The sequence below is a fragment of the Scyliorhinus torazame genome, chromosome 14, assembly GCF_047496885.1.
Source record: "Scyliorhinus torazame isolate Kashiwa2021f chromosome 14, sScyTor2.1, whole genome shotgun sequence".
In the NCBI taxonomy this organism is placed as follows: domain Eukaryota; kingdom Metazoa; phylum Chordata; class Chondrichthyes; order Carcharhiniformes; family Scyliorhinidae; genus Scyliorhinus; species Scyliorhinus torazame.
This window is the reverse complement of record NC_092720.1, coordinates 148,259,140-148,547,497: the sequence shown is the minus strand read 5'-3', so window position 1 is coordinate 148,547,497 and position 288,358 is coordinate 148,259,140.

Below are 288,358 nucleotides of genomic sequence, written 5' to 3'. Positions count from 1 at the left end.
GACAGAGTCACTCACTCACACACTCTCGGGCTGTGTGGAAGGAGAGAGGTAGGAAATGAGGACAGAGTCACTCACTCACTCACTCACTCTCGGGCAGTGTGGAAGGAGAGAGTTAGGAAATGAGGACAGAGTCACTCACTCACTCACTCACTCTCGGGCATTGTGGAAGGTGAGAGGTAGGAAATGAGGACTGAGTCACTCACTCACTAACTCTCGGCTGAGTGGATGGTGAGAGGTAGGAAATGAGGGCAGGGTCACTCACTCACTGACTCTCAGGCTGCGTGGAAGGTGAGAGGTAGGATATGAGGACAGAGTCACTCACTTACTCACTCTCGGGCATTGTGGAAGGTGGGAAGTAGGAAATGAGAAGAGAGTCACTCACTCACTCTCGGGCTGAGTGGATGGTGAGAGGTAGGAAATGAGGAGAGAGTCACTCACTCACTCATTCTCGGGCTGTGTGGAAGGAGAGAGGTAGAAAATGAGGACAGAGTCACTCACTCACTCGCTCTGGGCCTTTGTGGAAGGAGAGAGGTAGAAAATGAGGACACAGTCACTCACTCACTCACTCACTCTCGGGCTGTGTGGAAGGAGAGAGGTAGGAAATGAGGACACAGTCACTCACTCACTCACTCACTCTCGGGCTGTGTGGAAGGAGAGAGGTAGGAAATGAGGACAAGGTCTCTCACTCATTCACTCTCGGGCATTGTGGAAGGAGAGAGGTAGGAAATGAGGACACGGTCACTCACTCATTCACTCTCGGGCATTGTGGAAGGTGAGAGGTAGGAAATGAGGACAGAGTCACTCACTCACTCTCGGGCTGTGTGGGAGGTGAGAGGTTGGAAATGAGGACAGAGTCACTCACTCACTCACTCTCGGGCAGTCTGGACGGTGAGAGGTAGGAAATGAGGACAGAGTCACTCACTCACTCTCGGGCCGTGCGGAAGGTGAGATGTAGGAAATGAGGACAGAGTCACTCACTCACTCACTCTCGGGCATTGTGGAAGTAGAGAGGAAGGAAATGAGGACGGAGTCACTCACTCACTCACTCACTCACTCTCGGGCTGAGTGGATGGTGAGAGGAAGGCAATGAGGACAGAGTCACTCACTCACTCACTCTCGGGCTGTGTGGAAGGAGTGAGGTAGGAAATGTGGACAGAGTCACTCACTCACTTACTCTCGGGCTGTGTAGAAGGTGAGAGGAAGGAAATGAGGAGAGAGTCACTCACTCACTCACTCACTCTCGGGCATTGTGGAAGGAGAGAGTTAGGAAATGAGGGCAGGGTCACTCACTCACTACTCTCAGGCTGCGTGGAAGGTGAGAGGTAGGAAATGATGACAGAGTCACTCACTCACTCACTCTCTGGCTGTGTGGAAGGTGAGAGGTAGGAAATGAGGACAGAGTCACTCACCCACTCACTCACTCTCGGGCAGTGTGGAAGGTGAGAGGTACAAAATGAGGAAAGAGTCACTCACTCACTCTCGGGCTGTGTGGAAGGCGAGAGGTAGGTAGTGAGGACAGAGTCACTCATTCACTCACTCAGTCTCGGGCTGTGTGGAAGGTGAGAGGTAGGAAATGAGGACAGAGTCACTCACTCACTCACTGTCGGGCTGTGTGGAAGGAGAGAGGAAGGAGATGAGGACAGAGTCACTCACTCACTCACTCTCGGGCTGTGTGGAAGGGGAGAGGTAGGAAATGGGGACAGAGTCACTCACTCACTCATTCAATCTAGGGCTGAGTGGATCGTGAGAGGTAGGAAATGAGGACAAAGTCACTCACTCACTCACTCTCGGGATGTGTGGAAGGAGAGAGGTAGGACATGAGGACAGAGTCACTCACTCACTCTCGGGCTGTGTCGAAGGAGAGAGGTGGGACATGAGGACAGAGTCACTCACTCACTAACTCTCGGCTGAGTGGATGGTGAGAGGTAGGAAATGAGGACAGAGTCACTCACTCACTCGCTCTCGGGCTGTGTGGAAGGTGAGAGGTAGGAAATGAGGACAAAGTCACTCACTCACTCACTCTCGGGATGTGTGGAAGGAGAGAGGTAGGACATGAGGACAGAGTCACTCACTAACTCACTCTCGGGCTGTGTCGAAGGAGAGAGGTGGGACATGAGGACAGAGTCACTCACTCACTAACTCTCGGCTGAGTGGATGGTGAGAGGTAGGAAATGAGGACAGAGTCACTCACTCACTCGCTCTCGGGCTGTGTGGAAGGAGTGAGGTAGGAAATGTGGACAGATTCACTCACTCACTCACTTACTCTCGGGCTGTGTAGAAGGTGAGAGGAAGGAAATGAGGAGAGAGTCACTCACTCACTCGCTCTCGCGCTGTGTGGTAGGAGTGAGGTTGGAAATGAGGACAGAGTCACTCACTCACTCGCTCTGGGGCTTTGTGGAAGGAGCGAGGTAGGAAATGAGGACAGAGTCACTCACTCACTCACTCACTCTCGGGCTGTGTGGGAGGAGAGAGGTAGGAAATGAGGACAGAGTCACTCACTCACTCTCGGGGTGTGTGGGAGGTGAGAGGTAGGAAATGAGGACAGAGTCACTCACTCACTCACTCTCGGGCATTGTGGAAGGAGAGAGGTAGGAAATGAGGACAGAGTCACTCACTCATTCACTCTCGGGCATTGTGGAAGGAGAGAGGTAGGAAATGAGGACAGAGTAACTCACACACTCACTCACTCTCGGGAAATGTGGAATGTGAGAGGTAGGAAATGAGGACAGAGTCACTCACTCACTCACACACTCTCGGGCATTCTGGAAGGAGAGAGGTAGGAAATGAGGACAGAGTCACTCACTCACGCACTCTCGGGCATTGTGGAAAGAGAGAGGTAGGAAATGAGGACAGAGTCACTCACACACTCACTCTCGGGCTGTGTGGAAGGAGAGAGGTAGGAAATGAGGACAGAGTCACTCACTCACTCTCGGGCTGTGTGGAAGGAGAGAGGTAGGAAATGAGGACAGAGTCACTCACTCACTCGCTCTGGGGCTTTGTGGAAGGAGCGAGGTAGGAAATGAGGACAGAGTCACTCACTCACTCACTCACTCTCGGGCTGTGTGGGAGGAGAGAGGTAGGAAATGAGGACAGAGTCACTCACTCACTCACTCTCGGGCTGTGTGGGAGGTGCGAGGTTGGAAATGAGGACAGAGTCACTCACTCACTCACTCTCGGGCCGTGCGGAAGGTGAGAGGTAGGCAATGAGGACAGAGTCACTCACTCACTCACTCTCGGGCTGTGTGGAAGGAGAGAGGTAGGAAATGAGGACAGTCACTCACTCACTCACTCTCGGGCTGTGTGGAAGGAGGGAGGTAGGAAATGAGGACAGAGTCACTCACTCACTCTCGGGCTGTGTGGAATGTGAGAGGTAGGAAATGAGGACAGCGTCTCTCATTCACTCACTCACTCTCGGGCTGTGTGGAAGGAGAGAGGTAGGAAATGAGGACAGGGTCACTCACACATTCACTCTCGGGCATTGTGGAAGGTGAGAGGTAGGAAATGAGGACAGAGTCACTCACTCACTGACTCTCGGGCTGTGTGGGAGGTGAGAGGTTGGAAATGAAGACAGAGTCACTCACTCAGTCTCGGGCATTCTGGAAGGTGAGAGGTAGGAAGTGAGGACAGAGTCACTCACTCACTCACTCTCGGGCTGTGTGGAAGGAGAGAGGGAGGAAATGAGGACTGAGTCACTCACTCACTCACTCACTCTCGGGCTGAGTGGATGGTGAGAGGTAGGAAATGAGGACAGAGTCACTCACTCTCGGGCTGAGTGGATGGTGAGTGGTAGGAAATGAGGACAGAGTCACTCACTCACACACTCTCGGGCTGTGTGGAAGGAGAGAGGTTGGAAATGAGGACAGAGTCACTCACTCAATCGATCTGGGGCTTTGTGGAAGGAGAGAGGTAGGAAATGAGGACAGAGTGACTCACTTACACACTCACTCTCGGGCTGTATGGAAGGAGTGAGGTAGGAAATGAGGACAGAGTCACTCACTCGCTCACTCTCGGGCTGTGTGGAAGGAGAGAGGAAGGAAGTGAGGACAGATTCACTCACTCACTCACTCACTCTCGGGCCATGCGGAAGGTGAGAGGAAGGAAGTGAGGACAGATTCACTCACTCACTCACTCACTTTCGGGCATTGTGGAAGTAGAGAGGAAGGAAATGAGGACTGAGTCACTCACTCACTCACTCTCGTGCTGAGTGGATGGTGAGAGGTAGGAAATGAGGACAGAGTCACTCACTCACTCACTCTCGGGCTGTGTGGAAGGAGAGAGGTAGGAAATGAGGACAGAGTCACTCACTCACTAACTCTCGGCTGAGTGGATTGTGAGAGGTAGGAAATGAGGACAGAGTCACTCACTCACTCGCTCTCGGGCTGTGTGGAAGGAGTGAGGTAGTAAATGTGGACAGAGTCACTCACTCACTCACTCACTCTCGGGCTGTGTGGAAGGAGAGAGGTAGGAAATGAGGACAGAGTCACTCACTCACTCACTCACTCTCGGGCATTGTGGAAGGAGAGAGTTAGGAAATGAGGACAGCGTCACTCACTCACTCACTCACTCACTCTCAGGCTGCGTGGAAGGTGAGAGGTAGGATATGAGGACAGAGTCACTCACTTACTCACTCACGGGCTGTGTGGAAGGTGAGAGTCAGGAAATGAGGACAGTCACTCACTCACTCACTCACTCTCGGGCTGTGTGGAACGTGAGAGGTAGGAAATGAGGACAGCGTCACTCATTCACTCACTCACTCTCGGGCTGTGTGGAAGGTGAGAGGTAGGAAATGAGGACAGAGTCACTCACTCACTCACTCTCAGGCAGTGTGGAAGGTGAGAGGTAGGAAATGATGACAGAGTCACTCACTCACTGATTCTCGGGCTGTGTGGAAGGTGAGAGGTAGGAAATTAGGACAGAGTCACTCACTCACTCACTCACTCTCGGGCTGTGTGGAAGGAGTGAGGTAGGAAATGAGGACAGAGTCACTCACTCACTCGCTCTCGGGCTGTGTGGAATGAGTCAGGTAGGAAATGAGGACAGTCACTCACTCACTCTCGGGCTGTGTGGGAGGTGAGAGGTAGGAAATGAGGACAGAGTCACTCACTCACTCACTCACTCACTCTCGGGCAGTGTGGAAGGAGAGTGGTAGGAAATGAGGACAGAGCCACTCACTCACTAACTCTCGGCTGTGTGGATGGTGAGAGGTAGGAAATGAGGACAGAGTCACTCACTCACTCACTCACTCACTCTCGGGCAGTGTGGAAGGAGAGTGGTAGGAAATGAGGACAGAGTCACTCACTCACTAACTCTCGGCTGTGTGGATGGTGAGAGGTAGGAAATGAGGACAGAGTCACTCACTCACTCACTCACTCACTCTCGGGCATTGTGGAAGGAGAGAGGTAGGAAATGAGGACAGAGTCACTCACTCACTCACTCACTCACTCTCGGGCAGTGTGGAAGGAGTGAGGTAGGAAATGTGGACAGAGTCACTCACTCACTCACTTACTCTCGAGCTGTGTAGAAGGTGAGAGGAAGGAAATGAGGAGAGAGTCACTCACTCACTCGCTCTCGGGCTGTGTGGAAGGAGTGAGGTAGGAAATGAGGACAGAGTCACTCACTCACTCACTCACTCTCGGGCTGTGTGGGAGGAGAGAGGTAGGAAATGAGGACAGAGTCACTCACTCACTCACTCACTCTCGGGCTGTGTGGGAGGAGAGAGGTAGGAAATGAGGACAGAGTCACTCACTCACTCTCGGGGTGTGTGGGAGGTGAGAGGTAGGAAATGAGGACAGAGTCACTCACTCACTCAGTCTCGGGCAGTGTGGAATGTGAGAGGTAGGAAATGTGGACAGAGTCACTCACTCACTCACTCTCGGGCTGTGTGGGAGGTGAGAGTTTGGAAATGTGGACAGAGTCACTCACTCACTCACTCTCGGGCTGTGTGGGAGGTGAGAGTTTGGAAATGAGGACAGGGTCACTCACTCACTCACTGACTCTCGGGCATTGTGGAAGGAGAGAGGTAGGAAATGAGGACAGAGTCACTCACTCACTCACTCTCGGGCAGTCTGGAAGGTGAGAGATAGGAAGTGAGGACAGAGTCACTCAGTCACTCACTCTCGGGCCGTGCGGATGGTGAGAGGTAGGAAATGAGGACAGTCACTCACTCACTCACTCTCGGGCTGTGTGGAAGGAGAGAGGTAGGAAATGAGGACTGAGTCACTCACTCACTCACTCTCGGGCTGATTGGATGGTGAGATAATAGGAAATGAGGACAGAGTCACTCACTCACTCACTCTCGGGCTGTGTGGAAGGAGAGAGGTAGGAAATGAGGACAGTCACTCACTCACTCACTCTCGGGCTGTGTGGAAGGAGAGAGGTAGGAAATGTGGACAGAGTCACTCACTCACTCACTCTCGCGCTGTGTTGGAGGTGAGAGGTAGGAAATGAGGACTGAGTCACTCACTCACTCACTCACTCTCGGGCAGAGTGGATGGTGAGAGGTAGGAAATGAGGACAGAGTCACTCACTCTCGGGCTGAGTGGATGGTGAGTGGTAGGAAATGAGGACAGAGTCACTCACTCACACACTCTCGGGCTGTGTGGAAGGAGTGAGGTTGGAAATGAATCCAGAGTCTCTCACTCAATCGCTCTGGGGCTTTGTGGAAGGAGAGAGGTAGGAAATGAGGACAGAGTGACTCACTTACACACTCACTCTCGGGCTGTATGGAAGGAGTGAGGTAGGAAATGAGGACAGAGTCACTCACTCACTCACTCTCGGGCTTTGTGGAAGGTGAGAGGTAGGAAATGAGGACAGAGTCACTCACTCATTCACTCTCGGGCTGTATGGAAGGAGTGAGGTAGGAAATGAGGACAGAGTCACTCACTCACTCACTCTCGGGCTGTATGGAAGGAGTGAGGTAGGAAATGAGGACAGAGTCACTCACTCACTCACTCTCGGGCTGTGTGGAAGGAGAGAGGTAGGAAATGAGGACAGAGTCACTCACTCACTCACTCTAGGGCTGTGTGGAAGGTGAGAGGAAGGAAATGAGGAGAGAGTCCCTCACTCACTCACTCTCGGCCTGTGAGGGAGGAGAGAGGTAGGAAATGAGGACAGAGTCACTCACTCACTCACTCACTCACTCTCGGGCTGTGTGGAAGGAGTGAGGTAGGAAATGAGGACAGAGTCACTCACTCACTCTCGGGCTGTGTGGGAGGTGAGAGGTAGGAAATGGGGACAGATTCACTCACTCACTCACTCACTCTCGGGCTGTGTGGAATGTGAGAGGTAGGAAATGAGGACAGAGTCACTCACTCACTCACACACTCTCGGGCATTCTGGAAGGAGAGAGGTAGGAAATGAGGACAGGGTCACTCACTTACTCACTCACTCTCGGGCTGTGTGGAAGGTGAGAGGTAGGAAATGAGGACAGCGTCACTCACTCACTCTCGGGCTGTGTGGAAGGTGAGAGGTAGGAAATGAGGACAGCGTCACTCACTCACTCACTCTCACGCTGTGTTGGAGGTGTGAGGTAGGAAATGAGGACAGGGTCACTCACTCATTCACTCTCGGGCATTGTGGAAGGAGTGAGGTAGGAAATGAGGACAGGGTCACTCACTCATTCACTCTTGGGCATTTTGGAAGGAGAGAGGTAGGAAATGAGGACAGAGTCACTCACTCACTCACTCTCGGGCAGTCTGGAACGTGAGAGGTAGGAAATGAGGACTGAGTCACTCACTCACTCACTCACTCTCGGGCTGAGTGGATGGTGAGAGGTAGGAAATGAGGACAGAGTCACTCACTCACTCACTCTCGGGCTGTGTGGAAGGAGAGAGGTAGGAAATGAGGACAGAATCACTCACTCACTAACTCTCGGCTGAGTGGATGGTGAGAGGTAGGAAATGAGTACAGAGTCACTCACTCACTCACTGTCGGGCATTGTGGAAGGAGAGAGGTAGGAAATGAGGACAGAGTCACTCACTCACTCACTCACTCTCGGGCTGTGTGGAAGGTGAGAGGTAGGAAATGAGGACAGAGTCACTCACTCACTCTCGGGCTGTGTGGAAGGTGAGAGGTCGGTAGTGAGGACAGAGTCACTCATTCACTCACACAGTCTCGGGTTGTGTGGAAGGTGAGAGGTAGGAAATGAGGACAGAGTCACTCACTCACTCACTCACTCACTGTCGGGCTGTGTGGAAGGAGAGAGGTAGGTAGTGAGGACAGAGTCACTCACTCACTCTCTTACTCTCGGGCTGTGTGGAAGGTGAGAGGTAGGAGATGAGGACAGAGTCACTCACTCACTCACTCTCGGGCTGTGTGGAAGGAGAGAGGTAGGAAATGGGGACAGAGTCACTCACTCACTCACTCACTCTAGGGCTGAGTGGATGGTGAAAGGTAGGAAATGAGGACAGAGTCACTCATTCACTCACTCTCGGGCTGTGTGGAAGGGGAGAGGTAGGAAATGGGGACAGAGTCACTCAGTCACTCACTCACTCTTGGGCTGAGTGGATGGTGAGAGGTAGGAAATGAGGACAGAGTCACTCACTCACTCTCGGGCTGTGTGGAAGGAGAGATGTAGGACATGAGGACAGAGTCACTCACTCACTAACTCTCGGCTGAGTGGATGGTGAGAGGTAGGAAATGAGGACAGAGTCACTCACTCACTCGCTCTCGGGCTGTGTGGAAGGAGTGAGGTAGGAAATGAGGACAGTCACTCACTCACTCTCGGGCAGTGTGGAAGGAGTGAGGTAGGAAATGAGGACAGAGTCACTCACTCACTCTCGGGCTGTGTGGAAGGAGAGATGTAGGACATGAGGACAGAGTCACTCACTCACTAACTCTCGGCTGAGTGGATGGTGAGAGGTAGGAAATGAGGACAGAGTCACTCTCTCACTCACTCTCGGGCTGTGTGGTAGGTGAGAGGTAGGAAATGAGGACAGAGTCACTCAATCACTCACTCTCGGGCAGTGTGGAAGGAGAGAGGTAGGAAATGAGGACAGAGTCACTCACTCACTAACTCTCGGCTGAGTGGATGCTGAGAGGTAGGAAATGAGGACAGAGTCACTCACTCACTCACTCTCGGGCAGTGTGGAAGGAGAGAGGTAGGAAATGAGGATAGAGTCACTCACTCACTAACTCTCGGCTGAGTGGATGCTGAGAGGTAGGAAATGAGGACAGAGTCACTCACTCACTCACTCTTGGGCAGTGTGGAAGGAGAGAGGTAGGAAATGAGGACAGAGTCACTCACTCACTCACTCGGGCTGTGTGGTAGGAGTGAGGTTGGAAATGAGGACAGAGTCACTCACTCACTCGCTCTGGGGCTTTGTGGAAGGAGAGAGGTAGGAAATTAGGACAGAGTCAATCACTCATTCACTCTCGGGCATTGTGGAAGGAGAGAGGTAGGAAATGAGGACAGAGTCACTCACTCACTAACTCTCGGCTGAGTGGATGCTGAGAGGTAGGAAATGAGGACAGAGTCACTCACTCACTCACTCACTCTCGGGCTGTATGGAAGGAGTGAGGTAGGAAATGAGGACAGAGTCACTCACTCACTCTAGGGGTGTGTGGGAGGTGAGAGGTAGGAAATGAGGACAGAGTCACTCACTCACTCACTCACGGGCAGTGTGGAAGGAGAGTGGAAGGAAATGAGGACAGAGTCACTCACTCACACACTCTCGGACTGTGTGGAAGGAGAGAGGTAGGAAATGAGGAGAGAGTCACTCACTCACTCGCTCTCGGGCAGTGTGGAAGGAGAGAGGTAGGAAATGTGGACAGAGTCACTCACTCACTCACTCACTCTCGGGCTGTGTGGAAGGAGAGAGGTAGGAAATGTGGACAGAGTCACTCACTCACTCACTCTCGCGCTGTGTTGGAGGTGAGAGGTAGGAAATGAGGACAGAGTCACTCACTCACTCACTCACTCTCGGGCTGAGTGGATGGTGAGTGGTAGGAAATGAGGACAGAGTCACTCACTCACTCACTCTCATCTTTGTGGAAGGAGAGAGGTAGGAAATGAGGACTGAGTCACTCACTCACTCACTCTCGGGCTGTGTGGAAGGAGTGAGGTAGGAAATGAGGACAGAGTCACTCACTCACTCACTCTCGGGCTGTGTGGAAGGAGAGAGGTAGGAAATGAGGACAGAGTCACTCACTCACTCACTCACTCTTGGGCAGTGTGCAAGGTGAGAGGTAGGAAATGAGGACAGAGTCACTCACTCACTCACTCTCGGGCTGTGTGGAATGTGAGAGGTCGGAAACGAGGACAGAGTCACTCACTCACTCACTCACTCTTGGGCAGTGTGGAATGTGAGAGGTAGGAAATGAGGACAGATTCACTCACACACTCTCGGGCATTCTGGAAGGAGAGAGGTAGGAAATGAGGACAGAGTCACTCACTCACTCACTCTCGGGCTGTGTGGAAGGAGAGAGGTAGGAAATGAGGACAGCGTCACTCATTCACTCACTCACTCTCGTGCTGTGTGGAATGTGAGAGGTAGGAAATGAGGACACAGTCACTCACTCACTCGCTCACTCTCGGGTTGTGTGGAAGGTGAGAGGTAGGAAATGAGGACAGAGTCACTCACTCACTCACTCTCAGGCATTGTGGAAGGAGAGAGGTAGGAAATGAGGACACAGTCACTCACTCACTCGCTCACTCTCGGGTTGTGTGGAAGGTGAGAGGTAGGAAATGAGGACAGCGTCACTCATTCACTCACTCACTCTCGTGCTGTGTGGAATGTGAGAGGTAGGAAATGAGGACAGGGTCACTCACTCACTCACTCTCGGGCATTGTGGAAGGAGAGAGGTAGGAAATGAGGACAGAGTGACTCAGTCACTCACTCTCGGGCTGTGTGGAAGGAGAGAGGTAGGAAATGAGGACACAGTCACTCACTCACTCACTCTCGGGCTGTGTGGAAGGTGAGAGGTAGGAAATGAGGACAGCGTCACTCACTCACTCACTCTCGGGCAGTCTGGAAGGAGAGAGGTAGGAAATGAGGACCAGGTAGCTCACTCACTCACACACTCTTGGGCTGAGTGGAAGGTGAGAGGTAGGAAATGTGGACAGAGTCACTCACTCACTCACTCTCGGGCTGTGCGGAAGGTGAGAGGAAGGAAATGAGGAGAGAGTCACTCACTCACTCGCTCTCGGGCTGTGCGGAAGGAGTGATGTAGGAAATGTGGACAGAGTCACTCACTCACTCACTCTCGGGCTGTGCGGAAGGTGAGAGGTAGGAAATGAGGACAGAGTCACTCACTCACTAACTCTCGGGCTGAGTGGAAGGTGAGAGGTAGGAAATGAGGACAGAGTCACTCACTCACTCGCGGGCTGTGTGGAAGGTGAGAGGTAGGAGATGAGGACAGAGTCACTCACTCACTCACTCTCGGGCTGTGTGGAAGGGGAGAGGTAGGAAATGGGGACAGAGTCACTCACTCACTCACTCACTCGAGGGCTGAGTGGATGGTGAGAGGTAGGAAATGAGGACAGTCACTCACTCACTCACTCTCGGGCTGTGTGGAAGGTGAGAGGAAGGAAATGAGGAGAGAGTCACTCACTCACTCACTCACTCTCGGGCATTGTGGAAGGAGAGAGTTAGGAAATGAGGGCAGGGTCACTCACTCACTACTCTCAGGCTGCGTGGAAGGTGAGAGGTAGGAAATGAGGACAGAGTCACTCACTCACTCACTCTCTGGCTGTGTGGAAGGTGAGAGGTAGGAAATGAGGACAGAGTCACTCACCCACTCACTCACTCTCGGGCAGTGTGGAAGGTGAGAGGTACAAAATGAGGAAAGAGTCACTCACTCACTCTCGGGCTGTGTGGAAGGCGAGAGGTAGGTAGTGAGGACAGAGTCACTCATTCACTCACTCAGTCTCGGGCTGTGTGGAAGGTGAGAGGTAGGAAATGAGGACAGAGTCACTCACTCACTCACTGTCGGGCTGTGTGGAAGGAGAGAGGAAGGAGATGAGGACAGAGTCACTCACTCACTCACTCTCGGGCTGTGTGGAAGGGGAGAGGTAGGAAATGGGGACAGAGTCACTCACTCACTCATTCAATCTAGGGCTGAGTGGATCGTGAGAGGTAGGAAATGAGGACAAAGTCACTCACTCACTCACTCTCGGGATGTGTGGAAGGAGAGAGGTAGGACATGAGGACAGAGTCACTCACTCACTCTCGGGCTGTGTCGAAGGAGAGAGGTGGGACATGAGGACAGAGTCACTCACTCACTAACTCTCGGCTGAGTGGATGGTGAGAGGTAGGAAATGAGGACAGAGTCACTCACTCACTCGCTCTCGGGCTGTGTGGAAGGTGAGAGGTAGGAAATGAGGACAAAGTCACTCACTCACTCACTCTCGGGATGTGTGGAAGGAGAGAGGTAGGACATGAGGACAGAGTCACTCACTCACTCACTCTCGGGCTGTGTCGAAGGAGAGAGGTGGGACATGAGGACAGAGTCACTCACTCACTAACTCTCGGCTGAGTGGATGGTGAGAGGTAGGAAATGAGGACAGAGTCACTCACTCACTCGCTCTCGGGCTGTGTGGAAGGAGTGAGGTAGGAAATGTGGACAGATTCACTCACTCACTCACTTACTCTCGGGCTGTGTAGAAGGTGAGAGGAAGGAAATGAGGAGAGAGTCACTCACTCACTCGCTCTCGCGCTGTGTGGTAGGAGTGAGGTTGGAAATGAGGACAGAGTCACTCACTCACTCGCTCTGGGGCTTTGTGGAAGGAGCGAGGTAGGAAATGAGGACAGAGTCACTCACTCACTCACTCACTCTCGGGCTGTGTGGGAGGAGAGAGGTAGGAAATGAGGACAGAGTCACTCACTCACTCTCGGGGTGTGTGGGAGGTGAGAGGTAGGAAATGAGGACAGAGTCACTCACTCACTCACTCTCGGGCATTGTGGAAGGAGAGAGGTAGGAAATGAGGACAGAGTCACTCACTCATTCACTCTCGGGCATTGTGGAAGGAGAGAGGTAGGAAATGAGGACAGAGTAACTCACACACTCACTCACTCTCGGGAAATGTGGAATGTGAGAGGTAGGAAATGAGGACAGAGTCACTCACTCACTCACACACTCTCGGGCATTCTGGAAGGAGAGAGGTAGGAAATGAGGACAGAGTCACTCACTCACGCACTCTCGGGCATTGTGGAAAGAGAGAGGTAGGAAATGAGGACAGAGTCACTCACACACTCACTCTCGGGCTGTGTGGAAGGAGAGAGGTAGGAAATGAGGACAGAGTCACTCACTCACTCTCGGGCTGTGTGGAAGGAGAGAGGTAGGAAATGAGGACAGAGTCACTCACTCACTCGCTCTGGGGCTTTGTGGAAGGAGCGAGGTAGGAAATGAGGACAGAGTCACTCACTCACTCACTCACTCTCGGGCTGTGTGGGAGGAGAGAGGTAGGAAATGAGGACAGAGTCACTCACTCACTCACTCTCGGGCTGTGTGGGAGGTGCGAGGTTGGAAATGAGGACAGAGTCACTCACTCACTCACTCTCGGGCCGTGCGGAAGGTGAGAGGTAGGCAATGAGGACAGAGTCACTCACTCACTCACTCTCGGGCTGTGTGGAAGGAGAGAGGTAGGAAATGAGGACAGTCACTCACTCACTCACTCTCGGGCTGTGTGGAAGGAGGGAGGTAGGAAATGAGGACAGAGTCACTCACTCACTCTCGGGCTGTGTGGAATGTGAGAGGTAGGAAATGAGGACAGCGTCTCTCATTCACTCACTCACTCTCGGGCTGTGTGGAAGGAGAGAGGTAGGAAATGAGGACAGGGTCACTCACACATTCACTCTCGGGCATTGTGGAAGGTGAGAGGTAGGAAATGAGGACAGAGTCACTCACTCACTGACTCTCGGGCTGTGTGGGAGGTGAGAGGTTGGAAATGAAGACAGAGTCACTCACTCAGTCTCGGGCATTCTGGAAGGTGAGAGGTAGGAAGTGAGGACAGAGTCACTCACTCACTCACTCTCGGGCTGTGTGGAAGGAGAGAGGGAGGAAATGAGGACTGAGTCACTCACTCACTCACTCACTCTCGGGCTGAGTGGATGGTGAGAGGTAGGAAATGAGGACAGAGTCACTCACTCTCGGGCTGAGTGGATGGTGAGTGGTAGGAAATGAGGACAGAGTCACTCACTCACACACTCTCGGGCTGTGTGGAAGGAGAGAGGTTGGAAATGAGGACAGAGTCACTCACTCAATCGATCTGGGGCTTTGTGGAAGGAGAGAGGTAGGAAATGAGGACAGAGTGACTCACTTACACACTCACTCTCGGGCTGTATGGAAGGAGTGAGGTAGGAAATGAGGACAGAGTCACTCACTCGCTCACTCTCGGGCTGTGTGGAAGGAGAGAGGAAGGAAGTGAGGACAGATTCACTCACTCACTCACTCACTCTCGGGCCATGCGGAAGGTGAGAGGAAGGAAGTGAGGACAGATTCACTCACTCACTCACTCACTTTCGGGCATTGTGGAAGTAGAGAGGAAGGAAATGAGGACTGAGTCACTCACTCACTCACTCTCGTGCTGAGTGGATGGTGAGAGGTAGGAAATGAGGACAGAGTCACTCACTCACTCACTCTCGGGCTGTGTGGAAGGAGAGAGGTAGGAAATGAGGACAGAGTCACTCACTCACTAACTCTCGGCTGAGTGGATTGTGAGAGGTAGGAAATGAGGACAGAGTCACTCACTCACTCGCTCTCGGGCTGTGTGGAAGGAGTGAGGTAGTAAATGTGGACAGAGTCACTCACTCACTCACTCACTCTCGGGCTGTGTGGAAGGAGAGAGGTAGGAAATGAGGACAGAGTCACTCACTCACTCACTCACTCTCGGGCATTGTGGAAGGAGAGAGTTAGGAAATGAGGACAGCGTCACTCACTCACTCACTCACTCACTCTCAGGCTGCGTGGAAGGTGAGAGGTAGGATATGAGGACAGAGTCACTCACTTACTCACTCACGGGCTGTGTGGAAGGTGAGAGTCAGGAAATGAGGACAGTCACTCACTCACTCACTCACTCTCGGGCTGTGTGGAACGTGAGAGGTAGGAAATGAGGACAGCGTCACTCATTCACTCACTCACTCTCGGGCTGTGTGGAAGGTGAGAGGTAGGAAATGAGGACAGAGTCACTCACTCACTCACTCTCAGGCAGTGTGGAAGGTGAGAGGTAGGAAATGATGACAGAGTCACTCACTCACTGATTCTCGGGCTGTGTGGAAGGTGAGAGGTAGGAAATTAGGACAGAGTCACTCACTCACTCACTCACTCTCGGGCTGTGTGGAAGGAGTGAGGTAGGAAATGAGGACAGAGTCACTCACTCACTCGCTCTCGGGCTGTGTGGAATGAGTCAGGTAGGAAATGAGGACAGTCACTCACTCACTCTCGGGCTGTGTGGGAGGTGAGAGTTAGGAAATGAGGACAGAGTCACTCACTCACTCACTCACTCACTCTCGGGCAGTGTGGAAGGAGAGTGGTAGGAAATGAGGACAGAGCCACTCACTCACTAACTCTCGGCTGTGTGGATGGTGAGAGGTAGGAAATGAGGACAGAGTCACTCACTCACTCACTCACTCACTCTCGGGCAGTGTGGAAGGAGAGTGGTAGGAAATGAGGACAGAGTCACTCACTCACTAACTCTCGGCTGTGTGGATGGTGAGAGGTAGGAAATGAGGACAGAGTCACTCACTCACTCACTCACTCACTCTCGGGCATTGTGGAAGGAGAGAGGTAGGAAATGAGGACAGAGTCACTCACTCACTCACTCACTCACTCTCGGGCAGTGTGGAAGGAGTGAGGTAGGAAATGTGGACAGAGTCACTCACTCACTCACTTACTCTCGAGCTGTGTAGAAGGTGAGAGGAAGGAAATGAGGAGAGAGTCACTCACTCACTCGCTCTCGGGCTGTGTGGAAGGAGTGAGGTAGGAAATGAGGACAGAGTCACTCACTCACTCACTCACTCTCGGGCTGTGTGGGAGGAGAGAGGTAGGAAATGAGGACAGAGTCACTCACTCACTCACTCACTCTCGGGCTGTGTGGGAGGAGAGAGGTAGGAAATGAGGACAGAGTCACTCACTCACTCTCGGGGTGTGTGGGAGGTGAGAGGTAGGAAATGAGGACAGAGTCACTCACTCACTCTCGGGCTGTGTGGAAGGTGAGAGGTAGGAAATTAGGACAGAGTCAATCACTCATTCGCTCTCGGGCATTGTGGAAGGAGAGAGGTAGGAAATGAGGACAGAGTCACTCACTCACTCACTCTCGGGCATTGTGGAAGGTGAGAGTTTGGAAATGTGGACAGAGTCACTCACTCACTCACTCTCGGGCTGTGTGGGAGGTGAGAGTTTGGAAATGAGGACAGGGTCACTCACTCACTCACTGACTCTCGGGCATTGTGGAAGGAGAGAGGTAGGAAATGAGGACAGAGTCACTCACTCACTCACTCTCGGGCAGTCTGGAAGGTGAGAGATAGGAAGTGAGGACAGAGTCACTCAGTCACTCACTCTCGGGCCGTGCGGATGGTGAGAGGTAGGAAATGAGGACAGTCACTCACTCACTCACTCTCGGGCTGTGTGGAAGGAGAGAGGTAGGAAATGAGGACTGAGTCACTCACTCACTCACTCTCGGGCTGATTGGATGGTGAGATAATAGGAAATGAGGACAGAGTCACTCACTCACTCACTCTCGGGCTGTGTGGAAGGAGAGAGGTAGGAAATGAGGACAGTCACTCACTCACTCACTCTCGGGCTGTGTGGAAGGAGTGAGGTTGGAAATGGGGACAGAGTCACTCACTCACTCACTCTCGGGCTGTGTGGAAGGAGAGAGGTAGGAAATGTGGACAGAGTCACTCACTCACTCACTCTCGCGCTGTGTTGGAGGTGAGAGGTAGGAAATGAGGACTGAGTCACTCACTCACTCACTCACTCTCGGGCAGAGTGGATGGTGAGAGGTAGGAAATGAGGACAGAGTCACTCACTCTCGGGCTGAGTGGATGGTGAGTGGTAGGAAATGAGGACAGAGTCACTCACTCACACACTCTCGGGCTGTGTGGAAGGAGTGAGGTTGGAAATGAATCCAGAGTCTCTCACTCAATCGCTCTGGGGCTTTGTGGAAGGAGAGAGGTAGGAAATGAGGACAGAGTGACTCACTTACACACTCACTCTCGGGCTGTATGGAAGGAGTGAGGTAGGAAATGAGGACAGAGTCACTCACTCACTCACTCTCGGGCTTTGTGGAAGGTGAGAGGTAGGAAATGAGGACAGAGTCACTCACTCATTCACTCTCGGGCTGTATGGAAGGAGTGAGGTAGGAAATGAGGACAGAGTCACTCACTCACTCACTCTCGGGCTGTATGGAAGGAGTGAGGTAGGAAATGAGGACAGAGTCACTCACTCACTCACTCTCGGGCTGTGTGGAAGGAGAGAGGTAGGAAATGAGGACAGAGTCACTCACTCACTCACTCTAGGGCTGTGTGGAAGGTGAGAGGAAGGAAATGAGGAGAGAGTCCCTCACTCACTCACTCTCGGCCTGTGAGGGAGGAGAGAGGTAGGAAATGAGGACAGAGTCACTCACTCACTCACTCACTCACTCTCGGGCTGTGTGGAAGGAGTGAGGTAGGAAATGAGGACAGAGTCACTCACTCACTCTCGGGCTGTGTGGGAGGTGAGAGGTAGGAAATGGGGACAGATTCACTCACTCACTCACTCACTCTCGGGCTGTGTGGAATGTGAGAGGTAGGAAATGAGGACAGAGTCACTCACTCACTCACACACTCTCGGGCATTCTGGAAGGAGAGAGGTAGGAAATGAGGACAGGGTCACTCACTTACTCACTCACTCTCGGGCTGTGTGGAAGGTGAGAGGTAGGAAATGAGGACAGCGTCACTCACTCACTCTCGGGCTGTGTGGAAGGTGAGAGGTAGGAAATGAGGACAGCGTCACTCACTCACTCACTCTCACGCTGTGTTGGAGGTGTGAGGTAGGAAATGAGGACAGGGTCACTCACTCATTCACTCTCGGGCATTGTGGAAGGAGTGAGGTAGGAAATGAGGACAGGGTCACTCACTCATTCACTCTTGGGCATTTTGGAAGGAGAGAGGTAGGAAATGAGGACAGAGTCACTCACTCACTCACTCTCGGGCAGTCTGGAACGTGAGAGGTAGGAAATGAGGACTGAGTCACTCACTCACTCACTCACTCTCGGGCTGAGTGGATGGTGAGAGGTAGGAAATGAGGACAGAGTCACTCACTCACTCACTCTCGGGCTGTGTGGAAGGAGAGAGGTAGGAAATGAGGACAGAATCACTCACTCACTAACTCTCGGCTGAGTGGATGGTGAGAGGTAGGAAATGAGTACAGAGTCACTCACTCACTCACTGTCGGGCATTGTGGAAGGAGAGAGGTAGGAAATGAGTACAGAGTCACTCACTCACTCACTCACTCTCGGGCTGTGTGGAAGGTGAGAGGTAGGAAATGAGGACAGAGTCACTCACTCACTCTCGGGCTGTGTGGAAGGTGAGAGGTCGGTAGTGAGGACAGAGTCACTCATTCACTCACACAGTCTCGGGTTGTGTGGAAGGTGAGAGGTAGGAAATGAGGACAGAGTCACTCACTCACTCACTCACTCACTGTCGGGCTGTGTGGAAGGAGAGAGGTAGGTAGTGAGGACAGAGTCACTCACTCACTCTCTTACTCTCGGGCTGTGTGGAAGGTGAGAGGTAGGAGATGAGGACAGAGTCACTCACTCACTCACTCTCGGGCTGTGTGGAAGGAGAGAGGTAGGAAATGGGGACAGAGTCACTCACTCACTCACTCACTCTAGGGCTGAGTGGATGGTGAAAGGTAGGAAATGAGGACAGAGTCACTCATTCACTCACTCTCGGGCTGTGTGGAAGGGGAGAGGTAGGAAATGGGGACAGAGTCACTCAGTCACTCACTCACTCTTGGGCTGAGTGGATGGTGAGAGGTAGGAAATGAGGACAGAGTCACTCACTCACTCTCGGGCTGTGTGGAAGGAGAGATGTAGGACATGAGGACAGAGTCACTCACTCACTAACTCTCGGCTGAGTGGATGGTGAGAGGTAGGAAATGAGGACAGAGTCACTCACTCACTCGCTCTCGGGCTGTGTGGAAGGAGTGAGGTAGGAAATGAGGACAGTCACTCACTCACTCTCGGGCAGTGTGGAAGGAGTGAGGTAGGAAATGAGGACAGAGTCACTCACTCACTCTCGGGCTGTGTGGAAGGAGAGATGTAGGACATGAGGACAGAGTCACTCACTCACTAACTCTCGGCTGAGTGGATGGTGAGAGGTAGGAAATGAGGACAGAGTCACTCTCTCACTCACTCTCGGGCTGTGTGGTAGGTGAGAGGTAGGAAATGAGGACAGAGTCACTCAATCACTCACTCTCGGGCAGTGTGGAAGGAGAGAGGTAGGAAATGAGGACAGAGTCACTCACTCACTAACTCTCGGCTGAGTGGATGCTGAGAGGTAGGAAATGAGGACAGAGTCACTCACTCACTCACTCTCGGGCAGTGTGGAAGGAGAGAGGTAGGAAATGAGGATAGAGTCACTCACTCACTAACTCTCGGCTGAGTGGATGCTGAGAGGTAGGAAATGAGGACAGAGTCACTCACTCACTCACTCTTGGGCAGTGTGGAAGGAGAGAGGTAGGAAATGAGGACAGAGTCACTCACTCACTCACTCGGGCTGTGTGGTAGGAGTGAGGTTGGAAATGAGGACAGAGTCACTCACTCACTCGCTCTGGGGCTTTGTGGAAGGAGAGAGGTAGGAAATTAGGACAGAGTCAATCACTCATTCACTCTCGGGCATTGTGGAAGGAGAGAGGTAGGAAATGAGGACAGAGTCACTCACTCACTAACTCTCGGCTGAGTGGATGCTGAGAGGTAGGAAATGAGGACAGAGTCACTCACTCACTCACTCACTCTCGGGCTGTATGGAAGGAGTGAGGTAGGAAATGAGGACAGAGTCACTCACTCACTCTAGGGGTGTGTGGGAGGTGAGAGGTAGGAAATGAGGACAGAGTCACTCACTCACTCACTCACGGGCAGTGTGGAAGGAGAGTGGAAGGAAATGAGGACAGAGTCACTCACTCACACACTCTCGGACTGTGTGGAAGGAGAGAGGTAGGAAATGAGGAGAGAGTCACTCACTCACTCGCTCTCGGGCAGTGTGGAAGGAGAGAGGTAGGAAATGTGGACAGAGTCACTCACTCACTCACTCACTCTCGGGCTGTGTGGAAGGAGAGAGGTAGGAAATGTGGACAGAGTCACTCACTCACTCACTCTCGCGCTGTGTTGGAGGTGAGAGGTAGGAAATGAGGACAGAGTCACTCACTCACTCACTCACTCTCGGGCTGAGTGGATGGTGAGTGGTAGGAAATGAGGACAGAGTCACTCACTCACTCACTCTCATCTTTGTGGAAGGAGAGAGGTAGGAAATGAGGACTGAGTCACTCACTCACTCACTCTCGGGCTGTGTGGAAGGAGTGAGGTAGGAAATGAGGACAGAGTCACTCACTCACTCACTCTCGGGCTGTGTGGAAGGAGAGAGGTAGGAAATGAGGACAGAGTCACTCACTCACTCACTCACTCTTGGGCAGTGTGCAAGGTGAGAGGTAGGAAATGAGGACAGAGTCACTCACTCACTCACTCTCGGGCTGTGTGGAATGTGAGAGGTCGGAAACGAGGACAGAGTCACTCACTCACTCACTCACTCTTGGGCAGTGTGGAATGTGAGAGGTAGGAAATGAGGACAGATTCACTCACACACTCTCGGGCATTCTGGAAGGAGAGAGGTAGGAAATGAGGACAGAGTCACTCACTCACTCACTCTCGGGCTGTGTGGAAGGAGAGAGGTAGGAAATGAGGACAGCGTCACTCATTCACTCACTCACTCTCGTGCTGTGTGGAATGTGAGAGGTAGGAAATGAGGACACAGTCACTCACTCACTCGCTCACTCTCGGGTTGTGTGGAAGGTGAGAGGTAGGAAATGAGGACAGAGTCACTCACTCACTCACTCTCAGGCATTGTGGAAGGAGAGAGGTAGGAAATGAGGACACAGTCACTCACTCACTCGCTCACTCTCGGGTTGTGTGGAAGGTGAGAGGTAGGAAATGAGGACAGCGTCACTCATTCACTCACTCACTCTCGTGCTGTGTGGAATGTGAGAGGTAGGAAATGAGGACAGGGTCACTCACTCACTCACTCTCGGGCATTGTGGAAGGAGAGAGGTAGGAAATGAGGACAGAGTGACTCAGTCACTCACTCTCGGGCTGTGTGGAAGGAGAGAGGTAGGAAATGAGGACACAGTCACTCACTCACTCACTCTCGGGCTGTGTGGAAGGTGAGAGGTAGGAAATGAGGACAGCGTCACTCACTCACTCACTCTCGGGCAGTCTGGAAGGAGAGAGGTAGGAAATGAGGACCAGGTAGCTCACTCACTCACACACTCTTGGGCTGAGTGGAAGGTGAGAGGTAGGAAATGTGGACAGAGTCACTCACTCACTCACTCTCGGGCTGTGCGGAAGGTGAGAGGAAGGAAATGAGGAGAGAGTCACTCACTCACTCGCTCTCGGGCTGTGCGGAAGGAGTGATGTAGGAAATGTGGACAGAGTCACTCACTCACTCACTCTCGGGCTGTGCGGAAGGTGAGAGGTAGGAAATGAGGACAGAGTCACTCACTCACTAACTCTCGGGCTGAGTGGAAGGTGAGAGGTAGGAAATGAGGACAGAGTCACTCACTCACTCGCGGGCTGTGTGGAAGGTGAGAGGTAGGAGATGAGGACAGAGTCACTCACTCACTCACTCTCGGGCTGTGTGGAAGGGGAGAGGTAGGAAATGGGGACAGAGTCACTCACTCACTCACTCACTCGAGGGCTGAGTGGATGGTGAGAGGTAGGAAATGAGGACAGTCACTCACTCACTCACTCTCGGGCTGTGTGGAAGGAGAGAGGTAGGAAATTAGGACAGAGTCAATCACTCACTCACTCTCGGGCATTGTGGAAGGAGAGAGGTAGGAAATGAGGACAGAGTCACTCACTCACTAACTCTCGGCTGAGTGGATGCTGAGAGATAGGAAATTAGGACAGAGTCAATCACTCACTCACTCTCGGGCATTGTGGAAGGAGAGAGGTAGGAAATGAGGACAGAGTCAATCACTCACTCACTCTCGGGCATTGTGGTAGGAGAGAGGTAGGAAATGGGGACAGAGTCACTCACTCACTCACTCACTCTCGGGCATTGTGGAAGGAGGGAGGTAGGAAATGAGGACAGAGTCACTCACTCACTCACTCACTCTCGGGCATTGTGGAAGGAGGGAGGTAGGAAATGAGGACAGAGTCACTCACTCACTCGCTCACTCTCGGGCTTTGTGGAAGGAGAGAGGTAGGAAATGAGGACACAGTCACTCACTCACTCACTCACTCTCGGGCATTGTGGAAGGAGAGAGGTAGGAAATGGGGACAGAGTCACTCACACATTCACTCTCGGGCATTGTGGAAGGAGAGAGGTAGGAAATGGGGACAGAGTCACTCACTCATTCACTCTCGGGCATTGTGGAAGGAGAGAGGTAGGAAATGAGTACAGGGTCACTCACACATTCACTCTCGGGCATTGTGGAAGGAGAGAGGTAGGAAATGGGGACAGAGTCACTCACTCACTCACTCTCGGGCTGTGTGGGAGGTGACAGATAGGAAATGATGACAGAGTCACTCACTCACTCACTCACTCTCGGGCCGTGCGGAAGGTGAGAGGTCGGAAATGAGGACAGAGTCACTCACTCACTCACTCTCGGGCATTGTGGAAGGAGAGAGGTAGGAAATGAGGACTGAGTCACTCACTCACTCACTCACTCTCGGGCTGAGTGGATGGTGAGTGGCAGGAAATGAGGACAGAGTCACTCACTCACTCACTCTCGGGCTTTGTGGAAGGAGAGAGGTAGGAAATGAGGAAAGAGTGACTCACTCACTCACTCTCAGGCTGTGTGGAAGGAGTGAGGTTGGAAATGAGGACAGAGTCACTCACTCACTCACTCTCGGGCTGTGTGGAACGTGAGACGTAGGAAATGAGGACAGCGTCACTCACTCACTCACTCTCGCGCTGTGTTGGAGGTGAGAGGTAGGAAATGAGGACAGGGTCACTCACTCATTCACTCTCAGGCATTGTGGAAGGAGAGAGGTAGGAAATGAGGACAGGGTCACTCACTCATTCACTCTCGGGCATTGTGGAAGGAGAGAGGTAGGAAATGAGGACAGATTCACTCACTCACTCACTCACTCTCGGGCCGTGCGGAAGGTGAGAGGTAGGAAATGAGGACAGTGTCACTCACTCACTCACTCACTCTAGGGCTGAGTGGATGGTGAGAGGTAGGAAATGAGGACAGAGTCACTCACTCACTCACTCACTCTCGGGCTGTGTGGAAGGAGAGAGGTAGGACATGAGGACAGAGTCACTCACTCACTAACTCTCGGCTGAGTGGATGATGAGAGGTAGGAAATGAGGACAGAGTCACTCACTCACTCGCTCTCGGGCTGTGTGGAAGGAGAGAGGTAGGAAATGAGGACAGTCACTCACTCACTCTCGGGCAGTGTGGAAGGAGTGAGGTAGGAAATGGGGACAGAGTCACACTCTCACTCACTCTCGGGCTGTGTGGGAGGTGAGAGGTAGGAAATGAGGACAGAGTCACTCAATCACTCACTCTCGGGCATTGTGGAACGAGAGAGGTAGGAAATGAGGACAGCGTCAATCACTCATTCACTCTCGGGCATTGTGGAAGGAGAGAGGTAGGAAATGAGGACAGAGTCACTCACTCACTCGCTCTGGGGCTGTGTGGAAGGAGAGAGGTAGGAAATGGGGACAGAGTCACTCACTCACTCACTCTCGGGCTGTGTGGAATGTGAGATGTAGGAAATGAGGACAGCGTCTCTCATTCACTCACTCAGTCTCGGGCTGTGTGGAAGGAGAGAGGTAGGAAATGTGGACAGAGTCACTCACTCCCTCACTCTCGGGCAGTGTGGAAGGAGAGAGGTAGGAAATGAGGACAGAGTCACTCACTCACTCACTCACTTTCAGGCAGTGTGGAAGGAGAGAGGTAGGAAATTAGGACAGAGTCAATCACTCATTCACTCTTGGGCATTGTGGAAGGAGAGAGGTAGGAAATGAGGACAGAGTCACTCACTCACTAACTCTCGGCTGAGTGGATGCTGGGAGGTAGGAAATGAGGACAGAGTCACTCACTCACTCACTCACTCTCGGGCTGTATGGAAGGAGTGAGGTAGGAAATGAGGACAGAGTCACTCACTCACTCTCGGGGTGTGTGGGAGGTGAGAGGTAGGAAATGAGGACAGAGTCACTCACTCACTCACTCTCGGGCTGTGTGGAATGTGAGAGGTAGGAAATGAGGACAGAGTCACTCACTCACTCACACACTCTCGGGCAGTGTGGAAGGAGAGAGGTAGGAAATGAGGACAGGGTCACTCACTCACTCACTCTCGGGCATTGTGGAAGGAGAGAGGTAGGAAATGAGGACAGAGTCACACACTCACTCACTCTCGGGCATTGTGGAAGGAGGGAGGTAGGAAATGGGGACAGAGTCACTCTCTCACTCACTCTCGGGCTGTGTGGGAGGTGAGAGGTAGGAAATGAGGACAGAGTCAATCACTCATTCACTCTCGGGCATTGTGGAAGGAGAGAGGTAGGAAATGAGGACACAGTCACTCACTCACTCGCTCACTCTCGGGTTTTGTGGAAGGTGAGAGGTAGGAAATGAGGACAGCGTCACTCATTCACTCACTCACTCTCGTGCTGTGTGGAATGTGAGAGGTAGGAAATGAGGACAGGGTCACTCACTCACTCACTCTCGGGCATTGTGGAAGGAGAGAGGTAGGAAATGAGGACAGAGTGACTCAGTCACTCACTCTCGGGCTGTGTGGAAGGAGAGAGGTAGGAAATGAGGACACAGTCACTCACTCACTCACTCTCGGGCTGTGTGGAAGGTGAGAGGTAGGAAATGAGGACAGCGTCACTCACTCACTCACTCTCGGGCAGTCTGGAAGGAGAGAGGTAGGAAATGAGGACCAGGTCACTCACTCACTCACACACTCTTGGGCTGAGTGGAAGGTGAGAGGTAGGAAATGTGGACAGAGTCACTCACTCACTCACTCTCGGGCTGTGCGGAAGGTGAGAGGAAGGAAATGAGGAGAGAGTCACTCACTCACTCGCTCTCGGGCTGTGCGGAAGGAGTGAGGTAGGAAATGTCGACAGAGTCACTCACTCACTCACTCTCGGGCTGTGCGGAAGGTGAGAGGTAGGAAATGAGGACTGAGTCACTCACTCACTCACTCTCGGGCTGTGTGGAAGGAGAGAGGTAGGACATTAGGACAGAGTCACTCACTCACTAACTCTCGGCTGAGTGGATGGTGAGAGGTAGGAAATGAGGACAGAGTCACTCACTCACTCGCGGGCTGTGTGGAAGGTGAGAGGTAGGAGATGAGGACAGAGTCACTCACTCACTCACTCTCGGGCTGTGTGGAAGGGGAGAGGTAGGAAATGGGGACAGAGTCACTCACTCACTCACTCACTCTAGGGCTGAGTGGATGGTGAGAGGTAGGAAATGAGGACAGAGTCACTCACTCACTCACTCTCGGGCTGTGTGGAAGGAGAGAGGTAGGACATGAGGACAGAGTCACTCACTCACTAACTCTCGGCTGAGTGGATGGTGAGAGGTAGGAAATGAGGACAGTCACTCACTCACTCTCGGGCAGTGTGGAAGGAGTGAGGTAGGAAATGGGGACAGAGTCACTCTCTCACTCACTCTCGGGCTGTGTGGGAGATGAGAGGTAGGAAATGAGGACAGAGTCACTCAATCACTCACTCTCGGGCAGTGTGGAAGGAGAGAGGTAGGAAATGAGGACAGAGTCACTCACTCACTAACTCTCGGCTGAGTGGATGCTGAGAGGTAGGAAATGAGGACAGAGTCACTCAATCACTCGCTCTGGGGCTTTGTGGAAGGAGAGAGGTAGGAAATGAGGACAGAGTCACTCACTCACTCACTCACTCTCGGGCATTGTGGAAGGAGTGAGGTAGGAAATGAGGACAGAGTCACTCACTCACTCACTCTCGGGCATTGTGGAAGGAGAGAGGTAGGAAATGAGGACAGAGTCACTCACTCACTCACTCACTCTCGGGCTGTATGGAAGGAGTGAGGTAGGAAATGAGGACAGAGTCACTCACTCACTCTCGGGGTGTGTGGGAGGTGAGAGGTAGGAAATGAGGACAGAGTCACTCACTCACTCACTCACTCTCGGGCTGTGTGGAAGGAGAGAGGTAGGAAAATAGGACAGAGTCAATCACTCATTCACTCTCGGCATTGTGGAAGGAGAGAGGTAGGAAATGAGGACAGAGTCACTCACACACTCACTCTCGGGCAGTGTGGAATGTGAGAGGTAGGAAATGAGGACAGAGTCACTCACTCACTCACTCAGTCTCGGGCAGTGTGGAATGTGAGAGGTAGGAAATGAGGACAGAGTCACTCACTCACTCACTCACTCTCGGGCTGTGTGGAAGGAGAGAGGTAGGAAAATAGGACAGAGTCAATCACTCATTCACTCTCGGCATTGTGGAAGGAGAGAGGTAGGAAATGAGGACAGAGTCACTCACACACTCACTCTCGGGCAGTGTGGAAGGAGAGAGGTAGGAAATGAGGACAGGGTCACTCACTCACTCACTCTCGGGCATTGTGGAAGGAGAGAGGTAGGAAATGAGGACAGAGTCACACACTCACTCACTCTCGGGCATTGTGGAAGGAGGGAGGTAGGAAATGAGGACACAGTCACTCACTCACTCTCGGGCTGTGTGGAAGGTGAGAGGTTGGAAATGTGGACAGAGTCACTCACTCACTCACTCTCGGGCTGTGTGGGAGGTGAGAGGTTGGAAATGAGGACAGAGTCACTCACTCACTCACTGACTCTCGGGCATTGTGGAACGAGAGAGGAAGGAAATGAGGACAGAGTCACTCACTCACTCACTCTCGGGCATTGTGGAAGGAGAGAGGTAGGAAATGAGGACAGAGTCACTCACTCACTCAGTTACTCTCGGGCTGCGTGGTAGGAGTGAGGTTGGAAATGAGGACAGAGTCACTCACTCACTCGCTCTGGGGCTTTGTGGAAGGAGAGAGGTAGGAAATGAGGACAAGGTCAATCACTCATTCACTCTCGGGCAGTGTGGAAGGAGAGAGGTAGGAAATGAGGACAGAATCACTCACTCACTAACTCTCGGCTGAGTGGATGCTGAGAGATAGGAAATGAGGACAGAGTCACTCACTCACTCACACACTCTCGGGCATTGTGGAAGGAGAGAGGTAGGAAATGAGGACAGAGTCACACACTCACTCACTCTCGGGCATTGTGGAAGGAGGGAGGTAGGAAATGAGGACACAGTCACTCACTCACTCTCGGGCTGTGTGGAAGGAGAGAGGTAGGAAATGAGGACAGAGTCACTCACTCACTCACTGACTCTCGGGCATTGTGGAAGGAGAGAGGTAGGAAATGAGGACAGAGTCACTCACTCACTCACTTACTCTCGGCCTGCGTGGAAGATGAGAGGAAGGAAATGAGGAGAGAGACCCTCACTCACACACTCTCGGGCTGTGTGGAAGGAGTGAGGTTGGAAATGGGGACAGAGTCACTCACTCACTCACTCTCTGGCTGTGTGGAAGGAGAGAGGTAGGAAATGAGGACAGAGTCACTCACTCACTCGCTCTGGGGCTTTGTGGAAGGAGAGAGGTAGGAAATGAGGACAGAGTCACTCACTCACTCACTCACTCTCGGGCTGTGTGGAATGTGAGAGGTAGGAAATGAGGACAGCGTCTCTCATTCACTCACTCACTCTCGGGCTGTGTGGAAGGAGAGAGGTAGGAAATGTGGACAGAGTCACTCACTCACTCACTCTCGCGCTGTATTGGCGGTGAGAGGTAGGAAATGAGGACAGGGTCACACACTCATTCACTCTCGGGCATTGTGGAAGGAGAGAGGTAGGAAATGAGGACAGGGTCACTCACACATTCACTCTCGGGCATTGTGGAAGGAGAGAGGTAGGAAATGGGGACAGAGTCACACACTCACTCACTCTCGGGCTGTGTGGGAGGTGAGAACTAGGAAGTGAGGACAGAGTCACTCACTCACTCACTCTCGGGCCGTGCGGAAGGTGAGAGGTCGGAAATGAGGACAGAGTCACTCACTCACTCACTCTCGGGCATTGTGGAAGGAGAGAGGTAGGAAATGAGGACTGAGTCACTCACTCACTCACTCACTCTCGAGCTGAGTGGATGGTGAGTGGCAGGAAATGAGGACAGAGTCACTCACTCACTCACTCTCGGGCTTTGTGGAAGGAGAGATGTAGGAAATGAGGAAAGAGTGACTCACTCACTCACTCTCAGGCTGTGTGGAAGGAGTGAGGTAGGAAATGAGGACAGAGTCACTCACTCACTCACTCTCGGGCTGTGTGGAACGTGAGACGTAGGAAATGAGGACAGCGTCACTCACTCACTCACTCTCGCGCTGTGTTGGAGGTGAGAGGTAGGAAATGAGGACAGGGTCACTCACTCATTCACTCTCAGGCATTGTGGAAGGAGAGAGGTAGGAAATGAGGACAGGGTCACTCACTCATTCACTCTCGGGCATTGTGGAAGGTGAGAGGTAGGAAATGAGGACAGATTCACTCACTCACTCACTCACTCTCGGGCCGTGCGGAAGGTGAGAGGTAGGAAATGAGGACAGAGTCACTCACTCACTCACTCACTCTAGGGCTGAGTGGATGGTGAGAGGTAGGAAATGAGGACAGAGTCACTCACTCACTGACTCTCGGGCTGTGTGGAAGGAGAGAGGTAGGACATGAGGACAGAGTCACTCACTCACTAACTCTCGGCTGAGTGGATGATGAGAGGTAGGAAATGAGGACAGAGTCACTCACTCACTCGCTCTCGGGCTGTGTGGAAGGAGTGAGGTAGGAAATGAGGACAGTCACTCACTCACTCTCGGGCAGTGTGGAAGGAGTGAGGTAGGAAATGGGGACAGAGTCACTCTCTCACTCACTCTCGGGCTGTGTGGGAGGTGAGAGGTAGGAAATGAGGACAGAGTCACTCACTCACTCACTCTCGGGCAGTGTGGAACGAGAGAGGTAGGAAATGAGGACAGAGTCACTCACTCATTCACTCTCGGGCATTGTGGAAGGAGAGAGGTAGGAAATGAGGACAGAGTCACTCACTCACTAACTCTCGGCTGAGTGGATGCTGAGAGTTAGGAAATGAGGACAGAGTCACTCACTCACTCACTCTGGGGCAGTGTGGAAGGAGAGAGGTAGGAAATGAGGACAGAGTCACTCACTCACTCACTCACTCTCGGGCTGTATGGAAGGAGAGAGGTAGGAAATGAGGACAGAGTCACTCACTCACTAACTCTCGGCTGAGTGGATGCTGAGAGTTAGGAAATGAGGACAGAGTCACTCACTCACTCACTCTGGGGCTGTGTGGAAGGAGAGAGGTAGGAAATGAGGACAGAGTCACTCACTCACTAACTCTCGGCTGAGTGGATGCTGAGAGTTAGGAAATGAGGACAGAGTCACTCACTCACTCACTCTGGGGCAGTGTGGAAGGAGAGAGGTAGGAAATGAGGACAGAGTCACTCACTCACTCACTCACTCTCGGGCTGTATGGAAGGAGAGAGGTAGGAAATGAGGACAGAGTCACTCACTCACTAACTCTCGGCTGAGTGGATGCTGAGAGTTAGGAAATGAGGACAGAGTCACTCACTCACTCACTCACTCTGGGGCAGTGTGGAACGAGAGTGGTAGGAAATGAGGACAGAGTCACTCACTCACTCTCGGGCTGTATGGAAGGAGTGAGGTAGGAAATGAGGACAGAGTCACTCACTCACTCTCGGGGTGTGTGGGAGGTGAGAGGTAGGAAATGAGGACAGAGTCACTCACTCACTCACTCTCGGGCTGTGTGGAAGGAGAGAGGTCGGAAATGAGGACAGAGTCACTCACTCACTCACTCTCGGGCATTGTGGAAGGAGAGAGGTAGGAAATGAGGACAGAGTCACTCACACACTCACTCTCGGGCAGTGTGGAATGTGAGAGGTAGGAAATGAGGACAGAGTCACTCACTCACACACTCTCGGGCAGTGTGGAAGGAGAGAGGTCGGAAATGAGGACAGAGTCACTCACTCACTCACTCACTCTCGGGCATTGTGGAAGGAGAGAGGTAGGAAATGAGGACAGTGTCTCGCATTCATTCACTCACTCTCGGGATGTGTGGAAGGTGAGAGGTTGGAAATTAGGACTGAGTCACTCACTCACTCACTCACTCTCGAGCTGAGTGGAAGGAGAGAGGTAGGAAATGAGGACAGAGTCACTCAGTCACTCACTTACTCTCGGGCTGCGTGGAAGGTGAGAGGAAGGAAATGAGGACAGCGTCTCTCATTCACTCACTCACTCTCGGGCTGTGTGGAAGGACCGAGGTAGGAAATGTGGACAGAGTCACTCACTCACTCACTCTCGGGCTGTGTTGGAGGTGAGAGGTAGGAAATGAGGACAGGGTCACTCACTCACTCATTCACTCTCGGGCATTGTGGAAGGAGAGAGGTAGGAAATGGGGACAGAGTCACTCACTCACTCACTCACTCTCAGGCTGTGTGGGAGGTGACAGATAGGAAATGATGACAGAGTCACTCACTCACTCACTCACTCTCGGGCCGTGCGGAAGGTGAGAGGTCGGAAATGAGGACAGAGTGACTCACTCACTCACTCACTCTCAGGCTGTGTGGGAGGTGACAGATAGGAAATGATGACAGAGTCACTCACTCACTCACTCACTCTCGGGCCGTGCGGAAGGTGAGAGGTAGGAAATGGGGACAGAGTCACTCACTCACTCACTCACTCTCAGGCTGTGTGGGAGGTGACAGATAGGAAATGATGACAGAGTCACTCACTCACTCACTCACTCTCGGGCCGTGCGGAAGGTGAGAGGTAGGAAATGAGGACAGAGTCACTCACTCACTCACTCTCGGGCATTGTGGAAGGAGAGAGGTAGGAAATGAGGACTGAGTCACTCACTCACTCACTCACTCTCGGGCTGAGTGGATGGTGAGTGGTAGGAAATGAGGACAGAGTCACTCATTCACTCACTCTCGGGCTTTGTGGAAGGAGAGAGGTAGGAAATGAGGAAAGAGTGACTCACTCACTCACTCACTCTCGGGCTGAGTGGATGGTGAGTGGTAGGAAATAAGGACAGAGTCACTCACTCACTCACTCTCAGGCTGTGTGGAAGGTGAGAGGTTGGAAATGTGGACAGAGTCACACACTCACTCACTCTCGGGCATTGTGGAAGGAGGGAGGTAGGAAATGAGGACACAGTCACTCACTCACTCTCGGGCTGTGTGGAAGGTGAGAGGTAGGAAATGAGGACAGTGTCTCTTATTCATTCACTCACTCTCGGGCTGTATGGAAGGAGTGAGGTAGGAAATGAGGACAGAGTCACTCACTCACACACTATCGGTCAGTGTGGAAGGTGAGAGGTAGGAAATGAGGACAGAGTCACTCACTCACACACTCTCGGGCATTGTGGAAGGAGGGAGGTAGGAAATGAGGACACAGTCACTCACTCACTCTCGGGCTGTGTGGAAGGTGAGAGGTAGGAAATGAGGACAGTGTCTCTTATTCATTCACTCACTCTCGGGCTGTATGGAAGGAGTGAGGTAGGAAATGAGGACAGAGTCACTCACTCACTCTCGGGCTGTGTGGGAGGTGAGAGGTTGGAAATGAGGACAGAGTCACTCACTCACTCACTCTCGGGCTGTGTGGGAGGTGAGAGGTTGGAAATGAGGACAGAGTCACTCACTCACTCACTGACTCTCGGGCTGTGTGGAACGAGAGAGGAAGGAAATGAGGACAGAGTCACTCACTCACTCGCTCTGGGGCTTTTTGGAAGGAGAGAGGTAGGAAATGAGGACAAGGTCACTCACTCACTCACTCACTCTCGGCTGAGTGGATGCTGAGAGGTAGGAAATGAGGGCAGAGTCACTCACTCACTCACTCACTCTCGGGCTGTATGGAAGGAGTGAGGTAGGAAATGAGGACAGAGTCACTCACTCACTCTTGGGGTGTGTGGGAGGTGAGAGGTAGGAAATGAGGACAGAGTCACTCACTCACTCACTCACTCTCGGGCTGTATGGAAGGAGTGAGGTAGGAAATGAGGACAGAGTCACTCACTCGCTCACTCTCGGGCAGTGTGGAATGTGAGAGGTAGGAAATGAGGACAGAGTCACTCACACACTCACTCTCGGGCAGTGTGGAAGGAGAGAGGTAGGAAATGAGGACAGAGTCACTCACACACTCACTCTCGGGCAGTGTGGAATGTGAGAGGTAGGAAATGAGGACAGAGTCACTCACTCACTCACTCTCGGGCTGTGTGGAAGGAGAGAGGTCGGAAATGAGGACAGGGTCACTCACTCACTCACTCTCGGGCATTGTGGAAGGAGGGAGGTAGGAAATGAGGACACAGTCACTCACTCACTCTCGGGCTGTGTGGAAGGTGAGAGGTAGGAAATGAGGACAGTGTCTCGCATTCATTCACTCACTCTCGGGATGTGTGGAAGGTGAGAGGTTGGAAATGAGGACAGAGTCACTCACTCACTCACTCTCGGGCTGTGTGGAAGGAGTGAGGTAGGAATTGTGGACAGAGTCACTCACTCACACACTCTCTGGCTGTGTGGAAGGAGAGAGGTAGGAAATGAGGACACAGTCACTCACTCACTCTCGGGCTGTGTGGAAGGTGAGAGGTAGGAAATGAGGACAGTGTCTCGCATTCATTCACTCACTCTCGGGATGTGTGGAAGGTGAGAGGTTGGAAATGAGGACAGAGTCACTCACTCACTCACTCTCGGGCTGTGTGGAAGGAGTGAGGTAGGAATTGTGGACAGAGTCACTCACTCACTCACTCTCGGGCTGTGTGGGAGGTGGGAGGTTGGAAATGAGGACAGGGTCACTCACTCACTGACTCTCGGGCTGTGTGGAAGGAGTGAGGTTGGAAATGGGGACAGAGTCACTCACTCACACACTCTCTGGCTGTGTGGAAGGAGAGAGGTAGGAAATGAGGACAGAGTCACTCACTCACTTACTCTCGGGCTGAGTGGAAGGTGAGAGGAAGGAAATGAGGACAGCGTCTCTCATTCACTCACTCACTCTCGGGCTGTGTGGAAGGAGAGAGGTAGGAAATGAGGACAGAGTCACTCACTCACTCACTCTCGGGCTGTGTGGAAGGAGTGAGGTTGGAAATGGGGACAGAGTCACTCACTCACACACTCTCTGGCTGTGTGGAAGGAGAGAGGTGGGAAATGAGGACAGAGTCACTCACTCACTCGCTCTGGGGCTTTGTGGAAGGAGAGAGGTAGGAAATGTGGACAGAATCACTCACTCACTCACTCTCGCGCTGTGTTGGAGGTGAGAGGTAGGAAATGAGGACAGGGTCACTCACTCATTCACTCTCGGGCATTGTGGAAGGAGAGAGGTAGGAAATGGGGACAGAGTCACTCACACACTCACTCTCGGGCTGTGTGGGAGGTGAGAGGTAGGAAATGATGACAGAGTCACTCACTCACACACTCACTCTCAGGCTGTGTGGGAGGTGACAGATAGGAAATGATGACAGAGTCACTCACTCACTCACTCTCGGGCCGTGCGGAAGGTGAGAGGTCGGAAATGAGGACAGAGTCACTCACTCACTCACTCTCGGGCCGTGCGGAAGGTGAGAGGTCGGAAATGAGGACAGAGTCACTCACTCACTCACTCTCGGGCATTGTGGAAGGAGAGAGGTAGGAAATGAGGACTGAGTCACTCACTCACTAACTCTCGGGCATTGTGGAAGGAGAGAGGTAGGAAATGAGGACTGAGTCACTCACTCACTCACTCACTCTCGGGCTGAGTGGATGGTGAGTGGTAGGAAATGAGGACAGAGTCACTCACTCACTCACTCTCTGGCTTTGTGGAAGGAGAGAGGTAGGAAATGAGGAAAGAGTGACTCACTCATCACTCTCAGGCTGTGTGGAAGGAGTGAGGTAGGAAATGAGGACAGAGTCACTCCCTCACTCACTCTCGGGCTTTGTGGAAGGTGAGAGGTAGGAAATGAGGACAGTCACTCACTCACTCACTCACTCTCGGGCTGTGTGGAACGTGAGACGTAGGAAATGAGGACAGCGTCACTCACTCACTCACTCTCGCGCTGTGTTGGAGGTGAGAGGTAGGAAATGAGGACAGGGTCACTCACTCATTCACTCTCGGGCATTGTGGAAGGAGAGAGGTAGGAAATGAGGACAGGGTCACTCACTCATTCACTCTCGGGCATTGTGGAAGGAGAGAGGTAGGAAATGAGGACAGATTCACTCACTCACTCACTCACTCTCGGGCCGTGCGGAAGTTGAGAGGTAGGAAATGAGGACAGAGTCACTCACTCACTCACGGGCATTGTCGAAGGAGAGAGGTAGGAAATGAGGACTGAGTCACTCACTCACTCACTCACTCTATGGCTGAGTGGATGGTGAGAGGTAGGAAATGAGGACAGAGTCACTCACTCACTCACTCGCGGGCTGTGTGGAAGGTGAGAGGTAGGAAATGAGGACAGAGTCACTCACTCACTCACTCACTCTCTGGCTGTGTGAAAGGTGACAGGTAGGAAATGAGGACAGAGTCACTCACTCACTCACTCACGGGCTGTGTGGGAGGATAGAGGTAGGAAATGACGACAGAGTCACTCACTCACTCACTCACTCTCGGGCTGTGTGGAAGGAGTGAGGTAGGAAATGAGGACAGAGTCACTCACTCACTCTCGGGCTGTGTGGGAGGTGAGAGGTAGGAAATGAGGACAGAGTCACTCACTCACTCACTCTCGGGCATTGTGGAAGGAGAGAGGTAGGAAATGAGGACAGAGTCACTCACTCACTCACTCACTCTCGGGCTGTGTGGAAGGAGAGAGGTCGGAAACGAGGACAGAGTCACTCACTCACTCACTCACTCTCGGGCCGTGCGGAAGGTGAGAGGTAGGAAATGAGGACAGAGTCACTCACTCACTCACTCTCGGGCATTGTGGAAGGAGAGAGGTAGGAAATGAGGACTGAGTCACTCACTCACTCACTCACTCTCGGGCTGAGTGGATGGTGAGTGGTAGGAAATGAGGACAGAGTCACTCATTCACTCACTCTCGGGCTTTGTGGAAGGAGAGAGGTAGGAAATGAGGAAAGAGTGACTCACTCACTCACTCACTCTCGGGCTGAGTGGATGGTGAGTGGTAGGAAATAAGGACAGAGTCACTCACTCACTCACTCTCAGGCTGTGTGGAAGGTGAGAGGTTGGAAATGTGGACAGAGTCACACACTCACTCACTCTCGGGCATTGTGGAAGGAGGGAGGTAGGAAATGAGGACACAGTCACTCACTCACTCTCGGGCTGTGTGGAAGGTGAGAGGTAGGAAATGAGGACAGTGTCTCTTATTCATTCACTCACTCTCGGGCTGTATGGAAGGAGTGAGGTAGGAAATGAGGACAGAGTCACTCACTCACACACTATCGGTCAGTGTGGAAGGTGAGAGGTAGGAAATGAGGACAGAGTCACTCACTCACACACTCTCGGGCATTGTGGAAGGAGGGAGGTAGGAAATGAGGACACAGTCACTCACTCACTCTCGGGCTGTGTGGAAGGTGAGAGGTAGGAAATGAGGACAGTGTCTCTTATTCATTCACTCACTCTCGGGCTGTATGGAAGGAGTGAGGTAGGAAATGAGGACAGAGTCACTCACTCACTCTCGGGCTGTGTGGGAGGTGAGAGGTTGGAAATGAGGACAGAGTCACTCACTCACTCACTCTCGGGCTGTGTGGGAGGTGAGAGGTTGGAAATGAGGACAGAGTCACTCACTCACTCACTGACTCTCGGGCTGTGTGGAACGAGAGAGGAAGGAAATGAGGACAGAGTCACTCACTCACTCGCTCTGGGGCTTTTTGGAAGGAGAGAGGTAGGAAATGAGGACAAGGTCACTCACTCACTCACTCACTCTCGGCTGAGTGGATGCTGAGAGGTAGGAAATGAGGGCAGAGTCACTCACTCACTCACTCACTCTCGGGCTGTATGGAAGGAGTGAGGTAGGAAATGAGGACAGAGTCACTCACTCACTCTTGGGGTGTGTGGGAGGTGAGAGGTAGGAAATGAGGACAGAGTCACTCACTCACTCACTCACTCTCGGGCTGTATGGAAGGAGTGAGGTAGGAAATGAGGACAGAGTCACTCACTCGCTCACTCTCGGGCAGTGTGGAATGTGAGAGGTAGGAAATGAGGACAGAGTCACTCACACACTCACTCTCGGGCAGTGTGGAAGGAGAGAGGTAGGAAATGAGGACAGAGTCACTCACACACTCACTCTCGGGCAGTGTGGAATGTGAGAGGTAGGAAATGAGGACAGAGTCACTCACTCACTCACTCTCGGGCTGTGTGGAAGGAGAGAGGTCGGAAATGAGGACAGGGTCACTCACTCACTCACTCTCGGGCATTGTGGAAGGAGGGAGGTAGGAAATGAGGACACAGTCACTCACTCACTCTCGGGCTGTGTGGAAGGTGAGAGGTAGGAAATGAGGACAGTGTCTCGCATTCATTCACTCACTCTCGGGATGTGTGGAAGGTGAGAGGTTGGAAATGAGGACAGAGTCACTCACTCACTCACTCTCGGGCTGTGTGGAAGGAGTGAGGTAGGAATTGTGGACAGAGTCACTCACTCACACACTCTCTGGCTGTGTGGAAGGAGAGAGGTAGGAAATGAGGACACAGTCACTCACTCACTCTCGGGCTGTGTGGAAGGTGAGAGGTAGGAAATGAGGACAGTGTCTCGCATTCATTCACTCACTCTCGGGATGTGTGGAAGGTGAGAGGTTGGAAATGAGGACAGAGTCACTCACTCACTCACTCTCGGGCTGTGTGGAAGGAGTGAGGTAGGAATTGTGGACAGAGTCACTCACTCACTCACTCTCGGGCTGTGTGGGAGGTGGGAGGTTGGAAATGAGGACAGGGTCACTCACTCACTGACTCTCGGGCTGTGTGGAAGGAGTGAGGTTGGAAATGGGGACAGAGTCACTCACTCACACACTCTCTGGCTGTGTGGAAGGAGAGAGGTAGGAAATGAGGACAGAGTCACTCACTCACTTACTCTCGGGCTGAGTGGAAGGTGAGAGGAAGGAAATGAGGACAGCGTCTCTCATTCACTCACTCACTCTCGGGCTGTGTGGAAGGAGAGAGGTAGGAAATGAGGACAGAGTCACTCACTCACTCACTCTCGGGCTGTGTGGAAGGAGTGAGGTTGGAAATGGGGACAGAGTCACTCACTCACACACTCTCTGGCTGTGTGGAAGGAGAGAGGTGGGAAATGAGGACAGAGTCACTCACTCACTCGCTCTGGGGCTTTGTGGAAGGAGAGAGGTAGGAAATGTGGACAGAATCACTCACTCACTCACTCTCGCGCTGTGTTGGAGGTGAGAGGTAGGAAATGAGGACAGGGTCACTCACTCATTCACTCTCGGGCATTGTGGAAGGAGAGAGGTAGGAAATGGGGACAGAGTCACTCACACACTCACTCTCGGGCTGTGTGGGAGGTGAGAGGTAGGAAATGATGACAGAGTCACTCACTCACACACTCACTCTCAGGCTGTGTGGGAGGTGACAGATAGGAAATGATGACAGAGTCACTCACTCACTCACTCTCGGGCCGTGCGGAAGGTGAGAGGTCGGAAATGAGGACAGAGTCACTCACTCACTCACTCTCGGGCCGTGCGGAAGGTGAGAGGTCGGAAATGAGGACAGAGTCACTCACTCACTCACTCTCGGGCATTGTGGAAGGAGAGAGGTAGGAAATGAGGACTGAGTCACTCACTCACTAACTCTCGGGCATTGTGGAAGGAGAGAGGTAGGAAATGAGGACTGAGTCACTCACTCACTCACTCACTCTCGGGCTGAGTGGATGGTGAGTGGTAGGAAATGAGGACAGAGTCACTCACTCACTCACTCTCTGGCTTTGTGGAAGGAGAGAGGTAGGAAATGAGGAAAGAGTGACTCACTCATCACTCTCAGGCTGTGTGGAAGGAGTGAGGTAGGAAATGAGGACAGAGTCACTCCCTCACTCACTCTCGGGCTTTGTGGAAGGTGAGAGGTAGGAAATGAGGACAGTCACTCACTCACTCACTCACTCTCGGGCTGTGTGGAACGTGAGACGTAGGAAATGAGGACAGCGTCACTCACTCACTCACTCTCGCGCTGTGTTGGAGGTGAGAGGTAGGAAATGAGGACAGGGTCACTCACTCATTCACTCTCGGGCATTGTGGAAGGAGAGAGGTAGGAAATGAGGACAGGGTCACTCACTCATTCACTCTCGGGCATTGTGGAAGGAGAGAGGTAGGAAATGAGGACAGATTCACTCACTCACTCACTCACTCTCGGGCCGTGCGGAAGGTGAGAGGTAGGAAATGAGGACAGAGTCACTCACTCACTCACGGGCATTGTCGAAGGAGAGAGGTAGGAAATGAGGACTGAGTCACTCACTCACTCACTCACTCTATGGCTGAGTGGATGGTGAGAGGTAGGAAATGAGGACAGAGTCACTCACTCACTCACTCGCGGGCTGTGTGGAAGGTGAGAGGTAGGAAATGAGGACAGAGTCACTCACTCACTCACTCACTCTCTGGCTGTGTGAAAGGTGACAGGTAGGAAATGAGGACAGAGTCACTCACTCACTCACTCACGGGCTGTGTGGGAGGATAGAGGTAGGAAATGACGACAGAGTCACTCACTCACTCACTCACTCTCGGGCTGTGTGGAAGGAGTGAGGTAGGAAATGAGGACAGAGTCACTCACTCACTCTCGGGCTGTGTGGGAGGTGAGAGGTAGGAAATGAGGACAGAGTCACTCACTCACTCACTCTCGGGCATTGTGGAAGGAGAGAGGTAGGAAATGAGGACAGAGTCACTCACTCACTCACTCACTCTCGGGCTGTGTGGAAGGAGAGAGGTCGGAAACGAGGACAGAGTCACTCACTCACACACTCACTCTCGGGCAGTGTGGAATGTGAGAGGTAGGAAATGAGGACAGATTCACTCACACACTCTCGGGCATTCTGGAAGGAGAGAGGTAGGAAATGAGGACAGGGTCACTCACTCACTCACTCTCGGGCATTGTGGAAGGAGAGAGGTAGGAAATGAGGACAGAGTCACTCACTCACTCTCGGGCATTGTGGAAGGAGAGAGGTAGGAAATGAGTGTCATGATATTCAAACACACACATCATGATAGACACACCAACAGACAAATCAGAACACACAACACCACAACCAATGACAGAAAGATATAAAAGCACAGACACGACCCCTGGTGGTCAGTAAGAGCTGCAGAGGAGAACCAGGACACAGCTATTGCCAAACACACTCAGGGAGACAGCACGTGCAGAGTATCCAGAACGAACTGTATTATAAGAGTTATAATAAAATAGAGTTGTACCACATACAACTGTGTTGGCTCATCTGTGCACCAGAGCACCCAACACCACATGGTACAGGAGTGGATCGATACCTGCCGGCATACCTCAGTGTACAGAGACAACCAGCAGTGCCCAGGCATGATGTACGAACTCCCGGTTCCGCAGGCGCTCCAGTGCGACGGCGACCTCCACGAAAACTGGCGGCGATTCCGGCAAATGTTCGAGTTGTTCCTGGCGGCAGCTGAACTCAAGGACCTGGATGATAAGGAAAAAATTGAATTTCTCCTCACCGTCGCCGGTGCAAGGGCAAGAGCAATGTTCAGAAGGTTCAGGTTCTTCAGGAGGCAGCAAAGGCACGATTACCAGGTAGTCATGGGCAAATTCGCCAAGTACTGTGAAGAATACGCAATCCAATGGGGACTTAAAGGTAAGAAAAGCTGCAGTACTTACCTCGTGGCTGGGATCCCGGAATCCGAAATCCCGGGCCTGAGAAAAGGCTGGGTCGAGGTCGGCGGCCATCTTGCTAAAGGTATCACGCTAGCACAGTTGCGCGAGCAGTGCGCAGAACCGGAAGTTTCGTTTGCGCATGCGCGAGATGCTGCGCATGCGCAGTCAAGAAAACGGCCATCGGTAAAGGAACAGCGATCTGAGCATGCGCAGTCGCTTCCTACGTGCTACATACCGAGCGTCAGGATGTCAGAGGCCCCAGACTGCACCAATTTAAAGGGGAAACGTCCCAAATCCAATTTAAAAGGGAAACGTCCCAAATCAAAAAAACAAAAATCTGTTAAAGCTGTAAAACAACCTTCCCTCACCTGGAATGACAGCACAGTGCCGCAAATTGACCCAGGAGATGAATTTGACCTCCGAAGAACCCTCCGACAAGCAGTTACCTACGCACAAGCCGATGATTCCGACCTCGAATACTTCGGTGATGATCTTTACAGTGTTTCCGGGCCTCGCGAGCCCAATGATAGCTCCGTGGTCCTATACGACTATGACTCGGACGAACCTTTCGTGTTGCACATTGGCGGCCCCCACATTGAATCCGACGCAGATGCGGATTCATTTTTCGGATTTGAGGATCTTCAATCCAGCAGATATGACGTCCCAACTTATCAGTACCGGATGATGCTGCAGCCTGACATTAACAGACAGGGAGCGCTGCAAGCACACGGAGAGCGCCCTGCTGCCACACAGAGCGTGGTCCACGTCCCGCTCAACGTTCCCGACTCTATGAAAGAAGACATGCAAGACTCCAGAGCGCAGTCCTCGCATGAACCAGAAGTGACTCCAGTGTCACAAGCCTCCACAGCAAGCTCGTGGACAGACTCCACAATTGCAGAAACGCAAGACTCCAGAGCGCAGTCCTTGCACGAACAAGAAGTGACTCCAGTGTCACAAGCCTCCACAGAGAGCTCGTGGACAGCCTCCACGATAGAAGCAACGCAAGACTCCAGAGCGCAGTCCTTGCATGAACAAGAAGTGACTCCAGAGTCACAAGCCTCCACAGGGAGCTCGTGGACAGCCTCCACGATAGAAGCAACGCAAGACTCCAGAGTGCAGTCCTTGCAGGAACACGACCATGAGGGTCTAGCAACCTCTCCTGACCAACCAGCGGCAGACGATGCAAGTCTGCCATGCTCACGTGAACAGCAAGAAGGCTATAACAGCCTACCATGCTCCACTACACAGCAGCATGACCATGACGGTCTCTCATGCTACAATGAAGGGCACAGCGCTGAAGACTGTTCAAGCCCAACTGAAGACAAGCCAAAGGAATCGCCTCGTCCAAGCCCGAAGAAAAAAGGCTTATGCGCTGACCTTCAGGATCATTATAGCCGAACAGAGATTAATAATGCTGCACGGCCACAGAAGGATGCTGAGGATTTGCTAAAGAAATTAATTGAATGTTTAACTTGCAAGGAGCAGACTGAGAATTGCCAGTGTTTTAGTACGGATCGAAAAAATGGACAAGACATTGATCCTCAGTTAATGGAGATAACACAACCTGAATCATATCTACAGCAGGGACAAATGTCTCCCTTCAACACAACGCCGCAAAGTCCCAACTTCGAAGACCAGCAGTTAGTCAGTAATGACTCTTCAAACCTTGAGGGGAAAATGAATTGCATTGAACCTATACACACTCCACTGATAAATGAGCAGAACATTGGAGCAAGAATCCTGAGGACACCGACATCGAGTAGCCAGATAACGAATTTATAACCCACAGCAGTTTCAAGTGAACCAAGTGTGCTTTCCACTAATGGTGAAGATGCAGATAAGGTCGACCCGATTATCCATTGTACCACACTAACCCCAGTGATTAAGCAGTTATGTATGGGGAGTATAATGTGGGCAATTGAGAACAGTAAAAGAGAGACTGTGACCATGCCAGTCCCAGCAAAATCAGACCCAGAGACCATGAAGGCATGTACATTAGACAAAGATACATATGAGGTACCTGAGAAGAAAAGTGAAACGGAATGTTCTTTGGAAAATAGTACAATGTCGATAGAAACATTGGATCCTATATTCGAGACCATACATATGGGAGAATTTGGGGATAATAAACAAGGTTCTGCAATGTCTGGGGGAAGATTTAAAATTCCAAAGAAGAAAAGCCCAAATGAAGGACAACGGCAAGACAATGACAGTCCACCGACATGGTGTGCACCACCAGATGAAAACTCTGACAATTTACCCAACCCTAGTGAACAGCAAGCTGCTAATGAGGATCTATCCACGGGATGTGAGACGAGTGACGACAGCATCCCACTTCCCATGCAAAAGGTGCAAGGTGACAGACCTCGCCTAGTGCGTACCGAGGCACTCGACGATCACGGTGGGACCACTGACGACTGCGGTGGCGGCGCACCGCTTCCACCCTGGATGGCTCGAGCCTCTCCACTGGTTGGTGCATTCCTGCATGTTCCGACTCCAGAAGTGCAGCTTCAGGGAAACTCGGCTGCCTCCAGTGAACCTGTTGGGACTCCGGACGGGGGGCATCGACGGAAGGCAGACCGGACTCCAGATGGGGAGCAGCCAAGCGCCGACTCTGATTCGCGCACGCCAGACCTTGCTCCGGACGGGCGGTGTCGCGGCCTCGGTGATGGCACGCTCAGGGTGACGGCGGATGCCACGGCGACAGGGAATGGATCGCGTGGCAGTCCCACTGGGTCGGCAGTGGCAACCAGCACCGGCGGTCCAAGATGGACACACCAATTCGCGCCATCGCCAGACGTTGATGCGAGCAACAATTCTCTCTCCAAGGCGACATGCTTCGATGTTTCTCTGCGGAGTCGCCCTTCCGGCACAGCAGGTGGCCGGAACCAGCGTGCACGGTCTCGGCCAACTTCCACATCTGGCACAGTCATCGCCTTGCATGATATTAGTGATGGTGCTACTTCGATGGCAACGACCCATCGGCTACAAGATGCCGTCCACCACAAACATAAAAAGAAAAAAGACTCCACCTTGTTCCTGGCATGCAGGGCGGATGGATTGGTGCGTAGGCGCAATCAGCGAGCTTTGCGCCGCGTTCCACGCTCGCAACTGAACCCGCCGGATTTCTATCGACATTGTACTATTTTCCAAAGAACATTCCGTTTCACTTTTCTTCTCAGGTACCTCATATGTATCTTTGTCTAATGTACATGCCTTCATGGTCTCTGGGTCTGATACGCACACGCCGGATCCTCCACTGGTTCCCAAGGATGACTTCGTGGAGATGCCACGGATCATGCCCCTTCCATCGCCACCAGAACCAAACCACAGCCAAGGCAACACTAACAAAGATGTTGAATGTTATATTTGCACGAATGAAAAAACCAAGCACTGCACGAAGTACAACAAATGGTAAAGTAGAGACTTCGGCAACAGCATCACCTCCAACAGTCCAAGGTGAACCAGTGTGACCACAAATCTCCACAGCTGAACCGGCTTGAGGACCAGCCCATTCTTGAGGCGGTCACCCATTAGACTGGACTTATAACGCTGTTCATACGTTCAAAAAGTCAAACACTTCTGTATTATAACCTGTTGTTGTTTATTGTTCCAGATATCGTCTGACCGGACCACTGTTCAAGTATTTTTTTTTCTCTCTCGCATCCATGTTTTGTTATGGTACAACCTTGTTAGTGTGACGCACCCGACATCGCCCCATGTAAATAGTTACGTCATACACACACGCTGTACACAACACACACACACACTCTTAGATGCACTCACGACACAATTATATTTATAACCACGCAGGCACATATCTTTGTAAAAAAGGGGGATGTCATGATATTCAAACACACACATCATGATAGACACACCAACAGACAAATCAGAACACACAACACCACAGCCAATGACAGAAAGATATAAAAGCACAGACACGACCCCCGGTGGTCAGTATTAGCTGCAGAGGAAGACCAGGACAGATCTGCTACCAAACACACTCAGGGAGACAGCACGTGCAGAGTATCCAGAACGAAATGTATTATAAGAGTTAAAATAAAATAGAGTTGTACCACATACAACTGTGTTGGCTCATCTGTCCACCAGAGCACCCAACACCACAAGAGGTAGGAAGTGAGGACAGAGTCACTCACTCACTCACTCACTGTCGGGCTGTGTGGAAGGAGAGAGGTAGGAAATGAGGACACAGTCACTCACTCACTCACTCACTCTCGGGCTGTGTGGAAGGTGAGAGGTAGGAAATGAGGACAGAGTCACTCACTCACTCGGACTGTGTAGAAGGAGAGAGGTAGGAAATGAGGACTGAGTCACACACTCACTCACTCTTGGGCTGAGTGGATGGTGAGAGGTAGGAAATGAGGACAGAGTCACTCACTCACTAACTCACTCTCGGGCAGTATGGAAGGAGTGAGGTCGGAAATGAGGACAGAGTCACTCACTCACTCACTCACTCTCGGGCTGTGTGGAAGGTGAGAGGTAGGAAATGAGGACAGAGTCACTCACTCACTCACTCTCGGGCAGTGTGGAAGGAGTGAGATCGGAAATGAGGACAGAGTCACTCACTCACTCTCGGGCTGTGTGGAAGGTGAGCGGTAGTAAATGTGGACAGAGTCACTCACTCACTCTCTTGGGCATTGTGGAAGAGAGGTAGGAAATGAGTACAGAGTCACTCACTCACTCACTCTCGGGCTGTGTGGAAGGAGAGAGGTAGGAAATGAGTACAGAGTCACTCACTCACTGACTCTCGGGTTGTGTTGGAGGTGAGAGTTGGAAATGAGGACAGAGTCACTCACTCACTCACTCTCAGGCAGTGTGGAAGGTGAGAAGTAGGAAATGAGGACAGTCACTCACTCCCTCTCGGGCAATGTGGAAGGAGAGAGGTAGGAAATGAGGACAGAGTCACTCACTCACACACTCTCGGGCAGTCTGGAAGTGAGAGGTAGGAAGTGAGGACAGAGTCACTCACTCACTCACTGTCGGGCTGTGTGGAAGGAGAGAGGTAGGAAATGAGGACAGAGTCACTCACTCACACACTCTCAGGCAGTCTGGAAGTGAGAGGTAGGAAGTGAGGACCGAGTCACTCACTCACTCACTGTCGGGCTGTGTGGAAGGAGAGAGGTAGGAAATGGGGACAGAGTCACTCACTCACTCAGTCTCGGGCTTTGTGGAAGGTGAGAGGTAGGAAATGAGGACAGAGTCACTCACTCACTCACTCTCGGGCTGTGTGGAAGGTGACAGGTATGAATTGAGGACCGAGTCACTCACTCACTCACTGTCGGGCTGTGTGGAAGGAGAGAGGTAGGAAATGGGGACAGAGTCACTCACTCACTCAGTCTTGGGCTGTGTGGAAGGTGACAGGTATGAATTGAGGACCGAGTCACTCACTCACTCACTGTCGGGCTGTGTGGAAGGAGAGAGGTAGGAAATGAGGACAGAGTCACTCACTCACTCACTCACTCACTCTCGGGCAGTGTGGAAGGAGAGAGGTAGGAAATGAGGACAGAGTCACTCACTCACTCACTCACTCACTGTCGGGCTGAGTGGAAGGAGAGAGGTAGGAATTGGGGACAGAGTCACTCACTCACTCATTCTCGGGCTGTGTGGAAGGTGAGAGTTGGAAATGAGGACAGAGCCACTCACTCACTCACTCACTCTCGGGCATTGTGGAAGGAGAGAGGTAGGAAATGAGGACAGAGTCACTCACTCACTCACTCTCGGGCTGTGTGGAAGGAGAGAGGTAGGAAATGAGGACAGAGTCACTCACTCACTCACTCTCGGGCATTGTGGAAGGAGAGAGGTAGGAAATGAGGACAGAGTCACTCACTCACTCACTCACTCACTCTCGGGCTGTGTTGGAGGTGAGAGGTATGAAATGAGGACAGAGTCACTCACTCACTCACTCTCGGGCTGTGTGGGAGGTGAGAGGTAGGAAATAAGGACAGAGTCACTCACTCACTCACTCTCGGGCTGTGTGGAAGGTGAGAGGTAGGAAATGAGGACAGAGTCACTCACTCACTCACTCTCGGGCATTGTGGAAGGGGAGAGGTAGGAAATGAGGACAGAGTCACTCACTCACTCACTCTCGGGCAGTCTGGAAGGTGAGAGGAAGGAAGTGAGGACAGAGTCACTCACTCACTCACTCACTCTCGGGCATTGTGGAAGGGGAGAGGTAGGAAATGAGGACAGAGTCACTCACTCACTCACTCTCGGGCAGTCTGGAAGGTGAGAGGAAGGAAGTGAGGACAGAGTCACTCATTCACTCACTCACTCTCGGGCTGTGTGGAAGGAGAGAGGTAGGAAATGTGGACAGAGTCACTCACTCACTCACTCTCGGGCTGTGTTGGAGGTGAGAGGTATGAAATGAGGACAGAGTCACTCACTCACTCACTCTCGGGCATTGTGGAAGGAGAGAGGTAGGAAATGAGGACAGGGTCACTCACTCACTCACTCTCGGGCAGTCTGGAAGGTGAGAGGTAGGAAGTGAGGACAGAGTCACTCACTCACTCACTCACTCTCGGGCTGTGTGGAAGGAGAGAGGTAGGAAATGTGGACAGAGTCACTCACTCACTCACTCTAGGGCTGTGTGGAAGGAATGAGGTCGGAAATGTGGACAGAGTCACTCACTACACACTCTCGGGCAGTGTGGAAGGTGAGAGGTAGGAAATGAGGACAGAGTCACTCACTCACTCACTCTCGATCTGTGTGGAAGGTGAGAGGAAGGGAATGAGGACAGAGTCACTCACTCACTCACTCACTCTCGGGCTGTGTGGAAGGAGAGAGGTAGGAAATGAGGACAGAGTCACTCACTCACTCACTCACTGTCGGGCTGTGTGGAAGGAGAGAGGTAGGAAATGAGGACAGAGTCACTCACTCACACACTCTCGGGCTGTGTGGAAGGAGAGAGGTAGGAAATGAGGACAGAGTCACTCACTCACTCGGACTGTGTAGAAGGAGAGAGGTAGGAAATGAGGACTGAGTCACTCACTCACTCACTCTTGGGCTGAGTGGATGGTGAGAGGTAGGAAATGAGGACAGAGTCACTCACTCACTAACTCACTCTCGGGCTGTGTGGAAGGTGAGAGGTAGGAAATGAGGACAGAGTCACTCACTCACTCACTCACTCTCGGGCTGTGTGGAAGGAGTGAGATCGGAAATGAGGACAAAGTCACTCACTCACTCACTCACTCTCGGGCTGTGTGGAAGGAGAGAGGTAGGAAATGAGGACAGGGTCACTCACTCACTCACTCTCGGGCATTGTGGAAGGAGAGAGGTAGGAAATGAGGACAGAGTCACTCACTCACTCTCGGGCTGTGTGGAAGGTGAGCGGTAGGAAATGTGGACAGAGTCACTCACTCACTCTCTTGGGCATTGTGGAAGAGAGGTAGGAAATGAGTACAGAGTCACTCACTCACTGACTCTCGGGTTGTGTTGGAGGTGAGGGTTGGAAATGAGGACAGAGTCACTCACTCACTCACTCTCAGGCAGTGTGGAAGGTGAGAAGTAGGAAATGAGGACAGTCACACACTCCCTCTCGGGCAATGTGGAAGGAGAGAGGTAGGAAATGAGGACAGAGTCACTCACTCACACACTCTCAGGCAGTCTGGAAGTGAGAGGTAGGAAGTGAGGACAGAGTCACTCACTCACTCACTGTCGGGCTGTGTGGAAGGAGAGAGGTAGGAAATGGGGACAGAGTCACTCACTCACTCAGTCTCGGGCTTTGTGGAAGGTGAGAGGTAGGAAATGAGGACAGAGTCACTCACTCACTCACTCTTGGGCTGTGTGGAAGGTGAGAGGTATGAATTGAGGACAGAGTCACTCACTCACTCACTGTCGGGCTGTGTGGAAGGAGAGAGGTAGGAAATGAGGACAGAGTCACTCACTCACTCACTCACTCACTCTCGGGCAGTGTGGAAGGAGAGAGGTAGGAAATGAGGACAGAGTCATTCACTCACTCACTCACTCTCGGGCATTGTGGAAGGTGAGAGGTAGGAAATGAGGACAGAGTCACTCACTCACTGACTCTCGGGCAGTCTGGAAGGTGAGAGGTAGGAAGTGAGGACAGAGTCACTCACTCACTCACTCTCGGGCTGTGTGGAAGGTGAGAGGTAGGAAATGAGGACAGAGTCACTCACTCACTCACTCTCGGGCAGTCTGGAAGGTGAGAGGTAGGAAGTGAGGACAGAGGCACTCACTCACTCACTCTCGGGCTGTGTGGAAGGTGAGAGGTAGGAAATGTGGACAGAGTCACTCACTCACTCTCTTGGGCATTGTGGAAGGTGAGCGGTAGGAAATGAGGACAGAGTCACTCACTCACTCACTCACTCTCGGGCTGTGTGGAAGGTGAGCGGTAGGAAATGAGTACAGAGTCACTCACTCACTGACTCTCGGGTTGTGTTGGAGGTGAGGGTTGGAAATGAGGACAGAGTCACTCACTCACTCACTCTCAGGCAGTGTGGAAGTGAGAGGTAGGAAGTGAGGACAGAGTCACTCACTCACTCACTGTCGGGCTGTGTGGAAGGAGAGAGGTAGGAAATGGGGACAGAGTTACTCACTCACTCATTCTCGGGCTTTGTGGAAGGTGAGAGGTAGGAAATGAGGACAGAGTCACTCACTCACTCACTCTTGGGCTGTGTGGAAGGTGAGAGGTATGAATTGAGGAGAGAGTCACTCACTCACTCACTCACTGTCGGGCTGAGTGGAAGGAGAGAGGTAGGAATTGGGGACAGAGTCACTCACTCACTCAGTCTCGGGCTGTGTTGGAGGTGAGAGGTAGGAAATGAGGACAGAGTCAATCACTCACTCACTCTCGGGCATTGTGGAAGGAGAGAGGTAGGAAATGAGGACAGAGATAATCACTCACTCACTCTCGGGCATTGTGGAAGGAGAGAGGTAGGAAATGAGGACAGAGTCACTCACTCATTCACACACTCTCGGGCATTCTGGAAGGAGAGAGGTAGGAAATGAGGTGAGGGTCACTCACTCTCGGTTATTGTGGAAGGAGAGAGGTAGGAAATGAGGACAGAGTCACTCAATCACTCACTCTCGGGTTGTGTGGAAGGTGAGAGGTAGGAAATGAGGACAGCGTCACTCATTCACTCACTCACTGTCGGGCTGTGTGGAAGGAGAGAGGTTGGAAATATGGACAGAGTCACTCACTCACTCACTCTCGGGCTGTGTTGGAGGAGAGAGGTAGGAAGTGAGGACAGAGTCACTCACTCAATCACTCTCGGGCTGTGTGGAAGGAGAGAGGTAGGAAATGAGGACACAGTCACTCACTCACTCTCGGGCTGTTTGGAAGGTGAGAGGTAGGAAATGAGGACAGAGTCACTCACTCACTCGGACTGTGTAGAAGGAGAGAGGTAGGAAATGAGGACTGAGTCACTCACTCACTCACTCTTGGGCTGAGTGGATGGTGAGAGGTAGGAAATGAGGACAGAGTCACTCACTCACTAACTCACTCTCGGGCAGTATGGAAGGAGTGAGGTCGGAAATGAGGACAGAGTCACTCACTCACTCACTCACTCTCGGGCTGTGTGGAAGGTGAGAGGTAGGAAATGAGGACAGAGTCACTCACTCACTCACTCTCGGGCAGTGTGGAAGGAGTGAGATCGGAAATGAGGACAGAGTCACTCACTCACTCACTCACTCTCGGGCTGTGTGGAAGGTGAGCGGTAGGAAATGTGGACAGAATCACTCACTCACTCACTCACTCTCTTGGGCATTGTGGAAGGAGAGAGGTAGGAAATGAGTACAGAGTCACTCACTCACTGACTCTCGGGTTGTGGTGGAGGTGAGAGTTGGAAATGAGGACAGAGTCACTCACTCACTCACTCTCAGGCAGTGTGGAAGGTGAGAAGTAGGAAATGAGGACATTCACTCACTCCCTCTCGGGCAATGTGGAAGGAGAGAGGTAGGAAATGAGGACAGAGTCACTCACTCACTCACTCACTCTCGGGCAGTGTGGAAGGTGAGAGGTAGGAAATGAGGACAGTCACTCACTCCCTCTCGGGCAATGTGGAAGGAGAGAGGTAGGAAATGAGGACAGAGTCACTCACTCACACATTCTCGGGCAGTCTGGAAGTGAGAGGTAGGAAGTGAGGACAGAGTCACTCACTCACTCACTGTCGGGCTGTGTGGAAGGAGAGAGGTAGGAAATGAGGACAGAGTCACTCACTCACTCAGCCTCGGGCTTTGTGGAAGGTGAGAGGTAGGAAATGAGGACAGAGTCACTCACTCACTCAGTCTTGGGCTGTGTGGAAGGAGAGAGGTAGGAAATGAGGACAGAGTCACTCACTCACTCACTCTCTCTCGGGCTGTGTTGGAGGTGAGAGGTATGAAATGAGGACAGAGTCACTCACTCACTCACTCTCGGGCATTGTGGAAGGAGAGAGGTAGGAAATGAGGACAGGGTCACTCACTCACTCACTCTCGGGCAGTCTCGAAGGTGAGAGGTAGGAAGTGAGGACAGAGTCACTCACTCACTGTCGGGCTGTGTGGAAGGTGAGAGGTAGGAAATGTGGACAGAGTCACTCACTCACTCACTCTCGGGCTGTGTGGAAGGTGAGAGGAAGGGAATTAGGACAGAGTCACTCACTCACTCACTGTCGGGCTGTGTGGAAGGAGAGAGGCAGGAAATGAGGACAGAGTCACTCACTCACTCACTCTCGGGCTGTGTGGAAGGAGAGAGGTAGGAAATGAGGACTGAGTCACTCACTCACTCACTCTTGGGCTGAGTGGATGGTGAGAGGTAGGAAATGAGGACAGAGTCACTCACTCACTAACTCACTCTCGGGCAGTATGGAAGGAGTGAGGTAGGAAATGAGGACAGAGTCACTCACTGACTCTCGGGCTGTGTGGAAGGTGAGAGGTAGGAAATGAGGACAGAGTCACTCACTCACTCACTCTCGGGCAGTCTGGAAGGAGTGAGATCGGAAATGAGGACAGCGTCACTCACTCACTCACTCACTCTCGGGCTGTGTGGAAGGTGAGCGGTAGGAAATGTGGACAGAGTCACTCACTCACTCTCTTGGGCATTGTGGAAGGAGAGAGGTAGGAAATGAGTACAGAGTCACTCACTCACTGACTCTCGGGTTGTGTTGGAGGTGAGAGTTGGAAATGAGGACAGAGTCACTCACTCACTCACTCTCAGGCAGTGTGGAAGGTGAGAAGTAGGAAATGAGGACAGTCACTCACTCCCTCTCGGGCAATGTGGAAGGAGAGAGGTAGGAAATGAGGACAGAGTCACTCACTCACACACTCTCGGGCAGTCTGGAAGTGAGAGGTAGGAAGTGAGGACAGAGTCACTCACTCACTGTCGGGCTGTGTGGAAGGAGAGAGGTAGGAAATGGGGACAGAGTCACTCACTCAATCAGTCTCGGGCTTTGTGGAAGTTGAGAGGTAGGAAATGAGGACAGAGTCACTCACTCACTCACTCTTGGGCTGTGTGGAAGGTGAGAGGTATGAATTGAGGACAGAGTCACTCACTCACTCACTCAGTCTCGGGCTGCGTGGAAGGAGAGAGTTGGAAATGAGGACAGAGCCACTCACTCACTCACTCACTCTCGGGCAGTGTGGAAGGAGAGAGGTAGGAAATGAGAGAGTCACTCACTCACTCACTCACTCTCGTGCTGTGTGGAAGGAGAGAGGTAGGAAATGAGGACAGAGTCATTCACTCACTCACTCTCGGGCTGTGTGGAAGGTGAGAGGTAGGAAATGAGGACAGAGTCACTCACTCACTCACTCTCGGGCTGAGTGGTATGGTGAGAGGTAGGAAATAAGGACAGAGTCACTCACTCACTCACTCTCGGGCTGTGTGGAAGGTGAGAGGTAGGAAATGAGGACAGAGTCACTCACTCACTCACTCTCGGGCTGTGTTGGAGGAAAGAGGTAGGAAATGAGGACAGAGTCACTCACTCACTCACTCTCGGGCTGTGTGGAAGGTGAGAGGTAGGAAATGTGGACAGAGTCACTCACTCACTCACTCACTCTCGGGCTGTGTGGAAGGTGAGAGGTAGGAAATGAGGACAGAGTCACTCACTCACTCACTCTCGGGCTGTGTGGAAGGAGTGAGGTCGGAAATGTGGACAGAGTCACTCACTACACACTCTCGGGCAGTGTGGAAGGTGAGAGGTTGGAAATGAGGACAGAGTCACTCACACACTTGCTCTCGGGCTGTGTGGAAGGAGTGAGGTTGGAAATGAGGACAGAGTCACTCACTCACTCACTCTCGGGCTGTGTGGAAGGAGAGAGGTAGGAAATGAGGACAGATTCACTCACTCACTCACTCTCGGGCTGTGTGGAAGGAGAGAGGTAGGAAATGAGGACAGAGTCATTCACTCACTCACTCTCAGGCATTGTGGAAGGAGAGAGGTAGGAAATGAGGACAGAGTCACTCACTGACTCACTCACTCACTCTCGGGCTGTGTTGGAGGTGAGAGGTATGAAATGAGGACAGAGTCACTCACTCACTCACTCTCGGGCTGAGTGGTATGGTGAGAGGTAGGAAATAAGGACAGAGTCACTCACTCACTCACTCTCGGGCTGAGTGGTATGGTGAGAGGTAGGAAATGAGGACAGAGTCACTCACTCACTCTCGGGCTGTGTGGAAGGTGAGAGGTAGGAAATGAGGACAGAGTCACTCACTCACTCACTCTCGGGCTGTGTTGGAGGAGAGAGGTAGGAAATGAGGACAGAGTCACTCACTCACTCACTGTCGGGCTGTGTTGGAGGAAAGAGGTAGGAAATGAGGACAGAGTCACTCACTCACTCACTCTCGGGCTGTGTGGAAGGTGAGAGGTAGGAAATGTGGACAGAGTCACTCACTCACTCACTCACTCTCGGGCTGTGTGGAAGGTGAGAGGTAGGAAATGAGGACAGAGTCACTCACTCACTCACTCTCGGGCTGTGTGGAAGGAGAGAGGTAGGAAATGAGGACAGATTCACTCACTCACTCACTCTCGGGCTGTGTGGAAGGAGAGAGGTAGGAAATGAGGACACAGTCACTCACTCACTCACTCTCAGGCAGTGTGGAAGGTGAGAAGTAGGAAATGAGAGAGTCACTCACTCACTCACTCACTCTCGTGCTGTGTGGAAGGAGAGAGGTAGGAAATGAGGACAGAGTCATTCACTCACTCACTCTCAGGCATTGTGGAAGGAGAGAGGTAGGAAATGAGGACAGAGTCACTCACTGACTCACTCACTCACTCTCGGGCTGTGTTGGAGGTGAGAGGTATGAAATGAGGACAGAGTCACTCACTCACTCACTCTCGGGCTGAGTGGTATGGTGAGAGGTAGGAAATAAGGACAGAGTCACTCACTCACTCACTCTCGGGCTGTGTGGAAGGTGAGAGGTAGGAAATGAGGACAGAGTCACTCACTCACTCACTCTCGGGCTGTGTTGGAGGAGAGAGGTAGGAAATGAGGACAGAGTCACTCACTCACTCACTGTCGGGCTGTGTTGGAGGAAAGAGGTAGGAAATGAGGACAGAGTCACTCACTCACTCACTCTCGGGCTGTGTGGAAGGTGAGAGGTAGGAAATGTGGACAGAGTCACTCACTCACTCACTCACTCTCGGGCTGTGTGGAAGGTGAGAGGTAGGAAATGAGGACAGAGTCACTCACTCACTCACTCTCGGGCTGTGTGGAAGGAGTGAGGTCGGAAATGTGGACAGTCACTCACTACACACTCTCGGGCTGTGTGGAAGGTGAGAGGTTGGAAATGAGGACAGAGTCACTCACACACTTGCTCTCGGGCTGTGTGGAAGGAGGAGGTTGGAAATGAGGACAGAGTCACTCACTCACTCACTCTCGGGCTGTGTGGAAGGAGAGAGGTAGGAAATGAGGACAGATTCACTCACTCACTCACTCTCGGGCTGTGTGGAAGGAGAGAGGTAGGAAATGAGGACACAGTCACTCACTCACTCATTCTCGGGCTCTGTGGTAGGAGTGAGGTAGGAAATGAGGACAGAGTCACTCATTACACACTCTTGGGCTGTGTGGAAGGAGAGAGGTTGGAAATATGGACAGAGTCACTCACTCACTCACTCTCGGGCTGTGTTGGAGGAGAGAGGTAGGAAATGAGGACACAGTCACTCACTCACTCGCTCTCGGGCTGTGTGGAAGGAGAGAGGTAGGAAATGAGGACAGAGTCACTCACTCACTCGGACTGTGTAGAAGGAGAGAGGTAGGAAATGAGGACTGAGTCACTCACTCACTCACTCTTGGGCTGAGTGGATGGTGAGAGGTAGGAAATGAGGACAGAGTCACTCACTCACTCACTCACTCTCGGGCTGTGTGGAAGGTGAGAGGTAGGAAATGAGGACAGAGTCACTCACTCACTCACTCTCGGGCAGTGTGGAAGGAGTGAGATCGGAAATGAGGACAGAGTCACTCACTCACTAACTCACTCTCGGGCAGTATGGAAGGAGTGAGGTCGGAAATGAGGACAGAGTCACTCACTCACTCACTCACTCTCGGGCTGTGTGGAAGGTGAGAGGTAGGAAATGAGGACAGAGTCACTCACTCACTCACTCTCGGGCAGTGTGGAAGGAGTGAGATCGGAAATGAGGACAGAGTCACTCACTCACTCACTCACTCTCGGGCTGTGTGGAAGGTGAGCGGTAGGAAATGTGGACAGAATCACTCACTCACTCACTCTCTTGGGCATTGTGGAAGGAGAGAGGTAGGAAATGAGTACAGAGTCACTCACTCACTGACTCTCGGGTTGTGGTGGAGGTGAGAGTTGGAAATGAGGACAGAGTCACTCACTCACTCACTCTCAGGCAGTGTGGAAGGTGAGAAGTAGGAAATGAGGACATTCACTCACTCCCTCTCGGGCAATGTGGAAGGAGAGAGGTAGGAAATGAGGACAGAGTCACTCACTCACTCACTCACTCTCGGGCAGTGTGGAAGGTGAGAGGTAGGAAATGAGGACAGTCACTCACTCCCTCTCGGGCAATGTGGAAGGAGAGAGGTAGGAAATGAGGACAGAGTCACTCACTCACACATTCTTGGGCAGTCTGGAAGTGAGAGGTAGGAAGTGAGGACAGAGTCACTCACTCACTCACTGTCGGGCTGTGTGGAAGGAGAGAGGTAGGAAATGAGGACAGAGTCACTCACTCACTCACTCACTCACTCTCGGGCAGTGTGGAAGGAGAGAGGTAGGAAATGAGGACAGAGTCACTCACTCACTCACTCTCGGGCTGTGTGGAAGGTGAGAGTTGGAAATGAGGACAGAGCCACTCACTCACTCACTCTCGGGCTGTGTGGAAGGTGAGAGGTAGGAAATGAGGACAGAGTCACTCACTCACTCACTCACTCTCGGGCAGTATAGAAGGTGAGAGGTAGGAAATGAGGACAGAGTCACTCACTCACTCACTCTCGGGCTGTGTGGAAGGTGAGAGGTAGGAAATGAGGACAGAGTCACTCACTCACTCACTCTCGGGCAGTCTCGAAGGTGAGAGGTAGGAAATGAGGACAGAGTCACTCACTCTCGGGCTGTGTGGAAGGAGAGAGGTAGGAAATGAGGACTGAGTCACTCACTCACTCACTCTCGGGCTGTGTGGAAGTGAGAGGTAGGAAATGAGGACAGAGTCACTCACTCACTCACTGTCGGGCTGTGTGGAAGGAGAGAGGCAGGAAATGAGGACAGAGTCACTCACTCACTCACTCTCGGGCTGTGTGGAAGGAGAGAGGTAGGAAATGAGGACACAGTCACTCACTCACTCTCGGGCTGTGTGGAAGGTGAGAGGTAGGAAATGAGGACAGAGTCACTCACTCACTCGGACTGTGTAGAAGGAGAGAGGTAGGAAATGAGGACTGAGTCACTCACTCACTCACTCTTGGGCTGAGTGGATGGTGAGAGGGAGGAAATGAGGACAGAGTCACTCACTCACTAACTCACTCTCGGGCTGTGTGGAAGGTGAGAGGTAGGAAATGAGGACAGAGTCACTCACTCACTCACTCTCGGGCAGTCTGGAAGGAGTGAGATCGGAAATGAGGACAGCGTCACTCACTCACTCACTCACTCTCGGGCTGTGTGGAAGGTGAGCGGTAGGAAATGTGGACAGAGTCACTCACTCACTCACTCTCAGGCAGTGTGGAAGGTGAGAAGTAGGAAATGAGGACAGTCACTCACTCCCTCTCGGGCAATGTGGAAGGAGAGAGGTAGGAAATGAGGACAGAGTCACTCACTCACACACTCTCGGGCTGTGTGGAAGGAGAGAGGTAGGAAATGGGGACAGAGTCACTCACTCACTCAGTCTCGGGCTTTGTGGAAGGTGAGAGGTAGGAAATGAGGACAGAGTCACTCACTCACTCACTCTTGGGCTGTGTGGAAGGTGAGAGGTATGAATTGAGGACAGAGTCACTCACTCACTCAGTCTTGGGCTGCGTGGAAGGAGAGAGTTGGAAATGAGGACAGAGCCACTCACTCACTCACTCACTCTCGGGCAGTGTGGAAGGAGAGAGGTAGGAAATGAGAGAGTCACTCACTCACTCACTCACTCTCGTGCTGTGTGGAAGGAGAGAGGTAGGAAATGAGGACAGAGTCACTCACTCACTCACTCTCGGGCTGTGTGGAAGGTGAGAGTTGGAAATGAGGACAGAGCCACTCACTCACTCACTCACTCTCGGGCAGTGTGGAAGGAGAGAGGTAGGAAATGAGAGAGTCACTCACTCACTCACTCACTCTCGTGCTGTGTGGAAGGAGAGAGGTAGGAAATGAGGACAGAGTCATTCACTCACTCACTCTCAGGCATTGTGGAAGGAGAGAGGTAGGAAATGAGGACAGAGTCACTCACTCACTCACTCTCGGGCTGTGTTGGAGGAGAGAGGTAGGAAATGAGGACAGAGTCACTCACTCACTCACTCTCGGGCTGTGTGGAAGGTGAGAGGTAGGAAATGAGGACAGAGTCACTCACTCACTCACTCTCGGGCTGTGTTGGAGGAGAGAGGTAGGAAATGTGGACAGAGTCACTCACTCACTCACTCACTCTCGGGCTGTGTGGAAGGTGAGAGGTAGGAAATGAGGACAGAGTCACTCACTCACTCACTCTCGGGCTGTGTGGAAGGAGTGAGGTCGGAAATGTGGACAGAGTCACTCACTACACACTCTCGGGCAGTGTGGAAGGTGAGAGGTAGGAAATGAGGACAGAGTCACTCACTCACTCACTCTCAGGCATTGTGGAAGGAGAGAGGTAGGAAATGAGGACAGAGTCACTCACTGACTCACTCTCAGGCTGTGTGGAAGGAGAGAGGTAGGAAATGAGGACAGAGTCACTCACTCACTCTCGGGCAGTGTGGAAGGAGAGAGGTAGGAAATGAGGACAGAGTCACTCACTGACTCACTCTCAGGCTGTGTGGAAGGTGAGAGGTAGGAAATGAGGACAGTCACTCACTCACTCACTCTCGGGCTGTGTGGAAGGAGAGAGGTAGGAAATGAGGACAGAGTCATTCACTCACTCACTCTCAGGCATTGTGGAAGGAGAGAGGTAGGAAATGAGGACAGAGTCACTCACTGACTCACTCACTCACTCTCGGGCTGTGTTGGAGGTGAGAGGTATGAAATGAGGACAGAGTCACTCACTCACTCACTCTCGGGCTGAGTGGTATGGTGAGAGGTAGGAAATAAGGACAGAGTCACTCACTCACTCACTCTCGGGCTGTGTGGAAGGTGAGAGGTAGGAAATGAGGACAGAGTCACTCACTCACTCACTCTCGGGCTGTGTTGGAGGAGAGAGGTAGGAAATGAGGACAGAGTCACTCACTCACTCACTGTCGGGCTGTGTTGGAGGAAAGAGGTAGGAAATGAGGACAGAGTCACTCACTCACTCACTCTCGGGCTGTGTGGAAGGTGAGAGGTAGGAAATGTGGACAGAGTCACTCACTCACTCACTCACTCTCGGGCTGTGTGGAAGGTGAGAGGTAGGAAATGAGGACAGAGTCACTCACTCACTCACTCTCGGGCTGTGTGGAAGGAGTGAGGTCGGAAATGTGGACAGAGTCACTCACTACACACTCTCGGGCAGTGTGGAAGGTGAGAGGTTGGAAATGTGGACAGAGTCACTCACTACACACTCTCGGGCTGTGTGGAAGGAGTGAGGTTGGAAATGAGGACAGAGTCACTCACTCACTCACTCTCGGGCTGTGTGGAAGGAGAGAGGTAGGAAATGAGGACAGATTCACTCACTCACTCACTCTCGGGCTGTGTGGAAGGAGAGAGGTAGGAAATGAGGACATAGTCACTCACTCACTCACTCTCAGGCAGTGTGGAAGGTGAGAAGTAGGAAATGAGAGAGTCACTCACTCACTCACTCACTCTCGTGCTGTGTGGAAGGAGAGAGGTAGGAAATGAGGACAGAGTCATTCACTCACTCACTCTCAGGCATTGTGGAAGGAGAGAGGTAGGAAATGAGGACAGAGTCACTCACTGACTCGCTCACTCACTCTCGGGCTGTGTTGGAGGTGAGAGGTATGAAATGAGGACAGAGTCACTCACTCACTCACTCTCGGGCTGAGTGGTATGGTGAGAGGTAGGAAATAAGGACAGAGTCACTCACTCACTCACTCTCGGGCTGTGTTGGAGGAAAGAGGTAGGAAATGAGGACAGAGTCACTCACTCACTCACTCTCGGGCTGTGTGGAAGGTGAGAGGTAGGAAATGAGGACAGAGTCACTCACTCACTCACTCTCGAGCTGTGTGGAAGGAGAGAGGTAGGAAATGAGGACAGATTCACTCACTCACTCACTCACTCTCGATCTGTGTGGAAGGTGAGAGGTAGGAAATGAGGACAGATTCACTCACTCACTCACTCTCGGGCTGTGTGGAAGGTGAGAGGTAGGAAATGAGGACAGAGTCACTCACTCACTCGGACTGTGTAGAAGGAGAGAGGTAGGAAATGAGGACTGAGTCACTCACTCATTCTCTCTTGGGCTGAGTGGATGGTGAGAGGTAGGAAATGAGGACAGAGTCACTCACTCACTAACTCACTCTCGGGCAGTATGGAAGGAGTGAGGTCGGAAATGAGGACAGAGTCACTCACTCACTCACTCACTCTCGGGCTGTGTGGAAGGTGAGAGGTAGGAAATGAGGACAGAGTCACTCACTCCCTCACTCTCGGGCTGTGTGGAAGGTGAGAGGTAGGAAATGAGTACAGAGTCACTCACTCACTGACTCTCGGGTTGTGTTGGAGGTGAGAGTTGGAAATGAGGACAGAGTCACTCACTCACTCACTCACTCTCAGGCAGTGTGGAAGGTGAGAAGTAGGAAATGAGGACAGTCACTCACTCACTCTCGGGCTGTGTGGAAGGTGAGAAGTAGGAAATGAGGACAGTCACTCACTCACTCTCGGGCTGTGTGGAAGGAGAGAGGTAGGAAATGAGGACAGAGTCACTCACTCACTGACTCTCGGGTTGTGTTGGAGGTGAGAGTTGGAAATGAGGACAGAGTCACTCACTCACTCTCAGGCTGTGTGGAAGGAGTGAGGTCGGAAATGAGGACAGAGTCACTCACTCACTCACTCACTCTCGGGCTGTGTGGAAGGTGAGAGGTAGGAAATGAGGACAGAGTCACTCACTCACTCACTCTCGGGCAGTGTGGAAGGAGTGAGATCGGAAATGTGGACAGAGTCACTCACACACTCACTCTCGGGCTGTGTGGAAGGTGAGAGGTAGGAAATGAGTACAGAGTCACTCACTCACTGACTCTCGGGTTGTGTTGGAGGTGAGAGTTGGAAATGAGGACAGAGTCACTCACTCACTCACTCTCAGGCATTGTGGAAGGTGAGAAGTAGGAAATGAGGACAGTCACTCACTCACTCTCGGGCTGTGTGGAAGGTGAGAAGTAGGAAATGAGGACAGTCACTCACTCACTCTCGGGCTGTGTGGAAGGTGAGCGGTAGGAAATGTGGGCAGAGTCACTCACTCACTCACTCTCGGGCTGTGTGGAAGGAGAGAGGTAGGAAATGAGTACAGAGTCACTCACTCACTGACTCTCGGGTTGTGTTGGAGGTGAGAGTTGGAAATGAGGACAGAGTCACTCACTCACTCACTCTCGGGCAGTGTGGAAGGAGAGAGGTAGGAAATGAGGACAGAGTCACTCACTCACACACTCTCGGGCAGTCTGGAAGTGAGAGATGTCATGATATTCAAACACACACATCATGATAGACACACCAACAGACAAATCAGAACACACAACTCCACAACCAATGACAGAAAGATATTAAAGCACAGACACGACCCCCGGTGGTCAGTATTAGCTGCAGAGGAAGACCAGGACAGATCTGCTACCAAACACACTCAGGGAGACAGCACGTGCAGAGTATCCAGAACGAACTGTATTATAAGAGTTAAAATAAAATAGAGTTGTACCACATACAACTGTGTTGGCTCATCTGTGCACCAGAGCACCCAACACCACATGGTACAGGAGTGGATCGATACCTGCCGGCATACCTCAGTGTACACAGACATCCAGCAGTGCCCAGGCAAAATGATTGAGCTCCCGGTTCCGCAGCCGCTCCAGTGCTACGGCGATCTCCGCGAAAACTGGCGGCGATTCCGGCAATGGTTCGAATTGTTCCTGGTGGCAGCTGAACTCCAAACTTGGATGATAGCGAAAAAATTGAATTTCTCCTCACCATCGCCAGTGCAAGGGCAAGAGAAATATTCACAAGGTTCAGGTTCTTCAGGAGGCAGCAAAGGTACGATTACCAGGCAGTCCTGGACAAATTCTCCAAGTACTGTGAAGAAAACGCAATCCAATCGGCAAGTAAAGGTAAGAAACGCTGCAGTACTCACCTCGTGGCCAGGATCCCGGAGCCCGAATTCCCAGAGGCCGAAATCCCGGGCCTGAGAGAGGGCTGGGTCGAGGTCGGCGGCCATCTTGCTAAAGGTATCACGCTAGCACAGTTGCGCGAGCAGTGCGCAGAACCGGAAGTTTCGTTTGCGCATGCGCGAGATGCTGCGCATGCGCAGTCAAGAAAACGGCCATCGGTAAAGGAACAGCGATCTGAGCATGCGCAGTCGCTTCCTACGTGCTACATACCGAGCGTCAGGATGTCAGAGGCCCCAGACTGCACCAATTTAAAGGGGAAACGTCCCAAATCCAATTTAAAAGGGAAACGTCCCAAATCAAAAAAACAAAAATCTGTTAAAGCTGTAAAACAACCTTCCCTCACCTGGAATGACAGCACAGTGCCGCAAATTGACCCAGGAGATGAATTTGACCTCCGAAGAACCCTCCGACAAGCAGTTACCTACGCACAAGCCGATGATTCCGACCTCGAATACTTCGGTGATGATCTTTACAGTGTTTCCGGGCCTCGCGAGCCCAATGATAGCTCCGTGGTCCTATACGACTATGACTCGGACGAACCTTTCGTGTTGCACATTGGCGGCCCCCACATTGAATCCGACGCAGATGCGGATTCATTTTTCGGATTTGAGGATCTTCAATCCAGCAGATATGACGTCCCAACTTATCAGTACCGGATGATGCTGCAGCCTGACATTAACAGACAGGGAGCGCTGCAAGCACACGGAGAGCGCCCTGCTGCCACACAGAGCGTGGTCCACGTCCCGCTCAACGTTCCCGACTCTATGAAAGAAGACATGCAAGACTCCAGAGCGCAGTCCTCGCATGAACCAGAAGTGACTCCAGTGTCACAAGCCTCCACAGCAAGCTCGTGGACAGACTCCACAATTGCAGAAACGCAAGACTCCAGAGCGCAGTCCTTGCACGAACAAGAAGTGACTCCAGTGTCACAAGCCTCCACAGAGAGCTCGTGGACAGCCTCCACGATAGAAGCAACGCAAGACTCCAGAGCGCAGTCCTTGCATGAACAAGAAGTGACTCCAGAGTCACAAGCCTCCACAGGGAGCTCGTGGACAGCCTCCACGATAGAAGCAACGCAAGACTCCAGAGTGCAGTCCTTGCAGGAACACGACCATGAGGGTCTAGCAACCTCTCCTGACCAACCAGCGGCAGACGATGCAAGTCTGCCATGCTCACGTGAACAGCAAGAAGGCTATAACAGCCTACCATGCTCCACTACACAGCAGCATGACCATGACGGTCTCTCATGCTACAATGAAGGGCACAGCGCTGAAGACTGTTCAAGCCCAACTGAAGACAAGCCAAAGGAATCGCCTCGTCCAAGCCCGAAGAAAAAAGGCTTATGCGCTGACCTTCAGGATCATTATAGCCGAACAGAGATTAATAATGCTGCACGGCCACAGAAGGATGCTGAGGATTTGCTGAAGAAATTAATTGAATGTTTAACTTGCAAGGAGCAGACTGAGAATTGCCAGTGTTTTAGTACGGATCGAAAAAATGGACAAGACATTGATCCTCAGTTAATGGAGATAACACAACCTGAATCATATCTACAGCAGGGACAAATGTCTCCCTTCAACACAACGCCGCAAAGTCCCAACTTCGAAGACCAGCAGTTAGTCAGTAATGACTCTTCAAACCTTGAGGGGAACATGAATTGCATTGAACCTATACACACTCCACTGATAAATGAGCAGAACATTGGAGCAAGAATCCTGAGGACACCGACATCGAGTAGCCAGATAACGAATTTAAAACCCACAGCAGTTTCAAGTGAACCAAGTGTGCTTTCCACTAATGGTGAAGATGCAGATAAGGTCGACCCGATTATCCATTGTACCACACTAACCCCAGTGATTAAGCAGTTATGTATGGGGAGTATAATGTGGGCAATTGAGAACAGTAAAAGAGAGACTGTGACCATGCCAGTCCCAGCAAAATCAGACCCAAAGACCATGAAGGCATGTACATTAGACAAAGATACATATGAGGTACCTGAGAAGAAAAGTGAAACGGAATGTTCTTTGGAAAATAGTACAATGTCGATAGAAACATTGGATCCTATATTCGAGACCATACATATGGGAGAATTTGGGGATAATAAACAAGGTTCTGCAATGTCTGGGGGAAGATTTAAAATTCCAAAGAAGAAAAGCCCAAATGAAGGACAACGGCAAGACAATGACAGTCCACCGACATGGTGTGCACCACCAGATGAAAACTCTGACAATTTACCCAACCCTAGTGAACAGCAAGCTGCTAATGAGGATCTATCCACGGGATGTGAGACGAGTGACGACAGCATCCCACTTCCCATGCAAAAGGTGCAAGGTGACAGACCTCGCCTAGTGCGTACCGAGGCACTCGACGATCACGGTGGGACCACTGACGACTGCGGTGGCGGCGCACCGCTTCCACCCTGGATGGCTCGAGCCTCTCCACTGGTTGGTGCATTCCTGCATGTTCCGACTCCAGAAGTGCAGCTTCAGGGAAACTCGGCTGCCTCCAGTGAACCTGTTGGGACTCCGGACGGGGGGCATCGACGGAAGGCAGACCGGACTCCAGATGGGGAGCAGCCAAGCGCCGACTCTGATTCGCGCACGCCAGACCTTGCTCCGGACGGGCGGTGTCGCGGCCTCGGTGATGGCACGCTCAGGGTGACGGCGGATGCCACGGCGACAGGGAATGGATCGCGTGGCAGTCCCACTGGGTCGGCAGTGGCAACCAGCACCGGCGGTCCAAGATGGACACACCAATTCGCGCCATCGCCAGACGTTGATGCGAGCAACAATTCTCTCTCCAAGGCGACATGCTTCGACGTTTCTCTGCGGAGTCGCCCTTCCGGCACAGCAGGTGGCCGGAACCAGCGTGCACGGTCTCGGCCAACTTCCACATCTGGCACAGTCATCGCCTTGCATGATATTAGTGATGGTGCTACTTCGATGGCAACGACCCATCGGCTACAAGATGCCGTCCACCACAAACATAAAAAGAAAAAAGACTCCACCTTGTTCCTGGCATGCAGGGCAGATGGATTGGTGCGTAGGCGCAATCAGCGAGCTTTGCGCCGCCTTCCACGCTCGCAACTGAACCGTACGCACACGCCGGATCCTCCACTGGTTCCCAAGGATGACTTCGTGGAGATGCCACGGATCATGCCCCTTCCATCGCCACCAGAACCAAACCACAGCCAAGGCAACACTAACAAAGATGTTGAATGTTATATTTGCACGAATGAAAAAACCAAGCACTGCACGAAGTACAACAAATGGTAAAGTAGAGACTTCGGCAGCAGCATCACCTCCAACAGTCCAAGGTGAACCAGTGTGACCACAAATCTCCACAGCTGAACCGGCTTGAGGACCAGCCCATTCTTGAGGCGGTCACCCATTAGACTGGACTTATAACGCTGTTCATACGTTCAAAAAGTCAAACACTTCTGTATTATAACCTGTTGTTGTTTATTGTTCCAGATATCGTCTGACCGGACCACTGTTCAAGTATTTTTTTTTCTCTCTCGCATCCATGTTTTGTTATGGTACAACCTTGTTAGTGTGACGCACCCGACATCGCCCCATGTAAATAGTTACGTCATACACACACGCTGTACACAACACACACACACACTCTTAGATGCACTCACGACACAATTATATTTATAACCACGTAGGCACATATCTTTGTAAAAAAGGGGGATGTCATGATATTCAAACACACACATCATGATAGACACACCAACAGACAAATCAGAACACACAACACCACAGCCAATGACAGAAAGATATAAAAGCACAGACACGACCCCCGGTGGTCAGTATTAGCTGCAGAGGAAGACCAGGACAGATCTGCTACCAAACACACTCAGGGAGACAGCACGTGCAGAGTATCCAGAACGAACTGTATTATAAGAGTTAAAATAAAATAGAGTTGTACCACATACAACTGTGTTGGCTCATCTGTGCACCAGAGCACCCAACACCACAAGAGGTAGGAAGTGAGGACAGAGTCACTCACTCACTCACTGTCGGGCTATGTGGAAGGAGAGAGTTAGGAAATGGGGACAGAGTCACTCACTCACTCAGTCTCGGGCTTTGTGGAAGGTAAGAGGTAGGAAATGAGGACAGAGTCACTCACTCACTCACTCTCGGGCTGTGTGGAAGGTGAGAGGTATGAATTGAGGACAGAGTCACTCACTCACTCACTCACTGTCGGGCTGTGTGGAAGGAGAGAGGTAGGAATTGGGGACAGAGTCACTCACTCACTCATTCTCGGGCTGTGTGGAAGGAGAGAGGTAGGAAATGAGGACACAGTCACTCACTCACTCACTCACTCTCGGGCTGTGTGGAAGGTGAGAGGTAGGAAATGAGGACAGAGTCACTCACTCACTCGGACTGTGTAGAAGGAGAGAGGTAGGAAATGAGGACTGAGTCACTCACTCACTCACTCTTGGGCTGAGTGGATGGTGAGAGGTAGGAAATGAGGACAGAGTCACTCACTCACTAACTCACTCTCGGGCAGTATGGAAGGAGTGAGGTCGGAAATGAGGACAGAGTCACTCACTCACTCACTCACTCTCGGGCTGTGTGGAAGGTGAGAGGTAGGAAATGAGGACAGAGTCACTCACTCACTCACTCTCGGGCAGTGTGGAAGGAGTGAGATCGGAAATGAGGACAGAGTCACTCACTCGCTCACTCTCGGGCTGTGTGGAAGGAGAGAGGTAGGAAATGGGGACAGAGTCACTCACTCACTCAGTCTCGGGCTTTGTGGAAGGTGAGAGGTAGGAAATGAGGACAGAGTCACTCACTGACTCACTCTCGGGCTGTGTGGAAGGTGAGAGGTATGAAATGAGGACAGAGTCACTCACTCACTCACTGTCGGGCTGAGTGGAAGGAGAGAGGTAGGAATTGGGGACAGAGTCACTCACTCACTCAGTCTCGGGCTGTGTGGAAGGAGAGAGGTAGGAAATGAGGACAGAGTCACTCACTCACTCACTCACTCTCGTGCTGTGTGGAAGGAGAGAGGAAGGAAATGAGGACAGAGTCATTCACTCACTCACTCATTCTCGGGCTGTGTGGAAGGTGAGAGTTGGAAATGAGGACAGAGCCACTCACTCACTCACTCACTCTCAGGCATTGTGGAAGGAGAGAGGTAGGAAATGAGGACAGAGTCACTCACTCACTCACTCACTCACTCTCGGGCTGTGTTGGAGGTGAGAGGTATGAAATGAGGACAGAGTCACTCACTCACTCACTCTCGGGCTGTGTGGAAGGTGAGAGGTAGGAAATGAGGACAGAGTCACTCACTCACTCACTCTCGGGCTGTGTTGGAGGTGAGAGGTATGAAATGAGGACAGAGTCACTCACTCACTCACTCTCGGGCTGTGTGGAAGGAGAGAAGTAGGAAATGAGGACAGAGTCACTCACTCACTCACTCTCGGGCTGTGTTGGAGGTGAGAGGTATGAAATGAGGACAGAGTCACTCACTCACTCACTGTCGGGCTGTGTGGAAGGAGAGAAGTAGGAAATGAGGACAGAGTCACTCACTCACTCACTCACTCTCGGGCTGTGTGGAAGGAGAGAGGTAGGAAATGAGGACAGTCACTCACTCACTCACTCTCGGGCTGTGTGGAAGGTGAGAGGTAGGAAATGAGGACAGAGTCACTCACTCACTCACTCTCGGGCATTGTGGAAGGAGAGAGGTAGGAAATGAGGACAGAGTCACTCACTCACTCACTCACTCTCGGGCATTGTGGAAGGAGAGAAGTAGGAAATGAGGACAGAGTCACTCACTCACTCACTCTCGAGCAGTGTGGAATGTGAGAGGTAGGAAATGAGGACAGAGTCACTCACTCACTCACTGTCGGGCTGTGTGGAAGGAGAGAGGTAGGAAATGAGGACAGAGTCACTCACTCACACACTCTCGGGCTGTGTGGAAGGAGAGAGGTAGGAAATGAGGACAGAGTCACTCACTCACTCACTCACTCACTCTCGGGCAGTGTGGAAGGAGAGAGGTACGAAATGAGGACAGAGTCACTCACTCACTCACTCACTCTCGGGCTGTGTGGAAGGAGAGAGGTAGGAAATGAGGACAGAGTCACTCACTCACTCACTCTCGAGCAGTGTGGAATGTGAGAGGTAGGAAATGAGGACAGAGTCACTCACTCACTCACTGTCGGGCTGTGTGGAAGGAGAGAGGTAGGAAATGAGGACAGAGTCACTCACTCACTCACACACTCTCGGGCTGTGTGGAAGGAGAGAGGTAGGAAATGAGGACACAGTCACTCACTCACTCACTCACTCTCGGGCTGTGTGGAAGGTGAGAGGTAGGAAATGAGGACAGAGTCACTCACTCACTCGGACTGTGTAGAAGGAGAGAGGTAGGAAATGAGGACTGAGTCACTCACTCACACACTCTCGGGCTGTGTGGAAGGAGAGAGGTAGGAAATGAGGACACAGTCACTCACTCACTCACTCACTCTCGGGCTGTGTGGAAGGTGAGAGGTAGGAAATGAGGACAGAGTCACTCACTCACTCCGACTGTGTAGAAGGAGAGAGGTAGGAAATGAGGACTGAGTCACTCACTCACTCACTCTTGGGCTGAGTGGATGGTGAGAGGTAGGAAATGAGGACAGAGTCACTCACTCACTGACTCTCGGGTTGTGTTGGAGGTGAGAGTTGGAAATGAGGACAGAGTCACTCACTCACTCACTCTCAGGCAGTGTGGAAGGTGAGAAGTAGGAAATGAGGACAGGCACTCACTCCCTCTCGGGCAATGTGGAAGGAGAGAGGTAAGAAATGAGGACAGAGTCACTCACTCACACACTCTCGGGCAGTCTGGAAGTGAGAGGTACGAAGTGAGGACAGAGTCACTCACTCACTCGGACTGTGTAGAAGGAGAGAGGTAGGAAATGAGGACTGAGTCACTCACTCATTCTCTCTTGGGCTGAGTGGATGGTGAGAGGTAGGAAATGAGGACAGAGTCACTCACTCACTAACTCACTCTCGGGCAGTATGGAAGGAGTGAGGTCGGAAATGAGGACAGAGTCACTCACTCACTCACTCACTCTCGGGCTGTGTGGAAGGTGAGAGGTAGGAAATGAGGACAGAGTCACTCACTCCCTCACTCTCGGGCTGTGTGGAAGGTGAGAGGTAGGAAATGAGTACAGAGTCACTCACTCACTGACTCTCGGGTTGTGTTGGAGGTGAGAGTTGGAAATGAGGACAGAGTCACTCACTCACTCACTCACTCTCAGGCAGTGTGGAAGGTGAGAAGTAGGAAATGAGGACAGTCACTCACTCACTCTCGGGCTGTGTGGAAGGTGAGAAGTAGGAAATGAGGACAGTCACTCACTCACTCTCGGGCTGTGTGGAAGGAGAGAGGTAGGAAATGAGGACAGAGTCACTCACTCACTGACTCTCGGGTTGTGTTGGAGGTGAGAGTTGGAAATGAGGACAGAGTCACTCACTCACTCTCAGGCTGTGTGGAAGGAGTGAGGTCGGAAATGAGGACAGAGTCACTCACTCACTCACTCACTCTCGGGCTGTGTGGAAGGTGAGAGGTAGGAAATGAGGACAGAGTCACTCACTCACTCACTCTCGGGCAGTGTGGAAGGAGTGAGATCGGAAATGTGGACAGAGTCACTCACACACTCACTCTCGGGCTGTGTGGAAGGTGAGAGGTAGGAAATGAGTACAGAGTCACTCACTCACTGACTCTCGGGTTGTGTTGGAGGTGAGAGTTGGAAATGAGGACAGAGTCACTCACTCACTCACTCTCAGGCATTGTGGAAGGTGAGAAGTAGGAAATGAGGACAGTCACTCACTCACTCTCGGGCTGTGTGGAAGGTGAGAAGTAGGAAATGAGGACAGTCACTCACTCACTCTCGGGCTGTGTGGAAGGTGAGCGGTAGGAAATGTGGGCAGAGTCACTCACTCACTCACTCTCGGGCTGTGTGGAAGGAGAGAGGTAGGAAATGAGTACAGAGTCACTCACTCACTGACTCTCGGGTTGTGTTGGAGGTGAGAGTTGGAAATGAGGACAGAGTCACTCACTCACTCACTCTCGGGCAGTGTGGAAGGAGAGAGGTAGGAAATGAGGACAGAGTCACTCACTCACACACTCTCGGGCAGTCTGGAAGTGAGAGATGTCATGATATTCAAACACACACATCATGATAGACACACCAACAGACAAATCAGAACACACAACTCCACAACCAATGACAGAAAGATATAAAAGCACAGACACGACCCCCGGTGGTCAGTATTAGCTGCAGAGGAAGACCAGGACAGATCTGCTACCAAACACACTCAGGGAGACAGCACGTGCAGAGTATCCAGAACGAACTGTATTATAAGAGTTAAAATAAAATAGAGTTGTACCACATACAACTGTGTTGGCTCATCTGTGCACCAGAGCACCCAACACCACATGGTACAGGAGTGGATCGATACCTGCCGGCATACCTCAGTGTACACAGACATCCAGCAGTGCCCAGGCAAAATGATTGAGCTCCCGGTTCCGCAGCCGCTCCAGTGCTACGGCGATCTCCGCGAAAACTGGCGGCGATTCCGGCAATGGTTCGAATTGTTCCTGGTGGCAGCTGAACTCCAAACTTGGATGATAGCGAAAAAATTGAATTTCTCCTCACCATCGCCAGTGCAAGGGCAAGAGAAATATTCACAAGGTTCAGGTTCTTCAGGAGGCAGCAAAGGTACGATTACCAGGCAGTCCTGGACAAATTCTCCAAGTACTGTGAAGAAAACGCAATCCAATCGGCAAGTAAAGGTAAGAAACGCTGCAGTACTCACCTCGTGGCCAGGATCCCGGAGCCCGAATTCCCAGAGGCCGAAATCCCGGGCCTGAGAGAGGGCTGGGTCGAGGTCGGCGGCCATCTTGCTAAAGGTATCACGCTAGCACAGTTGCGCGAGCAGTGCGCAGAACCGGAAGTTTCGTTTGCGCATGCGCGAGATGCTGCGCATGCGCAGTCAAGAAAACGGCCATCGGTAAAGGAACAGCGATCTGAGCATGCGCAGTCGCTTCCTACGTGCTACATACCGAGCGTCAGGATGTCAGAGGCCCCAGACTGCACCAATTTAAAGGGGAAACGTCCCAAATCCAATTTAAAAGGGAAACGTCCCAAATCAAAAAAACAAAAATCTGTTAAAGCTGTAAAACAACCTTCCCTCACCTGGAATGACAGCACAGTGCCGCAAATTGACCCAGGAGATGAATTTGACCTCCGAAGAACCCTCCGACAAGCAGTTACCTACGCACAAGCCGATGATTCCGACCTCGAATACTTCGGTGATGATCTTTACAGTGTTTCCGGGCCTCGCGAGCCCAATGATAGCTCCGTGGTCCTATACGACTATGACTCGGACGAACCTTTCGTGTTGCACATTGGCGGCCCCCACATTGAATCCGACGCAGATGCGGATTCATTTTTCGGATTTGAGGATCTTCAATCCAGCAGATATGACGTCCCAACTTATCAGTACCGGATGATGCTGCAGCCTGACATTAACAGACAGGGAGCGCTGCAAGCACACGGAGAGCGCCCTGCTGCCACACAGAGCGTGGTCCACGTCCCGCTCAACGTTCCCGACTCTATGAAAGAAGACATGCAAGACTCCAGAGCGCAGTCCTCGCATGAACCAGAAGTGACTCCAGTGTCACAAGCCTCCACAGCAAGCTCGTGGACAGACTCCACAATTGCAGAAACGCAAGACTCCAGAGCGCAGTCCTTGCACGAACAAGAAGTGACTCCAGTGTCACAAGCCTCCACAGAGAGCTCGTGGACAGCCTCCACGATAGAAGCAACGCAAGACTCCAGAGCGCAGTCCTTGCATGAACAAGAAGTGACTCCAGAGTCACAAGCCTCCACAGGGAGCTCGTGGACAGCCTCCACGATAGAAGCAACGCAAGACTCCAGAGTGCAGTCCTTGCAGGAACACGACCATGAGGGTCTAGCAACCTCTCCTGACCAACCAGCGGCAGACGATGCAAGTCTGCCATGCTCACGTGAACAGCAAGAAGGCTATAACAGCCTACCATGCTCCACTACACAGCAGCATGACCATGACGGTCTCTCATGCTACAATGAAGGGCACAGCGCTGAAGACTGTTCAAGCCCAACTGAAGACAAGCCAAAGGAATCGCCTCGTCCAAGCCCGAAGAAAAAAGGCTTATGCGCTGACCTTCAGGATCATTATAGCCGAACAGAGATTAATAATGCTGCACGGCCACAGAAGGATGCTGAGGATTTGCTGAAGAAATTAATTGAATGTTTAACTTGCAAGGAGCAGACTGAGAATTGCCAGTGTTTTAGTACGGATCGAAAAAATGGACAAGACATTGATCCTCAGTTAATGGAGATAACACAACCTGAATCATATCTACAGCAGGGACAAATGTCTCCCTTCAACACAACGCCGCAAAGTCCCAACTTCGAAGACCAGCAGTTAGTCAGTAATGACTCTTCAAACCTTGAGGGGAACATGAATTGCATTGAACCTATACACACTCCACTGATAAATGAGCAGAACATTGGAGCAAGAATCCTGAGGACACCGACATCGAGTAGCCAGATAACGAATTTAAAACCCACAGCAGTTTCAAGTGAACCAAGTGTGCTTTCCACTAATGGTGAAGATGCAGATAAGGTCGACCCGATTATCCATTGTACCACACTAACCCCAGTGATTAAGCAGTTATGTATGGGGAGTATAATGTGGGCAATTGAGAACAGTAAAAGAGAGACTGTGACCATGCCAGTCCCAGCAAAATCAGACCCAAAGACCATGAAGGCATGTACATTAGACAAAGATACATATGAGGTACCTGAGAAGAAAAGTGAAACGGAATGTTCTTTGGAAAATAGTACAATGTCGATAGAAACATTGGATCCTATATTCGAGACCATACATATGGGAGAATTTGGGGATAATAAACAAGGTTCTGCAATGTCTGGGGGAAGATTTAAAATTCCAAAGAAGAAAAGCCCAAATGAAGGACAACGGCAAGACAATGACAGTCCACCGACATGGTGTGCACCACCAGATGAAAACTCTGACAATTTACCCAACCCTAGTGAACAGCAAGCTGCTAATGAGGATCTATCCACGGGATGTGAGACGAGTGACGACAGCATCCCACTTCCCATGCAAAAGGTGCAAGGTGACAGACCTCGCCTAGTGCGTACCGAGGCACTCGACGATCACGGTGGGACCACTGACGACTGCGGTGGCGGCGCACCGCTTCCACCCTGGATGGCTCGAGCCTCTCCACTGGTTGGTGCATTCCTGCATGTTCCGACTCCAGAAGTGCAGCTTCAGGGAAACTCGGCTGCCTCCAGTGAACCTGTTGGGACTCCGGACGGGGGGCATCGACGGAAGGCAGACCGGACTCCAGATGGGGAGCAGCCAAGCGCCGACTCTGATTCGCGCACGCCAGACCTTGCTCCGGACGGGCGGTGTCGCGGCCTCGGTGATGGCACGCTCAGGGTGACGGCGGATGCCACGGCGACAGGGAATGGATCGCGTGGCAGTCCCACTGGGTCGGCAGTGGCAACCAGCACCGGCGGTCCAAGATGGACACACCAATTCGCGCCATCGCCAGACGTTGATGCGAGCAACAATTCTCTCTCCAAGGCGACATGCTTCGACGTTTCTCTGCGGAGTCGCCCTTCCGGCACAGCAGGTGGCCGGAACCAGCGTGCACGGTCTCGGCCAACTTCCACATCTGGCACAGTCATCGCCTTGCATGATATTAGTGATGGTGCTACTTCGATGGCAACGACCCATCGGCTACAAGATGCCGTCCACCACAAACATAAAAAGAAAAAAGACTCCACCTTGTTCCTGGCATGCAGGGCAGATGGATTGGTGCGTAGGCGCAATCAGCGAGCTTTGCGCCGCCTTCCACGCTCGCAACTGAACCGTACGCACACGCCGGATCCTCCACTGGTTCCCAAGGATGACTTCGTGGAGATGCCACGGATCATGCCCCTTCCATCGCCACCAGAACCAAACCACAGCCAAGGCAACACTAACAAAGATGTTGAATGTTATATTTGCACGAATGAAAAAACCAAGCACTGCACGAAGTACAACAAATGGTAAAGTAGAGACTTCGGCAACAGCATCACCTCCAACAGTCCAAGGTGAACCAGTGTGACCCCAAATCTCCACAGCTGAACCGGCTTGAGGACCAGCCCATTCTTGAGGCGGTCACCCATTAGACTGGACTTATAACGCTGTTCATACGTTCAAAAAGTCAAACACTTCTGTATTATAACCTGTTGTTGTTTATTGTTCCAGATATCGTCTGACCGGACCACTGTTCAAGTATTTTTTTTTCTCTCTCGCATCCATGTTTTGTTATGGTACAACCTTGTTAGTGTGACGCACCCGACATCGCCCCATGTAAATAGTTACGTCATACACACACGCTGTACACAACACACACACACACTCTTAGATGCACTCACGACACAATTATATTTATAACCACGTAGGCACATATCTTTGTAAAAAAGGGGGATGTCATGATATTCAAACACACACATCATGATAGACACACCAACAGACAAATCAGAACACACAACACCACAGCCAATGACAGAAAGATATAAAAGCACAGACACGACCCCCGGTGGTCAGTATTAGCTGCAGAGGAAGACCAGGACAGATCTGCTACCAAACACACTCAGGGAGACAGCACGTGCAGAGTATCCAGAACGAACTGTATTATAAGAGTTAAAATAAAATAGAGTTGTACCACATACAACTGTGTTGGCTCATCTGTGCACCAGAGCACCCAACACCACAAGAGGTAGGAAGTGAGGACAGAGTCACTCACTCACTCACTGTCGGGCTATGTGGAAGGAGAGAGTTAGGAAATGGGGACAGAGTCACTCACTCACTCAGTCTCGGGCTTTGTGGAAGGTAAGAGGTAGGAAATGAGGACAGAGTCACTCACTCACTCACTCTCGGGCTGTGTGGAAGGTGAGAGGTATGAATTGAGGACAGAGTCACTCACTCACTCACTCACTGTCGGGCTGTGTGGAAGGAGAGAGGTAGGAATTGGGGACAGAGTCACTCACTCACTCATTCTCGGGCTGTGTGGAAGGAGAGAGGTAGGAAATGAGGACACAGTCACTCACTCACTCACTCACTCTCGGGCTGTGTGGAAGGTGAGAGGTAGGAAATGAGGACAGAGTCACTCACTCACTCGGACTGTGTAGAAGGAGAGAGGTAGGAAATGAGGACTGAGTCACTCACTCACTCACTCTTGGGCTGAGTGGATGGTGAGAGGTAGGAAATGAGGACAGAGTCACTCACTCACTAACTCACTCTCGGGCAGTATGGAAGGAGTGAGGTCGGAAATGAGGACAGAGTCACTCACTCACTCACTCACTCTCGGGCTGTGTGGAAGGTGAGAGGTAGGAAATGAGGACAGAGTCACTCACTCACTCACTCTCGGGCAGTGTGGAAGGAGTGAGATCGGAAATGAGGACAGAGTCACTCACTCGCTCACTCTCGGGCTGTGTGGAAGGAGAGAGGTAGGAAATGGGGACAGAGTCACTCACTCACTCAGTCTCGGGCTTTGTGGAAGGTGAGAGGTAGGAAATGAGGACAGAGTCACTCACTGACTCACTCTCGGGCTGTGTGGAAGGTGAGAGGTATGAAATGAGGACAGAGTCACTCACTCACTCACTGTCGGGCTGAGTGGAAGGAGAGAGGTAGGAATTGGGGACAGAGTCACTCACTCACTCAGTCTCGGGCTGTGTGGAAGGAGAGAGGTAGGAAATGAGGACAGAGTCACTCACTCACTCACTCACTCTCGTGCTGTGTGGAAGGAGAGAGGAAGGAAATGAGGACAGAGTCATTCACTCACTCACTCATTCTCGGGCTGTGTGGAAGGTGAGAGTTGGAAATGAGGACAGAGCCACTCACTCACTCACTCACTCTCAGGCATTGTGGAAGGAGAGAGGTAGGAAATGAGGACAGAGTCACTCACTCACTCACTCACTCACTCTCGGGCTGTGTTGGAGGTGAGAGGTATGAAATGAGGACAGAGTCACTCACTCACTCACTCTCGGGCTGTGTGGAAGGTGAGAGGTAGGAAATGAGGACAGAGTCACTCACTCACTCACTCTCGGGCTGTGTTGGAGGTGAGAGGTATGAAATGAGGACAGAGTCACTCACTCACTCACTCTCGGGCTGTGTGGAAGGAGAGAAGTAGGAAATGAGGACAGAGTCACTCACTCACTCACTCTCGGGCTGTGTTGGAGGTGAGAGGTATGAAATGAGGACAGAGTCACTCACTCACTCACTGTCGGGCTGTGTGGAAGGAGAGAAGTAGGAAATGAGGACAGAGTCACTCACTCACTCACTCACTCTCGGGCTGTGTGGAAGGAGAGAGGTAGGAAATGAGGACAGTCACTCACTCACTCACTCTCGGGCTGTGTGGAAGGTGAGAGGTAGGAAATGAGGACAGAGTCACTCACTCACTCACTCTCGGGCATTGTGGAAGGAGAGAGGTAGGAAATGAGGACAGAGTCACTCACTCACTCACTCACTCTCGGGCATTGTGGAAGGAGAGAAGTAGGAAATGAGGACAGAGTCACTCACTCACTCACTCTCGAGCAGTGTGGAATGTGAGAGGTAGGAAATGAGGACAGAGTCACTCACTCACTCACTGTCGGGCTGTGTGGAAGGAGAGAGGTAGGAAATGAGGACAGAGTCACTCACTCACACACTCTCGGGCTGTGTGGAAGGAGAGAGGTAGGAAATGAGGACAGAGTCACTCACTCACTCACTCACTCACTCTCGGGCAGTGTGGAAGGAGAGAGGTACGAAATGAGGACAGAGTCACTCACTCACTCACTCACTCTCGGGCTGTGTGGAAGGAGAGAGGTAGGAAATGAGGACAGAGTCACTCACTCACTCACTCTCGAGCAGTGTGGAATGTGAGAGGTAGGAAATGAGGACAGAGTCACTCACTCACTCACTGTCGGGCTGTGTGGAAGGAGAGAGGTAGGAAATGAGGACAGAGTCACTCACTCACTCACACACTCTCGGGCTGTGTGGAAGGAGAGAGGTAGGAAATGAGGACACAGTCACTCACTCACTCACTCACTCTCGGGCTGTGTGGAAGGTGAGAGGTAGGAAATGAGGACAGAGTCACTCACTCACTCGGACTGTGTAGAAGGAGAGAGGTAGGAAATGAGGACTGAGTCACTCACTCACACACTCTCGGGCTGTGTGGAAGGAGAGAGGTAGGAAATGAGGACACAGTCACTCACTCACTCACTCACTCTCGGGCTGTGTGGAAGGTGAGAGGTAGGAAATGAGGACAGAGTCACTCACTCACTCCGACTGTGTAGAAGGAGAGAGGTAGGAAATGAGGACTGAGTCACTCACTCACTCACTCTTGGGCTGAGTGGATGGTGAGAGGTAGGAAATGAGGACAGAGTCACTCACTCACTGACTCTCGGGTTGTGTTGGAGGTGAGAGTTGGAAATGAGGACAGAGTCACTCACTCACTCACTCTCAGGCAGTGTGGAAGGTGAGAAGTAGGAAATGAGGACAGGCACTCACTCCCTCTCGGGCAATGTGGAAGGAGAGAGGTAAGAAATGAGGACAGAGTCACTCACTCACACACTCTCGGGCAGTCTGGAAGTGAGAGGTACGAAGTGAGGACAGAGTCACTCACTCACTCACTGTCGGGCTGTGTGGAAGGAGAGAGGTAGGAAATGGGGACAGAGTCACTCACTCACTCAGTCTCGGGCTTTGTGGAAGGTGAGAGGTAGGAAATGAGGAGAGAGTCACTCACTCACTCACTCTTGGGCTGTGTGGAAGGTGAGAAGTATGAATTGAGGACAGAGTCACTCACTCACTCACTCACTGTCGGGCTGTGTGGAAGGAGAGAGGTAGGAATTGGGGACAGAGTCACTCACTCACTCAGTCTCGGGCTGTGTGGAAGGAGAGACGTAGGAAATGAGGACAGAGTCACTCACTCACTCACTCACTCACTCTCGGGCAGTGTGGAAGGAGAGAGGTAGGAAATGAGGACAGAGTCACTCACTCACTCACTCACTCTCGGGCTGTGTGGAAGGTGAGAGGTAGGAAATGAGGACAGAGTCACTCACTCACTCGGACTGTGTAGAAGGAGAGAGGTAGGAAATGAGGACTGAGTCACTCACTCACTCACTCTTGGGCTGAGTGGATGGTGAGAGGTAGGAAATGAGGACAGAGTCACTCACTCACTAACTCACTCTCGGGCAGTATGGAAGGAGTGAGGTCGGAAATGAGGACAGAGTCACTCACTCACTCACTCACTCTCGGGCTGTGTGGAAGGTGAGAGGTAGGAAATGAGGACAGAGTCACTCACTCACTCACTCTCGGGCAGTGTGGAAGGAGTGAGATCGGAAATGAGGACAGAGTCACTCACTCGCTCACTCTCGGGCTGTGTGGAAGGAGAGAGGTAGGAAATGGGGACAGAGTCACTCACTCACTCAGTCTCGGGCTTTGTGGAAGGTGAGAGGTAGGAAATGAGGACAGAGTCACTCACTGACTCACTCTCGGGCTGTGTGGAAGGTGAGAGGTATGAAATGAGGACAGAGTCACTCACTCACTCACTATCGGGCTGAGTGGAAGGAGAGAGGTAGGAATTGGGGACAGAGTCACTCACTCACTCAGTCTCGGGCTGTGTGGAAGGAGAGAGGTAGGAAATGAGGACAGAGTCACTCACTCACTCACTCACTCTCGTGCTGTGTGGAAGGAGAGAGGAAGGAAATGAGGACAGAGTCATTCACTCACTCACTCATTCTCGGGCTGTGTGGAAGGTGAGAGTTGGAAATGAGGACAGAGCCACTCACTCACTCACTCACTCTCAGGCATTGTGGAAGGAGAGAGGTAGGAAATGAGGACAGAGTCACTCACTCACTCACTCACTCACTCTCGGGCTGTGTTGGAGGTGAGAGGTATGAAATGAGGACAGAGTCACTCACTCACTCACTCTCGGGCTGTGTGGAAGGTGAGAGGTAGGAAATGAGGACAGAGTCACTCACTCACTCACTCTCGGGCTGTGTTGGAGGTGAGAGGTATGAAATGAGGACAGAGTCACTCACTCACTCACTCTCGGGCTGTGTGGAAGGAGAGAAGTAGGAAATGAGGACAGAGTCACTCACTCACTCACTCTCGGGCTGTGTTGGAGGTGAGAGGTATGAAATGAGGACAGAGTCACTCACTCACTCACTGTCGGGCTGTGTGGAAGGAGAGAAGTAGGAAATGAGGACAGAGTCACTCACTCACTCACTCACTCTCGGGCTGTGTGGAAGGAGAGAGGTAGGAAATGAGGACAGTCACTCACTCACTCACTCTCGGGCTGTGTGGAAGGTGAGAGGTAGGAAATGAGGACAGAGTCACTCACTCACTCACTCTCGGGCATTGTGGAAGGAGAGAGGTAGGAAATGAGGACAGAGTCACTCACTCACTCACTCACTCTCGGGCATTGTGGAAGGAGAGAAGTAGGAAATGAGGACAGAGTCACTCACTCACTCACTCTCGAGCAGTGTGGAATGTGAGAGGTAGGAAATGAGGACAGAGTCACTCACTCACTCACTGTCGGGCTGTGTGGAAGGAGAGAGGTAGGAAATGAGGACAGAGTCACTCACTCACACACTCTCGGGCTGTGTGGAAGGAGAGAGGTAGGAAATGAGGACAGAGTCACTCACTCACTCACTCACTCACTCTCGGGCAGTGTGGAAGGAGAGAGGTACGAAATGAGGACAGAGTCACTCACTCACTCACTCACTCTCGGGCTGTGTGGAAGGAGAGAGGTAGGAAATGAGGACAGAGTCACTCACTCACTCACTCTCGAGCAGTGTGGAATGTGAGAGGTAGGAAATGAGGACAGAGTCACTCACTCACTCACTGTCGGGCTGTGTGGAAGGAGAGAGGTAGGAAATGAGGACAGAGTCACTCACTCACTCACACACTCTCGGGCTGTGTGGAAGGAGAGAGGTAGGAAATGAGGACACAGTCACTCACTCACTCACTCACTCTCGGGCTGTGTGGAAGGTGAGAGGTAGGAAATGAGGACAGAGTCACTCACTCACTCGGACTGTGTAGAAGGAGAGAGGTAGGAAATGAGGACTGAGTCACTCACTCACACACTCTCGGGCTGTGTGGAAGGAGAGAGGTAGGAAATGAGGACACAGTCACTCACTCACTCACTCACTCTCGGGCTGTGTGGAAGGTGAGAGGTAGGAAATGAGGACAGAGTCACTCACTCACTCGGACTGTGTAGAAGGAGAGAGGTAGGAAATGAGGACTGAGTCACTCACTCACTCACTCTTGGGCTGAGTGGATGGTGAGAGGTAGGAAATGAGGACAGAGTCACTCACTCACTGACTCTCGGGTTGTGTTGGAGGTGAGAGTTGGAAATGAGGACAGAGTCACTCACTCACTCACTCTCAGGCAGTGTGGAAGGTGAGAAGTAGGAAATGAGGACAGGCACTCACTCCCTCTCGGGCAATGTGGAAGGAGAGAGGTAAGAAATGAGGACAGAGTCACTCACTCACACACTCTCGGGCAGTCTGGAAGTGAGAGGTACGAAGTGAGGACAGAGTCACTCACTCACTCACTGTCGGGCTGTGTGGAAGGAGAGAGGTAGGAAATGGGGACAGAGTCACTCACTCACTCAGTCTCGGGCTTTGTGGAAGGTGAGAGGTAGGAAATGAGGAGAGAGTCACTCACTCACTCACTCTTGGGCTGTGTGGAAGGTGAGAAGTATGAATTGAGGACAGAGTCACTCACTCACTCACTCACTGTCGGGCTGTGTGGAAGGAGAGAGGTAGGAATTGGGGACAGAGTCACTCACTCACTCAGTCTCGGGCTGTGTGGAAGGAGAGACGTAGGAAATGAGGACAGAGTCACTCACTCACTCACTCACTCACTCTCGGGCAGTGTGGAAGGAGAGAGGTAGGAAATGAGGACAGAGTCACTCACTCACTCACTCACTCTCGTGCTGTGTGGAAGGAGAGAGGTAGGAAATGAGGACAGAGTCACTCACTAACTCACTCTCGGGCTGTGTGGAAGGTGAGAGTTGGAAATGAGGACAGAGCCACTCACTCACTCACTCTCGGGCTGTGTGGAAGGAGAGAGGTCGGAAATGAGGACAGAGTCACTCACTCACTCACTCTCGGGCTGTGTGGAAGGTGAGAGGTAGGAAATGAGGACAGAGTCACTCGCTCACTCACTCACTCTCGGGCATTGTGGAAGGAGAGAAGTAGGAAATGAGGACAGAGTCACTCACTCACTCACTCTCGGGCTGTGTGGAAGGTGAGAGGTAGGAAATGAGGACAGAGTCACTCACTCACTCACTCTCGGGCATTGTGGAAGGAGAGAGGTAGGAAATGAGGACAGAGTCACTCACTCACTCACTCTCGGGCCGTCTGGAAGGTGAGAGGTAGGAAGTGAGGACAGAGTCACACACTCACTCACTGTCAGGCTGTGTGGAAGGAGAGAGGTAGGAAATGGGGACAGAGTCAGTCACTCACTCAGTCTCGGGCTCTGTGGAAGGTTGGAGGTAGGAAATGAGGACAGAGTCACTCACTCACTCTCGGTCAGTGTGGAAGGTGAGAGGTAGGAAGTGAGGACAGAGTCACTCACTCTCTGTCGGGCTGTGTGGAAGGAGAGAGGTAGGAAATGGGGACAGAGTCACTCACTCACTCACTCTCGGGCATTGTGGAAGGAGAGAGGTAGGAAATGAGGACAGTCACTCACTCACTCACTCACGGGCAGTCTGGAAGGTGAGAGGTAGGAAGTGAGGACAGAATCACTCACTCATGGTCGGGCTGTGTGGAAGGAGAGAGGTAGGAAATGGGGACAGAGTCACTCACTCAATCAGTCTCGGGCTGTGTGGAAGGTGGGAGGTAGGAATTGAGGACAGAGTCTCTCACTCACTCACTCACTGTCGGGCTGTGTGGAAGGAGAGAGGTAGGAATTGGGGACAGAGTCACTCACTCACTCAGTCGCGGGCTGTGTGGAAGGAGAGAGGGAGGAAATGAGGACAGAGTCACTCACTCACTCACTCGCGGGCTGTGTGGAAGGTGAGAGGTAGGAAATGAGGACAGATTCACTCACTCACTCACTCTCGGGCTGTGTGGAATGTGAGAGGTAGGAAATGAGGACCAGGTCACTCACTCATTCACTCACTCACTCTCGGGCTGTGTGGAAGGAGAGAGGTAGGAAATGTGGACAGAGTCACTCACTCATTCACTCGCGCGCTGTGTTGGAGGTGAGAGGTAGGAAATGAGGACAGGGTCACTCACTCATTCACTCTCGGGCATTGTGGAAGGAGAGAGATAGGAAATGAGGACAGGGTCACTCACACATTCACTCTCGGGCATTGTGGAAGGAGAGAGGTAGGAAATGAGGACAGAGTCACTCACTCACTCACTCTCGGGCTGGGTGGATTGTGAGTGGTAGGAAATGAGGACAGAGTCACTCACTCACACACTCTCAGGCTGCGTGGGAGGTGACAGATAGGAAATGAGGACAGAGTCACTCACTCACTCACTCTCGGGCCGTGCGGAAGGTGAGAGGTAGGAAATGAGGACAGAGCCACTCACTCACTCACTCATGGTCGGGCTGTGTGGAATGTGAGAGGTAGGAAATGAGGACAGAGCCACTCACTCACTCACTCTCGTGCTGTGTGGAAGGAGTGAGGTAGTAAATGAGGACAGAGTCACTCACTCTCGGGCATTGTGGAAGGAGTGAGGTAGGAAATGAGGACAGAGTCACTCACTCACTCACTCTCGGGCTGTGTGGAAGGTGAGAGTTGGAAATGAGGACAGAGTCACTCACTGACTCACTCACTCTCGGGCCGTGCGGAAGGTGAGAGTTAGGAAATGAGGACAGAGCCACTCACTCACTCACTCTCGTGCTGTGTGGAAGGAGTGAGGTAGTAAATGAGGACAGAGTCACTCACTCTCGGGCATTGTGGAAGGAGTGAGGTAGGAAATGAGGACAGAGTCACTCACTCACTCACTCTCGGGCTGTGTGGAAGGTGAGAGTTGGAAATGAGGACAGAGCCACTCACTCACTCACTCTCGTGCTGTGTGGAAGAAGTGAGGTAGTAAATGAGGACAGAGTCACTCACTCTCGGGCATTGTGGAAGGAGTGAGGTAGGAAATGAGGACAGAGTCACTCACTCACTCACTCTCGGGCTGTGTGGAAGGTGAGAGGTAGGAAATGAGGACAGAGTCACTCACTCTCGGGCTGTGTGGAATGTGAGAGGTAGGAAATGAGGACAGAGTCATTCACTCACTCACTCACTCTCGGGCTGTGTGGAAGGAGAGAGGTAGGAAATGAGGACAGGGTCATTCACTCACTCACTCACTCTCGGGCTGTGTGGAAGGTGAGAGGTAGGAAATGAGGACAGGGTCACTCACTCATTCACTCTCGGGCATTGCGGAAGGAGAGAGGTAGGAAATGAGGACAGAGTCACTCACTCACTCACTCAATCTCGGGCATTGTGGAAGGAGAGAGGTAGGAAATGACGACAGTCACTCACTCACTCACTCACTCTCGGGCATTGTGGAAGGAGAGAGGTAGGAAATGAGGACAGAGTCACTCACTCACTCACTCACTCTCGGGTTGTGTGGAAGGTGAGAGGTAGGAAATGAGGACTGCGTCACTCATTCACTCACACACTCTCGGGCATTCTGGAAGGAGAGAGGTAGGAAATGAGGACAGGGTCACTCACTCACTCACTCTCGGGCATTGTGGAAGGAGAGAGGTAGGAAATGAGGACAGAGTCACTCACTCACTCACTCACTCTCGGGTTGTGTGGAAGGTGAGAGGTAGGAAATGAGGACAGCGTCACTCATTCACTCACTCACTCTCGGGCTGAGTGGATGGTGAGTGGTAGGAAATGAGGACAGAGTCACTCACTCTCGGGCTGTGTGGAAGGAGTGAGGTTGGAAATGAGGACAGAGTCACTCACTCAATCGCTCTGGGGCTTTGTGGAAGGAGAGAGGTAGGAAATGAGGACAGGGTCACTCACTCACTCACTCTCGGGCAGTCTGGAAGGTGAGAGGTAGGAAGGGAGGACTGAATCACTCACTCACTCACACACTCTCAGGCTGTGTGCGAGGTGACAGATCGGAAATGAGGACAGAGTCACTCACTCACTCACTCACTCTCGGGCCGTGCGGAAGGTGAGAGGTAGGAAATGAGGACAGAGTCACTCACTCACTCACTCTCGGGCATTGTGGAAGGAGAGAGGTAGGAAATGAGGACTGAGTCACTCACTCACTCACTCACTCGCTCTCGGGCTGTGTGGAAGGAGTGAGGTAGTAAATGTGGACAGAGTCACTCACTCATTCACTTACTCTCGGGCTGTGTGGAAGGTTAGAGGAAGGAAATGAGGACAGAGTCCCTCATTCACTCACTCTCGGGTTCTGTGGTAGGAGTGTGGTAGGAAATGAGGACAGAGTCACTCACTCACTCACTCTCGGGCATTGTGGAAGGAGTGAGGTAGGAAATGAGGACACAGTCACTCACTCACTCACTCTCGGGCTGTGTGGAAGGTGAGAGGTAGGAAATGAGGACAGCGTCACTCACTCACTCACTCTCGGGCATTGTGGAAGGAGAGAGGTAGGAAATGAGGACAGAGTCACTCACTCACTCACTCTCGGGCATTGTGGAAGGAGTGAGGTAGGAAATGAGGACAGGGTCACTCACTCACTCACTCTCGGGCATTGTGGAAGGAGAGAGGTAGGAAATGAGGACAGGGTCATTCACTCACTCACTCACTCTCGGGCTGTGTGGAAGGTGAGAGGTAGGTAGTGAGGACAGGGTCACTCACTCATTCACTCTCGGGCATTGTGGAAGGAGAGAGGTAGGAAATGAGGACAGAGTCACTCACTCACTCACTCACTCTCGGGCTGTGTGGGAGGTGAGAGGTAGGAAATGAGGACAGAGTCACTCACTCACTCACTCACGGGCTGTGTGGAAGGTGAGAGGTAGGAAATGAGGACAGAGTCACTCACACACTCACTCTCGGGCATTGTGGAAGGAGAGAGGTAGGAAATGAGGTCAGAGTCACTCACTCACTGACTCTCGGGCATTCTGGAAGGAGAGAGGTAGGAAATGAGGACAGAGTCACTCACTCACTCACTCTCGGGCATTGTGGAAGGTGAGAGGTAGGAAATGAGGACAGAGTCACTCACTCACTCACCCTCGGGTTGTGTGGAAGGTGAGAGGTAGGAAATGAGGACAGCGTCACTCATTCACTCACTCACTCTCGGGCTGTGTGGAAGGTGAGATGTAGGAAATGAGGACAGAGTCACTCACTCACTCGGACTGTGTGGAAGGAGAGAGGTAGGAAATGAGGACAGAGTCACTCACTCACTCAGTCTCGGGCTGTGTGGAAGGTGAGAGGTAGGAATTGACGACAGAGTCACTCACTCACTCACTGTCGGGCTGTGTGGAAGGAGAGAGGTAGGAATTGGGGACAGAGTCACTCACTCACTGACTCTCGGGTTGTGTTGGAGGTGAGAGTTGGAAATGAGGACAGAGTCACTCACTCACTCACTCTCAGGCAGTGTGGAAGGTGAGAAGTAGGAAATGAGGACAGTCACTCACTCCCTCTCGGGCAATGTGGAAGGAGAGAGGTAGGAAATGAGGACAGAGTCACTCACTCACACACTCTCGGGCAGTTAGGAAGTGAGAGGTAGGAAGTGAGGACAGAGTCACTCACTCACTCACTGTCGGGCTGTGTGGAAGGAGAGAGGTAGGAAATGAGGACAGAGTCACTCACTCACTCTCGGGCTGTGTGGAAGGAGAGAGGTAGGAAATGAGGACAGAGTCACTCACTCACTCACTCACTCACTCTCGGGCAGTGTGGAAGGAGAGAGGTAGGAAATGAGGACAGAGTCACTCACTCACTCACTCACTCTCGGGCTGTGTGGAAGGAGAGAGGTAGGAAATGAGGACAGAGTCACTCACTCACTCACTCACTCTCGGGCAGTGTGGATGGACAGAGGTTGGAAATAAGGACAGAGTCACTCACTCACTCACTCACTCACTCTTGGGCAGTGTGGAAGCTGACAGGTAGGAAATGAGGACAGAGTCACTCACTCACTCACTCTCGGGCAGTGTAGAAGGTGAGAGGTAGGAAATGAGGACAGAGTCACTCACTCACTCACTCACTCACGTGCTGTGTGGAAGGAGAGAGGTAGGAAATGAGGACAGAGTCACTCACTCACTCACTATCGGTCAGTGTGGAAGGAGAGAGGTAGGAAATGAGGACAGAGTCACTCACTCACTCACTCACAGGCTGTGTGGAAGGAGAGAGGAAGGAAATGAGGACAGAGTCACTCACTCACTCACTCTCGGTCAGTGTGGAAGGAGTGAGGTAGGAAATGAGGACAGATTCACTCACTCACTCACTCTCGGGCATTGTGGAAGGAGAGAGGTAGGAAATGAGAACAGAGTCACTCACTCACTCACTCACTCACTCTCGGGCTGTGTGGATGGAGAGAGGTAGGAAATGAGGACAGTCACTCACTCACTCACTCTTGGGCCGTGTGCGAGGTGAGAGGTAGGAAATGAGGACAGAGTCACTCACTCACTCACTCACTGTCGGGCTGTGTGGAAGGAGAGAGGTAGGAAATGAGGACAGAGTCACTCACTCACTCACTCTCTGGCTGTGTGGAAGGAGAGAGGTAAGAAATGAGGACAGACTCACTCACTCACTCACTCGCTTTCGGGCAGTATAGAAGGTGAGAGGTAGGAAATGAGGACAGAGTCACTCCCTCACTCACTCTTGGGCAGTGTGCAAGGTGAGAGGTAGGAAATGAGGACAGAGTCACTCACTCACTCACTCTCGGGCTGTGTGGGAGGAGCGAGGTAGGAAATGAGGACAGACTCACTCTCTCACTCACTCTTGGGCAGTGTGGAAGGTGAGAGGTAGGAAATAAGGACAGAGTCACTCACTCACTCACTCAATCATGGGCATTGTGGAAGGAGAGAGGTAGGAAATGACGACAGTCACTCACTCACTCACTCTCGGGCAGTCTGGAATGTGAGAGGTAGGAAGTGAGGACAGAGTCACTCACTCACTCACTCACTCTCGGGCTGTGTGGAAGGAGTGAGGTAGGAAATGAGGACAGAGTCACTCACTCACTCTCGGGCTGTGTGGGAGGTGAGAGGTAGGAAATGAGGAGAGAGTCACTCACTCACTTACTCACTCACGGGCTGTGTGGAAGGTGAGAGGTAGGAAATGAGGACAGAGTCACTCACTCACTCACGGGCTGTGTGGAAGGTGAGAGGTAGGAAATGAGGACAGAGTCAATCACTCACTCACTCACACACTCTCGGGCTGAGTGGAAGGTGTGAGGTAGGAAATGAGGACAGAGTCAATCACTCACTCACTCACTCTCGGGCATTGTGGAAGGAGAGAGGTAGGAAATGAGGACAGAGTCACTCACTCACTCACTCACTCTCGGGTTGTGTGGAAGGTGAGAGGTAGGAAATGAGGACAGCGTCACTCATTCACTCACTCACTCTCGGGCTGTGTGGAAGGTTAGAGGTAGGAAATGAGGACAGAGTCACTCACTCACTCACTCTCGGGCTGTGTTGGAGGAGAGAGGTAGGAAATGAGGACAGAGTCACTCACTCACTCACTCTCGGGCTGTGTGGAAGGTGAGAGGTAGGAAATGTGGACAGATTCACTCACTCACTCACTCACTCTCGGGCTGTGTGGAAGGAGTGAGGTCGGAAATGTGGACAGAGTCACTCACTACACACTCTCGGGCTGTGTGGAAGGTGAGAGGAAGGAAATGAGGAGAGAGTCACTCACACACTTGCTCTCGGGCTGTGTGGAAGGAGTGAGGTTGGAAATGAGGACAGATTCCCTCACTCACTCATTCTCGGGCTCTGTGGTAGGAGTGCGGTAGGAAATGAGGGCAGAGTCACTCACTCACTCACTCACTCTCGGGCTGTGTGGAAGGTGAGAGGAAGGGAATGAGGACAGAGTCACTCACTCACTCACTCTCGGCTGAGTGGAAGGAGAGAGGTAGGAAATGAGGACAGAGTCACTCACTCACTCACTCACTCTCGGGCAGTGTGGAAGGTGAGAGGTAGGAAATGAGGACAGAGTCACTCACTCACTCACTCTCGGGCAGTGTGGAAGGTGAGAGGTAGGAAATGAGGACAGAGTCACTCACTCACTCACTCTCGGGCTGTGTGGAAGGAGAGAGGTAGGAAATGAGGACACAGTCACTCACTCACTCACTCACTCTCGGGCAGTGTGGAAGGTGAGAGGTAGGAAATGAGGACAGAGTCACTCACTCACTCACTCACTCTCGGGCAGTGTGGAAGGAGAGAGGTAGGAAATGAGGACTGAGTCACTCACTCACTCACTCTTGGGCTGAGTGGATGGTGAGAGGTAGGAAATGAGGACAGAGTCACTCACTCACTAACTCACTCCCGGGCATTGTGGAAGGAGTGATGTCGGAAATGAGGACAGAGTCACTCACTCACTCACTCACTCTCAGGAAGTGTGGAAGGTGAGAAGTAGGAAATGAGGACAGTCACTCACTCCCTCTCGGGCATTGTGGAAGGAGAGAGGAAGGAAATGAGGAAAGAGTCACTCACTCACACACTCTCGGGCAGTCTGGAAGTGAGAGGTAGGAAGTGAGGACAGAGTCACTCACTCACTCACTGTCGGGCTGTGTGGAAGGAGAGAGGTAGGAAATGTGGACAGAGTCAATCACTCACTCACTCACTCTCGGGCTGTGTGGAAGGTGAGAGGTAGGAATTGGCGACAGAGTCACTCACTCACTCACTCACTGTCGGGCTGTGTGGAAGGAGAGAGGTAGGAATTGGGGACAGAGTCACTCACTCACTCAGTCTCGGGCTGTGTGGAAGGAGAGAGGTAGGAAATGAGGACAGAGTCACTCACTCACTCACTCTCGGGCAGTGTGGAAGGAGAGAGGTAGGAAATGAGGACAGAGTCACTCACTCACTCACTCGGACTGTGTGGAAGGAGAGAGGTAGGAAATGAGGACTGAGTCACTCACTCACTCACTCACTCTCGGGCAGTGTGGAAGGAGTGAGGTCGGAAATGAGGACAGAGTCACTCACTCACTCACTCACTCTCGGGCTGTGTGGAAGGTGAGAGGTAGGAAATGAGGACAGAGTCACTCACTCACTCACTCTCGGGCAGTGTGGAAGGTGAGCGGTAGGAAATGTGGACAGAGTCACTCACTCACTCACTCACTCTTGGGCAGTGTGGAAGGAGAGAGGTAGGAAATGAGTACAGAGTCACTCACTCACTGACTCTCGGGTTGTGTTGGAGGTGAGAGTTGGAAATGAGGACAGAGTCACTCACTCACTCACTCTCAGGCAGTGTGGAAGGTGAGAAGTAGGAAATGAGGACAGTCACTCACTCCCTCTCGGGCATTGTGGAAGGAGAGAGGAAGGAAATGAGGAAAGAGTCACTCACTCACACAATCTCGGGCAGTCTGGAAGTGAGAGGTAGGAAGTGAGGACAGAGTCACTCACTCACTCACTGTCGGGCTGTGTGGAAGGAGAGAGGTAGGAAATGTGGACAGAGTCACTCACTCACTCAGTCTCGGGCTGTGTGGAAGGTGAGAGGTAGGAAATGAGGACAGAGTCACTCACTCACTCACTCACTCTCGGGCTGTGTGGAAGGTGAGAGGTAGGAAATGAGGACAGAGTCACTCACTCATTCACTCTCGGGCTGTGTGGAAGGTGAGAGGTAGGAAATGAGGACAGAGTCACTCACTCACTCACTCTTGGGCTGTGTGGAAGGTGAGAGGTAGGAATTGACGACAGAGTCACTCACTCACTCACTCACTGTCGGGCTGTGTGGAAGGAGAGAGGTAGGAATTGGGGACAGAGTCACTCACTCACTCAGTCTCGGGCTGTGTGGAAGGAGAGAGGTAGGAAATGAGGACAGAGTCACTCACTCACTCACTCACTCACTCTCGGGCAGTGTGGAAGGAGAGAGGTCGGAAATGAGGACAGAGTCACTCACTCACTCACTCTTGGGCTGAGTGGGTGGTGAGAGGTAGGAAATGAGGACAGAGTCACTCACTCACTAACTCACTCTCGGGCAGTGTGGAAGGAGTGAGGTCGGAAATGAGGACAGAGTCACTCACTCACTCACTGACTCTCGGGTTGTGTGGAAGGAGAGAGGTAGGAAATGAGGACAGAGTCACTCACTCACTCACTGTCGGGCTGTGTGGAAGGTGAGAGGTAGGAAATGAGGACAGAGTCACTCACTCATTCACTCTCGGGCTGTGTGGAAGGTGAGAGGTAGGAAATGTGGACAGAGTCACTCACTCACTCACTCTCGGGCAGTGTGGAAGGTGAGCGGTAGGAAATGTGGACAGAGTCACTCACTCACTCTCTTGGGCATTGTGGAAGGAGAGAGGTAGGAAATGAGTACAGAGTCACTCACTCACTGACTCTCGGGTTGTGTTGGAGGTGAGAGTTGGAAATGAGGACAGAGTCACTCACTCACTCACTCTCAGGCAGTGTGGAAGGTGAGAAGTAGGAAATGAGGACAGTCACTCACTCCCTCTCGGGCATTGTGGAAGGAGAGAGGAAGGAAATGAGGAAAGAGTCACTCACTCACACACTCTCGGGCAGTCTGGAAGTGAGAGGTAGTAAGTGAGGACAGAGTCACTCACTCACTCACTGTCGGGCTGTGTGGAAGGAGAGAGGTAGGAAATGAGGACAGAGTCACTCACTCACTCACTCACTCTCGGGCTGTGTGGAAGGAGAGAGTTAGGAAATGAGGACAGAGTCACTCACTCACTCACTCTCGGGCAGTGTGGATGGACAGAGGTAGGAAATGAGGACAGAGTCACTCACTCTCTCACTCACTCTTGGGCAGTGTGTAAGGTGAGAGGTAGGAAATAAGGACAGAGTCACTCACTCACTCACTCACTCACTCTTGGGCAGTGTGGGAGGTGAGAGGTAGGAAATGAGGACAGAATCACTCTCTCACGCACTCTCGTGCTGTGTGGAAGGAGTGAGGTAGGAAATGAGGACAGAATCACTCACTCACTCACTCTCGGTCTGTGTGAAAGATGAGAGGTTGGAAATGTGGACAGAGTCACTCACTCACTCTCGGGCTGTGTGGGAGGAGAGAGGTAGGAAATGAGGACAGAGTCACTCACTCACTCTCGGGCCGTGCGGAAGGTGAGAGGTAGGAAATGAGGACAGAGTCACTCACTCACTCACTCTCGGGCTGTGTGGAAGGAGTGAGGTAGGAAATGAGGACAGAGGCACTCAATCACTCACTCGCTCTCGGGCAGTGTAGAAGGTGAGAGGTAGGAAATGAGGACAGAGTCACTCACTCTCTCACTCACTCTTTGGCAGTGTGGAAGCTGAGAGGTAGGAAATGAGGACAGAGTCACTCACTCACTCACTCTCGGGCAGTGTGGAAGGTGAGAGGTAGGAAATGAGGACAGAGTCACTCACTCACTCACTCTCGGGTAGTGTGGAAGGAGAGCAGTAGGAAATGAGGACAAAGTCACTCACCCACTCACTCTCGGGCAGTGTAGAAGGAGAGAGGTAGGAATTGAGGACAGAGTCACTCACTCACTCACTCACTCACGGGCTGTGTGGAAGGAGAGAGGTAGGAAATGAGGACAGAGTCACTCACTCACTCACGGGCTGTGTGGAAGGAGAGAGGTAGGAAATGAGGACAGAGTCACTCACTCACTCACTCTCGGTCAGTGTGGAAGGAGAGAGGTAGGAAATGATAACAGAGTCACTCACTCACTCACTCACTCTCGGGCAGTGTGGAAGGAGAGAGGTAGGAAATGAGGACAGATTCACTCACTTACTCACTCTCGGGCATTGTGGAAGGAGAGAGGTAGGAAATGAGAACAGAGTCACTCACTCACTCACTCACTCTCGGGCAGTGTGGAATGTGAGAGGTAGGAAATGAGGACAGAGTCACTCACTCACTGACTCTCGGGTTGTGTTGGAGGTGAGAGTTGGAAATGAGGACAGAGTCACTCACTCACTCACTCTCAGGCAGTGTGGAAGGTGAGAAGTAGGAAATGAGGACAGTCACTCACTCCCTCTCGGGCATTGTGGAAGGAGAGAGGAAGGAAATGAGGAAAGAGTCACTCACTCACACACTCTCGGGCAGTCTGGAAGTGAGAGGTAGGAAGTGAGGACAGAGTCACTCACTCACTCACTGTCGGGCTGTGTGGAAGGTGAGAGGTAGGAAGTGAGGACAGAGTCACTCACTCACTCACTCTTGGGCTGTGTGGAAGGTGAGAGGTAGGAATTGACGACAGAGTCACTCACTCACTCACTCACTGTCGGGCTGTGTGGAAGGAGAGAGGTAGGAATTGGGGACAGAGTCACTCACTCACTCAGTCTCGGGCTGTGTGGAAGGAGAGAGGTAGGAAATGAGGACAGAGTCACTCACTCACTCACTCACTCACTCTCGGGCAGTCTGGAAGGAGAGAGGTAGGAAATGAGGACAGAGTCACTCACTCACTCGGACTGTGTGGAAGGAGAGAGGTAGGAAATGAGGACTGAGTCACTCACTCACTCACTCTTGGGCTGAGTGGATGGTGAGAGGTAGGAAATGAGGACAGAGTCACTCACTCACTAACTCACTCTCGGGCAGTGTGGAAGGAGTGAGGTCGGAAATGAGGACAGAGTCACTCACTCACTCACTCACTCTCGGGCTGTGTGGAAGGTGAGAGGTCGGAAATGAGGACAGAGTCACTCACTCACTAACTCACTCTCGGGCAGTGTGGAAGGAGTGAGGTCGGAAATGAGGACAGAGTCACTCACTCACTCACTCACTCTCGGGCTGTGTGGAAGGTGAGCGGTAGGAAATGTGGACAGAGTCACTCACTCACTCTCTTGGGCATTGTGGAAGGAGAGAGGTAGGAAATGAGTACAGAGTCACTCACTCACTGACTCTCGGGTTGTGTTGGAGGTGAGAGTTGGAAATGAGGACAGAGTCACTCACTCACTCACTCTCAGGCAGTGTGGAAGGTGAGAAGTAGGAAATGAGGACAGTCACTCACTCCCTCTCGGGCATTGTGGAAGGAGAGAGGAAGGAAATGAGGAAAGAGTCACTCACTCACACACTCTCGGGCAGTCTGGAAGTGAGAGGTAGGAAGTGAGGACTGGGTCACTCACTCACTCACTCACTGTCGGGCTGTGTGGAAGGAGAGAGGTAGGAATTGGGGACAGAGTCACTCACTCACTCAGTCTCGGGCTGTGTGGAAGGAGAGAGGTAGGAAATGAGGACAGAGTCACTCACTCACTCACACACTCACTCTCGGGCAGTGTGGAAGGAGAGAGGTAGGAAATGAGGACAGAGTCACTCACTCACTCACTCACTCTCGGGCTGTGTGGAAGGAGAGAGGTAGGAAATGAGGACAGAGTCACTCACTCACTCACTCTCGGGCTGTGTGGAAGGAGAGAGTTAGGAAATGAGGACAGAGTCACTCACTCACTCACTCACTCTCGGGCAGTGTGGATGGACAGAGGTAGGAAATGAGGACAGAGCCACTCACTCTCTCACTCACTCTTGGGCAGTGTGGAAGGTGAGAGGTAGGAAATAAGGACAGAGTCACTCACTCACTCACTCTTGGGCAGTGTGGGAGGTGAGAGGTAGGAAATGAGGACAGAATCACTCTCTCACGCACTCTCGTGCTGTGTGGAAGGAGTGAGGTAGGAAATGAGGACAGAGTCACTCACTCACTCACTCTCGGGCATTGTGGAAGGAGAGAGGTTGGAAATAAGGACAGAGACACTCACTCACTCACTCACTCTCGGGCTGTGTGCAAGGTGAGACGAAGGGAATGAGGACAGGGTCACTCACTCACTCACTCTCGGGTTGTGTGGAAGGAGTGAGGTAGGAAATGAGGACAGAGGCACTCAATCACTCACTCGCTCTCGGGCTGTGTGGAAGGTGAGAGGTAGGAAATGAGGACAGAGTCACTCACTCACTCACTCTCGGGCAGTGTGGAAGGTGAGAGGTAGGAAATGAGGACAGAGTCACTCACTCACTCACTCTCGGGTAGTGTGGAAGGAGAGCGGTAGGAAATGAGGACAAAGTCACTCACCCACTCACTCTCGGGCAGTGTAGAAGGAGAGAGGTAGGAATTGAGGACAGAGTCACTCACTCACTCACTCACTCACGGGCTGTGTGGAAGGAGAGAGGTAGGAAATGAGGACAGAGTCACTCACTCACTATCGGTCAGTGTGGAAGGAGAGAGGTAGGAAATGAGGACAGAGTCACTCACTCACTCACTCACGGGCTGTGTGGAAGGAGAGAGGTAGGAAATGAGGACAGAGTCACTCACTCACTCACTCACTCTCGGTCAGTGTGGAAGGAGAGAGGTAGGAAATGAGGACAGATTCACTCACTTACTCACTCTCGGGCATTGTGGAAGGAGAGAGGTAGGAATTGAGAACAGAGTCACTCACTCACTCACTCACTCTCGGGCAGTGTGGAATGTGAGAGGTAGGAAATGAGGACAGAGTCACTCACTCACTCACACACTCTCGGGCTGTGTGGAAGGTGAGAAGTAGGAAATGAGGACAGAGTCACTCACTCACTCACTCTCGGGTTGTGTTGGAGGTGAGAGTTGGAAATGAGGACAGAGTCACTCACTCACTCACTCTCAGGCAGTGTGGAAGGTGAGAAGTAGGAAATGAGGACAGTCACTCACTCCCTCTCGGGCATTGTGGAAGGAGAGAGGAAGGAAATGAGGAAAGAGTCACTCACTCACACACTCTCGGGCAGTCTGGAAGTGAGAGGTAGGAAGTGAGGACAGAGTCACTCACTCACTCACTGTCGGGCTGTGTGGAAGGAGAGAGGTAGGAAATGTGGACAGAGTCACTCACTCACTCAGTCTCGGGCAGTGTGGAATGTGAGAGGTAGGAAATGAGGACAGAGTCACTCACTCACTCACTCTCGGGCTGTGTGCAAGGTGAGAGGAAGGGAATGAGGACAGAGTCATCACTCACTCACTCACTCTCGGGCTGTGTGGATGGAGAGAGGTAGGAAATGAGGACAGTCACTCACTCACTCACTCTTGGGCAGTGTGGGAGGTGAGAGGTAGGAAATGAGGACAGAGTCACTCACTCACTCACTCACTGTCGGGCTGTGTGGAAGGAGAGAGGTAGAAACTGAGGACAGAGTCACTCACTCACTCACTCTCTGGCTGTGTGGAAGGAGAGAGGTAAGAAATGAGGACAGAGTCACTCACTCACTCACTCGCTCTCGGGCAGTGTAAAAGGTGAGAGGTAGGAAATAAGGACAGAGTCACTCACTCACTCACTCTCGGGCTGTGTGGAAGGAGAGAGGTAGGAAATGAGGACAGAGTCACTCACTCACTCACTCTCTGGCTGTGTGGAAGGAGAGAGGTAAGAAATGAGGACAGAGTCACTCACTCACTCACTCGCTCTCGGGCAGTGTGGAATGTGAGATGTAGGAAATAAGGACAGAGTCACTCACTCACTCACTCACTGTCGGGCAGTGTGGTAGGAGAGAGGTAGGAAATAAGGACAGAGTCACTCACTCACTCACTCACTCTCGGGCAGTGTGGAAGGAGAGAGGTAGGAAATGAGGACAGAGTCACTCACTCACTCTCGGGCTGTTTGGAAGGAGAGAGGTAGGAAATAAGAACAGAGTCACTCACTCACTCTCGGGCAGTGTGGTAGGAGAGAGGTAGGAAATGAGGACAAAGTCACTCACTCACTCACTCTCGGGCAGTGTGGAAGGAGAGAGGTAGGAAATGAGGACAAAGTCGCTCACTCACTCACTCTCGGGCAGTGTGGAAGGAGAGAGGTAGGAAATGAGGACAGAGTCACTCACTCACTCACTCACTCACGGGTTGTGTGAAAGGAGAGAGGTAGGAAATGAGGACAGAGTCACTCACTCACTCACTCACTCTCGGGCTGTGTGGAATGTGAGAGGTAGGAAATGGGGACAGAGTCACTCACTCACTCACCTTCGGTCAGTGTTAAAGGAGAGAGGTAGGAAATGGGGACAGAGTCACTCACACACTCACTCTCGGGCAGTGTGGAAGGTGAGAGGTAGGAAATGAGGACAGAGTCACTCACTCACTCATTCTCGGGCTGTGTGTAAGGAGAGAGGTAGGAAATGGGGACAGAGTCACTCACTCACTCACTCTCGGGCAGTGTGGAATGTGAGAGGTAGGAAATGGGGACAGAGTCACTCACACACTCACTCTCGGGCAGTGTGGAAGGTGAGAGGTAGGAAATGAGGACAGAGTCACTCACTCACTCGCTCTCGGGCTGTGTGGAAGGTGAGAGGTAGGAAATGAGGACAGAGTCACTCACTCACTCACTCACTGTCGGGCTGTGTGGAAGGTGAGAGGTAGGAAATGAGGAGAAGGTCACTCACTGACTCTCGGGCTGTGTGGAATTTGACAGGTAGGAAATTAGGACAGAGTCACTCACTCACTCACTCACTCACTCTCAGGCTGTGTGGAAGGAGAGAGGAAGGGAATGAGGACAGAGTCACTCACTCACTCATTCACTCACTCACTCTCGTGCTGTGTGGAATGTGAGAGGTAGGAAATGAGGACAGAGTCACTCACTCACTCACTCTCAGGCTGTGTGGAAGGAGAGAGGAAGGGAATGAGGACAGAGTCACTCACTCACTCATTCACTCACTCACTCTCGTGCTGTGTGGAATGTGAGAGGAAGGGAATGAGGACAGAGTCACTCACTCACTCACTCACTCTTGGGCAGTGTGGGAGGTGAGAGGTAGGAAATGAGGACAGAGTCACTCACTCACTCACTCACTGCCTGTGTGGAAGGAGAGAGGTAAGAAATGAGGACAGAGTCACTCACTCACTCGCTCTCGGGCTGTGTGGAAGGAGAGAGGTAGGAAATAAGGACAGAGTCACTCACTCACTCACTCTCGGGCAGTGTAGAAGGTGAGAGGTAGGAAATAAGGACAGAGTCACTCACTCACTGTCGGGCAGTGTGGTAGGAGAGAGGTAGGAAATGAGGACAGAGTCACTCACTCACTCACTCTCTGGCTGTGTGGAAGGAGAGAGGTAAGAAATGAGGACAGAGTCACTCACTCACTCACTCGCTCTCGGGCAGTGTAGAAGGTGAGAGGTAGGAAATAAGGACAGAGTCACTCACTCACTCACTCACTGTCGGGCAGTGTGGTAGGAGAGAGGTAGGAAATGAGGACAGAGTCACTCACTCACTCACTCTCTGGCTGTGTGGAAGGAGAGAGGTAAGAAATGAGGACAGAGTCACTCACTCACTCACTCGCTCTCGGGCAGTGTAGAAGGTGAGAGGTAGGAAATAAGGACAGAGTCACTCACTCACTCACTCACTCTCGGGCAGTGTGGAAGGAGAGAGTTAGGAAATGAGGACAGAGTCACTCACTCACTCTCGGGCTGTTTGGAAGGAGAGAGGTAGGAAATGAGGACAGAGTCACTCACTCACTCACTCACTCTCGGGCAGTGTGGAAGGAGAGAGGTAGGAAATGAGGACAGAGTCACTCACTCACTCACTCACTCACGGGTTGTGTGAAAGGAGAGAGGTAGGAAATGAGGACAGAGTCACTCACTCACTCACTCACTCTCGGGCAGTGTGGAAGGAGAGAGGTAGGAAATGAGGACAGAGTCACTCACTCACTCACTCACTCACGGGTTGTGTGAAAGGAGAGAGGTAGGAAATGAGGACAGAGTCACTCACTCACTCACTCACTCTCGGGCAGTGTGGAAGGAGAGAGGTAGGAAATGGGGACAGAGTCACTCACTCACTCACTCTCGGGTTGTGTGAAAGGAGAGAGGTAGGAAATGAGGACAGAGTCACTCACTCACTCACTCACTCTCGGGCAGTGTGGAAGGAGAGAGGTAGGAAATGGGGACAGAGTCACTCACTCACTCACCTTCGGTCAGTGTTAAAGGAGAGAGGTAGGAAATGAGGACAGAGTCAATCACTCACTCTCTCTCGGGCTGTGTGGAAGGAGTGATGTAGGAAATGAGGACAGAGTCACTCAATCACTCACTGATTCTCGGGCTGTGTGGAAGGTGAGAGGTAGGAAATGAGGAGAAGGTCACTCACTGACTCTCGGGCTGTGTGGAATTTGACAGGTAGGAAATTAGGACAGAGTCACTCACTCACTCACTCTCAGGCTGTGTGGAAGGAGAGGGGTAGGAAATGAGGACAGAGTCACTCACTCACTCGCTCTCGGGCATTGTGGAAAGAGTGAGGTAAGAAATGAGGACAGAGTCACTCACTCACTCACTCACTCACTCTCGGGCTGTGTGGAAGGTGAGAGGTGGGAAATGAGGACAGAGTCACTCACTCACTCACTCTCGGGCTTTGTTGGAGGTGAGAGGTAGTAAATGAGGACAGAGTCACTCACTCACTCACTCTCGGGCTGTGTGGAAGGAGAGAGGTAGGAAATGAGGACAGAGAAACTCACTCACTCACGCTCGGGCTGTGTGGAAGGAGTGAGGTAGGAAATGAGGACAGAGTCACTCACTCACTCACTCTCTGGCTGTGTGGAAGGAGAGAGGTAAGAAATGAGGACAGAGTCACTCACTCACTCACTCGCTCTCGGGCAGTGTAGAAGGTGAGAGGTAGGAAATAAGGACAGAGTCACTCACTCACTCACTCACTGTCGGGCAGTGTGGTAGGAGAGAGGTAGGAAATAAGGACAGAGTCACTCACTCACTCTCGGGCAGTGTGGTAGGAGAGAGGTAGGAAATGAGGACAGAGTCACTCACTCACTCACTCTCGGGCAGTGTGGAAGGAGAGAGGTAGGAAATGAGGACAGAGTCACTCACTCACTCTCGGGCTGTTTGGAAGGAGAGAGGTAGGAAATGAGGACAAAGTCACTCACTCACTCACTCTCGGGCAGTGTGGTAGGAGAGAGGTAGGAAATGAGGACAGAGTCACTCACTCACTCACTCTCGGGCTGTGTGGAAGGAGAGAGGTAGGAAATGAGGACAAAGTCACTCACTCACTCACTCTCGGGCAGTGTGGAAGGAGAGAGGTAGGAAATGAGGACAGAGTCACTCACTCACTCACTCACTCACGGGTTGTGTGAAAGGAGAGAGGTAGGAAATGAGGACAGAGTCACTCACTCACTCACTCACTCTCGGGCAGTGTGGGAGGAGAGAGGTAGGAAATGGGGACAGAGTCACTCACTCACTCACTCACTCTCGGGCAGTGTGGAAGGAGAGAGGTAGGAAATGAGGACAGAGTCACTCACTCACTCACTCACTCACGGGTTGTGTGAAAGGAGAGAGGTAGGAAATGAGGACAGAGTCACTCACTCACTCACTCACTCTCGGGCAGTGTGGAAGGAGAGAGGTAGGAAATGGGTACAGAGTCACTCACTCACTCACCTTCGGTCAGTGTGGAAGGAGAGAGGTAGGAAATGGGGACAGAGTCACTCACTCACTCACTCTCGGGTAGTGTGGAAGGTGAGAGGTAGGAAATGAGGACAGAGTCACTCACTCACTCGCTCTCGGGCTGTGTGGAAGGAGTGATGTAGGAAATGAGGACAGAGTCACTCAATCACTCACTGATTCTCGGGCTGTGTGGAAGATGAGAGGTAGGAAATGAGGACAGAGTCACTCACTCACTCACTCACTGTCGGGCTGTGTGGAAGGTGAGAGGTAGGAAATGAGGAGAAGGTCACTCACTGACTCTCGGGCTGTGTGGAATTTGAGAGGTAGGAAATTAGGACAGAGTCACTCACTCACTCACTCTCAGGCTGTGTGGAAGGAGAGGGGTAGGAAATGAGGACAGAGTCACTCACTCACTCGCTCTCGGGCATTGTGGAAAGAGTGAGGTAAGAAATGAGGACAGAGTCACTCACTCACTCACTCACTCACTCTCGGGCTGTGTGGAAGGTGAGAGGTGGGAAATGAGGACAGAGTCACTCACTCACTCACTCTCGGGCTTTGTTGGAGGTGAGAGGTAGTAAATGAGGACAGAGTCACTCACTCACTCACTCTCGGGCTTTGTTGGAGGTGAGAGGTAGTAAATGAGGACAGAGTCACTCACTCACTCACTCTCAGGCTGTGTGGAAGGAGAGAGGTAGGAAATGAGGACAGAGACACTCACTCACTCACGCTCGGGCTGTGTGGAAGGAGTGAGGTAGGAAATGAGGACAGAGTCACTCACTCAATCACTCTCGGGCTGTGTGGAAGGTGAGAGGTAGGAAATGAGGAGAAGGTCACTCACTGACTCTCGGGCTGTGTGGAATTTGAGAGGTAGGAAATGAGGACAGAGTCACTCGCTCACTCACTCTCGCGCTGTGTGGAAGGTGAGAGTTAGGAAATGAGGACAGAGTCACTCACTCACTCTCGGGCTGTGTGGAAGGAGAGAGGTAGGAAATGAGGACAGAGTCACTCACTCACTCACGATCGGGCTGTGTGGAAGGAGTGAGGTAGGAAATGAGGACAGAGTCAATCACTCACTCGCTCTCGGGCAGTGTGGAAGGAGAGAGGTAGGAAATGAGGATAGAGTCACTCAGTCACTCACTCTCGGGTTGTCTGGAAGGATAGATGTAGGAAATGAGGACAGAGTCACTCACTCACTCACTCACTCTCGGGCTGAGTGGAAGGAGAGAGTGTAGAAGCCAAGTATTTCAAATACAACTAGTATAGGTAAAAGATAGCTGTTTAAGCATAAATGTTGAGCCCCAGTTTTTAATACCCATTTATACAGCATAATTCACTTTTACTGAAGTCCATTGTTCTGGCAAATGCATATTTTCAAGAAACAGTGTGACATTAAAAAAGCACAGTTGCACGATAATTTGACACTGTCTTATGCTAATTGTCAAGGACAGGGACTGGATACACAGCACCATTGTTCACAATGCAGATAACAGCTAGGTCAAAAAAAGCTGATGTTGCACATTGAAGATGGACGGCTTGCCATCAAATCAAATGTGTTTGAGTCTAACCCAAACCAATTAGGATTATATTGGGGTGTAATTAGACGACTTAAGACAGATATGAAAGTGTATAACTAAAAAGTTTTTCCCCGCCGTTTTAGTTTTGTTTTAAGTTTTGTCTTTCTGTTAGTTTAGTCAGCTTTTGCCTTTGATTCTAGTCTCCATTTTAGTTTATGTCTTTTGGGGGTTGTCAGTCTAACAGTCTGTGTCAGTGATGTTAGTCCACTTTTGACTTTGAGTTTGAGTTTAGCTGAAGATTAGCTTTCTCTCTCTCTTCATGTTTCATTGCCAGACTTTGACCTTTTAAAAGTTACTTTTGAGCTGTCTGCCTAAGCAAAGAAAGATAATGTCTGTAATTCTCTGAAAGCTTCGAATTGTCTACGAATTGCCTTTTAAATGACTTTCAAATTGTAATCCAGCGACTACAAATAAAACAATTCTTTTTGGCACCTGAGGAGTTTATACTGCAAATTTCTGCTGAGTTCCAGTATTCGCAAAGTACTACTGATAACCGAATAGCAGAGATGATATAAATTCCTTCAACTATACACAGTCGAATAATACAAGGAATCGAACAACTTAACACAGTCTACAAATAGTACAAATCTTATAACTTGTCGTATTGCGCCAGGACTTGATTCATCAACTAAGTTTCCCTCAAACTTGGCGTGGTTCGACAGGTTAAGATCCCATAAATTAAAGATTCTTTCAATCAAACTCAAAGTCAAAAGTGGACTAACATCACTGACACAGACTGTTAGACTGACAACCCCCAAAAGACATAAACTAAAATGGAGACTAGAATCAAAGGCAAAAACTGACTAAACTAACAGAAAGACAAAACTTAAAACAAAACTAAAACGGCGGGGAAAAACTTTTTAGTTATACACTTTCATATCTGTCTTAAGTCGTCTAATTACACCCCAATATAATCCTAATTGGTTTGGGTTAGACTCAAACACATTTGATTTGATGGCAAGCCGTCCATCTTCAATGTGCAACATCAGCTTTTTTTGACCTAGCTGTTATCTGCATTGTGAACAATGGTGCTGTGTATCCAGTCCCTGTCCTTGACAATTAGCACAAGACAGTGTCAAATTATCTTGCAACTGTGCTTTTTTTAATGTCACACTGTTTCTTGAAAATATGCATTTGCCAGAACAATGGACTTCAGTAAAAGTGAATTATGCTGTATAAATGGGTATTAAAAACTGGGGCTCAACATTTATGCTTAAACAGCTATCTTTTACCTATACTAGTTGTATTTGAAATACTTGGCTTCTACAGAGAGGTAGGAAATGAGGATAGAGTCACTCACTCACTCACTCTCAGGCTGTGTGGAAGGAGAGAGGTAGGAAATGAGGACAGAGTCACTCACTCACTCACGCTCGGGCTGTGTGAAAGGAGTGAGGTAGGAAATGAGGACAGAGTCACTCACTCACTCTCGGGATGTGTGAAGGAGAGTGGTAGGAAATGAGGACAGAGTCACTAACTCACTCTCGGGCTGTGTGGAAGGAGTGAGGTAGGAAATGAGGACAGAGTCACTCACTCACTCAATCACTCTCGGGCTGTGTGTAAGGTGAGAGGTAGGAAATGAGGTCTGAGTCACTCACTCACTCACTCCCGGGCTGTGTGGGAGGAGAGAGGTAGGAAATGAGGACAGAGTTACTCACTCACTCACTCTCGGGCTGTGTGGAAGGAGTGATGTAGGAAATGAGGACAGAGTCACTCACTCATTCACTCTCGGGCATTGTGGAAGGAGTGAGGTAGGTAATGAGGACAGAGTCACTCACTCACTCTCGGGCTGTGTGGAATGTGAGAGGTAGGAAATGAGGACAGAGTCACTCACTCACTCACTCACTCTCGGGCTGTGTTGGAGGTGAGAGGTAGGAAATGAGGACAGAGTCACTCACTCACTCACTCTCAGGCAGTGTGGAAGGTGAGAGGTAGGAAATGAGGACTGAGTCACTCACTCACTCACGCTCGGGCTGTGTGGAAGGTGAGAGGTAGGAAATGAGGACAGAGTCACTCACTCACTCACTCTCGGGCAGTGTGGAAGGAGAGAGGTAGAAAATGAGGACAGAGTCACTCACTCACTCACTCTCGGGCTGTGTGGAAGGTGAGAGGTAGGAAATGAGGACAGAGTCACTCACTCTCGGGCTGTGTGGAAGGTGAGAGGTAGGAAATGAGGACAGAGTCACTCACTCACTCACTCTCGGGCTGTGTGGAAGGTGAGAGGTATGAAATGAGGACAGAGTCACTCACTCACAACTCACTCTCGTGCTGTGTGGAAGGAGAGAGGTAGGAAATGAGGACAGAGTCACTCACTCACTCTCGGGCTGTGTGGAAGGTGAGAAGAAGGAAATGAGGACAGAGTCACTCACTCACTCTCGGGCTGTGTGGAAGGTGAGAGGTAGGAAATGAGGACAGAGTCACTCACTCACTCACTCTCGGGCTGTGTGGAACGTGAGAGGTAGGAAATGAGGACAGAGTCACTCACTCACTCACTCTCACTTTCGGATTGTGTGGGAGGGGAGAAGTAGGAAATGAGGGCACGGAGAAGAGAGGCTAGTTCAGGGGACCAAGGGAAATAGAGTAGGAGGTGCTGCTGTCTGGGATGTGGTGGGGGCTGAGAATGTGGGAGGCGTAAGGGGGGTGATGTGACTGGGGCAACACGGTAGTATAGTGGCTAGCACAATGGCTTCACAGCTCCAGGGTCCCAGTTTGATTCCTGGCTTGGGTCACTGTCTGTGCGGATTCTGCACATCCTCCCCGTGTGTGCGAGGGTTTCCTCCGGGTGCTCCGGTTTCCTCCTACAGTCCAAAGATGTGCAGGTTAGGTAGATTGGCCATGATAAATTGCCCTCAGTGTCCAAAATTGCCCTTTTGTTGGGTGAGGTTACTGGGTTATGGGGATAGGGTGGATGTGTGGGCTTGTGTAGGGTGCTGTTTACAAGAGCCGATGCAGTCTTGATGGGCCGAATGGCCTCCTTCTGCACTGTAAATTCTATGAAACTATGAAAGTGTTTGTAACTGAGGTTCCATTGAGTGTGGACGGTAGGTTTTTTAGGGTGAGGCAAGGCTGTCGGGAAGAATTATTCTAATAGTGGCTTTATCTGTTCTTGTCTATTACAGGAGGACTGAAGAATTCTGGTTACAACCCAGCAAATCGTAATCTACAAATGGCACAGCTGGTAGTCTGTGTATGTGTGTCTCTGGCTCTGAGAGGTGGGAGGGCCTGCTCTGTCTCACAGACTCACTTCTCAGTCCCTTTATCAATCTGAAATTCTCTCTCTCTCCACTTTACCCCTCGCCCTTCCTTCCCCTGCACCTCTCTCTTTCTTTCTCATACTTGTCTGTGTGTGTGTCTCTACCTTGAGAGGAGGTGGGGTTGGTCTGCCTCACAGACTGTCTCACTCCCTTTGTCAATCTAACATTCTCTATCTCTCTCCCTCTCTCATTTCTCTCCCCCCCACCCCCCCCCCCCCATTTCGCGTACACTGGGCAGGATTCTCCGTTGGCCAACGCTGCAATTGGAAAAGGCAATTGGGTGGAGAATTGGTCCTGATGCCAAAATCGCGTCTGGCGCTGGGTTCAAGCCAAATCGCAATTCTCTGGTGCCTTGACAACAGCGTCTATGCCGTTCACTTAGCGGGCCTGACCCGATATTGTCCGGGGCCTCCGCCTCCACTGGGGTTAATTACCCACGGCAAGGCTGATGAGGGAGAGAGAGGGTTTTTTGAGCAGTGTCCAACATCGTGGCAGTTTGCTGACAGTTGTGCCGTTGGCTGGGGGGCTACTGCCAGAGCTGGGGGGAGTAACGGGAGAGGCTAAGCGGTGGGCCGTGGAGTCAGGGTGGACGGGCACCGAACACTATTGCTGCAGCTTGCAAGGCAGCCGCGACGCATACCGCTGACTGCCCATTGGGAACTTAGTGTCACGGGTCATATGGGTGTCCCCCAGCCCACCCATCAACGGGGCGCAACTATGCCATCTTTGTTGGCTTGGATGAGTGTGTGGGGGGGAGTGGAATGCTAATATGTGGCTGCAGCTTATTAGCCTGTTGAGTTTGGGCAGCACAAGTGGATAGCACTGTGGCTTCACAGCGCCAGGGTCCCAGGTTCGATTCCCCGCTGGGTCACTGTCTGTGCGGAGATTGCACGTTCTCCCCGTCTGTGCGTGGGTTTCCTCCAGGTGCTCCGGTTTCCTCCCACAGTCCAAAGACATGCAGGTTAGGTGGATTGGCCATGATAAATTGCCCTTAGTGTCCAAAATTGCCCTTAGTGTTGGGTGGGGTTACTGGGTTATGGCGATAGGGTGGAGGAGTTGACCTTGGGTAGGGTGCTCTTTCCAAGAGCCGGTGCAGACTCAATGGCCCGAATGGCCTCCTTCTGCACTGTAAATTCTATGATAATCTATGAGGTTAGGTGTATTGGCCATGATAAATTGCCCTTAGTGACCAAAAAGGTTAGGAGGGGTTATTGGGTTACGGGGATAGGGTGGAAGTGAGGGCTTAAGTGGGTCGGTGCAGACTCGATGGGCCGAATGGCCCCCTTCTGCACTGTATGTTCTATGAGTACCAATCCTGAGCCCAGCAAATCCGCCACGTTTCTCATTGGAATCGATAGTGTTCCACGTGCCGCTTGTGCTCGCCCCTTAACGATTGTTGAATCGGTCCAAGTGCAGCACCAGGTTTGCTATCGTGGAAGTCCACTAATCCTGCCCCACCGTCAACACCAGTCTCAGGAATGGAGAATCCGGCCCCATATATTTTGTGGGTGTCGCTCTTTTTCACCTGGTCTCTCTTTCCTTGTAGGTCTCTGTGCTGCTCGCTATCTGCCTCTCACTGTCATTGTCTGTGTCTCACACTCTCCATCCCTCAGTATTCTCTATACAGAATATTCATCACATTGTGAAATATTTGACAGGATTTCTCCTTTTCACAGCTGCTGAGAAAGATTCATCCTCGGAGCCATCGGGACCCTGAGTTACAGGGTCGTTCACTGCAGTTTAAACAGCAGTTCCACCTGCACCAAACCACGTTTTAAACAGCAGGAATGGCAGGCTCGGGATATTGGGAGAAACTAGACTGAATTTCATCACAAAAGTGCTCACAGCTTCATCTCTCTGCGTCTAGTACAGGCCGTCCCTTCCGAGGTTCTCTGAAAACCATCACACACGGGTAAAACCCAATCACCGCCTGTCACCGGCCAGAATACTGCCTTTGGCCAATTCATTGGCCTCCAGCCAACCAATCCAACTGAATCCCCCTGGTCTCTCAGTTGCCAGTTCTGCTATTTAAAAGCTAAATCTCCATAGCACAGTGTACTATTTTGCAACTTTTGTGCTGCTTTTTTACGTAACACCTGTACAAATTCCTCACTCAGTGAAAGCTGAGGTCCATGACCCATATTGTACAAAACACAAACTCCAGTCATTGGAAGGGTCCTTCCTGTATATTCCCTTATTTCCCATTTCTTTTACTGGTCATCATTTTTGATCCATGGATATTTAATGGACATTTACCTTCAAGTCGAGCAGAGGTAGTCAGGAACTAAAAAGCTCTATTAGACCATTTGTATGTTCAATTACAGCTATTTTTATTAATAAAAATTAATTGTTTATATTTAGAACATAGAACATAGAACAATACAGCGCAGTACAGGCCCTTCGGCCCACGATGTTGCACCGAAACAAAAGCCATCCAACCTACATTATGCCATTATCATCCATATGTTTATCCAATAAACTTTTAAATGCCCTCAATGTTGGCGAGTTCACCACTGTAGCAGGTAGGGCATTCCACGGCCTCACTACTCTTTGCGTAAAGAACCTACCTCTGACCTCTGTCCTATATCTATTACCCCTCAGTTTAAAGTTATGTCCCCTCGTGCCAGCCATATCCATCCGTGGGAGAAGGCTCTCACTGTCCACCCTATCCAACCCCCTGATCATTTTGTATGCCTCTATTAAGTCTCCTCTTAACCTTCTTCTCTCCAACGAAAACAACCTCAAGTCCATCAGCCTTTCCTCATAAGATTTTCCCTCCATACCAGGCAACATCCTGGTAAATCTCCTCTGCACCCGCTCCAAAGCCTCCACGTCCTTCCTATAATGCGGTGACCAGAACTGTACGCAATACTCCAAATGCGGCCGTACCAGAGTTCTGTACAGCTGCAACATGACCTCCCGACTCCGGAACTCAATCCCTCTACCAATAAAGGCCAACACTCCATAGGCCTTCTTCACAACCCTATCAACCTGGGTGGCAACTTTCAGGGATCTATGTACATGGACACCTAGATCCCTCTGCTCATCCACACTTTCAAGAACTTTACCATTAGCCAAATATTCCGCATTCCTGTTATTCCTTCCAAAGTGAATCACCTCACACTTCTCTACATTAAACTCCATTTGCCACCTCTTAGCCCAGCTCTGCAGCTTATCTATATCCCTCTGTAACCTGCTACATCCTTCCACACTGTCGACAACACCACCGACTTTAGTATCGTCTGCAAATTTACTCACCCACCCTTCTGCGCCTTCCTCTAGGTCATTGATAAAAATGACAAACAGCAACGGCCCCAGAACAGATCCTTGTGGTACTCCACTTGTGACTGTACTCCATTCTGAACATTTCCCATCAACCACCACCCTCTGTCTTCTTTCAGCTAGCCAATTTCTGATCCACATCTCTAAATCACCCTCAATCCCCAGCCTCCGTATTTTTTGCAATAGCCTACCGTGGGGAACCTTATCAAACGCTTTGCTGAAATCCATATACACCACATCAACTGCTCTATCCTCGTCTACCTGTTCAGTCACCTTATCAAAGAACTCAATAAGGTTTGTGAGGCATGACCTACCCTTCACAAAGCCATGCTGACTATCCCTGATCATATTATTCCTATCTAGATGATTATAAATCTTGTCTCTTATAATCCCCTCCAAGACTTTACCCACTACAGACGTGAGGCTCACCGGCCTATAGTTGCCGGGGTTGTCTCTGCTCCCCTTTTTGAACAAAGGGACCACATTTGCTGTCCTCCAGTCCTCTGGCACTATTCCTGTAGCCAATGATGACATAAAAATCAAAGCCAAAGGTCCAGCAATCTCTTCCCTGGCCTCCCATAGAATCCTAGGATAAATCCCATCAGGTCCCGGGGACTTATCTATTTTCAGCCTGTCCAGAATTGCCAACACCTCTTCCCTACGTACCTCAATGCCATCTATTCTATTAGCCTGGGGCTCAGCATTCTCCTCCACAACATTATCTTTTTCCTGAGTGAATACTGACGAAAAATATTCATTTAGTATCTCGCCTATCTCTTCAGACTCCACACACAATTTCCCATCCCTGTCCTTGACTGGTCCTACTCTTTCCCTAGTCATTCGCTTATTCCTGACATACCTATAGAAAGCTTTTGGGTTTTCCTTGATCCTTCCTGCCAAATACTTCTCATGTCCCCTCCTTGCTCGTCTTAGCTCTCTCTTTAGATCCTTCCTCGCTACCTTGTAACTATCCATCGCCCCAACCGAAACTTCACACTTCATCTTCACATAGGCCTCCTTCTTCCTCTTAACAAGAGATTCCACTTCCTTGGTAAACCACGGTTCCCTCGCTCGACGCCTTCCTCCCTGTCTGACCGGTACATACTTATCAAGAACACGCAGTAGCTGATCCTTGAACAAGCCCCACTTATCCAGTGTGCCCAACACTTGCAGCCTACCTCTCCACCTTATCCCCCCCAAGTCACGTCTAATGGCATCATAATTGCCCTTCCCCCAGCTATAACTCTTGCCCTGCGGTGTATACTTATCCCTTTCCATCATTAACGTAAACGTCACCGAATTGTGGTCACTGTCATTATTGGGCAAAGAGACCAAAGACTTTGGATATTTCCTAAAAATTAATAGTTAATTTCAATTGTGTTGCGACTCCGTGTCAAGTGGTGCTGGAGTTGACGGTGCACTCGCCCAGGCTGTCGTAACAAGGTGAAAGGAATAACTGTGACATGTGGTGATACTATGGAGATGGAAATAGATTGTGGAAATTGACGTTGGGAGATGGTGAATGACAGTTATGCTGCAAGTTGGGATACGTGCCCATGCTGTACTTGACCATGTATTTCTTTGTGAAGTCAACATTATCCTCATCTTCCTGCGGTCCTGCGAAAACTTGGTGATTCAGAAAAGTAAAGGAGAATAAATGTGACAAAGATATGAGATTAATGGGCATGTCGATGATCTGGCACGCCTTGCAGAGATTGCCATGTCACCTTCTTCGCAGCCTTCAACACGTCATCAATGAAGATGAACATCTTGCCAAGGTCATCCCCACACCCTCAGTACTTGCATTCAAACAATAGCGCAACCTCAAACGAACCATTGTTTGCAGCAAACTACCCAGTCTTCAGAACAGTGACCACGACACCACACAACCCTGTCATGGCAATCTCTGCAAGACGTGCCAAATCATCGACATGGATACCACTATTACACGTGAGAACACCACCCACCAGGTACGCGGTACATACTCGTGCGACTCGGCCAACGTTGTCGACCTCATACGCTGCAGGAAAGGATGTCCCGAAGCATGGTACATTGGCGAGACCATGCAGACGCTGCGACAACGAATGAACGGACATCGCGCAACAATCACCAGGCAGGAATGTTCCCTTCCAGTCGGGGAACACTTCAGCAGTCAAGGGCATTCAGCCTCTGATCTCCGGGTAAGAGTTCTCCAAGGCGGCCTTCAGGACCCGCGACAACGCAGAATCGCCGAGCAGAAACTTATAGCCAAGTTCCGCACACATGAGTGCGGCCTCAACCAGGACCTGGGATTCATGTCGCATTTCATTCATCCCCCACCATCTGGCCTGCAAAATCCTACCAATTGTCCTGGCTTGATATAATTCACACCTCTTTAACCTGGGGTTACCCCATCTCTGGATCTGTAAAGATTTAATCGCCTGCTAATGGTCGCATTCCAAGCATTGTTTGGCATCTTTGAAATTGTCTATATATGTGTTTCTGGAACATACCTCTTCATTCACCTGAGGAAGGAGCAGCGCTCCGAAAGCTAGTGTTTGAAACAAATCTGTTGGACTTTAACCTGGTGTTGTAAGACTTCGTACTGTGCTCACCCCAGTCCAACGCCGGCATCTCCACACCAATAAGAGAATACAGATTCAGAGACAGGATTGGGCAGATTGAAACAACAGAGAGGAGGAAGCAAACCAGGGCTCTGGGTCCAGCTGGGACACAAACATAGACACAGGAAACAGAAGAGAATAAAACGTGAGCTTGGGAGAATCTTCAGGGATTGAAGGAAGTTCTTGAATCTGAGAGCAGTCGGATTTGCTGACTGAATTTGACAGGAGATTTACTGACTTTTTATTAACTTCTATAACAATGAACATTCCATTTAATAAAAAAATAGAACTACTTTTTGTATCTGCTGAGTTTCTCAGTCCACTCAGAAACTGATTCAAACCCAGCCTCGTGGGTTAATGAGAAAAGCCAACACTGGGGATTATCTCGGAGCCTGTGCCTAGTGCATAGTTCACTCATTCAAAGCTGATCCCAGGGACAATCCCCAGTCTGTAATATCCCATCAGAGAATTCATCTCTCCCCCTGTTTCTTCTTTACTATAGACTGTGACCAAAAATCAGAAACGATTTTGTGTCAGAGGACTGTCCAGACGATATGAAAGAAATGCAGAACCTTTCTGACTGAACTCCTACCCAATCTATCTGGAAGTTTCAGTTAAACTCCCACTCCAAGACTCCGATTAAACCTGCGCTCCAAGACTTTACCACATGCTTGTCTATTCCAGGGATTCTCAAACAGGAGTTGGTGAGAAGTTTAAGGGGGCAGATTGAAGAACTCCAAAGTTGAGTGTTTAATATCAGTGACCAGACACAGGATGGTGCTTCCACCCAGTGGCTTCCCCCGGAACTGAAGATCTCACCTTGAATGAAGCAGAGATGGAACTCTGCTCAGAGTCTCCCGAGTGTTCCCCATCCTAAAATAGACAAAGACTGAAAAAAAAAAATTTAAATTTAAAATTTAATTTAGTTGTTAGCCAGATCTTGGTAGAAAGTTAGAGGAATGGCAGGGAAGGGAGTGCAATGTTCCTCCTGCAGGATGTTTGAGGTGAGGGATGCAGTTAGCGTCCCTGCTGATTTTACCTGCAGGAAGTGCTGCCATCTCCAGCTCCTCCAAGACCGAGTTAGGGAACTGGAGCTGGAGTTGGAAGAACTTTGGATCATTCGGGAGGCAGAAGGGGCCATAGATAGCAGCTTCAGGGAATTAGTTACACCAAAGATTGGAGATAGGTGGGTAACTGTAAGAGGAACTGGGAAAAAGCAGTCAGTGCAGGGATCCTCTGCGGTCGTTCCCCTGAGAAACAAGTATACCGCTTTGGATACTTGTGGGGGGGACGACTTACCAGGGGTAAGCCATGGGGTACGGGCCTCTGGCACGGAGTCTGTCCCTGTTGCTCAGAAGGAAAGGGGGGAGAGGAGCAGAGCATTAGTAATTGGGGACTCTATAGTCAGGGGCACAGATAGGAGATTTTGTGGGAGCGTGAGAGACTCACGTTTGGTATGTTGCCTCCCAGGTGCAAGGGTACGTGATGTCTCGGATCGTGTTTTCCGGGTCTTTAGGGGGGAGGGGGAGCAGCCCCAAGTCGTGGTCCACATTGGCACTAACGACATAGGTAGGAAAGGGGACAAGGATGTCAGGCAGACCTTCAGGGAGCTAGGATGGAAGCTCGGAACTAGAACAAACAGAGTTGTTATCTCTGGGTTGTTGCCCGTGCCACGTGATAGTGAGATGAGGAATAGGGAGAGAGAGCATTTAAACACGTGGCTACAGGGATGGTGCAGGCGGGAGGGATTCAGATTTCTGGATAACTGGGGCTCTTTCTGGGGAAGGTGGGACCTCTACAGACAGGATGGTCTACATCTGAACCTGAGGGGCACAAATATCCTGGGGGGGGAGATTTGTTAGTGCTCTTTGGGGGGGTTTAAACTAATGCAGCAGGGGCATGGGAACCTGGATTGTAGTTTTAGGGTAAGGGAGAATGAGAGTATAGAGGTCAGGAGCACAGATTTGACGTCGCAGGAGGGGGCCAGTGTTCAGGTAGGTGGTTTGAAGTGTGTCTACTTCAATGCCAGGAGTATACGAAACAAGGTAGGGGAACTGGCAGCATGGGTTGGTACCTGGGACTTTTGTTGTGGCCATTTCGGAGACATGGATAGAGCAGGGACAGGAATGGATGTTGCAGGTTCCGGGGTTTAGGTGTTTTAGTAAGCTCAGAGAAGGAGGCAAAAGAGGGGGAGGTGTGGCGCTGCTAGTCAAGAGCAGTATTACGGTGGCGGAGAGGATGCTAGATGGGGACTCTTCTTCCGAGGTAGTATGGGCTGAAGTTAGAAACAGGAAAGGAGAGGTCACCCTGTTGGGAGTTTTTTATAGGCCTCCTAATAGTTCTAGGGATGTAGAGGAAAGGATGGCGAAGATGATTCTGGATAAGAGCGAAAGTAACAGGGTAGTTATTATGGGAGACTTTAACTTTCCAAATATTGACTGGAAAAGATATAGTTCGAGTACAATAGATGGGTCGTTTTTTGTACAGTGTGTGCAGGATAGTTTCCTGAAACAATATGTTGACAGGCCAACAAGAGGCGAGGCCACGTTGGATTTGGTTTTGGGTAATGAACCAGGCCAGGTATTGGATTTGGAGGTAGGAGAGCACTTTGGGGACAGTGACCACAATTCGGTGACATTTACGTTAATGATGGAAAGGGATAAGTATACACCGCAGGGCAAGAGTTATAGCTGGGGGAAGGGCAATTATGATGCCATTAGACGTGACTTGGGGGGGGATAAGGTGGAGAAGTAGGCTGCAAGTGTTGGGCACACTGGATAAGTGGGGCTTGTTCAAGGATCAGCTACTGCGTGTTCTTGATAAGTATGTACCGGTCAGACAGGGAGGAAGGCGTCGAGCGAGGGAACCGTGGTTTACCAAGGAAGTGGAATCTCTTGTTAAGAGGAAGAAGGAGGCCTATGTGAAGATGAGGTGTGAAGTTTCAGTTGGGGCGATGGATAGTTACAAGGTAGCGAGGAAGGATCTAAAGAGAGAGCTAAGACGAGCAAGGAGGGGACATGAGAAGTATTTGGCAGGAAGGATCAAGGAAAACCCAAAAGCTTTCTATAGGTATGTCAGGAATAAGCGAATGACTAGGGAAAGAGCAGGACCAGTCAAGGTCAGGGATGGGAAATTGTGTGTGGAGTCTGAAGAGATAGGCGAGATACTAAATGAATATTTTTCGTCAGTATTCACTCAGGAAAAAGATAATGTTGTGGAGGAGAATGCTGAGCCCCAGGCTAATAGAATAGATGGCATTGAGGTACGTAGGGAAGAGGTGTTGGCAATTCTGGACAGGCTGAAAATAGATAAGTCCCCGGGACCTGATGGGATTTATCCTAGGATTCTCTGGGAGGCCAGGGAAGAGATTGCTGGACCTTTGGCTTTGATTTTTATGTCATCATTGGCTACAGGAATAGTGCCAGAGGACTGGAGGACAGCAAATGTGGTCCCTTTGTTCAAAAAGGGGAGCAGAGACAACCCCGGCAACTATAGACCGGTGAGCCTCACGTCTGTAGTGGGTAAAGTCTTGGAGGGGATTATAAGAGACAAGATTTATAATCATCTAGATAGGAATAATATGATCAGGGATAGTCAGCATGGCTTTGTGAAGGGTAGGTCATGCCTCACAAACCTTATTGAGTTCTTTGAGATGGTGACTGAACAGGTAGACGAGGGTAGAGCAGTTGATGTGGTGTATATGGATTTCAGGAAAGCGTTTGATAAGGTTCCCCACAGTAGGCTATTGCAGAAAATACGGAGGCTGGGGATTGAGGGTGATTTAGAGCTGTGGATCAGAGATTGGCTAGCTGAAAGAAAACAGAGGGTGGTGGTTGATGGGAAATGTTCAGAATGGAGTACAGTCACAAGTGGAGTACCACAAGGATCTGTTCTGGGGCCGTTGCTGTTTGTCATTTTTATCAATGACCTAGAGGAAGGCGCAGAAGGGTGGGTGAGTAAATTTGCAGACGATACTAAAGTCGGTGGTGTTGTCAATAGTATGGAAGGATGTAGCAGGTTACAGAGGGATATAGATAAGCTGCAGAGCTGGGCTGAGAGGTGGCAAATGGAGTTTAATGTAGAGAAGTGTGAGGTGATTCACTTTGGAAGGAATAACAGGAATGCGGAATATTTGGCTAATGGTAAAGTTCTTGAAAGTGTGGATGAGCAGAGGGATCTAGGTGTCCATGTACATAGATCCCTGAAAGTTGCCACCCAGGTTGATAGGGTTGTGAAGAAGGCCTATGGAGTGTTGGCCTTTATTGGTAGAGGGATTGAGTTCCGGAGTCGGGAGGTCATGTTGCAGCTGTACAGAACTCTGGTACGGCCGCATTTGGAGTATTGCGTACAGTTCTGGTCACCGCATTATAGGAAGGACGTGGAGGCTTTGGAGCGGGTGCAGAGGAGATTTACCAGGATGTTGCCTGGTATGGAGGGAAAATCTTATGAGGAAAGGCTGATGGACTTGAGGTTGTTTTCGTTGGAGAGAAGAAGGTTAAGAGGAGACTTAATAGAGGCATACAAAATGATCAGGGGGTTGGATAGGGTGGACAGTGAGAGCCTTCTCCCGCGGATGGAAATGGCTGGCACGAGGGGACATAACTTTAAACTGAGGGGTAATAGATATAGGACAGAGGTCAGAGGTAGGTTCTTTATGCAAAGAGTAGTGAGGCCGTGGAATGCCCTACCTGCTACAGTAGTGAACTCGCCAACATTGAGGGCATTTAAAAGTTTATTGGATAAACATATGGATGATAATGGCATAGTGTAGGTTAGATGGCTTTTGTTTCGGTGCAACATCGTGGGCCGAAGGGCCTGTACTGCGCTGTATTGTTCTATGTTCTATGACCCAAAGACAATTCCTCTTCACTTGGTGCACGTTGAGAGAACCAAGCTTCCTCCTGGGTTTTAGAGTTGCACCTTTAGTCGTGTGATGGGAAAACCTTTTGCAATTAAACAGAGGCTGAGGGAACAGTGATTCCCTGGGTCATTCCCGAGGGAAATGCTTTCACTAATCAGTCGAGCTGCCTGCTTTGAATTTGAATGAAGCTGGACTGTTAGCTGTTCTCTGCTGCTGGGTGGCACAGTGATGCAGTGGTTAGCATTGTTGCCTCATGGCACTGAGGACCCAGGTTCGATCCTGGCCACATTGCCAGTGAGAAGTTTGTACATTTGCCCTGTGTCTGTGTGGGTCTCACCCCCACAATCCAAAGATATGCAAGGCAGGTGGATTGGCCACGCAAAATTGTCCCTTAATTGGAAAATGTAAAAATGAAGAAAGAAAAACCTGTGCTGCATTCTCCACGGCAATGCCTCCACCAATCAGAGTCCACTTGCCAACAATCAGCACTCTTCTCATGTAGTGTAACCTGTCCCCCAGGTGCAGTTTGCTAATTTATTACATGGAATCTTGAGGAGAGCAGACAGATAGCAGAGGCAAGATTCTCTGATTTTGAGACAAAGTGCTGACGCCAGCGTGGAAACTGGTGTTTTACGTCAGCAAAAATGGTGCAACGGGTGCACCCATTCAGCAGCTTTAAACGGGGTAGCACCATCGCCACGTGGAAGGCGATCGGTTACATGCAAAAAGGCGCTGGATTCGCCAGGTCCGTGAATGCCGCACGTGAGGCTCATACACGGCAACCGCACTTCAACGATCCAACCGTCCACACACACCGTCCCAGCCAACAAGATGGCTGCAAGGAGAGCAGTGCCACGGTTCAGGGACGCTGAGCTGGAGACCCTCCTGGACCCCGTGGAGGAGAGGCGAATGATCCTGTACCCCGGTCTGGGAGGAAGGCCGCCAGGTGCTGCCGTTCACCTGGGAGCAGGTGGCAGATGCGGTCAACGGCGTGGACAACGTAGTCCAGACCCCAAATCCGCCCCCCTACACACACACACACACAAAATCCCGTCCGGCTCTCCAACCATATATGTCATCTTGTGTCTTACAGGACCTGCCGGAAATGGGCCCGGTACATCTGGAGACCCCCACCCCCAGCCAATGCCAGAGCCTCAGAGACTATCACCTCGGTTGGGCACATTCGTGAAGAGGCTCCTGGGGCACTATCATCGATCTGGTACAGCAGGTGGACGTAGGAGCAGCCGAGGGGCCTGACAGTCGGAGGGTAGCCCGGCCCCTGGAACCAGCTGCCGCCCAGACGAGTCCCGGGCTCCTGGAACATCCAGTCCCAGCCACAGTGCAGATGCAGTCAGAAACTCAGGGACGAGAGAAGGGGATAATGGCCGGCTTCCAGCACCTGCAGGTGCAGGTGGAGGAGTACATGTGGGCAGCATGGTAGCATTGTGGATAGCACAATTGCTTCACAGCTCCAGGGTCACTGTCTGATAAATTGCCCTTAGTGTCCAAAATTGCCCTTAGTGTTGGGTGGGGTTACTGGGTTATGGGGATAGGGTGGAGGTGTTGACCTTGGGTAGGGTGCTCTTTCCAAGAGCTGGTGCAGACTCGATGGGCCGAATGGCCTCCTTCTGCACTGCAAATTCTATGATAATCTACATCCACGTGCAGGAGCAGGGGTGGTGCCGATCATGCATGCCACCCAGGTCGGCACTGGACGGGTGGAGGCAATGGGGGCGACGGTGTCAGATATGGGTCAGTGTGTGCAAGGCCTAGGGCATTCTGTGCAGGCGGGGGCCGAGGCCCAGGACAGGGATGCCCTCTCACAGGCAGGACGCGGCCCAGTCACTGACTGAAGGGTCACAGACCCTCAGGGTAGTGGCACAGACCCAGGCGGAGATGGTCCACTCCCTGTTCTCCATGGCCGTGAACGTGCAGACCCTTCTTGAGACCAGAGTGGGCCTCCAGGACTGGCACGCCAGGTGGCAGGGGGGCCTTAGGCGATGGTTTCACTCGCACCCCACCCCATGGAGTAGCCCCCCCATCATGCACCCCGAGGAAGGACGAGGAGCTGGGGCCCGTGCCGGTGACCACTGCAGGGGAGGTGCCACAACAGCGCGGCACCTCAGACTCTCATCCCCCCCTCCCGCCCAACCCCCCAAACCCCTTTGTGCATCTGGTGGACCGCTGGCAGAGCAGGCTGGCACCACGCAACCCAGACGCCGAGGCAGCAGCTGGACACATCCAGGCCGGGCCGCCCCAGGAGACGTGCGCCAACTTCTTGTTGCAGGGCAGAAGTCTAGCAGTCCGCCTCTGATGTACCGTCAATTACCATGGGAAGAGAATGGTGGAACAATTGAGGCTTTATTGACCAAGATAAAGGGCAGCACGGTAGCATTGTGGATAGCACAATTGCTTCACAGCTCCAGGGTCCCAGGTTCGATTCCGGCTTGGGTCACTGACTGTGCGGAGTCTGCACATCCTCCCCGTGTCTGCGTGGGTTTCCTCCGGGTGCTCCGGTTTCCTCCCACAGTCCAAAGATGTGCAGGTTAGGTAGATTGGCCATGATAAATTGCCCTTAGTGTCCAAAATTGCCCTTAGTGTTGGGTGGGCGCGGTCCACATGGTACAGTATGTACCGCTCCGTCTGGGCATGTAGGGCGTCTGTGACGGTGTGGTTACACCTGTGCGCCGATGTCTATGAAATGCCAGACAGGTCCCCACTCGGCAACTGGAAGGACCCCAATGCATAAAATGCATAAAATGTGAGGGCGACTGTCACCTTGACAGTCACCAGAAGTGGCTGTCCTCCCCCATACCCCTGCAATGCCAGTTGTGCCATCATCTGGCAGATATTTCTGACAGTCTCTCTGCTCATCCGCAGACTCCGTCTGTATGCCCGGTGAGGAAGGCCCTCGAATGACTTGCAGCACCATTTCACACGGGCCTCATGCGGTGCCTCCTTTGCACCTCCTCCACCTCGGCCTGTTGGGCGGCCCGCCCTCCAGCCTATGCGACTGCCACCTGCCCCTCTGCAACCCGCTGCTCTGCTGTAGTCTCCGCCTCGACGCGGTGTTGCTAATTTGCACCGGAGACGCCAATAATGTTGCCAAGTCTGAGGTATCTACTTTAGTCTGTCCGTTATTAATGAGGATATTGCTTTTCAGAGTCACCAGGTGTCAAATGATACCACCACAAGGTGCAACCGGATATTGATCAAAGACCCAACAATCAGTTAGTTAGTTCAAGTTCAATAATAGTTTATTTACACACAGGGTTAACTCACACATGCAACATAAAAACACTAGAAGCTAAATTACACCTAACACTACAACAACCTGTACTTAACTGCAGGCACCCGGCTTTGGCAGAGGAACAAGGCCTTTGTTCAGATCTGGAGTGGCTGGGGCTGGAGAAGTGACTTCGGTTCTGCTGGGCTCATCTGTCTTGTAGCGATCGTTGATCTTGAACTTGCTTCTGGTCGTGGTTGAATTCAGGTATAGGCCAGGCCGAAGAGTGCCAGTGTGCCAGGGCCAAAAGAGATCGAACACATGGCAGTTTCTCTCTTTATCCTGTTTGGGGGTTTCGCGCTCTTTTGGGCGGTCCTTAGCTTTGGACCCAATAATTTGTCAGGCTTCGATTACTGCCTTCAATTTGAGCCAATAAAGGGGCGGGTGCCTTGATGGCTGGGCGTGTCCTGGGCGGTCATTGACCTTGGCTGCTTGGGCTTCCTGGGTGAAGAGAGTGGCACAGATGTGTCTGGAATTGTATCTGATACCTGAGCACCAGTCCTTTGTCCTGCAAAATGGGCCATTAGACTGTAAATCGGCTGGGGGTTTCAATACTGTCTGGTTCTCTGTTAGCAAATATACATTTGTTTGCCTGAATCCTGTATTGGCCATATTTCCCTTGAGTCTTTGCAAGTATCCATTTACCTTTGTAAGTGGCCATCCCAGGTGGTTACAGTCCGTCCTCTTGATCCTAAACACGAAGCGTGATGGATCACAATACTGATCCTCCATCCGTTCTTTGGTGTGCCGGGTACCCTTGGTCAAGGAACCGGTTCTATACTACTCTGTCCTAAGAATTGGAACATTTAAGTTTTTATTTCCAATATATCACACATTTATAAATTCTAAGGGGGCACTATAACATTTCATCATACATTTAACTTCTTTACAGACTCTTACTGTCATTACCGAAACTACACTTATGCTGCTGGCAAATAACAAAAGGAACTTATATTACAATACCAAAATTTAAAACAACAGCAGCATCACATTTCTACTTAACTCATTACATTTACAGAAAACGCAACTTTATTCATCAGAAAAAGGGGTTCAAAATGAGTATGGGGTCTGTTGAAATCCAAGAAAAGGGGCTCGGAGTGTCCATATCGGGGGACGGGAGGCTCTCCTTCACCATTTGCGGAGTCTAAGTGTCTGAACGGCACTGCAGAGTATTGCTATTACCAATAGGCCTTCTACCGTGTATGAGAGGGAATACCATTTTACAATGTTTTCGCACCATGTGGGGGTATCATTGTTTATTTTCATGTGAGGTGTGGTGTCCGGGCTAGGGGTCTCATGTTGTATGGTTGTGTTTGAGGCCAGTGTGATGTGGGTTACAGGGGCCGTTGACGCGCTCAACTGTAGTGATCCAACGATGATCATAATGGAGGTCATCAGTTCTGTTTTCATCTTCTTGTCTTTTTGTTCCTTGTACATAAGAACATAAGAACAGAAGAACATAAGAACGAGGAGCAGGAGTAGGCCATCTGGCCCCTGGAGCCTGCTCCGCCATTCAATGAGATCATGGCTGATCTTTTGTGGACTCAGCTCCACTTTCCGGCCGAAACACCATAACCCTTAATCCCTTTATTCTTCAAAAAATGATCTATCTTTATCTTAAAAACATTTAATGAAGGAGCCTCGACTGCTTCACTGGGCAAGGAATTCCATAGATTCACAACTCTTTGGGTGAAGAAGTTCCTCCTAAACTCAGTCCTAAATCTACTTCCCCTTATTTTGAGGCTATGCCCCCTAGTTCTGCTTTCACCCGCCAGTAGAAACAACCTGCCCACATCTATTCCCTTCATAATTTTATATGTTTCTATAAGATCCCCCCTCATCCTTCTAAATTCCAATGTGTACTGTCCCAGTCTACTCAACCTCTCCTCGTAATCCAACCCCTTCAGCTCTGGGATTAACCTAGTGAATCTCCTCTGCACACCCTCCAGTAAGTCCTTGCTCAAGTAAGGAGACCAAAACTGAACACAATACTCCAGGTGTGGCCTCACTAACATCTTATACAATTGCAGCATAACCTCCCTAGTCTTAAACTCCATCCCTCTAGCAATGAAGGACAACATTCCATTTGCCTTCTTAATCACCTGTTGCACCTGAAAACCAACTTTTTGTGACTCATGCACTAGCACACCCAGGTCTCTCTGCACAGCAGCATGTTTTAATATTTTATCATTTAAATAATAACCCCTTTTGCTGTTATTCCTACCAAAATGGATAACCTCATTTGCCAACATTGTATTCCATCTGCCAGACCCTAGCCCATTCACTTAGCCTATCCAAATCCCTCTGTAGACTTCCAGTATCCTCTGCACTTTTTGCCTTACCACTCATCTTAGTGTCGTCTGCAAACTTGGACACATTGGCCTTGGTCCCCAACTCCAAATCATCTATGTGTATCTTTGTATATTCCTGGGGGTGCAAGCATAATATCTGTTATTACCTTTGTTTAATATCTCGTTTGTCTGTCTTTCTCTCCTTAACTTCAATTACCCATTAGAATTGTCACCATGTGTGACTCCCTCATTTAAAAACATTTTGAAATGACCATTTTGGAGATAAGACATCTGAAAAAAAAATTCTGTTAAAATGCAAGCAATCTTGCAGCGTGTGGTTGATGCGTTGACAATTTCTCTGTCCAGTGTTGAGGTAGTTTGCGTATAGCAGCAAATTTTGTTACAACCAAGGGGGTCAAACATGAAAATAGCAGGTGGGGTAGCGACCAAAGAGTCGCTGAAATTAAAGAGCTGTGTGCAGAGACTGTGGCAAAGAGCATTCTTTAAACCACACACAAAAAAAACAGATCAGGGGAAACAAAGACCTCCAGAGACAGTAAAGAGTTTTAAAAAACTTTTTCAAATCAGTGACGGGAACATGGGGTGCGTATGAGCCGCAGCAGAGCAAGAATGGGTGGAATCCCCGGGTAGGGCGGTGATCAGTGCCGCTGCTCCACTACTCGAGCTTGGCTGACCGAATACATAGGGGGTCCTCAGGCAGGGCGGGAATTAGTGCCGTTACTCCACTGCCTGGGTGACCTTACATGAGCGGAAAGCATTTGTAACATATGGACTCCGACAATGTGCAGACGAGTAATCATGACTGCATCAAGAAATTTAGTGGACGGGCGACATTAATTAAACATTCGAGACCGGAAGAATTAAGTGTATCAAGAAATTACAGAAATACGGTAAAATGATATAGTGTAGATTTATTTGTTCTCAAGGGCAGCATGGTAGCATTGTGGATAGCACAATTGCTTCACAGCTCCAGGGTCCCAGGTTCGATTCCGGCTTGGGTCACTGTCTGTGCGGAGTCTGCACGTCCTCCCCGTGTCTGCGTGGGTTTCCTCCGGGTGCTCCGGTTTCCTCCCACAGTCCAAAGATGTGCGGGTTAGGTGAATTGGCCAATGATAAATTGTCCTTAATGTCCAAATTGCCCTTGGTGTTGGGTAGAGGTGTTGAGTTTGGGTATGGTGCTCTTTCCAAGAGCCGATGTAGACTCAAAGGGCCGAATGGCCTCCTTCTGCACTGTAAATTCAATGATAATCTATGATTAATCTAGGACAAAGGTTCGGCACAACATCGTGGGCCGAAGGGCCTGTTCTGTGCTGTATTTTCTATGTACTATATGTACTATGTACTATGTAAATAAAGGCGGGCAGCCTCCATCAGAAAATAGGACACCGTAAATCTCAATCGGTTCCTTTTCCTCATCATCTGGACACCTCAGGGTACCATTTCAAAAAGCGTTGTAAAAGCGTTACCATAACGGGAGACAGACTCGGAGTCATCACCATCTCCCGGTTGACAAACTCGTGTCTGGCGTTTTTGTCCCGTGGCCGCGTGGGCCGTTGTGGGATCCGAATTGTCGTTTTGTATCATCAACAAGAGCACCGCGGTGCCAATGGGGAATTCTTTGGTCAGAAGATGCGGTAGCTGCAAAGGGCAAAATTCTATCGTCGGGCGGTGGCAGTGGCTCTGGTTGTGGCAATGAAAGGGGGTATGAGGGGCCAAACATATCTTGGTTGGGGTTCCTCGGGCTGGAGCGACTGGGGCCTGGGCATTTGTGCCATTGGTCGTTGATTTCAGTAAGTCTGGAGCGCTGTCGCTAGCGTCCGAATCAAGTTCAAGGTGGAAAGTCATTCCTGGGGGCGGAGACAAGGTCGGGTTTGTGGACGTGCTGTCCTGGCTGGGGGGAAGGTCAGGCTAGGTTGTCAGTGGGCGGGGCGTAGTCACCTGTCATTGCCAGGGAGACGTGGTGTGAGTGGCTGCACTGGTTTCCATAAACATTAAGCTGGTTGATATGAAACCATCCTGACTTTCCATTCGGATACGTTATTTTATATATCGAGGGGCTTACTTTATCTGAAATCAAGTAGGGTCCTGCAAATTTAGGGGAGAGGAATGAACTGGGATTATATAGGGAAACCATCACCTGCTGACCGACTGTACACTCTACTGGGTGTACTGTTTTATCAAAGCTTTTTCCTAGCGCCTAGTCGGACAGCTGCAGCGAGCTGGGCTGCCTTAATATTTTCCATGATGTGGAGATGCCGGCGTTGGACTGGGGTGAGCACAGTACGAAGTCTTACAACACCAGGTTAAAGTCCAACAGGTTTGTTTCGATGTCACGAGCTTTCGGAGCGCTGCTCCTTCCTCAGGTGAATGAAGAGGTCTGTTCCAGAAACACATATATAGACGCGCAACAATCACCAGGCAGGAATGTTCCCTTCCAGTCGGGGAACACTTCAGCAGTCAAGGGCATTCAGCCTCTGATCTCCGGGTAAGCGTTCTCCAAGGCGGCCTTCAGGACCCGCGACAACGCAGAATCGCCGAGCAGAAACTTATAGCCAAGTTCCGCACACATGAGTGCGGCCTCATCCGGGACCTGGGATTCATGTCACATTACATTCATCCCCCACCATCTGGCCTGCGAAATCCTACCAACTGTCCTGGCTTGAGACAATTCACACCTCTTTAACCTGGGGTTACCCCATCTCTGGATCTGTAAAGATTTAATCACCTGCTAATGCTCGCATTCCTAGCATTGTTTGGCATCTTTGAATTTGTCTATATATGTGTTTCTGGAACAGACCTCTTCATTCACCTGAGGAAGGAGCAGCGCTCCGAAAGCTAGTGACATCGAAACAAACCTGTTGGACTTTAACCTGGTGTTGTAAGACTTCGTACTGTTAATATTTTCCATTACCTGTTGGACTGCTTTTTCGTGGGTGAGGGCGGTGACTGTGGGGATGGCCAAATCAAGTCCTAATAAATATTCAGTTCCTTTCATGGGTTGTCCGGTCAAAAGGGTGTGAGGGGTGAAACCTGTGGAACTTGATACCGTGTTCCTAATAAACATAAGTGCAAATGGGAGAACTGTGTCCCATGCAGTGTTTTGCTGCTGCACCATTTTCCTGATAGTCGCTTTTAGGGTTCTGTTCATACGTTCCACAATGCCGCTGGATTGTGGGTGATAGGCAATATGGAACTTCTGTTTTATGCTAAAAATCGTCAAAACATTCTGCATTACTCTTCCTGTAAAATGAGAACCTTGGTCCGATTCACTGCTGCGGGGGAGTCCCCAGCGTGTAAATATAAATCTGGCTGTTGCCTTAGCCGTGTTTGTCCCGGAGGAAAATGCTTCCACCCATTTTCTGAAGGTGTCGATCACGACCAACACATATTTAAAACCATTTCTGCAGGAGGGGAGGGGACCAATATAATCTAGTTGTAAATTCGTCCATGGGCCATTAACAGGATGGGTTTGTCTTAACTGACCTTTGAGCGCAAATTAAACAGTTTTCAATATAATGTGTGACATCAGCTTTTAAATCGGGCCAGCAGCACAAAGGTCTTAAGTGGGCAATGGTGGTTTCTATCCCCTGATGTCCGTGTCCGTCATGAAATTGACAAATAATCTGGTTACTGTCCAGGGTGGGGACCACATAAATTCCATTCTTTAATACAATTCCGTCCTGTACCGTCAGTGCGTCCCTGAATTTGTCGTAGGAGGCTGGGAAGTTACCGTGTAAAATTTGCTGAAGAGTGTTGTCTGCCTTTTGGGCCTGTGCTAAATCTTGGATATTTGTCTGTGAGACCTGGACTACGTTTACTGGGGCACTCTCGGGGGGTTGCCAAAAGTGACCGTGTCGTGATCCTGCCGTTGCTAGGGCGTCTGGTTTTACATTACTGGGTGGGGAGGAGCGATGATGGCTTCTAACCTTTATGATGCCATATGTACGGTCTTTAGCTGTTTCAATAATGTGCTTCAGTATTGGCGCTGAGGGTAGGGGTTTACCGTCGGCGGATATGAATCCTCTCGATTCCCACAGAGGCAGGAATTCCGTCAAACTGTTACAGACATATAAACTGTCCGAATATATATCTGCGGGGGTCGGGAAGGAATCTGGGTGCTGCACTATATATGCAATTGCGGCTAATTCGGCTGCCTGCGATCCTAAGTGACCTGGTAATTTTAGCGATATCTCCTCTAATGCGCGTCCCTGCATGTCTTCCACATACATACCACATCCTTTAAACTTTTTCCATTATCAATGGTGGAGGAACCTGCTACATAAATTTTTTAAGAGTTATCCATGGTCGGGGGATTCTGTGCTTTACTACCTACACGTGGGTGTAGCGATTTTTGAATAAAGGGTCCTGTGTGGTGCCTGGCTGCAATGATCTGGCACTCATGTGGGGTTCCTTCATACTGCAAGTTATTTGCTAAAAATGTGTGTGTCTTTGTCCTTTTTATCATGATGTTCCTTCTTGTAAGTGTAGGGTCCAGCGTGCTGCTGTAATCTGGCTAACTGAACCGTCCTTTAACCTACCATCAAACAGTAGCTGTGTTGGGGTGTGCTCGTTTAAAATTGTTACGGGGTTGAGGCCTGTGATGTATGCGAAGTACTGAACAGCCCAAAAAACTGCGAGCAAGTGCCTTTCGCAGGCTGAAAATCCTTGCTCCACTGGGTCCAAAACTCGTGAGGTATAGGCTATGGATCCTAAACGATTGTGCCTTTCTTGGAGTAGTACGGTCGATAGGGTTCGGTCGGTGGTCGCTACTTCTATGGCATATGGGGAGTGTGGGTCTGGTACCTGCAAAGTGGGGGCTGTACCTAGGGCGCGTTTTAATGCATCAATGGCACACGTATGCTGTGGAAGCCATTCCCAAGGGGTGTCCTTTTTTAGGAGCTCGGAAAATGGGGCTGCCTTGGTGGCGAAACCGTCTCTATGGTTCCTACAGTAACCAACCAGACCTAAAAATGACCGGAGTACAGTGACATTATGGGGCAAGGGCAATTTAACAATCAAATCAATCCGTTTTTGCTCTATCTCTCTTTTTCCGTGTGTGATGACTGTGCCTAAATAAAAGGCCTTTTCTTGTAGGGTTTGGGCCTTTTTCGGGTTAACTTCACATCCAATTGAGTGTAGGAGACCTAATAATTCGGAAAGAAGCGAAATGTGCTCTTCCTTGGTATCAGTTTGTCGGAGCAAATCGTCCACATGCTGTATGAGGCATTCGGGTCAGGAAAATTTGGATAATCCATTTGCCAATTGTCGGTGGAAAATGGAGGGGGAGTTGTGGAAACCTTGCAGAAGGCATGTCCACGTATATTGCTGTCCTTGGAACATGAATGCAAATTTATATTGACAATTCTTTACTAATGGAATGGACCAAAAGCCATTGCTAATGTCCAGTACGATAAAATACCTTGACTGTAGTCCCTGCTTTAGCATTTGTATATATTATGAGATGTGTGGTAAGACCCTGTACCACAGGTACGGGGGTGGTTCCTGCCTGCTGGCTTCACCCAGTAGGCAGAGTATAAATATGTGTGCTCCCCGTACAGCAGTCATTTCACCAGCTGCTGTAGGAGGCCACACATCTTACAATAATAAAGCCTCAGTTGTATTCAACTCTCGTGTCTGTGCAATTGATCGTGCATCAATTTATTACTCTAAGATTTTCAGATGGACCTCCGCATCAAGCTGGATCGCCTGCATCTGGATCCGCAATCAAGTGATGCCAAAAAGGACTTTCAACATTGGCTAGCTTGCACCAGACCCAATCCCAGAAGCTCAGAAGATCCAGATCCTCTACTCGCGGCTGAGCTCCAACGTATTTCCTCTTATCCAGGACGTGCCGACCTACGATGAAGCCATGGCGCTACTGAAAGAGAACTACGCCCAGCGGACGAACAAGCTTGTCGCCAAACACGTACTCTCTACGCGTAGTCAACTCCCTGGTGAGTCTGTAGAAGATTTCTGGCGTGCTTTAATTCCCCTGCTCAGAGACTGTGACTGTCAGGCCGTCACGGCCACGGAACATTCGAACCTCCTCATGCAGGATGCTTTCGTTACGGGGATTGGGTCAGACCCCACACGCCAGCGACTTTTAGAGGGGGCCACGCTCGACCTCGCAGAAACCAAAAAGCTGGCGCTATGGATGACGGTCGCCTCGCGCAGTATTCAGGCCTACACCCCCAGCCGCGCAGCCCACACCTCCTACGCATCGTGGACTCTACGAACAGCCGCCCCACCGGGGGCCTCACCCAGCCAAGCATACGCCTGTGCCACGCGCCAGCCAACCAAACCCGGGGGCCCCCGATGTTACTTCTGCGGGGAGCAGAAACACCCCTACCAACGCTGCCCGGCCCGCAGCACCCTTTGCAAGGCCTGTGGCAAGAAGGGGCACTTCACTGCGGTGTGCCAGGCCCGCTCAGTCGCCGCTATCGCCCCGACCCCCCTCGCGTATGGACAGTGGGTGCCACCATCTTCTCCTCGGACCACGTGCGGCCAGTGGGCGGCGCCATCTTCTCCCCCTCAGACCCGCGCGGCCAGTGGGTGCCGCCATCTTCCCGGTCTCGGACCACATGTGGCCATGGGCGCCACCATCTTTTTCAACCCCCGCCACGTGCGGCCCGCGGGTGCCGCCATCTTGTCCACCCTAAGATCATCAGGCGCCGCCATCTTGTCTCCCCCACGGCACATGGGCGCCACCATCATTCCAGGACTCGTGCCCCCCATCGTCCGACACCAGCGATGACCAGCCACGACTCACCTTGGTCATGATTGACCAGTCTCGCCCGCACAATCTAGCCACCGCCTCGACAAGCGTGGAGATCGATGGGCACGAGACCTCTTGCCTGCTGGACTCCGGGAGCACCGAAAGCTTCATCCATCCATATATGGTAAGGCGCTGCTCCCTCGCGGTACACCTCGCCAATCAGAGAATCCCCCTGGCCTCCGGGTCCCACTCCGTGGCGATCGGGGGGTACTGTATAGCCACGCTCACGGTCCAGGGCGTAGAATTCAGCGGCTTCCGCCTCTACGTCCACCCCAACCTCTGCGCTGCCCTCCTACTCGGCCTGGACTTCCAGTGTAACCTCCAGAACCTAACATTGAAATTCGGTGGGCCCCTACCACCCCTTACTGTGTGCAGCCTCGCGACCCTAAAGGTCGACCCACCTTCCCTATTCGCAAACCTAACCCCGGATTGCAAACGCGTCGCCACCAGGAGCTGACAGTACAGCACCTAGGGCAGGACCTTCATCAGGTCAGAGTTCCAGCGGCTGCTTCGGGAAGTCATCATCGAGGCCAGCAACAGTCCCTGGAGAGCCCAAGTGATAGTTGTGAAAACTGGGGAGAAACACAGAATAGTATTGGACTAAAGCCAGACCATCAATCGGTACACGCAGCTCGACTCGTACCCCCTCCCATGCATATCTGATATGGCCAATCAGATTGCACAGTACCGGGTCTTCTCAACTGTAGACTTAAAATCCGCCTAACACCAGTTCCCCATCCGTAAGGCGGATCACCCAAACACTGCCTTCGAGGCAGATGGTCGCCTTTACCACTTTCTCAGGGTCCCCTTCAGTGTCTTCCAAAGGGAGATGGACAGGCTGGTCGACCGGTACAGGTTGCGGGCCACTTTCCCGTACCTAGACAATGTCACCATCTGCGGCCACGATCAGCAGGACCACGATGCCAACCTTGCCAAATTTCTCCAGACCGCCACTCTCCTAAACCTCACCTATAACAAGAGAAGTGCGTATTCAGCATGAACCTCTTAGCCATCCTCGGAGTTCTGGGGCCCAATCCCGACCTCATGTAACTCCCCCTCCCCCACTGCTCCAAGGCCCTCAAACGCTGCCTGGGGTTCTTTTCTTAATACACCCAGTGGGTCCCAAACTATGCGGACAAGCCCACCCACTCATCCAATCCACCTTTTTCCCCCGACGGCAGAGGCTCAACATGCCTTCAACCGTATTAGAGCCGACATTGCCAAGGCCACGATGCATGCAGTCGACGAGACGCTGCCCTTTCAAGTCGAGAGCGACGCACCAGACGTCGCCCTAGCCACCACGCTCAATCAGGCAGGCAGGCCCATGGCATTCTTTTCACGCACCCTCCATGCCTCCGAAATTCGGCACTCCTCCGTCGAAAAAGAGGCCCAAGCCATCAAAGAACAAACAAAGAACAAAGAAATGTACAGCACAGGAACAGGCCCTTCGGCCCTCCAAGCCCGTGCCGACCATGCTGCCCGACTAAACTACAATCGTCTACACTTCCTGGGTCCGTATCCCTCTATTCCCATCCTATTCATGTATTTGTCAAGATGCCCCTTAAATGTCACTATCGTCCCTGCTTCCACCACCTCCTCCGGTAGCGAATTCCAGGCACCCACTACCCTCTGCGTTAAAATCTTGCCTCGTACATCTACTCTAAACCTTGCCCCTCTCACCTTAAACCTATGCCCCCTAGTAATTGACCCCTCTACCCCGGGGAAAAGCCTGAAGCTATGCGGCATTGGAGGCATTACCTGGCCGGCAGGAGATTCACTGATCAACGGTCGGTAGCCTTTATGTTCAATAACACACAATGGGGCGAGATCAAAAACGATAAAATCTTGAGGTGGAGGATCGAGCTCTCCACCTACAACAACGAGATTTTGTATCGCCCCGGTAAGCTCAACGAGCCCCCCGATGCATTATCCCGAGGTACATGTTGCAGCGCACAAGTAGACCGACTCCGGACCCTGCACGACAACCTTTGTCACCCGGGAGTCACACGTTTGTACCACTTCATAAAGGCTCGCAACCTGCCCTACTCCGTCGAGGAAGTCAGGGCAATCACCAGAGACTGCCAGGTCTGTGCGGAGTACAAAACGCACTTCTACCAGCCGGACTGTGCGCTCCTGGTGAAGGCCTCCCGCCCCTTTGAACGCCTCAGCGTGGATTTCAAAGGCCCCCTCCCCTCCACCGACTGTAGCACGTACTTCCTCAGTGTGGTCGATGAATAATCCAGATTCCCCTTCGCCATCCCATTCCCCGACATGACATCTGCCACCGTCATCAAAGCCCTCAACACAATCTTCGCTCTGTTCGGCTTCCCCGCCTACATCCACAGTGACAGGGGATCCTCATTCATGAGTGATGAGCTGCGTCAGTTCCTGCTCAGCGTGGGTATCGCCTCCAGTAGGACGACGAGCTACAACCCCCGGGGAAACGGGCAGGTGGAGAGGGAGAACGGGACGGTCTGGAGGGCTGTCCAGCTGGCCGTACGGTCCAGAAATCTCCCGGCCTCCCACTGGCAGGAGGTCCTCCCTGATGGACTGCACTCCATTTGGTCGCTCCTATGCACTGCCACTAACGACACACCTATGAACGTCTCTTTGTCTTCCCCAGGAAGTCCACATCCAGGGTGTTGCTCCCGACTTGGCTCGCAGCTCCAGGACCCGTACTCCTCCGTAGGCATGTACGACTCCACAAGGCGGACCCGTTGGTTGAAAGGGTGCAGTTACTCCACGCTAACCCCTAGTATGCCTACGTAGCGTACCCCGACGGCCGCCAGGATACTGTCTCCCTCAGGGATCTGGCACCAGCAGGTTCCACACACACACACCCCTCCGGCCCGACTCCACCCCCCCTCCCCCGGCGCACCCAGCAGCAACCCCTCCCAAGACCATCCGTCCTCCCCCTGCCCACGCCCGAGGATGAAGAGGATTTTGGCGCGCTCCCGGAGTCACCGAGGACCAGACCAACACCGGAATCACCGCCACCACTGCATCGCTCCCAATGTCACATCAAGGCCCCTGACCAGCTAAACCTGTGATTGGTTCGGGACTGTCAAACCACCTTGTACTGGACTTCATGAACCGCCAGGTTTCCTTATGGGCCAAATTGGGGCATTGTTTGTTGAGGCTACAGGCCGAATTACACCTTGGTCTAGCAAACTATGAATTACTTTTGCAATCTCACCCTCGTCTTGCTGTGGGAAGCCATATTGTTTCTGGGACTTGGAATCGGGACCTGTAATGGCGACTGTTCCCGGAATTTTTCCACAATCGTGCTTGTGCTGGGCGAAGGATGTTTTGTGTTTTCTTCGGCCCTCTTATCTGTACTAATGGCTTGCGGATCAAACCAATAGTCCCTACCAGGCAGATTCGATGTTCGTAGTCTCCTACTGTGAGCGCGGCGGGGGCTGTTGCTGTTCTGGCCATTTTCCAAACACACTTATTCACGGGGTCAAAGGAAAGGTTGTGTGAACTCAAGAAATGGATCCCTAAAATGTGTTCTGCTGTTCGGGGCAAACCTACTAAAACAACGGAGAGCTTGGTATTAACGTTTCCGATTTGAATATCTACGGGGGCCCTAATAGATCCCCGCTGGATATGTCCTGTAAATCCACTGAGAGTGATGGTGTCTGTGGTGGGCCATTTATCTCACTGAAACATTGTGGCGGAGTTTAAAGGGGCAGCACGGTAGCATTGTGGATAGCACAAATGCTTCACTGCTCCAGGGTCCCAGGTTCGATTCCGGCTTGGGTCACTGTCTGTGCGGAGTCTGCACATCCTCCCCGTGTGTGTGTGGGTTTCCTCCGGGTGCTCTGGTTTCCTCCCACAGTCCAATGATGTGCAGGTTAGGTGGATTGGCCATGATAAATTGCCATTAGTGTCCAAAATTGGCCTTAGTGTTGTGTGGGGTTACTGGGTTATGAGGATAGGGTGGAGGTGTTGACCTTGGGTAGGGTGATCTTTCCATGAGCCGATGCAGACTCGATGGGCCTTCTGCACTGTCAATTCTATGATAATCTATGAAAGTGGTGCAGGACCCTCCTGTATCCCAAAGGAACTCTACGGGGTGTGCCCGGACTGTGCCTGTGACTACTGGTCTGCCTGATTTGTCCCAGAGTGTGTCGCAGACCCAAGTTGGGGTGTCCGAACACCGTCAATCTGTGCTATTTATGGCAGAATTGTCTGGGCGCTAACACTGTGCATAGGCCTGGCATTGTTCCTATGTGGGGCGTTCGCTTGCTGATTCGGGGGGGGGGGGGGGGCATTGCATTCGCGGGCGTAATGTCCCTTTTGTCCACAATTATAGCATCCCTGTGTTCTGTGGTGCTGTCCGTCATGTCTACCTTTGTTTACCCATGCGGGGTCCTGATGTGTTCTTACTGGATTCATGTTTGCTTCTGCCTTCTCCTGCACTGCCTTTTTATGTAAGGATTGTTCCCAAGCTCCAGCAAAGCCTCTTCAGAACCCACACTTCATTATGTGTGACGTCTGAGGGGTCATAATTCACACAGCTTTTTTGACCTGCTTCTGTGGCGTGGGAGACTAAAATACGGGACCATTTGCTTGTGTTTTCGACATTTAAGTGTGCGCGTATACAGTCGGATGCTCTCCCTTCTTTTGTCTGCAGCGATTTAGACCTTCTACGGGATCTCCTCTGTTATAACCAATTGCATCTAAAATAGCTGCCTTCATGTCCTGGAGGCTTCCTCCTCCTACAGTCTGTGGATCTGGTAATGCTGAACTAACGGATAGGTCAAGGCTCATCACTATAAGCTTCACTTCCTCCGGTTCGTCCAGACCGTACATAACTGTCTGTTGTCTTACTCTCTCAGAGAAATGATGTGGGTCTGCTGTGGGTTGGAATGATTCTATTTTGTCGCACGCACCTCTCAGTTGTGTGATGGTTAGTGGGGTGGTGTATATGAAATCGGGCTCAACGTCAATCAGTGACTTGCACTTGGTGGTGACTGGATTCATGGGGTTGTGTGCTGCCTGTACAGTCGGTGGTGCGGGTGCTTTCCTTTTCGGGGCCTGGGGGGCCTCTATTCTGATTCTCACTGTCTTCTCCATATCTATGGGCAGTTTCATTGAGTTCCTGCCAATCGGGGCCATTTTCCTGATCTAAATTTGGTCCTAAGGTTTCTCTGAAACCATTTTGCACTGAAAGCAGTGACTGTAACCTTGAAATTTGCTGTCTGCATTTGGCGTGGTCGACTGAACTTTGTTTCGTTGTGGAACTGTGGAGTGCTCGTAAAGCTGCCTTCAAGACTGCGCATTGCTTCTTTAACTGTTCTACCTGTTGTTCCGTCTCTTCTCTTACCAAAACTGCGCGCTGTGTATCTTGGTAGGCCTTATCGTACTGGGTCTGAAAGCTGCTTAAGTGAACTAAACAAGATTGGTCTGCCCATTTGACATCAGCCATCTCCTTGTTTTTAGCTGCTAGCTGCTCTCGAAGTTGCTCATTAACTTTTTCACACTTGCTAACATTGCCCTCACTCTTCTCCCCTTTCTCAACTAGCTGTCTGCGGAGCGCCCTCACGACCGCCTCTGTGCCTCGCAATTGTGCCAAATAGGACACGATTGCCATCGGCTTTCAAGCTTTTCCTAAAGTCTTCTTGTGTATCTCGGTCAGGTTGTCCCACCAAGTTTGTCCGATACTATTAGGATCTGACTCTTCATTCGAACAAAACTCAGACCAAAGGGGCCATTCTTTCCCCTTTAAGTATTTCCTTAGTTCCCCTTCCCATATGGGGCACTGCTCTGCTCTACTGGTCTCGACCTCGGGTTCCTGTGGGTTCACAAGGCGTTCCATTGCCTTTGCTGCCATTTCTACTAGTATCTCTTTTCTGTGTCCTTAATTTGGGATAGGGGGGAATAGGGCGGTGATGCAAACAGTGGGTATGGCCTAAGCTATTTTCAGGTTCACAAAACTCCTGATAGTTTTAACGCAACAAAATCTAATGAGTTTACCTTAACAGTACCTGTTAGTACACATGCAAATCACTGCACACTTCCGAATCTTGGAGGTTTGATCAATATGGGTCTTACTCTTGTGGTTTCTTTCACTGTTCCAATTGGGTTTCTAATTCAACGTTTTGTGGTTTCTCTCGGAGTGACAAAACACTTCTAGGTCGAATCCCGTCAGAGGTTGCCAATAATTTTGTCAATTTGCACCAGAGACGCCAATAGTGTTGCCAAGTCTGAGGTATCTACTTTAGTCAGATATTAGTCTGACCGTTATTAATGAGGATATTGCTTTCAGAGTCACCAGGTGTCAAATGATACCACCACAAGGTGCAACCGGATATTGATCAAAGGCCCAACAACAAGTCAGTTAGTTCAAGTTCAATAATGGTTCATTTACACACAAGGTTAACTCACACATGCAACATAAAAACACTGCAAGCTAAATTATACCTAACACTACAACAACCTGTACTTCACTTCAGGCACCCGGCTTTGGCAGAGGATCAAGGCCTTTGTTCGGATCTGGAGTGGCTGGGGCTGGAGAAGTAACTTTGGTTCTGCTGGGCTCTTTCGTCTGGTAGCGATCGTTCATCTTGAACTTGCTTCTGGTCGTGGTGCTGCAGTTGAATTCAGGTATAGGCCGGGCCGAAGAGTGCCGGTCTGCCAGGGCCAAAAGAGATCGAACACATGGCAATGTCTCTCGATATCCTTTGGGGGCTTCGCGCTCTTTTGGGCGGTCCTTTGCTTTGGACCCAATAATTCGGCAGGCTTCGATTACTGCCTTCGATTTGAGCCAATAAAGGGGCGGGTGCCTTGATGGCTGGGCATGTCCTGGGCGGTCATTGACCTTGTCTATTTGGGCTTCCTGGGTGAAGGGAGTGACGCCGATGTGTCTGGAATTGTATCTGATACCTGATACCAGTCCTTTGTCCTGGGGAAATGGGTCATTAGAATGCATATTGGCTAGGGGTTTCAATACTGTCTGGTTCTCTGTTAGCAAATATACATTTACGCTCTGAGTTTGACTGAATCCTGTATTGGCCATTTTTCCCTTGAGTCTTTGCAAGTATCCATATTTCCTTTGTAAGTGGCCATCCCAGATGGCGACAGCGGGTGGCAGAGGCGGTCAATGCTGACAGCAATACCGTCCAGACTGGCCAGCGGTGTTGGAAAAAAACTGCAGGATCCCCTCAGTGGAGGCCAAGGTGTGTAGGCAGCACGAAGCCCCTGGCACCAACCCCTGTCCCACACACCCGTAACCCAACCCTCCCCTCCCAAACCCGGAGGGCATCCGAATCCCCACCCTGCACCACATCTCTCCAAGTGAAGAAATTTCTCCTCATCTCTGTCCTAAACGGTCCAGCCCGTATCCTCAGACTGTGACCCCTGCTTCTGGACACATCCACCATCGGGAATATCCTTCCTGCATGTCCAGTCCTGCTAGAATTTTATAGGTTTTGATGAGATTCCCCCTCATTCTCCTGAACTCCAGTGAATACAATCGGTCAGGCCCGTCATCCCAGGAATCAGTCTGATAAACCTTTGCTGAACTCCCTCTAGAGCAAGAACATCCTTCCTCAGAAAAGGAGTCCAAAACGGCACACATGATCTAACCGAATGGGAAGAGTCCCTTAAAGGGCATGTTGAGCTGGGTGTTTCCCGGCAGTCGCAGTGCTGAGAAAGACGATGCTGTCTCCCAGGACTCTGGTTATATTTGGGGCCTAAGTGGGGATACCCCACCTGGGCCACATTTAGTCCCATTTCCTGCACTGAGGAGCTCCGCTCGCCGGAACTCCTTAGTGCAGGAGACAGTTGAGCCACCATTTTTAAATGGTACCCTGATCTCTTGATCCCTCCCTCCCCAGCCGGGGTGACCCTGAACTACCCCAAAGCCCCAATCAGAGGGTTCTGGGAGGGAGGGGGCACGCACCCCACCACACCCACACAGGGCACCACAGGCCTGATCCCCAACGTGGGGGAAATGCCAGCTTGGCACCTCCTGGCATACCTGCGTGCCACCTGAGTACCTTTGTGGTGCCACCCTGCCCAGAGGTCAAGCACCTGCGTGCCTCCGATCCCCTGGGTGACCCGCATGAGTCCTGTTCCATCTGGTCCCCATTTGTGAAGACCCGCCCTGAATGGCACTCGCCCTATTTATTCGAGGTAAAGGGGTTAGATCCCACACCTAAGGTAGATCACGGAAGAGCGTATTAGCTGTCTCACTCTAATATACAGATTTGCAAAATAGTGATCCCACCCATAATGACCAGAACACAGATTACAACATCGAGCCAGATCGCGTTAGATCTTGTGAGGCGTTGCTAGACGGGAAGAGGGATCCCGGAAGAGGGATCTACCAGCCACACTGCGCTGCCTTTCAGGAGCAACGCGGCCGGTAGATTGTGCCCATTATTCCAGGAGTGGCCTCACCAAGGCCCTGTATAATTGCAGCAAGATATCCCTGCTCCTGTACTCTAATCCTCTCACTATGAAGGCTGATGTACCATTTGCCTTCTTTACCGCCTGCGGTACCTGCATGCTTACCCTCAGTAACTGGTATACGAGGAAAGCCAGGTCTCATTGCATTCCTCTCTTCTAATTTATGGCCAGATAATAATCTGCCTTCCCATTTTTGCTACCAAAGTGGATAACCTCACTTGGATCCACATCCATTGCCATTCAGTTTACCACTCGCTCAACTTCTCCAAATCACACTGAAGGATCTCTGCATCCTCCTCACAGCTCACCCTCCCATCCAGCTTTCTCTCATCTGCAAATTTTGAGATATTACATTTTGTTCCCTCATCTAAATCATCAATACATACAATGAATACCTGGGATCCTGCACCAATCCCTGCGGTACCTCACTTGTCACTGCCTGCCATTCAGAAAAAGACCATTCCTACTCTTTTTTTCCTGTCTGCCAATGAGTTTTCTGTCCATCTCAATACCCTACCCCTAATCCCACATGCTACAATTTTACACACTAATCTCTTGGGTGGGATTCCCTCGGCCGACCTCGAAATCGGGGAACGCGATTGGGCGTGTGGCCATCTAAAATGACTGCCCTCAAAGAATGATGGGAATCGTGGTCAGGTTGGGACACCGACGATTCACAGCCCCTGTATATTGTGCAGAGGAAACCAAACCTGTACAGAAACTTGCCCCTGCTAAAGGCCAATCACCGATCTCCCCAGGACAATGGGATTCAGATTGAAACATAGCAGCAGTAGCAGACTCGGTGGCGCCTACTCACCTTATTTGGGAGTGCCTACATGCCTTGGACAGTAACAACTAGGACCCACCCAGCTATCAAGATACCCGCCCCGAATTGACCAGAATCGATTAGGGTGATCGAAATCCTATCGATCCATTGGATCCCGAGTTGGGACCGCCCAAAAGAGTGTGAAAGATTGGAGGATAAGAGGAACTGCGCGACCAACATTCTGTCTCTTTTGGGACCGGCCTCTGCCCCACCAACTGCAGCACATGACCAGCCAAGTTCAAGGACCCGCGATCGCTACCTGAAGGACGAGCCGCAGCCTAGACGTACCTGACAACTTCCAGCCACCACAAATGGGGATTCAGACAACCTGCACAGAACCGGTCACTTGAAAGCTAAGTAAAGGTCATTTAAGCTGTTCGGCATAGTTTAATGTGTAGCTGCGTGTAGATTATTATGCATCGAACCAAGCCTATGTTTAATAATAAACAATAATTGAACTAATATACTGGTTGTGTGGTCATTTCTCCAATACACGGAATGCACTCGCGTCTTATGATTATTATTAATAAAGAGAAAAGAGCAACATTTATTGGCGACCCTGATGGGACCTCGACTAGAAGTGACTTTGTTACTCTGAGAGATCCAACAACTTTGATTAAATTGGAAAATGGAATAAAACGAACCACAAGCGTGAGTTCCGTATTGGCCAAATAACTGAATTTCGGAAGTATGCACTAACCGCATGCGTAACTAACAGGGACGGATAGGGTAAACTCTGCAGACTTGCCCGCAAATCCAGAGGGATTGTGAACTGGAACATAGCCATAATCCATACCCGCTGTTCAATCGACTCCCTATTCCCCTGTTGCAAATTAAACTAGTGAGGAAAAGGCAGTGCAACTGATAGAGAGGAAGATGAATCCGCAGCAGCAAACTGAGGTAAAGTAGTTGACATGTCAGAGCAGTGCCCCGTATGGGAGGATGTAATATGGAAATACTTAAATGGGAAAGGATGGCCCCTGTGGGCAAATTCTTGTGCCAAGACCGAGTCAGGTCCAGGAAGATAGGACAAACTTGATGGGAGAATTTATGTAAGATTTATAAGAAAAATGCAACAAAGTTTAAAAAGTCAATGGCCATAGTGTGCTGCTTGGCTCAATTAAGAGGAACCAAGAAGGTAATGGAGACGCTCCGCAGTCAGTTAATATAGAAGGAGGAGGAAAGTAAGAGAAACAATGAAGAGATGTTAGCCGCTAAGGAAAGGGAAATCGCGGATGTTAAACGCACCCACCAGTCCAGTATAATCCATTTTAGCAGCTTCCAGACCCAGTATGACAAGGCCTACCAGGACACACAACGTGCTATCTTGGTAAGAGAGGAGACCGAACAGAAGGTCACTCACGTAGAGAATAAATGTGCCAATCTACAGGCAGCTTTAAGAGCGCTCCAGCAGTCCACTAAGGAGCAAAGGCAAAGTACCGCTGACCACACCAAGTGCCAACGAGAGATAGAGAGATTACAGGCATTACTTTAAGTTCAAGACGGATTTATGCGTGCCTTCGGGACTGTAGGGACAGAGGAAGAAGAGATGGCTGATTGGCAGGGTTACAGGAAAGCGGGTAGATGTATGTAGATAGAACTGAAAGTTGGAAGCAACCGCCATCAACCCCAGTAATAAATGCACCAGCCGCAACAGCATCCCCGGCTGCACCAGCATCCCCGGCCACACCAGCATCCCCGGCTGCACCAGCATCCCCGGCTGCACCAGCATCCCCGGCTGCACCAGCATCCCCGGCTGCACCAGCATCCCCGGCTGCACCAGCCGCACCAGCATCCCCGGCTGCACCAGCCGCACCAGCATCCCCGGCCGCACCAGCATCCCCGGCTGCACCAGCCGCACCAGCATCCCCGGCCGCACCAGCCGCACCAGCATCCCCGGCTGCACCAGCCGCACCAGCATCCCCGGCTGCACCAGCATCCCCAGCTGCACCAGCCGCACCAGCATCCCCGGCTGCACCAGCCGCACCAGCATCCCCGGCTGCACCAGCATCCCCGGCTGCACCAGCATCCCCGGCTGCACCAGCCGCACCAGCATCCCCGGCTGCACCAGCCGCACCAGCATCCCCGGCTGCACCAGCATCCCCGGCTGCACCAGCCACACCAGCATCCCCGGCTGCACCAGCCGCACCAGCATCCCCGGCTGCACCAGCCGCACCAGCATCCCCGGCTGCACCAGCCGCACCAGCATCCCCGGCTGCACCAGCCGCACCAGCATCCCCGGATGCACCAGCATCCCCGGCTGCATCAGCCGCACCAGCATCCCCGGCTGCACCAGCCGCACCAGCATCCCCGGCTGCACCAGCCGCACCAGCATCCCCGGCTGCACCAGCATCCCCGGCTGCACCAGCTGCACCAGCATCCCCGGATGCACCAGCATCCCCGGCTGCATCAGCCGCACCAGCATCCCCGGCTGCACCAGCCGCACCAGCATCCCCGGCTGCACCAGCCGCACCAGCATCCCAGGCTGCACCAGCCGCACCAGCATCCCCGGCTGCACCAGCCGCACCAGCATCCCCGGCTGCACCAGCATCCCCGGCTGCACCAGCTGCACCAGCATCCCCGGCCGCACCAGCCGCACCAGCATCCCCGGCTGCACCAGCCGCACCAGCATCCCCGGCTGCACCAGCATCCCCGGCTGCACCAGCCGCACCAGCATCCCCGGCTGCACCAGCCGCACCAGCATCCCCGGCTGCACCAGCATCCCCGGCTGCACCAGCTGCACCAGCATCCCCGGCCGCACCAGCCGCACCAGCATCCCCGGCTGCACCAGCCGCACCAGCATCCCCGGCTGCACCAGCATCCCCGGCTGCACCAGCCGCACCAGCATCCCCGGCCGCACCAGCCGCACCAGCATCCCCGGCCGCACCAGCCGCACCAGCATCCCCGGCTGCACCAGCCGCACCAGCATCCCCGGCTGCACCAGCCGCACCAGCATCCCCGGATGCACCAGCATCCCCAGCCGCACCAGCCGCACCAGCATCCCCGGCTGCACCAGCCGCACCAGCATCCCCGGCCGCACCAGCCGCACCAGCATCCCCGGCTGCACCAGCCGCACCAGCATCCCCGGCCGCACCAGCATCCCCGGCTGCACCAGCCGCACCAGCATCCCCGGCCGCACCAGCATCCCCGGCTGCACCAGCCGCACCAGCATCCCCGGCTGCACCAGCATCCCCAGCCGCACCAGCCGCACCAGCATCCCCGGCTGCACCAGCCGCACCAGCATCCCCGGCTGCACCAGCATCCCCGGCTGCACCAGCCGCACCAGCATCCCCGGCTGCACCAGCCGCACCAGCATCCCCGGCCGCACCAGCCGCACCAGCATCCCCGGCCGCACCAGCATCCCCGGCTGCACCAGCCGCACCAGCATCCCCGGCCGCACCAGCCGCACCAGCATCCCCGGCCGCACCAGCATCCCCGGCTGCACCAGCCGCACCAGCATCCCCGGCTGCACCAGCCGCACCAGCATCCCCGGCCGCACCAGCATCCCCGGCTGCACCAGCCGCACCAGCATCCCCGGCTGCACCAGCATCCCCGGCTGCACCAGCCGCACCAGCATCCCCGGCTGCACCAGCATCCCCGGCTTCACCAGCCGCACCAGCATCCCCGGCTGCACCAGCATCCCTGGCTGCACCAGCCCCACCAGCATCCCTGGCTGCACTAGCCACACCAGCATCCCCGGCTGCACCAGCCGCACCAGCATCCCCGGCCGCACCAGCATCCCCGGCCGCACCAGCCGCACCAGCATCCCCGGCTGCACCAGCCGCACCAGCATCCCCGGCTGCACCAGCCGCACCAGCATCCCCGGCTGCACCAGCATCCCCGGCTGCACCAGCCGCACCAGCATCCCCGGCTGCACCAGCCGCACCAGCATCCCCGGCCGCACCAGCATCCCCGGCTGCACCAGCCGCACCAGCATCCCCGGCTGCACCAGCCGCACCAGCTTCCCCGGCTGCACCGGCCGCACCAGCATCCCCGGCTGCACCAGCCGCACCAGCATCCCCGGCCGCACCAGCCGCACCAGCATCCCCGGCCGCACCAGCATCCCCAGCCGCACCAGCCGCACCAGCATCCCCGGCTGCACCAGCCGCACCAGCATCCCCGGCCGCACCAGCATCCCCGGCCGCACCAGCCGCACCAGCATCCCCGGCCGCACCAGCATCCCCGGCCGCACCAGCATCCCCGGCTGCACCAGCATCCCCGGCCGCACCAGCATCCCCGGCTGCACCAGCATCCCCGGCCGCACCAGCATCCCCGGCTGCACCAGCATCCCCGGCTGCACCAGCATCCCCGGCTGCACCAGCCGCACCAGCATCCCCGGCTGCACCAGCCGCACCAGCATCCCCGGCTGCACCAGCCGCACCAGCATTCCCGGCCGCACCAGCCGCACCAGCATCCCCGGCCGCACCAGCATCCCCGGCCGCACCAGCATCCCCGGCCGCACCAGCCGCACCAGCATCCCCGGCTGCACCAGCATCCCCGGCTGCACCAGCATCCCCAGCCGCACCAGCATCCCCGGCTGCACCAGCCGCACCAGCATCCCCGGCTGCACCAGCCGCACCAGCATCCCCGGCTGCACCAGCCGCACCAGCATCCCCGGCTGCACCAGCATCCCCGGCTGCACCAGCATCCCTGGCTGCACCAGCCGCACCAGCATCCCCGGCTGCACCAGCCGCACCAGCATCCCCGGCTGCACCAGCCGCACCAGCATCCCCGGCTGCACCAGCATCCCCGGCTGCACCAGCCGCACCAGCATCCCCGGCTGCACCAGCCGCACCAGCATCCCCGGCCACACCAGCCGCACCAGCATCCCCGGCTGCACCAGCATCCCCGGCTGCACCAGAATCCCCGGCTGCACCAGCCGCACCAGCATCCCCGGCTGCACCAGCCGCACCAGCATCCCCGGCCGCACCAGCCGCACCAGCATCCCCGGCTGCACCAGCATCCCCGGCTGCACCAGCATCCCCGGCTGCACCAGCCGCACCAGCATCCCCGGCTGCACAGGTCACACCCACCCCAGCGAGTCGTGAAACTGCCCCGGCACCCATGAATCCGGTCAAGATGGAAAGAATAGGGAATACTCCAGGTCCTGCTATTACCTACACCACCCCACTCACGGTAACCCAGTTGAGGGTCGCGCTTAACAAAATCACAACCTTTGAGCCCATTGCGGACCCGCATAGCTTCTTTGAAGAGGTGCGACAACAGAAAGTTATGTATGGTCCAGACGAAAGAAAAGAGGTGAAATTAGTAGTGATGAACCTTGGCCAATCCATACGATCAGCTCTACCTGAGCCCCAAAATGTAGGAGGGGGTACCCTAGACGAAATGACGGACGCCATACTAGCCGCTATCGGTTACAATAAAGGGGATCCAGTAGAGGGTTTGAATAAATGTAGACAGAGGAAAGGGGAACATCCGACTGCCTTTGCCCGTTGCCTCTGGATACATTTTAAGGCAGTATTTGGAGATTTAAATCGCACCAACTTCGATGCTTAAGACACTACTAAAAGGTCCCGCACTTTAGTTTTGCATGCCACTGAAGCAGGTAGGAAGGCTTGTGCAAACTACCACCCAGCAGAGCAGACACATAATGAAGCGTTGGTACTCAGACGCCTATCTAGGGCATGGGAATAGTTGCTGCAGGAACATATACAACAGAATGGCTTAGAAGGTGCCAGTTAGGACTAGTCAGGAACCTGCATGGATAAATGAGGGCAGAGGAGAGATACAACATCCAAGGGAACAATACCCCAGAGAACAATACACTAGAGCCACCAGGTCCACCTTACTCGCCCCGAGGGTCATGTTATAATTGTGGGCAATCAGGACACTTCACCTGCGAATGTAGACAAAATCCGCCACCTTACAACCTATTCCAAAGACCACAGGGACACACTAACACCCGCTAAGAAACAATAGGCCCGACCACGGTCGCCAACTATGCCAACTAGAAGGCAACGCTCGCCCGATGTATACCGTAAACGCCCGAGTAGATAACATGGGTCTGTGATGCATGGGATAAGGTCGGAAGGCCGGGAGTCACAGGCAAAGTCCCGGGTCAGTCGGTTGATTTTCTCTGGGACACAGGAGGCTCCTGGACCACACTAAATTCGTCCAACCTGTTCCTCTAAACCCCATGGCCAATTATGGACACCATCACACTGAGCGGATTTACTGGGTACATGCAGGAAGGATACATTACAGCCCCAAACCTGTCCATGTTGGAACTATAGCCACTAATCACCCTGCCGTTCTGGTCCACCCCCCACCACAGCGCATATTTTAGAAACAGATTTCATGAACTCTAATAACCTCTCATTTGACCCCACAAATAGGTGTGTATGGCAGCTGTCTACAATAACAAGGGCTCCTGTAATGCTATCAGTAGGTGATTATGTAAATAAGATCTGTTCAGTGGGAGAATATTGGTTTAATCCTTCAACGATTAGCACTCACGCGACCATCAGGGAGTTGCTCACCAAACACAAAAGCGTCTTTGCTATGCATAAACACAATTGTGGGCAGATATCAGGGGAAGTCATGATCTCAGGCCCAGACCCCAAACCTCAGAAACAATACGGCTTTCCCCAGCAGGCTGAGAACAAAATCTCAAAGGTGATTGACAGTCTATTAAAGCAAGGTGTAATTCAACATAGCTCCGATTAAACCAGTTAAGAAACCAGATGGCTCATGGCACCTCACAATTGATTATCGCAAATTGAATAAAGTAACCCCTTTAACAGCCCCCATCGTTGCCACGTGTCCCATGACCATGCTTGAACAGGGAGTGCAAGCGAGATATTTCACCATAGATATTAGCAATGGTTTCTGGTCCATTCCTTTAGACTGAGCTTGCCAATATAAATTTGCTTTTACATTCCAAGGTCAGCAGTACACGTGGACAAGGTTTTCCCAATTCCCCGTCCATTTTCCACAGACAGTTAGCTGCTGGTCTCTCCAAATTCTCCCGCCCTGAATGCCTAATACAATATGTAGACGACCTGCTCTTGCAAATCCACACCAAGGACGAGCATGTGGCTCTGCTAGCCGAACTGCTAGCCCTGCTCCATTTCATCGGATGTAAGGTAAACCCAAGAAAGCTCAAGTGATGAAAGATAAAGTACTTTATTTAAGGCCAATCATCACCCATGGAAAATGGGAAAATGAGCAGAAGTGTATTGACACCATTGTGAAATTGCCCCTGCCCCGTAATGTAAGTGCACTCCGTTCATTCCTAGGTTTGGTAGGATACTGCAGAAATCATTGATGCACGATCAATTGCACAAAGACTAAAGTTGGGTACAACTGTGGCTTTATTACAGTCAGATGTGTGGCCTCCTGCTGCAGCTGGTGAAATGGCATATTTATACAATTCTCCGTGGGCGGAGCCAGCCGGTAGGAGCTACCGGCGAACCTGTAGTGCAGGTCCTACCTTACATCTCCTATTACAGTGGTTCACCACATTTACCCCCTGTTAAAAATAAGTCTGGCGGGGGTGACGTGAAACTATATACAATTAGTGCAATTATGTACAGTGGCAGGGAAAGAAAAGCCTATGTTGATGGTCTGGGGTCCGTCAAAGGTTCAGCCGGTCCGGTGCTTTGGTGCTTCATTGAGAGCGGCGTAACGGTGGCGGCGAAGTCGGTGCTGGCGATGGTGGAGGTGGCACCGCTGGCGGTGGTAGCGGTGCTGAATCTGGCCAGTCACTGGGGAACTCCGGGAGCATGCAGAAGTCCTCTTCGTCCTCTTGTGCGGAAAAGGGGTGGGGGGGGGGGGTGGTCTGGTGGGGTCAATATTGGTGGCGCAGTGGGAGGTGGGGGGGGGTGCATTGGTGGGGGGGGAGTGTTGGGGTGGAACCTGACGGTGCCAAGTCCCTGAGTGAGACAGTATCTTGGCAGCCGTCGGGGAACTCAACGTAGGCATATTGAGGGTTGGCGTGGAGCAGGTGAACCCTGTCCACCAAGGGGTCCGCCTTGTGGAGGTGGACGTGCCTACGGAGAAGGACCGATCCTGGAGCAGCGAGCCAAGTCGGGAGCGACACCCCGGATGTGGACTTCCTGGGGAAGGTAAAAACTCGTTCGTGGGGTGTGTTATTAGTGGCGGTGCACAATAGTGACCGGATGGAGTGCAGAGCATCAGGGAGGACCTCCTGCCAGCGAGAGGCTGGGAGGTTCCTGGACCGTAGGGCCAGCTGGACGGCCCTCCAAACCGTCCCGTTCTACTTGCCCGTTTCCCCGGGGGTTGTAGGTGGTCGTCCTGCTGGAGGCTCTACCTCTGCTGAGCAGGAACTGACGCAGCTCATCGCTCATGAATGAGGATCCCCTGTCACTGTGGATGTAGGCGGGGAAACCGAACAGAGCGAAGATGGTGCCGAGGGCCTTGATGACGGTGGCAGATGTCATATCGGGGCATGGGATGGCGAAGGGGAATCTGGAGTACTCATCGACCACACTGAGAATATACGTGTTACGGTCGGTGGGGGGGAGGGGCCCTTTGAAATCCACGCTGAGGCGTTCAAAGGGGCGGGAAGCCTTCACCAGGTGCGCACGGACGGGCTGGTAGAAGTGCGGCTTGCACTCCGCACAGACCTGGCAGTCCCTGGTGACTGTCCTTCCTTCCTCGACGGAGTAGGGCAGATTGCGAGCTTTGACCAGATGGTACAATCGAGTGACCCCCGGGTGACAAAGGCTGTCGTGTAGGGCCCGGAGTTGGTCCACTTGTGCGCTGGCACATGTACCTCGGGAGAGGGTGTCTGGGGGCTCGTTGAGTTTACCGGGGCGATACAAGATCTCGTAATTATAGGTGGAGAGCTCGATTCTCCACCGCAAGATTTTATCATTTTTGATTTTGCCCCGCTGTGTGTTATTGAACATGAAGGCTAACGACCGTTGGTCCGTAAGGAGAGTGACTCTCTTACCGGCCAGGTAATGCCTCCAATGCCGCACAGCTTCAACGATAGCCTGGGCCTCCTTTTCGACGGATGAGTGTCGAATTTCAGAGGCATGGGGGGTGCAGGAAAAGAATGCGACGGGTCTGCCTGGTTTAGAGTGACGGCAAGGGCGACGTCTGAAGCGTCGCTTTCTACTTGGAAAGGCAGTGACTCGTCCACTGCGCGCATCCCGGCCTTGGCGATGACTGCTCTGATGCGGGCGAAAGCATGTTGTGCCTCGGCCGCAAGGGGGAATTGGGTGGACTGAATGAGTGGGCGGGCCTTGTCCGCATAGTTTGGGACCCACTGAGCGTAGTAGGAAAAGAACCCCAGGCAGCGTTTGAGGGCCTTGTGGCAGTGGGGGAGGGGAAGTTCCATGAGGGGACGCATGTGCTCATGGTCGGGATGAGAAGTCTGTTTTGGACTACATAGCCGAGGATGACTAACCGGGTCGTGCTGAGCACACACTTCTCTTTGTTGGAGGTCAGGTTGAGAAGAGTGGCAGTGCGGAGGAATATATCGAGGTTGGCATCGTGATTCTGCTGGTCATGGCTGCAGATGGTGACATTATCTAAGTACGGAAAGGTGGCCCGCAAACCGTACTGGTTGACCATTCGGTCCATCTCTCTTTGGAAGACCGAGACCCCATTTGTGACACCGAAAGAGACCTTAAGGAAGTGGTAGAGGTGACCGTCCGCCTCGAAGGCAGTGTATGGCCGGTCCGACTTCCGGATGGGGAGCTGGTGGTAGGCGGATTTCAGGTCAATTGTTGAGAAGACCCGGTACTGCACAATCTGATTGACCATATCAGATATGCGTGGGAGGGGGTACGCGTAGAGCTATGTGTACTGATTGATGGTCTGGCTGTAGTCCACGACCATTCTGTGTTTCTCCCCAGTTTTTACCACTACCACTTGGGCTCTCCAGGGGCTGTTGCTGGCCTCGATAATACCCTCCTTAAGCAGCCGCTGGACTTCAGACCTGATGAAGGTCTTGTCCTGGGTGCTGCGCCATCTGCTCCTAGTGGCAACGGGCTTGCAATCCACAGTTAGATTGGCAAAAAGGGAGGGGGGGATCGACCTTGAGGGTCGCGAGGCCACAAACGGTAAGGGGGGGTAAGGGCCCGCCGAATTTGAGGGTGAGGCTCTGGAGGTTGCACTGGAAGTCCAGGCCCAACAGGAGTGCAGCGCAGAGATTAGGAAGGACATAGAGGCGGAAGTTAAATTCTACGTCCTGGACCGTGAATGTGACTGTACAAAAGCCTCGGATCAGGACGGAGTGGGATCCGGAGGCTAGGGCGATCCTTTGATTGGCAGGGTGGACCGCGAGGGAGCAGCGCCTTACTGTATCTGGGTGAACGAAGCTTTCGGTGCTCCCGGAGCCCAGCAGGCACGAGGTCGCGTGGCCGTTGATTTAAACCGTCGTTGACACGGTGGCCAGGTTGTGTGGGTGAGATTGGTCCAGCGTCATCGAAGCGAGCTGCGGGTAGCCATCGGATGCTTCGAGTGGCGAGCATGTGCGGTTCCGATGTCGGGATGTCCAGAGACCCTGTGGGGGCCAAGATGGCGGCGCCCATGGTGCGCACATTGTGGGGTCGGGACAAGATGGCGGCGCCCATGGTGCGCACATTGTGGGGTCGGGACAAGATGGCGGCGCCCATGGGGCGCACATTGTGGGGTCGGGACAAGATGGCGGCGCCCATGGTGCGCACATTGCGGGGTCGGGACAAGATGGCGGCGCCCATGGGGCGCACGTGGCCGAAGGGGGACAAGATGGCGGCACCCATTGGTCGCACATGGACCCGGGAGGAGAAAATGGCGGCTCCCATTGTGCATCTGGCCTGGGGAGGGTGTGATAGCGGGCGCGATCACAGCGACTGCGTGGGCCTGGCACACAGCCGAGAAGTGGCCCATTTTACTGCAGGCTTTACAAACGACAGTGCGGGATGGGCAGTGCAGGCGGGGGTGCTTCTGCTGACCGCTGAAGTAGCAGCGGGGACCCCAGGGGTGCGCGTATCGGCGCAAGCGTATTGCGAAGGCAGGGCCCGGCTGAGGAGGTCGTCAGCAGGGTCCCGGAGGGGTAGGAAGGAGTAGAAGGGTGGGAAGCGCGGCGGGAGCTGTACGATTGAACGTTACGGGATGCGACCGTCATGGAGAGCGCCAAGGTTTTCGTCTCCGCCAGTTCGAGCGTGGCCCCTTCCAGCAATAGTTCTCGGATGCCGTCTGTCACGAAGGCATCGTGCATGAGGAGATTTGCGTGTTCGGCGGCCGTGACGGCCTGACAGTCACAGTCCCGGACGAGTGGAATTAGAGCCCGCCAGAAGTCTTGCGAGCGTTCTTTGAGGAGTTCCATTGCTTTTGTGTAATTCGTGGCGTCTTGAATCAACGGGAACACGCTGGAGCTCAGTCTGGAGTACAGGACGTTTATTTTCGGAGCCTCCGTTGGCGCGGGGTCCGCCGCGTTGATGTAGGCCTCGAAACATGCTAGCCGGTGAGTGATATCTTTCCTGGCATCGGGTGAGTGCGGATCCAGCTGCAGGCGATCGGGCTTAATTCGGATATCCATTCTGTGGAAAATCTGACTGTAATAAATTGATGCACGATCATTTGCACAAAGACTAAAGTTGGGTACAACTGTGGCTTTATTAGTGTCAGATGCGTGGCCTCCTGCTCCAGTTGGCCAAATGGCAGGGCACTGGAGGTCAAGCATATTTATATAGTTCTCCCTGGGCGGAGCCAGCTGGCAGGAGCTACCGGCGAACCTGTAGTGCAGGTCCTAGCTTACATCTCCTATTACAGTGGTTCACCACAATCATATTGATGGTTTTGCCACCAAAGCCGCCCCACTCTCAGAACTTCTAAAAAGGAACGCCCCCTGGAATTGGCTTCGACACAGACGCAGTGAACGATTTAAAGCGCACCTAAGCAACAGCCCCTGCTTTATATGTTCCTGACCCTGACTTGCCCTATGCCATAGAGGTAGCAACCACTGAGCAAACCTTATCAGCAGTGTTCCTACAAGAACGACATGACTGATTAGGACCAGTAGCATATGCGTCCAGAGTTTTAGACCCCGTGGAACAAGGATATTCTGAATGGCACCTGCTTGCAGTCTTTTGGGCAGTTCAATATTTTGCATACATTACAGGCTTCAACCCAGTCACAATCCTCACTGAGCACACCCCCACGCAACTCCTGTTAGATGGCAGACTTAAGGATGGTTCAGTTAGCCAGGTTAGAGCAGCGCATTGGACACTACTGCTGCAAGGCAGCGACATCTCTGTAAAGCGCATCAAGGTCCCCACATTTTTAGCAGACAACTTACAATACGCAGGAACCCCACATGAGTGCCAGATTATTACAGTCTAACACCACACAGGACTCTTTATTCCTGAGTCACTACAGCCACGAGCAGGTAGCAAGAAAATAGGCCCCGAACAATCAAGGGACACATTCAAAATTTATGCACTATTGAGAATGGCAACGGGATAACTGGATGCGGTATATATATGGAAGATTCACAGGGAGCTTTAAAATTGCCAGGACATCTAGGAGCCCAAGCATCAGAACTTGCAGCCATAGCCTATGTAATCGCCCACCCGGACTCTTTCCCAATGCCTGCGGACATACACTCAGACAGCATGTCTGCAGTAGTTTGACCAAATTGCTCCCCCTATGGGAAGCTCGTGGTTTTGTGTCTGCCGACAGAAAACCCCTACCCTCAGCCCCTTTACTGAAACACATCCTTAAGGAAGACATTGCCAGCACATATGGCATAATTAAAGTTAAAAGTAATCACCGCACCTCCCCACTCAGCAACTGCAAGGCCGACGCCTCAGCTAAAGCTGGAGCCCGCAATGGTCACTTCTGGCAGCCATCCGAAGGTGAGCAAATACATGCAATCCACGTATCCCAAACAAACATCGCGGATCTGTCCCAAGCACAGAAAGCAGACGAGTCCCTCAAACAAGTTTTAAACTGCACCTCCCCAGCCACTTATGATAAATCGAAGGACACACTCACTATCGGGGATGGCATAATTTTAAAGGAAGGAATTTATGTGGTCCCCACCCAGGACAGAAACCAGTTAATAAACCAGTTCCATGACGGACACGGACATCAGGGAATAGACACTACCATGGCCCATTTAAAAACTGTGTGCTGGTGGCCTGAATTGAAAAGCGACGTCACCCATTATGTTGAGAACTGCCTCATTTGTGCTCAAAACAATCCCAATCATTATGCAAGGAAGGGACAATTAAGACACACCCGTCCTGTAGAAGGCCCTTGGACAAATCTTCAATTCGATTACATTGGTCCCCTCCCACCCTGCAGAAATGGTTTCAAATATGTTCTGGTCATTATTGATACGATTACTAAATGGATCGAAGCATTTCCCACTCATTCCAACACAGCAAAAGCTACAGCTAAAATCCTGACCCATCAAATATTCACGCGCTGGGGTCTTCCACGCAGCATTGAGTCAGACCAAGGCACACACTTCACTGGCACGGTAATGCAAAATGTAATGGCTATCTTTGGGATAAAACAGAATTTCCACATAGGATACCACCCCCAGTCCAGTGGCATCAACGAGCGCATGAACCGCACTTTAAAATCAATTGCCAGAAAAATGATGCAGCAAAACAACACTACTTGGGACACAGTACTTCCCTTCGCCCTTATGTTCATTTGGAACACAATTTCCAGCTCCACAGGCTTCACACCTCACACACTTATGACTGGCAGGTCCATGAAAGGAATTGAATATTTGTTAGGACTTGATTTGGCCAACCCCGCAGAAATTGCCATCACCCACGAAAAAGCAGTGCAACAGGTCACAGTGAACATTAAAGCAGCACAACTGGCTGCTGCTGTCCGACTAGGCGCTAGAAAAAGGCAGAGTAAAGTCTACTTTGGCAAAAAGGTCCACTCCATAGAATATACGGTCGGCCAGCAAATCATGATCTTGTTATACAACCCAAGCTCCTTCCTATCCCCTAAATTCACTGGCCCCTACGTCATTTCAGACAAAGTAAGCCCCTCCATTTACAAGATAGCGTATCCTAATGGTAAGACTGGTTGGTTCCACATCAATCAACTCAAAACGTATGGAGCCCAATGTAATCACGCCCACCACGTCACCTTGGCAATGGGAGAGGATGACTGACCAACCACTCCCCTCTCATGATGACACCCTACCCTCAGCCCCGCCCAGATAGGCTGACTTCACACTTGAATTTGACTCAGACGAAGACCTCCTTGATCTTGACAGTAACCCTAGCGACTTGCTCGATCTCTCTGAGGATAGCGACCCTCCCAACATTCTCGACTCCCTACAGGACACTGATCCACCTGACCCACTTGAGACAAACGATTAGCTTGACCCTCCCCAGAGCGAAAACTTAGTTCACTTCGGCCCCTGGGCGGAGCTGGCATGCAGGGGCCACAGGCGAACCTGTAGTGCAGGTTCGACCGTACAACCCTTAATATAAGAACACAGTGGTTAACCACATTCACCCCCTGTTAAAATTGAGTCCGGCGGGGGTGGTGGAGAACTATATACAATTAGCAATTTTTAATATTTACAGAGCAGTAAACAAAATGTCTCTGGTCATCCAGCGGCCGGTCAGAGGTTCAGCCGGTCCGGCGCCTTGATCGTCCTCTGGGATCGACGAAGTGGAGACGGCGATGTGGGTGCTGTCGTGGTCGAAGTTGACTCCGGGAGCGTGCCAAAATCATCTTTATCAACGGGGGTGGGCAGGGGAAGGACGGGCGGTCCTGGGGGGGGGGGGGGGGTGATGGGGGCGGCGGGGGAGGGGAGGGTGGCGCCGGTGGCAACGGGGGTGGTGTGGGGATTGAATCTGCTGGTGCCAGGTCCCTGAGGGAGACGGTATCCTGGCGGCCGTCGGGGAACGCCACGTCGGCGTACTGTGGGTTTGCGTGGAGCAGGTGCCCGGAGAGGGGGATGGGGGGGGGTCCCGTGCCGGGGAGGGGGATGGGGGGGCCCGTGCCGGGGAAGGGGATGGGGGGGGCCCGTGCCCGGGAGGGGGATGGGGGGGGTCCGTGCCGGGGTGGAGGATGGGGGGGCCCGTGCCGGGGAGGGGGATGGGGGGGGGGTCCGTGCCGGGGAGGAGGATGGGGGGGGGGCCGTGCCGGGGAGGGGGATGGGGGGGGGCCGTGCCGGGGAGGGGGATGGGGGGTCCGTGCCGCGGAGGGGGATGGGGGGGGGTCCGTGCCGGGGAGAAGGATGGGGGGTCCGTGCCGGGGAGGGGGAAGGGGGGGGTCCGTGCCGGGGAGGGGGATGGGGGGGTGTCCGTGCCGGGGAGGGGGATGGGGGGGGGTCCGTGCCGGGGAGGGGGATGGGGGGGGCCCGTGCCGGGGAGGGGGATGGGGGGGGCCCGTGCCGGGGAGGGGGATTGGGGGGGTCCGTGCCGGGGAGGGGGGTGGACGGGGCCCGTGCCGGGGAGGGGGATGGGGGGGTCCGTGCCGGGGAGGGGGATGGGGGAGGGCCCATGCCGGGGAGGGGGATGGGGGGTCCGTGCCGGGGAGGGGGATGGGGAGGGTCCGTGCCGGGGTGGGGGATGGGGGGGGTCCCGTGCCGGGGAGGGGGATGGGGGGGCCCGTGCCGGGGAGGGGGATGGGGGGGGCCCGTGCCGGGGAGGGGGATGGGGGGGGTCCGTGCCGGGGAGGGGGATGGGGGGGGCTCGTGCCGGGGAAGGGGATGGGAGGGGGCCCGTGCCGGGGAGGAGGATGGGAGGGGGTCCGTGCCGGGGAGGGGGATGGGGGGCTCGTGCCGGGGAGGGGGATGGGGGGTCCGTGCCGGGGAGGAGGATGGGGGGGGGGCCATGCCGGGGAGGGGGATGGGGGGTCCGTGCTGGGGAGGGGGATGGGGGGTCCGTGCCGCGGAGGTGGATGTGGGGGTCCGTGCCGGGGAGGAGGATGGGGGGGCAAGTGAGTTGGTCCACCTGGCCAGGTGCCAGCCTCCAACAGTTGGACCCATGCGGTCCATGCCACCTGGCTGGGCGGAAGGAGGGGATATGGGCAATGATGACATGTCGTTGTTCCCCCCCCCCCCCCACCAGGCCGTCATGTTTTCCGATCATCCAGCGATGTTGGCTGCCGTGGCGGCAGCCGCTAATGTCCATGTTGCCCTGGATGAGGAGGAGGAGGAGGAGCGTGCCAGAGAGGCGGCACAGGCTGCCGCAGAGGGGCAGGCGGCAGCCGGCCAGGCTGGAGGGACACCTGACCGACAGGACGAGGAGGGGGAGGAGGACGTCGCGGCCCCACGGCAACGGAGGCACCCGAGGGCGCCCGGTGTGTACCGGCCCCGGCAGCCATACCAGGACCTCACGGACCGGGAATGCAGGAGGAGACTCCGGATGAGGCGGGAAACCGTGGCACACATCTGCCACCAGCTGGCACACCTGTCACCGCGTGGCACTGGTGGGGGACACCCCCTCCCCGTGTCCGTCAAGGTTACGGTTGCCCTGAATTTTTATGCAACGGGGTCATTCCAGGCACCGAGTGGGGACCTGTCCGGCATATCGCAGACATCGGTGCATCGGTGCATCCGGGCAGTGACAGATGCCCTATATGCCATGGCGCACCACTACATCCGCTTCCCTGTGGACCGGGCCAGCCAAGATGCCCGGGCCGTGGGCTTCTCTGCCGTGGCCGGGTTCCCAATGGTCCAGGGCGCGATTGATGGGATGCACGTCGCCGTGCGGCCACCTGCAGATTACAGGGCCGTGTTCACCAATAGGAAGGCGTATTGGCTGGCCCGGTCCACAGGGAAGCGGGTGTAGCGGTGCGCCATGGCATATAGGGCATCTGTCACTGCCCGGATGCACCGATGCACCGATGTCTGCGATATGCCGGACAGGTCCCCACTCGGTGCCTGGAATGACCCCGTTGCATAAAAGTTCAGGGCAACCGTAACCTTAACGGACACGGGGAGGGGGTGTCCCCCACCAGTGCCACGCGGTGACAGGTGTGCCAATAGGACCTATTCGATGAACATACAGGTGGTCTGCGACCACCGCATGATGATCCTGCACGTCTGCGCCCGTTACCCAGGCAGTGTACACGACTCATACGTTTTGTCGCAGTCATCCATCCCCGGCATGTACGAGGGACGCCATCCCCAGCTGAGGAGCTGGTTGCTGGGCAACAGGGGCTACCCATTGCGATCGTGGCTGATGACGCCTATACGGAGGCCACGCAATGAGGCGGAGAACCGCTACAATGATGCCCATGTAGCGACAAGGGGAATGATCGAGCGGTGCTTTGGCGTGCTGAAGATGCGTTTCAGGTGCCTGGACCTCCCTGGGGGCGCCCTCCAGTATCGGTCAGATAGGGTCGGCCGCATCATTGTGGTGTGCTGCGTCCTGCACAACATAGCTCAGCAGAGGGGCGATGTGCCGCAGGCAGAGGAGGGCGGAGTGGAGGAGCAGCAGGAAGAGGCGCAGTCCTCCCCAGATGAGGGGGATGGGGGCAATGGTCAGGGCAGACGGGCTAGACACAGGCGGGTGGCTGTCCACCGTTACCGGCTGGCCCAGCGGGCACAGGACAGACTGATAGCCGCCCGCTTCACTGACTAGATGGGCGTGGGAATCGGGTAGTGTGGCCACAGACCGCACACCATGGCAACAGCCGACCACCCACACCCCCCACCCATCCACCCACCCAGCACCCTCACCCCCCTCCCCAACCCCACCCGCATGCACACCACCCCCCTCATTGCCGATCCACCTGCGGCACAATTGCGGGTGGACGCGTGTTTATTGCAGGCCATGGAGGATGATGACAACCCGCCCTGTGGTGAGCTCCTGGCTCCACATCGTTGGACTATGTCTGACCCATGGCCACAGTACCACCATCCACCCGGACCATCCCTGCATGCGGCTGTGACACTGCAGCGCATGGTCCCGTCCTCTGCCCGGGGGGATGTTGACGGCGGCCCAGGGGGAAGGGGGCAGACTCACCTGGGGCTGAGGTAAGACCACCCCTCACACACACACTTGCGCTCAACGTACATGACACCCCCGCACGCTTTGGACAGAGCACAGAGGCAGCTCCTGTAGGTGTAACATTGACTTTAATAACCAAACGAGTTCATGCACGTGCCCTAGCCCCTAAAACTCATCTGTGCCCTGCACCCGTGCCAACTTACTCAGTGTCTAATTGTTTGGCCTTACGGGCCCTTTGACTATGTCTACGTGGTTCCCCAGACGGTACAGCAGAACTGGAGGTGGACTCCTGTCATTCCTGCCCTCTGACACTGGATCCCTTTGGCGGCCGTTTCCTGGGGCGTCCTGGCCTAGATGGGCCAGGCTGCGTCCCGGGCGACTGGGATGGTGAGCTGCCAGCCTGTCCTGCCCGTTGCCCACCCGATGCACCTGGGACGGAAGGGGGGGAGTCCGAGGTGTCGCGGTGTTCCCGGACCTCCCCTACAGGGGGACCCGGGACGGACCACACCACCTCCTCCTCCCTCGGGGTGCCTGATGGCCTCTACATGGGTGGGGGATGCGAACGGACTGGCCATCCGACGCCCCCCCCCGGCATCTAGCGCTACCAGTCCTGGAGGCCCGTGCTGGTATCGACAGGGGTCTGCAGGTTTGCAGCCATGGAGCCCAGGGGGGTTGGCAAACCCTGTCTGTGACAGTGCGACGCCAGCTCGCACATGGCCACTGGCGCCGATGCCCTCAGCGATGGCCTGCAGAGACTGGGCCATGGCCTGCAGAGACTGGGCCATGGCCTGCTGAGACTGGGCTATGGCCTGTTGAGACTGGGCTATGTCCTGCTGAGACTTGGGCTATGCCCTGCTGAGACTGGGCCATGGCCTGCAGAGACTGGGCTATGGCGTTGAGCGCCTCTGCCATCTGGTGCTGGCACTGGCTCATGGCCTCCTGTGAGAGGGCAGCCATGTCCTGGGCCACAGACGCTGCCTGCACGGAAAGACCCAGGCCTCGCAAATCGTTCCCCATGTCTGACACCGTCGCACCCATTGCCTCCACCGCGGACGCCACCCGTGCGGTGTCAGCCTGGGTGGCACGCATGACCGGCACCACTTCCAGCTCCTGGACGTGGGTGGACTCCTCCACCTGCGACTGCAGCCGCCGCAAGCCGGCCGTCACCCTCTTCGCTCGTCTCCGGGTCGGTGGTTGCATCGGATCTATGTGTGGGTGTGGTAACTCCAGGAACCCGGGATCCATCTGGGCGGCAGATGTTCGCTTGGGCTGGGCTGCCCTCCGACCGCCCGGCCCCTCTGCTGCTCCTACCTCCACCTGCTGTACCGGGACGGCTGTGTTGTGCGCACCAGTGAATGTACCAGACGCCTCAACACTAAAGTGCCCAACCGAGGTGAGTGTTTCTGCGATGGTGGAGGGTGTTGGTGACAGCAGTGGCGTTGTGTCGTGCTCTTCGTCCCACTCTGAGTCCATGGCATTTTGGGGTGGGGGTTAGTCTCCACCCATCCACTATGAGTCACTGTCCGGTATTTCGTCTTCCTGGGTAGTGCTGTCCCGGGTAGGGGTGTCCCGGGTAGGGGTGTCCTGGGTAGTGGTGTCCTGGGTAGTGGTATCCTGGGTAGTGGTGTCCTGGGTAGTGGTGTCCTGGGTAGTGGTGTCCTGGCTCGGATGTGACGGGGGCCTGTGGCTGCCCCCCTCGTCGCTGGGTGGCACACGCCTGCGTCGTCGCTCCCGCACGTGACGGGGGTGTCGTCTCCCTGTTGCTCCAGGTCTCTCCGTCTCCCGTGGTGTGCGAGGGGCATCCTGCGGGCGTCGCATGCCGGAGGGTCCGGGTCTCTCCGTCTCCCGTGGTGTCCGAGGGGCATCCTGCGGGCGGTCTGCATCTGCGGGGATGGGTGCCTCGACGTTTGCTCCTGCGATACACAATGAAGCATGCATGGTTAGACACGCAGGCAGTGATCAGGTGATATGGGGGAGGGGGGATATGGGGGAGGGGGAATATGGGGGAGGGGGGATATGGGGACGGGCTGTCGGTGGCTCACTTGCTAGTAGGCCCCCGACCTCTGCACCAGCAACCTCCCGGTCGTCAGGTCCGCCAGCCAGTTCCAGGGCCCTTTCCTCGTGTTCGGTCAGTGGCCTCTCATCAGCGGGGCCTCCTCCAGTCCTCACATGCTCCCTATTGTTGTGTGCGCACTTCTCCTGTGGCGGGGGGGGTGGGCGGGGGTGGTGGCAGGGGTAATAGGCAACAGTGTTAGGCAGGTATATGAATGCACGCCATCGGTTGCGCGTGCATTGCAGAGGTTAAGGTTAGGGCTGGATTCACTTGGGGATATGGGGGAGGGGGGATAAGGGGGATATGGGGGAGGGGGATATGGGGGAGGGGGGATATGGGGAGGGGAAATATGGGGGAGGGGGATATGGGGGAGGGGGGATATGGGGAGGGGGGATATGGGGGAGGGGGGATATGGGGGAGGGGGGATATGGGGAGGGGGATATGGGGAGGGGGGATATGGGGGAGGGGGGATATGGGGGAGGGGGGATATGGGGGAGGGGGGGATATGGGGAGAGGGGATATGGGGGAGGGGGGATATGGGGAAGGGGGATATGGGGAGGGGGGATATGGGGGAGGGGGATATGGATATCGGGGGGGGAGGCTCACCCTGCGTACTCTGACGAGGTCGTTCACCTTCTTGTGGCACTGGGTGCCTGTCCGTGGTGTCAGGGCCGCAGCGGTGACGGCCTCTGCCACCTCCCTCCACAGACGCCGGCTGTGGCGTGGGGCAACTCTGCAGCCGTGCCCGGGATACAGGGCGTCCCTCCTCTGCTCCACTGCGTCCAGGAGCGCCTCCACATCCCGTGACTGGAACCTCGGGGCTGAGCGGCGGCCAGCCATCCGGTCGGGTGTTCCGGTCGGGTGTTCCGGTTGGGTGGGGGGGAACAGCGCGTCCTTATGAGCCGTCACGCTGTGCGGCGCGTATGACGCTGCACGGCGTGAACCACGTGCGCAAGCGCGGATCCCGTCACGTCGCTGCTAGCCCATTTCGGGCCGGAGACTTCGCGACGATTTTTGCGGCGTGACGCAAGTCGGATTTGCGCCGTTTTTTTGCACCGATCGGCGGACTTTGCGCCGATAACGGAGAATTTCGCCCGAGCTGTGTGTTATACGTGAGGTTGAGGAGAGTGGCGGTGCGGAGAAATTTAGCGAGGTTGGCGTCGTGGTCCTGCTGATCATGGCCACAGATGGTCACATTGTCTAGGTACGGAAACGTGGCCCGCAAACCGTACCGGTCGACCATTCAGTCCATCTCCCTTTGGAAGACCAAAACCCCATTGGTGACGCCGAAGGGGACCCTAAGGAAGTGATATAGCCGTCTGTCTGCCTCGAAGGCGGTGTATGGCCGGTCCGATTTACGGATGGGGAGCTGGTGGTAAGCGGCTTTCAGGTCCACCGTTGAGAAGACCCGGCACTGTTCGATCTGGTTAACTATGTCAGATATGCATGGGAGGGGGTACGCGTCGAGCTGCGTGTACCTGTTTATGGTCTGGCTGTAGTCCACGACCATTCATTTTTTTCCCCCAGACTTAACCACTACCACTTGAGCTCTCTAGGGGCTGTTGCTGGCCTCGATGACGCCCTCCCGAAGCAACCGCTTGACCTCAGACCTGATGACGGCCTTATCCTGGGTGCTGTACCGTCTGCTCCTGGTGGCAATGGGTTTGCAATCTGGAGTTAGATTGGCAAAGAAGGCAGGAGGATCGATCTTTAGGGTCGCGAGGCCACACACAGTGAGTATAATATACATCAGTACGTTATGGTGCAATCACATACACACACTGATGGACATGCAGTAGGACCAACCAGCATACATAACACCGCAGCCAATCACCAGTGAGAGCACAAGCACTATAAAGACAGGGAACAGGAGAGTTCCCACTCATTCAAGCAGTCAGTACAGGGATCCCCTGTGGTCATTCCCCTCAGTAACAAGTATACCATTCCAGCAGCAGCCAGCTCAGAGCACAGAGCTCACAGCCTGCATCATAGACATTCACCATGTGCTGAGTGCCTCACTGTAGCTAGTGATAGGAAAGGGTCCACAGTTAAGCTGGTATTGCTTATACCCACGTTTACAGTATGTTAGCATAGTTGAACAGTTAATAAAATAGCGTTACACCACTTCCAGCATTGTTGGCTTGTTTGTGAACCAGAACACCCAACACAACATGGTACAAGGAGTGGCCGCAATCTAACACTTGTGAGACCTACCTGCAACTTCTCAGCATTCCGGCAGCCTACAGCATGGAGAACATCAATCCGCCGCCGCGCCGCATCGCTGGAAATCTCGGGGTAAATTGGAAGATATTTAAACAGCGCATTCAGCTCTTCCTCGAGGCCACGGACAGGGAGAATCCATCGGACACCAGGAAGATAGCCCTTCTTCTCTGCACGGCTGGGCAACATGCCATCCACATCTTTAACTCCCTGACATTCGCGGACGATGAGGACAAGACCAAGAACAAGACGGTGCTCCTCAAATTCGACACACACTTCAGTGTTGAAGTCAACGAAAGCTTCGAAAGGTACCTGTTCCAGCAGCGCTTGCAGAGTAAGGACGAGCCTTTCCAATCCTATTTAACACACCTCCGCATCCTCGTGCAATCCTGTGGCTACGGGCCCGCCTCCAACTCCATGATACGCGACCAGATTGTTTTTGGGGTCATGTCGGACACCCTTCATCAGCAGCTCCTCAAGTTAAGCAACTAACCCTAGCGACTGCCATCGAGACCTGTGTCCCGCATGAGAATGCCACCAGCCGGTACTCCTACATACAGGCAGCTGAAACGGCGCGGCAAGGGCCCCATGGGGCGGAACGGGTCCAAACGATCAAACACCTCCCGGGCCACAGTCTGGAGAAGGGTGGCCATTTTGCGCGCTTTCCGAGGCCTCCCACACTTGTATGCGCCAAACGAGGGGACGGTGATGTGGAAGAGTGCGATGCGCAGGCACGCACCACGCAAGACCGTACCGCACATGCGCTGTGGCGCAACGCACACCCTGACGTCACAACGTGCGGCAACTGTGGCTCCGCCCACTTAAAGCGGCAATGCCCTGCAAAATCGCGACAGTGCCTACACTGTGGCAGGCTTGGCCACTATGCTGCCTGCTGTCGAGCAGCCCAACCTGCCAACTCGCAACGATTTAACCAGCCTCGCAGGAATGTTCAGGCAATCCAACCCACTTTCACCGAGTCCGATCGTGACTTCACGCAGACCAGTGACACCGAGGACAGGGAGCCTTTTCGAGTCTCCGTCATAACCAAGAACAGGCTGTCCCTGAATCGAAAGCATCAGCCGCTGTTGGTACACAGCATTGATCCGGACGACGAGTGGTGGGCCACCCTGACGGTCAACCCGAATTCGTCGCCCACCTCAGAGACTTGATTTATGAGCCTTACAATGTTGGACTTAGTGCTTTGTTCTTTCATCCTGTTTCAGCATTTCACTAGTTTGTTTATAGCATTCGTTATTAGTTTTGTTGTTGGTGTAACACCTTGTTTTTCTTTTCTCTGCACCAGGCACCTTCCCGTGTATAGACTAGCCTCATGTACATAGTTATGTAAATACTGCACACACATGGTCAGATACACTCATTACACGTTTTTTATTCTCACATAGGGACATGTTCTTTGTAAAAAAAGGGGGGATATCATAATATACATCAGTACATTATGGTGCAATCACATACACACACTGATGGACATGCAGTAGGACCAACCAGCATACACAACACCGCAGCCACAAGCACTATAAAGACATGGAACAGGAGAGTTCCCACTCATTCAAGCAGTCAGTACAGGGATCCCCTGTGGTTGTTCCCCTTAGTAACAAGTATACCGCTTTGGATACTATTGGGGGGGCCGACTTACCAGGGGTAAGCCATGCGGTACAGGTCTCTGGCACAGAGTCTGTCCCTGTTGCTCAGAGGGGAAGGGGGAGAGGAGTAGAGCATTAGTCATTGGAGACTCCATAGTTAGGAGGATAGACAGGAGATTCTGTGAGAACGAGAGAGACTAGCGGTTGGTGTGTTGCCTCCCAGGTGCCAGGGTGCGTGATGTCTCGGATCGTGTTTTTGTTTTCCAACGAAATAGGTAGGAAAAAGGATAGGGTAGTCAGGCAGGAATTCAGGGAGCTAGGGTGGAAACTTAGATCTAGGGCAAACAGAGTTATTATCTCTGGGTTGTTACCCGTGCCACGTGATAGCGAGACGATGAATAGGGAGAGAGAGGAGTTGAACACGTGGCTACAGGGATGGTGCAGGAGGGAGGGTTTCAGATTTCTGGATAATTGGGGCTTATTCTGGGGTCGGTGGGACCTCTACAAACGGGATGGTCTACACCTGGACCAGAAGGGTACCAATATCCTGGGGGGAAATTTGCTAATGCTCTTCGGGAGGGTTTAAACTAGTTCAGCAGGGGCTTGGGAACCTGAATTGTAGCTCCAGTATACAGGAGGTTGAGAGTAGTGAGGTCATGAGTAAGGTTTCAAAGTTGCAAGAGTGTATCAGCAGGCAGGAAGGTGGTTTAAAGTGTGTCTTCTTCAATGCCAGGAGCATCCGGAATAAGGTGGGTGAACTTGCGGCATGGGTTGGTACCTGGGACTTCGATGTTGTGGCCATTTCGGAGACATGGATAGAGCAGGGACAGGAATGGTTGTTGCAGGTGCCGGGGTTTAGATATTTCAGTAAGCTCAGGGAAGGTGGTAAAAGAGGGGGAGGGGTGGCATTGTTAGTCAAGGACAGTATTACGGTGGCAGAAAGGACGTTTGATGAGGACTCGTCTACTGAGGTAGTATGGGCTGAGGTTAGAAACAGGAAAGGAGAGGTCACCCTGTTAGGGGTTTTCTATAGGCCTCCAAAAAGTTTCAGAGATGTAGAGGAAAGGATTGCAAAGATGATTCTGGATAGGAGCGGAAGTAACAGGGTAGTTGTTATGGGGGACTTTCACTTTCCAAATATTGACTGGAAATGCTATAGTTCGAGTACTTTAGGTGGGTCTGTTTTTGTCCAATGTGTGCAGGAGGGTTTCCTGACGCAGTATGTAGATAGGCCAACGAGAGGCGAGGCCATATTGGATTTGGTACTGGGTAATGAACCAGGACAGGTGTTGGATTTGGAGGTAGGTGAGCACTTTGGTGATAGTGACCACAATTCGATTAAGTTTACTTTCGTGATGGAAAGGGATAGGTATATACCGCAGGGCAATAGTTATATCTAGGTGAAAGGCAATTATAATGTGATGAGGCAAGACATAGGATGCATCGGATGGAGAGGAAAACTGCAGGGGATGGGCACAATGGAAATGTGGAGCTTGTTCAAGGAACAGCTACTGTGTGTCCTTGATAAGTATGTGCCTGTCAGGCAGGGAGGAAGTGGTCGAGCAAGGGAACCGTGGTTTACTAAAGTAGTCGAAACACTTGTCAAGAGGAAGAAGGCGGCTTATGTAAAGATGGGACATGAAGGTTCAGTTAGGGCGTTTGAGAGTTACAAGTTAGCTAGGAAGGACCTAAAGAGAGAGCTAAGAAGAGCCAGGAGGGGACATGAGAAGTCTTTGGCAGGTAGGATCAAGGATAACCCTAAAGCTTTCTATAGATATGTCAGGAATAAACGAATGACTAGGGTAAGAGTAGGGCCAGTCAAGGACAGTAGTGGGAAGTTGTGCTTGGAGTCCGAGGAGATAGGAGAGGTGCTAAATGAATATTTTTCGTCAGTATTCACACAGGAAAAAGACAATGTTGCCGAGGAGAATACTGAGATTCAGGCTACTAGACGAGAAGGGCTTGAGGTTCATAAGGAGGAGGTGTTAGCAATTCTGGAAAGTGTGAAAATAGATAAGTCCCCTGGGCCGGATGGGGTTTATCCTAGGATTCTCTGGGAAGCTAGGGAGGAGATTGCTGAGCCTTTGGCTTTGATCTTTAAGTCATCTTTGTCTACAGGAATAGTGCCAGAAGACTGGAGGATAGCAAATGTTGTCCCCTTGTTCAAGAAGGGGAGTAGAGACAACCCCGGTAACTATAGACCAGTGAGCCTTACTTCTGTTGTGGGCAAAATCTTGGAAAGGTTTATAAGAGATAGGATGTATAATCATCTGGAAAGGAATAATCTGATTAGAGATAGTCAACACGATTTTGTGAAGGGTAGGTCGTGCCTAACAAACCTTATTGAGTTCTTTGAGAAGGTGACCAAACAGGTGGATGAGGGTTAAGCAGTTGCTGTGGTGTATATGGATTTCAGTAAAGCGTTTGATAAGGTTCCCCACGGTAGGCTATTGCAGAAAATGCGGAGGCATGGGATTCAGGGTGACTTAACAGTTTGGATCAGAAATTGGCTAGCTGGAAGAAGACAAAGGACGGTGGTTGATTGGAAATGTTCAGACTGGAGTCCAGTTACTAGTGGTGTACCACAAGGATCTGTTTTGGGGCCACTGCTGTTTGTCATTTTTATAAATGACCTGGAGGAGGGCGTAGAAGGATGGGTGAGTAAATTTGCAGATGACACTAAAGTCGGTGGAGTTGTGGACAGTGCGGAAGGATGTTACAAGTTACAGAGGGACACAGATAAGCTACAGCGCTGGGCTGAGAGGTGGCAAATGGAGTTCAATGCAGAAAAGTGTGACGTGATTCATTTTGGAAGGAATAACAGGAAGACAGAGTACTGGGCTAATGGTAAGATTCTTGGCAGTGTGGATGAGCAGAGAGATCTCGGTGTCCATGTACATAGATCCCTGAAAGTTGCCACCCAGGTTGAGAGGGTTGTGAAGAAGGTGTACGGTGTTTTGTCTTTTATTGGTAGAGGGATTGAGTTTCGGAGCCATGAGGTCATGTTACAGCTGTACAAATCTCTGGTGCGGCCGCATTTGGAGTATTGCGTGCAATTCTGGTCGCCGCATTATAGGAAGGATGTGGAAGCATTGGAAAGGGTGCAGAGGAGATTTACCAGAATGTTGCCTGGTATGGAGGGAAGATCTTCTGAGGAAAGGCTGAGGGACTTGAGGCTGTTTTTGTTAGATAGAAGAAGGTTAAGAGGTGACTTAATTGAGGCATACAAGATGATCAGAGGATTGGATAGGGTGGACAGTGAGAGCCTTTTTCCTCGGATGGTGATGTCTAGCACGAGGGGACATAGCTTTAAATTGAGGGGAGATAGATATAGGACAGATGTCAGAGGTAGGTTCTTTACTCAGAGAGTAGTAAGGGCGTGGAATGCCCTGCCTGCAACAGTAGTGGACTCGCCAACACTAATTGCATTCAAATGGTCATTAGATAGACATATGAACGATAAGGGAATAGTGTAGATGGACTTTAGAGTGGTTTCACAGGTCGGTGCAACATCGAGGGCCGAAGGGCCTGTACTGCGCTGTAATGTTCTATGTTCTATGTTCTCTGTTCTAGCAGCAGCCAGCTCAGAGCACAGAGCTCACAGCCTGCATCACAGACATTCACCATGTGCTGAGTGCCTCATCATAGCTAGTGATAGGAAACGGTCCACAGTTAAGCTGGTGTTGCTTATACCCACGTTTACAGTATGTTAGCATAGTTGAACAGTTAATAAAATAGCGTTACACCACTTCCAGCATTGTTGGCTTGTTTGTGAACCAGAACACCCAACACGACAGTAAGGGTCCGCCGAATTTAAGGGTCAGGCTCTGGAGATTGCACTGGAATTCCAGGCCGAGGATAAGTGCAGCGCAGAGGTTAGGGAGGATGTAGAGGCGAAAACCATGGAACTCTACGCCTTGGACTGTGAGCGTGACCGTGCAGTACCCCCGGATCACTACGCGATGGGATCTGGAGGCCAGGGAGATACTTTGTCGGGTGTACCTTAAGGGAGCAGCGCCTTACCATATTCGGGTGTACAAAGTTCTCGGTGCTCCCGGAGTCACGCTGGTGGATGCATTGTTCAGTGTATGTGGTCGGGAATGGTCGACTGCCATGGATGCGAGCCGTGGTTGATCGTCGGGTAGTGAGGCGGCCATTGAGTTGGGGTCCTGAAACGCCGTTGGTATCTATGTGCTGCGGGGTGGACAAGATGGCGGCGCCCGGAGGTCCTGGGGATTACAAAATGGCGGCGCCCATGGAACACTCGATGCGGGGGTGGAGCAAGATGGCGGCCCCCGTGAAACGCGCGTGTTGTGCGTGGGAGAAGATGGCAGCGCCCATTGCTCGCACATGGCCTGGAGGGAGAGGAGGATAGCGGCGCCCATTGTCCGTGACCGGGGGTGGGTGGGGGCAACCGCGGCCGCTGAGCGGGCCTGGCACACCGCTACGAAATGGCCCTTCTTCCCGCAGGCCTTACAAAGGGCAGCGCGGACCGGGCAGCGTTGGCGGGGGTGTTTTTGCTGGCCGCAAAAATAGCATCGGGGCCTCCCGGAGGTCACTGGCTGGCGCATAGCGCAGGAGTATTGGGTGGTTAGCGCCCCCGCTGGGGCGGCTGTCTGTGGGGCCCATGAAGCGTAGGAGGCATGGGCCGTGCGATTGGGGGCATAGGACTGGACGTTGCGCAGGGCGACCATTATGGAAAACGCTAGTGTATTAGTCTCTGCGAGGTCGCGCATGGCCCCTTCTAGGAGCCGCTGCCTGATACCATCAGACCCAATCCCAGTTACAAAAGTGTCCCGCATAAGGAGATCTGAGAGATCCTTAGCTGTAACGTCCTGGCAGTCACATACCCGAACTAGTGGGATTAGGGGCCTCCAGAAGTCCTCGATTGACTCACCAGGTAGTTGAGTACGCATTGCGAGCGCATGTCTGGCCAAGAGCGTGTTCGTCTTCTGCTCATAATTTTCTTTGAGTCGAGTCAAGGCATCAGCGTAATTGGGTGCATCCTGGATCAGCGGGAAGACTTTGGAGCTGAGTCTGGAGTACAATATTTGAATCTTCTGAGCCTCTGGAACAGGGGTCGGCGCCGCGTTGATGTGCGCTTCAAAACAAGCTAGCCAGTGCTGGAAGTCCTTTCTGACGGCGCTTGCATGTGGATCCAGCTGCAGGTGATCTGGTTTAATCCGGAGGTCCATCTTCTGAATCTGATACTAATAAATTGAGGCACGATCAATTTGACTGGAGACGAAGTTGAATCCAAACTGAGGCTTTATTAGTATCAGATGTGTGGCCTCCCACAGCAGCTGACGAAATGGCTGCGAGCTGGAGGTCACGCATATTTATAACCCGGCTCCTGGGCGGAGCTAGCATGCAGGGGCCCAGGCGAACCTGTAGTGCAGGTTCTACCGTACAACCTCTAATATCAGAACACAATGGTTTACCACACCACCCATGGTTGTGATTAAGATGGAGACTGGTCGAAGAAAGTGTCCGACCACTCCAAGCCTCGGCCAGACAGGCTGTGAGAAACACGCATACTTGATTTCCGCACTTTATTTTGCATTTCTGCTCTCTCTCCTAAACTTATTTAAAACAAAATGGGGGAGTCACACATGGTGACAATCATAAAGGGTAATTTGAATAAGGGAGAGAGAGAAATAAATACAGATGTTAAACAAAGGTAATAACACAATACTATGCTTGATTCCCTCGGAATACACGGACAACAGACAAAACTATAGGATGAATCCAGGAACATTATGATCGGAGCCACTGGGCTCAACTTACAGGTTAATTTAAATTTAGACCCGTTACCTTTACACTCAAGGTAACTATGGTTTGCATCTCCAAGTGCAGGGGAATGTGAGGACGGTACTTTATCGATAAACCCTGATATAAGTATCCTATTTGGGTGAAACAATCAAAGGGCAATATACAAAAGGCCCAACGGAACCACATCTGAATGCTACATCAGCACAACCGGAAAAGGGGATTGGTGGGAATTTACTGATGAAGGGTGCTCCAAAATTGGATGTTTAAGGAAAAGCCCAGGAAAAGGATTGGGAATTGGACAAAATTGCCCTGGGACACTCCCTAAGGGGCTCTTGGCCCTGTACAGAATGAGGATAGGACATAAGCCAGCCCCAAACACCACCACCCGACGAACCGAGACCACCACCAGTCAGGATTTCACCCAACAACTGTTAGAAATCGATACCAAAATCCCCACCTGGTGGGAAGACATTGCAAATTGGAACCCCCTCTCCTACCTTGCTGAGACCCTCCTCCTGATTGCAGTGATGTATATTGTCATCCTCACATTCCAGCTCTGCACATGGAAGGCAAAAGCCTCCCACCCACACATATACACGGTCCGAGCCCCCCTTTTTGGAATGTAATAAGAAGGTACCCTGAGAACTTATACCTCATGAATGAATGTAAACAACCGCTGCTAAAATGAGCCATTTGTGCCTTTGCATTAATGTCAAGGATAAGTAGAATGGAATATGATGCTGCTGTTTTTAATATCATGTTGTATATAAGTTCTTTAATGTATGAGCAAGCAGCAAGAGGGTAGGTTAGTTTAGAAATGAACTGTCTTTAAAATGAATGTAATTTAGAAGTGAAATTAATTAATTTTATAAACTATGTAGGTAATAATGAATTAGGTAAAAAAAATTGTGCAATATAATTAGGATAGAGTAGCGTAGGACCTGAATTGACCGCCAGGTGACTGGGGAAAACAGGGCAGGTATTGGTTCGAGTCTGTGATCCATCATGCACTGCATTCAGGATCAAGAGCATGGATATGTGGCCATCTAAAATGGCCGCATGCAAAGAATGATGGGAATCGTGGTCAGATTGGAACACAGACGATACACAGCCCCTGCGTATTGTGCAGAGGAAACCAGACACACACAGATACTTGCACTTTCTAAAGGTCAATCACCGATCTCCCCAGGACAATGGGACTCAGATTGAAACATAGCTCCACTATCAGACTCGAGGGCACCTATTCACCTTATTTGTGAGTGCATACGTGCCTTGGACAATAACAACTAGCACCCGCCCAGCTATCAAGGTACCCACCCCTAATTGGCCAGAATCGATTAGGGTGATCCTATCGATCCATTGGATCCCGAGTTGGGACCGCACAAAAGAGTGTGAAAGATTGGAGGATAAGAGGAAATACGCGACCAACATTCTGTCTCTTTTGGGACCGGCCTCTGCCCCACCAACTGCAGCACATGACCAGCCAAGTTCAAGGACGATCGCTACCTGAAGGACGAGCCGCAGCCTAGACGTACCTGACAACTTCCAGCCGCTGTGGGGAGTCAGATAAAGGCCTTATCTAACCTGCACAGAGCCGGTCACTTGAAAGTTAAGTAAAGATCATTTAAGCTGTTAGGTTTCTCCAAATCAAAGGTGTAGCAATGGGTACCCGCATGGGTCCTAGCTACACTTGCCTTTTAATGGGGTATGTGGCACATTCCTTGTTCCAGGACTATCCGGGCCCCCTTCCACAACTCCTTTACCGATACATTGATGACTATTTTGGTGCCGCTTCATGCTCTCGCCCGGACCTGGAAAAATTCATCAACTTCGCTTCCAGTTTCCACTCCTCCATCACTTTCACCTGGTCCCTTCCCTTCCTTGATCTTTCTGTCTCCATTTACGGCAATAGACTATCCACTAATATCCACTACAAGCCCACTGACTCCCACAGCTATCTGGACTACAGCTCTTCGCACCCTACACCCTGTAAGGACTCCATCCCTTTCTCTCAACTCCTTCGCCTCCGTCGTCTTCCAAGGTATAGTTTAATGTGTAGCCGCGTGTAGATTATTACACATAGAACCAAGCCTATGTTTAACAATAAACAATAATTGAACCAATATACTGGTTGTGTGGTCAGTTGTTCAATACACAGAATGTACTCGTGTCTTGTGGTTATTATTAATAAAGATAAAAGAGCAACAGGCGGAGAAGCCGTTCCGACGCCAAAATCACGGTTTGACTCAAAATCGTGATTCTCTATCACCTTGACAGTGGAAACAATGAGTTCTGGAATGCACATACAGTTAACACCGTTTGCATGTAATTAACGGGACTGACCCAGTATTCAGGGCGGCACGGTAGCATAGGGTTAGCACTGTTGCATCCCAGCTCCTGGGTCACAGGTTCGATTCCCGCTTGGGTCACTGTCTGTGCGGAGTCTGCACGTTCTCCCCGTGTCTGCGTGGGTTTCTCCCACAGTCCAAAGGTGTGCAGGTCAGGTGGATTGGCCATGATAAATTACCCTTAGTGCCCAAAACAAAAGGTTAGGTGGGGTTACTGAGTTACGGGGATAGGGTGGAGGTATGGGCTTAAGTAGGGTGCTCTTTCCAAGGGCCTGTGCAGACTTGATGGGCTGATTGGCCTTCTGCACTGTAAATTCTATTATTCTCCGGGGCCTCCGTGTTTCTCCGCCTCCGATGTGCCGAGTTCCCGATGGCGCAGTTCACGTGTGCTTTTAAAATTCCTGAAACCGGCACCGTGGCTGCTGAGTATCATGTTCCTTTAAGAAATGGATGTTTATAAAAATAGCTGTAGTGGCTGTACCTTTAGGCAATGGGTGTTTATCAGTAATGTCAGAGTCTGGGTGGAGCTGGGCTGTCTATCTGCTTTACTTTTGTTTACTTTCGTTTTAGGCTGTTTGCTACAGGGTGTGTTTTAGTTTTGTTTTGAGAGCTGGATAGCTGCAGGCAAAGCAAGGAGCTGTATAAGGAGCTGTATAAGTGCCCAAGTGGCACTGCCAGCTGGCATGGTTGGTGCAAACCATCCATTCTTTTGCAGGTGCACAATCAGTCCGCGGATGCCATGTGTGGGTGTTGGGAGGGGGGGGGCCGAGGGACACTGCCATAGTGAGTTCGGACTGGTGGGAGGCCATTTAAAAATGGCATCCTGATCTCTCGTGTAGCCACCTAAAATGGCTGATTCCCGATTTATTTGGCCAAAACCCGATATAAAATAGCTAACCGAAAAGGCTGATGGGAAAAGCAGCCAACAGGGCACAAACGGACAGCTGCAGACAGAATAGCGTAATCAGCTCTGGGGAAGTCGGCCCAGATCGATACCTGCGACCATTAGCAGTTATCAACACAGACATCTGCAGTTTAATCGGCTATCCCCGGGAACAATTGCAACATATTAGCAATTGAATGCCGGGCCAGACCTCTCGGCGCCAGCAGTGGCCGAAACAAAGACAGGTGAACGACCACCCTCCGATCGAGGAATTATTGGAGCATATCGAACCCAATGATTGGGAACAAGTCCAATCACTTGGGACTCAGGGTCAAGGTCCGCCCCGAGAGGCGGGAAGTCCCTGGCCCCTATAAAAATAGGGGCTAAGTTCAGATCGCCCCTTCTCTCCCTTCTTCTCCTGCTCGCAACCTTCGCAAGAACATCGACCAGAAACCGTAAGTTTGACTCCAGCGATCGCTACCCGATAGAGACTCCTAGCCATCGACCCCTATCAGCCTTTTGAATCCCGCAGGCCAGACCCAATTCGATAAGCCATTCGTTTCCCTGACCTGGTTGGCCATCCCCAAAAGTTAAGTATTGGCCAGTAGTGGTAGGTAGTGATATAGAAAGTAGGATTATTGTGTAAGTATTTATTGCTGTACATAATAAATGACCGTTGATTTCAATCTTACTAAGCGGTGTGCTGTCTTATTAATCATAACTCGAGCTTGAACCACGTGGTGGTATCAGAAAGATACCTGGCGACTCGTGAGCAAAGGTGACATAATCAGAGCTAATAAAACAAAGGCTAATAAGAGCAACATAGTTGGCGACTCCGCCGGGGCCCGAGATAGAAGTGGAAAACCACTCCGGGAGAACCCCAGAAATTTGAATAGAATCCAATTGGAAACAAAAACAAAAAAAAACACAAGTGTTCAAACGGTTCTGGTTAATAATTCACAATTCGGAAGTGTGTGTATGCATGCGTAACTAACAGGGTTATAAGGTAAAACTGATAGATTTTGTTGCGTCAAAACTGTCGGAAGTAGGTATTTTCAGAAATTAGCGCAAGCCGTACCCGCATCTATGACACCACCTTAGCCCCCTGTTCCAAATTCGAACAAAGCAAGCAGATAAGAGAGATGGCCATGCAGGCAATGCAACGCCTCATGAACCCCGAAGAATTTGCGGTCGCACCGATCAGCAGCATTAAAGTGGGACAGTGTCCCATTTGGGAAGTGGAAATTCGGAAATTTCTACAGGGCAAAGGATGGCCCGTGTGGAGCGGTTTCTGCAATAATGACGACTCAGGTCCCGGAAGTATAGGGCATACTTGGTGGGAGAACATGAGTGAAATCCATAAGAAGAGCTTAGCAAAAGCGCGCAAGCCAATGGCAATTGTGTCCTGTATGGCACAATTGCGAGGCACAGAGGAGGTCGTCAGGACGCTCCGGAAAGAAATAGAAGGCATACATCGTATGAGTAAAATCGATGTATGCGAGATAGAGAAAGAGAACCTGGAATTGAAAAGGCAGTTAGTGGCAAAGGACGAAGAGGTGGCTGCCACCAGTCTTGTCTGGCGCATTTAAGCAGTTTTCAATCCCAGTTTGAGAAGGTTTATCAGGACACGCAGCGTGCAGTCCTGGTTAAGAAAGAGACAGAGAAGCAGGTGGAGACGCTACAGAAGCAATGTAGTGACCTCAAGGCAGCCTTGAGAGCGCTCCACGCTGCAACCACGGAACAAAGGCAGAGTACCTTAGACCATGCAAAGTACAGAAAGCAAATTGCAGACCTGCAATCACTGCTTTCTGTCCAAAAAGGATTCCAAGACACCTTTGGGGAAAGTTTAGAACAGGAAGACGGCCCTGATTGGGAAGAATTGCAGGAAACAGCGCAGAGATATGTTCAGGGAACATGTGCGCAGGGAAAACCCCAAAGGAGGAAAGCACCCCCACCCCCCACACAGCAGGTAGTTCAGGCTCCCATGAACCCTGCAACAACCCACCGCACCGCCACAGCAGACGAAGGGGAAGTCCTATATTCCACCCCCCTCACAGTGATCCAATTACAGGACGCGTGTGCTAAAATCACACCGTTCCTCCCCGCTTCAGACCCACACCATTTCTTTGCCACCGTCAAACACCAGGCGACCTTGTACGGCCTGGATGAGAAAGAGCAGGGAAAGCTCACGGTCCTCAGCTTAGACCCATCGGTCGCAGCAGACCTTCCCAACCCACAGAACGTAGGAGGAGGCACCCTTGCAGAAATGCACACCGTGATCCTGGATGCGATCGGGTATAACCGGGGTGACCCCGTAGATGGCCTAAATAAGTGCACCCAGAAAAAGTCTGAACACCCCACAGCGTTCGCAGGACGCTTGTGGATTCACTTTGAAGCCGTTTTCGGAAACGTAGACCGTGCCCATTTGTCCGCAGACAATATGGCCAAATGGACCCGCACCCTTATCTCCCATGCCACGGAAGCAGGATAGAATGCCTGTAGTAATTATGACCCCGCGGAGGAGGCTCATAATGAGAAGTGGGTGGTCAAAAGATTGTCCAGCGTTTGGGAACAAGCGGCTCACAATAAACCCGCAGCTAGAACCCCTGAGGAAAAACAAGCCGCCGCAGACGTGCAGGCAGTAAGAACCACTCTCCACAACCCCGCCTGGGTAAACGAGGGAAAGAGCAGCCCCCCAGCAAAACCGCAAGAATGCTACAATTGCGGACAGTTGGGACATTTTGCCAAAGAATGCAAGGCCCCTAAAAAACCACAGAGAGCCCAACAGACAGGCACTCTCACTAAGAAAAAGGCAGAGCCCATACATAGCGTTAGCGCCCAGTCCAATTAGACAGACTTGACCGGAACGGACTGACGGTGGACAGGCTCCCCCAGCTGGGTCTGTGATACCCTTTGGGATAGGTCAGGACGACCCGTAGTCGCAGCGAAAATTCGTGGACAGCCGATCGAGCTTCTCTGGGACACAGGAGGGTCCCGCACCACCTTAAATTCCTCCACCCTTGGTAAGGACACGTGGCCCACTACAGCCACTATCACCCTCAGCGGCTTTACAGGCCACTCACAACAGGGACACATCACAACCCCTGTACCCATCCAAATCGGAACCATTAACACAAAACACCCCGTAGTTTTAGTCGACCTGCCCCAAACAGCAGAGCACATTTTAGGGATCGACTTCATGAATTCTCATCACCTCTCTTTCGATCCAGTCAACCAGTGTGTCTGGAAGATGGCAAAATTTGCTAGAGCCCCCTCAACGCTCAACATTGGGGACTACATGAACAAAATTAACGCAGTAGGCGAGTTTTGGTTCAACCCCACCACACTCAGCACGGACCGACAGGTTAGGGCAGTCCTGCAAAAAAAACAGGGCAGCATTCGCGACCCACAAACACGACTGTGGACGGATGACTGGCTCCGTACAAATAACAGGACCGGACCCTAGATCCCAAAAGCAGTACGGATTCCCCCTAGAAGCAGAGGGAGAAATCCTAAAGGTTATAGAAAGCTTATTAGAGCAGGGCATCCTAAGATCGGTAGCCTCAACTAATAATGCCCCGATTTGGCCAGTAAGGAAACCCGACGGATCATGGCGCTTGACCATTGATTATCGGGAACTCAATAAAGTCACCCCCGCAGCAGCCCCCACCGTTGCAACAAGTCCCGAGACCATGCTCAAACAGGGACTCCATGCCCGATATTTCACGGTTTTGGATGTCAGTAATGGATTCTGATCCATTCCATTGGCAAAGGCGCGCCAGTATAAATTTGCCTTCATTTTCCGAGCACAGCAGTACACGTGGACATGCCTGCCACAAGGCTTCCACAACTTCCCCTCCATTTTCCACTGACAGCTGGCAAATGGACTAGCGAAATTTTCTCGCCCCGAATGTCTGGTACAGTATGTAGATGATCTACTACTGCAGACAGACAAGAAGGAAGAGCACATTGAGCTTCTGTCCGAACTCCTGGAATTACTACATTCCATTGGCTGTAAAGTCAACCCCAAAAAGGCCCAGATATTGGAAGAGAAAGTGATATATTTGGGTACTATTATCACACACGGCAAACGCGAGATCGAGCACAAAAGAATTGACTCGATCGCTAAATTGCCCCTTCCCCAACACGTTTCAGCCCTCCGGTCGTTTTTAGGACTGGTTGGCTACTGCCGAAACCACATTGACGGTTTCGCCAGCAAGGCATACGGATGCTGTGGACTTTTTAAAACAGGCGCTCATAGCCGCCCTCGCACTACAAGTTCCAGCAGTCCCACCACTTGAGACAATATGGGCGGGATTCTCCCCTACCCGGCGGGGCGGGCCATACCGGCGCTGAGGAGTGGCGTAAACCACACCGGCGTCGGGCCGACGGAAGGTGCGTATTCCTCCGCACCTACAGGGGCTCGGCCGGCGCCGGCGGGGTTGGCGACACCAACCAGCGCCGAAGGGCATCCGCCGGCTGGCGCGAGTTGGCGCATGCGCGGGAGCACCAGCGTGTGCTGCCGTCATCCCAGCGCATGCGCAAGGGGGTTCTTCTCCGCCAACCTCCATGGTGGAGGTTGACAGTAGCCAACGCGGAGGGAAAGAGTGCCCCCACGGCACAGGCCCTCCCGTGGATCGGTGGCCAGGCCACCATGGGGCATCCCCCCCAGGGGCCAGATCCCCCCCATACCCCTCCGAGGACTCTCCAGGCTGCCCGCAGTGCCCGGTCCCGCCAGTACGGACCCGGTTTGATTTACGTCAGTGAGGCCGGCCGAAAGCGGGCGGCCACTCGCCCCATTGCGGAGCGGAGAATCGCCGGGGGGGGCCACTGCCAACGGCCCCCAAATGACGCGGCGCAATTCCCGCCCCCGCCAAAACCCCCGCGCCGGAGAATTCGGCAGCCGGCGTTGGGGCGGCGGGACGGGATTCACGCCGCCCCCTGGCGATTCTCCGACCCGGCGGCGGGTCGGAGAATCCCGCCCTATATCCGTGACTCCCGATAGAACCCCACCAAATTTGGACAGAATTATCATGCATGCGGGCATGATTCACAGCACACTTGGCACATCGTGCACACTGATCGACCACTTCTGGGAAGAATCGCCTCAGCTTTGCCGGCTTCATATGTGCTTTGTGTACAACTTTAAGCTGAATAAGACATGTCTCGCACACGACAAGGATGCATTAATCCTACGCAGTGCTTCTTCCCAAATCCAACCTCGCAACGTGTCTTCCAATTCCTCCTCCCATTTTTGCCGCATTGCATCCATCAAAACTGCCTCATTTCTGGTCAACTCAGCCTACACATTGGAGATCTGGGGCGAAATTCTCCAACCCGCCCCGCCACATTTCTGCCCGACCGGCCGGCGGGAGTCTCCGTAACACCGGCCGGTCAATGGGGTTTCCCATTGTGGGGCAGCCCCACGCCGTCGGGAAACCCCCGGGCGCTGGCAAAACGGAGACTCCCGCCGGTGGAGAATGACGCCCCTTGTCTTTGCCAAAATCATCCTCTGAGAGGAGCCTGTCCTGTAGATCCAAGGGGGGCAGAATGGGAATGAAACCATCTCTTTACTCAAAAAGGCCCTTTATGGATGTACCTGAACTCATTACCGCTAAGCAATTGATAAACCTCCGTCAGCTCAGGTCTGCAAACGTCCCACCCAGAAATAGGTCCTCAAAGCATTTGATCCACAAATGGTCCCACTCCTTAAACCTGGCATCCAACCTCACTGGGACAAATCTGTGGAACCACTGACCTGGGCCTTTCTGAACCTGCCCTCCAGGCCAAAATGTATCTGGAACCGATTCCACACCCTCAGAGTGAAACCTACAACTGAATTCGATGAGTACCTACCTGTTTGGTGAGAATGGTGGAGGAGCTGAAGCCCGTGGCCTTAAGGAGGTCTCTCTACATGAGGTCTCCTCCACCCTAGACCAAACCGACCCTTGGTCTAACACCCATTTCTGGACCATGACAATATTGGCAGCCCAGTAGTAACTCTGAAAGTTAGGGAGAGCCAGGCCAGCACCCCATCTATCATAGAACATAGAACGATACAGCGCAGTACAGGCCCTTCGGCCCACGATAACAAAAGCCATCTAACCTACACTATGCCATTATCATCCATATGTTTATCCAATAAACTTTTAAATGCCCTCAATGTTGGCGAGTTCACTACTGTAGCAGGTAGGGCATTCCACGGCCTCACTACTCTTTGCGTAAAGAACCTACCTCTGACCTCTGTCCTATATCTATTACCCCTCAGTTTAAAGTTATGTCCCCTCGTGCCAACCATATCCATCCGCGGGAGAAGGCTCTCACTGTCCTCCCTATCCAACCCCCTGATCATTTTGTATGCCTCTATTAAGTCTCCTCTTAACCTTCTTCTCTCCAACGAAAACAACCTCAAGTCCATCAGCCTTTCCTCATAAGATTTTCCCTCCATACCAGGCAACATCCTGGTAAATCTCCTCTGCACCCGCTCCAAAGCCTCCACGTCTTTCCTATAATGCGGTGACCAGAACTGTACGCAATACTCCAAATGCGGCCGTGTCAGAGTTTTGTACAGCTGCAACATGACCTCCTGACTCCGGAACTCAATCCCTCTACTAATAAAGGCCAACACTCCATAGGCCTTCTTCACAACCCTATCAACCTGGGTGGCAACTTTCAGGGATCTATGTACATGGACACCTAGATCCCTCTGCTCATCCACACTTCCAAGAACTTTACCATTAGCCAAATAGTCCGCATTCCTGTTATTCCTTCCAAAGTGAATCACCTCACACTTCTCTACATTAAACTCCATTTGCCACCTCTCAGCCCAGCTCTGCAGCTTATCTATATCCCTCTGTAACCTGCTATATCCTTCCACACAATCGACAACACCACCGACTTTAGTATCGTCTGCAAATTTACTCACCCACCCTTCTGCGCCTTCCTCTAGGTCATTGATAAAAATGACAAACAGCAACGGCCCCAGAACAGATCCTTGTGGTACTCCACTTGTAATTGAACTCCATTCTGAACATTTCCCATCAACCACCACCCTCTGTCTTCTTTCAGCGAGCCAATTTCTGATCCACATCTCTAAATCACCCTCAATCCCCAGTCTCCGTATTTTCTGCAATAGCCTACCGTGGGGAACCTTATCAAACGCTTTGCTGAAATCCATATACACCACATCAACTGCTCTACCTTCGTCTACCTGTTCAGTCACCTTCTCAAAGAAGTCGATAAAGTTTGTGAGGCATGACCTACCCTTCACAAAGCCATGCTGACTATCCCTGATCATATTATTACTATCTAGGTGATTATAAATCTTGTCTCTTATAATCCCCTCCAAGACTACCCACTACAGACGTGAGGCTCACGGGTTCACACTGTGACAAACTGCAGCAGCATCCAGAGGGTTCACACTGTGACAAACTGCAGCATCATCCAGAGGGTTCACACTACAAACTGCAGCAGCATCCAGAGGGTTCACACTGTAACAAACTGCAGCAGCATCCAGAGGGTTCACACTGTGACAAACTGCAGCAGCATCCAGAGGGTTCACACTGTTCTAACTGAAGCAGCATCCAGAGGGTTCACACTGTGACAAACTGCAGCAGCATCCAGAGGCTTCACACATTGTGAAAAACTGCAGCAGCATCCAGAGGGTTCACACTGTGACAAACTGCAGCAGCATCCAGAGGGTTCACACTGTGACAAACTGCAGCATCATCCAGAGGGTTCACACAACAAACTGCAGCAGCATCCAGAGGGTTCACACTGTAACAAACTGCAGCAGCATCCAGAGGGTTCACACTGTGACAAACTGCAGCAGCATCCAGAGGGTTCACACTGTTCTAACTGCAGCAGCATCCAGAGGGTTCACACTGTGACAAACTGCAGGAGCATCCAGAGGGTTCACACTGTGACACACTGCAGCAGCATCCAGAGGGTTCACACACTGTGACAAAGTGCAGCAGAATCCAGAGTGTTGACACTGTGATAATCTGCAGCAGCATCCAGAGTGTTCACACTGTGACAAATTGCAGCAGCATCCAGAGGGTTCACACACTGTGACAAATTGCAGCAGCATCCAGAGGGTTCACACTGTCACAAACTGCAGCAGAATCCAGAGGGTTCACACATTGTGACAAACTGCAGCAGCATCCAGAGGGTTCACACTGTGACAAATTGCAGCAGCATCCAGAGGGTTCACACACTGTGACAAATTGCAGCAGCATCCAGAGGGTTCACACTGTCACAACTGCAGCAGCATCCAGAGGGTTCACACATTGTGACAAACTGCAGTAGCATCCAGAGGGTTCACACTGAGACAAACTGCAGCAGCATCCAGAGGGTTCACACTGAGACAAACTGTAGCAGCATCCAGAGGGTTCACATTGTGACAAACTGCAGCAGCATCCAGAGGGTTCACACACTGTGACAAACTGCAGCAGCATCCAGAGGGTTCACACTGTTCTAACTGAAGCAGCATCCAGTGAGTTCACACTGTGACAAACTGCAGCAGCATCCAGAGGCTTCACACATTGTGACAAACTGCAGCAGCATCCAGAGGGTTCACACTGTGACAAATTGCAGCAGCATCCAGAAGGTTCACACACTGTGACAAATTGCAGCAGCATCCAGAGGGTTCACACTGACACAACTGCAGCAGCATCCAGAGGGTTCACACATTGTGACAAACTGCAGCAGCATCCAGAGGGTTCACACTGAGACAAACTGCAGCAGCATCAAGAGGGTTCACACTGTGACAAACTGCAGCAGCATCCAGAGTGTTCACACTGTGACACACTGCAGCAGCATCCAGAGGGTTTGCACTGTGACAAACTGCAGCAGTATCCCGAGGTTTCACACTGTGACACACTGCAGCAGCATCCAGAGGGTTCACACTGTGACAAACTGCAGCAGTATCCCGAGGTTTCACACTGTGACACACTGCAGCAGCATCCAGAGGGTTCACACTGTGACAAACTGCAGCAGCATCCAGAGGGTTCACACTGTGACAAAGTGCAGCAGCATCCAGAGTGTTCACACTGTGACAAACTGCAGCAGCATCCAGCGGGTTCTCACTGTGACAAACTGCAGCAGCATCCAGAGGGTTCGCATTGTGACAAACTACAACAGCATCCAGAGGGTTCTCACTGTGACAAACTGCAGCAGCATCCAGAGGGTTCGCATTGTGACAAACTACAACAGCATCCAGAGGGGAAACACTGTGACAAACTGCAGCAGCATCCAGAGGGTTCACACTGTGACAAACTGCAGCAGGATCCAGAGGGTTCGGACAGTAACAAACTGCAGCAGCATCGAGAGGGTTCACACTGTGACAAACTGCAGGAGCATCCAGAGGGTTCACACTGTGACAAATTGCAGCAGCATCCAGAGGGTTCACACTGTGACAAACTGCAGGAGCATCCAGAGGGTTCACACTGAAAAACTGCAGCAGCATCCAGAGGGTTCACACTGTGACAAACTGCAGCAGCATCCAGAGGGTTCACACTGTCACAAACTGCAGCAGCATCCAGAGGGTTCACACTGTGACAAACTGCAGGAGCATCCAGAGGGTTCACACTGAAAAACTGCAGCAGCATCCAGAGGGTTCACACTGTGACAAACTGCAGCAGCATCCAGAGGGTTCACACTGTGACAAACTGCAGCAGCATCCAGAGGGTTCACACTGTTACAAACTGCAGCAGCATCCAGCGGGTTCACACTGTGACAAACTGCAGGAGCATCCAGAGGGTTCACACTGAAAAACTGCAGCAGCATCCAGAGGGTTCACACTGTGACAAACTGCAGCAGCATCCAGAGGGTTCACACTGTCACAAACTGCAGCAGCATCCAGAGGGATCACATTGTGACAAACTACAGCAGCATCCAGAGGGATAACACTGTGACAAACTGCAGCAGCATCCAGAGGGATCACATTGTGACAAAATGCAGCAGCATCCAGAGGGTTCACACTGTGACAAACTACAGCAGCATCCAGAGGGTTCACACTGTGACAAACTGCAGCAGCATCCAGAGGGTTCACACTGTGACAAACTGCAGCAGCATCCAGAGGGATCACATTGTGACAAAATGCAGCAGCATCCAGAGGGTTCACACTGTCACAAACTGCAGCAGCATCCAGAGGGATCACATTGTGACAAACTGCAGGAGCATCCAGAGGGTTCACACTGTGACAAACTGCAGCAGCATCCAGAGGGTTCACACTGTCACAAACTGCAGCAGCATCCAGAGTGTTCACACTGAGACAAACTGCAGCAGCATCCAGAGGGTTCACACTGTGACAAACTGCAGCAGAATCCAGAGGGTTTACACTGTGACAAACTGCAGCAGAATCCAGAGGGTTCACACTGTGACAAACTGCAGCAGAATCCAGAGGGTTCACACTGTGACAAACTGCAGCAGCATCCAGAGGGTTCACACTGTGACAAACTGCAGCAGAATCCAGAGGGTTCACACTGTGACAAACTGCAGCAGAATCCAGAGGGTTCACACTGTGACAAACTGCAGCAGCATCCAGAGTGTTCACACTGTGACAAACTACAGCAGCATCCAGAGGGTTCATACTGTAACAAACTGCAGCAGCATCCAGAGGGTTCACACTGTCACAAACTGCAGCAGCATCCAGAGGGTTCACACTGTGACAATCTGCAGCAGCATCCAGAGTGTTCACACTGAGACAAACTGCAGCAGCATCCAGAGGGTTCACACTGTGACACACTGCAGCAGCATCCAGAGTGTTCACACACTGAGACAAACTGCAGCAGCATCCAGAGGGTTCACACTGGGACAAACTGCAGCAGTATCCAGAGGGTTCACACTGTGACAAACTGCAGCAGCATCCAGAGTGTACACACACTGTGACAAACTGCAGCAGCATCCAGAGGGTTCACACTTTGACAAACTGCAGCAGCATCCAGAGAGTTCACACTGTGACAAACTGCAGCAGCATCCAGAGTGTACACACACTGTGACAAACTGCAGCAGCATTCAGAGGGTTCACACTGTGACAAACTGCTGCAGCATCCAGAGAGTTCACACTGTGACAATCTGCAGCAGCATCCAGAGGGTTCACACTGTGATGAACTGCGGCAGCATCCAGAGGGTTCACACTGTGATGAACTGCGGCAGCATCCAGAGTGTTCACACTGTGACAAACTGCAGCAGCATCCAGAGGGTTCACAATGGGACAAACTGCAGCAGCATCCAGAGGGTTCGCCTGTGACAAACTGCAGCAGCATCCAGAGGGTTCACACACTGTGACAAATTGCAGCAGCATCCAGAGAGTTCACACTGTGATGAACTGCAGCAGCATCCAGTGGGTTCACACTGAGACAAACTGCAGCAGCATCCAGAGGGTTCACACTGAGACAAATTGCAGCAGCATCCAGAGGGTTCACACTGAGACAAACTGCAGCAGCATCCACAGGGTTCACACTGTGACAAACTGCAGCATCATCCAGAGGGTTCACACTGTGACAAACTACAGCAGCATCCAGAGGGTTCACACTGTGACAAACTGCAGCAGCATCCAGAGGGTTCACACTGTGACAAACTGAAGCAGCATCCAGAGGGTTCACACTGTGACAAATTTCAGCAGCATCCAGAGGGTTCACACTGTGACAAACAGCAGCAGCATCCAGAGGGTTCACACACTGTGACAAACTGCAGCAGCATCCAGAGGGTTCACACAATGTGACAAATTGAAGCAGCATCCAGAGGGTTCACACTGTGACAAACTGCTGCAGCATTCAGAGGGTTCGCATTGTGACAAACTGCAGCAGCATCCAGAGGGTTCACACTGTGACAAACTGCAGCAGCATCCAGAGGGTTCACACTGTGACAAACTGCAGCAGCATCCAGAGGGTTCAGACTGTGACAAACTGCAGCAGCATCCAGAGGGTTCACACACTGTGACAAACTGCAGCAGCATCCAGAGGGTTCACACTGTGACACACTCCAGCAGCATCCAGAGGGTTCACACTGTGACAAACTGCAGCATCATCCAGAGGGTTCACACTGTGACAAACTACAGCAGCATCCAGAGGATTCACACTGTGACAAACTGCAGCAGCATCCAGAGGGTTCACACTGTGACAAACTGCAGGAGCATCGAGGGTGCACACACTGTGACAAACTGAAGCAGCATCCAGAGGGTTCACACTGTGACAAACTGCAGCAGCATCCAGAGGGTTCACACACTGTGACAAACTGCAGCAGCATCCAGAGGGTTCACACACTGTGACAAACTGAAGCAGCATCCAGAGGGTTCACACTGTGACAAACTGCAGCAGCATCCAGAGGGTTCGCATCGTGACAATCTGCAGCAGCATCCAGAGGGTTCACACTGTGACAAACTGCAGCAGCATCAAGAGGGTTCACACTGAGACAAACTGCAGCAGCATCCAGAGGGTTCACACTGTGACAAACTGCAGCAGCATCCAGAGGATTCACACTGTGATAAACTGCAGCAGCAACCAGAGGGTTCAGACTGTGACAAACTGCAGCAGCATCAAGAGGGTTCACACTGAGACAAACTGCAGCAGCATCCAGAGGGTTCACACTGTGACAAACTGCAGCAGCATCCAGAGGATTCACACTGTGATAAACTGCAGCAGCATCCAGAGGGTTCAGACTGTGACAAACTGCAGGAGCATCCAGAGGGTTCACACTGTGACAAACTGCAGCAGCATCCAGAGGATTCACACTGTGATAAACTGCAGCAGCATCCAGAGGGTTCACACTGTGACAAACTGCAGGAGCATCCAGAGGGTTCACACTGTGACAAACTGCAGCAGCATCCAGAGGGTTCGCATTGGGACAAACTGCAGCAGCATCCAGAGGTTTCACACTGTGATAAACTGCAGCAGCATCCAGAGGGTTCGCATTGTGAAAAACTGCAGCAGCATCCAGAGGGTTCACACTTTGACAAACTGCAGCAGCATCCAGAGGGTTCACACACTGTGACAGACTGCAGCAGCATCCAGAGGGTTCACACTGTGATAAACTGCAGCAGCATCCAGAGTTTTCACACTGTGACAAACTGCAGCAGCATCCAGAGGTTTCACACACTGTGACAAACTGCAGCAGCATCCAGAGGTTTCACACACTGCGACAAACTGCAGCAGCATCCAGAGGGTTCACACTGTGACAAACTGCAGCAGCATCCAGAGGGTTCACACTGTGATAAACTGTAGCAGCATCCAGAGTGTTCACACTGTGACAAACTGCAGTAGCATCCAGAGGGTTCACACTGTGACAAACTGCAGCAGGATCCAGAGGGTTCGGACAGTAACAAACTGCAGCAGCATCCAGAGGGTTCACACTGTGACAAATTGCAGCAGCATCCAGAAGGTTCGCATTGTGACAAACTACAACAGCATCCAGAGAGTTCTCACTGTGACAAACTGCAGCAGCATCCAGAGGGTTCGCATTGTGACAAACTACAACAGCATCCAGAGGGGACACACTGTGACAAACTGCAGCAGCATCCAGAGGGTTCACACTGTGACAAACTGCAGCAGCATCCAGAGGGTTCGGACAGTAACAAACTGCAGCAGCATCCAGTGGGTTCACCCTGTCACAAACAGCAGCAGCATCCAGAGGGTTCACACACTGTGACAAACTGCAGGAGCATCCAGAGGGTTCTCACTGACAAACTGCAGCAGCATCCAGAGGGTTCACACTGTGACAAACTGCAGCAGCATCCAGAGGGTTCACACTGTCACAAACTGCAGCAGCATCCAGAGGGATCACATTGTGACAAACTACAGCAGCATCCAGAGGGATAACACTGTGACAAACTGCAGCAGCATCCAGAGGGATCACATTGTGACAAACTACAGCAGCATCCAGAGGGATCACATTGTGACAAACTGGAGCAGCATCCAGAGGATTCACACTGAGACAAACTGCAGCAGTATCCAGAGGGTTCACACTGTGACAATCTGCAGCAGCATCCAGAGTGTTCACACTGTGACACACTGCAGCAGCATCCAGAGTGTTCACACACTGAGACAAACTGCAGCAGCATCCAGAGGGTTCACACTGGGACAAACTGCAGCAGTATCCAGAGGGTTCACACTGTGACAAACTGCAGCAGTATCCAGAGGGTTCACACTGTGACAAACTGCAGCAGCATCCAGAGTGTACACACACTGTGACAAACTGCAGCAGCATCCAGAGGGTTCACACTTTGACAAACTGCAGCAGCATCCAGAGAGTTCACACTGTGACAAACTGCAGCAGCATCCAGAGTGTACACACACTGTGACAAACTGCAGCAGCATTCAGAGGGTTCACACTGTGACAAACTGCTGCAGCATCCAGAGAGTTCACACTGTGACAATCTGCAGCAGCATCCAGAGGGTTCACACTGTGATGAACTGCGGCAGCATCCAGAGGGTTCACACTGTGATGAACTGCGGCAGCATCCAGAGTGTTCACACTGTGACAAACTGCAGCAGCATCCAGAGGGTTCACAATGGGACAAACTGCAGCAGCATCCAGAGGGTTTGCCTGTGACAAACTGCAGCAGCATCCAGAGGGTTCACACACTGTGACAAATTGCAGCAGCATCCAGAGAGTTCACACTGTGATGAACTGCAGCAGCATCCAGTGGGTTCACACTGAGACAAACTGCAGCAGCATCCAGAGGGTTCACACTGAGACAAATTGCAGCAGCATCCAGAGGGTTCACACTGAGACAAACTGCAGCAGCATCCAGAGGGTTCACACTGTGACAAACTGCAGCATCATCCAGAGGGTTCACACTGTGACAAACTACAGCAGCATCCAGAGGGTTCACACTGTGACAAACTGCAGCAGCATCCAGAGGGTTCACACTGTGACAAACTGAAGCAGCATCCAGAGGGTTCACACTGTGACAAATTTCAGCAGCATCCAGAGGGTTCACACTGTGACAAACAGCAGCAGCATCCAGAGGGTTCACACACTGTGACAAACTGCAGCAGCATCCAGAGGGTTCACACAATATGACAAACTGCTGCAGCATTCAGAGGGTTCGAATTGTGACAAACTGCAGCAGCATCCAGAGGGTTCACACTGTGACAAACTGCAGCAGCATCCAGAGGGTTCACACTGTGACAAACTGCAGCAGCATCCAGAGGGTTCAGACTGTGACAAACTGCAGCAGCATCCAGAGGGTTCACACACTGTGACAAACTGCAGCAGCATCCAGAGGGTTCACACTGTGACACACTCCAGCAGCATCCAGAGGGTTCACACTGTGACAAACTGCAGCATCATCCAGAGGGTTCACACTGTGACAAACTACAGCAGCATCCAGAGGATTCACACTGTGACAAACTGCAGCAGCATCCAGAGGGTTCACACTGTGACAAACTGCAGGAGCATCGAGGGTGCACACACTGTGACAAACTGAAGCAGCATCCAGAGGGTTCACACTGTGACAAACTGCAGCAGCATCCAGAGGGTTCACACACTGTGACAAACTGCAGCAGCATCCAGAGGGTTCACACACTGTGACAAACTGAAGCAGCATCCAGAGGGTTCACACTGTGACAAACTGCAGCAGCATCCAGAGGGTTCGCATTGTGACAATCTGCAGCAGCATCCAGAGGGTTCACACTGTGACAAACTGCAGCAGCATCAAGAGGGTTCACACTGAGACAAACTGCAGCAGCATCCAGAGGGTTCACACTGTGACAAACTGCAGCAGCATCCAGAGGGTTCGGACAGTAACAAACTGCAGCAGCATCCAGTGGGTTCACCCTGTCACAAACAGCAGCAGCATCCAGAGGGTTCACACTGTGACAAACTGCAGGAGCATCCAGAGGGTTCTCACTGACAAACTGCAGCAGCATCCAGAGGGTTCACACTGTGACAAACTGCAGCAGCATCCAGAGGGTTCACACTGTCACAAACTGCAGCAGCATCCAGAGGGATCACATTGTGACAAACTACAGCAGCATCCAGAGGGATAACACTGTGACAAACTGCAGCAGCATCCAGAGGGATCACATTGTGACAAACTACAGCAGCATCCAGAGGGATCACATTGTGACAAACTGCAGCAGCATCCAGAGGGTTCACACTGTGACAAACTGCAGCAGCATCCAGAGGGTTTACACTGTGTCAAACTACAGGAGCATCCAGAGGGTTTACACTGTGACAAACTGGAGCAGTATCCAGAGGGTTCACACTGTGACAATCTGCAGCAGCATCCAGAGTGTTCACACTGTGACAAACTGCAGCAGCATCCAGAGTGTTCACACACTGAGACAAACTGCAGCAGCATCCAGAGGGTTCACACTGGGACAAACTGCAGCAGTATCCAGAGGGTTTACACTGTGTCAAACTGCAGCAGCATCCAGAGTGTTCACACACTGAGACAAACTGCAGCAGCATCCACAGGGTTCACACTGTGACAATCTGCAGCAGCATCCAGAGTGTTCACACTGTGACACACTGCAGCAGCATCCAGAGTGTTCACACACTGAGACAAACTGCAGCAGCATCCAGAGGGTTCACACTGGGACAAACTGCAGCAGTATCCAGAGGGTTCACACTGTGACAAACTGCAGCAGTATCCAGAGGGTTCACACTGTGACAAACTGCAGCAGCATCCAGAGTGTACACACACTGTGACAAACTGCAGCAGCATCCAGAGGGTTCACACTTTGACAAACTGCAGCAGCATCCAGAGAGTTCACACTGTGACAAACTGCAGCAGCATCCAGAGTGTACACACACTGTGACAAACTGCAGCAGCATTCAGAGGGTTCACACTGTGACAAACTGCTGCAGCATCCAGAGAGTTCACACTGTGACAATCTGCAGCAGCATCCAGAGGGTTCACACTGTGATGAACTGCGGCAGCATCCAGAGGGTTCACACTGTGATGAACTGCGGCAGCATCCAGAGTGTTCACACTGTGACAAACTGCAGCAGCATCCAGAGGGTTCACAATGGGACAAACTGCAGCAGCATCCAGAGGGTTCGCCTGTGACAAACTGCAGCAGCATCCAGAGGGTTCACACACTGTGACAAATTGCAGCAGCATCCAGAGAGTTCACACTGTGATGAACTGCAGCAGCATCCAGTGGGTTCACACTGAGACAAACTGCAGCAGCATCCAGAGGGTTCACACTGAGACAAATTGCAGCAGCATCCAGAGGGTTCACACTGAGACAAACTGCAGCAGCATCCACAGGGTTCACACTGTGACAAACTGCAGCATCATCCAGAGGGTTCACACTGTGACAAACTACAGCAGCATCCAGAGGGTTCACACTGTGACAAACTGCAGCAGCATCCAGAGGGTTCACACTGTGACAAACTGAAGCAGCATCCAGAGGGTTCACACTGTGACAAATTTCAGCAGCATCCAGAGGGTTCACACTGTGACAAACAGCAGCAGCATCCAGAGGGTTCACACACTGTGACAAACTGCAGCAGCATCCAGAGGGTTCACACAATGTGACAAACTGCTGCAGCATTCAGAGGGTTCGAATTGTGACAAACTGCAGCAGCATCCAGAGGGTTCACACTGTGACAAACTGCAGCAGCATCCAGAGGGTTCACACTGTGACAAACTGCAGCAGCATCCAGAGGGTTCAGACTGTGACAAACTGCAGCAGCATCCAGAGGGTTCACACACTGTGACAAACTGCAGCAGCATCCAGAGGGTTCACACTGTGACACACTCCAGCAGCATCCAGAGGGTTCACACTGTGACAAACTGCAGCATCATCCAGAGGGTTCACACTGTGACAAACTACAGCAGCATCCAGAGGATTCACACTGTGACAAACTGCAGCAGCATCCAGAGGGTTCACACTGTGACAAACTGCAGGAGCATCGAGGGTGCACACACTGTGACAAACTGAAGCAGCATCCAGAGGGTTCACACTGTGACAAACTGCAGCAGCATCCAGAGGGTTCACACACTGTGACAAACTGCAGCAGCATCCAGAGGGTTCACACACTGTGACAAACTGAAGCAGCATCCAGAGGGTTCACACTGTGACAAACTGCAGCAGCATCCAGAGGGTTCGCATTGTGACAATCTGCAGCAGCATCCAGAGGGTTCACACTGTGACAAACTGCAGCAGCATCAAGAGGGTTCACACTGAGACAAACTGCAGCAGCATCCAGAGGGTTCACACTGTGACAAACTGCAGCAGCATCCAGAGGATTCACACTGTGATAAACTGCAGCAGCATCCAGAGGGTTCAGACTGTGACAAACTGCAGCAGCATCAAGAGGGTTCACACTGAGACAAACTGCAGCAGCATCCAGAGGGTTCACACTGTGACAAACTGCAGCAGCATCCAGAGGATTCACACTGTGATAAACTGCAGCAGCATCCAGAGGGTTCAGACTGTGACAAACTGCAGGAGCATCCAGAGGGTTCACACTGTGACAAACTGCAGCAGCATCCAGAGGATTCACACTGTGATAAACTGCAGCAGCATCCAGAGGGTTCACACTGTGACAAACTGCAGGAGCATCCAGAGGGTTAACACTGTGACAAACTGCAGCAGCATCCAGAGGGTTCGCATTGGGACAAACTGCAGCAGCATCCAGAGGTTTCACACTGTGACAAACTGCAGCAGCATCCAGAGGGTTCGCATTGTGAAAAACTGCAGCAGCATCCAGAGGGTTCACACTTTGACAAACTGCAGCAGCATCCAGAGGGTTCACACACTGTGACAGACTGCAGCAGCATCCAGAGGGTTCACACTGTGATAAACTGCAGCAGCATCCAGAGTTTTCACACTGTGACAAACTGCAGCAGCATCCAGAGGTTTCACACACTGTGACAAACTGCAGCAGCATCCAGAGGTTTCACACACTGCGACAAACTGCAGCAGCATCCAGAGGGTTCACACTGTGACAAACTGCAGCAGCATCCAGAGGGTTCACACTGTGACAAACTGCAGCAGCATCAAGAGGGTTCACACTGAGACAAACTGCAGCAGCATCCAGAGGGTTCACACTGTGACAAACTGCTGCAGCATCCAGAGGATTCACACTGTGATAAACTGCAGCAGCATCCAGAAGGTTCAGACTGTGACAAACTGCAGCAGCATCAAGAGGGTTCACACTGAGACAAACTGCAGCAGCATCCAGAGGGTTCACACTGTGACAAACTGCAGCAGCATCCAGAGGATTCACACTGTGATAAACTGCAGCAGCATCCAGAGGGTTCAGACTGTGACAAACTGCAGGAGCATCCAGAGGGTTCACACTGTGACAAACTGCAGAAGCATCCAGAGGATTCACACTGTGATAAACTGCAGCAGCATCCAGAGGGTTCACACTGTGACAAACTGCAGGAGCATCCAGAGGGTTCACACTGTGACAAACTGCAGCAGCATCCAGAGGGTTCGCATTGGGACAAACTGCAGCAGCATCCAGAGGTTTCACACTGTGACAAACTGCAGCAGCATCCAGAGGGTTCGCATTGTGAAAAACTGCAGCAGCATCCAGAGGGTTCACACTTTGACAAACTGCAGCAGCATCCAGAGGGTTCACACACTGTGACAGACTGCAGCAGCATCCAGAGGGTTCACACTGTGATAAACTGCAGCAGCATCCAGAGTTTTCACACTGTGACAAACTGCAGCAGCATCCAGAGGTTTCACACACTGTGACAAACTGCAGCAGCATCCAGAGGTTTCACACACTGCGACAAACTGCAGCAGCATCCAGAGGGTTCACACTGTGACAAACTGCAGCAGCATCCAGAGGGTTCACACTGTGATAAACTGTAGCAGCATCCAGAGTGTTCACACTGTGACAAACTGCAGTAGCATCCAGAGGGTTCACACTGTGACAAACTGCAGCAGGATCCAGAGGGTTCGGACAGTAACAAACTGCAGCAGCATCCAGAGGGTTCACACTGTGACAAATTGCAGCAGCATCCAGAAGGTTCGCATTGTGACAAACTACAACAGCATCCAGAGAGTTCTCACTGTGACAAACTGCAGCAGCATCCAGAGGGTTCGCATTGTGACAAACTACAACAGCATCCAGAGGGGACACACTGTGACAAACTGCAGCAGCATCCAGAGGGTTCACACTGTGACAAACTGCAGCAGCATCCAGAGGGTTCGGACAGTAACAAACTGCAGCAGCATCCAGAGGGTTCACACTGTGACAAACTGCAGGAGCATCCAGAGGGTTCACACTGTGACAAACTGCAGGAGCATCCAGAGGGTTCACACTGACAAACTGCAGCAGCATCCAGAGGGTTCACACTGTGACAAACTGCAGCAGCATCCAGAGGGTTCACACTGTCACAAACTGCAGCAGCATCCAGAGGGATCACATTGTGACAAACAACAGCAGCATCAGGAGGGATAACACTGTGACAAACTGCAGCAGCATCCAGAGGGATCACATTGTGACAAACTGCAGCAGCATCCAGAGGGATCACATTGTGACAAACTACAGCAGCATCCAGAGGGATCACATTGTGACAAACTGCAGCAGCATCCAGAGGGTTCACACTGTGACAAACTGCAGCAGCATCCAGAGGGTTCACACTGTGACAATCTGCAGCAGCATCCAGAGTGTTCACACTGTGACACACTGCAGCAGCATCCAGAGTGTTCACACACTGAGACAAACTGCAGCAGCATCCAGAGGGTTCACACTGGGACAAACTGCAGCAGTATCCAGAGGGTTCACACTGTGACAAACTGCAGCAGCATCCAGAGTGTTCACACTGTGAAAAACTGCAGCAGCATCCAGAGTGTACACACACTGTGACAAACTGCAGCAGCATCCAGAGAGTTCACACTGTGACAATCTGCAGCAGCATCCAGAGGGTTCACACTGTGACAAACTGCAGCAGCATCCAGAGGGTTCACAATGGGACAAACTGCAGCAGCATCCAGAGGGTTCGCCTGTGACAAACTGCAGCAGCATCCAGAGGGTTCACACTGTGACAAATTGCAGCAGCATCCAGAGAGTTCACACTGTGATGAACTGCAGCAGCATCCAGTGGGTTCACACTGAGACAAACTGCAGCAGCATCCAGAGGGTTCACACTGAGACAAATTGCAGCAGCATCCAGAGGGTTCACACTGAGACAAACTGCAGCAGCATCCAGAGGGTTCACACTGTGACAAACTACAGCATCATCCAGAGGGTTCACACTGTGACAAACTACAGCAGCATCCAGAGGGTTCACACTGTGACAAACTGCAGCAGCATCCAGAGGGTTCACACTGTGACAAACTGAAGCAGCATCCAGAGGGTTCACACTGTGACAAATTTCAGCAGCATCCAGAGGGTTCACACTGTGACAAACAGCAGCAGCATCCAGAGGGTTCACACACTGTGACAAACTGCAGCAGCATCCAGAGGGTTCACACACTGTGACAAATTGAAGCAGCATCCAGAGGGTTCACACTGTGACAAACTGCAGCTGCATCCAGAGGGTTCGCATTGTGACAAACTGCAGCAGCATCCAGAGGGTTCACACTGTGACAAACTGCAGCAGCATCCAGAGGGTTCACACTGTGACAAACTGCAGCAGCATCCAGAGGGTTCAGACTGTGACAAACTGCAGCAGCATCCAGAGGGTTCACACACTGTGACAAACTGCAGCAGCATCCAGAGGGTTCACACTGTGACACACTCCAGCAGCATCCAGAGGGTTCACACTGTGACAAACTGCAGCATCATCCAGAGGGTTCACACTGCGACAAACTACAGCAGCATCCAGAGGATTCACACTGTGACAAACTGCAGCAGCATCCAGAGGGTTCACACTGTGACAAACTGCAGGAGCATCGAGGGTGCACACACTGTGACAAACTGAAGCAGCATCCAGAGGGTTCATACTGTGACAAACTGCAGCAGCATCCAGAGGGTTCACACACTGTGACAAACTGCAGCAGCATCCAGAGGGTTCACACACTGTGACAAACTGAAGCAGCATCCAGAGGGTTCACACTGTGACAAACTGCAGCAGCATCCAGAGGGTTCGCATTGTGACAAACTGCAGCAGCATCCAGAGGGTTCACACTGTGACAAACTGCAGCAGCATCAAGAGGGTTCACACTGAGACAAACTGCAGCAGCATCCAGAGGGTTCACACTGTGACAAACTGCAGCAGCATCCAGAGGGTTCGCATTGTGACAAACTGCAGCAGCATCCAGAGGTTTCACACTGTGACAAACTGCAGCAGCATCCAGAGGGTTCGCATTGTGACAAACTGCAGCAGCATCCAGAGGGTTCACACTTTGACAAACTGCAGCAGCATCCAGAGGGTTCACACACTGTGACAGACTGCAGCAGCATCCAGAGGGTTCACACTGTGATAAACTGCAGCAGCATCCAGAGGTTTCACACTGTGACAAACTGCAGCAGCATCCAGAGGTTTCACACACTGTGACAAACTGCAGCAGCATCCAGAGGTTTCACACACTGTGACAAACTGCAGCAGCATCCAGAGGGTTCACACTGTGACAAACTGCAGCAGCATCCAGAGGGTTCACACTGTGATAAACTGCAGCAGCATCCAGAGTGTTCACACTGTGACAAACTGCAGTAGCATCCAGAGGGTTCACACTGTGACAAACTGCAGCAGGATCCAGAGGGTTCGGACAGTAACAAACTGCAGCAGCATCCAGAGGGTTCACACTGTGACAAACTGCAGGAGCATCCAGAGGGTTCACACTGTGACAAACTGCAGGAGCATCCAGAGGGTTCACACTGACAAACTGCAGCAGCATCCAGAGGGTTCACACTGTGACAAACTGCAGCAGCATCCAGAGGGTTCACACTGTCACAAACTGCAGCAGCATCCAGAGGGATCACATTGTGACAAACTACAGCAGCATCCAGAGGGATAACACTGTGACAAACTGCAGCAGCATCCAGAGGGATCGCATTGTGACAAACTACAGCAGCATCCAGAGGGATCACATTGTGACAAACTACAGCAGCATCCAGAGGGATCACATTGTGACAAACTGCAGCAGCATCCAGAGGGTTCACACTGTGACAAACTGCAGCAGCATCCAGAGGGTTCACTCTGTCACAAACTGCAGCAGCATCCAGAGGGATCACATTGTGACAAACTACAGCAGCATCCAGAGGGTTCACACTGTGACAAACTGCAGCAGCATCCAGAGGGTTTACACTGTGTCAAACTACAGGAGCATCCAGAGGGTTTACACTGTGACAAACTGGAGCAGCATCCAGAGGGATCACACTGTGACACACTGCAGCAGCATCCAGAGTGTTCACACTGTGACACACTGCAGCAGCATCCAGAGTGTTCACACACTGAGACAAACTGCAGCAGCATCCAGAGGGTTGACACTGGGACAATCTGCAGCAGCATCCAGAGTGTTCACACTGTGACACACTGCAGCAGCATCCAGAGTGTTCACACACTGAGACAAACTGCAGCAGCATCCAGAGGGTTGACACTGGGACAAACTGCAGCAGTATCCAGAGGGTTCACACTGTGACAAACTGCAGCAGCATCCAGAGTGTACACACACTGTGACAAACTGCAGCAGCATCCAGAGGGTTCACACTTTGACAAACTGCAGCAGCATCCAGAGAGTTCACACTGTGACAAACTGCAGCAGCATCCAGAGTGTTCACACTGTGACAAACTGCAGCAGCATCCAGAGAGTTCACACTTTGACAAACTGCAGCAGCATCCAGAGTGTTCACACTGTGACAAACTGCAGCAGCATCCAGAGTGTTCACACACTGTGACAAACTGCAGCAGCATCCACAGGGTTTACACTGTGACAAACTGCAGCAGCATCCAGAGTGTTCACACTGTGACAAACTGCAGCAGCATCCAGAGAGTTCACACTTTGACAAACTGCAGCAGCATCCAGAGGTTTCACACTGTGACAAACTGCAGCAGCATCCAGAGGGTTCACACTTTGACAAACTGCAGCAGCATCCAGAGGGTTCACACTGTGACAATCTGCAGCAGCATCCAGAGGGTTCACACTGTGATGAACTGCGGCAGCATCCAGAGGGTTCACACTGTGATGAACTGCGGCAGCATCCAGAGTGTTCACACTGTGACAAACTGCAGCAGCATCCAGAGGGTTCACAATGGGACAAACTGCAGCAGCATCCAGAGGGTTCGCCTGTGACAAACTGCAGCAGCATCCAGAGGGTTCACACACTGTGACAAATTGCAGCAGCATCCAGAGAGTTCACACTGTGATGAACTGCAGCAGCATCCAGTGGGTTCACACTGAGACAAACTGCAGCAGCATCCAGAGGGTTCACACTGAGACAAATTGCAGCAGCATCCAGAGGGTTCACACTGAGACAAACTGCAGCAGCATCCAGAGGGTTCACACTGTGACAAACTGCAGCATCATCCAGAGGGTTCACACTGTGACAAACTACAGCAGCATCCAGAGGGTTCACACTGTGACAAACTGCAGCAGCATCCAGAGGGTTCACACTGTGACAAACTGAAGCAGCATCCAGAGGGTTCACACTGTGACAAATTTCAGCAGCATCCAGAGGGTTCACACTGTGACAAACAGCAGCAGCATCCAGAGGGTTCACACACTGTGACAAACTGCAGCAGCATCCAGAGGGTTCACACACTGTGACAAATTGAAGCAGCATCCAGAGGGTTCACACTGTGACAAACTGCAGCAGCATCCAGAGGGTTTGCATTGTGACAAACTGCAGCAGAATCCAGAGGGTTCACACTGTGACAAACTGCAGCAGCATCCAGAGGGTTCACACTGTGACAAACTGCAGAAGCATCCAGAGGGTTCAGACTGTGACAAACTGCAGCAGCATCCAGAGGGTTCACACACTGTGACAAACTGCAGCAGCATCCAGAGGGTTCACACTGTGACACACTCCAGCAGCATCCAGAGGGTTCACACTGTGACAAACTGCAGCATCATCCAGAGGGTTCACACTGTGACAAACTACAGCAGCATCCAGAGGATTCACACTGTGACAAACTGCAGCAGCATCCAGAGGGTTCACACTGTGACAAACTGCAGGAGCATCGAGGGTGCACACACTGTGACAAACTGAAGCAGCATCCAGAGGGTTCACACTGTGACAAACTGCAGCAGCATCCAGAGGGTTCACACACTGTGACAAACTGCAGCAGCATCCAGAGGGTTCACACACTGTGACAAACTGAAGCAGCATCCAGAGGGTTCACACTGTGACAAACTGCAGCAGCATCCAGAGGGTTCGCATTGTGACAAACTGCAGCAGCATCCAGAGGGTTCACACTGTGACAAACTGCAGCAGCATCAAGAGGGTTCACACTGAGACAAACTGCAGCAGCATCCAGAGGGTTCACACTGTGACAAACTGCAGCAGCATCCAGAGGGTTCACACTGTGACAAACTGCATCAGCATCCAGAGGGTTCACACAGTGACAAACTGCAGCTGCATCAAGAGGGTTCACACTGAGACAAACTGCAGCAGCATCCAGAGGGTTCACACTGTGACAAACTGCAGCAGCATCCAGTGGGTTCGCATTGTGACAAACTGCAGCAGCATCCAGAGGGTTCACACTTTGACAAACTGCAGCAGCATCCAGAGGGTTCACACACTGTGACAGACTGCAGCAGCATCCAGAGGGTTCACACTGTGATAAACTGCAGCAGCATCCAGAGGTTTCACACTGTGACAAACTGCAGCAGCATCCAAAGGTTTCACACACTGTGACAAACTGCAGCAGCATCCAGAGGTTTCACACACTGTGACAAATTGCAGCAGCATCCAGAGGGTTCACACTGTGACAAACTGCAGCAGCATCCAGAGGGTTCGCACTGTGATAAACTGCAGCAGCATCCAGAGTGTTCACACTGTGACAAACTGCAGTAGCATCCAGAGGGTTCACACTGTGACAAACTGCAGCAGCATCCAGAGGTTTCACACACTGTGACAAACTGCAGCAGCATCCAGAGGGTTCACACTGTGACTAACTGCGGCAGCATTGAGTGGGTTCACACTGTGACAAACTTCAGCAGCATCCAGAGGGTTCACACTGTGACAAACTACAGGAGCATCCAGAGGGTTTACACTGTGACAAACTGCAGCAGCATCCAGAGGGTTCGCACTGTCACAAACTGCAGCAGCATCCAGAGGGTACACACTGTGACAAACTGCAGCAGCATCCAGAGGTTTCATACACTGTGACAAACTGCAGCAGCATCCAGAGGGTTCACACTGTGACAAACTGCAGCAGCATCCAGAGGGTTCACACTGTGACAAACTGCAGCAGCATCCAGATGATTCACACTGTGACAAACTGCAGCAGCATCCAGAGGGTACACACTATGACAAACTGCAGCAGCATCCAGAGGGTTCACACTGTGACAAACTGCAGCAGCATCCAGAGTGTGCACACTGTGACAAACTACAGCATCCAGAGTGTACACAAACTGTGACAAATTGCAGCAGCATCCAGAGGGTTCACACTGTCACAAACTGCAGCAGCATCCAGAGGGATCACATTGTGACCAACTACAGCAGCATCCAGAGGGTTAACACTGTGACAAACTGCAGGAGCATCCAGAGGGTTCACACTGTGACAAACTGCAGCAGCATTCAGAGTGTGCACACTGTGACAAACTGCAGCAGTATCCAGAGGGTTCACACACTGTGACAAACTTCAGGAGCATCCAGAGGGTTCACACTGTGACAAACTGCAGCAGCATCCAGAGTGTGCTCACTGTGACAAACTGCAGCAGCATCCAGAGGGTTCACACTGTGACAAACTGCAGGAGCATCCAGAGGGTTCGGACAATGACAAACTGCAGCAGCATCCAGAGGGTTCACACTGTGACAAACTGCAGGAGCATCCAGAGGGTTCACACTGTGACAAACTGCAGCAGCATCCAGAGCGTGCACACTGTGACAAACTGCAGCAGTATCCAGAGGGTTCACACACTGTGACAAATTGCAGCAGCATCCAGAGGGTTCACACTGTCACAAACTGCAGCAGCATCCAGAGTGTTCAGACTGTGACAAACAGCAGCAGCATCCAGAGGGTTCACACTGTGACAAACTGCAGCAGTATCCAGAGTGTTCAGACTGTGACAAACAGCAGCAGCATCCAGAGGGTTCACACACTGTGACAAACTTCAGGAGCATCCAGAGTGTTCAGACTGTGACAAACAGCAGCAGCATCCAGAGGGTTCACACTGTGACAAACTGCAGCAGCATCAGGAGAGTTCACACTGTGACAAACTGCAGCAGCATCCAGAGTGTTCAGACTGTGACAAACAGCAGCAGCATCCAGAGGGTTCACACACTGTGACAAACTTCAGGAGCATCCAGAGTGTTCAGACTGTGACAAACAGCAGTAGCATCCAGAGGGTTCACACTGTGACAAACTGCAGCAGCATCCAGAGGGTTCACACTTTGACAAACTGCAGCAGCATCCAGAGGGTTCGCACTGTGACAAACTGCAGCAGCATCCAGAGGGTTCACACTGTGACAAACTGCAGCAGCCTCCAGAGGGTTCACACTGTGACACACTGCAACAGCATCCAGAGGTATCACACTGTGACAAACTGCAACAGCATCCAGAGGTTTCACACTGTGACAAACTGCAGCAGCATCCAGAGGGTACAGACTGTGACAAACTGCAGCAGCATCCAGAGGGTTCATACTGTGACAAACTGCAGCAGCCTCCAGAGGGTTCACACTGTGACACACTGCAGCAGCCTCCAGAGGTATCACACTGTGACAAACTGCAACAGCATCCAGAGGGTTCACACTGTGACACACTGCAACAGCATCCAGAGGTATCACACTGTGACAAACTGCAACAGCATCCAGAGGTATCACACTGTGACAAACTGCAGCATCATCCAGAGGGTTCACACTGTGACAAACTGCAGCAGCATCTAGAGGGTTCACACTGTGACAAACTGCAACAGCATCCAGAGGGTTCACACTGTGACAAACTGCAGCAGCATCCAGAGGGTTCACACTGTGACAAACTGCAACAGCATCCAGAGGTTTCACACACTGTGACAAACTGCAGCAGCATCCAGAGGGTTTACACTGTGACAAACTGCAGCAGCATCCAGAGGTTTCACACTTTGACAAACTGCAGCAGCATCCAGAGGGTTTGCACTGTGACAAACTGCAGCAGCATCCAGAGGGTTCACACACTGTGACAAACTGCAGCAGCATCCAGAGGTTTCACACTGTGACAAACTGCAGCAACATCCAGAGGTTTCACACTTTGACAAACTGCAGCAGCATCCAGAGGTTTCACACTTTGACAAACTGCAGCAGCATCCAGAGGGTTCACACTGTGACAAACTGAAGCAGCATCCAGAGGTTTCACACTTTGACAAACTGCAGCAGCATCCAGAGGGTTTGCACAGTGACAAACTGCAGCAGCATCCAGAGGTTTCACACTTTGACAAACTGCAGCAGCATCCAGAGTGTTCACACTGTGACAAACTGCAGCTACATTCGGAGTGTTCACACTGTGACAAACTGTAGCAGCATCCAGAGGGCTCACACTGTGACAAACTGCAGCAGCCTCCAGAGGGTTCACACTGTGACAAACTGCAACAGCATCCAGAGGTTTCACACTGTGACACACTGCAACAGCATCCAGAGGTTTCACACTGTGACAAACTGCAGCATCATCCAGAGGGTTCACACTGTGACAAACTGCAGCAGCATCTAGAGGGTTCACACTGTGACAAACTGCAACAGCATCCAGAGGGTTCACACTGTGACAAACTGCAGCAGCATCCAGAGGGTTCACACTGTGACAAACTGCAACAGCATCCAGAGGTTTCACACACTGTGACAAACTGCAGCAGCATCCAGAGGGTTTACACTGTGACAAACTGCAGCAGCATCCAGAGGTTTCACACTTTGACAAACTGCAGCAGCATCCAGAGGGTTTGCACTGTGACAAACTGCAGCAGCATCCAGAGGGTTCACACACTGTGACAAACTGCAGCAGCATCCAGAGGTTTCACACTGTGACAAACTGCAGCAACATCCAGAGGTTTCACACTTTGACAAACTGCAGCAGCATCCAGAGGTTTCACACTTTGACAAACTGCAGCAGCATCCAGAGGGTTTGCACAGTGACAAACTGCAGCAGCATCCAGAGGGTTCACACTGTGACAAACTGCAGCAGCATCCAGAGTGTTCACACTGTGACAAACTGCAGCTACATTCGGAGTGTTCACACTGTGACAAACTGTAGCAGCATCCAGAGGGTTCACACTGTGACAAACTGCAGCAGCATCCAGAGGTTCACACTGTGACAAACTGCAGCAGCATCCAGAGGGTTCACACTGTGACAAACTGCAACAGCATCCAGAGGTCTCACACTGTGACAAACTGCAGCAGCATCCAGAGGGGTCACACTGTGACAAACTGCAGCAGCATCCAGAGGGTTCACACATGTGACACACTGCAGCATCATCCAGAGGGTTCACACTGTGACAGACTGCAGCAGCATCCAGAGGGTTCACACTGTGACAAACTGCAGCAGCATCCAGAGGGTTCACACTGTGACAGACTGCAGCAGCATCCAGAGGGTTCACACTGTGGCAAACTGCAGCAGCATTCAGAGGGTTCACACTGTGACAAACTGCAGCAGCATCCAGAGGGTTTACACTGTGACAACCTGCAGCAGCATCCAGAGGGTTTACACTGTGACAGACTGCAGCAGCATCAAGAGGGTTCCCACTGTGACAAACTGCAGCAGCATCCAGAGGGTTCACATTGTGAGAAACTACAGCAGCATCCAGAGGGTTCACACTGTGACAGACTGCAGCAGCATCCAGAGGGTTCACACTGTGACAAACAGCAGCAGCATCCTGAGGGTTCACATTGTGAGAAACTGCAGCAGCATCCAGAGGGTTCACATTGTGAGAAACTACAGCAGCATCTAGAGGGTTCACACTGTGACAAACTGCAGCAGCATCAGAGCGTTCACACTGTGCCAAACTGCAGCAGCATCCAGAGGATTCACACTGTGACAAACTGCAGCAGCATCCAGAGGGTTCACACTGTGACAAACTGCAGCAGCATCCAGAGTGTTCACACTGTGACAAACTGCAGCAGCATCCAGAGGGTTCACACATGTGACACACTGCAGCACCATCCAGAGGGTTCACAGTGTGACAGCCTGCAGCAGCATCCAGAGGGTTCACACTGTGACAAACTGCAGCAGCATCCAGAGGGTTCACACTGTGACAAACTGCAACAGCATCCAGAGGTTTCACACTGTGACAAACTGCAGCAGCATCCAGAGGGTACAGACTGTGACAAACTGCAGCAGCATCCAGAGGGTTCATACTGTGACAAACTGCAGCAGCCTCCAGAGGGTTCACACTGTGACACACTGCAGCAGCCTCCAGAGGTATCACACTGTGACAAACTGCAACAGCATCCAGAGGGTTCACACTGTGACACACTGCAACAGCATCCAGAGGTATCACACTGTGACAAACTGCAACAGCATCCAGAGGTATCACACTGTGACAAACTGCAGCATCATCCAGAGGGTTCACACTGTGACAAACTGCAGCAGCATCTAGAGGGTTCACACTGTGACAAACTGCAACAGCATCCAGAGGGTTCACACTGTGACAAACTGCAGCAGCATCCAGAGGGTTCACACTGTGACAAACTGCAACAGCATCCAGAGGTTTCACACACTGTGACAAACTGCAGCAGCATCCAGAGGGTTTACACTGTGACAAACTGCAGCAGCATCCAGAGGTTTCACACTTTGACAAACTGCAGCAGCATCCAGAGGGTTTGCACTGTGACAAACTGCAGCAGCATCCAGAGGGTTCACACACTGTGACAAACTGCAGCAGCATCCAGAGGTTTCACACTGTGACAAACTGCAGCAACATCCAGAGGTTTCACACTTTGACAAACTGCAGCAGCATCCAGAGGTTTCACACTTTGACAAACTGCAGCAGCATCCAGAGGGTTCACACTGTGACAAACTGAAGCAGCATCCAGAGGTTTCACACTTTGACAAACTGCAGCAGCATCCAGAGGGTTTGCACAGTGACAAACTGCAGCAGCATCCAGAGGTTTCACACTTTGACAAACTGCAGCAGCATCCAGAGTGTTCACACTGTGACAAACTGCAGCTACATTCGGAGTGTTCACACTGTGACAAACTGTAGCAGCATCCAGAGGGCTCACACTGTGACAAACTGCAGCAGCCTCCAGAGGGTTCACACTGTGACAAACTGCAACAGCATCCAGAGGTTTCACACTGTGACACACTGCAACAGCATCCAGAGGTTTCACACTGTGACAAACTGCAGCATCATCCAGAGGGTTCACACTGTGACAAACTGCAGCAGCATCTAGAGGGTTCACACTGTGACAAACTGCAACAGCATCCAGAGGGTTCACACTGTGACAAACTGCAGCAGCATCCAGAGGGTTCACACTGTGACAAACTGCAACAGCATCCAGAGGTTTCACACACTGTGACAAACTGCAGCAGCATCCAGAGGGTTTACACTGTGACAAACTGCAGCAGCATCCAGAGGTTTCACACTTTGACAAACTGCAGCAGCATCCAGAGGGTTTGCACTGTGACAAACTGCAGCAGCATCCAGAGGGTTCACACACTGTGACAAACTGCAGCAGCATCCAGAGGTTTCACACTGTGACAAACTGCAGCAACATCCAGAGGTTTCACACTTTGACAAACTGCAGCAGCATCCAGAGGTTTCACACTTTGACAAACTGCAGCAGCATCCAGAGGGTTTGCACAGTGACAAACTGCAGCAGCATCCAGAGGGTTCACACTGTGACAAACTGCAGCAGCATCCAGAGTGTTCACACTGTGACAAACTGCAGCTACATTCGGAGTGTTCACACTGTGACAAACTGTAGCAGCATCCAGAGGGTTCACACTGTGACAAACTGCAGCAGCATCCAGAGGTTCACACTGTGACAAACTGCAGCAGCATCCAGAGGGTTCACACTGTGACAAACTGCAACAGCATCCAGAGGTCTCACACTGTGACAAACTGCAGCAGCATCCAGAGGGGTCACACTGTGACAAACTGCAGCAGCATCCAGAGGGTTCATACATGTGACACACTGCAGCATCATCCAGAGGGTTCACACTGTGACAGACTGCAGCAGCATCCAGAGGGTTCACACTGTGACAAACTGCAGCAGCATCCAGAGGGTTCACACTGTGACAGACTGCAGCAGCATCCAGAGGGTTCACACTGTGGCAAACTGCAGCAGCATTCAGAGGGTTCACACTGTGACAAACTGCAGCAGCATCCAGAGGGTTTACACTGTGACAACCTGCAGCAGCATCCAGAGGGTTTACACTGTGACAGACTGCAGCAGCATCAAGAGGGTTCCCACTGTGACAAACTGCAGCAGCATCCAGAGGGTTCACATTGTGAGAAACTACAGCAGCATCCAGAGGGTTCACACTGTGACAGACTGCAGCAGCATCCAGAGGGTTCACACTGTGACAAACAGCAGCAGCATCCTGAGGGTTCACATTGTGAGAAACTGCAGCAGCATCCAGAGGGTTCACATTGTGAGAAACTACAGCAGCATCTAGAGGGTTCACACTGTGACAAACTGCAGCAGCATCAGAGCGTTCACACTGTGCCAAACTGCAGCAGCATCCAGAGGATTCACACTGTGACAAACTGCAGCAGCATCCAGAGGGTTCACACTGTGACAAACTGCAGCAGCATCCAGAGTGTTCACACTGTGACAAACTGCAGCAGCATCCAGAGGGTTCACACATGTGACACACTGCAGCACCATCCAGAGGGTTCACAGTGTGACAGCCTGCAGCAGCATCCAGAGGGTTCACACTGTGACAAACTGCAGCAGCATCCAGAGGGTTCACACTGTGACAGACAGCAGCAGCATCCAGAGGGTTCACACTGTGACAAACTGCAGCAGCATCCAGAGGGTTCACACTGTGACAAACTGCAGCAGCATCCAGAGGGTTTACACTGTGACAAACTGCAGCAGCATCCAGAGAGTTCACACTGCGACAGGCTGCAGCAGCATCCAGAGGGTTCACACTGTGACAAAATGCAGCAGCATCCAGAGGGTTCAAACTGTGACAGACTGCAGCAGCATCCAGAGGGTTCACACACTGTGACAGACTGCAGCAGCATCCAGAGGGTTCCCACTGTGACAAACTGCAGCAGCATCCAGAGGGTTCACACTGTGACAAACTGCAACAGCATCCAGAGGTTTCACACTGTGACAAACTGCAACAGCATCCAGAGGTTTCACACTGTGACAAACTGCAGCAGCATCCAGAGGGGTCACACTGTGACAAACTGCAGCAGCATCCAGAGGGTTCACACATGTGACACACTGCAGCATCATCCAGAGGGTTCACACTGTGACAGACTGCAGCAGCATCCAGAGGGTTCACACTGTGACAAACTGCAGCAGCATCCAGAGGGTTCACACTGTGACAGACTGCAGCAGCATCCAGAGGGTTCACACTGTGACAAACTGCAGCAGCATCCAGAGGGTTCACACTGTAACAAACTGCAGCAGCATCCAGAGGGTTTACACTGTGACAAACTGCAGCAGCATCCAGAGGGTTTACACTGTGACAAACTGCAGCAGCATCCAGAGGGTTCACACTGTGACAGACTGCAGCAGCATCCAGAGGGTTCCCACTGTGACAAACTACAGCAGCATCCAGAGGATTCCCACTGTGACAAACTGCAGCAGCATCCAGAGGGTTCACATTGTGAGAAACTACAGCAGCATCTAGAGGGTTCCCACTGTGACAAACTGCAGCAGGATCCAGAGGGTTCCCACTGTGACAAACTGCAGCAGCATCCAGAGGGTTCACACTGTGACAAACTGCAGCAGCATCCAGAGTGTTCAGACTGTGACAAACTGCAGTAGCATCAGAGCGTTCACACTGTGCCAAACTGCAGCAGCATCCAGAGGATTCACACTGTGACAAACTGCAGCATCATCCAGAGTGTTCACACTGTGACAAACTGCAGCAGCATCCAGAGGGTTCACACATGTGACACACTGCAGCAGCATCCAGAGGGTTCACACTGTGACAAACTGCAGCAGCATCCAGAGGGTTCACACTGTGACAAACTGCAGCAGCATCCAGAGGGTTCACACTGTGACAAACTGCAGCAGCATCCAGAGGGTTCACATTGTGACAGACTGCAGCAGCATCCAGAGGGTTCACACTGTGACAAACTGCAGCAGCATCCAGAGGGTTCACACTGTGACAGACTGCAGCAGCATCCAGAGGGTTCACACTGTGACAAACTGCAGCAGCATCCAGAGGGTTCACACTGTGACAAACTGCAGCAGCATCCAGAGGGTTTACACTGTGACAAACTGCAGCAGCATTCAGAGGGTTCACACTGTGACAGACTGCAGCAGCATCCAGAGGGTTCACACTGTGACAAACTGCAGCAGCATCCAGATGGCTCACACTGTGACAGACTGCAGCAGCATCCAGAGGGTTCCCACTGTGACAAACTGCAGCAGCATCCAGAGGGTTCACATTGTGAGAAACTACAGCAGCATCCAGAGGGTTCACACTGTGACAAACTACAGCAGCATCCAGAGGGTTCACACTGTGCCAAACTGCAGCAGCCTCCAGAGGATTCACACTGTGACAAACTGCAGCAGCATCCAGAGGGTTCACACTGTGACAAACTGCAGCATCATCCAGAGTGTTCACACTGTGACAAACTGCAGCAGCATCCAGAGGGTTCACATTGTGACAGACTGCAGCAGCATCCAGAGGGTTCACACTGTGACAAACTGCAGCAGCATCCAGAGGGTTCACACTGTGACAGACTGCAGCAGCATCCAGAGGGTTCACACTGTGACAAACTGCAGCAGCATCCAGAGGGTTCACACTGTGACAAACTGCAGCAGCATCCAGAGGGTTTACACTGTGACAAACTGCAGCAGCATTCAGAGGGTTCACACTGTGACAGACTGCAGCAGCATCCAGAGGGTTCACACTGTGACAAACTGCAGCAGCATCCAGATGGCTCACACTGTGACAGACTGCAGCAGCATCCAGAGGGTTCCCACTGTGACAAACTGCAGCAGCATCCAGAGGGTTCACATTGTGAGAAACTACAGCAGCATCCAGAGGGTTCACACTGTGACAAACTACAGCAGCATCCAGAGGGTTCCCACTGTGACAAACTGCAGCAGCATCCAGAGGGTTCACACACTGTGACAAAAAGCAGCAGCATCCTGAGGGTTCACATTGTGAGAAACTACAGCAGCATCTAGAGGGTTCCCACTGTGACAAACTGCAGCAGCATCAGAGCGTTCACACTGTGCCAAACTGCAGCAGCCTCCAGAGGATTCACACTGTGACAAACTGCAGCAGCATCCAGAGGGTTCACACTGTGACAAACTGCAGCATCATCCAGAGTGTTCACACTGTGACAAACTGCAGCAGCATCCAGAGGGTTCACACTGTGACAAACTGCAGCAGCATCCAGAGAGTTCACACTGTGCCAAACTGCAGCAGCATCCAGAGGATTCACACTGTGACAAACTGCAGCACCATCCAGAGTGTTCACACTGTGACAAACTGCAGCAGCATCCAGAGGGTACACACTGTGACAAACTGCAGCAGCATCCAGAGGGTTCACACTTTGACAAACTGCAGCAGCATCCAGAGGGTACACACTGTGACAAACTGCAGCAGCATCCAGAGGGTTCACACTTTGACAAACTGCAGCAGCATCCAGAGGGTTCACACTGTGACGAACTGCAGCAGCATCCAGTGGGTTCACACTTTGATAAACTGCAGCAGCATCCAGAGGTTTCACACTGTGAAAAACTGCAACAGCATCCAGAGAGTTCACACTGTGACAAACTGCAGCAGCATCCAGAGTGTTCACACACTGTGACAAACTGCAGCAGCATCCAGAGGGTTCACACTGTGACAAACTGCAGCAGCATTCAGAGTGTGCACACTGTGACAAACTGCAGCAGCATCCAGAGGGTTCACACTGTTCAAACTTCAGCAGCATCCAGAGGGTTCACACTGTGACAAACTGCAGCATCATCCAGAGGATTCACACTGTTACAAACTGCAGCAGCATCCAGAGGGTACACACACTGTGACAAACTGCAGCAGCAACCAGAGGGTTCACTTTGTTCTAACTGCAGCAGCATCCAGAGGGTTCACACTGTGACAAACTGCAGCAGCATCCAGAGGGTTCACACTGTGACAAATTGCAGCAGCATCCAGAGGGTTCACACTGTCACAAACTGCAGCAGCATCAGAGCGTTCACACTGTGCCAAACTGCAGCAGCATCCAGAGGATTCACACTGTGACAAACTGAAGCATCATCCAGAGTGTTCACACTGTGACAAACTGCAGCAGCATCCAGAGGGTTCACACATGTGACACACTGCAGCATCATCCAGAGGGTTGACAGTGTGACAGACTGCAGCAGCATCCAGAGGGTTCACACTGTGACAAACTGCAGCAGCATCCAGAGGGTTCACACTGTGACAGACTGCAGCAGCATCCAGAGGATTCACACTGTCACAAACTTCAGCAGCATCCAGAGGGTTCACACTGTGACAAACTGCAGCAGCATCCAGAGGGTTTACACTGTGACAAACTGCAGCAGCGTCCAGAGGGTTCACACTGTGACAGACTGCAGCAGCATCCAGGGGGTTCACACTGTGACAAACTGCAGCAGCATCCAGATGGCTCACACTGTGACAGACTGCAGTAGCATCCAGAGGGTTCCCACTGTGACAAACTGCAGCAGCATCCAGAGGGTTCACATTGTGAGAAACTACAGCAGCATCCAGAGGGTTCACACTGTGACAAACTACAGCAGCATCCAGAGGGTTCCCACTGTGACAAACTGCAGCAGCATCCAGAGGGTTCACACACTGTGACAAACAGCAGCAGCATCCTGAGGGTTCACATTGTGAGAAACTACAGCAGCATCTAGAGGGTTCCCACTGTGACAAACTGCAGCAGCATCAGAGCGTTCACACTGTGCCAAACTGCAGCAGCATCCAGAGGATTCACACTGTGACAAACTGCAGCATCATCCAGAGTGTTCACACTGTGACAAACTGCAGCAGCATCCAGAGGGTTCACACTGTGACAAACTGCAGCAGCATCCAGAGGGTTCACACTTTGACAAACTGCAGCAGCATCCAGAGGGTACACACTGTGACAAACTGCAGCAGCATCCAGAGGGTTCACACTTTGACAAACTGCAGCAGCATCCAGAGGGTTCACACTGTGACGAACTGCAGCAGCATCCAGTGGGTTCACACTTTGATAAACTGCAGCAGCATCCAGAGGTTTCACACTGTGAAAAACTGCAACAGCATCCAGAGAGTTCACACTGTGACAAACTGCAGCAGCATCCAGAGTGTTCACACACTGTGACAAACTGCAGCAGCATCCAGAGGGTTCACACTGTGACAAACTGCAGCAGCATTCAGAGTGTGCACACTGTGACAAACTGCAGCAGCATCCAGAGGGTTCACACTGTTCAAACTTCAGCAGCATCCAGAGGGTTCACACTGTGACAAACTGCAGCATCATCCAGAGGATTCACACTGTTACAAACTGCAGCAGCATCCAGAGGGTACACACACTGTGACAAACTGCAGCAGCAACCAGAGGGTTCACTTTGTTCTAACTGCAGCAGCATCCAGAGGGTTCACACTGTGACAAACTGCAGCAGCATCCAGAGGGTTCACACTGTGACAAATTGCAGCAGCATCCAGAGGGTTCACACTGTCACAAACTGCAGCAGCATCAGAGCGTTCACACTGTGCCAAACTGCAGCAGCATCCAGAGGATTCACACTGTGACAAACTGAAGCATCATCCAGAGTGTTCACACTGTGACAAACTGCAGCAGCATCCAGAGGGTTCACACATGTGACACACTGCAGCATCATCCAGAGGGTTGACAGTGTGACAGACTGCAGCAGCATCCAGAGGGTTCACACTGTGACAAACTGCAGCAGCATCCAGAGGGTTCACACTGTGACAGACTGCAGCAGCATCCAGAGGATTCACACTGTCACAAACTTCAGCAGCATCCAGAGGGTTCACACTGTGACAAACTGCAGCAGCATCCAGAGGGTTTACACTGTGACAAACTGCAGCAGCGTCCAGAGGGTTCACACTGTGACAGACTGCAGCAGCATCCAGGGGGTTCACACTGTGACAAACTGTAGCAGCATCCAGATGGCTCACACTGTGACAGACTGCAGTAGCATCCAGAGGGTTCCCACTGTGACAAACTGCAGCAGCATCCAGAGGGTTCACATTGTGAGAAACTACAGCAGCATCCAGAGGGTTCACACTGTGACAAACTACAGCAGCATCCAGAGGGTTCCCACTGTGACAAACTGCAGCAGCATCCAGAGGGTTCACACACTGTGACAAACAGCAGCAGCATCCTGAGGGTTCACATTGTGAGAAACTACAGCAGCATCTAGAGGGTTCCCACTGTGACAAACTGCAGCAGCATCAGAGCGTCCACACTGTGCCAAACTGCAGCAGCATCCAGAGGATTCACACTGTGACAAACTGCAGCATCATCCAGAGTGTTCACACTGTGACAAACTGCAGCAGCATCCAGAGGGTTCACACTGTGACAAACTGCAGCAGCATCCAGAGAGTTCACACTGTGCCAAACTGCAGCAGCATCCAGAGGATTCACACTGTGACAAACTGCAGCATCATCCAGAGTGTTCACACTGTGACAAACTGCAGCAGCATCCAGAGGGTACACACTGTGACAAACTGCAGCAGCATCCAGAGGGTTCACACTTTGACAAACTGCAGCAGCATCCAGAGGGTTCACACTGTGACGAACTGCAGCAGCATCCAGTGGGTTCACACTGTGATAAACTGCAGCAGCATCCAGAGGTTTCACTCTGTGACAAACTGCAGCAGCATCCAGAGAGTTCACACTGTGACAAACTGCAGCAGCATCCAGAGTGTTCACACACTGTGACAAACTGCAGCAGCATCCAGAGGGTTCACACTGTGACAAACTGCAGCAGCATCCAGAGGGTTCACACTGTTCAAACTGCAGCAGCATCCAGAGGGTTCACACTGTGACAAACTGCAGCATCATCCAGAGGATTCACACTGTTACAAACTGCAGCAGCATCCAGAGGGTACACACACTGTGACAAACTGCAGCAGCAACCAGAGGGTTCACTTTGTTCTAACTGCAGCAGCATCCAGAGGGTTCACACTGTGACAAACTGCAGCAGCATCCAGAGGGTTCACACTGTGACAAATTGCAGCAGCATCCAGAGGGTTCACACTGTCACAAACTGCAGCAGCATCAGAGCGTTCACACTGTGCCAAACTGCAGCAGCATCCAGAGGATTCACACTGTGACAAACTGAAGCATCATCCAGAGTGTTCACACTGTGACAAACTGCAGCAGCATCCAGAGGGTTCACACATGTGACACACTGCAGCATCATCCAGAGGGTTGACAGTGTGACAGACTGCAGCAGCATCCAGAGGGTTCACACTGTGACAAACTGCAGCAGCATCCAGAGGGTTCACACTGTGACAGACTGCAGCAGCATCCAGAGGATTCACACTGTCACAAACTTCAGCAGCATCCAGAGGGTTCACACTGTGACAAACTGCAGCAGCATCCAGAGGGTTTACACTGTGACAAACTGCAGCAGCGTCCAGAGGGTTCACACTGTGACAGACTGCAGCAGCATCCAGGGGGTTCACACTGTGACAAACTGCAGCAGCATCCAGATGGCTCACACTGTGACAGACTGCAGTAGCATCCAGAGGGTTCCCACTGTGACAAACTGCAGCAGCATCCAGAGGGTTCACATTGTGAGAAACTACAGCAGCATCCAGAGGGTTCACACTGTGACAAACTACAGCAGCATCCAGAGGGTTCCCACTGTGACAAACTGCAGCAGCATCCAGAGGGTTCACACACTGTGACAAACAGCAGCAGCATCCTGAGGGTTCACATTGTGAGAAACTACAGCAGCATCTAGAGGGTTCCCACTGTGACAAACTGCAGCAGCATCAGAGCGTCCACACTGTGCCAAACTGCAGCAGCATCCAGAGGATTCACACTGTGACAAACTGCAGCATCATCCAGAGTGTTCACACTGTGACAAACTGCAGCAGCATCCAGAGGGTTCAAACTGTGACAAACTGCAGCAGCATCCAGAGAGTTCACACTGTGCCAAACTGCAGCAGCATCCAGAGGATTCACACTGTGACAAACTGCAGCATCATCCAGAGTGTTCACACTGTGACAAACTGCAGCAGCATCCAGAGGGTACACACTGTGACAAACTGCAGCAGCATCCAGAGGGTTCACACTTTGACAAACTGCAGCAGCATCCAGAGGGTTCACACTGTGACGAACTGCAGCAGCATCCAGTGGGTTCACACTGTGATAAACTGCAGCAGCATCCAGAGGTTTCACTCTGTGACAAACTGCAGCAGCATCCAGAGAGTTCACACTGTGACAAACTGCAGCAGCATCCAGAGTGTTCACACACTGTGACAAACTGCAGCAGCATCCAGAGGGTTCACACTGTGACAAACTGCAGCAGCATCCAGAGGGTTCACACTGTTCAAACTGCAGCAGCATCCAGAGGGTTCACACTGTGACAAACTGCAGCATCATCCAGAGGATTCACACTGTTACAAACTGCAGCAGCATCCAGAGGGTACACACACTGTGACAAACTGCAGCAGCAACCAGAGGGTTCACTTTGTTCTAACTGCAGCAGCATCCAGAGGGTTCACACTGTGACAAATTGCAGCAGCATCCAGAGGGTTCACACTGTCACAAACTGCAGCAGCATCCAGAGGGATCACCTTGTGACAAACTACAGCAGCATCCAGAGGGTTAACACTGTGACAAACTGCAGCAGCATCCAGAGAGTTCACACTGTGCCAAACTGCAGCAGGATCCAGAAGGTTCGGACAGTGACAAACTGCAGCAGAATCCAGACGGTTCACACTGTGACAAACTAGAGGAGCATCCAGAGGGTTCTCATTGTGACAAACTACAGCAGCATCCAGAGGTTTCACACACTGAGACAAACTGCAGCAGCATCCAGAGGGTTCACAGTGTGACAAACTGCAGCAGCATCCAGAGGGTTCACACTGTGACTATTTGCAGCAGCATCCAGAGGTTTCACACACTGAGACAAACTGCAGCAGCATCCAGAGGGTTCACACTGTGACAAACTGCAGCAGCATCCAGAGGGTTCACACTGTGACGAATTGCAGCAGCATCCAGAGGGTTCACACTACAAACTGCAGCAGCATCCAGAGGTTTCACACTACAAACTGCAGCAGCATCCAGAGTGTTCACACTGTGACAAACTGCAGCAGCATCCAGAGGGTTTGCACTGTGACAAACTGCAGCAGCATCCAGAGGTTTCACACACTGTGACAAATTGCAGCAGCTTCCAGAGGGTTCACACTGTCACAAACTGCAGCAGCATCCAGAGGGTCCACACATTGTAGCAAACTGCAGCAGCATCCAGAGGGTTCACACTGTGACAAATTGCAGCAGCATCCAGAGGGTTCACACACTGTGACAAACAGCGGCAGCATCCAGAGGGTTCACACTGTGACAAACTGCAGCAGCATCCAGAGGGTTCACACACTGTGACAAATTGCAGCAGCATCCAGAGGGTTCACACTGTGACAAACTGCAGCAGCATCCAGATGGCTCACACTGTGACAGACTGCAGTAGCATCCAGAGGGTTCCCACTGTGACAAACTGCAGCAGCATCCAGAGGGTTCACATTGTGAGAAACTACAGCAGCATCCAGAGGGTTCACACTGTGACAAACTACAGCAGCATCCAGAGGGTTCCCACTGTGACAAACTGCAGCAGCATCCAGAGGGTTCACACACTGTGACAAACAGCAGCAGCATCCTGAGGGTTCACATTGTGAGAAACTACAGCAGCATCTAGAGGGTTCCCACTGTGACAAACTGCAGCAGCATCAGAGCGTCCACACTGTGCCAAACTGCAGCAGCATCCAGAGGATTCACACTGTGACAAACTGCAGCATCATCCAGAGTGTTCACACTGTGACAAACTGCAGCAGCATCCAGAGGGTTCACACTGTGACAAACTGCAGCAGCATCCAGAGAGTTCACACTGTGCCAAACTGCAGCAGCATCCAGAGGATTCACACTGTGACAAACTGCAGCATCATCCAGAGTGTTCACACTGTGACAAACTGCAGCAGCATCCAGAGGGTACACACTGTGACAAACTGCAGCAGCATCCAGAGGGTTCACACTTTGACAAACTGCAGCAGCATCCAGAGGGTTCACACTGTGACGAACTGCAGCAGCATCCAGTGGGTTCACACTGTGATAAACTGCAGCAGCATCCAGAGGTTTCACTCTGTGACAAACTGCAGCAGCATCCAGAGAGTTCACACTGTGACAAACTGCAGCAGCATCCAGAGTGTTCACACACTGTGACAAACTGCAGCAGCATCCAGAGGTTTCACACTGTGACAAACTGCAGCAGCATCCAGAGGGTTCACACTGTTCAAACTGCAGCAGCATCCAGAGGGTTCACACTGTGACAAACTGCAGCATCATCCAGAGGATTCACACTGTTACAAACTGCAGCAGCATCCAGAGGGTACACACACTGTGACAAACTGCAGCAGCAACCAGAGGGTTCACTTTGTTCTAACTGCAGCAGCATCCAGAGGGTTCACACTGTGACAAATTGCAGCAGCATCCAGAGGGTTCACACTGTCACAAACTGCAGCAGCATCCAGAGGGATCACCTTGTGACAAACTACAGCAGCATCCAGAGGGTTAACACTGTGACAAACTGCAGCAGCATCCAGAGAGTTCACACTGTGCCAAACTGCAGCAGGATCCAGAAGGTTCGGACAGTGACAAACTGCAGCAGAATCCAGACGGTTCACACTGTGACAAACTAGAGGAGCATCCAGAGGGTTCTCATTGTGACAAACTACAGCAGCATCCAGAGGTTTCACACACTGAGACAAACTGCAGCAGCATCCAGAGGGTTCACAGTGTGACAAACTGCAGCAGCATCCAGAGGGTTCACACTGTGACTATTTGCAGCAGCATCCAGAGGTTTCACACACTGAGACAAACTGCAGCAGCATCCAGAGGGTTCACACTGTGACAAACTGCAGCAGCATCCAGAGGGTTCACACTGTGACGAATTGCAGCAGCATCCAGAGGGTTCACACTACAAACTGCAGCAGCATCCAGAGGTTTCACACTACAAACTGCAGCAGCATCCAGAGTGTTCACACTGTGACAAACTGCAGCAGCATCCAGAGGGTTTGCACTGTGACAAACTGCAGCAGCATCCAGAGGTTTCACACACTGTGACAAATTGCAGCAGCTTCCAGAGGGTTCACACTGTCACAAACTGCAGCAGCATCCAGAGGGTCCACACATTGTAGCAAACTGCAGCAGCATCCAGAGGGTTCACACTGTGACAAATTGCAGCAGCATCCAGAGGGTTCACACACTGTGACAAACAGCGGCAGCATCCAGAGGGTTCACACTGTGACAAACTGCAGCAGCATCCAGAGGGTTCACACACTGTGACAAATTGCAGCAGCATCCAGAGGGTTCACACTGTGACAAACTGCAGCAGCATCCAGAGGGTTCACATTTTGTGACAAACTGCAGCAGCATCCAGAGGGTTCCCACTGTGACAAACTTCAGCAGCATCCAGAGCTTCCCACTGTAACAAACTGCAGCAGCATCCAGAGGGTTCAGACTATGACAAACTGCAGCAGGATCCAGAGGGTTCGGACAGTGACAAACTGCAGCAGCATCCAGAGGGTTCACACTGACAAACTGCAGGAGCATCCAGAGGGTTCACACTGTGACAAACTGCTGGAGTATCCAGAGGGTTCACACTGTGACAAACTGCAGCAGCATCCAGAGTGTGCACACTGTGACAAACTGCAGCAGCATCCAGTGGGTTCACACACTGTGACAAATTGCAGCAGCATCCAGAGGGTTCACGCTGTCACAAACTGCAGCAGCATCCAGAGGGATCACATTGTGACAAACTACAGCAGCATCCAGAGGGTTACCACTGTGACAAACTGCAGCAGCATCCAGAGGGTTCGCACTGTGACAATCTGCAGCAGCATCCAGAGGGTTCACACTGTGACAAGCTGCAGCAGCATCCAGAGGGTTCACACTGTTCAAACTGCAGCAGCATCCAGAGGGTTGACACTGTGACAAACTGCAGCAGCATCCAGATGATTCACACTGTGACAAACTGCAGCAGCATCCAGAGGGTACACACACTGTGACAAAGTGCAGCAGCATCCAGACGGTTCACTCTGTTCTAACTGCAGCTGCATCCAGAGCGTTCACACTGTGACAAGCTGCAGCAGCATCCAGAGGGTTCACACTGTGACAAACTGCAGCAGCATCCAGAGGGTTTGCACTGTGACAAACTGCAGCAGCATCCAGAGGTTTCACACACTGTGACAAATTGCAGCAGCTTCCAGAGGGTTCACACTGTCACAAACTGCAGCAGCATCCAGAGGGTCCACACATTGTAACAAACTGCAGCAGCATCCAGAGGGTTCACACTGTGACAAATTGCAGCAGCATCCTGAGGGTTCACAAACTGTGACAAACAGCGGCAGCATCCAGAGGGTTCACACTGTGACAAACTGCAGCAGCATCCAGAGGGTTCACACACTGTGACAAATTGCAGCAGCATCCAGAGGGTTCACACTGTCACAAACTGCAGCAGCATCCAGAGGGTTCACATTTTGTGACAAACTGCAGCAGCATCCAGAGGGTTCCCACTGTGACAAACTTCAGCAGCATCCAGAGGGTTCCCACTGTAACAAACTGCAGCAGCATCCAGAGGGTTCAGACTATGACAAACTGCAGCAGGATCCAGAGGGTTCGGACAGTGACAAACTGCAGCAGCATCCAGAGGGTTCACACTGACAAACTGCAGGAGCATCCAGAGGGTTCACACTGTGACAAACTGCTGGAGTATCCAGAGGGTTCACACTGTGACAAACTGCAGCAGCATCCAGAGTGTGCACACTGTGACAAACTGCAGCAGCATCCAGTGGGTTCACACACTGTGACAAATTGCAGCAGCATCCAGAGGGTTCACACTGTCACAAACTGCAGCAGCATCCAGAGGGATCACATTGTGACAAACTACAGCAGCATCCAGAGGGTTACCACTGTGACAAACTGCAGCAGCATCCAGAGGGTTCACACGGTGACAAACTGCTGCAGCATCCAGAGTGTTCACACTGTGACAAACTGTAGCAGCATCAAGAGGGTTCACACTTTGACAAACTGCAGCAGCATCCAGAGGGTTCGCACTGTGACAATCTGCAGCAGCATCCAGAGGGTTCACACTGTGACAAGCTGCAGCAGCATACAGAGGGTTCACACTGTTCAAACTGCAGCAGCATCCAGAGGGTTCACACTGTGACAAACTGCAGCAGCATCCAGATGATTCACACTGTGACAAACTGCAGCAGCATCCAGAGGGTACACACACTGTGACAAAGTGCAGCAGCATCCAGAGGGTTCACTCTGTTCTAACTGCAGCTGCATCCAGAGCGTTCACACTGTGACAAACTGCAGCAGCATCCAGAGGGTTCACACTGTGACAAACTGCAGCAGCATCCAGAGTGTGCACACTGTGACAAACTGCAGCATCCAGAGTGTACACAAACTGTGACGAATTGCAGCAGCATCCAGAGGGTTCACACTGTCACAAGCTGCAGCAGCATCCAGAGGGATCACATTGTGACAAACTACAGCAGCATCCAGAGGGTTAATACTGTGACAAACTGCAGCAGCATCCAGAGGGTTCACACTGTGACAAACTACAGGAGCATCCAGAGGGTTTACACTGTGACAAACTGCAGCAGCATCCAGAGGGTTCACACTGTGACAAACTGCAGCAGCACCAGAGGTTTCACACTGTGACAAACTGCAGCAGCATCCAGAGTGTTCACACTGTGACAAACTGCAGCAGCATCCAGAGGGCTCACACTGTGACAAACTGCAGCAGCATCCAGAGGGTTCACACTGTGACAAACTGCAGCAGCATCCAGAGGGTTCGCATTGTGACAATCTGTAGCAGCATCCAGAGGTTTCACACTGTGACAAACTGCAGCAGCATCCAGAGGTTTCACACTGTGATAAACTGCAGCAGCATCAAGAGGGTTCACACTGTGACAAACTTCAGCAGCATCCAGAGGGTTCACACTGCAGCATCCAGAGGGTTCGCATTGTGACAAACTGCAGCAGCATCCAGAGGTTTCACACACTGTGACAAACTGCAGCAGCATCCAGAGGGTTCACACTGTGACAAACTGCAGCAGCATCCAGAGGGTTCACACTGTGACAAATTGCAGCAGCATCCAGAGGGTTCACACTGTTCAAACTGCAGCAGCATCCAGAGGTTTCACACACTGTGACAAGCTGCAGCAGCATCCAGAGGGTTCACACTGTGACAAACTGCAGCAGCATTCAGAGGGTTCACACTGTGACAAGCTGCAGCAGCATCCAGAGGGTTCACACTGTTCAAACTGCAGCTGCATCCAGAGGTTTCACACACTGTGACAAACTGCAGCAGCATCCAGAGGGTTCACACTGTTCTAACAGCAGCAGCATCCAGAGGATTCACACTGTGACAAACTGCAGCAGCATCCAGAGGGTTCACTCTGTGACAACGTGCAGCAGCATCCAGAGAGTTCACACTATGACAAACGGCAGCAGCATCCAGAGTGTTCACACTGTGACAAACTGCAGCAGCATCCAGAGGGTTTGCACTGTGACAAACTGCAGCAGCATTCAGAGGGTTCACACTGTTCAAACTGCAGCAGCATCCAGAGGTTTCACACACTGTGACAAACTGCAGCAGCATCCAGAGGGTTCACACTGTTCTAACAGCAGCAGCATCCAGAGGATTCACACTGTGACAAAGTGCAGCAGCATCCAGAGAGTTCACACTGTGACAAACTGCAGCAGCATCCAGAGTGTTCACACTGTGACAAACTGCAGCAGCATCCAGAGGGTTTGCACTGTGACAATCTGCAGCAGCATCCAGAGATTCACACTGAGACAAACTGCAGCAGCATCCAGAGGGTTCACACTGTGACGAACTGCAGCAGCATCCAGAGGGTTCACACTGTGACAAACAGCGGCAGCATCCAGAGGGTTCACACTGTGCCAAACTGCAGCAGCATCCAGAGGTTTCACACACTGTGACAAATTGCAGCAGCTTCCAGAGGGTTCACACTGTCACAAACTGCAGCAGCATCCAGAGGGTCCAGACATTGTAACAAACTGCAGCAGCATCCAGAGAGTTCACACTGTGACAAATTGCAGCAGCATCCAGAGGGTTCACACACTGTGACAAACAGCGGCAGCATCCAGAGGGTTCACACTGTGACAAACTGCAGCAGCATCCAGAGGTTTCGCACTGTGATAAACTGCAGCAGCATCAAGAGGGTTCACACTGTGACAAACTGCAGCAGCATCCAGAGGGTTCACACTGCAGCATCCAGAGGGTTCGCATTGTGACAAACTGCAGCAGCATCCAGAGGTTTCACACACTGTGACAAACTGCAGCAGCATCCAGAGGGTTTACACTGTGACAAACTGCAGAAGCATCCAGAGGGTTCACACTGTGACAAATTGCAGCAGCATCCAGAGGGTTCACACTCTTCAAACTGCAGCAGCATCCAGAGGTTTCACACACTGTGACAAGCTGCAGCAGCATCCAGAGGGTTCACACTGTGACAAACTGCAGCAGCATTCAGAGGGTTCACACTGTGACAAGCTGCAGCAGCATCCAGAGGGTTCACACTGTTCAAACTGCAGCAGCATCCAGACGGTTTGCACTGTGACAAACTGCAGCAGCATTCAGAGGGTTCACACTGTTTAAACTGCAGCAGCATCCAGATGTTTCACACACTGTGACAAACTGCAGCAGCATCCAGAGGGTTCACACTGTTCTAACAGCAGCAGCATCCAGAGGATTCACACTGTGACAAAGTGCAGCAGCATCCAGAGAGTCCACACTGTGACAAACTGCAGCAGCATCCAGAGTGTTCACACTGTGACAAACTGCAGCAGCATCCAGAGGGTTTGCACTGTGACAAACTGCAGCAGCATCCAGAGGGTTCACACTGTGACAAACTGCAGCAGCATCCAGAGGGTTCACACTGTGACGAACTGCAGCAGCATCCAGAGGGTTCACACTGTGACAAACTGCAGCAGCATCCAGAGGTTTCACACACTGTGACAAATTGCAGCAGCTTCCAGAGGGTTCACACTGTCACAAACTGCAGCAGCATCCAGAGGGTCCAGACATTGTAACAAACTGCAGCAGCATCCAGAGAGTTCACACTGTGACAAATTGCAGCAGCATCCAGAGGGTTCACATTGTGACAAACTGCAGCAGCATCCAGAGGGTTCACACACTGTGACAAATTGCAGCAGCATCCAGAGGGTTCGCCTGTGACAAACTGCAGCAGCATCCAGAGGGTTCACACTGTGACAAACTGCAGCAGCATCCAGAGGGTTCACACTGTGACAAACTGCAGCAGCATCCAGAGGGTACGCACTGTGACAAACTGCAGCAGCATCCAGAGGGTTCACACTGTCACAAACTGCAGCAGCATCCAGAGGGTTCACACATTGTGACAAACTGCAGCAGCATCCAGAGGGTTCCCACTGTGACAAACTGCAGCAGCATCCAGAGGGTTCACACTGTGACAAACTGCAGCAGCATCCAGAGGGTTCCCATTGTGACAAACTACAGCAGCATCCAGAGGGTTCACACACTGTGACAAACTGCAGCAGCATCCAGAGGGTTCAGACTATGACAAACTGCAGCAGGATCCAGAGGGTTCGGACAGTGACAAACTGCAGCAGCATCCAAAGGGTTCACACTGTGACAAACTGCAGGAGCATCCAGAGGGTTCACACTGTGACAAACTGCAGGAGCATCCAGAGTATTCAGACTATGACAAACTGCAGCAGGATCCAGAGGGTTCGGACAGTGACAAACTGCAGCAGCATCCAGAGGGTTCACACAGTGACAAACTGCAGGAGCATCCAGAGGGTTCACACTGTGACAAACTGCAGGAGCATCCAGAGGGTTCACACTGTGACAAACTGCAGCAGCATCCAGAGTGTGCACACTGTGACAAACTGCAGCAGCATCCAGAGGGTTCACACACTGTGACAAATTGCAGCAGCATCCAGAGGGTTCACACTGTCACAAACTGCAACAGCATCCAGAGGGTTCACAGATTGTGACAAATTGCAGCAGCATCCAGAGGGTTTACAGTGTGACAAACTGCAGCAGCATCCAGAGAGTTCACACTGCGACAGGCTGCAGCAGCATCCAGAGGGTTCACACTGTGACAAAATGCAGCAGCATCCAGAGGGTTCAAACTGTGACAGACTGCAGCAGCATCCAGAGGGTTCACACACTGTGACAGACTGCAGCAGCATCCAGAGGGTTCCCACTGTGACAAACTGCAGCAGCATCCAGAGGGTTCACACTGTGACAAACTGCAACAGCATCCAGAGGTTTCACACTGTGACAAACTGCAACAGCATCCAGAGGTTTCACACTGTGACAAACTGCAGCAGCATCCAGAGGGGTCACACTGTGACAAACTGCAGCAGCATCCAGAGGGTTCACACTGTGACAGACTGCAGCAGCATCCAGAGGGTTCACACTGTGACAAACTGCAGCAGCATCCAGAGGGTTAACACTGTGACAGACTGCAGCAGCATCCAGAGGGTTCACACTGTGACAAACTGCAGCAGCATCCAGAGGGTTCACACTGTGACAAACTGCAGCAGCATCCAGAGGGTTTACACTGTGACAAACTGCAGCAGCATCCAGAGGGTTTACACTGTGACAAACTGCAGCAGCATCCAGAGGGTTCACACTGTGACAGACTGCAGCAGCATCCAGAGGGTTCCCACTGTGACAAACTACAGCAGCATCCAGAGGATTCCCACTGTGACAAACTGCAGCAGCATCCAGAGGGTTCACATTGTGAGAAACTACAGCAGCAACTAGAGGGTTCCCACTGTGACAAACTGCAGCAGCATCCAGAGGGTTCCCACTGTGACAAACTGCAGCAGCATCCAGAGGGTTCACACTGTGACAAACTGCAGCAGCATCCAGAGGGTTCAGACTGTGACAAACTGGAGCAGCATCAGAGCGTTCACACTGTGCCAAACTGCAGCAGCATCCAGAGGATTCACACTGTGACAAACTGCAGCATCATCCAGAGTGTTCACACTGTGACAAACTGCAGCAGCATCCAGAGGGTTCACACATGTGACACACTGCAGCAGCATCCAGAGGGTTCACACTGTGACAAACTGCAGCAGCATCCAGAGGGTTCACACTGTGACAAACTGCAGCAGCATCCAGAGGGTTCACACTGTGACAAACTGCAGCAGCATCCAGAGGGTTCACATTGTGACAGACTGCAGCAGCATCCAGAGGGTTCACACTGTGACAAACTGCAGCAGCATCCAGAGGGTTCACACTGTGACAGACTGCAGCAGCATCCAGAGGGTTCACACTGTGACAAACTGCAGCAGCATCCAGAGGGTTCACACTGTGACAAACTGCAGCAGCATCCAGAGGGTTTACACTGTGACAAACTGCAGCAGCATTCAGAGGGTTCACACTGTGCCAAACTGCAGCAGCATCCAGAGGATTCACACATTGTGACAAACTGCAGCAGCATCCAGAGGGTTCCCACTGTGACAAACTGCAGCAGCATCCAGAGGGTTCACACTGTGACAAACTGCAGCAGCATCCAGAGGGTTCCCATTGTGACAAACTACAGCAGCATCCAGAGGGTTCACACACTGTGACAAACTGCAGCAGCATCCAGAGGGTTCAGACTATGACAAACTGCAGCAGGATCCAGAGGGTTCGGACAGTGACAAACTGCAGCAGCATCCAAAGGGTTCACACTGTGACAAACTGCAGGAGCATCCAGAGGGTTCACACTGTGACAAACTGCAGGAGCATCCAGAGTATTCAGACTATGACAAACTGCAGCAGGATCCAGAGGGTTCGGACAGTGACAAACTGCAGCAGCATCCAGAGGGTTCACACAGTGACAAACTGCAGGAGCATCCAGAGGGTTCACACTGTGACAAACTGCAGGAGCATCCAGAGGGTTCACACTGTGACAAACTGCAGCAGCATCCAGAGTGTGCACACTGTGACAAACTGCAGCAGCATCCAGAGGGTTCACACACTGTGACAAATTGCAGCAGCATCCAGAGGGTTCACACTGTCACAAACTGCAACAGCATCCAGAGGGTTCACAGATTGTGACAAATTGCAGCAGCATCCAGAGGGTTTACAGTGTGACAAACTGCAGCAGCATCCAGAGAGTTCACACTGCGACAGGCTGCAGCAGCATCCAGAGGGTTCACACTGTGACAAAATGCAGCAGCATCCAGAGGGTTCAAACTGTGACAGACTGCAGCAGCATCCAGAGGGTTCACACACTGTGACAGACTGCAGCAGCATCCAGAGGGTTCCCACTGTGACAAACTGCAGCAGCATCCAGAGGGTTCACACTGTGACAAACTGCAACAGCATCCAGAGGTTTCACACTGTGACAAACTGCAACAGCATCCAGAGGTTTCACACTGTGACAAACTGCAGCAGCATCCAGAGGGGTCACACTGTGACAAACTGCAGCAGCATCCAGAGGGTTCACACTGTGACAGACTGCAGCAGCATCCAGAGGGTTCACACTGTGACAAACTGCAGCAGCATCCAGAGGGTTAACACTGTGACAGACTGCAGCAGCATCCAGAGGGTTCACACTGTGACAAACTGCAGCAGCATCCAGAGGGTTCACACTGTGACAAACTGCAGCAGCATCCAGAGGGTTTACACTGTGACAAACTGCAGCAGCATCCAGAGGGTTTACACTGTGACAAACTGCAGCAGCATCCAGAGGGTTCACACTGTGACAGACTGCAGCAGCATCCAGAGGGTTCCCACTGTGACAAACTACAGCAGCATCCAGAGGATTCCCACTGTGACAAACTGCAGCAGCATCCAGAGGGTTCACATTGTGAGAAACTACAGCAGCAACTAGAGGGTTCCCACTGTGACAAACTGCAGCAGCATCCAGAGGGTTCCCACTGTGACAAACTGCAGCAGCATCCAGAGGGTTCACACTGTGACAAACTGCAGCAGCATCCAGAGGGTTCAGACTGTGACAAACTGGAGCAGCATCAGAGCGTTCACACTGTGCCAAACTGCAGCAGCATCCAGAGGATTCACACTGTGACAAACTGCAGCATCATCCAGAGTGTTCACACTGTGACAAACTGCAGCAGCATCCAGAGGGTTCACACATGTGACACACTGCAGCAGCATCCAGAGGGTTCACACTGTGACAAACTGCAGCAGCATCCAGAGGGTTCACACTGTGACAAACTGCAGCAGCATCCAGAGGGTTCACACTGTGACAAACTGCAGCAGCATCCAGAGGGTTCACATTGTGACAGACTGCAGCAGCATCCAGAGGGTTCACACTGTGACAAACTGCAGCAGCATCCAGAGGGTTCACACTGTGACAGACTGCAGCAGCATCCAGAGGGTTCACACTGTGACAAACTGCAGCAGCATCCAGAGGGTTCACACTGTGACAAACTGCAGCAGCATCCAGAGGGTTTACACTGTGACAAACTGCAGCAGCATTCAGAGGGTTCACACTGTGCCAAACTGCAGCAGCATCCAGAGGATTCACACTGTGACAAACTGCAGCATCATCCAGAGTGTTCACACTGTGACAAACTGCAGCAGCATCCAGAGGGTTCACACTGTGACAAACTGCAGCAGCATCCAGAGAGTTCACACTGTGCCAAACTGCAGCAGCATCCAGAGGATTCACACTGTGACAAACTGCAGCACCATCCAGAGTGTTCACACTGTGACAAACTGCAGCAGCATCCAGAGGGTACACACTGTGACAAACTGCAGCAGCATCCAGAGGGTTCACACTTTGACAAACTGCAGCAGCATCCAGAGGGTACACACTGTGACAAATTGCAGCAGCATCCAGAGGGTTCACACTTTGACAAACTGCAGCAGCATCCAGAGGGTTCACACTGTGACGAACTGCAGCAGCATCCAGTGGGTTCACACTGTTCAAACTGCAGCAGCATCCAGACGGTTTGCACTGTGACAAACTGCAGCAGCATTCAGAGGGTTCACACTGTTCAAACTGCAGCAGCATCCAGATGTTTCACACACTGTGACAAACTGCAGCAGCATCCAGAGGGTTCACACTGTTCTAACAGCAGCAGCATCCAGAGGATTCACACTGTGACAAAGTGCAGCAGCATCCAGAGAGTCCACACTGTGACAAACTGCAGCAGCATCCAGAGTGTTCACACTGTGACAAACTGCAGCAGCATCCAGAGGGTTTGCACTGTGACAAACTGCAGCAGCATCCAGAGGGTTCACACTGTGACAAACTGCAGCAGCATCCAGAGGGTTCACACTGTGACGAACTGCAGCAGCATCCAGAGGGTTCACACTGTGACAAACTGCAGCAGCATCCAGAGGTTTCACACACTGTGACAAATTGCAGCAGCTTCCAGAGGGTTCACACTGTCACAAACTGCAGCAGCATCCAGAGGGTCCAGACATTGTAACAAACTGCAGCAGCATCCAGAGAGTTCACACTGTGACAAATTGCAGCAGCATCCAGAGGGTTCACATTGTGACAAACTGCAGCAGCATCCAGAGGGTTCACACACTGTGACAAATTGCAGCAGCATCCAGAGGGTTCGCCTGTGACAAACTGCAGCAGCATCCAGAGGGTTCACACTGTGACAAACTGCAGCAGCATCCAGAGGGTTCACACTGTGACAAACTGCAGCAGCATCCAGAGGGTACGCACTGTGACAAACTGCAGCAGCATCCAGAGGGTTCACACTGTCACAAACTGCAGCAGCATCCAGAGGGTTCACACATTGTGACAAACTGCAGCAGCATCCAGAGGGTTCCCACTGTGACAAACTGCAGCAGCATCCAGAGGGTTCACACTGTGACAAACTGCAGCAGCATCCAGACGGTTCCCATTGTGACAAACTACAGCAGCATCCAGAGGGTTCACACACTGTGACAAACTGCAGCAGCATCCAGAGGGTTCAGACTATGACAAACTGCAGCAGGATCCAGAGGGTTCGGACAGTGACAAACTGCAGCAGCATCCAAAGGGTTCACACTGTGACAAACTGCAGGAGCATCCAGAGGGTTCACACTGTGACAAACTGCAGGAGCATCCAGAGTATTCAGACTATGACAAACTGCAGCAGGATCCAGAGGGTTCGGACAGTGACAAACTGCAGCAGCATCCAGAGGGTTCACACAGTGACAAACTGCAGGAGCATCCAGAGGGTTCACACTGTGACAAACTGCAGGAGCATCCAGAGGGTTCACACTGTGACAAACTGCAGCAGCATCCAGAGTGTGCACACTGTGACAAACTGCAGCAGCATCCAGAGGGTTCACACACTGTGACAAATTGCAGCAGCATCCAGAGGGTTCACACTGTCACAAACTGCAACAGCATCCAGAGGGTTCACAGATTGTGACAAATTGCAGCAGCATCCAGAGGGTTTACAGTGTGACAAACTGCAGCAGCATCCAGAGAGTTCACACTGCGACAGGCTGCAGCAGCATCCAGAGGGTTCACACTGTGACAAAATGCAGCAGCATCCAGAGGGTTCAAACTGTGACAGACTGCAGCAGCATCCAGAGGGTTCACACACTGTGACAGACTGCAGCAGCATCCAGAGGGTTCCCACTGTGACAAACTGCAGCAGCATCCAGAGGGTTCACACTGTGACAAACTGCAACAGCATCCAGAGGTTTCACACTGTGACAAACTGCAACAGCATCCAGAGGTTTCACACTGTGACAAACTGCAGCAGCATCCAGAGGGGTCACACTGTGACAAACTGCAGCAGCATCCAGAGGGTTCACACTGTGACAGACTGCAGCAGCATCCAGAGGGTTCACACTGTGACAAACTGCAGCAGCATCCAGAGGGTTAACACTGTGACAGACTGCAGCAGCATCCAGAGGGTTCACACTGTGACAAACTGCAGCAGCATCCAGAGGGTTCACACTGTGACAAACTGCAGCAGCATCCAGAGGGTTTACACTGTGACAAACTGCAGCAGCATCCAGAGGGTTTACACTGTGACAAACTGCAGCAGCATCCAGAGGGTTCACACTGTGACAGACTGCAGCAGCATCCAGAGGGTTCCCACTGTGACAAACTACAGCAGCATCCAGAGGATTCCCACTGTGACAAACTGCAGCAGCATCCAGAGGGTTCACATTGTGAGAAACTACAGCAGCAACTAGAGGGTTCCCACTGTGACAAACTGCAGCAGCATCCAGAGGGTTCCCACTGTGACAAACTGCAGCAGCATCCAGAGGGTTCACACTGTGACAAACTGCAGCAGCATCCAGAGGGTTCAGACTGTGACAAACTGGAGCAGCATCAGAGCGTTCACACTGTGCCAAACTGCAGCAGCATCCAGAGGATTCACACTGTGACAAACTGCAGCATCATCCAGAGTGTTCACACTGTGACAAACTGCAGCAGCATCCAGAGGGTTCACACATGTGACACACTGCAGCAGCATCCAGAGGGTTCACACTGTGACAAACTGCAGCAGCATCCAGAGGGTTCACACTGTGACAAACTGCAGCAGCATCCAGAGGGTTCACACTGTGACAAACTGCAGCAGCATCCAGAGGGTTCACATTGTGACAGACTGCAGCAGCATCCAGAGGGTTCACACTGTGACAAACTGCAGCAGCATCCAGAGGGTTCACACTGTGACAGACTGCAGCAGCATCCAGAGGGTTCACACTGTGACAAACTGCAGCAGCATCCAGAGGGTTCACACTGTGACAAACTGCAGCAGCATCCAGAGGGTTTACACTGTGACAAACTGCAGCAGCATTCAGAGGGTTCACACTGTGCCAAACTGCAGCAGCATCCAGAGGATTCACACTGTGACAAACTGCAGCATCATCCAGAGTGTTCACACTGTGACAAACTGCAGCAGCATCCAGAGGGTTCACACTGTGACAAACTGCAGCATCATCCAGAATGTTCACACTGTGACAAACTGCAGCAGCATCCAGAGGGTTCACACTGTGACAAACTGCAGCAGCATCCAGAGAGTTCACACTGTGCCAAACTGCAGCAGCATCCAGAGGATTCACACTGTGACAAACTGCAGCACCATCCAGAGTGTTCACACTGTGACAAACTGCAGCAGCATCCAGAGGGTACACACTGTGACAAACTGCAGCAGCATCCAGAGGGTTCACACTTTGACAAACTGCAGCAGCATCCAGAGGGTACACACTGTGACAAATTGCAGCAGCATCCAGAGGGTTCACACTTTGACAAACTGCAGCAGCATCCAGAGGGTTCACACTGTGACGAACTGCAGCAGCATCCAGTGGGTTCACACTGTGATAAACTGCAGCAGCATCCAGAGGTTTCACACTGTGAAAAACTGCAACAGCATCCAGAGAGTTCACACTGTGACAAACTGCAGCAGCATCCAGAGTGTTCACACACTGTGACAAACTGCAGCAGCATCCAGAGGGTTCACACTGTGACAAACTGCAGCAGCATTCAGAGTGTGCACACTGTGACAAACTGCAGCAGCATCCAGAGGGTTCACACTGTTCAAACTTCAGCAGCATCCAGAGGGTTCACACTGTGACAAACTGCAGCATCATCCAGAGGATTCACACTGTTACAAACTGCAGCAGCATCCAGAGGGTACACACACTGTGACAAACTGCAGCAGCAACCAGAGGGTTCACTTTGTTCTAACTGCAGCAGCATCCAGAGGGTTCACACTGTGACAAACTGCAGCAGCATCCAGAGGGTTCACACTGTGACAAATTGCAGCAGCATCCAGAGGGTTCACACTGTCACAAACTGCAGCAGCATCAGAGCGTTCACACTGTGCCAAACTGCAGCAGCATCCAGAGCATTCACACTGTGACAAACTGAAGCATCATCCAGAGTGTTCACACTGTGACAAACTGCAGCAGCATCCAGAGGGTTCACACATGTGACACACTGCAGCATCATCCAGAGGGTTGACAGTGTGACAGACTGCAGCAGCATCCAGAGGGTTCACACTGTGACAAACTGCAGCAGCATCCAGAGGGTTCACACTGTGACAGACTGCAGCAGCATCCAGAGGATTCACACTGTCACAAACTTCAGCAGTATCCAGAGGGTTCACACTGTGACAAACTGCAGCAGCATCCAGAGGGTTTACACTGTGACAAACTGCAGCAGCGTCCAGAGGGTTCACACTTTGACAGACTGCAGCAGCATCCAGAGGGTTCACACTGTGACAAACTGCAGCAGCATCCAGATGGCTCACACTGTGACAGACTGCAGTAGCATCCAGAGGGTTCCCACTGTGACAAACTGCAGCAGCATCCAGAGGGTTCACATTGTGAGAAACTACAGCAGCATCCAGAGGGTTCACACTGTGACAAACTACAGCAGCATCCAGAGGGTTCCCACTGTGACAAACTGCAGCAGCATCCAGAGGGTTCACACACTGTGACAAACAGCAGCAGCATCCTGAGGGTTCACATTGTGAGAAACTACAGCAGCATCTAGAGGGTTCCCACTGTGACAAACTGCAGCAGCATCAGAGCGTTCACACTGTGCCAAACTGCAGCAGCATCCAGAGGATTCACACTGTGACAAACTGCAGCATCATCCAGAGTGTTCACACTGTGACAAACTGCAGCAGCATCCAGAGGGTTCACACTGTGACAAACTGCAGCAGCATCCAGAGAGTTCACACTGTGCCAAACTGCAGCAGCATCCAGAGGATTCACACTGTGACAAACTGCAGCATCATCCAGAGTGATCACACTGTGACAAACTGCAGCAGCATCCAGAGGGTACACACTGTGACAAACTGCAGCAGCATCCAGAGGGTTCACACTTTGACAAACTGCAGCAGCATCCAGAGGGTTCACACTGTGACGAACTGCAGCAGCATCCAGTGGGTTCACACTGTGATAAACTGCAGCAGCATCCAGAGGTTTCACTCTGTGACAAACTGCAGCAGCATCCAGAGAGTTCACACTGTGACAAACTGCAGCAGCATCCAGAGTGTTCACACACTGTGACAAACTGCAGCAGCATCCAGAGGGTTCACACTGTGACAAACTGCAGCAGCATCCAGAGGGTTCACACTGTTCAAACTGCAGCAGCATCCAGAGGGTTCACACTGTGACAAACTGCAGCATCATCCAGAGGATTCACACTGTTACAAACTGCAGCAGCATCCAGAGGGTACACACACTGTGACAAACTGCAGCAGCAACCAGAGGGTTCACTTTGTTCTAACTGCAGCAGCATCCTGAGGGTTCACACTGTGACAAATTGCAGCAGCATCCAGAGGGTTCACACTGTCACAAACTGCAGCAGCATCCAGAGGGATCACCTTGTGACAAACTACAGCAGCATCCAGAGGGTTAACACTGTGACAAACTGCAGCAGCATCCAGAGAGTTCACACTGTGCCAAACTGCAGCAGGATCCAGAAGGTTCGGACAGTGACAAACTGCAGCAGAATCCAGACGGTTCACACTGTGACAATCTAGAGGAGCATCCAGAGGGTTCTCATTGTGACAAACTACAGCAGCATCCAGAGGTTTCACACACTGAGACAAACTGCAGCAGCATCCAGAGGGTTCACACTGTGACAAACTGCAGCAGCATCCAGAGGGTTCACACTGTGACTATTTGCAGCAGCATCCAGAGGTTTCACACACTGAGACAAACTGCAGCAGCATCCAGAGGGTTCACACTGTGACAAACTGCAGCAGCATCCAGAGGGTTCACACTGTGACGAATTGCAGCAGCATCCAGAGGGTTCACACTACAAACTGCAGCAGCATCCAGAGGTTTCACACTACAAACTGCAGCAGCATCCAGAGTGTTCACACTGTGACAAACTGCAGCAGCATCCAGAGGGTTTGCACTGTGACAAACTGCAGCAGCATCCAGAGGTTTCACACACTGTGACAAATTGCAGCAGCTTCCAGAGGGTTCACACTGTCACAAACTGCAGCAGCATCCAGATGGTCCACACATTGTAACAAACTGCAGCAGCATCCAGAGGGTTCACACTGTGACAAATTGCAGCAGCATCCAGAGGGTTCACACACTGTGACAAACAGCGGCAGCATCCAGAGGGTTCACACTGTGACAAACTGCAGCAGCATCCAGAGGGTTCACACACTGTGACAAATTGCAGCAGCATCCAGAGGGTTCACACTGTGACAAACTGCAGCAGCATCCAGAGGGTTCACATTTTGTGACAAACTGCAGCAGCATCCAGAGGGTTCCCACTGTGACAAACTTCAGCAGCATCCAGAGGGTTCCCACTGTAACAAACTGCAGCAGCATCCAGAGGGTTCAGACTATGACAAACTGCAGCAGGATCCAGAGGGTTCGGACAGTGACAAACTGCAGCAGCATCCAGAGGGTTCACACTGACAAACTGCAGGAGCATCCAGAGGGTTCACACTGTGACAAACTGCTGGAGTATCCAGAGGGTTCACACTGTGACAAACTGCAGCAGCATCCAGAGTGTGCACACTGTGACAAACTGCAGCAGCATCCAGTGGGTTCACACACTGTGACAAATTGCAGCAGCATCCAGAGGGTTCACGCTGTCACAAACTGGAGCAGCATCCAGAGGGATCACATTGTGACAAACTACAGCAGCATCCAGAGGGTTACCACTGTGACAAACTGCAGCAGCATCCAGAGGGTTCGCACTGTGACAATCTGCAGCAGCATCCAGAGGGTTCACACTGTGACAAGCTGCAGCAGCATCCAGAGGGTTCACACTGTTCAAACTGCAGCAGCATCCAGAGGGTTGACACTGTGACAAACTGCAGCAGCATCCAGATGATTCACACTGTGACAAACTGCAGCAGCATCCAGAGGGTACACACACTGTGACAAAGTGCAGCAGCATCCAGACGGTTCACTCTGTTCTAACTGCAGCTGCATCCAGAGCGTTCACACTGTGACAAACTGCAGCAGCATCCAGAGGGTTCACACTGTGACAAACTGCAGCAGCATCCAGAGGGTTTGCACTGTGACAAACTGCAGCAGCATCCAGAGGTTTCACACACTGTGACAAATTGTAGCAGCTTCCAGAGGGTTCACACTGTCACAAACTGCAGCAGCATCCAGAGGGTCCACACATTGTAACAAACTGCAGCAGCATCCAGAGGGTTCACACTGTGACAAATTGCAGCAGCATCCTGAGGGTTCACAAACTGTGACAAACAGCGGCAGCATCCAGAGGGTTCACACTGTGACAAACTGCAGCAGCATCCAGAGGGTTCACACACTGTGACAAATTGCAGCAGCATCCAGAGGGTTCACACTGTCACAAACTGCAGCAGCATCCAGAGGGTTCACATTTTGTGACAAACTGCAGCAGCATCCAGAGGGTTCACACTGTGACAAACTTCAGCAGCATCCAGAGGGTTCCCACTGTAACAAACTGCAGCAGCATCCAGAGGGTTCAGACTATGACAAACTGCAGCAGGATCCAGAGGGTTCGGACAGTGACAAACTGCAGCAGCATCCAGAGGGTTCACACTGACAAACTGCAGGAGCATCCAGAGGGTTCACACTGTGACAAACTGCTGGAGTATCCAGAGGGTTCACACTGTGACAAACTGCAGCAGCATCCAGAGTGTGCACACTGTGACAAACTGCAGCAGCATCCAGTGGGTTCACACACTGTGACAAATTGCAGCAGCATCCAGAGGGTTCACACTGTCACAAACTGCAGCAGCATCCAGAGGGATCACATTGTGACAAACTACAGCAGCATCCAGAGGGTTACCACTGTGACAAACTGCAGCAGCATCCAGAGTCTTCACACTGTGACAAACTACAGGAGCATCCAGAGGGTTTACACTGTGACAAACTGCAGCAGCATCCAGAGGGTTCACACGGTGACAAACTGCTGCAGCATCCAGAGTGTTCACACTGTGACAAACTGTAGCAGCATCAAGAGGGTTCACACTTTGACAAACTGCAGCAGCATCCAGAGGGTTCGCACTGTGACAATCTGCAGCAGCATCCAGAGGGTTCACACTGTGACAAGCTGCAGCAGCATACAGAGGGTTCACACTGTTCAAACTGCAGCAGCATCCAGAGGGTTCACACTGTGACAAACTGCAGCAGCATCCAGATGATTCACACTGTGACAAACTGCAGCAGCATCCAGAGGGTACACACACTGTGACAAAGTGCAGCAGCATCCAGAGGGTTCACTCTGTTCTAACTGCAGCTGCATCCAGAGCGTTCACACTGTGACAAACTGCAGCAGCATCCAGAGGGTTCACACTGTGACAAACTGCAGCATCCAGAGTGTACACAAACTGTGACGAATTGCAGCAGCATCCAGAGGGTTCACACTGTCACAAGCTGCAGCAGCATCCAGAGGGATCACATTGTGACAAACTACAGCAGCATCCAGAGGGTTAATACTGTGACAAACTGCAGCAGCATCCAGAGGGTTCACACTGTGACAAACTACAGGAGCATCCAGAGGGTTTACACTGTGACAAACTGCAGCAGCATCCAGAGGGTTCACACTGTGACAAACTGCAGCAGCACCAGAGGTTTCACACTGTGACAAACTGCAGCAGCATCCAGAGTGTTCACACTGTGACAAACTGCAGCAGCATCCAGAGGGCTCACACTGTGACAAACTGCAGCAGCATCCAGAGTGTTCACACTGTGACAAACTGCAGCAGCATCCAGAGGGTTCGCATTGTGACAATCTGTAGCAGCATCCAGAGGTTTCACACTGTGACAAACTGCAGCAGCATCCAGAGGTTTCACACTGTGATAAACTGCAGCAGCATCAAAAGGGTTCACACTGTGACAAACTTCAGCAGCATCCAGAGGGTTCACACTGCAGCATCCAGAGGGTTCGCATTGTGACAAACTGCAGCAGCATCCAGAGGTTTCACACACTGTGACAAACTGCAGCAGCATCCAGAGGGTTCACACTGTGACAAACTGCAGCAGCATCCAGAGGGTTCACACTGTGACAAATTGCAGCAGCATCCAGAGGGTTCACACTGTTCAAACTGCAGCAGCATCCAGAGGTTTCACACACTGTGACAAGCTGCAGCAGCATCCAGAGGGTTCACACTGTGACAAACTGCAGCAGCATTCAGAGGGTTCACACTGTGACAAGCTGCAGCAGCATCCAGAGGGTTCACACTGTTCAAACTGCAGCTGCATCCAGAGGTTTCACACACTGTGACAAACTGCAGCAGCATCCAGAGGGTTCACAGTGTTCTAACTGCAGCAGCATCCAGAGGATTCACACTGTGACAAACTGCAGCAGCATCCAGAGGGTTCACACTGTGACAACGTGCAGCAGCATCCAGAGAGTTCACACTATGACAAACGGCAGCAGCATCCAGAGTGTTCACACTGTGACAAACTGCAGCAGCATCCAGAGGGTTTGCACTGTGACAAACTGCAGCAGCATTCAGAGGGTTCACACTGTTCAAACTGCAGCAGCATCCAGAGGTTTCACACACTGTGACAAACTGCAGCAGCATCCAGAGGGTTCACACTGTTCTAACAGCAGCATCATCCAGAGGATTCACACTGTGACAAAGTGCAGCAGCATCCAGAGAGTTCACACTGTGACAAACTGCAGCAGCATCCAGAGTGTTCACACTGTGACAAACTGCAGCAGCATCCAGAGGGTTTGCACTGTGACAATCTGCAGCAGCATCCAGAGATTCACACTGAGACAAACTGCAGCAGCATCCAGAGGGTTCACACTGTGACGAACTGCAGCAGCATCCAGAGGGTTCACACTGTGACAAACAGCGGCAGCATCCAGAGGGTTCACACTGTGCCAAACTGCAGCAGCATCCAGAGGTTTCACACACTGTGACAAATTGCAGCAGCTTCCAGAGGGTTCACACTGTCACAAACTGCAGCAGCATCCAGAGGGTCCAGACATTGTAACAAACTGCAGCAGCATCCAGAGAGTTCACACTGTGACAAATTGCAGCAGCATCCAGAGGGTTCACACACTGTGACAAACAGCGGCAGCATCCAGAGGGTTCACACTGTGACAAACTGCAGCAGCATCCAGAGGTTTCGCACTGTGATAAACTGCAGCAGCATCAAGAGGGTTCACACTGTGACAAACTGCAGCAGCATCCAGAGGGTTCACACTGCAGCATCCAGAGGGTTCGCATTGTGACAAACTGCAGCAGCATCCAGAGGTTTCACACACTGTGACAAACTGCAGCAGCATCCAGAGGGTTCACACTGTGACAAACTGCAGCAGCATCCAGAGGGTTCACACTGTGACAAATTGCAGCAGCATCCAGAGGGTTCACACTCTTCAAACTGCAGCAGCATCCAGAGGTTTCACACACTGTGACAAGCTGCAGCAGCATCCAGAGGGTTCACACTGTGACAAACTGCAGCAGCATTCAGAGGGTTCACACTGTGACAAGCTGCAGCAGCATCCAGAGGGTTCACACTGTTCAAACTGCAGCAGCATCCAGACGGTTTGCACTGTGACAAACTGCAGCAGCATTCAGAGGGTTCACACTGTTCAAACTGCAGCAGCATTCAGAGGGTTCACACTGTTCAAACTGCAGCAGCATCCAGATGTTTCACACACTGTGACAAACTGCAGCAGCATCCAGAGGGTTCACACTGTTCTAACAGCAGCAGCATCCAGAGGATTCACACTGTGACAAAGTGCAGCAGCATCCAGAGAGTCCACACTGTGACAAACTGCAGCAGCATCCAGAGTGTTCACACTGTGACAAACTACAGCAGCATCCGGAGGGTTTGCACTGTGACAAACTGCAGCAGCATCCAGAGGGTTCACACTGTGACGAACTGCAGCAGCATCCAGAGGGTTCACACTGTGACAAACTGCAGCAGCATCCAGAGGTTTCACACACTGTGACAAATTGCAGCAGCTTCCAGAGGGTTCACACTGTCACAAACTGCTGCAGCATCCAGAGGGTCCAGACATTGTAACAAACTGCAGCAGCATCCAGAGAGTTCACACTGTGACAAATTGCAGCAGCATCCAGAGGGTTCACATTGTGACAAACTGCAGCAGCATCCAGAGGGTTCACACATTGTGACAAATTGCAGCAGCATCCAGAGGGTTCGCCTGTGACAAACTGCAGCAGCATCCAGAGGGTTCACACTGTGACAAACTGCAGCAGCATCCAGAGGGTTCACACTGTGACAAACTGCAGCAGCATCCAGAGGGTACGCACTGTGACAAACTGCAGCAGCATCCAGAGGGTTCACACTGTCACAAACTGCAGCAGCATCCAGAGGGTTCCCATTGTGACAAACTACAGCAGCATCCAGAGGGTTCACACACTGTGACAAACTGCAGCAGCATCCAGAGGGTTCAGACTATGACAAACTGCAGCAGGATCCAGAGGGTTCGGACAGTGACAAACTGCAGCTGCATCCAAAGGGTTCACACTGTGACAAACTGCAGGAGCATCCAGAGTATTCAGACTATGACAAACTGCAGCAGGATCCAGAGGGTTCGGACAGTGACAAACTGCAGCAGCATCCAGAGGGTTCACACAGTGACAAACTGCAGGAGCATCCAGAGGGTTCACACTGTGACAAACTGCAGGAGCATCCAGAGGGTTCACACTGTGACAAACTGCAGCAGCATCCAGAGTGTGCACACTGTGACAAACTGCAGCAGCATCCAGAGGGTTCACACACTGTGACAAATTGCAGCAGCATCCAGAGGGTTCACACTGTCAAAAACTGCAACAGCATCCAGAGGGTTCACAGATTGTGACAAATTGCAGCAGCATCCAGAGGGTTCACACTGTCACAAACTGCAGCAGCATCCAGAGGCATCACATTGTGACAAACTACAGCAGCATCCAGAGGGTTAACACTGTGACAAACTGCAGCAGCATCCAGAGGGTTCACACTGCGACAAACTACAGGAGCATCCAGAGGGTTTACACTGTGACAAACTGCAGCAGCATCCAGAGGGTTCACACTGTGACAAACTGCAGCAGCATCCAGAGTGTTCACACACTGTGACAAACTGCAGCAGCATCAAGAGGGTTCACACTTTGACAAACTGCAGCAGCATCAAGAGGGTTCGCACTGTGACAATCTGCAGCAGCATCCAGAGTGTTCACACACTGTGACAAACTGCAGCAGCATCCAGAGGGTTCACACTGTGACGAACTGCAGCAGCATCCAGTGGGTTCACACTGTGATAAACTGCAGCAGCATCCAGAGGTTTCATACACTGTGACAAACTGCAGCAGCATCCAGAGGGTTCACACTGTGACAAACTGCAGCAGCATCCAGAGGGTTCACACTGTGACAAACTGCAGCAGCATCCAGAGTGTTCACACACTGTGACAAACTGCAGCAGCATCCACAGGTTTCACACTGTGATCAACTGCGGCAACATCCAGTGGGTTCACACTGTGACAAACTGCTGCAGCATCCAGAGCGTTCACACTTTGACAAACTTCAACATCATCCAGAGGGTTCGCACTGTGACAAACTTCAGCTGCATCCAGAGGGTTCACACTGTGATAAACTGCAGCAGCATCCACAGGTATCACACTGTGACGAACTGCGGCAGCATCCAGTGGGTTCACACTGTGACAAACTGCAGCAGCATCCAGAGGGTTCACACTGTGACAAACTGCAGCAGCATCCAGAGGGTTCACACAGTGCCAAACTGCAGCAGCATCCAGAGGGTTCACACTGTGACAAACTGCAGCATCATCCAGAGGGTTCACACTGTGACAAACTGCAGCAGCATCGAGAGTGTTCACACTGTGACAAACTGCAGCAGCATCCAGAGGGTTCACACTGTGACAAATTGCAGCAGCATCCAGAGGGTTCACACTGTGACAAACTGCAGCAGCATCCAGAGGTTTCACACACTGTGACAAACTGCAGCAGCATCCAGTGGGTTTGCATTGAGACAAACTGCAGCAGCATCCAGAGGGTTAACACTGTGACAAACTGCAGCAGCATCCAGAGGCTTTGCATTGTGACAAACTGCAGCAGCATCCAGAGGTTTCACACACTGTGACAGACTGCAGCAGCATCCAGAGGGTTCACACTGTGACAAACTGCAGCAGCATCCAGAGGGTTCACACTGTAACAAACTGCAGCAGCATCCAGAAGGTTCACACTGTGCCAAACTGCAGCAGTATCCAGAGGGTTCACACTGTGACAAACTGCAGCAGCATCCAGGTGGTTCGGACAGTGACAAACTGCAGCAGCATCCAGAGGGTTCACACTGTAAGAAACTGCAGCAGCATCCAGAGGGTTCACACTGTAACAAACTGCAGCAGCGTCCAGAGGGTTCACACTGTGACAAACAGCAGCAGTATCCAGAGAGTTCACACTCTGACAAACTGCAGCAGCATCCTGAGGGTTCACACTGTGACAAACTGCAGCAGCATCCAGAGGGTTCACACTGTGACAAATTGCAGCAGCATCCAGTGGGTTCACACTTTGACAAACTGCAGCAGCATCCAGAGGGTTCACACTGTAACAAACTGCAGCAGCGTCCAGAGGGTTCACACTGTGACAAGCTGCAGCAGCATCCAGATGGTTAACACTGTGACAAACTGCAGCAGCATCCAGAGGGTTTGCACTGTGACAAACTGCAGCAGCATCCAGTGTGTTCACACACTGTGACAAACTGAGGCAGCATCCAGAGGGTTCACACTGTCACAAACTACAGCAGCATCCAGAGGGTTCACAGTCCGTGACAAACTGCAGCAGCATCCAGAGTGTTCACACTGTGACAAACTGCAGCAGCATCCAGAGGATTCACACACTGTGACAAACTGCACCAGCATCCAGAGTGTTCACACACTGTGACAAACTGCAGCAGCATCCAGAGGGTTCACACTGTGACAAACTGGAGCAGTATCCAGAGGGTTCACACTGTGACAAACTGCAGCAGCATCCAGAGGGTTCACACTGTGACAAACTGGAGCAGTATCCAGAGGGTTCACACTGTGACAAACTGCAGCAGCATCCGGAGGGTTCACAGACTGTGACAAATTGCAGCAGCATCCAGAGGGTTCGCACTGTGACAAACTGCAACAGCATCCAGAGTGTTCACACTGTGACAAACTGCAGCAGCATCCAGATGGTTCACACACTGAGACAAACTGCAGCAGCATCCAGAGGGTTCACACTGTGACAAACTGCAGCAGCATCCAGAGTGTCCACACACTGTGACAAACTGCAGCAGCATCCAGAGGGTTCACACTGTGACAAACTGCAGCAGAATCCAGAGGTTCACACTATGACAAACTGCAGCAGCATCCAGAGTGTTCACACACCGTGACAAACTGCAGCAGCATCCAGAGTGTTCACAGACTGTGACAAATTGCAGCAGCATCCAGAGGGTTCGCACTGTGACAAACTGCAGCAGCATCCAGAGGGTTCACAGACTGTGACAAATTGCAGCAGCATCCAGAGGGTTCGCACTGTGACAAACTGCAGCAGCATCCAGATGGTTTGGACAGTGACAAACTGGAGCAGCATCCAGAGGTTCACACTGTGACAAACTGCAGCGGCATCCAGAGTGTTCACACACTGTGACAAACTGCAGCAGCATCCAGAGGGTTCACACTGTGACAAATTGCAGCAGCATACAGTGGGTTCACACTGTGACAAACTGCAGCAGCATCCAGAGGGTTCACACTGTAACAAACTGTAGCAGCGTCCAGAGGGTTCACACTGTGACAAACTGCAGCAGCATCCAGATGGTTAACACTGTGACAAACTGCAGCAGCATCCAGAGGGTTTCCACTGTGACAAACTGCAGCAGCATCCAGTGTGTTCACACACTGTGACAAACTGCAGCAGCATCCAGAGGGTTCACACTGTCACAAACTACAGCAGCATCCAGAGGGTTCACAGTCCGTGACAAACTGCAGCAGCATCCAGAGTGTTCACACTGTGACAAACTGCAGCAGCATCCAGAGGATTCACACACTGTGACAAACTGCACCAGCATGCAGAGGATTCACACACTGTGACAAACTGCACCAGCATCCAGAGGATTCACACACTGTGACAAACTGCAGCAGCATCCGGAGGGTTCACAGACTGTGACAAATTGCAGCAGCATCCAGAGGTTTCACACACTGTGACAAATTGCAGCAGCATCCAGAGTGTTCACACTCTGACAAACTGCAGCAGCATCCAGAGGGTTCACTCACTGTGACAAACTGCAGCGGCATCCAGAGGGTTCACACACTGTGACAAACTGCAGCAGCATCCAGAGGGTTCACACACTGTGACAAACTGCAGCAACATCCAGAGGGTTCATACACTGTGACAAATTGCGGCAACACCCAGGGGGTTCACACTGTGACAAACTGCAGCAGCATCCAGAGGGTTCACACTGTGACAAACTGCAGCAGGATCCAGAGGGTTCACACTGAGACAAACTGCAGCAGCATCCAGAGGGTTAACACTGTGACAAACTGCAGCAGCATCCAGAGGGTTTGCATTGTGACAAACTGCAGCAGCATCCAGAGGTTTCACACACTGTGACAGACTGCAGCATCATCCAGAGGGTTCACACTGTGACAAACTGCAGCAGCATCCAGAGGGTTCACACTGTAACAAACTGCAGCAGCATCCAGAGGGTTCACACTGTGACAAACTGCAGCAGCATCCAGAGGGTTCACACTGTGACAAACTGCAGCAGCAGCCAGGTGGTTCGGACAGTGACAAACTGCAGCAGCATCCAGAGGGTTCACACTGTAACAAACTGCAGCAGCGTCCAGAGGGTTCACACTGTGACAAACAGCAGCAGTATCCAGAGAATTCACACTGTGACAAACTGCAGCAGCATCCAGAGGGTTCACACTGTGACAAACTGCAGCAGCATCCAGAGGGTTCATATTGTGACAAATCGCAGCAGCATCCAGATAATTCACACTGTGACAAATTGCAGCAGCATCCAGTGGGTTCACACAGTGACAAACTGCAGCAGCATCCAGAGGGTTCACACTGTAACAAACTGCAGCAGCGTCCAGAGGGTTCACACTGTGACAAACTGCAGCAGCATCCAGATGGTTAACACTGTGACAAACTGCAGCAGCATCCAGAGGGTTTGCACTGTGACAAACTGCAGCAGCATCCAGTGTGTTCACACACTGTCACAAACTACAACAGCATCCAGAGGGTTCACAGTCCGTGACAAACTGCAGCAGCATCCAGAGTGTTCACACTGTGACAAACTGGAGCAGCATCCAGAGGATTCACACACTGTGACAAACTGCACCAGCATCCAGAGTGTTCACACACTGTGACAAACTGCAGCAGCATCCAGAGGGTTCACACTGTGACAAACTGGAGCAGTATCCAGAGGGTTCACACTGTGACAAACTGCAGCAGCATCCAGAGGGTTCACACTGTGACAAACTGGAGCAGTATCCAGAGGGTTCACACTGTGACAAATTGCAGCAGCATCCAGAGGGTTCGCACTGTGACAAACTGCAACAGCATCCAGAGTGTTCACACTGTGACAAACTGCAGCAGCATCCAGAGTGTTCACACACTGTGACAAACTGCAGCAGCATCCAGAGGGTTCACACTGTGACAAACTGCAGCAGCATCCAGATGGTTCGGACAGTGACAAACTGCAGCAGCATCCACAGGTTCACACTATGACAAACTGCAACAGCATCCAGAGTGTTCACACTGTGACAAACTGCAGCAGCATCCAGAGGGTTCACACACTGTGACAAACTGCAGCAGCATCCAGAGTGTTCACAGACTGTGACAAATTGCAGCAGCATCCAGAGGGTTCGCACTGTGACAAACTGCGGCAGCATCCAGAGGGTTCACAGACTGTGACAAATTGCAGCAGAATCCAGAGGGTTCGCACTGTGACAAACTGCAGCAGCATCCAGATGGTTTGGACAGTGACAAACTGCAGCAGCATCCAGAGGTTCACACTGTGACAAACTGCAGCGGCATCCAGAGTGTTCACACACTGTGACAAACTGCAGCAGCATCCAGAGGGTTCACACTGTGACAAACTGCAGCAGCATCCAGTGGGTTCACACTGTGACAAACTGCAGCAGCATCCAGAGGGTTCACACTGTAACAAACTGCAGCAGCGTCCAGAGGGTTCACACTGTGACAAACTGCAGCAGCATCCAGATGGTTAACACTGTGACAAACTGCAGCAGCATCCAGAGGGTTTGCACTGTGACAAACTGCAGCAGCATCCAGTGTGTTCACACACTGTGACAAACTGCAGCAGCATCCAGAGGGTTCACACTGTCACAAACTACAGCAGCATCCAGAGGGTTCACAGTCCGTGACAAACTGCAGCAGCATCCAGAGTGTTCACACTGTGACAAACTGCAGCAGCATCCAGAGGATTCACACACTGTGACAAACAGCACCAGCATCCAGAGGATTCACACACTGTGACAAACTGCACCAGCATCCAGAAGATTCACACACTGTGACAAACTGCAGCAGCATCCGGAGGGTTCACAGACTGTGACAAATTGCAGCAGCATCCAGAGGGTTCACACACTGTGACAAATTGCAGCAGCATCCAGAGTGTTCACACTGTGACAAACTGCAGCAGCATCCAGAGGGTTCACTCACTGTGACAAACTGCAGCGGCATCCAGAGGGTTCAAACACTGTGACAAACTGCAGCAGCATCCAGAGGGTTCACACACTGTGACAAACTGCAGCAGCATCCAGAGGGTTCACACACTGTGACAAACTGCAGCAACATCCAGAGGGTTCACACTGTGACAAACTGCAGCAGCATCCAGAGGGTTCACACTGTGACAAACTGCAGCAGCATCCAGAGGGTTCACACTGAGATAAACTGCAGCAGCATCCAGAGGGTTCACACTGTGACAAACTGCAGCAGCATCCAGAGGGTTCACACTGTGACAAACTGCAGCAGCATCCAGAGGGTTCACACACTGTGACAAACTGCAGCAGCATCCAGAGGGTTCACACTGTGACAAACTGCAGCAGCATCCAAAGGGTTCACACTGTGACTAACTGCAGCAGCATCCAGAGGGTTCACACTGTGACAAACTGCAGGAGCATCCAGAGGGTTCACACTGTGACAAACTGCAGCAGCATCAACAGGGTTCACACTGTGACAAACTGCAACAGCATGCAGAGGTTTCGCACTGTGACAACCTGCAGCAGCATCCAGAGGGTTCACACTGTGACAAACTGCAGCAGCATCCAGAGGTTTCACACTGTGACAAACTGCAGCAGCATCCAGAGGTTTCACACTGTGACAAACTATAGCAGCATTCGGAGGGTTCACACTGTGACAAACTGTAGCAGCATCCAGAGGGTTCACACTGTGACAAACTGCAGCAGCATCCAGAGGTTTCACACTGTGACAAACTGCAGCAGCATCCAGAGGGTTCGCATTGTGACAAACTGCAGCAGCATCCAGAGGGTTCACACTGTGACAAAGTGCAGCAGCATCCAGAGGGTTCACACTGTCACAAACTGCAACAGAAGTCAGTGGGTTCACACTGTGACAAACAGCAGCAGCATCCAGAGGGTTCACACTGTCACAAACTGCAGCAGCATCCGGAGGTTTCACACTGTGACAAACTGCAGCAGTATCCAGAGGGTTCACACTGTGACAATCTGCAGCAGCTTCCAGAGGGTTCACACTGTGACAAACTGCAGCAGAAGTCAGAGGGTTCACACTGTGACAAACAGCAGCAGCATCCAGAGGGTTCACACTGTCACAAACTGCAGCAGCCTCCAGAGGGTTCACACACTGTGGCAAATTGCAGCAGCATCCAGAGGGTTCACACTGTCACAAACTGCAGCAGCATCCATAGGGTTCACACACTGAGACAAATTGCAGCAGCATCCAGAGGGTTCACACTGTGACAAACTGCAGCAGAAGTCAGAGGGTTCACACTGTGACAAACAGAAGCAGCATCCATAGGGTTCACACTGTCACAAACTGCAGCAGCATCCAGAGTGTTCACTCACTGTGACAAACTGCAGCATCATCCAGAGGGTTCACACTGTGACAAACTGCAGCAGCATCAAGAGGGTTCACACTGTGACAAACTGCAGCAGTATCCAGAGGATTCACACACTGTGACAAACTGCAGCAGCATCCAGAGTGTTCACACTGTGATAAACTGGAGCAGCATCCAGAGGGTTTGCATTGTGACAAACAGCAGCAGCATCCAGAGGTTTCACACTGTGACAAACTGCAGCAGCATCCAGAGGGTTCACACTGTGACAAATTGCAGCAGCACCCAGAGGGTTCACACTGTGACAAACTGCAGCAGCATCCAGAGGGTTCACACGCTGTCACAAACTACAGAGCATCCAGAGGGTTCTCATTGAGACAAACAGCAGCAGCATCCAGAGGTTTCACACTGTCACAAACTGCAGCAGCATCCAGAGGGTTCGCATTGTGAAAAACTGCAGCAGCATCCGGAGGTTTCACTCTGTGACAAACTGCAGCAGCATCCAGAGGGTTTACACTGTGACAAATTGCAGCAGCATCCAGAGGGGTCACACTCTGACAAACTGCAGCAGCATCCAGAGGGTTCACACACTGTGAAAAACTGCAACAGCATCCAGAGGCTTCACACACTGTGACAAACTGCAGCAGCATCCAGAGGCTTCACACACTGTGAAAAACTGCAGCAGCATCCAGAGGGTTCACACACTGTGACAAACTGCAGCAGCATCCAGAGGGTTCACACTGTGACAAACTGCTGCAGCATCCAGAGGATTCACAAACTGTGACAAACTGCAGCAGCATCGTGAGGCTTCACACACTGTGAAAATCTGCAGCAGCATCCAGGGGGTTCACACACTGTGACAAACTGCAGCAGCATCCAGAGGGTTCACACTGTGACAAACTGCAGCAGAATCCAGAGGGTTCTCATTGAGACAAACTGCAGCAGCATCCAGTGGGTTCATACACTGTGACAAACTGCAGCAGAATCAGAGGGTTCACACACTGTGACAACCTGCAGCAGCATCCAGAGTGTTCACACTGTGACAAACTGCAGCAACATCCAGAGGGTTCACACTGTGACAAACTGCAGCAGCATCCAGAGGGTTCACACGCTGTGACAAACTGCAGCAACATCCAGCGGATTCACACTGTGACAAATTGCAGCAGCATCCAGAGGGTTCACACTGTGACAAACTGCAGCAGCATCCAGAGGGTTCACACTGTGACAAACTGCATGAGCATCCAGAGGGTTCACACTGTGGCAAACTGCAGCAGCATCCAGAGGGTTCGCACTGTGACAAACTGCAGCAGCATCCAGTGGGTTCGCACTGTGACAAACTGCAGCAGCATCCAGTGGGTTCACACTGTGACAAACTGCAGCAGCATCCAGAGGGTTCGCACTGTGACAAACTGCAGCAGCATCCAGATTGTTCACACTGTGGCAAACTGCAGCAGCATCCAGAGGGTTGACACTTTGACAAACTGCAGCAGCATCCAGAGGGTTCGCACTGTGACAAACTGCAGCAGCATCCAGTGGGTTCACACTGTGACAACCTGCAGCAGCGTCCAGAGGGTTCACACTGTGACAAACTGCACCAGCATCCAGAGGGTTTACACTTTGACAAAGTGCAGCAGCATCCAAAGGGTACACACTGTGACAAAGTGGAGCGGCATCCAGAGGGTTTGCACTGTGACAAACTGCTGCAGCATCCAGAGGGTTCACACAGTGAGACAAACAGCAGCAGCATCCAGAGGGTTCACACTGTCACAAACTGCAGCAGCATCCAGAAGGTTCACTCACTGTGACAAAGTGCAGCAGCATCCAGAGGGTTCACACTGTGACAAACTGCAGCAGAATCCAGAGGATTCACACACTGTGACAAACTGCAGCAGCATCCAGAGGGTTCACACTGTGACAAACTGCAGCAGCATCCAGAGGATTCACAGATTGTCACAAACTGCAGCAGCATCAAGAGGGTTCACACTGTGACAAACTGCAGCAGCATCCAGAGGGTTCACACTGTGACAAACTGCAGCAGCATCCAGAGGGTTCACACTGTGACAAACTGCAGCAGCAACCAGAGGGTTCGCATTGTGACAAACTGCTGCAGCATCCGGAGGTTTCACACTGTGACGAGCTGCGGCAGCGTCCAGAGGGTACACACTGTGACAAACTGCAGCAGCATCCAGAGGGTTCGCATTGTGACAAACTGCAGCAGCATCCGAAGGTTTCACACACTGTGACAAACTGCAGCAGCATCCAGAGGGTTCACACTGTCACAAACTGCAGCAGCATCCAGAGTGTTCACACTGAGACAAATTGCAGAAGCATCCAGAGGGTTCACACTGTGACAAACTGCAGCATCATCCAGAGGGTTCACACTGTGACAAACTGCAGCAGCATCCAGAGGGTTCACACTGTGACAAACTGCAGCAGCATCCAGAGGGTTCACACTGTGACAAACTGCAGCAGCATCCAGAGGGTTCACACTGTCACAAACTGCAGCAGCATCCACAGGGTTCACACTGTGACAAACTGCAGCAGCATCCAGAGGGTTCACACTGTGACAAACTGCATCAGCATCCACAGGGTTCACACTGTGACAAAATGCAGCAGCATCCAGAGGGTTCACACTGTGACAAACTGCAGCAGCATCCAGTGGGTTCACACACTGTGACAAACTGCAGCAGCATCCAGAGGTTTCACACTGTGACAAATCGCAGCAGCATCCACAGGGTTCACACTGTGCAAAACTGCAGCAGCATCCAGAGGGTTCTCACTGTGACAATCTGCAGCAGCATCCAGAGGGTTCACACTGTGACAAACTCCAGCAGCATCCAGAGGGTTCACACTGTGACAAACTGCAGCAGCTTCAAAAGGTTTCATACTGTGACGAACTGCAGCAGCATCCAGTGGGTTCACACTGTGACAAACTGCAGCAGCATCCAGAGGGTTCACGCACTGTGAAAAACTGCAGCATCATCCAGAGGGTTCACACTGTGACAAACTGCAGGAGCATCCAGAGGGGTCACACTGTGACAAACTGCAGCAGCATCAAAAGGTATCACACTGTGACGAACTGCAGCAGCATCCAGAGGGTTCTCACTGTGACAAACTTCAGCAGCATCCAGAGGGTTCACACACTGTGAAAAACTGCAGCAGCATCCAGAGGGTTCACACTGTGACAAACTGCAGGAGCATCCAGAGGGTTCACACTGTGAAAAACTGCAGCAGCACCCAGAGGGTTCACACTGTGACAAACTGCAGCAGAAGTCAGAGGGTTCACACTGTGACAAACTGCAGCAGCATCCAGAGGGTTCACACTGTCACAAACTGCAGCAGCATCCCGAGGGTTCACACTGTCACAAACTGCAGCAGCATCCAGAGGGTTGAACCACTGTGACAAACTGCAGCAGCATCCAGAGGGTTCACACTGTGCTAAACTGCAGCAGAATCCAGAGGGTTCACACTGTGACAAACTGCAGCAGCATCCAGAGGGTTCACACTGTGACAAACTGCAGCAGCATCCAGAGGTTTCACACTGTGACAAACTGCAGGAGCATCCAGAGGGTTCACACTGTGACAAACTGCAGCAGCATCCAGAGGGTTCACACTGTGACAAAATTCAGCAGCATCCAGAGGGTTTGCACTGTGACAAACTGCAGCAGCATCCAGTGAGTTCACACACTGTGACAAACTGCAGCAGCGTCCAGAGGGTTTACACTGTGACAAACTGCAGCAGCATCCAGAGGGTTTGCTCTGTCACAAACTGCAGCAGCATCCAGATGCTTAACACTGTGACAAACTGCAGCAGCATCCAGAGGGTTTGCACTGTGACAAACTGCAGCAGCATCCAGTGTGTTCACACTGTGACAAACTGCAGCAACATCCAGAGGATTCACACTGTGACAAACTGCAGCAGCAACCAGAGGTTTCAAACTGTGACAATCTGCAGCAGCATCCAGAGGGTTCACACTGTGACAAACTGCAGCAGCATCCAGAGGGTTCACACTGTGACAAACTGCAGCAGCATCCAGAGGCTTCACATTGTGACAAACTGCAGCAGCATCCAGAGGGTTCGCATTGTGACAAACTGCAGCAGCATCCGGAGGTTTCACACTGTGACGACCTGCGGCAGCATCCAGTGGGTTCACACTGTGACAAACTGCAGCAGCATCCAGAGGGTTCATACTGTGACAAACTGCAGCAGCATCCAGAGGGATCATACTGTGACAAACTGCAGCAGCATCCAGAGGGTTCACGGTGTGACAAACTGCAGCAGCATCCAGAGGGTTCGCATTGTGACAAACTGCAGCAGCATCCGGAGGTTTCACACTGTGACAAACTGCAGCAGCATCCAGAGGGTTCACACTGTGACAAACTGCAGCAGCATCCAGAGGGTTCACGGTGTGATAAACTGCAGCAGCATCCAGAGGGTTCGCATTGTGACAAACTGCAGCAGCATCCGGAAGTTTCACACTGGGACAAACTGCAGCAGCATCCATAAGTGTCACACTGAGACAAATTGCAGAAGCATCCAGAGGGATCACACTGTGACACACTGCAGCAGCATCCAGAGGGTTCACACACTGTGAAAAACTGCAGCAGCATCCAGAGGGTTCACATACTGTGACAAACTGCAGCAGCATCCAGAGGGTTCACACTGTCACAAACTGCAGCAGCATCCAGAGAGTTCACACACTGTGACAAACTGCAGCAGCATCCAGAGGGTTCACACTGTCACAAAGTGCAGCAGCATCCAGAGGGTTCACACACTGTGACAAACTGCAGCAGCATCCAGAGGGTTCACACTGTGACAAACGGCAGCATCATCCAGAGGGTTCACACACTGTGGCAAACTGCAGCAGCATCCAGAGAGTTCACACTGTCACAAACTGCAGCAGCATCCAGAGAGTTCACACACTGTGACAAATTGCAGCAGCATCCAGAGGGTTCACACTGTGACAAACTGCAGCAGCATCCAGTAGGTTTCACACTTTGACAAATTGAAGCAGCATCCAGTAGGTTTCACACTGTGACAAACTGCAGCAGCATCCATGGGTTCACACTGTGACAAACTGCAGCAGCATCCAGAGGTTTCACATTGTGACAAATCGCAGCAGCATCCAGAGGGTTCACACTGTGCTAAACTGCAGCAGCATCCAGAGGGTTCACACTGTGCTTAACTGCAGCAGCATCCAGAGGGTTCACACTGTGACAAACTGCAGCAGCATCCAGAGGGTTCACACTGTGACAAACTGCAGCAGGGTACAGAGGGTTCAGGCAGTGACAAACTGCAGCAGCATCCAGAGGGTTCACACTGTGACAAACTGCAGGAGCATCCAGAGGGGTCACACTGTGACAAACTGCAGCAGCATCAAAAGGTTTCACACTGTGACAAACTACAGCAGCATCCAGTGAGTTCACACTGTGACAAACTGCAGCAGCATCCAGAGGGTTCACACTGTGACAAACTGCAGCAGCATCCAGAGGGTTCACACTGTGACAAACTGCAGCAGGGTACAGAGGGTTCAGGCAGTGACAAACTGCAGCAGCATCCAGAGGGTTCACACTGTGACAAACTGCAGGAGCATCCAGAGGGGTCACACTGTGACAAACTGCAGCAGCATCAAAAGGTTTCACACTGTGACAAACTGCAGCAGCATCCAGTGGGTTCACACTGTGACAAACTGCAGCAGCATCCAGAGGGTTCACACTGTGACAAACTGCAGGAGCATCCAGAGGGTTCACACTGTGAAAAACTACAGCAGCATCCAGAGTGTTCACACTGTGACAAACTGCAGCAGAAGTCAGGCGATTCACACTGTGACAAACTGCAGCAGCATCCAGAGGGTTCACACTGTCACAAACTGCAGCAGCATCCAGAGTGTTCACACTGTGACAAACTGCAGCAGCATCCAGAGGGTTCACACTGTGCTAAATTGCAGCAGAATCCAGAGGGTTCACACTGTGACAACCTGCAGCAGCATCCAGAGGGTTCACACTGTGACAAATTGCAGCAGCATCCAGAGGGTTCACACTGTGCTAAACTGCAGCAGCATCCAGAGGGTTCACACTGTGACAAACTGCAGTAGCATCCAGAAGGTTCACACTGTGACAAACTGCAGCAGCATCCAGAGGGTTCACACTGTGACAAACTGCAGCAGCTTCCAGAGGGTTTACACTGTGACAATCTGCAGCAGCATCCAGAGGGTTCACACTGTGATAAACTGCAGCAGCATCCAGAGGGTTCACACTGTGACAAACAGCAGCAGCATCCAGAGGGTTCACACTGTGACAAACAGCAGCAGCATCCAGAGGGTTCACACTGTGATAAACTGCAGCAGCATCCAGAGGGTTCACACTGTGATAAACTGCAGCAAAATCCAGAGGGTTCACACTGTGACAAACTGCAGCAGCATCCAGAGGGTTCACACTGTGACAAATCGCAGCAGCATCCAGAGAGTTCACACTGTGACAAACTGCAGCAGCATCCAGAGGGTTCACACTGTGACAAACTGCAGTAGCATCCAGAGGGTACAGACTGTGACAAACTGCAGCAGCTTCCAGAGGGTTCACACTGTGATAAACTGCAGCAGCATCCAGAGGGTTCACACTGTGAGAAACAGCAGCAGCATCCAGAGGGTTCACACTGTGATAAACTGCAGCAGCATCCAGAGGGTTCACACTGTGACAAACTGCAGCAGCATCCAGAGGGTTCACACTGTGACAAATTGCAGCAGCATCCAGAGGGTTCACACTGTCACAAACTGCAGCAGCATCCAGAGGGTTCACACACTGTAAAAAACTGCAGCAGCATCCAGAGGGTTCACACTGTGATAAACTGCAGCAGCATCCAGAGGGTTCACACTGTGACAAACTGCAGCAGCATCCAGAGGGTTCACACTGTGACAAACTGCAGCAGCATCCAGAGGGTTCACACTGTGACAAACTGCAGCAGCATCCAGAGGGTTCATACTGTGACAAACTGCAGCAGCATCCAGAGGGTTCACACTGTGACAAACTACAGCAGCATCCAGAGGGTTCATACTGTGACAAACCACAGCAGCATCCAGAGGCTTCATACTGTGACAAACCACAGCAGCATCCAGAGGGTTCCCACTGTAACAAACTGCAGCAGCATCCAGAGGGTTCACACTGTGACAAACTGCAGCAGCATCCAGATGGTTCAGACAGGATTAAACTGCAGCAGCATCCAGAGGTTCACACTGTGACAAACTGCAGGAGCATCCAGAGGGTTCACACTGTGAAAAACTGGAGCAGCATCCAGAGGGTTCACACTGTGACAAACTGCAGCAGCATCCACAGGTTTCACAGTGTGACGAACTGCAGCAGCGTCCAGTGGGTTCACACAGTGACTAACTGCAGCAGCATCCAGAGGGTTCACACTGTGACACACTGCAGCAGCATCCAGAGGGTTCACACTGACAAACTGCAGCAGCGTCTAGAGGGTTCAGACTGTGAAAAACTGCAGCAGCATCCAGAGGGTTCACACTGTGACAAACTGCAGCAGCATCCAGAGAGTTCACACTGTGACAAACTGCAGCAGTATCCAGAGGGTTCACACACTGTGACAAACTGCAGCAGCATCCAGAGAGTTCACACTGTGACAAACTGCAGCAGCATCCAGAGGGTTCACACTGTAACAAACTGCAGCAGCATCCAGAGGGTTCACACTGTGACAAACTGCAGCAGCATCCAGAGGGTTCACACTGTGACAAACTGCAGCAGCATCCAGAGGATTCACACTGTGACAAATTGCAGCAGCATCTAGAGGGTACACACTGTGACAAACTGCAGCATCATCCAGAGGGTTCACACTGTGACAAACTGCAGCTGCATCCAGAGGGTTCACACACTGTGACAAATTGCAGCAGCACCCAGAGGGTTCACATTGTGACAAACTGCAGCAGCATCCACTGGGTTCACACTGTGACACACTGCAGAAGCATCCAGAGTGTTCACACACAGTGACAAACTGCAGCAGCAACCAGAGGTTTCACACTGTGACAAACTTCAGCAGCATCCAGAGGGTTCACACACTGTGACAAACTGCAGCAGCATCCAGAGTGTTCACACTGTGACGCACTGCTGCTGCATCCAGAGGGTTCACACTGTGACAGACTGCCGCAGCATCCAGAGTGTTCACACTGTGACGCACTGCTGCTGCATCCAGAGGGTTCACACTGTGACAAACTGCCGCAGCATCCAGAGGGTTCACACTGTCACAAACTGCAGCAGCATCCAGAGTGTTCGCACTGTGACACACTGCAGTAGAATTCAGAGGGTTCACACTGTGACAAACTGCAGCAGCATCCCGAGGGTTCTCACTGAGACAAACTGCAGCAGCATCCAGAGGGGTCACACACTGTGACACACTGCAGCAGCATCCAGAGGGTTCACACTGTGACAAACTGCAGCAGCATCCGGAGGTTTCACACTGTGACGAATTGCGGCAGCATCCAGAGGGTTCACACTGTGACAAACTGCAGCAGCATCCAGAGGGTTCACACTGAGACAAATTGCAGAAGCATCCAGAGGGTTCACACTGTGACAAACTGCAGCAGCATCCAGAGGGTTCACACTGTGACGAACTGCGGCAGCATCCAGAGGGTTCACACACTGTGACAAACTGCAGCAGCATCCAGAGGGTTCACGGTGTGACAAACTGCAGCAGCATCCAGAGGGTTCACACACTGTGACAAACTGCAGCAGCATCCAGAGGGTTCACACTGTGACAAACTGCAGCAGCATCCAGAGGGTTCACACTGTGACAAACTGCAGGAGCATCCAGAGGGTTCACACTGTGACAAACTCCAGCAGCATCCAGAGGGTTCACACTGTGACAAAATTCAGCAGCACCCAGAGGGTTTGCACTGTGACAAACTGCAGCAGCATCCAGTGAGTTCACACACTGTGACAAACTGCAGCAGCGTCCAGAGGGTTTACACTGTGACAAACTGCAGCAGCATCCAGAGGGTTTGCTCTGTCACAAACTGCAGCAGCACCCAGATGGTTAACACTGTGACAAACTGCAGCAGCATCCAGAGGGTTTGCACTGTGACAAACTGCAGCAGCATCCAGTGTGTTCACACTGTGACAAACTGCAGCAACATCCAGAGGATTCGCACTGTGACAAACTGCAGCAGCAACCAGAAGTTTCAAACTGTGACAATCTGCAGCAGCATCCAGAGGGTTCACACTGTGACAAACTGCAGCAGCATCCAGAGGGTTCACACTGTGACAAACTGCAGCAGCATCCAGAGGCTTTACACTGTGACAAACTGCAGCAGCATCCGGAGGTTTCACACTGTGACGACCTGCGGCAGCATCCAGTGGGTTCACACTGTGACAAACTGCAGCAGCATCCAGAGGGTTCATACTGTGACAAACTGCAGCAGCATCCAGAGGGATCATACTGTGACAAACTGCAGCAGCATCCAGACGGTTCACGGTGTGACAAACTGCAGCAGCATCCAGAGGGTTCGCATTGTGACAAACTGCAGCAGCATCCGGAGTTTTCACACTGTGACAAACTGCAGCAGCATCCAGAGGATTCACACTGGGACAAACTGCAGCAGCATCCATAAGTGTCACACTGAGACAAATTGCAGAAGCATCCAGAGGGATCACACTGTGACACACTGCAGCAGCATCCAGAGGGTTCACACACTGTGAAAAACTGCAGCAGCATCCAGAGGGTTCACACACTGTGACAAACTGCAGCAGCATCCAGAGGGTTCACACTGTCACAAACTGCAGCAGCATCCAGAGAGTTCACACACTATGACAAACTGCAGCAGCATCCAGAGGGTTCACCCTGTCACAAACTGCAGCAGCATCCAGAGGGTTCACACACTGTGACAAACTGCAGCAGCATCCAGAGGGTTCACACTGTGACAAACGGCAGCATCATCCAGAGGGTTCACACACTGTGACAAACTGCAGCAGCATCCAGAGAGTTCACACTGTCACAAACTGCAGCAGCAACCAGAGAGTTCACACACTGTGACAAATTGCAGCAGCATCCAGAGGGTTCACACTTTGACAGATTGCAGGAGCATCCAGAGGGTTCACACTGTGACAAACTGCAGCAGCATCCAGAGGGTTCACACTGTGACGAACTGCGGCAGCATCCAGAGGGTTCACACACTGTGACAAACTGCAGCAGCATCCAGAGGGTTCACGGTGTGACAAACTGCAGCAGCATCCAGAGGGTTCACACACTGTGACAAACTGCAGCAGCATCCAGAGTGTTCACACTGTGACAAACTGCAGCAGCATCCAGAGGGTTCACACTGTGACAAACTGCAGGAGCATCCAGAGGGTTCACACTGTGACAAACTGCAGCAGCATCCAGAGGGTTCACACTGTGACAAAATTCAGCAGCACCCAGAGGGTTTGCACTGTGACAAACTGCAGCAGCATCCAGTGAGTTCACACACTGTGACAAACTGCAGCAGCGTCCAGAGGGTTTACACTGTGACAAACTGCAGCAGCATCCAGAGGGTTTGCTCTGTCACAAACTGCAGCAGCACCCAGATGGTTAACACTGTGACAAACTGCAGCAGCATCCAGAGGGTTTGCACTGTGACAAACTGCAGCAGCATCCAGTGTGTTCACACTGTGACAAACTGCAGCAACATCCAGAGGATTCACACTGTGACAAACTGCAGCAGCAACCAGAAGTTTCAAACTGTGACAATCTGCAGCAGCATCCAGAGGGTTCACACTTTGACAAACTGCAGCAGCATCCAGAGGGTTCACACTGTGACAAACTGCAGCAGCATCCAGAGGCTTTACACTGTGACAAACTGCAGCAGCATCCGGAGGTTTCACACTGTGACGACCTGCGGCAGCATCCAGTGGGTTCACACTGTGACAAACTGCAGCAGCATCCAGAGGGTTCATACTGTGACAAACTGCAGCAGCATCCAGAGGGATCATACTGTGACAAACTGCAGCAGCATCCAGAGGGTTCACGGTGTGACAAACTGCAGCAGCATCCAGAGGGTTCGCATTGTGACAAACTGCAGCAGCATCCGGAGGTTTCACACTGTGACAAACTGCAGCAGCATCCAGAGGATTCACACTGGGACAAACTGCAGCAGCATCCATAAGTGTCACACTGAGACAAATTGCAGAAGCATCCAGAGGGATCACACTGTGACACACTGCAGCAGCATCCAGAGGGTTCACACACTGTGAAAAACTGCAGCAGCATCCAGAGGGTTCACACACTGTGACAAACTGCAGCAGCATCCAGAGGGTTCACACTGTCACAAACTGCAGCAGCATCCAGAGAGTTCACACACTATGACAAACTGCAGCAGCATCCAGAGGGTTCACCCTGTCACAAACTGCAGCAGCATCCAGAGGGTTCACACACTGTGACAAACTGCAGCAGCATCCAGAGGGTTCACACTGTGACAAACGGCAGCATCATCCAGAGGGTTCACACACTGTGACAAACTGCAGCAGCATCCAGAGAGTTCACACTGTCACAAACTGCAGCAGCAACCAGAGAGTTCACACACTGTGACAAATTGCAGCAGCATCCAGAGGGTTCACACTTTGACAAATTGCAGGAGCATCCAGAGGGTTCACACTGTGACAAACTGCAGCAGCATCCAGAGGGTTCACACTGTGACGAACTGCGGCAGCATCCAGAGGGTTCACACACTGTGACAAACTGCAGCAGCATCCAGAGGGTTCACGGTGTGACAAACTGCAGCAGCATCCAGAGGGTCCACACACTGTGACAAACTGCAGCAGCATCCAGAGGGTTCACACTGTGACAAACTGCAGCAGCATCCAGAGGGTTCACACTGTGACAAACTGCAGGAGCATCCAGAGGGTTCACACTGTGACAAACTGCAGCAGCATCCAGAGGGTTCACACTGTGACAAAATTCAGCAGCACCCAGAGGGTTTCCACTGTGACAGACTGCAGCAGCATCCAGTGAGTTCACACACTGTGACAAACTGCAGCAGCGTCCAGAGGGTTTACACTGTGACAAACTGCAGCAGCATCCAGAGGGTTTGCTCTGTCACAAACTGCAGCAGCACCCAGATGGTTAACACTGTGACAAACTGCAGCAGCATCCAGAGGGTTTGCACTGTGACAAACTGCAGCAGCATCCAGTGTGTTCACACTGTGACAAACTGCAGCAACATCCAGAGGATTCACACTGTGACAAACTGCAGCAGCAACCAGAAGTTTCAAACTGTGACAATCTGCAGCAGCATCCAGAGGGTTCACACTTTGACAAACTGCAGCAGCATCCAGAGGGTTCACACTGTGACAAACTGCAGCAGCATCCAGAGGCTTTACACTGTGACAAACTGCAGCAGCATCCGGAGGTTTCATACTGTGACAACCTGCGGCAGCATCCAGTGGGTTCACACTGTGACAAACTGCAGCAGCATCCAGAGGGTTCATACTGTGACAAACTGCACAGCATCCAGAGGGATCATACTGTGACAAACTGCAGCAGCATCCAGAGGGTTCACGGTGTGACAAACTGCAGCAGCATCCAGAGGGTTCGCATTGTGACAAACTGCAGCAGCATCCGGAGGTTTCACACTGTGACAAACTGCAGCAGCATCCAGAGGATTCACACTGGGACAAACTGCAGCAGCATCCATAAGTGTCACACTGAGACAAATTGCAGAAGCATCCAGAGGGATCACACTGTGACACACTGCAGCAGCATCCAGAGGGTTCACACACTGTGAAAAACTGCAGCAGCATCCAGAGGGTTCACACACTGTGACAAACTGCAGCAGCATCCAGAGGGTTCACACTGTCACAAACTGCAGCAGCATCCAGAGAGTTCACACACTATGACAAACTGCAGCAGCATCCAGAGGGTTCACACTGTCACAAACTGCAGCAGCATCCAGAGGGTTCACACACTGTGACAAACTGCAGCAGCATCCAGAGGGTTCACACTGTGACAAACGGCAGCATCATCCAGAGGGTTCACACACTGTGACAAACTGCAGCAGCATCCAGAGAGTTCACACTGTCACAAACTGCAGCAGCAACCAGAGAGTTCACACACTGTGACAAATTGCAGCAGCATCCAGAGGGTTCACACTTTGACAAATTGCAGGAGCATCCAGAGGGTTCACACTGTGACAAACTGCAGCAGCATCCAGTAGGTTTCACACTTTGACAAATTGCAGCAGCATCCAGTCGGTTTCACACTGTGACAAACTGCAGCAGCATCCAGAGGGTTCACACTGTGACAAACTGCAGCAGCATCCAGAGGTTTCACACTGTGACAAATCGCAGCAGCATCCAGAGGGTTCACACTGTGCTAAACTGCAGCAGCATCCAGAGGGTTCACACTGTGGTAAACTGCAGCAGCATCCAGAGGGTTCACACTGTGACAAACTGCAGCAGCATCCAGAGGGTTCACATTGTGACAAACTACAGCAGCATCCAGAGGGTTCACACTGTGACAAACTGCAGCAGCATCCAGAGGGTTCACACTGTGACAAATTGCAGCAGCATCCAGAGGGTTCACACTGTCACAAACTGCAGCAGCATCCAGAGGGTTCACACACTGTAACAAACTGCAGCAGCATCCAGAGGGTTCACACTGTGATAAACTGCAGCAGCATCCAGAGGGTTCACACTGTGACAAACTGCAGCAGCATCCAGAGGGTTCACACTGTGACAAACTGCAGCAGCATCCAGAGGGTTCACACTGTGACAAACTGCAGCAGCATCCAGAGGGTTCATACTGTGACAAACTGCAGCAGCATCCAGAGGGTTCACACTGTGACAAACTACAGCAGCATCCAGAGGGTTCATACTGTGACAAACCACAGCAGCATCCAGAGGGTTCATACTGTGACAAACTGCAGCAGCATCCAGAGGGTTCACACTGTGACAAACTGCAGCAGCATCCAGAGGGTTCATACTGTGACAAACCACAGCAGCATCCAGAGGGTTCCCACTGTAACAAACTGCAGCAGCATCCAGAGGGTTCACACTGTGACAAACTGCAGCAGCATCCAGATGGTTCAGACAGTAACAAACTGCAGCAGCATCCAGAGGTTCACACTGTGACAAACTGCAGGAGCATCCAGAGGGTTCACACTGTGAAAAACTGGAGCAGCATCCAGAGGGTTCACACTGTCACAAACTGCAGCAGCATCCACAGGTTTCACAGTGTGACGAACTGCAGCAGCATCCAGTGGGTTCACACAGTGACTAACTGCAGCAGCATCCAGAGGGTTCACACTGTGACACACTGCAGCAGCATCCAGAGGGTTCACACTGTGACAAACTGCAGCAGCGTCTAGAGGGTTCAGACTGTGACAAACTGCAGCAGCATCCAGATGGTTAACACTGTGACAAACTGCAGCAGCATCCAGAGGGTTTGCACTGTGACAAACTGCAGCAGCATCCAGAGGGTTCACACTGTGAAAAACTGCAGCAGCATCCAGAGGGTTCACACTGTGACAAACTGCAGCAGCATCTAGAGAGTTCACACTGTGACAAACTGCAGCAGTATCAAGAGGGTTCACACACTGTGACAAACTGCAGCAGCATCCAGAGAGTTCACACTGTGACAAACTGCAGCAGCATCCAGAGGGTTCTCACTGTAACAAACTGCAGCAGCATCCAGAGGGTTCACACTGTGACAAACTGCAGCACCATCCAGAGGGTTCACACTGTGACAAACTGCAGCAGCATCCAGAGGATTCACACTGTGACAAATTGCAGCAGCATCTAGAGGGTACACACTGTGACAAACTGCAGCATCATCCAGAGGGTTCACACTGTGACAAACTGCAGCTGCATCCAAAGGGTTCAAACACTGTGACAAATTGCAGCAGCACCCAGAGGGTTCACATTGTGACAAACTGCAGCAGCATCCACTGGGTTCACACTGTGACACACTGCCGCAGAATCCAGAGTGTTCACACACAGTGACAAACTGCAGCAGCATCCAGAGGTTTCACACTGTGACAAACTGCAGCAGCATCCAGAGGGTTCACACACTGTGACAAACTGTAGCAGCATCCAGAGTGTTCACACTGTGACACACTGCTGCTGCATCCAGAGGGTTCACACTGTGACAGACTGCCGCAGCATCCAGAGGGTTTCACAGTGTGACGAACTGCAGCAGCATCCAGTGGGTTCACACAGTGACTAACTGCAGCAGCATCCAGAGGGTTCACACTGTGACAGACTGCCGCAGCATCCAGAGGGTTCACACTGTGACAAACTGCAGCAGCATCCAGAGGGTTCACATTGTGACAAACTGCAGCAGCATCTAGAGTGTTCACACTGTCACAAACTGCAGCAGCATCCAGAGTGTTCGCACTGTGACACACTGCAGTAGAATCCAGAGGGTTCACACTGTGACAAACTGCAGCAGCATCCCGAGGATTCTCACTGAGACAAACTGCAGCAGCATCCAGAGGGTTCACACACTGTGACACACTGCAGCAGCATCCAGAGGGTTCACACTGTGACAAACTGCAGCAGCATCCGGAGGTTTCACACTGTGACGAACTGCGGCAGCATGCAGAGGGTTCACACTGTGACAAACTGCAGCAGCATCCAGAGGGTTCACACTGAGACAAGTTGCAGAAGCATCCAGAGGGTTCACACTGTGACAAACTGCAGCAGCATCCAGAGGGTTCACGGTGTGACAAACTGCAGCAGCATCCAGAGGGTTCACACACTGTGACAAACTGCAGCAGCATCCAGAGGGTTCACACTGTGACAAACTGCAGCAGCATCCAGAGGGTTCACACTGTGACAAACTGCAGGAGCATCCAGAGGGTTCACACTGTGACAAACTGCAGCAGCATCCAGAGGGTTCACACTGTGACAAAATTCAGCAGCATCCAGAGGGTTTGCACTGTGACAAACTGCAGCAGCATCCAGTGAGTTCACACACTGTGACAAACTGCAGCAGCGTCCAGAGGGTTTTCACTGTGACAAACTGCAGCAGCATCCAGAGGGCTTGCTCTGTCACAAACTGCAGCAGCATCCAGATGGTTAACACTGTGACAAACTGCAGCAGCATCCAGAGGGTTTGCACTGTGACAAACTGAATCAGCATCCAGTGTGTTCACACTGTGACAAACTGCAGCAACATCCAGAGGATTCACACTGTGACAAACTGCAGCAGCAACCAGAAGTTTCAAACTGTGACAATCTGCAGCAGCATCCAGAGGGTTCACACTGTGACAAACTGCAGCAGCATCCAGAGGGTTCACACTGTGACAAACTGCAGCAGCATCCAGAGGCTTCACACTGTGACAAACTGCAGCAGCATCCAGAGGGTTCGCATTGTGACAAACTGCAGCAGCATCCGGAGGTTTCACACTGTGACGACCTGCGGCAGCATCCAGTGGGTTCACACTGTGACAAACTGCAGCAGCATCCAGAGGGTTCATACTGTGACAAACTGCAGCAGCATCCAGAGGGATCATACTGTGACAACCTGCAGCAGCATCCAGAGGGTTCACGTTGTGACAAACTGCAGCAGCATCCAGAGGGTTCGCATTGTGACAAACTGCAGCAGCATCCGGAGGTTTCACACTGTGACAAACTGCAGCAGCATCCAGAGGATTCACACTGGGACAAACTGCAGCAGCATCCATAAGTGTCACTCTGAGACAAATTGCAGAAGCATCCAGAGGGATCACACTGTGACACACTGCAGCAGCATCCAGAGGGTTCAAACTGTGACAATCTGCAGCAGCATCCAGAGGGTTCACACTGTGACAAACTGCAGCAGCAACCAGAGGGTTCACACTGTGACAAACTGCAGCAGCATCCAGAGGCTTCACACTGTGACAAACTGCAGCAGCATCCAGAGGTTTCGCATTGTGACAAACTGCAGCAGCATCCGGAGGTTTCACACTGTGACGACCTGCGGCAGCATCCAGTGGGTTCACACTGTGACAAACTGCAGCAGCATCCAGAGGGTTCATACTGTGACAAACTGCAGCAGCATCCAGAGGGATCATACTGTGACAACCTGCAGCAGCATCCAGAGGGTTCACGGTGTGACAAACTGCAGCAGCATCCAGAGGGTTCGCATTGTGACAAACTGCAGCAGCATCCGGAGGTTTCACACTGTGACAAACTGCAGCAGCGTCCAGAGGATTCACACTGGGACAAACTGCAGCAGCATCCATAAGTGTCACACTGAGACAAATTGCAGAAGCATCCAGAGGGATCACACTGTGACACACTGCAGCAGCATCCAGAGGGTTCACACACTGTGAAAAACTGCAGCAGCATCCAGAGGGTTCACACACTGTGACAAACTGCAGCAGCATCCAGAGGGTTCACACTGTCACAAACTGCAGCAGCATCCAGAGAGTTCACACACTATGACAAACTGCAGCAGCATCCAGAGGGTTCACACTGTCCCAAACTGCAGCAGCATCCAGAGGGTTCACACACTGTGACAAACTGCAGCAGCATCCAGAGGGTTTACACTGTGACAAACTGCAGCAGCATCCAGAGAGTTCACACTCTGTGACAAATTGCAGCAGCATCCAGAGGGTTCACACTTTGACAAATTGCAGGAGCATCCAGAGGGTTCACACTGTCACAAACTGCAGCAGCATCCACAGGTTTCACAGTGTGACGAACTGCAGCAGCATCCAGTGGGTTCACACAGTGACTAACTGCAGCAGCATCCAGAGGGTTCACACTGTGACACACTGCAGCAGCATCCAGAGGGTTCACACTGTGACAAACTGCAGCAGCGTCTAGAGGGTTCAGACTGTGACAAACTGCAGCAGCATCCAGATGGTTAACACTGTGACAAACTGCAGCAGCATCGAGCGGGTTTGCACTGTGAGAAACTGCAGCAGCATCCAGAGGGTTCACACTGTGAAAACGTGCAGCAGCATCCAGAGGGTTCACACTGTGACAAACTGCAGCAGCATCCAGAGGGTTCACACTGTGACAAACTGCAGCAGTATCCAGAGGGTTCACACACTGTGACAAACTGCAGCAGCATCCAGAGAGTTCACACTGTGACAAACTGCAGCAGCATCCAGAGGGTTCACACTGTAACAAACTGCAGCAGCATCCAGAGGGTTCACACTGTGACAAACTGCAGCACCATCCAGAGGGTTCACACTGTGACAAACTGCAGCAGCATCCAGAGGATTCACACTGTGACAAATTGCAGCAGCATCTAGAGGGTACACACTGTGACAAACTGCAGCATCATCCAGAGGGTTCACACTGTGACAAACTGCAGCTGCATCCAAAGGGTTCAAACACTGTGACAAATTGCAGCAGCACCCAGAGGGTTCACATTGTGACAAACTGCAGCAGCATCCACTGGGTTCACACTGTGACACACTGCAGCAGAATCCAGAGTGTTCACACACAGTGACAAACTGCAGCAGCATCCAGAGGTTTCACACTGTGACAAACTGCAGCAGCATCCAGAGGGTTCACACACTGTGACAAACTGCAGCAGCATCCAGAGTGTTCACACTGTGACACACTGCTGCTGCATCCAGAGGGTTCACCCTGTGACAGACTGCCGCAGCATCCAGAGGGTTCACACTGTGACAAACTGCAGCAGCATCCAGAAGGTTCACATTGTGACAAACTGCAGCAGCATCTAGAGTGTTCACACTGTCACAAACTGCAGCAGCATCCAGAGTGTTCGCACTGTGACACACTGCAGCAGAATCCAGAGGGTTCACACTGTGACAAACTGCAGCAGCATCCCGAGGATTCTCACTGAGACAAACTGCAGCAGCATCCAGAGGGTTCACACACTGTGACACACTGCAGCAGCATCCAGAGGGTTCACACTGTGACAAACTGCAGCAGCATCCGGACGTTTCACACTGTGACGAACTGCGGCAGCATGCAGAGGGTTCACACTATGACAAACTGCAGCAGCATCCAGAGGGTTCACACTGAGACAAATTGCAGAAGCATCCAGAGGGTTCACACTGTGACAAACTGCAGCAGCATCCAGAGGGTTCACGGTGTGACAAACTGCAGCAGCATCCAGAGGGTTCACACACTGTGACAAACTGCAGCAGCATCCAGAGGTTTCACACTGTGACAAACTGCAGCAGCATCCAGAGGGTTCACACTGTGACAAACTGCAGGAGCATCCAGAGGGTTCACACTGTGACAAACTGCAGCAGCATCCAGAGGGTTCACACTGTGACAAAATTCAGCAGCATCCAGAGGGTTTGCACTGTGACAAACTGCAGCAGCATCCAGTGAGTTCACACACTGTGACAAACTGCAGCAGCGTCCAGAGGTTTTACACTGTGACAAACTGCAGCAGCATCCAGAGGGTTTGCTCTGTCACAAACTGCAGCAGCATCCAGATGGTTAACACTGTGACAAACTGCAGCAGCATCCAGAGGGTTTGCACTGTGACAAACTGAATCAGCATCCAGTGTGTTCACACTGTGACAAACTGCAGCACCATCCAGAGGATTCACACTGTGACAAACTGCAGCAGCAACCAGAAGTTTCAAACTGTGACAATCTGCAGCAGCATCCAGAGGGTTCACACTGTGACAAACTGCAGCAGCATCCAGAGTGTTCACACTGTGACAAACTGCAGCAGCATCCAGAGGCTTCACACTGTGACAAACTGCAGCAGCATCCAGAGGGTTCGCATTGTGACAAACTGCAGCAGCATCCGGAGGTTTCACACTGTGACGACCTGCGGCAGCATCCAGTGGGTTCACACTGTGACAAACTGCAGCAGCATCCAGAGGGTTCATACTGTGTCAAACTGCAGCAGCATCCAGAGGGATCATACTGTGACAACCTGCAGCAGCATCCAGAGGGTTCACGTTGTGACAAACTGCAGCAGCATCCAGAGGGTTCGCATTGTGACAAACTGCAGCAGCATCCGGAGGTTTCACACTGTGACAAACTGCAGCAGCATCCAGAGGATTCACACTGGGACAAACTGCAGCAGCATCCATAAGTGTCACTCTGAGACAAATTGCAGAAGCATCCAGAGGGATCACACTGTGACACACTGCAGCAGCATCCAGAGGGTTCAAACTGTGACAATCTGCAGCAGCATCCAGAGGGTTCACACTGTGACATGTGAACCCTCTGGGTGCTGCTGCAATTTGTCACAGTGTTTGAACCCTTTGGATGCAGCTGCAGTTTGTCACAGTGTGAACCCTCTGGATGATGCTGCAGTTTGTCACAGTGTGTAACCTCTAGATGCTGCTGCAATTTGTCACAGTGTGAATCCTCTGGATGCTGCTGCAGTTTGTCACAGTGTGAACCCTCTGGATGGTGCTGCAGTTTGTCACAGTGTGAACCCTCTGGATGCTGCTGCAGTTTGTTACAGTGAGAACCCTCTGGATGCTGCTGCAGTTTGTCACAGTGTGAACTCTCTGGATGCTGCTGTAGTTTGTCACAGTGTGTGAACCCTCTGGATACTGCTGCAGTTTGTCACAGTGTGAACTCTCTGGATGCTGCTGCAGTTTGTCACACTGTGAACCCTCTGGATGCTGCTGCAGTTTTTCACAGTGTGAACCATCTGGATGCTGCTGCAGTTTGTCACAGTCTGAACCCTCTAGACGCTGCTGCAGTTTGTCACAGTGTGAACCCTCTGGATGCTGCTGCAGTGTGTCACAGTGTGAACCCTCTGGATGCTGCTGCAGTTAGTCACTGTGTGAACCCACTGGATGCTGCTGCAGTTCGTCACACTGTGAAACCGGTGGATGCTGCTGCAGTTTGTGACAGTGTGAACCCTCTGGATGCTGCTCCAGCTTTTCACAGTGTGAACCCTCTGGATGCTCCTGCAGTTTGTCACAGTGTGAACCTCTGGATGCTGCTGCAGTTTGTTACTGTCTGAACCATCTGGATGCTGCTGCAGTTTGTCACAGTGTGAACCCTCTGGATGCTGCTGCAGTTTGTTACAGTGGGAACCCTCTGGATGCTGCTGTGGTTTGTCACAGTATGAACCCTCTGGATGCTGCTGCAGTTTGTCACAGTGTGAACCCTCTGGATGCTGCTGCAGTTTGTCACAGTATGAACCCTCTGGATGCTGCTGTGGTTTGTCACAGTATGAACCCTCTGGATGCTGCTGTAGTTTGTCACAGTGTGAACCCTCTGGATGCTGCTGCAGTTTGTCACAGTATGAACCCTCTGGATGCTGCTGCAGTTTGTCACAGTGTGAACCCTCTGGATGCTGCTGCAGTTTGTCACAGTGTGAACCCTCTGGATGCTGCTGCAGTTTGTCACAGTGTGAACCCTCTGGATGCTGCTGCAGTTTATCACAGTGTGATCCCTCTGGATGCTGCTGCAGTTTGTTACAGTGTGTGAACCCTCTGGATGCTGCTGCAGTTTGTGACAGTGTGAACCCTCTGGATGCTGCTGCAATTTGTCACAGTGTGAACCCTCTGGATGCTGCTGCAGTTTGTCACAGTGTGAACCCTCTGGATGCTGCTGTAGTTTGTCACAATGTGAACCCTCTGGATGCTGCTGCAGTTTGTCACAGTGTGAACCCTCTGGATGCTGCTGCAGTTTAGCACAGTGTGAACCCTCTGGATGCTGCTGCAGTTTAGCACAGTGTGAACCCTCTGGATGCTGCTGCGATTTGTCACAGTGTGAAACCTCTGGATGCTGCTGCAGTTTGTCACAGTGTGAACCCTCTGGATGCTGCTGCAGTTTGTCATAGTGTGAAACCTACTGGATGCTGCTGCAATTTGTCAAAGTGTGAAACCTACTGGATGCTGCTGCAGTTTGTCACAGTGTGAACCCTCTGGATGCTCCTGCAATTTGTCAAAGTGTGAACCCTCTGGATGCTGCTGCAATTTGTCACAGTGTGTGAACTCTCTGGTTGCTGCTGCAGTTTGTGACAGTGTGAACTCTCTGGATGCTGCTGCAGTTTGTCACAGTGTGTGAACCCTCTGGATGATGCTGCCGTTTGTCACAGTGTGAACCCTCTGGATGCTGCTGCAGTTTGTCACAGTGTGTGAACCCTCTGGATGCTGCTGCAGTTTGTGACAGTGTGAACCCTCTGGATGCTGCTGCAGTTTGTCATAGTGTGTGAACTCTCTGGATGCTGCTGCAGTTTGTGACAGTGTGAACCCTCTGGATGCTGCTGCAGTTTGTCACAGTGTGTGAACCCTCTGGATGCTGCTGCAGTTTTTCACAGTGTGTGAACCCTCTGGATGCTGCTGCAGTGTGTCACAGTGTGATCCCTCTGGATGCTTCTGCAATTTGTCTCAGTGTGACACTTATGGATGCTGCTGCAGTTTGTCCCAGTGTGAATCCTCTGGATGCTGCTGCAGTTTGTCACAGTGTGAAACCTCCGGATGCTGCTGCAGTTTGTCACAATGCGAACCCTCTGGATGCTGCTGCAGTTTGTCACACCGTGAACCCTCTGGATGCTGCTGCAGTTTGTCACAGTATGATCCCTCTGGATGCTGCTGCAGTTTGTCACAGTATGAACCCTCTGGATGTTCTGCAGTTTGTCACAGTGTGAACCCACTGGATGCTGCCGCAGGTCGTCACAGTGTGAAACCTCCGGATGCTGCTGCAGTTTGTCACAGTGTAAAGCCTCTGGATGCTGCTGCAGTTTGTCACAGTGTGAACCCTCTGGATGCTGCTGCAGTTTGTCAAAGTGTGAACCCTCTGGATGCTGCTGCAGATTGTCACAGTTTGAAACTTCTGGTTGCTGCTGCAGTTTGTCACAGTGTGAATCCTCTGGATGTTGCTGCAGTTTGTCACAGTGTGAACACACTGGATGCTGCTGCAGTTTGTCACAGTGCAAACCCTCTGGATGCTGCTGCAGTTTGTCACAGTGTTAACCATCTGGGTGCTGCTGCAGTTTGTGACAGATCAAACCCTCTGGATGCTGCTGCAGTTTGTCACAGTGTAAACCCTCTGGACGCTGCTGCAGTTTGTCACAGTGTGTGAACTCACTGGATGCTGCTGCAGTTTGTCACAGTGGAAACCCTCTGGGTGCTGCTGAATTTTGTCACAGTGTGAACCCTCTGGAGGCTGCTGCAGTTTGTCACAGTGTGAACCCTCTGGATGCTCCTGCAGTTTGTCACAGTGTGAACCCTCTGGATGCTGCTGCAGTTTGTCACAGTGTGAACCCTCTGGATGCTGCTGCAGTTTGTCACAGTGTGTGAACCCTCTGGATGCTGCTGCAGTTTGTCACACCGTGAACCCTCTGGATGCTGCTGCAGTTTGTCACAGTGTGTGAACCCTCTGGATGCTGCCGCAGTTCGTCACAGTGTGAACCCTCTGGATGCTGCTGCAGTTTGTCACAGTGTGAACCCTCTGGATGCTCCTGCAATTTGTCAAAGTGTGAACCCTCTGGATGCTGCTGCAATTTGTCACAGTGTGTGAACTCTCTGGATGCTGCTGCAGTTTGTGACAGGGTGAACCCTCTGGATGCTGCTGCAGTTTGTCATAGTGTGTGAACTCTCTGGATGCTGCTGCAGTTTGTGACAGTGTGAACCCTCTGGATGCTGCTGCAGTTTGTCACAGTGTGTGAACCCTCTGGATGCTGCTGCAGTTTTTCACAGTGTGTGAACCCTCTGGATGCTGCTGCAGTGTGTCACAGTGTGATCCCTCTGGATGCTTCTGCAATTTGTCTCAGTGTGACACTTATGGATGCTGCTGCAGTTTGTCCCAGTGTGAATCCTCTGGATGCTGCTGCAGTTTGTCACAGTGTGAAACCTCCGGATGCTGCTGCAGTTTGTCACAATGCGAACCCTCTGGATGCTGCTGCAGTTTGTCACACCGTGAACCCTCTGGATGCTGCTGCAGTTTGTCACAGTATGATCCCTCTGGATGCTGCTGCAGTTTGTCACAGTATGAACCCTCTGGATGCTGCTGCAGTTTGTCACAGTGTGAACCCACTGGATGCTGCCGCAGGTCGTCACAGTGTGAAACCTCCGGATGCTGCTGCAGTTTGTCACAGTGTAAAGCCTCTGGATGCTGCTGCAGTTTGTCACAGTGTGAACCCTCTGGATGCTGCTGCAGTTTGTCAAAGTGTGAACCCTCTGGATGCTGCTGCAGATTGTCACAGTTTGAAACTTCTGGTTGCTGCTGCAGTTTGTCACAGTGTGAGTCCTCTGGATGTTGATGCAGTTTGTCACAGTGTGAACACACTGGATGCTGCTGCAGTTTGTCACAGTGCAAACCCTCTGGATGCTGCTGCAGTTTGTCACAGTGTTAACCATCTGGGTGCTGCTGCAGTTTGTGACAGAGCAAACCCTCTGGATGCTGCTGCAGTTTGTCACAGTGTAAACCCTCTGGACGCTGCTGCAGTTTGTCACAGTGTGTGAACTCACTGGATGCTGCTGCAGTTTGTCACAGTGCAAACCCTCTGGGTGCTGCTGAATTTTGTCACAGTGTGAACCCTCTGGATGCTGCTGCAGTTTGTCACAGTGTGAACCCTCTGGATGCTCCTGCAGTTTGTCACAGTGTGAACCCTCTGGATGCTGCTGCAGTTTGTCACAGTGTGAACCCTCTGGATGCTGCTGCAGTTTGTCACAGTGTGTGAACCCTCTGGATGCTGCTGCAGTTTGTCACACCGTGAACCCTCTGGATGCTGCTGCAGTTTGTCACAGTGTGTGAACCCTCTGGATGCTGCCGCAGTTCGTCACAGTGTGAACCCTCTGGATGCTGCTGCAGTTTGTCACAGTGTGAACCCTCTGGATGCTCCTGCAATTTGTCAAAGTGTGAACCCTCTGGATGCTGCTGCAATTTGTCACAGTGTGTGAACTCTCTGGTTGCTGCTGCAGTTTGTGACAGTGTGAACTCTCTGGATGCTGCTGCAGTTTGTCACAGTGTGTGAACCCTCTGGATGATGCTGCCGTTTGTCACAGTGTGAACCCTCTGGATGCTGCTGCAGTTTGTCACAGTGTGTGAACCCTCTGGATGCTGCTGCAGTTTGTGACAGGGTGAACCCTCTGGATGCTGCTGCAGTTTGTCATAGTGTGTGAACTCTCTGGATGCTGCTGCAGTTTGTGACAGTGTGAACCCTCTGGATGCTGCTGCAGTTTGTCACAGTGTGTGAACCCTCTGGATGCTTCTGCAGTTTTTCACAGTGTGTGAACCCTCTGGATGCTGCTGCAGTTTGTCACAATGCGAACCCTCTGGATGCTGCTGCAGTTTGTCACACCGTGAACCCTCTGGATGCTGCTGCAGTTTGTCACAGTATGATCCCTCTGGATGCTGCTGCAGTTTGTCACAGTATGAACCCTCTGGATGCTGCTGCAGTTTGTCACAGTGTGAACCCACTGGATGCTGCCGCAGGTCGTCACAGTGTGAAACCTCCGGATGCTGCTGCAGTTTGTCACAGTGTGAAGCCTCTGGATGCTGGTGCAGTTTGTCACAGTGTGAACCCTCTGGATGCTGCTGCAGTTTGTCACAGTGTGAACCCTCTGGATGCTGCTTCAGTTTATCACAGTGTGAACCCTCTGGATGCTGCTGCTGTTTGTCACAGTGTGAACCCTCTGGATGCTGCTGCAGTTTATCACAGTGTGAACCCTCTGGAAGCTGCTGCAGTTTGTCACAGTGTGTACCCTCTGGATGCTACTGCAGTTTGTCACAGTGTGAACCCTCTGGATGCTGCTGCAGTTTGTCACAGTGTGAACTCTCTGGATGCTGCTGCGATTTGTCACAGTGTGAACCCTCTGGATGCTGCTGCAGTTTGTCACAGTGTGAACCCACTGGATTTTGCTGCAGTTTATCACAGTGTGAACCCTCTGGATGCTGCTGCAGTTTATCACAGTGTGAACCCTCTGGATGCTGCTGCTGTTTGTCACAGTGTGAACCCTCTGGATGCTGCTGCTGTTTGTCACAGTGCGAACCCTCTGGATGCTGCTGCAGTTTATCACAGTGTGAACCCTCTGGATGCTGCTGCAGATTGTCACAGTGTGAACCCTCTGGAAGCTGCTGCAGTTTGTCACAGTGTGAACCCTCTGGATGCTGCTGCAGTTTGTCACAGTGTGAACCTTCTGGATGCTACTGCAGTTTGTCACAGTGTGAACCCTCTGGATGCTGCTGCAGTTTAGCACAGTGTGAACCCTCTGGATGCTGCTGCGATTTGTCACAGTGTGAACCCTCTGGATGCTGCTGCAGTTTGTCACAGTGTGAACCCTCTGGATTCTGCTGCAGTTTAGCACAGTGTGTGCACCCTCTGGATGCTGCTGCAGTTTGTCACACTGTGAACACTCTGGATGCTGCTGCAGTTTGTGACAGTGTGAACCCTCTGGATGCTGCTGCAGTTAGTCACAGTGTGAACCCTCTGACTTCTGCTGCAGTTTGTCACAGTGTGAACACTCTGGATGCTGCTGTAGTTTTTCACAGTGTGAACCCTCTGGATGCTCCTGCAGTTTGTCACAGTGTGAACCCTCTGGATGCTGCTGCAGTTTTTCACAGTGTGAACCCACTGGATGCTGCTGCAGTTTGTCACAGTGTGAAACCTTTTGATGCTGCTGCAGTTTGTCACAGTGTGACCCCTCTGGATGCTCCTGCAGTTTGTCACAGTGTGAACCCTCTGGATGCTGCTGCAGTTTGTCACAGTGTGAACCCTCTGGATGCTGCTGCAGTTTAGCACAGTGTGAACCCTCTGGATGCTGCTGCAGTTTAGCACAGTGTGAACCCTCTGGATGCTGCTGCGATTTGTCACAGTGTGAAACCTCTGGATGCTGCTGCAGTTTGTCACAGTGTGAACCCTCTGGATGCTGCTGCAGTTTGTCACAGTGTGAAACCTACTGGATGCTGCTGCAATTTGTCAAAGTGTGAAACCTACTGGATGCTGCTGCAGTTTGTCACAGTGTGAACCCTCTGGATGCTCCTGCAATTTGTCAAAGTGTGAACCCTCTGGATGCTGCTGCAATTTGTCACAGAGTGTGAACTCTCTGGATGCTGCTGCAGTTTGTGACAGTGTGAACTCTCTGGATGCTGCTGCAGTTTGTCACAGTGTGTGAACCCTCTGGATGATGCTGCCGTTTGTCACAGTGTGAACCCTCTGGATGCTGCTGCAGTTTGTCACAGTGTGTGAACCCTCTGGATGCTGCTGCAGTTTGTGACAGTGTGAACCCTCTGGATGCTGCTGCAGTTTGTCATAGTGTGTGAACTCTCTGGATGCTGCTGCAGTTTGTGACAGTGTGAACCCTCTGGATGCTGCTGCAGTTTGTCACAGTGTGTGAACCCTCTGGATGCTGCTGCAGTTTTTCACAGTGTGTGAACCCTCTGGATGCTGCTGCAGTGTGTCACAGTGTGATCCCTCTGGATGCTTCTGCAATTTGTCTCAGTGTGACACTTATGGATGCTGCTGCAGTTTGTCCCAGTGTGAATCCTCTGGATGCTGCTGCAGTTTGTCACAGTGTGAAACCTCCGGATACTGCTGCAGATTGTCACAGTGTGAACCCTCTGGAAGCTGCTGCAGTTTGTCACAGTGTGAACCCTCTGGATGCTGCTGCAGTTTGTCACAGTGTGAACCTTCTGGATGCTACTGCAGTTTGTCACAGTGTGAACCCTCTGGATGCTGCTGCAGTTTAGCACAGTGTGAACCCCCTGGATGCTGCTGCGATTTGTCACAGTGTGAACCCTCTGGATGCTGCTGCAGTTTGTCACAGTGTGAACCCTCTGGATTCTGCTGCAGTTTAGCACAGTGTGTGAACCCTCTGGATGCTGCTGCAGTTTGTCACACTGTGAACACTCTGGATGCTGCTGCAGTTTGTGACAGTGTGAACCCTCTGGATGCTGCTGCAGTTTGTCACAGTGTGAACCCTCTGACTTCTGCTGCAGTTTGTCACAGTGTGAACACTCTGGATGCTGCTGTAGTTTTTCACAGTGTGAACCCTCTGGATGCTGCTGCAGTTTGTGACAGTGTGAACCCTCTGGATGCTGCTGCAGTTTGTGACAGTGTGAACCCTCTGGATGCTCCTGCAATTTGTCAAAGTGTGAACCCTCTGGATGCTGCTGCAATTTGTCACAGAGTGTGAACTCTCTGGATGCTGCTGCAGTTTGTGACAGTGTGAACTCTCTGGATGCTGCTGCAGTTTGTCACAGTATGTGAACCCTCTGGATGATGCTGCCGTTTGTCACAGTGTGAACCCTCTGGATGCTGCTGCAGTTTGTCACAGTGTGTGAACCCTCTGGATGCTGCTGCAGTTTGTGACTGTGTGAACCCTCTGGATGCTGCTGCAGTTTGTCATAGTGTGTGAACTCTCTGGATGCTGCTGCAGTTTGTGACAGTGTGAACCCTCTGGATGCTGCTGCAGTTTGTCACAGTGTGTGAACCCTCTGGATGCTGCTGCAGTTTTTCACAGTGTGTGAACCCTCTGGATGCTGCTGCAGTGTGTCACAGTGTGATCCCTCTGGATGCTTCTGCAATTTGTCTCAGTGTGACACTTATGGATGCTGCTGCAGTTTGTCCCAGTGTGAATCCTCTGGATGCTGCTGCAGTTTGTCACAGTGTGAAACCTCCGGATGCTGCTGCAGTTTGTCACAATGCGAACCCTCTGGATGCTGCTGCAGTTTGTCACACCGTGAACCCTCTGGATGCTGCTGCAGGTTGTCACAGTATGATCCCTCTGGATGCTGCTGCAGTTTGTCACAGTATGAACCCTCTGGATGCTGCTGCAGTTTGTCACAGTGTGAACCCACTGGATGCTGCCGCAGGTCGTCACAGTGTGAAACCTCCGGATGCTGCTGCAGTTTGTCACAATGCGAACCCTCTGGATGCTGCTGCAGTTTGTCACAGTGTGAAGCCTCTGGATGCTGCTGCAGTTTGTCACAGTGTGAATCCTCTGGATGCTGCTGCAGTTTGTCACAGTGTGAACCCTCTGGATGGTGCTGCAGTTTGTCACAGTGTGAACCCTCTGGATGCTGCTGCAGTTTGTTACAGTGTGAACCCTCTGGATGCTGCTGCAGTTTGTCACAGTGTGAACTCTCTGGATGCTGCTGCAGTTTGTCACAGTGTGTGAACCCTGTGGATACTGCTGCAGTTTGTCACAGTGTGAACTCTCTGGATGCTGCTGCAGTTTGTCACAGTGTGAACCCTCTGGATGCTGCTGCAGTTTGTCACAGTGTGAACAATCTGGATGCTGCTGCAGTTTGTCACAGTCTGAACCCTCTAGACGCTGCTGCAGTTTGTCACAGTGTGAACCCTCTGGATGCTGCTGCAGTGTGTCACAGTGTGAACCCTCTGGATGCTGCTGCAGTTAGTCACTGTGTGAACCCACTGGATGCTGCTGCAGTTCGTCACACTGTGAAACCTGTGGATGCTGCTGCAGTTTGTGACAGTGTGAACCCTCTGGATGCTCCTGCAATTTGTCAAAGTGTGAACCCTCTCGATGCTGCTGCAATTTGTCACAGAGTGTGAACTCTCTGGATGCTGCTGCAGTTTGTGACAGTGTGAACTCTCTGGATGCTGCTGCAGTTTGTCACAGTATGTGAACCCTCTGGATGATGCTGCCGTTTGTCACAGTGTGAACCCTCTGGATGCTGCTGCAGTTTGTCACAGTGTGTGAACCCTCTGGATGCTGCTGCAGTTTGGGACAGTGTGAACCCTCTGGATGCTGCTGCAGTTTGTCATAGTGTGTGAACTCTCTGGATGCTGCTGCAGTTTGTGACAGTGTGAACCCTCTGGATGCTGCTGCAGTTTGTCACAGTGTGTGAACCCTCTGGATGCTGCTGCAGTTTTTCACAGTGTGTGAACCCTCTGGATGCTGCTGCAGTGTGTCACAGTGTGATCCCTCTGGATGCTTCTGCAATTTGTCTCAGTGTGACACTTATGGATGCTGCTGCAGTTTGTCCCAGTGTGAATCCTCTGGATGCTGCTGCAGTTTGTCACAGTGTGAAACCTCCGGATGCTGCTGCAGTTTGTCACAATGCGAACCCTCTGGATGCTGCTGCAGTTTGTCACACCGTGAACCCTCTGGATGCTGCTGCAGGTTGTCACAGTATGATCCCTCTGGATGCTGCTGCAGTTTGTCACAGTATGAACCCTCTGGATGCTGCTGCAGTTTGTCACAGTGTGAACCCACTGGATGCTGCCGCAGGTCGTCACAGTGTGAAACCTCCGGATGCTGCTGCAGTTTGTCACAATGCGAACCCTCTGGATGCTGCTGCAGTTTGTCACAGTGTGAAGCCTCTGGATGCTGCTGCAGTTTGTCACAGTGTGAACCCTCTGGTTGCTGCTGCAGTTTGTCACAGTGTGAACCCTCTGGATGCTGCTGCAGATTGTCACAGTTTGAACCCTCTGGATGCTGCTGCAGTGTGTCACAGTGTGATCCCTCTGGATGCTTCTGCAATTTGTCTCAGAGTGACACTTATGGATGCTGCTGCAGTTTGTCCCAGTGTGAATCCTCTGGATGCTGCTGCAGTTTGTCACAGTGTGAACTCTCTGCAGCAGCATCCAGATGGTTAACACTGTGACAAACTGCAGCAGCATCCAGAGGGTTTGCACTGTGACAAACTGAATCAGCATCCAGTGTGTTCACACTGTGACAAACTGCAGCAACATCCAGAGGATTCACACTGTGACAAACTGCAGCAGCAACCAGAAGTTTCAAACTGTGACAATCTGCAGCAGCATCCAGAGGGTTCACACTGTGACAAACTGCAGCAGCATCCAGAGTGTTCACACTGTGACAAACTGCAGCAGCATCCAGAGGCTTCACACTGTGACAAACTGCAGCAGCATCCAGAGGGTTCGCATTGTGACAAACTGCAGCAGCATCCGGAGGTTTCACACTGTGACGACCTGCGGCAGCATCCAGTGGGTTCACACTGTGACAAACTGCAGCAGCATCCAGAGGGTTCATACTGTGACAAACTGCAGCAGCATCCAGAGGGATCATACTGTGACAACCTGCAGCAGCATCCAGAGGGTTCACGTTGTGACAAACTGCAGCAGCATCCAGAGGGTTCGCATTGTGACAAACTGCAGCAGCATCCGGAGGTTTCACACTGTGACAAACTGCAGCAGCATCCACAGGATTCACACTGGGACAAACTGCAGCAGCATCCATAAGTGTCACTCTGAGACAAATTGCAGAAGCATCCAGAGGGATCACACTGTGACACACTGCAGCAGCATCCAGAGGGTTCAAACTGTGACAATCTGCAGCAGCATCCAGAGGGTTCACACTGTGACAAACTGCAGCAGCATCCAGAGGGTTCACACTGTGACAAACTGCAGCAGCATCCAGAGGCTTCACACTGTGACAAACTGCAGCAGCATCCAGAGGGTTCGCATTGTGACAAACTGCAGCAGCATCCGGAGGTTTCACACTGTGACGACCTGCGGCAGCATCCAGTGGGTTCACACTGTGACAAACTGCAGCAGCATCCAGAGGGTTCATACTGTGACAAACTGCAGCAGCATCCAGAGGGATCATACTGTGACAACCTGCAGCAGCATCCAGAGGGTTCACGGTGTGACAAACTGCAGCAGCATCCAGAGGGTTCGCATTGTGACAAACTGCAGCAGCATCCGGAGGTTTCACACTGTGACAAACTGCAGCAGCATCCAGAGGATTCACACTGGGACAAACTGCAGCAGCATCCATAAGTGTCACACTGAGACAAATTGCAGAAGCATCCAGAGGGATCACACTGTGACACACTGCAGCAGCATCCAGAGGGTCCACACACTGTGAAAAACTGCAGCAGCATCCAGAGGGTTCACACACTGTGACAAACTGCAGCAGCATCCAGAGGGTTCACACTGTCACAAACTGCAGCAGCATCCAGAGAGTTCACACACTATGACAAACTGCAGCAGCATCCAGAGGGTTCACACTGTCACAAACTGCAGCAGCATCCAGAGGGTTCACACACGGTGACAAACTGCAGTAGCATCCAGAGGGTTCACACTGTGACAAACGGCAGCATCATCCAGAGGGTTCACATATTGTGACAAATTGCAGCAGCATCCAGAGAGTTCACACTGTCACAAACTGCAGCAGCATCCAGAGAGTTCACACTCTGTGACAAATTGCAGCAGCATCCAGAGGGTTCACACTTTGACAAATTGCAGGAGCATCCAGAGGGTTCACACTGTCACAAACTGCAGCAGCATCCAGAGGGTTCACACTGTCACAAACTGCAGCAGCATCCAGAGGGTTCACACTGTGAAAAACTACAGCAGCATCCAGAGTGTTCACACTGTGACAAACTGCAGCAGAAGTCAGAGGGTTCACACTGTGACAAACTGCAGCAGCATCCAGAGGGTTCACACTGTCACAAACTGCAGCAGCATCCAGAGTGTTCACAGTGTGACAAACTGCAGCAGCATCCAGAGGGTTCACACACTGTGCTAAACTGCAGCAGAATCCAGAGGGTTCACACTGTGACAAACTGCAGCAGCATCCAGAGGGTTCACACTGTGACAAATCGCAGCAGCATCCAGAGGGTTCACACTGTGCTAAACTGCAGCAGCATCCAGAGGGTTCACACTGTGACAAACTGCAGTAGCATCCAGAAGGTTCACACTGTGACAAACTGCAGCAGCATCCAGAGGGTTCACACTGTGACAAACTGCAGCAGCTTCCAGAGGGTTCACACTGTGACAATCTGCAGCAGTATCCGGAGGTTTCACACTGTGACAAACTGCAGCAGCATCCAGAGGATTCACACTGGGACAAACTGCAGCAGCATCCATAAGTGTCACACTGAGACAAATTGCAGAAGCATCCAGAGGGATCACACTGTGACACACTGCAGCAGCATCCAGAGGGTTCACACACTGTGAAAAACTGCAGCAGCATCCAGAGGGTTCACACACTGTGACAAACTGCAGCAGCATCCAGAGGGTTCACACTGTCACAAACTGCAGCAGCATCCAGAGAGTTCACACACTATGACAAACTGCAGCAGCATCCAGAGGGTTCACACTGTCACAAACTGCAGCAGCATCCAGAGGGTTCACACACTGTGACAAACTGCAGCAGCATCCAGAGGGTTCACACTGTGACAAACGGCAGCATCATCCAGAGGGTTCACACACTGTGACAAACTGCAGCAGCATCCAGAGAGTTCACACTGTCACAAACTGCAGCAGCATCCAGAGAGTTCACACTCTGTGACAAATTGCAGCAGCATCCAGAGGGTTCACACTTTGACAAATTGCAGGAGCATCCAGAGGGTTCACACTGTGACAAACTGCAGCAGCATCCAGTAGGTTTCACACTTTGACAAATTGCAGCAGCATCCAGTAGGTTTCACACTGTGACAAACTGCAGCAGCATCCAGAGGGTTCACACTGTGACAAACTGCAGCAGCATCCAGAGGTTTCACACTGTGACAAATCGCAGCAGCATGCAGAGGGTTCACACTGTGCTAAACTGCAGCAGCATCCAGAGGGTTCACACTGTGCTAAACTGCAGCAGCATCCAGAGGGTTCACACTGTGACAAACTGCAGCAGCATCCAGAGGGTTCACACTGTGACAAACTGCAGGAGCATCCAGAGGGGTCACACTGTGACAAACTGCAGCAGCATCAAAAGGTTTCACACTGTGACAAACTGCAGCAGCATCCAGTGGGTTCAGACTGTGAAAAACTGCAGCAGCATCCAGAGGGTTCACACTGTGACAAACTGCAGGAGCATCCAGAGGGTTCACACTGTGAAAAACTACAGCAGCATCCAGAGTGTTCACACTGTGACAAACTGCAGCAGAAGTCAGAGGGTTCACACTGTGACAAACTGCAGCAGCATCCAGAGGGTTCACACTGTCACAAACTGCAGCAGCATCCAGAGTGTTCACAGTGTGACAAACTGCAGCAGCATCCAGAGGGTTCACACACTGTGCTAAACTGCAGCAGAATCCAGAGGGTTCACACTGTGACAAACTGCAGCAGCATCCAGAGGGTTCACACTGTGACAAATCGCAGCAGCATCCAGAGGGTTCACACTGTGCTAAACTGCTGCAGCATCCAGAGGGTTCACACTGTGACAAACTGCAGTAGCATCCAGAAGGTTCACACTGTGACAAACTGCAGCAGCATCCAGAGGGTTCACACTGTGACAAACTGCAGCAGCTTCCAGAGGGTTCACACTGTGACAATCTGCAGCAGCATCCAGAGGGTTCACACTGTGATAAACTGCAGCAGCATCCAGAGGGTTCACACTGTGACAAACAGCAGCAGCATCCAGAGGGTTCACACTGTGACAAACAGCAGCAGCATCCAGAGGGTTCACACTGTGATAAACTGCAGCAGCATCCAGAGGGTTCACACTGTGATAAACTGCAGCAAAATCCAGTGGGTTCACACTGTGACAAACTGCAGCAGCATCCAGAGGGTTCACACTGTGACAAATCGCAGCAGCATCCAGAGAGTTCACACTGTGACAAACTGCAGCAGCATCCAGAGGGTTCACACTGTGACAAACTGCAGTAGCATCCAGAGGGTACACACTGTGACAAACTGCAGCAGCTTCCAGAGGGTTCACACTGTGATAAACTGCAGCAGCATCCAGAGGGTTCACACTGTGACAAACAGCAGCAGCATCCAGAGGGTTCACACTGTGATAAACTGCAGCAGCATCCAGAGGGTTCACACTGTGACAAACTGCAGCAGCATCCAGAGGGTTCACACTGTGACAAACTGCAGCAGCATCCAGAGGCTTCACACTGTGACAAACTGCAGCAGCATCCGGAGGTTTCACACTGTGACGACCTGCGGCTGCATCCAGTGGGTTCACACACTGTGAAAAACTGCAGCAGCATCCAGAGGGTTCACACACTGTGACAAACTGCAGCAGCATCCAGAGGGTTCACACTGTCACAAACTGCAGCAGCATCCAGAGAGTTCACATACTATGACAAACTGCAGCAGCATCCAGAGGGTTCACACTGTCACAAACTGCAGCAGCATCCAGAGGGTTCACACACTGTGACAAACTGCAGCAGCATCCAGAGGGTTCACACTGTGACAAACGGCAGCATCATCCAGAGGGTTCACACACTGTGACAAACTGCAGCAACATTCAGAGAGTTCACACAGTCACAAACTGCAGCAGCAACCAGAGAGTTCACACACTGTGACAAATTGCAGCAGCATCCAGAGGGTTCACACTTTGACAAATTGCAGGAGCATCCAGAGGGTTCACACTGTGACAAACTGCAGCAGCATCCAGTAGGTTTCACACTTTGACAAATTGCAGCAGCATCCAGTAAGTTTCACACTGTGACAGACTGCAGCAGCATCCAGAGGGTTCACACTGTGACAAACTGCAGCAGCATCCAGAGGGTTCACACTGTGCTAAACTGCAGCAGCATCCAGAGGGTTCACACTGTGACAAACTGCAGCAGCATCCAGAGGGTTCACATTGTGACAAACTACAGCAGCATCCAGAGGGTTCACACTGTGACAAACTGCAGCAGCATCCAGAGGGTTCACACTGTGACAAATTGCAGCAGCATCCAGAGGGTTCACACACTGTAACAAACTGCAGCAGCGTCCAGAGGGTTCACACTGTGATAAACTGCAGCAGCATCCAGAGGGTTCACACTGTGACCAACTGCAGCAGCATCCAGAGGGTTCACACTGTGACAAACTGCAGCAGCATCCAGAGGGTTCACACTGTGACAAACTGCAGCAGCATCCAGAGGGTTCATACTGTGACAAACTGCAGCAGCATCCAGAGGGTTCACACTGTGACAAACTACAGCAGCATCCAGAGGGTTCATACTGTGACAAACCACAGCTGCATCCAGAGGGTTCATACTGTGACAAACTGCAGCAGCATCCAGAGGGTTCACACTGTGACAAACTGCAGCAGCATCCAGAGGGTTCATACTGTGACAAACCACAGCAGCATCCAGAGGGTTCCCACTGTAACAAACTGCAGCAGCATCCAGAGGGTTCACACTGTGACAAACTGCAGCAGCATCCAGATGGTTCAGACAGTAACAAACTGCAGCAGCATCCAGAGGTTCACACTGTGACAAACTGCAGGAGCATCCAGAGGGTTCACACTGTGAAAAACTGGAGCAGCATCCAGAGGGTTCACACTGTCACAAACTGCAGCAGCATCCACAGGTTTCACAGTGTGACGAACTGCAGCAGCATCCAGTGGGTTCACACAGTGACTAACTGCAGCAGCATCCAGAGGGTTCACACTGTGACACACTGCAGCAGCATCCAGAGGGTTCACACTGTGAAAAACTGCAGCAGGATCGAGCGGGTTTGCACTGTGACAAACTGCAACAGCATCCATAAGTGTCACACTGAGACAAATTGCAGAAGAATCCAGAGGGATCACACTGTGACACACTGCAGCAGCATCCAGAGGGTTCACACACTGTGAAAAACTGCAGCAGCATCCAGAGGGTTCACACACTGTGACAAACTGCAGCAGCATCCAGAGGGTTCACACTGTCACAAACTGCAGCAGCATCCAGAGAGTTCACACACTATGACAAACTGCAGCAGCATCCAGAGGGTTCACACTGTCACAAACTGCAGCAGCATCCAGAGGGTTCACACACTGTGACAAACTGCAGCAGCATCCAGAGGGTTCACACTGTGACAAACGGCAGCATCATCCAGAGGGTTCACACACTGTGACAAACTGCAGCAACATTCAGAGAGTTCACACAGTCACAAACTGCAGCAGCAACCAGAGAGTTCACACACTGTGACAAATTGCAGCAGCATCCAGAGGGTTCACACTTTGACAAATTGCAGGAGCATCCAGAGGGTTCACACTGTGACAAACTGCAGCAGCATCCAGTAGGTTTCACACTTTGACAAATTGCAGTAGCATCCAGTAAGTTTCACACTGTGACAGACTGCAGCAGCATCCAGAGGGTTCACACTGTGACAAACTGCAGCAGCATCCAGAGGTTTCACACTGTGACAAATCGCAGCAGCATCCAGAGGGTTCACACTGTGCTAAACTGCAGCAGCATCCAGAGGGTTCACACTGTGCTAAACTGCAGCAGCATCCAGAGGGTTCACACTGTGACAAACTGCAGCAGCATCCAGAGGGTTCACATTGTGACAAACTACAGCAGCATCCAGAGGGTTCACACTGTGACAAACTGCAGCAGCATCCAGAGGGTTCACACTGTGACAAATTGCAGCAGCATCCAGAGGGTTCACACACTGTAACAAACTGCAGCAGCGTCCAGAGGGTTCACACTGTGATAAACTGCAGCAGCATCCAGAGGGTTCACACTGTGACCAACTGCAGCAGCATCCAGAGGGTTCACACTGTGACAAACTGCAGCAGCATCCAGAGGGTTCACACTGTGACAAACTGCAGCAGCATCCAGAGGGTTCATACTGTGACAAACTGCAGCAGCATCCAGAGGGTTCACACTGTGACAAACTACAGCAGCATCCAGAGGGTTCATACTGTGACAAACCACAGCTGCATCCAGAGGGTTCATACTGTGACAAACTGCAGCAGCATCCAGAGGGTTCACACTGTGACAAACTGCAGCAGCATCCAGAGGGTTCATACTGTGACAAACCACAGCAGCATCCAGAGGGTTCCCACTGTAACAAACTGCAGCAGCATCCAGAGGGTTCACACTGTGACAAACTGCAGCAGCATCCAGATGGTTCAGACAGTAACAAACTGCAGCAGCATCCAGAGGTTCACACTGTGACAAACTGCAGGAGCATCCAGAGGGTTCACACTGTGAAAAACTGGAGCAGCATCCAGAGGGTTCACACTGTCACAAACTGCAGCAGCATCCACAGGTTTCACAGTGTGACGAACTGCAGCAGCATCCAGTGGGTTCACACAGTGACTAACTGCAGCAGCATCCAGAGGGTTCACACTGTGACACACTGCAGCAGCATCCAGAGGGTTCACACTGTGACAAACTGCAGCAGCGTCTAGAGGGTTCAGACTGTGACAAACTGCAGCAGCATCCAGATGGTTAACACTGTGACAAACTGCAGCAGGATCGAGCGGGTTTGCACTGTGACAAACTGCAACAGCATCCAGAGGGTTCACACTGTGAAAAACTGCAGCAGCATCCAGAGGGTTCACACTGTGACAAACTGCAGCAGCATCCAGAGAGTTCACACTGTGACAAACTGCAGCAGTATCCAGAGGGTTCACACACTGTGACAAACTGCAGCAGCATCCAGAGAGTTCACACTGTGACAAACTGCAGCAGCATCCAGAGGGTTCACACTGTAACAAACTGCAGCAGCATCCAGAGGGTTCACACTGTGAAAAACTGCAGCAGCATCCAGAGGGTTCACACTGTGACAAACTGCAGCAGCATCCAGAGGATTCACACTGTGACAAATTGCAGCAGCATCTAGAGGGTACACACTGTGACAAACTGCAGCATCATCCAGAGGGTTCACACTGTGACAAACTGCAGCTGCATCCAGAGGGTTCAAACACTGTGACAAATTGCAGCAGCACCCAAAGGGTTCACATTGTGACAAACTGCAGCAGCATCCAGAGGGTTCACACGCTGTCACAAACTGCAGCAGCATCCAGAGGTTTCACACTGTGACAAACTGCAGCAGCATCCAGAGGGTTCACACACTGTGACAAACTGCAGCAGCATCCAGAGTGTTCACACTGTGACACACTGCTGCTGCATCCAGAGGGTTCACACTGTGACAGACTGCCGCAGCATCCAGAGGGTTCACATTGTGACAAACTGCAGCGGCATCTAGAGTGTTCACACTGTCACAAACTGCAGCAGCATCCAGAGTGTTCGCACTGTGACACACTGCAGTAGAATCCAGAGGGTTCACACTGTGACAAACTGCAGCAGCATCCCGAGGATTCTCACTGAGACAAACTGCAGCAGCATCCAGAGGGTTCACACACTGTGACACACTGCAGCAGCATCCAGAGGGTTCACACTGTGACAAACTGCAGCAGCATCCAGAGGGTTCATACTGTGACAAACCACAGCAGCATCCAGAGGGTTCCCACTGTAACAAACTGCAGCAGCATCCAGAGGGTTCACACTGTGACAAACTGCAGCAGCATCCAGATGGTTCAGACAGTAACAAACTGCAGCAGCATCCAGAGGTTCACACTGTGACAAACTGCAGGAGCATCCAGAGGGTTCACACTGTGAAAAACTGGAGCAGCATCCAGAGGGTTCACACTGTCACAAACTGCAGCAGCATCCACAGGTTTCACAGTGTGACGAACTGCAGCAGCATCCAGTGGGTTCACACAGTGACTAACTGCAGCAGCATCCAGAGGGTTCACACTGTGACACACTGCAGCAGCATCCAGAGGGTTCACACTGTGACAAACTGCAGCAGCGTCTAGAGGGTTCAGACTGTGACAAACTGCAGCAGCATCCAGATGGTTAACACTGTGACAAACTGCAGCAGGATCGAGCGGGTTTGCACTGTGACAAACTGCAACAGCATCCAGAGGGTTCACACTGTGAAAAACTGCAGCAGCATCCAGAGGGTTCACACTGTGACAAACTGCAGCAGCATCCAGAGAGTTCACACTGTGACAAACTGCAGCAGTATCCAGAGGGTTCACACACTGTGACAAACTGCAGCAGCATCCAGAGAGTTCACACTGTGACAAACTGCAGCAGCATCCAGAGGGTTCACACTGTAACAAACTGCAGCAGCATCCAGAGGGTTCACACTGTGAAAAACTGCAGCAGCATCCAGAGGGTTCACACTGTGACAAACTGCAGCAGCATCCAGAGGATTCACACTGTGACAAATTGCAGCAGCATCTAGAGGGTACACACTGTGACAAACTGCAGCATCATCCAGAGGGTTCACACTGTGACAAACTGCAGCTGCATCCAGAGGGTTCAAACACTGTGACAAATTGCAGCAGCACCCAAAGGGTTCACATTGTGACAAACTGCAGCAGCATCCAGAGGGTTCACACGCTGTCACAAACTGCAGCAGCATCCAGAGGTTTCACACTGTGACAAACTGCAGCAGCATCCAGAGGGTTCACACACTGTGACAAACTGCAGCAGCATCCAGAGTGTTCACACTGTGACACACTGCTGCTGCATCCAGAGGGTTCACACTGTGACAGACTGCCGCAGCATCCAGAGGGTTCACATTGTGACAAACTGCAGCGGCATCTAGAGTGTTCACACTGTCACAAACTGCAGCAGCATCCAGAGTGTTCGCACTGTGACACACTGCAGTAGAATCCAGAGGGTTCACACTGTGACAAACTGCAGCAGCATCCCGAGGATTCTCACTGAGACAAACTGCAGCAGCATCCAGAGGGTTCACACACTGTGACACACTGCAGCAGCATCCAGAGGGTTCACACTGTGACAAACTGCAGCAGCATCCGGAGGTTTCACACTGTGACGAACTGCGGCAGCATCCAGAGGGTTCACACTGTGACAAACTGCAGCAGCATCCAGAGGGTTCACACTGAGACAAATTGCAGAAGCATCCAGAGGGTTCACACTGTGACAAACTGCAGCAGCATCCAGAGGGTTCACGGTGTGACAAACTGCAGCAGCATCCAGAGGGTTCACACACTGTGACAAACTGCAGCAGCATCCAGAGGGTTCACACTGTGACAAACTGCAGCAGCATCCAGAGGGTTCACACTGTGACAAACAGCAGGAGCATCCAGAGGGTTCACACTGTGACAAACTGCAGCAGCATCCAGAGGGTTCACACTGTGACAAAATTCAGCAGCATCCAGAGGGTTTGCACTGTGACAAACTGCAGCAGCATCCAGTGAGTTCACACACTGTGACAAACTGCAGCAGCGTCCAGAGGGTTTACACTGTGACAAACTGCAGCAGCATCCAGAGGGTTTGCTCTGTCACAAACTGCAGCAGCATCCAGATGGTTAACACTGTGACAAACTGCAGCAGCATCCAGAGGGTTTGCACTGTGACAAACTGCAGCAGCATCCAGTGTGTTCACACTGTGACAAACTGCAGCAACATCCAGAGGATTCACACTGTGACAAACTGCAGCAGCAACCAGAAGTTTCAAACTGTGACAATCTGCAGCAGCATCCAGAGGGTTCACACTGTGACAAACTGCAGCAGCATCCAGAGTGTTCACACTGTGACAAACTGCAGCAGCATCCAGAGGCTTCACACTGTGACAAACTGCAGCAGCATCCAGAGGGTTCGCATTGTGACAAACTGCAGCAGCATCCGGAGGTTTCACACTGTGACGACCTGCGGCAGCATCCAGTGGGTTCACACTGTGACAAACTGCAGCAGCATCCAGAGGGTTCATACTGTGACAAACTGCAGCAGCATCCAGAGGGATCATACTGTGACAACCTGCAGCAGCATCCAGAGGGTTCACGGTGTGACAAACTGCAGCAGCATCCAGAGGGTTCACACACTGTGACTAACTGCAGCAGCATCCAGAGGGTTCACACTGTGACACACTGCAGCAGCATCCAGAGGGTTCACACTGTGAAAAACTGCAGCAGGATCGAGCGGGTTTGCACTGTGACAAACTGCAACAGCATCCATAAGTGTCACACTGAGACAAATTGCAGAAGAATCCAGAGGGATCACACTGTGACACACTGCAGCAGCATCCAGAGGGTTCACACACTGTGAAAAACTGCAGCAGCATCCAGAGGGTTCACACACTGTGACAAACTGCAGCAGCATCCAGAGGGTTCACACTGTCACAAACTGCAGCAGCATCCAGAGAGTTCACACACTATGACAAACTGCAGCAGCATCCAGAGGGTTCACACTGTCACAAACTGCAGCAGCATCCAGAGGGTTCACACACTGTGACAAACTGCAGCAGCATCCAGAGGGTTCACACTGTGACAAACGGCAGCATCATCCAGAGGGTTCACACACTGTGACAAACTGCAGCAATATTCAGAGAGTTCACACAGTCACAAACTGCAGCAGCAACCAGAGAGTTCACACACTGTGACAAATTGCAGCAGCATCCAGAGGGTTCACACTTTGACAAATTGCAGGAGCATCCAGAGGGTTCACACTGTGACAAACTGCAGCAGCATCCAGTAGGTTTCACACTTTGACAAATTGCAGTAGCATCCAGTAAGTTTCACACTGTGACAGACTGCAGCAGCATCCAGAGGGTTCACACTGTGACAAACTGCAGCAGCATCCAGAGGTTTCACACTGTGACAAATCGCAGCAGCATCCAGAGGGTTCACACTGTGCTAAACTGCAGCAGCATCCAGAGGGTTCACACTGTGCTAAACTGCAGCAGCATCCAGAGGGTTCACACTGTGACAAACTGCAGCAGCATCCAGAGGGTTCACATTGTGACAAACTACAGCAGCATCCAGAGGGTTCACACTGTGACAAACTGCAGCAGCATCCAGAGGGTTCACACTGTGACAAATTGCAGCAGCATCCAGAGGGTTCACACACTGTAACAAACTGCAGCAGCGTCCAGAGGGTTCACACTGTGATAAACTGCAGCAGCATCCAGAGGGTTCACACTGTGACCAACTGCAGCAGCATCCAGAGGGTTCACACTGTGACAAACTGCAGCAGCATCCAGAGGGTTCACACTGTGACAAACTGCAGCAGCATCCAGAGGGTTCATACTGTGACAAACTGCAGCAGCATCCAGAGGGTTCACACTGTGACAAACTACAGCAGCATCCAGAGGGTTCATACTGTGACAAACCACAGCTGCATCCAGAGGGTTCACACTGTGACAAACTGCAGGAGCATCCAGAGGGTTCACACTGTGAAAAACTGGAGCAGCATCCAGAGGGTTCACACTGTCACAAACTGCAGCAGCATCCACAGGTTTCACAGTGTGACGAACTGCAGCAGCATCCAGTGGGTTCACACAGTGACTAACTGCAGCAGCATCCAGAGGGTTCACACTGTGACACACTGCAGCAGCATCCAGAGGGTTCACACTGTGACAAACTGCAGCAGCGTCTAGAGGGTTCAGACTGTGACAAACTGCAGCAGCATCCAGATGGTTAACACTGTGACAAACTGCAGCAGGATCGAGCGGGTTTGCACTGTGACAAACTGCAACAGCATCCAGAGGGTTCACACTGTGAAAAACTGCAGCAGCATCCAGAGGGTTCACACTGTGACAAACTGCAGCAGCATCCAGAGAGTTCACACTGTGACAAACTGCAGCAGTATCCAGAGGGTTCACACACTGTGACAAACTGCAGCAGCATCCAGAGAGTTCACACTGTGACAAACTGCAGCAGCATCCAGAGGGTTCACACTGTAACAAACTGCAGCAGCATCCAGAGGGTTCACACTGTGAAAAACTGCAGCAGCATCCAGAGGGTTCACACTGTGACAAACTGCAGCAGCATCCAGAGGATTCACACTGTGACAAATTGCAGCAGCATCTAGAGGGTACACACTGTGACAAACTGCAGCATCATCCAGAGGGTTCACACTGTGACAAACTGCAGCTGCATCCAGAGGGTTCAAACACTGTGACAAATTGCAGCAGCACCCAAAGGGTTCACATTGTGACAAACTGCAGCAGCATCCAGAGGGTTCACACGCTGTCACAAACTGCAGCAGCATCCAGAGGTTTCACACTGTGACAAACTGCAGCAGCATCCAGAGGGTTCACACACTGTGACAAACTGCAGCAGCATCCAGAGTGTTCACACTGTGACACACTGCTGCTGCATCCAGAGGGTTCACACTGTGACAGACTGCCGCAGCATCCAGAGGGTTCACACTGTGACAAACTGCAGCAGCATCCAGAGGGTTCACATTGTGACAAACTGCAGCGGCATCTAGAGTGTTCACACTGTCACAAACTGCAGCAGCATCCAGAGTGTTCGCACTGTGACACACTGCAGTAGAATCCAGAGGGTTCACACTGTGACAAACTGCAGCAGCATCCCGAGGATTCTCACTGAGACAAACTGCAGCAGCATCCAGAGGGTTCACACACTGTGACACACTGCAGCAGCATCCAGAGGGTTCACACTGTGACAAACTGCAGCAGCATCCGGAGGTTTCACACTGTGACGAACTGCGGCAGCATCCAGAGGGTTCACACTGTGACAAACTGCAGCAGCATCCAGAGGGTTCACACTGAGACAAATTGCAGAAGCATCCAGAGGGTTCACACTGTGACAAACTGCAGCAGCATCCAGAGGGTTCACGGTGTGACAAACTGCAGCAGCATCCAGAGGGTTCACACACTGTGACAAACTGCAGCAGCATCCAGAGGGTTCACACTGTGACAAACTGCAGCAGCATCCAGAGGGTTCACACTGTGACAAACTGCAGGAGCATCCAGAGGGTTCACACTGTGACAAACTGCAGCAGCATCCAGAGGGTTCACACTGTGACAAAATTCAGCAGCATCCAGAGGGTTTGCACTGTGACAAACTGCAGCAGCATCCAGTGAGTTCACACACTGTGACAAACTGCAGCAGCGTCCAGAGGGTTTACACTGTGACAAACTGCAGCAGCATCCAGAGGGTTTGCTCTGTCACAAACTGCAGCAGCATCCAGATGGTTAACACTGTGACAAACTGCAGCAGCATCCAGAGGGTTTGCACTGTGACAAACTGCAGCAGCATCCAGTGTGTTCACACTGTGACAAACTGCAGCAACATCCAGAGGATTCACACTGTGACAAACTGCAGCAGCAACCAGAAGTTTCAAACTGTGACAATCTGCAGCAGCATCCAGAGGGTTCACACTGTGACAAACTGCAGCAGCATCCAGAGTGTTCACACTGTGACAAACTGCAGCAGCATCCAGAGGCTTCACACTGTGACAAACTGCAGCAGCATCCAGAGGGTTCGCATTGTGACAAACTGCAGCAGCATCCGGAGGTTTCACACTGTGACGACCTGCGGCAGCATCCAGTGGGTTCACACTGTGACAAACTGCAGCAGCATCCAGAGGGTTCATACTGTGACAAACTGCAGCAGCATCCAGAGGGATCATACTGTGACAACCTGCAGCAGCATCCAGAGGGTTCACGGTGTGACAAACTGCAGCAGCATCCAGAGGGTTCACACACTGTGACAAACTGCAGCAGCATCCAGATGGTTAACACTGTGACAAACTGCAGCAGCATCCAGAGGGTTCGCATTGTGACAAACTGCAGCAGCATCCGGAGGTTTCACACTGTGACAAACTGCAGCAGCATCCAGAGGATTCACACTGGGACAAACTGCAGCAGCATCCATAAGTGTCACACTGAGACAAATTGCAGAAGCATCCAGAGGGATCACACTGTGACACACTGCAGCAGCATCCAGAGGGTTCAAACTGTGACAATCTGCAGCAGCATCCAGAGGGTTCACACTGTGACAAACTGCAGCCGCATCCAGAGGGTTCACACTGTGACAAACTGCAGCAGCATCCAGAGGCTTCACACTGTGACAAACTGCAGCAGCATCCAGAGGGTTCGCATTGTGACAAACTGCAGCAGCATCCGGAGGTTTCACACTGTGACGACCTGCGGCAGCATCCAGTGGGTTCACACTGTGACAAACTGCAGCAGCATCCAGAGGGTTCATACTGTGACAAACTGCAGCAGCATCCAGAGGGATCATACTGTGACAACCTGCAGCAGCATCCAGAGGGTTCACACTGTGACAAACTGCAGCAGCATCCAGATGGTTCAGACAGTAACAAACTGCAGCAGCATCCAGAGGTTCACACTGTGACAAACTGCAGGAGCATCCAGAGGGTTCACACTGTGAAAAACTGGAGCAGCATCCAGAGGGTTCACACTGTCACAAACTGCAGCAGCATCCACAGGTTTCACAGTGTGACAAACTGCAGCAGCATCCAGTGGGTTCACACAGTGACTAACTGCAGCAGCATCCAGAGGGTTCACACTGTGACACACTGCAGCAGCATCCAGAGGGTTCACACTGTGACAAACTGCAGCAGCGTCTAGAGGGTTCAGACTGTGACAAACTGCAGCAGCATCCAGATGGTTAACACTGTGACAAACTGCAGCAGGATCGAGCGGGATTGCACTGTGACAAACTGCAGCAGCATCCAGAGGGTTCACACTGTGAAAAACTGCAGCAGCATCCAGAGGGTTCACACTGTGACAAACTGCAGCAGCATCCAGAGAGTTCACACTGTGACAAACTGCAGCAGTATCCAGAGGGTTCACACACTGTGACAAACTGCAGCAGCATCCAGAGAGTTCACACTGTGACAAACTGCAGCAGCATCCAGAGGGTTCACACTGTAACAAACTGCAGCAGCATCCAGAGGGTTCACACTGTGACAAACTGCAGCAGCATCCAGAAGGTTCACACTGTGACAAACTGCAGCAGCATCCAGAGGATTCACACTGTGACAAATTGCAGCAGCATCTAGAGGGTACACACTGTGACAAACTGCAGCAGCATCCAGAGGGTTCGCATTGTGACAAACTGCAGCAGCATCCGGAGGTTTCACACTGTGACGACCTGCGGCAGCATCCAGTGGGTTCACACTGTGACAAACTGCAGCAGCATCCAGAGGGTTCATACTGTGACAAACTGCAGCAGCATCCAGAGGGATCATACTGTGACAACCTGCAGCAGCATCCAGAGGGTTCACGGTGTGACAAACTGCAGCAGCATCCAGAGGGTTCACACACTGTGACTAACTGCAGCAGCATCCAGAGGGTTCACACTGTGACACACTGCAGCAGCATCCAGAGGGTTCACACTGTGAAAAACTGCAGCAGGATCGAGCGGGTTTGCACTGTGACAAACTGCAACAGCATCCATAAGTGTCACACTGAGACAAATTGCAGAAGAATCCAGAGGGATCACACTGTGACACACTGCAGCAGCATCCAGAGGGTTCACACACTGTGAAAAACTGCAGCAGCATCCAGAGGGTTCACACACTGTGACAAACTGCAGCAGCATCCAGAGGGTTCACACTGTCACAAACTGCAGCAGCATCCAGAGAGTTCACACACTATGACAAACTGCAGCAGCATCCAGAGGGTTCACACTGTCACAAACTGCAGCAGCATCCAGAGGGTTCACACACTGTGACAAACTGCAGCAGCATCCAGAGGGTTCACACTGTGACAAACGGCAGCATCATCCAGAGGGTTCACACACTGTGACAAACTGCAGCAATATTCAGAGAGTTCACACAGTCACAAACTGCAGCAGCAACCAGAGAGTTCACACACTGTGACAAATTGCAGCAGCATCCAGAGGGTTCACACTTTGACAAATTGCAGGAGCATCCAGAGGGTTCACACTGTGACAAACTGCAGCAGCATCCAGTAGGTTTCACACTTTGACAAATTGCAGTAGCATCCAGTAAGTTTCACACTGTGACAGACTGCAGCAGCATCCAGAGGGTTCACACTGTGACAAACTGCAGCAGCATCCAGAGGTTTCACACTGTGACAAATCGCAGCAGCATCCAGAGGGTTCACACTGTGCTAAACTGCAGCAGCATCCAGAGGGTTCACACTGTGCTAAACTGCAGCAGCATCCAGAGGGTTCACACTGTGACAAACTGCAGCAGCATCCAGAGGGTTCACATTGTGACAAACTACAGCAGCATCCAGAGGGTTCACACTGTGACAAACTGCAGCAGCATCCAGAGGGTTCACACTGTGACAAATTGCAGCAGCATCCAGAGGGTTCACACACTGTAACAAACTGCAGCAGCGTCCAGAGGGTTCACACTGTGATAAACTGCAGCAGCATCCAGAGGGTTCACACTGTGACCAACTGCAGCAGCATCCAGAGGGTTCACACTGTGACAAACTGCAGCAGCATCCAGAGGGTTCACACTGTGACAAACTGCAGCAGCATCC